This window comes from Pinus tabuliformis, chromosome 5_2 (genome assembly GCF_031772625.1).
Source record: "Pinus tabuliformis cultivar Carrire ecotype Pingquan chromosome 5_2, CPIR1, whole genome shotgun sequence".
Classification (NCBI taxonomy): domain Eukaryota; kingdom Viridiplantae; phylum Streptophyta; class Pinopsida; order Pinales; family Pinaceae; genus Pinus; species Pinus tabuliformis.
The window spans coordinates 91,877,591-92,165,948 of NC_142306.1; positions in this window are offsets into that span (position 1 = coordinate 91,877,591).

Here is a 288,358-nt window from a genome sequence, read left to right on the forward strand (position 1 = left end):
TTCCTGTTTGAGTGAAAGCGGATCCGTTGTGTGAAGTAGTTAAATTCCCTTTTCCTGTACCTGATTTCGGATTGGTTTTTCTGCTTGGTCCAAGAAGGATAAATAAACATGCACCAGTGCACGTTGGTGTGCTATTCATTTTCTGCAGTTGATTTTGGATTGGTTTTCCCGCCTGGTCCAAGCAGGAGAAATAAACCTGCACCAGTGCACATTGGTGTGATATTCATTTTCTGTAGTTGATTTCAGATTGGTTTTCCCTCTTGGTCCAAGCATGAGAAATAAATCTACACCAGTGCACGTTGGTGCGCTATTCATTTTTTGCAGTTGATTTCGGATTGGTTTTCCCGCCTGGTCCAAGCAGGAGAAATGAACCTGCACTAGTGCACGTTGGTGTGATGTAGCAAGCCTTTCTAGTTTACTTCCCACAATTTTCTTGCTTTCATTAAACACTTTATGACAGGATAAATTACATGGATTGTTTCTTTATTTATAGACTCTGTCAAAATCAGAAACATTAATTTTTATGTGTGCAATTTGATTTCACAGTATAATAGCACTTGCAGTAACTAAACACTTATTTTAAGAACTAAATGCTAAATGCGAGAAGCTCTGATCTAGTGCAAGAACTAGTTTCTTGCCATGGGATCTGAGTGCTTTGAACCTAAAAAAGTTCAAGCCCTTGCAGGAAGCAAAACACTTTTAGTAAAGACACCATTTATACCCTCTGCATAAATCTTTGTTCCTGCACTAGTGCAAGCAAACTGCGATAGTGCAGGACATATTAGTGCAAGAAGGAAATCTCTACATAAGCAGGTTTGAAGGGCCCATCTGATGAGACTGCTAAGTGTCTCTGCTAAAGAAAATCACACACTTAGTAGTTAATCAATAGTTAGCTAGAGTGATTGCCCCTTTATTTCTAAATCCCTTTTGCAAATGCATTCTTCCTTGTTCTAGTCTTATATTATTTTGATGGTTCAAGTTGCCTTTTTCTCTTTTTTGTTTAATCATGCAATCTTTCCTTTAAAGAAAGTAGGGATTGACATTAGAAATATTCATAGCATCTCTGGCGTTGCCTATGCTTCATCTCTAAGTTTACGAATCCCTCGGGTTGACAATTTAAGTGGTTAGGAGTTTGCTTAAGTGTAATTCCTACACCCAACATCTTGACATCGTTGTCGACGAGGTGATTTGATTTGGTAAGAATTTTCTGATTATACAATATAGGTAATTTTTCCTCCATTTTTTGTAGGAAAAAATTCTTTGAAGGAATTTTACTAGTGTTGATTGATTTCTGACAACGCTTTTTTTAATTAGAAACTATTTTGTTATTTTTCTTTCTTTTTTTTTGAAATGAATGCCTAGAAAAGGTAAGGGTTCAAAGCCCACTAAGGGCCAAAAGAATTATGAAAACAATTCTCATATTGGGTCTCCTTCTGTGAGCAGGAAGCCCAATCCAATTCAAACCCATCACGCAGGAACAATCCACTTGGATTCTGGTGACAACAGCTCAGGTGTGGTTCAATCTGTTGAGAGCAAAAAGGAAACAATGGCAGACCATGAAGATCATGTGGAAGGGATTGGTGAAAACTAGGTAAGTGGGGAAAATCCACTTTTTTATTTCCAATTGTGGACCCAATACTGTGGCACAAATGAAGAATATTCCACCATCAACTCTCCCTCATTTCCATGGTAAAGTTCATGAAGATCCTGACTCTTTTTTATTTGAGTTTGATATTCTGTGTAGAAGTTATGATTATTCAACTGATGCTCAGAAGATAATATTATTTCATGTTACTCTCAAGGACTCAGCTTTACATTGGTTTATGGGGTTAGGAGGAAACACTATAGCCTCTTGGGATCAGATGAAGAGAGTGTTTTTATCTAAATATCAAGAATATTGTAAAACTTGGGACATGCAGGATGAGATTTTTAGAATCATACAGGATGATGATGAAACTCTTGAATATTACCTAGAAACATTTCTGTATATTTCACGAAGGTCGAAACTTAAGCTTGATTCCAGTACTATTAGAACCTTGTTCTTAAGAGGACTTAATGATAATGCTAGAAATAATTTAAATCTATTAGGATAAGGTGATATTTCTCAGCAAACTTTTGAACAAATTTGTGAATTATGCAGGAAATTTTCAAGAAATCAGTATAGATCCAGTAGAGGAACTCAAAATAGAAATAGAAAAACTGAATCTACTGATGCTATGATTATTGGACTAGAAAATAAAATGGAAAACATGAAAATTGATATAATGAACACTGTTTCCAAATAGTTTCACTCTTTAAAATTTCAGCAAAAACTCATGAAGGAACAAGAGTCATTAAGTATTTTCTATCCTAAATGTAGAGAAAATCATCCTCCTAAATAATGTCCTTTTAATTTGAAAGAAACTAATAGTGTGCTATTTGTGCAGAAGACCATATCACAGAAAAATGTCCCTTTATACTAGGACTTAAAGTTGTATTTACAGGGGGACAACCTAAAGCTAAATACTTGTGTGCTATGGGAGCAAAAAGAAATTGGCCTTAGATAGATGTAGTTATGGCTCCTAAATTTTCTCCACACTATTTTGGTTATAATTCACATGCATATTCTTATCCTAAAACTAATCAACAGTGGCAGTATGGGAACCAATATCAGCATCAACAACCTTCTCAACCATGGCAACAAGGTTGGAGAGGGCCAACTCATTCTCCATATTCCTACCAGCCACCCATGTAGTCATATCCATCTACACATATACCTTATTCAATGCCTCAACCTCTGAGTCAGTCTACTCCACCATTACCTTTACCTCCACCTTTTCGACCTCCTCAGTTGCCTGCTCAACCTATGCCCAATCCTAACAATAGTAAAGCAATGCAAATGATCTATGTAACAAACCCAACTTTATTAAAGTACCAATCTATTCTAGTTGGTGTTCATGATATTCAATTAAGATTGGGAAGGACTGTAACATCAGAAAATCAGAAGCAACCTAGAGTGATTGTTGAAGAGAAAGAAGAAGAGGAAACTCTTAATCATTCTTCAAAAGCTATCACTAAGCAGCCCTTACCCTCTAAATCCTTGCCATCTTCTTCCAACTAGCCTCCCTTCCCAGAGAGGCTAGTAATGGAAAGAAGTGAGCCTATTTCTGAGACTAGCTAGGTATCAGAGCTTTGGAATATTTTCATTAAGATACCGCCGCTCCAAGCCATCAAAGAGATCCCTATTTGTACCAATATTATTAAGGAACTCTGTCTCAAGAAACCCGAGAGGAAGAGATTGGAACCCCAAACCATTCAATTTGTTGGTAGAGCAGCAGAGTTGATGACGATATGTGTGTCTATGGAAAAATATACTGATCCCGGAAACCCTGGTGTCTCAGTTCAGATTGGTAATGTCCTTGTCTCTAATGTTCTTATGGACTTGGGGGCAGCCACTAATGTCATGACTAAGCAAAGCATGGATCAACCTCGGTTATCTCATCTTCGCCCTACTCCCACTGTGCTTGAATTAGCAGATAGATCTAAAATTAAGCCAAAAGGAGTATTGGACAATGTGATCATCTCATTATATTCTTGGGAATATCCTACTAATTTCATTGTGCTTCAGCCAAAGAATCTAGTAGGAGGACATCCCTTGATCTTGGGTGGACCATGTCTTGCTACAGCCGATGCATATATTGGATGTCGCTCTGGTGATATGTATATTTCACATGGAGATTCTAGGAAGAAAGTTACCTTATACCCCCTGCCAGATCCATTTAGTACCTTAGAGATACTTTATGGCTGGATCAGAGCAGTGATGAGAAGACTCAACTCATTTCCTTTATCCATCAGCATACTGGGTCTTCACAAGAAGCTGAGATTCAATATTTCCTAAATAATCTAGACACTATGCCTAACTTTGAGATATTGAGCCAGATTTTTAGCCTAGATTTTCAAGATAACCATGATTCTCATTCTTCTGTACCACTACATTTGACCACCCACTTGAGTAATCCTGAGCCTGATACTACTCTTGTTGAGATTAGCCCTGGTAAATCCTTGTATATTAGTTCAGATTTGGACTCATCTCAGCAAGAGCAGCTCGTGAATTTTTTGCAAAACCATCTTAGTGCCTTTGCATGGGGCTATGAAGATATGAAGGGTATTCCCCCTGAAACTTGTACACATCATTCTATATTTAGGAAGGAGCCTTACCTGTCTGACAACCCCAAAGGCGAATGAATCCAGCTCTAAGAGATATTGTGAAGGAAGAAGTACAGAAACTCTTGGATGCTAGGTTTATCTATCCTATTTCCGATAGTCAATGGGTCTCTCCATTAGTGCTAGTACCTAAGAAAGATGGAAGATGGCGTATTTGTATTGATTATCGAGAATTAAACAAAGCCACTCTCAAAGATTACTTCCCTCTCCCTTTCATTGACCAGGTGCTTGATACCCTTGCAGGAAAGAAATATTTTTCCTTTTTGGATGGCTTCAGTGGTTATAACCAGATACAAATTGCACCCGAAGATCAGGATAAAACTACTTTTACATGTCCATGGGGTACATTTGCTTATAGAGTGCTCCCCTTTGGTTTATGTAATGCCCCGACTACCTTTCAAAGGGAAGTCCTGGCAATTTTTGCTAATCTAGAATTTGTAGAAATTTATATGGATGAATATTCTCTGTTTGGTGATTCTTTTTAGGAAGCTCTCAAAAATATGGAAAAAGTACTTCTTCATTGTCAGGAAGCCCATCTGGCCTTCAGTGACAAGAAATGTAGATTAATGTGCAAAGCGGGAGTGGTACTTGGCCATTTCACTTCTAGTAAAGGTATCCAGGTTGATCCAGCAAAGATCGAAATCATTCTGCATCTTCTTGCACCCAAAACTCAAAGGGAAGTAAGAGGTTTTTTAGGACATGCTGGTTACTATAGGATATTCATTGAAATTTTTTCTAAGATAGCTGCCCATCTTTTCTGACTTCTAGCTAAGGATAGTGAATTTTTTTGGACCACAGCTTGCCAATAGTCTTTTGAAACATTGAATGAAAAGTTACTACATGCACCAGTTTTAAGAGGTCCTAACTGGTCTCTGCCTTTTCATATTTCCACTTATGCTTCAGATCTGGCTATTGGCAAAGCTTTAGGATAAGAGGAAAATAAACAATCCTATGCTGTTTATTATATTAGTAAGAATTTGTCTTCCACTAAATTAAATTATATAGTTACAGAGAAAGAGTTTTTAGCTGTAATTTTTGCAATTAATAAGTTCAGGCACTATATTACAGGATATGAAGTATTTGTACATACTGATCATTCTGCGTGTTAGAGTCGGTATAGTCATACCTCCATCAGAAATCAAAAACTCTTTATCGCATTTCATTTTTAGGTGTCTCATTCATCCGGTCAGTTGCATTCCATTAGAAGCATTGATTTTCTGACGGATGGTTCTTGTGTTTCAATTTCCCTCATGTCATGTATCTGCTGGTTCGTGTCTGATCATCAAAGTTCATCAAAATCAATTTTACAGTCATTCATAGTCATGGATGGTTTCTTGGTCAGCAAAGAGTCATTTCAGTCATTAGGTCTAGGGTTTTGTTTTTTTAAAGTGTCCAATAATGCCAACAGACGCATGAGGGAGGTTTCATAATAAGTTTTCATCGCAAATTTCATCATCGCAATCTTTGATCATGACTTTTCTTCAAAACTCTATTTTGAAGAAAATCGTCATTTTGTTCTTTGTAATAAATTTCCATGTATATTTTCAAGGTTTTTCAGTTGTCAAAAATCTTCAGGCGCAGCTCTGGTCCTTTGCAAAGTTCCAGGCCATTCATCCCTGCAAGACAAGCGAAAATCAAACCATTCAGTCCAAGAGCAACAAAGAAGCAAAACAGAGTTTCAAAGTGAAGTGTCAAAGTTTGCAACATGAAAAATTGGTTAAATCCTTGGCATATATATCATTTTTGTGTTCCAAGAGGTCATTTGCATACTAAATACATCAAAGAGCCAAAGTGGAAAAGTGGAGGAGCAACGCAATCGAATTGAAAGCAAATTGTGTGTAAATTTTGGTGCGCAGCACGTTGGCTAAGTGGCACGACGCATAGGGCCATTTTTCGCAGTGTAAAATTACACAGGCGCGATGCACATGGAATGTGCGACGCGTTGGGTTTGGTGCGCAGCGCACAAGCCTGAAATGCTAATTTTCAGTCATTGCTTCCTAAAACTCAAATTGACTCAGTTTTTTCTGCTCAAATGAGTTCATGTGACCCTCCAATTGTCATTTAAAAATGTTTGAGATTGGTTATGAGGATTTGCATGCCAAAACCAAACCCTATCACCGTGTTGAGATTTTCTCCATGGTTTTGAAAGTAGAGTTTTAAAGTTAGTTTTGGTGCCAATCTTTTCTATTCCTCATTGTTTTTTCCTCCCCCTCACTATTAATATTACCATTACACACCTCCCCTATCATTCCCTATCACTATCACTCTCCCATATCACTTGCAGAGAGTCCCTAATATCTCAAGTCATTTCCCATTCATAGAACCATTTCATTTCCCATTATTTTCCCTTTCCCCATATCATTTGTAAAATTCCCAAAACCTCAAGTTACCCAAACAGTACCCAAACATTTAAATAATTGTCCATTTTTCCTACATTTGTCAAAATTCTAAAGGGCAAATTATCACTTGACAAGACCCCACTGTCCACACTACCCTATTTCCCATAGTCCCTCCAACATTTGGAAATTGCACCAAATTCTCATTCTTCATCTCATTGAAGCCAAACATACTTTGAAACACCATGAAGGCGGACACTGACACATTATATGACCAAGACAGTGACTTTACAACTGAAACTACATGCACCAGGAGGACACTGGAACGGCATAAATGGCAAGATCGGCTCCGAATCTTAGCTGAAGCCTCTTTGGCTGAGCATGATACTTGATGAGGCACCTTCAGTCCAAATTTCAAGGAATTTGGATAAAATTTTGTCATTTTTGAATTTTTTGGTCACAAAACAGAGTTTTCTGCCCAACGCGTAGCGCCACCTTGCGCGCGCTTATGATTGGGAGATCTTCTGGAGGAAAACTTGGTGTTTTTGAATTTTTTATGGAAAGTTATGCATGCTCAGGAATGGCCTAAGAATTTCATCAAGTTCTGAGTGGCCTAAAGGGTCAAAAACACCTTGAAAATGGCCTTTCTGCCACTTTTTCCACACACAGGAACCAGTCTTGGGAGATTGAGCTTTTGGAGGGGCAAATGGACAAATTCCACTTGGGTTGGAAAGTAGACAGGCAGGGCTTTCCAACGAGATATCATGAGCTCAATTTGGACATCGGGAAGAGCCTCAAAATCAGTTCCAAAGTTGCGCTACGCATAGAGATTTTGGGCGCGGCACATAGAGAATTTTGGCCTATTTTTTACTCTTTAGCTCAGAAATTCGCCCACTTTTGACTAGTTTCACTTTTTCATGTAACTCTTGATCTACCATGATGTAATTTCATGACCATGATGTAATTTTGGCACATTTTTACTTGTTTTAGTATATTCATTCACCAAAAGGTGAAATGTGAGTGAATGAATCAGTTTCCTAGCATATAGAGGCAAGTTGTTTCTTTACCTATTTTTCAGTTCCTTGTTTAGATATGGTTGAAACAGCTCCTAGAATGATGAGCTTGACCCCTAGAGGCATGGGAAGGAGTTAGGCTTGTCTATATCATGTAAATTCTCAGTCATTTTCAGAGGTTGGACACTAGTGATTGCTTGGCACTCCATTGTACATTTGATTTTTTCATTTTTGGCGAAGGAAAGACCAGGATTTTGCAGCACTTGTTGGGATCCTTGTGGCTCTGTGTTTTGATGGTGTTTTTCTTCATGTAATTGTAAGTTCGTTGATGTTTCATGTATGCCATTTCCCTTCTTTTTGCTTCTAAAATTAAACAAATTGAGTGACAAAGGTAGAATCCATGAGTTTGTTGTGCTCTTCCTTAAACTTTGTTTAGTTTTACATGTTTTCATCTATTTGGAGAGGATCCTTGCAGCCTCTTCAGCTTCTCACCAGTCTAAACCCTTCATCTTTACAAATCAAAGCATCAAAATGATTGCCTTTCTTGCCCCAATCAGAACTCTGCAAAACTGGCCTTCATCTCCGGACCCAAATTTGCCTTTCCCTTGATTTCAACAAAACCCCCCAAAAATCAAATCAAATCCTTGTACCTTATACCTAGCCTAAGATTAGTTGTTAAATCAGTCATCTCAAGCCCCATCTGATTATCTTTTGCTGAGATTGACCTGGAGAGAGCCCTCTCCTGTCCTCGTAGGGCTAGATACGAGGCTGAGCATGGTTTGATGTGGACCTAGAATCTTACCTTTTCAGCCTGAGGTAAATCTAGGCTCTAACACCGCGATTAAATATTTGATGAATAAACCATTAACTAGTGGTAGAGTGACTAGGTGGTTACTATTGTTGCAGGAATTTAATATCACTATTGTTGATAGTCCAAGAAAATCTAATGTTGTAGTAGATTTTCTTTCTAGATTAGATAATCCTGGTGAAGAAACTCCTGTTAATGATGATTTTCCGGATGAACATCTTTTTCCTATGTCAACAGATTCCCCTTGGTTTGCTGACATTGTTAATTACTTGGTTACTGGGAAAACACCACCCCACTTGTCTGCCTGTGAAAAGCGGAGTATTGTTCAGAAAAGTGCTACATATTCCTGGATTCAAGGAGATCTATTTTACACTGGTCCAAATCTGATTATACGTAGCTGTGTAAGAGAGGAGGAAGTGTTTGACATATTGAAATCTGCTCATGATGAACCTTGTAGAGGCCACTTTGTAGATAAGCGGACTACATATAAAGTATTGTGTGCTGGTTACTTTTTGCCTTCCTTGTTTAGGGATGCCAAACAGTATGTCAAGCATTGTGATAGCTGTCAGCGAATGGGCCAGCCTAATCAAACCAATGAAATGCCTTTACGCCCCTAAGTTATGATTCAGCCATTTGAAAAATGGGCTTTTGATTTTATAGGACCAATAAATCCAACATCATTGATCCAGGTGGATGTTGGTGGCCACCCACCTATCCCATTTGGACCCCCACAACTGTCTCTTTCAGCTTTTTCAGTTTCCTAAATTGTAGCAAAGTTTACTATTTTTAGCAATTTCCCGGGGTCGTAACTTTGGCATACAATCTCTGTTTGACGCGTACGATAGCTCGTTAGAAAGATCTATCCGAGTACTACCACTTTGGGAGGCAACATGGGTCCATAGACCCATGTTGCCCTAGATTTCCAAAAAAATGTCGTTTAGGGCCTCAAAACGGCTCCGGAAGTTCAGGACCCGAAAAATTGCTAAAAATAGTAAACTGTGCTACAATTTAGGAAACTGAAAAAGCTGAAAGAGACAGTTGTGGGGGTCCAAATGGGATAGGTGGGTGGCCACCAACATCCACCTGGATCAATGATGTTGGATTTATTGGTCCTATAAAATCAATAGCCCATTTTTCAAATGGCTCAATCATAACTTGGGGGCATAAAGGCATTTCATTGGTTTGATTCGGCTGGCCCATTCGCTGACAGCTATCACAATGCTTGACATACTATTTGGCATCCCTAAACAAGGAAGGCAAAAAGTAACCAGCACACAATACTTTTCGTAAGGGGGGAGGAATGATCCAGGTGGATGTTGGTGGCCACCCACCTATCCCATTTGGACCCCCACAACTGTCTCTTTCAGCTTTTTCAGTTTCCTAAATTGTAGCACAGTTTACTATTTTTAGCAATTTTTCGGGTCCTGAACTTCCGGAGCCGTTTTGAGGCCCTAAACGACGTTTTTTTGGAAATCTGGGGCAACATGGGTCCATGGACCGATGTTGCCTCCCAAAGTGGTAGTACTCGAATAGATCTTTCTAACGAGCTATCGTACGCGTCAAATGGAGATCGTATGCCAAAGTTACGACCCTGGGAAATTGATGTACCAATTTACCCAAACGAGGCCCACAATTTGGCGTTTCATCTTCTAGGGTTAGGTTTTGGAATGTTAAGGGTTTTCCATTGTTTCTCAACAATAAATAGGCCTTCGAGCCTCATTGTAACACAATTTTAGAACAGTTCAGAGGCATGTAGCCACCACATCTCTTCTCAGAGATAAGCTACCATCGCCCTAGCTGGTTTATTTCCATTTCTGGTTGTAAGCATATTTCAGTATTTTCCATTAACGAAATGAAGTATTATTTCCACTGCATCTTTGTGTATATGGTTATCTTTGTATTTTATTGCGTTCCTGTTTAAATCCAGATCAATCATTAAGTAAAAATCATATCTTGGTTTGTACAGATTTTGTTACGAAATGGGTAGAAGCTAAAGCTGTTTCTTTTGCTACAGAAAATGTTCTTGTTGATTTTATTTTAACTGCAATCTTTACTAGATTTGGTGTGCCTAGAGAAATTGTTTCTGACAATGGTCCGCAGTTTATTTCTAATCCGGTACAGGGTGTGATGGAGAAATACAAGATCTGGCATAGGAAATCCACGCTGTATCACCCACAAGCAAATGGCCAGGTGGAATCCATGAACAAAGTGATCGAGTCCATTCTGACAAAGACAATAAATATGCATTGGAAGGACTGGGTTGAAATATTACCAGTGGCTTTGTGGGCATACAGAACCACTTGGAGAAATAGCACGGGACATACACCATATGAGCTGGTATATGGCAAACAGGTTCTATTACCAATTGAATTCCAGATCAAAACTTTCAGAACTGCAGTTTAGTTAGGAATAGATCTCTCTGAGGCACAACAACATCGTCTTCTCCAATTAAATGAGTTAGATGAATTTCGTAGGGATGTTTTTCAGCAAAACATACTCATTCAACAGCAATGCAAAAGGTGGCATGACAAGTCTATTAAAAAAAAGCAATTCCAACTAGGTGATTGGGTGCTCCTTTATGATTCTAGATTTAAAATCTTTAAAGGGAAATTCCATACACGTTGGATGGGACCTTATGAAGTGATCCAAGTATTTGATAATGGAGCAGTAGAAGTTAAAACTATTGATGGACAAAATTCAATATTCTTGGTAAACGGACACAGGTTAAAGAAGTATTTTTAGCCACCTACTAGGAAAGATTTTACACAACAAGTCCAACAACAATTTAGGACGGTAGTGGTGAATGGTAGTACCAACCTTTTGAAAACATGAATTCTCTTTCTTCTTAAAAAAAAAAAAGTAAAGAAAAAATATTTTCGTATAATTATGAAAATCAGTTCGCTAACATGATTGCAGAAGGATCAACCTGAAAACCAGCTTGCTGGTGGGAAGATAAAAAATTTCTAATAAAAAGAAAATGTTTCTTGATCTTTAGATATGTTTCTTGATCATTTTTTAATGAATGCTAAGCTATTTTTTTGAATTATGAAGGAATGCGGTAATGTTTTAACTATTGCTTGGACATAATTACCCCTCTCTGCCATAATCCCAGATGTCCATCACTCATAATGATTACCTCACCTAGCTGTTAAAATGCCGCCGCAAGTACCAATCCAACCCGACCTCAAAGTTGCTGTGCATCTATGACGAATGAACGGATGATAAGATGGAAAGAATGGTGGACAGTCGGATCTCTATTTATAAGAGCCGATTTCCATGGTATTGCATGTAAAGTTCTTAACTATTCATATCCGTTAAGCAGCGATGCTGCCTGTTTGGAATGAACCCTCGTCTCTCAGTAGGGTAGAGCAGACTGCCTAGTATTGCAATAGTCTTGTACTATTGCGAGACTCTAGCTTTCTTCATTTCTTGCAAAAGTTTGATGGGCACGATAAAGAAGTGGCTTTATAGTTTGCCAGGAGTTTCAGAAATAGCGGAGTGAAAATTGGGCCTCTCAAATTTAAAGTCACAAAAGAATTTATAGCAGCAGCGACAGGCATGGAGAACACTGGTGAACAGTGGTTTAAAAATTAGAAGCTAGAAAGGAAGCGATGGCAGTGCTTCGTCGTTGATAAGAAGATAGAGGTAGACTAGAAGGTAGGAGTTCGGCGCAGTGCCCTGCTGGGACAGTGGAAAGACCTCCTTTTCATCCTATAGAAGTTTGTAACCTGTGAGGGAAGATACATCCAAATTTTGGTATATCATTTTAGAATGCTGCAACATTTTGAAGCCGACTGACACGTCTGATGGAGGATGAATTTCCCCTATTTTCTACTTAAGAGCTTGGAAAAAATGGCTAAAAGTGTGCAGGACAGATGGGCAAACCAGGCTGACACGAGGATATATCACCACGACCTGATAAAAATTTTGGTCCTGAAACAGCTAGAAGTTAAAGGTATGACATGGGAGGCACTGTTAAAATAGCTGCACAAAGAGACAACCGTTGGAAAGGAGACAGAGGACCCCGCCAGCACAAGCAAGGGCCTGAGTAAAAATGAAAAAGGGAGTCCTTCTTGCACCAGTGCAAAAAGGAAACAATCTGAAAAAGCAGAAAAGGCCCCATCTTCAAATAAGAAGACAGCTAGCGCACCTGCTAAAGAGACTCCTTGTACGCCACTAGTATAGACACAGATCCCCGAAAATGACAACCTGTCAGTACTTGCGGATGTAGCAAAATTTGCAGAGGTTGAAGACAATGCTTTGTTGGTTGATTTCATTAAAAAGCCTCAGAAAAAGAATAAAGTATCTGATGCAGGCAAAGAACCACAGTTCCCATAGGGCGTTGAATCCCCTCCTCCACAAGTACAAGAAGAAGCACCAGTGTGATAATAAGAACCGGGAAAAGAAGAAGAAAACGAAGAAGAAGAAGAAGAAGAGACAGGAGGAGAATAACTAGATGATGAAGAAGCAGAATCCGAAGAAGAAGAGGTAGAATCCAAAGAAGAAGAGGCAGAATCTGAAGAAGAAGAGGTATGTTGGAAATAATACTGAGAGGGGGGGGGGGTGAATCAGTATTATCAAGTTATTTTAATAAATCTTCCTTATTTATACTTTGAATTATTTTTGCATGTCAGTACCATAAAATAATGAGCATGAACAAGAAAGATAGTCACACCAAAGAACACCAGATATAAGGTGGAAACCCAATGTGGGTGAAAACCACCTGCTGCAATATGTCTCTATCTTCTTTCAAATTAGAAACTCCTTTTACAATGGTTTTGTACTGGTGCAGTCCTTTACCAGTACGCAGGCTGCAACCTGCAGAGAGCTACAACTCTCTCTCGTTTTCCAGTCTCTCCTGGAAGGGAGCTACAACCCCCTACTTCTTTTCTTTCAAGGACCACTTTTCATAAATTTTCAAACTGGATCCATAAACATCAAGAGATCATCAAGTACAAGTAAATCACCCAGTCAACTGCAGTAACCAGATCAATAGTAACAGTAAACTAAACCCAGAACACCTTATCAACAGAGAAAAGTCAGTCAAATGAATGCCTTAATACAGATCTGTAGTTTTCCTTTATCTGGCATGCATTGCTACGTACTTCACCTTCTGCTCCCCTGCGTATACCCGCAGAGAGCCTTCTGCTGCATTGCGTATCTACGCACTTGCACCTTCTGTCGCGCCGCGTACATATACTGTAGCTCCGCACCTGCGGCTTCTATTGCGCCGCGTACCTCTACTGTAGCTCCGCGCCTGCGGCTTCTATCGCGCTGCGTATCTATGCACCTGCGGCTTCTGTAGCGCTGCATACTTTCACTATGCCTCCGCACCTGAACCTCTATCACGCTGCGTACTCACACACTGCGCCTTCTTCTGCTGTGCGTACCCACGCACTGCACCTTCTTCTGCTCTGCGTACCCTCGCACTTGCACCGTTAATTACCTGCGTACCTCTGATTAGGGCCAAATTGGCAGTCCACCAGTGTGCCACAGATAGTCAGATGCCCAGATCTGATCATGCGCCTGAGAGATCACACTTCATAGATTCACTTTCAACTTCACTTTTATATAGATCAAGCTTTTAAATCAATAACCCAATATTTCAGATCTTAAGATATTCAATTTGCAAAAGATGCCTTAGCCAAGTGATCTCCTTCCCTATTTATAGTCAAGCCCTTATTCACACCATGGGACAAAACCATCAATAACCAATACAAGGGATCCAAATCGGGGCTAAATTAGATCCTATACCACAGGCCAAAACAATAGAATCAAGAACGGTGGGCTAAATACCATGGGCCAAACATAAGAAACCCCACGTGAGCGCGCTTCTCTGCCTTGAAGTGAGTGAACTGGGGTCCGCACCTCATGAACGGGTAACCTGCGGGTATGTACGCACTTTATCTATGATATTCCTGCGGGTCCGCAGCTTTTGGACGGAGTACCTGCGTACCTCTTATTTTCCAACATATTTTGAGAGCCTGAACAAAGCATTGCCACTTAAGAGAGTTGCCATCAAGTACAACACCTGTAACATAGAGTCATACCAGAATCATAATGCCAACAATCTCCCCCTTTGGACTTGATGGCAACCTCAAGATCTTCAACGTCATTCTCCCCCTTTGACATCAAAGGCAAAGGGTTATGCTCCCCCTAAGAACATGCTCCCCCTGACTATAAACCAGATCTGCAAAGAAGAACCATAATCCACCAAACACCATAAATGACCATGAAAGAGATAGAGACATATTGCATCAATATTCAGACCATCATCCATGATCTCCTTCTGTACTTCCTCCATAATGCCAACAATGCATTATATGCTCCCCCTGAACCTGTGCCATTCGATCTTCGATCAATCCGCAACCCAGCACCTATATGCATATACCCCAGATGAGCCTTGCGTACAACCAACCATCAGAAGAGATTCAACAACAAGATGATGCATCAACAACCCCCAGCTTTTGCCTGAGGTATTCAAAGGTCTCCCTGGGCAATGGTTTGGTGAGTATATCAGCAACTTGTTCCTTAGAAGGAACATACTCCAACTTGACCTTTTGTTCAAGTACTTGTTCCCAGAGAAAATGATACTTGATCGGTATGTGCTTGGTCTTTGAATGCATGACTGGGTTCTTTGAAATGCTGATTGCACTTGTATTATCACATAAGATGGAGATGGGTGGTATACAAGTGATTTGAAAATCCTGCAAGGTCTGCATCATCCAAAGGAGTTGAGTGCAGCAAGATGCAGCAGCAACATATTCCACTTCAGCTGTAGAGAAGGCAATCGAACTCTGTTTCTTGGTTCATTCTTGCTGAACCAAGATACTAATCTGGAACCCATAAAGAATGCACCACCACTTGTGCTCTTCCTGTCATCCACGCTTTCGGTCCAATCTGCATCTGTATAAGCATGAAGTGTGAGATCTGTATCTCTAGGATACCATAAGCCATAGTTTTGAGTTCCTTGAAGATATTTGAAGATTCTCTTTACCGCCTGAAGATGAGTTTCCTTTGGATTTGCCTGAAATATTCCAACTATTCCTACTGCATGCATTATGTCTGGTCGGGTACCTGTCAAATAAAGTAGACTTCCAATCATAGATCTGTAGGTTGGTTGATGCACTGCTGCTGATTCATCATTTTCACTGAGGCTACATCCTGTGACCATGGGTGTACATACTGGTTTTGCATCTTCCATGCCATATTTCTTCAAAATCTGCTTGAGATACTTGGTTTGAGACAAAAAGATCCCTCCTTCTTTTTGTTGGATTTGCAAACCAAGAAAATATGTCAGTTCTCCCAGCAAGGACATTTCGAATTCTTTCTGCATTACCAAGGCAAAGCTTTGAATCATAGCTTCTTCATTGTTGCCAAAGATAATGTCATCTACATACACAACAAGTATTAGCAATTTGTCGTTTTCAACTTTTATATAAAGATTGCTATCTGCTGATCCTTTTGAAAAACCTTGTTGATGAAGATATTTGTCCAAACGATAGTACCAAGCCCTTGGAGCTTGTTTGAGACCATAGAGAGCCTTTTTCAATCTGCATACAAGATTTGGATCATTTCCAAGAATGAAACCATCTGGCTGCTCAATGTATACTTCTTCTTCCAAGTATCCATTCAGAAAGGTTGATTTCACGTCCATTTGAAATATTTTGAAGTTTTGAAAGCTTGAGAGAGCAAGGAACATTCGGATGGCCTCAAGTCTTGCAACAGGAGCAAAAGTTTCTTCAAAATCTATTCCTTCTTTCCGCGCATACCCTTTACAAACAAGTCTGGCCTTGTTTCTAATTACTTCTCCATTTTCATTCAATTTATTTTTGAAGACCCATTTTGTTCCTATAACATTCTTATCCTTTGGTCTAGGAACCAGCTCCCAAGTGTTGTTCTTTTCGATCTGCTAAAGTTCTTCATCCATTGCTTTGACCCAACATTCATCTTTGCATGCCTCTTTCAAATTTTGTGGTTCAGTGGAAGAGAGTAATGCCAAATAGCTTGAAGCTTCTGCAATTGTTCTTCTTGTTTGTACACCTGCTTCTTTCTGCCCCAAAATCTGAGATTCTGGATGATTCTTCTGAACATATCTGGATGGAGTCTTCTCTTCTATCCTTATCTGCTCCTCTGGTTCTTCTTCTTCATCATTCTGTCTTTGAGGGTAGTCTTCATCTTCTTCGATATCTTCATGATTTACTTGCCTAGGAATGTATCCCTTCTCATCAACCACTACATCAATGCTGTCAACAATTCTTCCAAGTCTTTTATTGTAGCACTTGTATGCTTTGTTGTGTGGAGAATAACCAAGAAGAATGCCTTCATCTGCTCTAGGTTCAAGTTTGCCAAGTTGCTCATCAGTATTCTTAATATAGCATTTTCTCCCAAAGATTTTGAAGTGCTTTACCGAAGGAGTCTCACCATACCAGAGCTCATGAGGGGTTTGAGTGCTGTTCACCCGGACATTTGTTTTGTTGAGAATAACAACTGCAACATATGCAGCTTCACCCCAGAAAGTTGCGGGAGTTCCAGACTCATCAAGCATAGCACGAGCCATTTGTTGGACTGTTCTGTTCATTCTTTCCACCACTCCATTTTGCTGAGGAGTTCTAGCTGTAGAGAATTCTCTTCTTATCCCATGTTCTTCACAGAAATCGAAAAATTCATTTGAGGTAAACTCCCCACCTTTGTCGGATCTGAGGCACTTAATTTTGTATCCTGACTCATTTTCAACCAAGGCTTTAAAGGATTTGAATTTTTTGAATGCTTCATCTTTGTGCTTCATAAGTCCTAACCAGACAAACCTGGAGAAATCGTCAATGAATAATATCAAGTATTCTTCTCCTCGAGGTGTCCTTTTCCTGAATGGACCACATACATCTGTATGTACTAGCTCAAGAGGCATGCTAGCTGATCCTTCCTTCTCCGGAAAGTTAGTTCTGGTTTGCTTTCCAAACTGACATGATTTTCATATGGTGTTGTCTGGGATTTTGATATCTGGAAGACCGCGAACTGCCTGATATTTGCATGCTTTCCTTATTTGTGAAAAGCTTAGATGCCCCAACCTCCAATGCCATAACCAGTGTTCATCATCCTTGCTTAGATAGCATTATTGTTGTCCTTCTTCAAATATGTATAGATTATTTGGAGTTCTTTCACCTTTGATCACTGTTTTACCTGTATCAAGATCACGAACAAGACATCCATTTGATCTAAATATCACCTCGGTTCCTTGATCACACATCTGGCTGACACTCAGAAGATTATGCTTCAATCCATCAACATACAAAACATTTCCAGCTTTGACTTTTTCTTTTAACTGAGCAGTGCCTTTTCCTTTTATAGCTGCAGGAGTATCATTTCCAAAAGAAACTTTCTTTCCCTTTTCTAAAGCAGAATATGATTCAAGTTTTTCTTTATCACCTGTCATATGCTTCGAACATCCACTGTCAATGTACCATAGATTTTCCTGTCCCTCTGCATAAAATGCTATCCCACATCTTTCTGTTTGTGGTTCCTTTATTCTCCATGTTTTGGTGCTTGAGGCTTGTTCCTTTGTCTGCTGAAACCTGCTCCTGCATTCAGAATCTTCATGACCAAAGTTATTGCAAATAGAACATTCAACTTCATTTTCAAGAGCCGAAAAGTTGTTATAGGTCCTTTTTGTAATCCCGGTCATACTTCTTTGTTTTTGAGCTTCTCTAGTCATGATTGTTTTATATGCAACACATTGAGCTGCTTTGTGACCAAAGTTATGGCAAGAGAAACATTGTCCATTGAAGAAACTTCTGCGGTTATCAAATCTACCGGCCAAATGATTGTAATTTCTATTTTCATCCATTCTTGAGCCAAATTGAGAAGATTTTACCTGTGGCTGGTTGTAGCTTTTGTTCACCCTTAAGATGGATTGCCCCTAATAGTCTTTGTTTGCAACTTGTCCCTGCTTTACCTGGTGATCTCCATTGTGCTTTTGCTCATTCCTTCTTGCTGCATCAAGATAACTTCTTGAGGTGGATGCTTGAGAAGTTTCTCCATTATAGCCCAGACCTGTCTTGTTTAGAGGAGAACACTGTACATTGATGATCTCATCCAGAGTTTCAGATCCTTTGACAAACTTAAGATTAATAGCCTTTGTTTTCTCAATCTCTTTTCTAAGACTAACAATTTCACCTTCTAACTTTTCAAGATATTTTTCTTTTTCATCAATTTGAAGTTGTAGGGTATCAATGATCCTATTCTTTTCTTCTATACATGTCTTGAGTCTAGAAATTTCTTCATAAAAGCTATCCACATCTATAGCATCCATGTAATCATCATCTTCAAATGCCATTAAAAGTTTGTAGTCATTACCTCGTTCATCTTCATCACTATTTGATAGACCATCACTATCTTCATGAGTGTAGTAGCTTTTCTTATTTGCATTCTGTTTCTTGTTCCATCTAGAAGGTTCCTTTCCTTTGTCAATATTATCCTCATGAGGACATTTCGCAGCATAATGACCTACTCTTCCACAAGCAAAGCATTTAAAAGGTAACTTACCTCTGAACCTTCCAGTACCTCGTTGAAGATTTCTGACAAAATTTGATTCTTCTTCTTCTTCTTCTGGCATGTGACTTGCTTCATAGTAGTCTCCTTTGCCTGAAGCCTTGAAAGCAGCTTCTCTTCTGTCTGATGGACCTCCCTTTCTCATTTCATAAGCAGTTAGGATTCCGTGTAGCTGAGACATAGTAAGAGTTCGTAGATTTTCCTTTTCTTCTATTGCAGACACTTTAGATTCAAACTTGGGGGACAATGATCTTAGAACTTTTTCAACCACAATAGCCTCTTTTATTTCTTCACCCAAGTTTTTCATGCAATTAAAAATCTCGTCTACCCAAAGGAAATAGTTAGCCACACTTTCATCATTATACATTCTGAGATTCTCATACTGAATCCTGAGGGTTTGAAGTTTAGCATGCTTTACCTGTTCATCTCCTTCGTAGCTCAAGACAATCTTGTCCCATATTTCTTTTGCGGATTTATATTGCATAACCTTCACGAATTATGTTTGAGATAAGCATCCTAGAAGAGTATTGACTGCTTTAGCATTTGTTTCATATTTCGTCTTTTCGGCCGAATCTGTAGGAGTAGCTGAAGGAAAAGTGTAGCCTGTATCTATGATATCCCAAACTTCTGTACCAAGAGATTGAAGATAGGCAGTAACTCTTACCTTCCAATAATTGAAGTTTGTCCCATCAAAAATTGGTGGCCTGATTGATGCTTCCCTCTCGTAGTTGCTCATGATGAGTGATCTTCCTTCAAGCGATCAAGCTTCTCTGAAGGACCTGCTCTGATACCAATTGTTGGAAATAATACTGAGGGAGGGGGGGTGAATCAGTATTATCAAGTTCTTTTAATAAATCTTCCTTATTTATACTTTGAATTATTTTTGGATGTCAGTACCATAAAATAATGAGCATGAACAAGAAAGATAGTCACACCAAAGAACATCAGATATAAGGTGGAAACCCAATGTGGGTGAAAACCACCTGCTGCAATATGTCTCTATGTTCTTTCAAATTAGAAACTCCTTTTACAATGGTTTTGTACTGGTGCAATCCTTTACCAGTACGTAGGCTGCAACCTGCAGAGAGCTACAACTCTCTCGTTTTCCAGTCTCTCCTGGAAGGGAGCTACAACCCCCTACTTCTTTTCTTTCAAGGACCACTTTTCATAAATTTTCAAACTGGATCCATAAACATCAAGAGATCATTAAGTACAAGTAAATCACCTAGTCAACTGCAGTAACCAGATCAATAGTAACAGTAAACTAAACCCAGAACACCTTATCAATAGAGAAAAGTCAGTCAAATGAATTCCTTAATACAGATCCGTAGTTTTCCTTTATCTGGCATGCGTTGCTATGCACTTCACCTTCTGCTCCCCTGCGTATACCCGCAGAGAGCCTTCTGCTGCACTGCGTATCTATGCACCTGCACCTTCTGTCGCGCCGTGTACATATACTGTAGCTCCGCACCTACGGCTTCTGTCGCGCCGCGTATCTACGCACCTGCGGCTTTTGTAGCGCCGCGTACTTTCACTGTGCCTCCGCACCTGAGCCTCTATCGCGCTGCGTACCCATGCACTGCGCCTTCTTCTGTTGTGCATACCCACGCACTGCGCCTTCTTCTGCTCTGCGTACCCTCGCACTTGCACCGTTAATTACCTGCGTACCTCTGATTAGGGCCAAATTGGCAGTCCACCAGTGTGCCACAGATAGTCAGATGCCCAGATCTGATCATGCGCCCGAGAGATCACACTTCATAGATTCACTTTCAACTTCACTTTTATATAGATCAAGCTTTTAAATCGATAACCCAATATTTCAGATCTTAAGATATTCAATTTGCAAAAGATGCCTTAGCCAAGTGATCTCCTTCCCTATTTATAGTCAAGCCCTTATTCACACCATGGGACAAAACCATCAATAACCAATACAAGGGATCCAAACCGGGGCTAAATTAGATCCTATACCACGGGCCAAAACCATAGAATCAAGAACGGCGGGCTAAATACCACGGGCCAAACATAAGAAACCCCACGTGAACGCGCTTCTTTGCCTTGAAGTGAGTGAACTGGGGTCCGCACCTCATGAACGGGTAACCTGCGGGTATGTACGCACTTTATCTATGATATTCCTGCGAGTCCGCAACTTTTGTATGGAGTACCTACGTACCTCTTATTTTCCAACATATTTTGAGAGCTTGAACAGAGCATTGCCACTTAAGAGAGTTGCCATCAAGTACAACACCTGTAACATAGAGTCATACCAGAATCATAATGCCAACAAGGTAGAACCCACAGAAGAAGAAGCAGATGAAGAAGAAGAAGCGGGAGGAGAAGAACACAAAGAAGAAGAAGAAGAAGAAGGAGAGGCAGGAGAAGAAGGACTAGAGGAGGAAGAACCAAAAGAAGAAGAACCAGAGGAGGAAGAACTAGAAGAAGAGGGACCAGAGGAAGAAGAGTTTCCTAATGTAACCATGCCAGATATTGAGGTCCCTGAGGAAGACATAGCCCCTGCCGAAACAGAAAAAGAAAAAGATTTGGTAACTCCAGCTGCTCAGGTAGTTGAACTAGAGGTTCAAGTGCAGAACTTAGAACAACTTGTAGCCAAGGTGCAGGAGGATAAAGAATAGAGTAGAGGAGAATTGACGACGGAGATCCAGAAAAAGAAAAGAGAAGTTAAAATCTAGAAGTACTGAACTATGCAATGTTTCAAGCGACTTAGAAAAGTGACAAAGAAACTAAAGAACATCGGAAAGAATAAGTCTGAAATAGTGCAGGCTGATGACAATATGCCAGAGCAGGATTGAGCTGGAATGCTCAAAGTTTTGAATTTTTTTGCAGAGATAAAGAGTTATGTGGGGACACACAACAGTTTAAGGATGGGAGGATGTTAGCCCCCTAATTTTCTCTCTTTTTTCCATTTTCCCCTTCCTAAATCATAACCATTTACCACTGTTTTACCTCTCTTATACACCCTCATCTTGCACTAGTCCAAGAACGATGACATATTTTGTATGAACTTTATATTTCATATTTTTAACTCAACTTAGCATTAATTAATTATTTATTACATTATTTCTTGCTTATAATCACTCTTGTAACTTATCGATATCTCCAATGTTTATTTGGTATTCAAGTGCTTACAGTAACCACTGATTGATTATGTAATTGGTTAAACAATCTTTTTGGCCTTCGGAGAAAGATCTATATAATGAAGAATGTAAATAGGACTAGATATTTTTTTTGATAGAAGTTTGTATATAATATAGGTACAACCAGAGAGGCGGTAATAGGTTCTTGTGTTTTGTTATCGCCTGAATCTGGGCTGGACTATGTATTCATGCATGTATTTGCCTCAGTGAATTAATAAAAAGGGAGCTCCACCTCATGTTTTATAAATCGTATTTCTCTATTTGAAAGTTGATGAATTGATAAAGTACTGAGCAACATTTCTATTTGAAAGGGAAACATGCTGGTTGGCTAGGGCCCAACCAACCCAGCATGTTTAACCTATTTCCTGTTTCTTCTAATTTATGTTTATATTGTCAAGTGTGATTTAATTTCACGCACATGTATTCCTGTTTGAGTGAAAATGGATCCACTGTTTGAAGTAGTTAAATTCCATTTTCCTGCACCTGATTTTGGTTTGGTTTTTTTGCCTGCTCCAAGTAGGGGAAATAAACTTGCACCAGTGCATGTTGGTGTGCTATTCATTTTCTGCAATTGATTTTAGATTGGTTTTCCTGCCTAGTCCAAGTAGGAGAAATAAACCTACACTAGTGCACATTGGTGTTCTATTCATTTTCTGCAGTTGATTTGGGATTAGTTTTCTCGCCTGGTCCAAGCAGGAGAAATAAACCTACACCAATGCACATTGGTGTGCTATTCATTTTCTGTAGTTGATTTCAAATTGGTTTCCCCGCCTAGTCCAAGCAGGAGAAATTAACCTACACCAGGCACGTTGGTGTGATGCAGCGAGCCTTTCTAGTTTACTTCCCACAATTTTATTTCTTTCATTAAACACTTTATGATATGATAAATTATATGGGTTGTTTCTTTATTTCTGCACTCTGTCAAAATTAGAAACATTCATTTTTATGTGTTCAATTTGATTTCACAGTATAATAGCACTTGCAGTAACTAAACACTTATTTTAAGAACTAAATGCTAAATGCAAGAAGCTCTGATTTGGTGCAAGAACTAGTTTCTTGCCACGGGATCTGAGTGCTTTGAACTTGAAAAAGTTCAAGCCCTTGCAGGAAGAAAAATTCTTTTAGTAAAGACACCATTTATACCTTTTGCATAAATCTCTGTTCCTACACTAGTGCAAGCAGACTGCGATAGTGCAGGACAAATTAGTGCAAGAAGGAAATCTCTACATAAGTAGGTTTGAAGGGCCCATCTGATGAGACTGCTAAGTGTCTCTGCTAAAGAAAAACACACACTCAGTAGTTAATAAATAGTTAGCTAGAGTGATTTCCCCTTTATTTCTAAATCCCTTTTGCAAATGCATTCTTCCTTGTTCTAGTCTTAGATTATTTTGATGGTTCAAGTTCCTTTTTTCTCTTTTCTGTTTGATTCTGCAATCTTTCCTTTAAGGAAAGTAGGGATTGACATTAGAAATATTCAAAACATCTCTGGAATTGACTGTGCTTCATCTCTAAGTTTACGAATCCCTCGAGTTGACAATTTAAGTGTTGAGGAGTTTGCTTAAGTGTAATTCCTACACCCAACACCCATTTGGCGAATGTGCCAACAAAAACGATAGGATGCAATGGTGTAGGTGGTAATCTAGTTTTTCGTTCATATATCTGGCATGCGTGACAGCTTTTGACAACAATAATATAATCTTTGAATATAGTTGGCTAGAAGTAATCAACACAGAGAATTCTTTGTGCGGTTGTATATCCAGATAAGTGTCCACCACAGGTGCCTGAATGGAAATCATTCAGTGCTTTCTCGGCTTCACCTCCATAAAACCATGACAATACCACAATGATAAAGAGTATCACCAATGATCAGATAATATTTGGCTTGGTAAGAAATACGTCACTGTTGAGAGCAAGAGGTATCAGGCCGGAAAGTTTGGGTTTGGTGATAGATCAGTATATATCCATACCACACATCAGATGATGATATTAGAAATAGAGACTCATCCAAAATCGATGGTTCAGATGTTGAGGGAAGGTTGCAAAGTAACTCTGTGAAAACTAGAGATTTCTTTGATTTGGACTTGATGAATTCCAAATCAAATTCCTATAAAATAGCTATCCATTTTGAGTGTTTGCCCCCCAGCAATTGATGTGAAAAAATGTATGTTATAAGGTAGCAGTCTGAAATGATAGTTTTATTTCGTAGCAGGATGTAATGGTGAAATATTTTAATAGCTTGCACAACTGCCAAAGCTAGTTTTTCAACATAAGAGTACTTACTTTCTGTATCGTTGAGATTACGGCTCAAGTAATAAATCGGATGTTCAATCCCATTTTATTCCTGGACTAAAACCATGCCAATGGTTGTATCTGCAGCAACGAGATACAAGTAATAGTCGTTTTGGTAATTTGGAGAATACATTAATGAATCTCTAATCAATGTATCTTTAAGAGCATCAAAGGAAGCTTGTGCAACCTGATCCCAGTGGAAGGATATCTCATTTTTAAAAAGAAGTGTAAAACCTTTAGCCATCTCAGCGTAATTAGGAATGAACCTCCTCAGAAAGTTTGCTTTCCCTTGGAGTCTTTGTAACTGTAAAAGATTTGAAGGTGGAGGCAAATCCATAATTGCCTGAACCTTTAACGGATCGAGTCGAATCCCCTCTCTAGACACTACAAATCCGAGCAATCGACTAAAACCAACACAAAAAACATATTTGTGAGGATTGAGTCATATCTTGTAGTGTCGGCACCATCAAAATATTGCTCTCAAATGTTGCGGGTGATCAGTCCGCTTTCTTGAATGAGCAGGTAAATCGTCAAGGTAAGGTTGAACATTGTGCTTGATGTCATGGAAGGCATAATTCATTGACCTATGAAATGTGGCCCCTACATTATTCAAACCAAATGGGAGTTTCCTATAGGAGAATGTGCCCCATGGACAAATAAAATTTGTTTTCAATTGGTCCTGTGGGCAGCTATTGATTTTATTGTAGCTAGAAAATCCATCCATAAATGAGAATATTTCGCATCTGGCACATTCGTGAATAATCTGGTCAATAAAAGGAGTAGGATAATTGTCCTTTGGACATGCCTGATTTACATCCCTATAATCGATGCACACTCAAATTGTCCCTTGTTTCTTGATGATAGGAACAAGTTTGGAAACCCAGTTAATAAGAGGTACAGGGTAAATGGAACCAGCCCGAAAAAGTTTTTAAATTTCTACTCTAATTATAGCGGCTTTCTTTGGAGGAACAAGTCGAAGCCACTGTCAAACTGACTTGACATCAGGGTACATTTTGATTTCATGTTCAACAATACTAGAATCAATGCTCGACATCTCCTCGTAAGACCATGCAAAGATATCTCTAAATTCACGAAAGATAGTACGGTAACTATCGAGTTCTAATGGAGAACAAGATTTGTCGACATGAATGTTCTCTACAATATTAGGCTTGTTTGAAATATTAATAGAAATCGTTTCTTCAATATTTGATAGGTTTCGCTCAGATTCTACTGTGTTTATGAAAATTGAATTCGAAAGGAAATCAACAACTGAAGGGTGGTTTAGTTCATTTTAATAATCTTCGATGTCATCTGGAAGATGGGAACAATGATGATAATCTTCCCAAGGTTCTTCTCCTATCATCATTGATTGGATGATTCCTTCATCCGTAGAATGTATACGAGAGAAAGGATCCGAAGAAGTACCATATTCTAACAAATAGTCTACCCATACAATTGGTGAATGCGGATTTGGGTTTTTCGCACAAGCCCAAAAAATTGATTGCTATGCTAGTTCAATGGGGCTTAGCGGCATTACCTCAATATTACTATCGACTTCAAACTTGTTGGTAATTCTCCTTAAATAAGATGAGGTGGAGGAAATCATGTTGCAAGTCTCTATTCTTGCCACTTTCACCAAATCAGATGGTGATGGTAGCATAAAAGTACCCATTAGGGAAGGATCTTTAAAGAGACCTACTCCAACACTTTGAAGTGAGAGTGGGGGTCCGTGTACCAACGAAATTCTTTCCGTAGCCTATGAACTATTGGCAAAGAAGGCTAGCTGATCGATGATCATGATTCCATCCTTATGAGGGAATGCAATAATACAAAAATATGTGGAAACCACAATAGCCATAGCATATAACCATGGCCTTCCCAGTAAAATGTTGTAATCGAGGGGTCCGTCAACTACCTCAACTTCAACAGTAACTATTTTTCCCCCTAGTTCGATTTGTAGGTTACTCAAAATCCCACAAGGAGTATATGTTCTTCCGTCAAAAGCTTTTAACGTGGTTGGTTATCATGACAACGATGGTGAACCAAGTGTTTTCCAGCAGCTCATTCACATAATACAAGTAGATGTCCCCTCATCAATAATAGTTTAGTGAACATTCTTATTGAGAGCTTTTACTTGAATTAGAAAAGCTAACTGCACCGGAAACTGTGATGTATATTGTGCGTGGTTAAAAACCACAAGATTGGAATCTGTAGGATCTACTCCGCCTATTTCCGACAGTAGAGCCTGCTTCTAGGAGGGATAATTTTGTAACACCTTGAGTGTCGACACAGCAGAAGGTGATTGAGCAATATCTTCGACTATGTTATATTTATGAGCTGCTCGAGCCTGAGGGTTAAATGTCAATTTATGCACAACTCCCTTTGGTTGTTTTATTGTCAATTTTGGTACAATAGGTGGAATATTTTTAGATGAAGTCGAAGTCGAAGTATTAGGTTGATTAGTGGCCTGATTATTCGATGATGATAGTGGAGTTTCATAATATTTGTTTCTCATTGACACCAAAACTTCATTTTGTGTCTTTGTGATGGGTAACATGAGTACTTGGGATATGGAAGCATGGTCTGTTGCAACCAAATGTGTCTCCGGGTTTGGAAACAGATCAATCAACACTGCAAATGTGCTTTAAGTATTTAAAAGTTTAGAGACCTTTGAGCGGTGTGGACAATCTCTTGTAAAATGCTCGTCATTATAGATTAGACATGGATAGCGAGATTTCCTTGCCGAAGTAGAGGAATCAGATGATTTCTCTTGAGGGGAATTATCTTGTTTTTTTTTGTTTTTCCCCTTCTTCTTGCCCCCTAGTTTCTTTTGATTTTTTCCTTTGTCAAATGACACGACATTAATTTCGGAAGAAAGAGTATTTTCTGCTGCATTGGTAGTTTGATTGGAAACAACAAGAGTTTCAACAGATGGACTTCCTACCGTTTGCATGCTCGAAGAACCAATCACACCATCGCCGGCATGAGAGTCCTTAGTCGATTTTGGTGGAGGAGGAATAGTGAAAATTGGTTAGGGTGAATTGGGAATTTTGTCATAGAGTGTGTCAGATTGTGTGTAAATCAAATCCAAGTACTGGGCATGAGCATTCACTTGCTCTTCTATGACAAATCCACCTTTTGCCACATCCTCGGTGATTGTTGGAAACAAGGATTTTATGAACCACTCAGTTAAAAGCTGATCGGGAAAATATGTCTTAACCATTCGACAATGACGCCACCACTCATGAATATGATCTGATATATGGGTAGTAGTAGTCTGTTTAAAGTTGGTTAGGAGTTCCATTCCAGTCTCATTTTTGATAGATAACTAGAAGTGGGTCAAAAATGTAGTGGCTAAAGTCGTAAAGTTGTCGAAAGAAGCTCTTTTAAACTCGATGTACCAATTAGCAGCCAGACCAGTAAGTGTTATTTGGAAAAGATGGAGTCTAACTGAATCATCATTTAAGGAGTTTAATGAACACCACAAATGAAAGGTCATGACATGATTTTATGGGTCTTCTATGGGATTTCCATTGAATTTTGGAATGTTAGAAGGTAGCTTATGCGCAATTATCGACCATCAAGGTGCATATAAGATTGGATCATTAGTGAGCCAATTTAAATATGGTATTTCTAAAGTTGCAACAAATGGCAACTGTCAATTCAGGTTAGGTTGAGCATACCCAGGATATGATGGAATTGCCTGAGCAATAGGTCTTTGCATACCAACATAAGGCATCTGCATTTGGTAACCTTGGTAGGGTTATTGTTGAACAAATCCGGCATAAGGTGGTTTTTGATAACCACTTTGAATTTGTGGTTGTCCATAACCTCTAAAGCCTTGTTGACTAGGACCTTGGTAAGCTTGATATTGTCCAAACCCAGGTTGAGCATGTTGGGCAAGTCCAAATTGGGGTTGGAATTGCTGGAATTGAGGTTGCCACAGTTGTTGAATCAATTGTTGTTGTTGTTGGTACAAATGTTGTTGATTTAATGGTTTCTATTGCCCAACAATGAAAGGTTGGCCAGGTTGTGAATAAACTATACCAGTGTAAGCTTGGGTTAGTCTAGATAAGGGTATACTAATGTGAGGTTGTTGTTGAACCCCAGAAAAAAGTGGTTGTTGTAAAAAAACCTGAGAAACTTGAACTTCTTGACCTGAAACTTGTGGTTTCGAGGTAGAAGGACCAGTTTGAACTTGTGACTATGGTACAATAGTAACAACAAGTGCAGTAGTAATAGTTGACATAGTTTGCATTGATTGTGTTGGATACACAAGCCTTAGTGGAACTGCCATCGTTGGTTGCCACTGAAAAAATCGAATTCCAGGTTGACCTGAATACTGCGGGATATTACCATATGACGGTCCTTCGGAATAGGGAGGATAAGGTGAATAAGCATAATGCTCTCCATATGATGGCAATCTAGTATTTAATGGATACATATGTCTTTGTTGAATGGATTGCCCAACTTGATATTGATATGCGGGATCAAACTGTTGAGTTCCCATTAGAGAAGAACTAGGTAGAATTTCGGTTGAGGAAATGGTTGATGACCATGGTGTAGAAGCAACCCCTGAGTGGGTTCCAGATAAAGATTGGTAACCAAACGGGATGGATGATTCATGATGTAAGTGTGACTCAAATGAGGTAAAAAGCATCGAAGAGGTTGCAACAGAAGATTCTGTTGTAGCTGCATCAGATGATACAGTCTGGGATGTTGATGGTTGTTCAACCATAGTTAACTGACCCAAAAGTTGTCCTAAAAAATCAATGGGTACTTGAAAATAAGTAGGATCAAACAGAGCAGTAAAATGAGGAGTATGAGGGTAAAGATAAAGCCCAGCTCCAAAGTGGAATGGGGTTCCAGGTGTAGAATCTTCTTCCAATTCTTCCTCTATAGCAATTAAACTTGGTGGAAGAACTTCATCGTCTGGTCTATAAAAGATTTTTGGTGTTGATAAAGTTGAAGTTTCCGCAGTTGCTGATGTCTAAGGGATAACTAGTTGATCGTCTTCTGGTAAAGTAACAACTTCTAAATGTTCAAGTTCGAAGTCCAGATGTTCGGTAAATGAACAACGGTTTTAGAAAGAGGTTCCTGAACAACTTCAGGTTCAGATGTAACTTCTGTTTGAAATGTGATAGGTTCTGGATTAACTGCAGGTTTAACTAATTCAAGTTTAGAAGTAATTTCTTGTTGAGAAAATTCAAGTTAAGGGTCAACTTGTTGTTGAACAACCTCAGTTACTGTTTCACTAGGATCAATGCTAATTTCCTCAGGTAATTGTGAAATTTCTCCTTCAGAAATGGTTGGAGTAACCGGAGTCTCAGTACTTACCAAAATAGATGATTTAGGTAATTCAGATGAAGAACTAGGAGTTCTTGATGTACTTGACTCAGTTAAGCGAGACCGCTTTGACCAAATAGGTGTAGCTTTGGGCGGCAAAGGTGGTTTGCTCGTTTTTCTTTGCGAATGATGGGGTAAGGTTTGATGTTCCTCCATGATTTCTAATTAATTTTATTATTAAAAAAGAAATAAACAAAAAGGGGTATACTAGGCAAAATGTTTACCAAGCAACTATGAAATACAGAATACCTCCTGGCGAACCAAGAAGTACGGGCAGACAATCTCCCCGAATGTTGTGTGCGGTGTATCACAATGTACAAGGTGGTTGACTTAGTTACTTAAGGATGGATAGCAACCTAGAGTTGACCTCCCATATATACCCGAAGGTACATGGAGGCCCAGTCCGTATAAATGTTGTCTAATGCAAAACTGCACAGTGAGATAATTCCCATATACTTTATGTACTGTAACACCGCCCTATATACCCGAAGGTATGTCGATGAGCTATGATATACTCATGTACGTGGAATGAGGGATCACACTCGGGATGTATTACAGACAAGTTAGCAACAACTGCTTTGTTTTATGACGTAGGAACATGTCTCTAGCCTAGAACCACTAAATGTTTTCGTTAATGACCATGCTCCATTAGGTAAATTGATGTTAATTTTAAGTTGATCTTGCTTAGGAATTTGCGTTTCAAGTTCACCACATGACGTATTCTGAAATTCATAGGAATGAAACTATCATGATAAGCATTCTTTCCATTCAATTATATGATGAAAATCCTAAATACTTAGGGATAGAGAAATCAATTTTCTTTCAATCAAAGAGCAAAGAGCACTTTATAATGCAATTTCCCTACACTATTCCTATGAGAACACACAAACTTTTTCAATGCAACATGCATGTATTTCTTTTCAAATTCCTTAATCTGAATATGAAAAAAAGGAAATATGCACATACAATCAATCAATATTTCATAAGAACGAAGACTTTTATGACAGTTCTAATTCGAAGGAAGAGAAGACTTTACGACACTTTCTTTTGAATGAAGATTAATCAACTATATTCTAACTTTGACTAATGATTGATAATGAAAAAGAAAACATCAAGAAACATTAATCAATCCAATCAAAGGTTGGCTAGACCAGGAGATAGAAACTTATTTTTTGAGACATAACATTCATTGATCAATCAACAAATAAAAAAACAGAGAAAAGTTGGCAAAAACACTTTCCAAAGGTGGGAAACTGACCCTAGGAGGATCAACGTAGCCCAGAGTGGGAAACAATGTGATTTAGAGCACTGTCCCTAAGCCAGGGGTGCTCTGCAATGCACTGTGTCCCTCACGAGCCTACGCCGGTAACATTAATCCATTTCAAGAGGCAATTTGACATAGTTTTGACCAATTTTTCAATGTAAAGAGCTGAATTACAATCTATGAATAGAAATAAGGTCTACAAGGATGTCCTAGGAGGTGGATAAGATACTAGGAAAGAGGATCTTTCCCCAGTGAAGTCTCCAATTTGTTTTGGAGAATTTGGTATCTACGGATAAATACTAATTCCCTAGATAAGCAACTGTATCTAGAACAACAGTTTACAATGTTTTAGAATTTTCCTATAAGCAATAGATAAGATGAGAAGATAAGAAGACATACTTGTAGTTCTACTTTCCTCTTGTCTCCCTTGTATCGATCCTATCGCTCCTTCCTGTACTTAATACGCTTGAGAAGTACCCTTTAAACACAATAGAAAATAAAGAACTGATTAAAGCACATGATCTATTGAATACAAGTGAAAGGAATCAGATACAATTCACACATATAAGCATTATGAAACATTACAAACATATGGGAAAAAGGTTCAAACACTTTCTTAGATAGAAGAAGGAATTACAACCATTGGTGTCTGATTCAAAGCCATTCCTCCAGCTTGGATCCCATCCACATCACATCAAAAGCATGACAAACTTGTAGCATTACAATACTTGCTTCAAAGCCAAATCTCATGGCAGCATTATCTCCTTACAATTCAACATAATCTAGCCCCTGATCACTTAGGTGAGTGGTCAATTTATAGGAAGATGAAGGAGGTTTTGTCATAAATGGTCGCATTGAATGGCCTTCCATACTTAGAATTAGTTCCATGGAGGAAGGGATGAGAGGATAGGATGTGCCTTAACTCATTCCTCATCCATTTTCGAGCTCATAGGAGTTGATAAGTGAGGGAACCTTCTAGATGACTTCAAAAGATAAGAATATTCCCCCAAAACTATATGAATTTCGCTAATTCTCACCCAACGCAGGTGAAAAGAAGCCTAAGTTCTCTATAGAGCACCCTGGCAGTGGACTCAACTGCTCTGCAGCACAATTTTATAAGGTCTTACCTGCGTTGGTCCCTCTGGGGGCTATTTCTAGATGTCTTCAAGTCATGAAACTATCTGGGAAGGAGGCATTCAAAGGGGTGATTTTTTTAGGGCATGAAGCAACTAAAATTAGGGTTTGATGACCCCTAAAACACTGATCTGGATATTGGGATTTGATGTGCCCAAATGGATCTGTAACACCTTGGAGACCGTAATTATTGGAGAAGTGATGGCAGCTAAGGGAGTTTCCCCAGAGGTAGCGAGTGTAGAGGTACCTGCAGAAGTACCCAACCCACCGAGGACATAGAAGACGTTGAACCTGATGAGGACATAGAAGACCTAGAACCTGACGAGGACATAGAAGACATTGATATGGGCATGGAAGATGTTGGTATGGGGGCAAAAGACATTGACGTTGAGGGGGTAGACCCTATCTCCAAGTTGCCAGCATATGTCCCTCTGCACCAAGGGAACATGAAGGTCCAAAAGGACCTCAATGAGAGAAAAATCACACTTTTCACACCATTGCTGCCAGAGAAAATCACATTTGAAGGTCCGCGACTGGCGTGCGTCCACCATTTAAAGTTGGAGGATTGGGATTTGGGAGATATAGAGCACTTTCCCCACTTGGTGACTGATACATTCATGCACCACATCTTCTTTAAAGGCTATGTTGTGACTGCGCTGGTGCCGAGACAATGGATAAAAGGGGTGGACAAGGCAGGAGTGTTGAACCTGCTATGGGTGCCACATTACAACCGCACACCGATAAATTTGATAGTGATCAAAAACTGTTATTCTTGGTGCACGATGGCTACCTATGATTAGGAGAACTAATACTGATCACTGACATGCTAATCCACAGGATCACTTTGCTCCCGCATTTAGGCTTGAATCCAACCATGGAATTCGGTGGAAAGACGGGTGAGTGCGACCACGCTAAATGAATGAAGGACAAGTTCAAGCCTGCCAAGAAGCTGCGTGGCTACTCCATCTCCAACATAATCGACCCCGTAGTTAAAGTAGCCACCTAGATATTGGCTAGGAAAATAATGAGAAAGTGTCGCAGAAATGAAGTGCCAGAATCGGTTGTGTCTTTAGCAACCTACTGTGTGGAGGGCATACATTTTAACTGGGCGTGCTACCTCTACAGCGAGTTCCTCGTGAACTGTAGAGAAGCGCAAGACCAAAGCAAGACCTTCCATTATGTATGGCTGCTACTGTAAATTGTACTAGTTGCGTGCCATTTACCAAAGGATAGTTAGTTTCCTCCAATTGCAGGAGAGCTACGAGAAGTAGCGATGTTCGCTTGACTTTAGGCCATGAAGGACCCCCAAAGGGTCAATGGCAGTAAGATATTTCGGATCCCCATGGAATCAAGCATCCACACTGCAATCAACCACAATACGTGACTCTCACTCACTGTCTTTGAGTAGTTGTCCAAATATGTGGAGTTCAAGGAAAAATTCCATTGCATTTCCATCAGAGCGTGGAAGGACCCTGGACAAAAATGGTATGATCTTCCATACCTAGTGACAGATGATGCAATCATCGCAGTCCTGGAGAGTTGGCCAGTAGATTGGCACACAGCCTCAGACTTATCAGCTGGGTCTAGGAAGAGGCTAGGTTAAACATGGAGTAGTTGGCCGAAAAAAGGATGAAGGAAGCCATGTACAAAGCCAAATAAGAGGGCGCTACCAAAAAGTAGGAAGAAGGGGAGGAAGAAGAGGAATAGCGTGACTCTGATAGGAGTCAGAATTTGCCTTCTCCGTAGACAAAGGAGGAGAAGCAACACTCAGAATAGGGAGGAGCAGACCTGGAGACTACTCCATTTTGGGTTAAGTGCACAAGGGAGTAGAAGAAAGTGAGGCCACGGAAGAAGTCGAAGGCTAGGAAATCATCCCTTGACCCAATCACCTTGACAGAGGACGACAACGATACAATGAGGGTCATGACTTCGAAATTATTGCAGCAGTTCGTGCAGCAACATAAATAGGCCTTGGTTGCCATTCAAACGGTATGTGTGAGCTACAAATCTAGGCCACTCAGGTGCAGACTAATGTAGGGAGGGGCAGCACAACGTCAAGCAGTTTGGTGCCTAGAACCTTAGAAGTACTAGAGATGGTCCGATCCATGGATCCTCGAGCTGTCGTGCTGCTAGATCGAGCATTGAACGTAGAAACAGAGGTTTACAGGGCCACTGTCATCACTCCCAAGAAAGTCTACTTAAACTTGGTCACACTTCCAAGTGAAGCCATTCACACCCTGCAAGACAGTGTGATCATAGAGCTTCAGGCTCGATAACAACACACCTTGAATGTTAAAAATGAGTAGAAGGTGAACAATGCCCAGATGTTCGTAGGAAAGATGTATGTGATTGATCTTCTTAAGAAGATCACATAGACGAATGAGTACACAATAAGTATGGTGGCTGAGGCATGCTAGACTATTCCAGAGTTGAACATCTTAGAAGATGCGCTAGTCGACGCAAGAATCTGGAAGCTCACTGCAGGTGTGTGCGATGTACGAATAGAGATGGCTAAGGTTCACTTTGAACTGAACCTTAAGATCACATAACTTGAGTTGAGGGCCCAACCATCGACTCCACCAGAACTCAGAGAGAAGTGTGAGACTTCTGTCAAAGATGTCATTGCAGCTATCAATACCATAGTGAAGGATTGCATTGTGCTCTTTGAACATGTTCTCGAAGTAGTTACTAGTCTGCAGGAAGATCCCAACCCATAGAGGCTAGAAACTAAGGCATGGGAACTGCAGTAGAGGTATGACAAGGTTAAAGTGACAACGTGCATCGTCGACATCACGGAGAGGTTAGTGAAGTTGTAGGAAGCAAAGGCAGCGATGGAACAGGTGGACATAGCACAACACAAAGAGGCATCATTAAAGGCCAAGCTAGGGCCTTGGCTAGATGAAGCATATGTGCTCACAACCACCATTCAAGGCAAGCTGGCTAGTCTATAGGAAACACAACAGAAAATATAGGCAGACAACGTAGGACTAGTGACAGAGCAGCTGGTAGAGCAGGTGAATCAGGTGGCGATGCAGTGTACTGCTGAGGTTGTCGTAGTCCAAGTAGAGTTGGGAGGTCTTCGTGACAAGATCTCCACACTGACTGAGTGACTCGGGGCGAGTCACTAGATTTCTGATGGGGGCTTGTTGGGAACAAGTCCCCTAGGGTCAATTTTGGGGTTAAAAACCCAAGTTTTGGGGCTAAAGGCCCAATTTTTGTATAAATAATGTAAAGTCTCTGCATTTTGTGGTCACGGAGTGTGAAGATGTAAATAGTCAAAAAGGATTTCCACCCTTAGTTTAGGTAACTTGTGTTGGCTTTATGAGATCCACCCTTGGTCCGTGGACCATGGGAATGCATAAAAAGGGAGAGTCTTAGAAGAGTCTAAGTAGTTCTTAGTAATTTTTTTGGCAACAGATTGATTTAATGGGGCTGTGAGAGCTAAGAGCGAAGTGTCTTAGCATAGGAAAGAGGCTTTGCAGCTGTGTGCACAGAGGCCTAGGGTAGAAGTCCGCAGCTGAGTGCATGGACACCTGCAGCTATGTGTGCAGGGAACTTAGAGTTTGTACTGAAGATCTAAACCATCAATAAAGATAATTATTATGGAGATACATGTGTATGAGCTCTTTTACTTCTGTTATGAATGTATGTGGTTATGTTATGTTGAATACCGGGTTTATGATTTAATGCTATATTGATGCACGAATCTATGTGTTTCACTTTATCATATGAACACAAGTAAGAATATCTATTTAGATAATCATAATGCATGTTGAATTTATCCAACACTTAGGCTAATTTGGGTAGAAACAGAAGTAGGGGTAGTTACAGAGGTGCGTAAGTGTCTGAATTGCCTATTTAGGGTACACGAAGGAGGATCATAGACCTTCACGAAGGTCTCGAAGCCGAATAAGAGAAGTATATCGATAAGCCGTAAAGGGATTATCAGTCTTTGTGAAGGAAGGGTTAGGGTATAAAATGACATCACAACTATCTCAAGGTGTGGAAACTTGGTTCCTGCATCCCCTCATACTACTTTGGGTGAGACTTCAGTCTGCGCTCCATGGATTGAAGCCTTAAGGGCCAATAGTGTAGGGATTTTCTTGGCTAATTAACGCTGAACCTAGGTCAGGGCCCATTAATCCAACAAATGGTTCCATTGCTAGGACCTGAACTCAGGTCTCTCGGGTGAGAGCCAAGTATCCTAACCAACATACAGGGTACTATAGAAAGTTCACCCAAAGTTATACCTAGATTACCGCACTAATGGAGAAACTATTAAAAAAGGATGCTACATTCTACTGGAATGAGGAATGTCAAAGGAGCTTCAATGTGCTAAAAGAGAAAATGGTCACCCCGTCAATCCTACTCTTCCTAGATTGGAAGAAGGAATTTCATGTGCATGTGGACGCATCATGTATTACGTTGGGAGAAATACTGACACAGGTCGGTGAGGGAGAATTGGATCATCCTATAGGGTTCACAAGTAGGAAGCTATCTAAAGTTGAGAAGACTTATTCAACGACGGAGTGCGAAGGTCTGGCTATGGTATACAATCTCCAAAAGTTCAGGCACTACTTGCTAGGTGAACACTTGAAGATGTATACAAACCATTCTACATTGAAGTACTTGGTGAACAAGCCTGTGTTGGGGGGGAATATGCAGGTGGTTGTTTTTGTTTCAGGAATATGATTTGGAGGTTATTATGAAACCAAGATGATTGAATTCCATATCAGATCATCTGTCATGCATTGAAATGGGAGAGGAGCCTACTAATTTGGAGGAAGGACTACCTGAAGTGTAGCTCTTTGCGGTGTGCATTGCGGAAAGTCACTTTGAAGATATTATACACTTCCTAATGACAGGAATGGCCCTAGAAGGATATACTAGCCAATAAAAGAAGGAATTGGTGATGTGCGTGGCAGACTTTTCTGTCATTATAGGACACTTGTATAAAAGGGGATCAGATAAAATAATGTGACGTTATGTGCCAGAGTTTGAGTGAAACATCATCCTTGCTAAGCCTCATGGAGGAGCTGCGAGAGGAAATTATGTGGGAAAAGCAACATCACAAAAGATTCTACGCGCTAGGTTGTGGTGGCCAAAATTGCATAAGGATTCAAAACTGTATTGTAGGGCATGTGATGCATGCCAAAGGACTATTAGACCATCACGGAGGGATGAGCTGCCTCTAAATCTGTAGATATCATTACAACCATTCGAGAAGTGGGTGACTGACTTAGTAGGACCAATTCAACCTCTAGGAAAGAAGACGGGTGCACGGTACATCGTCACTATGACTAAGTATTTAACCAGATGGGCAGAGGCACAACCTGTGAAGGATTATACAAGCACAACAACAAAAAAAATCATCTTTGAGTACGTGATGACGAGGTTTGGTTGTCTGAAAATTTTGATGAGCGATTGAAGTATGCATTTTCTTAATGAAACGATTAGCGCGTTGACGGAGGAATTTCAGGTTTACCATTAGAAGAGTAGGCCATATCACTCGCAGGAAAATGGAATGGTAGCAACATTTAATAAGATACTGGAGAGTGCATTGACGAAGGTTTTCAATGCACAAAGAAATGACTGGGATGTGCATGTACCATGGTGCTATGGGATTACAAAACAACTTGTAAGAAGTTGACTGGACAAACACCTTTCAGGTTGGTTTATGTTGTTGAAGCTCTGGTGCCAATGGAATACATTGTACCTAGTCTATGCATAGTAGAATTCATAGGAATGGTGGATTGCGGAGCCATGGAAGAAAAGCTCGTGCAGATGACATAACTGGAAGAAGACAGATTTTTGGTTGGATTTCATCAGTAAGTTCAAAAGGAGTGCAAAAAGGCATGGCACGATCGGCACATCAAACTGCGCACCTTCAAGGTAAATGATTTAGTGTTATTATATGACAACAATTTTAGTAAATTTCTAGGAAAATTTCGGATGCATTGCCTGGGGCCCTATGTCAACAAGAAGATTACCGAAGGTGGAGTAGTTCATTTGGTGAAGTTGAATGGTGAGCCATTCCTAGGGAAGGTGAATGGTAGCCGATTGAATCCATACATCATGGGTCCGGCCAGATGACTGTATGGTGGAAGCATAGTCTTAGTGCTCTAGGTAGCTGAAAGGAGGCGCGGGACTATAAACTACAATGCCCGGGTTGTAGATCCGAGCGATTAGGGAATTGCGCGGAATGGAGGGTTGTCATAGTGTTAGCCGAAGCGCAAAGGGGGTTGTGCTATTGAAGGATTTTCCACACAGGGCAGTCCGAAAGTGAATGTTATGGTCACTATTCATGATTTGATAGTTGGAAAATGGCTAAATGGAGGGCGGGGGGGGGTGTGACAATTAAGTCAGAATTTAAGAGAAAGATATTTGAAAATCTACCACCACTCTAGAATTTATGAATAAATTTTGGGGGAACGGTTGGATTCAAATTTGAAATTTCCTATAAATTATAGATGGCCACCCAATGAAAAACACTTGGCATTTTGAGAATTGAGGTGTTGAGCTATCAGGTGCGCATGAATCTCGACTATTTCAAGGCTTTAGTAGTGAGTTCAATGTTTGAGAAAATTCTGGAGGAAACTTAGGAGCTCTTAACTGGCATCATGTCGGCACCCTTGGAGACCGCAAGTATTGGAGAAGTGATGGCAGTTGAGGGAGCTACCCTAAAGGTAGCAAGTGTAGAGGTACCTGCAAAAGTACCCAAACCGCTGAGGTCACCCAAGCCGAGGCCTACACCGACCAGAGAAGGTTCAAAACCAAAGAAGGATAAGTAGAAAGTGGCACAGCTGGTGCATGCATTGCCTAGAAAAGACCTGTAGAAAGAAAATCCCACTGCACAGGAGAAGGGCAAGGTAGTAGACCTAGAACCTAACGAGGACATAAAAGACGTCGATATGGGCGTGGATGATGTTGATATGGGGGAAGAAGACACTAACGTTGAGGGGGAAGACCCTATCTCCAAGCTGCCAGCATACATCCTTCCGCGCCGAGGCAACGTGAAGGTCCAAAAGGACCTCAATGAGAGCAAAATCACACTTTTCACACTGTTGCTGCCAGAAAAAATCACATTTGAAGGTCTGCGACTGGCGCATGTCCCCATTTAAAGTTGGAGAATTTGGATTTGGCAGATACAGAGCGCTTTCCCCACTTGGGGACTAACACATTCATGCACCGCGTCTTCTATAAAGACTCTGGTGTGACCGCGCTGGCGCTGAGACAATGGATAGAAGGGGTGGACAAGGTAGGATTGTTGAACCTTCTATGGGTGTTGCATTACAACTTCATGCCCATAACTTTGATAGTGATCAAATAATTGTTATTCTTGGTGTACGATGGCTACCTGTGGTTAGGAGAACCGATACCGATCACTGACATGCTGATCCACTGTATCACTTTGCTCCCGCATTCAGGCTTGAATCCGGCCATGGAATTTGGTGGAAAGATGGGTGAGCACGAGCACACCGAATGAATGAAGGACAAGTTCAAGCTTGCCAAGAAGCCGCATGACTACTCCATCTCCAGCATAACCAACCCCACGGTTAAAGTATCCACCTAGACCTTGGTAGGGAAAATAATTTGGAAGTGTCATGCAAATGAAGTGCCGAAACTAGTTGTGTCTTTAGCAGCCTAGAGCACAGATGGCATACAATTTAACTAGGTGTGCTACCTTTGCAGTGAGTTCCTCACGAACTGCAGAGAAGTACAAGACAAAAGCAAGACTTTCCATTATGCATGGCTACTGCTGTAAATTGTACTGGTTACGTGGGCTTTACCACACGCCCATAAGTTTGCCACGAAGGACCCCCAAAGGGTCAATGACAGTAGGATATTTTGGCTCCTCATGGAATCAAGCATCTGCACCGCAATCAACCACAAGATGCGACTCTCACTCACTGTCTTTGATCAATTGTCTGAATATTGGAGTTCAAGGTGAACTTCCATTGCATTTCCATCAGAGCATGGAAGGACCCTGGACAAAAATGGTATTATCTTCCATACCTAACGACGGATGATGCAATCGCCATGGTCCTAGAGAGTTGGCTAGCAGAGTGGCACATAGCCTCAAACTTATCAGCTGGGTCTAGTAAGTCTACCATGAAGCAAAAGAAGGAAGAGGCTAGGTTAAAGATGGAGTAGTTAGCTGAAAGGAGGAAGGAAGCTGAGTACAAAGCCAAAGCAGAGCATGCTACCAAAAAGTATGAAGAAGGGGAGGAATAGGAGGAATAGTGTGACTTTGAAAGGATTCAGAAGTCACCTTCTCTGCAAACAAAGGCGGAGAAGTAGCACTCAGAACAGGGAGGAGTAGACTCGGAGACTACTCCATTCTGGGATAAGCACACAAGGGAGCAAGAGAATGTAGGGTTGCGGAAGAAGTCCAATGCTAGAAAATCATCCCTTGACCAAATCACCTTGATAGAGGGTGATTTGAATGACATCTGCAATATAGTGAGGGACACGACCGCGGAACTGTTGCAGCAGTTTGAGCAGTAGCATAAACAAGCCTTGGTCACCATTCAAACGGGTCTGCGTGAGCTACAGATCTAGGCCACTCAAGTGTAGACCAATGTAGGGAGGGGCAACGTGAAGTCAAGCAGTTTGGTGCATGGAACCGCAGATGCAGCAGAGATGGCCCGCTCCATGGATCCCCAGGCCGTCACGCTGCCAGATGGATCATTGACCGTAGAAACAAAGGTTGACAAGGCCACTGTCATCACTCCAAAGAAAGTCTGGTTAAACTTGGCCGCACTTCTAAGTGAAGCCCTTCACACCCTGCAAGACGGTGTGGTCGCAAAGCTTTAGGCTTGAGAACAACATGCCTTGAATGTTATCAGTGAGCAAAAGGTGAACAATGCCCAAATGTTTGTAGAAAAGATGTCCACTATTGGTCTTCCTAAGAAGATCACAGAGAAGAATGAGCGCACAATAGCTATGGCGGCTGAGTCATGCCAGACTGTTCCAGAGCTGAACATCCCAGAAGATGCATGAGTTGACACAAGAATTCGGAAGCTCACTGTAGGTGTGTGCGATGCACAAATAGATCTGGCTAAGGTTCATTTTGAATTGAACCTTAAGATCACAAAACTTGAGTTGAGGGCCCAGCCTTTGACTCCACCAAAAGTTAGAGAGAAGTGTGAGACTGTTGTCAAAGATGTTGTTGCATCTGTTGATACCGCAGTGAAGGATTGCACTGTGCTCTTCGAACAGGCGCTCAAAGTAGTTACCAGTCTGTAGGAAGATCCCAATCTACAGAGACTAGAAACTGAGGCACAAGAACTATAGTAGAGGTACGACGAGGTTAAAGTTAGGATGTGCATCGTCACCATCATGCTGAGGTTGGCGAAGCTATAGGAAGCAAAGGAACTCAAGGAATAGGTGTACGTAGCACAACACAAAGAGGTAGTATTGAAGGCCAAGTTGGGGCCTTGGCTAGACAAAGCATATGTGCTCATGACCACCATTCAAGGCAAGCTGGCTAGTCTCTAGGAAACACAACAGAAAATATAGGCAGACAAAGTAGGACCAGTGATGGAGTAGCCGGTAGAGCAGGTGAAGCAGGCGGTGACGTAGTGTACCGCTGAGGTTGTTGTAGTCCATGTAGAGCTGGGAGGTCTTCTTGCCAAGATCTCCGCACTAATCGAGTGACTTGGGATGAGTCACCAGATTTTTGCTGGGGGCCTGTTGGGAACAGGTCCCCTAGGGTCAATTTTAGGGTTAAAAACCCAATTTTTGGGGCTAAAGGCCCAATTTTTGTATAAATAATGTAAAGTCTCAACATTTTGTGGTCTTAGAGCATGAAGATGTAAAGAGTCAAAAAGGATTTCCACCCTTGGTTTAGGTAACTTGTGTTGGCTTTATGAGATCCACCATAGGTCCGTGGACCATGGGTATGTATAAAAGGGAGAGTCTTAGAAGATTCTAACCAGTTCTTAGTAAGCTTTTGGGCAATAGATTTATGTAATGGGTCTATGATAGCTAAGAGCAAAGAGTCTTAGCATAGGAAAGAGGCTCTAGAGCTGTGTGCGCAGAGGCCTAGGGTAGAAGTTCGCAGCTGATTGCGCGGACCCCTGCAGCTGTGTGCACAGGGAAGTTAGAGTATGTACTGAAGATCTGAACCATAATAAAGAGAATTATTCTAAAGATACCTATGTATGAGCTCTTTTACTTTTGTTATGAATGTATGAGGTTATGTTATGTTGAATACTGGGTTTATGATTTAATGCTATATTGATGCGTGAATCTTTGTGTTTTACTTTGTCATATGAACGCAAGTAAGAATATATGTTTACGTGAAGATAATCATAATGCATGTTGAAGTTATCCAATACTTAAGCTAATCTGGGTAGACATAGAAGTAGGGGTAGTTACAGAGGCGTGTAAGTGTCTGAATTGCCTATTTCAGGTATGCGAAGGATGATCGTAGAACTTCGCGAAGGTCTCGAAGCCGAATAAGAGAGATATATTGATAAGCCCTAAAGGGCTTATCAGTCTGTGCAAAGGAAGGGTTAGGGTATAAAATGACATCACAACTATCTCAGGGTGTGGAAACTTGGTTCCTGCATCCCCCCATACTGCTTCGGGTGAGACTTTAGTCTGCACTCCGAGGATTGATGCCGAAAGGGCGAGTAGTGTAGGGATTTTCTTGGCTAATTAACACTGAACCTAGGTTAGGTCACATGAAGACAACACTAGAATACCTATAACATACTATACATATTGTCAAACACTTAGAAATCATGTAAGCTACATGTCATGAATGTATATATGATCATAAGAGTTTGAGATTCATCTAAAAATCACCAAGAAGGATTTATTCACTCTCCACATAGATGAAAGAACACTTATTAGTCCATACATTCATCAACTGATCAATAACTAAAAATTTTATGAGAAGATCCATAGATGAAACACATCATATAACCAGAAAATAACCAACCTATAAACCATGGAATCTCAACCATAATACCACCAACATAATCACTACAAATTATCATAGATCATGTTGTCCTTTGAGATAACACTAGGTCAATTAGTTATGCCAAAGCATCTATAATTTTTTAATGTTTTGAGTTGTTGGATGACCAGTGAACAATTTATAAACATGTTATTTAAACTAAGATAGATTTCCAAGTAAAATAAATGGTTATTCTTTAAATGCACATAGTTAATTTGATTTTAATGGGGTGGTTTAATATTCAAACTGAATACTTAACAAACTATAATAAGAAATTAAGAAAACAATGTTTACTTAATCAACAAAATATAATTAAATTGTTACAGAAATATGATGTAATTTATATTTAAAGAGGAACTTATAATAGCAAACAATTATATAAATTATTATCTTATTTATAATCACAACTTCACATAGGATTCAAAATGAGACTGAAACTCAATTAAATTTTGAATCAGATAAGTGTAAAAGACTTGATTTATAGGAATAAAACATAATGAATGAATGACATGAAATAAAACTCACTGAGAAAAAAACCATATGAGATAAATATAGAATCCTTTATTATTCCAAAAAATGCTTGAGCTTAGTACAAATATGCTTGATAGCTTGTTCAAGGGTTCAACTCAAGTTAACTCAAAGAAGGAGTTATTTATATAAAAATTTGAAAAATATCTACGATCTATTGGAACAGAGTAACAAAATAGGACAATATTGTAGGAACCGATAAACTGCTGAAGAGGTGGCACTATCTTTTGGGAATCTATTGATGATCTCGGCTGAAAAAGCTGATGAGTTGTAATACTGCTAGGATCATAAACTACTCAATTTTTTTTGACACAATTGATCCAATCTTTGTTCACTTGGAATTTCCAAATTGACCTTTTTTCTAAATGTTTCATCCACTTCTATATACCTCTTGAAATTTGGCTTGCTGAGGAACAAATGTCTAATTTCATGCTTGATGGTTGAATCAAACTCAAAGGCTTCCAAAAAGGCCTTCCTTGTTATCTATCCTTTGATTCCTGCAAACTTGGCTCTATCCACTGCAATAGTATACAATTTCTTGCAACAATCTTCTAATTTGAACATCTTATCATTTATATCTACTAATCCTAGTAGTCTTTTTTTATTTAAAATATTGAACTTTGAATGAAACCTTTGGAAAGAAATATCCAGGGTTTGGCATTTTGTTTCTAACTGGTTAATAAAAAATTTCTTTTGTAAGACCTTCTTAATCTCTAAGATGGCAACAATTCTGTCAGAAATATTTATTCCTTCCATCTCTTCTCTGCTTTTTGAATTTAACACGTTAATCATATATGTGGCTTCTACTGGCTTAGTCTTCAAAGTTGCTTTCTGTTCCTCTATTACTGCCCTACATCTGGTGATGAGTTCTTTTTGTTCAAAAATAATTTGTATGGATGGCCATACATCTGTCATAGATTGGCCGATGTGTGTCAAAATATTTTCCTTAGCATGAGCCAAAGTATCTTCCATTAGGGACTCACTTTCCAACTTCTCGATCCTAAGTTCCATTCTGTGGGACTTATGCATCTCCTGCACATACAAAGTATCATTCTTGAGTTTCTGCAATTCTAAACTTTGGAACTTTTGCAGTAAATTCTCATTTTCCTATTTCTGTATGGCCAATTCTTGTGATAATCTTGTTGGATTAGTTGTTGATGATGTAGTCTCAATCGTTGTTGATGATGAACTAGGTTCTGTACCTACAACTGCTATTGGGACTATTGTGACTGGAACCATAGCATGTTGTGCTGCTTCTTTCTCTTTTAGTAACTCTTAAAGTTTCTCTTCCATTTTCTTTAGTTGTATATTTTCCTCAATGATAAGCTTGAGCATGTCCTCCTTTTGTTGTTCATTTTATGCTATGTCCTTTGTTAGAGGATCTTCTAAGAAGGAAGCTTCAACTATTTCTTTAAGGAAACAATGTCTGCATATTGATTTTTTAGGAGGAACTCTACAGCTTTGACATCTTTGGGATCATATCCTACTTAAATTAGAAAGTCCTCCAGTGCCTTTATTCTGTTATATTTTGCTAATGAAGAAATATTTTCTATCCTGAGCTGATATTAAACATTGGATAGGGTAGTCCTAAGTTTTGCAAGGGGCTTAGCTGTAGTTGTCATGGTGGAAAACAACATCTCACCAGTCTGTTTGTGCATATCCATCTGGTCAATTGGATGGATTTGACTAGTATCAAATGAAAACACAATCTTTTCACAATCTAATGGAGACTTAGGAAATGGAATTTGGGCTTGCAAGAAAGCCATTTACATTTTTCCTTTTACACCGCCAAAAGCAGAAAGAAGCCTATGCTGGGAAGTTGATGTTTGTTTCCAGAATTGGTTTTCTACATTAGACTTCAAAGCCTAATTCTTTTGTTTAATCTCAGGAACCTTGAGAATATGTTCTGATCATCTGAGGAACTGGTTCCTATGGATTGAATCATTTCTAGAGGCTCCCTAGAAGGTGAAGTTGTAGGAGGAGTTGTTGAAACACCAATTCCTCCTGATCTAGAAACTTATGAATCTCTGAGATCAATTATTACTCGTTGAGCTTCTTATGTTGATGTTTCCAAGCCAACCTTTGGCTTCTTCTATTGTAGAATGAATCTGCTCATAGTCTCCTCAGTAAATCAAGTCTCCTCTCCCACCCTTTTCTACTTCTTTCTCTAAGAAATTGGAGTTTGTTCGTTTGGGGTTGATACCACCTGTTTAGTTGCGTCTTGAAGTGTCCCATCAAACCATTGCTCTTGATTCATGAACTATTCTATTTCTAGAATTGGACTATGATTATAAGGAGTCATTTTTAATTCAACTCTCAAGGCATAAATAATACCAAAAGGGTCATAAGACTAGGTAAATCTAGGTTGGAAATTCATTTTTTTTAACAGTGCATTTGCCTCAAAACCAATTGATCTAGTGTTGCAAATGAATGATCCAATCTTTGCCTTGATTTTGAATTGTGATTTTCTTTCACCTGACACAAAGTGCAGGTCATCCATGTTGACCATCTTCCTCATATATTCCAGAGAAAAGATTCTCATAGGAACATACTTGGGCAGCTTATATGGTATAAGCTCACAACCATATACCCTTACCTCTGTATAGTTTTGGTATAAATACCAATCACCAGATTTAGTTTTCTCACTTAAGTGTAAAATCTGCTTTATTTCATCTCCAATCCTTGGCTTTGTATGATTGTTGAGAAGCTGTGCCACTAGATGTATGAATGTATCTATAAAATCTGAAAATGAAGAGCTTGTAGAAGTTGTCCTGACTATTGCGGTCCAATGAATCACTAATTGATTCACTCCCTCTTCATTCTACTTGATGAGCTTGATAGGCAAAATATATCCCAGCTGAAAAAGAAACATGTGAGCAATTATAGAGCTGTAGTTGAATACTCGTTGTATAATAATATTAATGAATTGTTCATGTATATTATCAGCCAAGAATTGGCTTTAATTATACATGAATGCTGGTTGTTGATCTTTATTGAAGATGGAAAGGAATCCAAGGATGGTTTCATCAATAGACTGGTCATTTGGATATCCTAACAAGTATGAAAGAAGAGAAATACAATGCCTGGAGGCTTCAGGAAACATGGAAAATGGGTAGGGTGGATTCCTTTTTGGTAGTTCCGCATACTCAAGTAAAAACATTTCAAATATTTGGGCTTTCTATGGAAAGGTTAGCTTATGGTACATATCCATAAGTGTTGTTGGTGAAAAATAGCTAAGAGAGTGTAATTGAGGAATTAGGAGCATCTGGTTTATGTTTTCAGCAGATATGGTGATCAGAATGTCTCTATTCTGAGCCACCATTACTCTTTTTACAGAGTCATATTTGGCTTGGCACCACATAATCAAGTTAGGGAAATCATGAGTTTTTGGAAAGCTAAAGAATGGTAACAATCATTCCTAGAATCAGATTGGGTCTTGCTGGTCAAGGTATTTTTGTTTGAGCCGTAAGTGCAGTTCATGAAAGTCAAACTCACACTTGGCATCTGCAATATTGAAAAGAGAGTCAATGAGAGGGACATGGTCAAGATGGAGTGGGGTGGTGGTAGTAGTGCTTTCTTTTGTACTGTGCTTTTTAGCTTTCTCTTTTGGGGCCATGTTGATAAACAGAAGAATGAGGAAATTAGCTGAAGGGATTGATCAAATGGAGAGAGGTTCTGCAGAAAACTATTTCACCTGCAAATAACAGTAAATATTCAAAGGAAAGTGACAAAGAGACGAGTTTAGGTTTATTTATAGTATGCAGGGATGGGCTAACAATTTATTTTATGACCGTAGAGGCTTAATGTATAGGAGCAGAGTTGCAAAGGATGAATAGAAATGGGTATGAAAACGAGGCAATGGCAATGTGAGGTGGAAACAAATAGGATGACTTCGGAATAGGCATGTGAGGTGGTGGAGTTGGATTGGTGAAGGGATAACGGTCAAGAACTGGGATGGAGAGCCATTGGCGAGAGCAACCATGGGTGGATTTTGAAGGGGGTAGCGAATGGTTTATGGTTTTGAGTGGGGGAGGGGTGTGGAGCTATAATATGGTGACATGTAGGGTTGGGGTGTCCGCCATTATAACAAATTTGCGGACCCCCCCATCCCCCCACTGCGTTAACGAAAAATGGTTGAGGGGGGTGCGAAGTCTCTCCTCGTCGTTGATCTGGGAGGGGAGTAGATCGACTGTTTAATTATGCGCACTGTTTACTGAAATTCGATAAGACATTTTTGTCATGTAGTGACTTTGGCTTAAACAAACATATGCGATATATAAAATAAAGTCTAATGTCAAAATATTATAACAAGGATTAATACCTTTTTAGGGGAAATTAATGATTTATTAATAAAATTTAACATTTCTAATGTGGCGCATTTAAACCAGCAGCCTTTGAATTTTTTTTATTTTTTATTTTTGAAACTGAAGCCTTTATTTTCTTTTGCTTCCCTAACATTTTTTGTTTTCTTTTTCCTCCATACTTTAGGGCAACTAAATCCTAACATTTTATTTGATATGGATATCTATAAGATGTACAATTGTCCTAACATTTTTTATTTTCTTTCTTTTTCATTCCTTTTTTATCCATATCCTAACTTAACATTTTGAATTTATATTTGACAAATATACTAACTTATCAAAACCAAATAATGTTACAATATTGGCTCCAGTTGGGGACTGCTTCCCCCTGAGGGATGCAGAGAACAATCAAATCCAAGTGCCTTCTCCTTGGCCTATGGAGTATTTTTTGAAACAATTACACACTTGCAATTTTTTAAAATAATATGAAATCTTCAGATATTCACAAATGATGAATGAATGGATGAAAATCTAATACTAGATATAATGTTTAAATAATTTCCCATTGTCTGGCAATGTGGAATACTATCCTTCCAAATTTTGTAGGATGATTGTATTATTTCCTTGGACTTCTGTGATGCTAAATGGACCAAACCAGAGGTTATCAAATCTTTCATGCTTTCCTTTATCCTCCCTTGTATCCCATCTAAGCACCAAGTCTGCTTTCTTGAAATTTCCTTCTCTGGCCTTTATATCAAACAACTCCTTCATCTTGTTTTGATATTTCCTTAGCTTGTACTGAATTTCATCCCTGTTCTCATTTAACTCAATGATTTGATTAATCCCTCTTAAGAAATCATCTTCTTATTCATAAGATTCCTGAAGGAATCCGATAACTGGTAAAGCTAAATGAGTGGGAAAAACTGATTCCTTACCATAGAGTAATTGAAAAGGATACTTACCTGCAGACCTCTTGGGAGAAACTCTGTTTACCAAAATTACAAGGATTAGGTGACTGTCCCAACTCTTTTTATGGTCTTCAATAGTATTCTTAATGACCTTAACTAAGTTCTTGTTGGAGGACTCTGCTATTCCATTACCTTTGGATAGTATGGTGTAGAATGATGTACCACAATTGAATACTTTTGACAGAACTTAATAATTTTAACACTACTAAAAATGCTTCATTGTCTCTAACAATCTGTTGGGGACATCGAAATCTTGATAAAGTATTTTCCTCAAGAAATTTAATTACAACAGTATCAGTTTCATTTTTAACAGGTATGGTCTCTACCCATTTGGTAAAATAGTCTGTAGCAGTTAGAATCCATCTATGTTGATTACTTGAATGTGGATGAATCAACCCTATGGAGTCCAACCCCCATTGTAGAAAAGGTGCCTAAACCAATACTAGGACAAGAGAGAGTGTTGACAACTTTTGTTTCGCTACAAATATCTGACATTAGATGCAACGTCTAACTCTTGCTCCAACTTATTTAAATAGTGTGGGCTTGTAGAAACTTGATTTTAAAATTTTGTAAGATGTTGCTCTCTAAGCATAGTGTCCACCACAAAACCATGCATGGAACTGATCGATAATTCCCTCTGTTTCATTTTCAGTCAAACAGAGAAGAAGGATATTGAGAGGATCCTTCCAGTATAGATTAGCATTGATAATACAATATTTAATTTCTTTGAGTTTCAAGTTTTTACATTGCTTTAAGTCAAGTTCGGCTGAACACTGAAAATCTCTAAGAAATTGTACAATATCAGAATACCAATGAAAGAGTAAATATTTTTGATCTATATGAATGAGAATGGCTTGATCTAAAGAAGAAGGTTCTTTTGGATTCTCTTTTAAACTTTGAGAAGGTTCTTGTGGATTCTCCCCTCCTGCATTTAAGGAAGGTTCTTGTTGATTATTCTCTAAATTTTGAGAAGGTTCTTTTGGATTCTTCTAAGATGAAAGTTTAGAAACAAGATTTATTCCCAATACTTTGCAATTGGATTCAACCAACAATTTGGCCAAATATTGACCTTTCACTAGCTTTGTGGTCTTGATCTCAGGATCAAATTCAAGAATTTTTGCAATCCATCTCCCTCTTCTTGCATCAGCATTAGGTTGGGTCAAAACAGTTTTGAAAACATGATTAGGGACATAGGTTGTAATGTGTGAATGAGAAATATAGGTTCTAAAGGCTTCGAGGGCTTGAATTAAAGCTTTTCAACAATGTCATATTTAAGCTCGGAATCCCTCATGACTTTACTAAAGAAGGCTATGGGTTGGTCATCACCATTTTTATTATTCTGTACAAGTAGAGCTGCTCAGGTTGTCTCTGATGCAAAGGAAAATATTCTAAAAGGGGAAGAGTAATCAGGACTGGCTAATGTAGGGGCTTTAGATATAGCCTATTTGATCTGATCAAAAGCATATCTGGTAGAAACTATCCATTTCACTTCATTGTTATTCTTTAACATATCAGTTATATCTTTTACTATCTCTGCATAATTAGGGATAAACTTTATGAGAAAATTAATTTTCCCAAGGAAGGCTTGTATCTCTTTCTTATTTCTAGGAAAATAGAGAGTTAGAATAGTTGAGACTCTCTTTTGATCAATAACAATTCCTTCCTTGGAGATAATATGCCCCATTAATTTCCCTTCTTTTACAACAAATACAGACTTCTTTGGATTTATGAATATGTCATATTTTCTACACCTGTCAAAAATCGCGCTCAAGTGTTTTAAATGATTTTCATCAGAAACATGGAAAATAGTTAAATCATCTAAATAAATGATAGTAAATTTAGATGGCTTACCAACAAATGCTAGATCAATGGCTCTCTAGAAAGTGGCTCCAGTGTTTGTAAGTCCAAATGGAATTCTGGCATACATGAATGTACTCGAGGGAGTAGTAAGAGCAGTTTTGTCTTGGTCAACTTGACTTACCATAATTTGGTCATAACAAGAAAAGACATCTAGAATATTGTTGAAGCCTTGAAAATCATTGTTTACAACAATGGGGGAAAACCACCCAGTCTAGACCTTGGTTGGAAGCTCCTTTTTTGTTTGGTGTAGTGGCTCTGACTGGGGGTAATGGGACTAGTTTCCCAAAGTAAATTATGAGAGTGCTGATGGGGTGATATATGATAGTTCGGGGGAATGTTTAAGCTAAAAGTAATCTAATCTAAACTAATAATCACATGCATATATCCTAATTTAAACACTATCTAGCTATGACTATACACAAGAATAAGATTGAAACATGTGATCTATAATAATGTCCTAAAGAAATTGGTAATAAAGATCATTCAACTCCAATAGGAAGTGAAATAGTTTTAATAATAATTGTTTTGGATAAATAGTTAGCCGAAACGATTGTGAAAGATATATCACATAAGAAATTAGTCATATTTTCAGCATAAAATTTAGGCCATCACCATACAAAAGTGCAATAATGCTAACAAGCTTTAAATTTTCATATCTAAACAATTTGAAGGAAAATTATTGCTTAATACATAAACAAAACAAAATCACAAGATAAAAGTACCATTTGTAATAAGTTCTGCTCATGTGTTTCAGCATTATCGACCTAGTTGCAATCAATCCAACACCATCTAAGAGTACAAAAGTGCAATTTTAGTAGAAGATGCCAGATAAGATAAAAACAAATCCTGTTCCATTCATTTCACTAGAACTTTATCAAAGGAACAAAAGTGCATGTTTTGAAGATTGTTCTGATAAAATTTTTGGACCCCTCTCTAAATTCATGAGAGGGGTTTAAATACTAAAATATAAATCCTAATAATATATTATTACAAAAATAGCTGAGGATGTTTAAATGACCTTCCCCAAATTGTGAAAAACAAAACAAAAATAGAAATTAAAACATGTTGACTAACTCCTTTGCGTTTGATCTTTGAGATCGCAAATGTCCGTCATGAGTTTGAATTGTGTCTATCGGTTGATCATAGATTTGAACAGCCTAGTGAACATGACATCAATTAGTGCTAGAACCATTTTCTGTGTGGAAGAGGTTAGGCATCGTAGGGTCATCCACTGGCTGTAAGGTTTAACTAAATATTGCCAATATGCTTGCCAATTTAGCCTGGTCATTTGGCTAATTGGTTCTTCTTTTTCTCATATTTCCTGCTTCCACTGTTGTTCGAGTTGTTTGACATTCGGAAGAAAACTTGGTACAGACTTTGCCATTAAGTTCACGCTATGTAAATTTTCATTGATGTTTTCAATAACAATGTTTTTTGTTGTTGCTGAGACTGTTGTTGCCCTTTCTTCTCACCTAAGCCGATAATCCTAGTATGCAAATAAAATTTCTTTATGTGACTCCTCTAGTATAGGAAAATCAGCCTTCCTCCCATCCTCTGAATTCTTCCAGGTGATGAAGTCGGAAATTCTTTTCAAGACTTCATCATATTCGAGTTTCATGTGAACGACTTGACTCATTAACTTGTCACCAGTCTCGCAATAAGGAATCAACTGTGACACCTTCTGGCATATAATTTCCTTTTGGTGCATTAGCTAGGAGTTGAGGCTGAGCGCTTCAATTATAAACTGATCAATATTTGGATTGTCCTTATAGTTATCTATTAATCCTTATATCTGCACTTCGTTTTCTACTAAACTGGCTTGATATTTAATTTGCATCTACTTGAATTCTGGCTGGAGCTTGGCTATTTGCAATTCCGCTTGTTGGTTAGATTTTTCTTTCTCTAACTATTGTTCCAACAGTAGAATTTTATTTTCCTTTTCTCTGAGCAACATTTTTACCTTTTTCTCTTTGTCAATAGTCGTTGTAGCATAGACTCCTACAAACTGAGACAATCTAGTAAGGTTGTCAAATGGGTCGACGGGTGAGTCTTTCCAGACAATATCCATCGGTTCATTATCAGGAGTAATAGCAGCTGTAGCATCCAAATTCCTCTTCTTTCTCTACCTTTTGACAACAAATTTGTGGGTTAGGATATAAAACACATCTAAAGGATGAATCTACTCAATTCTCAAAACAATTTTAGAGGTAGGAGTGGTAGGAATGTGCTCTACCTCTTGATTACTTACAATTTTCTCTACTGTAACTTCTTGAGTTGTTTTGTGTTTCAGAGTCTGTGGCTCAGGTGGTTGTTTCTCTGTATGGAGCTTTTTATTAAAATGCTCCCATTATTTCTCTAAATCAATCATCAGGGGTTTTGTTGACTCGGTGGAGGTGGAATGAATTTCAGCCTGTTTTTTAGTTGAGGTTTGCTTAGCTGTCTTTTTTGTAGATTGGGTTGTATCCTTTTCTAACTCCTTACTTTTGCTTCCCCCATTCTGTGACTGTTGCTCTAATTTCTTTGACTCCCTGGTAGACTTCTCTTGGGAATTTTCTTGGGAATCATCTTTAGAATTTTCTCCAGAGCTTCCTTCTAGGCCTATGTTGGGAGTTGGCTCCCTTATTGGTTCAATCAGTAATTAGTCCAATGGGACTTTTAACAATATCCTTTCTCTGTATTCATGAAAGGCTTCAAACTCTTCTGGGTCAAAAAGTAGTGATGACATGTGCTTTACCTCTGTTAATGTCTCTTTATGTCAGAAGATGTCATCAAATGTGTCTTCCTCATGATTGAATACCTTCACTTTCACCATGGTAGTGAAGTCTTTGGTAGTGCCATTTGGGTCATACTGCCTTCTTAGGAATTTAGGTAATTTTAGAGATTGCATGATCTCTGCTTATTTGAATGCATGCCCCAAATCATGCAATGCAAATGCTCCACACTGTAATGGAAATGTAGGCCAGATGGCCTGTTTCACTTCCTTTAATCCTTTGCTCAGCCCACCCTCAGTAGTTGTTTGATAGGCTATATCTCTAGCCATCAATTTGTATGGAACATAGTATGGGAGGACATGAGGTGAGGTGATGCTCCCAATAACCCTGATATATGTGAATGTTTCCTCACCAAACCATCAAGCCATTGGGAGGATATCTACCTCAGCTTCCTTAGAAACCTAGAGGCAACTGGGTTGTAAACCTGTTTGTGGATAGGTAGCATTACTCCATGACAAATTTTGTAAAATTGTAGGTGAAATTGAGACTCCCACGTGTCCTTATGATATATATTAATGGGAAGTGGATCTTTCACAGTCCACTTCCATCCCATGATAGGAAATTTTGAACGAAAACAAATTGCATCCATGACATAGGCACTCATAAAAAATGGAGGGTAAACCCTTGTTGAGATACTCCTTTTCCTCCTATAATTGATTATTGCCTTTTCTAAATTATCAGAAAAAATTTGGGCCCAATTAATTATGGTTGCGTTTACGACTGCATCTATTAATGGCAGCCATTCTGGGGAAAATTTAGTGCTATCGGGCTTGCCAAACATCCTACATAGCATGGCCGCTGCAAAATTATGGGGAGGAGTAATAGATGCAATAGAGTACATACCCGCTTTGTCCTTTTTGATCTTGTCCTCATTATTCAACCAGGTCTAGGTGATATCTGCTAGGTCCTCATTCTCTTTGGAAAACTTCTCAAGGATCTATTTGTTGTAGATGGCTTGTGGCTCTAGTAGGTGATACATAAGTCATAGGTTGTCTGGTGAAAAAGATCCCATAACCCCTTGGCTCCTATTTTACATTCTATGTCTGAGATATAAGCCTAATCAATAATCCACTTGACCATATATGTGTAAGGGATTATCTTTGGGTGTGCAGTTATGCGATGCAGAAATGAGCATGCCATCTCCAAAATGGTGGCATCTGAGGAAACACGACTGTTAGCTGTGACCTTCGTTTCCAGAGTTCTTGGTTCCTCTCCTTCTAATAAATCATACATGGTTTCCCACGTAGAGGTCCCTCCTTCTCTGCTGCATGTAGTATATGTGAATAAAGGAGTCATTTCTAATTTCTCAGACGCAACTACCTTGCCCTTGTCTTCCATTGCTCCCAAAGATTCCTTCTCTCGATTTTTCCTGAAAACGGAGAAAAACAGCAGCTATCAGATATACAAAGATAAGAATAAACATAAGATGGAATAATACAAATAAATTGAAAAGGTGATAAGAAAGGAGTTTTATTTGAACGCAAGTGAGAATATATAATATCATGTTGGATGGATTTTCACACCTGAATGCCATTAACCTTTACTAAATTCCCACTAATGGTTCGTTATCTCTTAGTTTGATGCTCATTAATGTCTGCATCATAAGTCAGGAAGAAAGATTCTAGGGTGGCGAGCCTTTAAATTGTGAAAATGACGATTTTGCGATTTGTGAAGCAATCTCACAGATTGCATTATCATGCTATGTTTGTATGTTTTCCTTATTGTTTCTGAGAGATGCGAGATGCGGGCCGCTTACTATTGTTTCCAAGGCATAGCTCATTTGTCAGGTTTTCTTGTGAAAAGTGCTTTTTATTAAGCAGTGAACCTAAATACTTGTTTGTGATGTATCTCGGGAGTGGGTTCGGGTCTCAATCACATTTTTCAATCTCAACAGATGGTAAGTTTGCGGTACTCTTTTAATTGTCCGAAATGCAATGCGGTAATGGAAATGCTATCATCATAATTTCGCATCTCACACATTTTAAGGTAACTCATTAAGGTGCGATTTCTAAAAATAGCGATATGCGACACGGGCCTTAGTTTTAATAAGAAATGCCTTAAGATTTAGTTTTTATAAGAAACATACTAGTTTCGAAGTATTAAAACGCAGAGTCCTCTTTTGATTGCTTTTCGCTAGATTTGGTGGATTAGCAAGGCTTTCAATCACACTTTATCATGCGATATGCGGGAAATGGAGACATTTAATAGTTTTTGAAAAGGTGTTTGATTGATATCTTGTTTTAGTCCAAAATTTAATAAGGAAAATATCTAAATGCTAAACTTATTTTTGGAAGGATTTTTTAAAGGGTCCCCATTTATTAATGTAATATTGACTACTACTATTAGCAAATGGGGGGTTGTTGAATAGCACAACACATAGAAATCTTATTTGCGCCTGAAACATTTTAAAGTAGATGATCCATTTTGGGCAATGGGTAGTTATCTGTTAAAGATGATTTGTCCAAATTTCAGAAGTCTACACATAACCTAATTTCACCATTTTTGTTCCTAATAGGAACTAGGTTAGCCACCTAGTCAGAATACCTCAAAGGTACTATGATATGAGCATCAAGAAACTTTTTAAGTTCTTTCTCAATGGTTGGAAGAAGTATTGGATTGATTCTTCTTAATTTTTGTTGGAAGGGTTTTTCCTCTGGTTTTAAAGGAATTTTGTGCTCAATCAAAGATGTATCATAAGTTTTTAATTCATTATAAGACCAGGCAAAAAAATCTTTGTAATTTTTAAGAAGATTCAAGTATTTCTTTTTAACATCCAAAGGCAAAGATGATGATATTTTAACATTTCTAACTTCATCTAAAGTCCCAATATTGCACTCTTCAATTTCTTCTTCAGCTGAATTAGATAAGGGGTTTTTGGAGACATCATTATTATCAAATAGTTTTTCCAATGGAACTAATCCTTTGGGAATAAAATTATTAGATAACTGAATGATATCATGATCAAGGATTTTAGGACTAAACAAAGTGTCTGAGCTCTATTGATTTGATTCTTGGACATCTTTTTGATATTCTTCAATTTGCATATTTGAAAATTCATCAATGACTTGAAGAAAAGATTTTAACTGTTCATCATCCTCAAAAATATGGTAGTGTTTAAGGTTATCGGGAATTGATGGCCTATACTTGACTTGAATCTGATATTTCAACAATACTAACTCCGGGGTTTTGAAAGAGCTTGCTGAAACAACAAGTGAATCAACATGCATATTATCATCCCTGGGTATAGTAGTTATGTTAAATCCTTGAAAGAAATTTTCAATTGTATCCAAAACTTCATTTCTATAAGATCTAAGTCTTGGGTGCTTTATTTGACACAAGTTTCTAACCTACTTGACTATTAGTTCAGAATAAGAAAAGACACTCATGTTTTGAACCTTTATACTCTTAGCTAGTTCAAGACTAAGATGAAAAGTCTCATACTCAGCCACATTATTGGTGACTTCAAATTCAATTTTACATGAATGAGTAAAATTTTCCTTATTTGGTGAGATTAAAAAAATCCCTTCTCCTGCTCCTTCATTTGAGAAAGAGTCATCAAAATAAAGTTTCCATATATCTGATTTTACAATCTTAGGTTTGGAAACTGTATTTTTCATGGCAAGTTGATTGTTTGATGAATTTTGCAATGATAACTGAAAGAAACCAAAATCTTGATCTACTGCATAGATGGGGTGATTTTTTGCTTGATGAAACCTGCAAACAGTATCGGGGAATCTAACTTCCCTATATAACCTTAAATGTTCACCTCCATAGACTGGAATAGTAGAAAAATACATGTCCATCTGAAGTGACCATCCAAGTTTAGCACAACATGATATAGATAGAAGCATGCCAAACTTTGCAGGAATATCAGTGACAACTATGTCTAAGACTATACTCTTAACAGGTATTTGGGCTAAGGTCACAACTAGGTCTTTGATCAGTCCTAGGCATGGTACTTTCTTTGAATCAAAGGTGTAGATATCATGATAGGAATGAGTAACTTCTAACTAACACATATTTCATTAAATTTAGAAGTAAATAGAATCAAAGCATCATATCTAGCTTGTACAAGGGGTTGAAAAGACATAGTGGGAGGTGGAGTTTGGGGTGATTGAGTAGATTATGAAGAAGAAGAGGATGAAGATGAGGGTGAAGGAGAATTAGAAGGGTTATTAGTATGTGGAGGAGAGAAAGAAGGAGGATACCTACTTGAGGATTTCAAAGGGGTTTTAATGACCAACTTATGAACTCTTGATGGAAAGTCTTCCTTATTTTCAAACAAAGGATTTGAATAAACAGAGAATGTATCTTCAAGATTAGCTAAAGTTGATGGAACAAAATAAGGAGTTGGAGAGATGAAATCTGTAGGCTTGAATTCAGGTAAATGTAAACCCAATTCTTCCCCAGATGATGGTTATTATATAGGAATGGATGGCACTTGATATGAATCAAGTGATTGAATTAAAAAGGCTGATGGAAGATCTACTCCTTTTGAATGGAGTTCAGAAACCCTAGGAGGTAGTTCAGTCCAATGAGGATTAGGTGGAACAAATGAAAAAGGATCTACATATGATATATCTTCAGGGTGTAATGCTGAAGAGGAAGAAGAGATTTGACGTATGCTCCTTAAAGAGGCTCCCCTAATAAGTCTCTTTGGATCTGGTAAAGGGTTAACAATCTTAGAATCAGAGCATGATCTAGTATGCTTAAAAGGAGTCAGCTTGAAATAGTGGAATCACCAGGTGAAAGTTTTTGACCTATATCTAATACTTTATTCACCTTAGAGCGAAAGAGAAAATCATTGCTCCCAGGGAAAATAAATCTTTCAATCCTTCGTTCGTCGGCAACGACACTAATCTGAAGTTGTCCTTTGAGATAACTCTAGGTCAATTAGTTATGCCAAAGCATCTGTAATGTTTTATTGTTTTGAGTTGTTGGATGCCAATGAATAATTTATAAACAAGTTCTTTAAACTTAGATAGATTTCCAATTAAAATAAAAGGTTGTTCTTTAACTGCACATAGTTAATTTTATTTTAATGGGGTGGAAAAGTAGAGCATAAAGAAGTATAATCCATTTAATATTCAAACTAAATGCTTAACCAACTAGAAGAATAAATTAAGAAAACAATGTTTACTTAATCAACAAAATATAATTAAACTATTACAGAAATCTGATGTAATTTATATTTAAAAAGGAACTTACAATAACAAACAGTTCTGTAAATTATTCTCTGATTTATAGTCATAACTTCACAAAAGATTCAAAATGAGACTGAAAATGAGTTAAATTTTGAATCGGATAACTCTAAAAGACTTAATTTATATGAAGAAAACATAATGAATGAATAACATGAAATAGAACTCACTGAGAAATAGATCATATGAGATAAATCCAGAATCCTTTATTATTCCAAAAAATGCTCCAGCTTAGTACAAATCTGCTAGATAGCTTGTTCAAGGGTTCAACCCATAATAACTCAAAGAATGAGTTATTTATACAAATAATTGAAAAATATCTATGATCTGTTGGAACAGAGTACCAAAATAGGACAAAATTACAAAAATAGGACACTATTGTAGGAACCGAGAAACTATTGAAGAGGTGGCTCTATATTTTGGGAATCTACTGATGATTTGGGCTGAAAAAGCTGATGAGCTGTCATACTGCTAGGATCATAAACTACTCAATTGTTTCACATAATTGATCCCATATTTGTTCACTTGGGATTTCCAAATTGACCTTTTTTCTAAATGTTTCATCCACTTCTGTATACCTCTCGAAATTTGGCTTGCTGAGGAACATATTTCTAATTTCATGCTTGATGGTCAAATCAAACTCCAAAGCTTCCAAAAAGGCCTTCCCTGTTATCTGTCCTTTGATTCCTGCAAACTTGGCTCTATCCACTGCAATAGTATACAATTTCTTGCAATAATCTTCTAATTTGATCAACTTATCATTTAGATCTACCAATCCTGGTAGTCCTTTTTGATTTAAAATATTAAACTTTGAATGAAACCTTTGGACAACGATATCCAGGGTCTGACATTTTTTTTATAACTAGTTAATCAAAATTTCCTTTTGTAAGACCTTCTTAATCTCTAAGATGGTAGATGTTATTTTAGAAATATTTATTTCTTCCATCTCTTCTATGCTTTTTGAATTTAAGAACTTAATCATATATGTGGCTTCTGTTGGCTTAGTCTTTAAAGCTGCTTTTTGTTCTTCTATTACTCTTCTGCATCTGGTGATGAGTTCTTGTTATTCAAAAATAATTTATATGGATGGTCATACATCTATCATAGATTGGCTGATGTGTGTCCAAATATTTTCCTTGGCATGGGCCAAAGTATCCACCATTAGGGACTCACTTTCCAACTTCTGGATCTTAAGTTCCAATCTGTGGGACTTCTGCATCTCCTACACATACAAAGTATCATTCTTGACTTTATGCAATTCTAAACTTTGGAACTTTTGCAGTAAATTCTCATTTTCTTGTTTCTGTATGGCCAATTCTTGTGATAATATTGTTGGATCAGCTGCTATTGATGTAGACTCAATGGTTTTTGATGATGGACTAGGTTATGTACCTACAACTGCTATTGGGATTGCTGTGAATGGAACCATAGCAAGTTATGCTGCTTCTTTCTCCTTTAGTAACTCTTCAAGCTACTCTTCCATTTTCTTTAGCTTTATATTTTGCTCAATGATAAGCTTGATCCTGTCCTCCTTTTGCTGTTCATTTTCTGTTATGTCCTTTGTTAGAGGATCTTCTGTAGCAGGCAACGTCAATTGTTTCTTTAATGCAGCAATGTCTACATCTTTCTTTTCGAGGAGTAACTCTGCATCTTTGACATCTTTGGGATCATATCCTACTTTAATTACAAATTCCTGGAATGCCTTTATTATGTTATCTTTGGCTAATGAAGAAATATTTTTTATCTTGAGCTGAGATTGAACATTGGATAGGGTAGTCCTAGGTTTGGAAAGGGACATAGATGTAGTTTTCATGGTGGAAAACATCTCATTAGTTTGCCTATGCATATCTATCTAGTCAATTGGATGGATTTGACTGGTATCAAATCAAAACACAATATTTTTATAATATGATGGAGACATAGGAAATGGAATTTGGGCTTGCAAGGAATCCATTTGCATTCTTCCTTTCTCACTATCAAAATCGGGAAGAAGCCATTGTTGGGAAGTTGATGTTTGCTTCCAGAATTGGTTTTATACATTAGACTTCAAATCCTCATTCTTCTGTTTAATCTCAAGGAACATTGAGAAGATTTTATGATCATCTGAGGAACTGGTTCCTGTGGACTAAATGATTTCTAGAGGCTCCCTAGTAGGTCAAGTTGTAGGAGGAGTTTTATAAACACTAGCTCTTGTTGATGTAGGAACTTCTGAATATCTAAGATCAATTATTACTAGTTGATCTTCTTTCGCTGATGTTGCCAAGCCAACCTTTGGGTTCTTCTTTTGTAGAATGAATACTTTGATAATCTCCTCAGTAGATGAAGTCTCCTCTCTCATCCTTTTCTGTTTCTTTCTTTGAGCAACTAGAGTCTGTTCATTGGGGGTGGACACCACCTGTTCATCTGCCACTTGAAGTGTCCCATCAACCCACTACTCCAGATTCATGAACTTTTCTATTTCTGGTCTTGGAGTATGATTATAAGGAGTCATTTTTAACTCAACTCTCAAGGTATAAATAATACCAAGGGTGGATACCACCTGTTCATCTGCCTCTTGAAGTGTCCCATCAACCCATTACTCCAGATTCATGAAATTTTCTATTTCTGGTCTTGGAGTATGATTATAAGGAGTCACTTTTAATTCAACTCTCAAGGCAGAAATAATACCAAAAGGGTCCTAAGACTAGGTAAATATAGGCTGGTAATTCATTTTATTTAATAATGCATCTCCTTCAACACTAGCTGATCTGGTGTTGCAAATAAATGATCCAATACTTTCCTTGATTTTGAACTGAGATTTCCTTTTCCTGACACAAGGTGCAGGTCATCCATGTTGATCTTGTTCCTAATATATTCCAAAGAAAAGATTCTCATAGGAACATACTTGGGCATATTATATGGTGCAAGCTCACAATCATATACCCTTACCTCTATATAGTTTTGGAATAAATACTAGTCAATTTTAGTCTGCTCACTTAAGTGTAAAATCCTCTTTATTTCATCTCCAATCCTTGGCTCTGTCTGACTATTGAGAAGTTGTGCCACTAGATGTATGAATGTATCTATAAAATATGAAAATGAAGAGCTTGTAGAAGTTGTCTTGAATATTTTAGTCCAATGGATCACTGATTGATTCACTCCCTATTCATCCTGCTTACTGAGCTTGATAGGAAAAATATCTCCCTGCTGAAAAATAAACATGTGAAAAATTAGAGTTGTAGCTAAACACTCCTTGTACATTAAGATTCATGAAATGTTCATGTATATTATCAGCCAGTAATTCGCTATAATTATACATGAATCCTGGTTATTGATCTTTGTTGAAGAGGGAAAGGAATCCAAGGATGGTTTCATCAATAGACTGGTCATCTAGATATCCTAACAAGTATGAAAGCAGAGAAATACAATGCCTGGAGGCTTCAGGAAACATGGAAGATGGGTAGGGTGGATTCCTTTTTGGTAATTCTACATCCTCAAGTAAAAATATTTCAAATATTTGGGTTCTCTGTCGAAAGGTTAGCTTATGGTAAAGATCCATAAGTGCTGCTGGTGAAAAATGGTTGAGAGCGTGTAATTGAGGAATTAGGAGCATCTGGTTTATGTTTTCAACAGAGATGGTGATCAGAATGTCTCCGGTCTGAGCCACCACTGCTCTTTTTACAGGGTCATATTTGGCTTAGCACCAGGTAATCATGTCAGGTAAATCATGAGTTTTTGGAAAGTTGAAGAGAGGTAACAATGATTCCTAGAATCTGATTGGGTCCTGTTGGTCAAGGTATTTTTGTTTGAGCCATAGGTGCAGTTCATGAAAGTCGAACTCACACTTGGCATCTCCAATATTGAAAAGAGAGTCAACGAGAGGAACATGGTCATGATCAAGCGGGGTGGTGGTAGCAGTGCTTTCTTTTATACTGTGCTTTTTAGCTTTCCCTTTTAGGGCCATGCTCACAGACAGAAGAATGAGGAAATCGACTGAATGGATTGATCAAATGGGGAGAGGTTCTGTAAAAGATTGTTTCACCTAAAAATAAAAGTAAAAATTCAAATGAAAGTGACAAAGAGATGGGTTTAGATTTATTTATAGTATGCAGGGATGGGCTAATGGTTTGTTTTATGACCCTAGTGGCTTTAATGTATAGGAGCGGAGTTGCAACAAATGAATAGAAACATGTATGCAAGCAGGGAAATCGGCATGTGAGGTGGCAGTGGATAAGATGACTTGACAACGAGCATGTGAGGTGGTGGAGTTGGATTGGTCAAGTGATAACGGTCAAGGCATGGGATGGAGAGTCGTTGGCGGGAGAAGCCATGGGCGGATTTTGGAGGGGGTAGCGAATGGTTTATGATTTTAAGCGGGGGGGCGGGGTGGGGGCGCATGTGGAGCTATAAGATGGTGACATGTAGGGTTCAAGCATCCTCCATTAAAACCACTTTGCAGACGACCCCCCCACCCCCCCCCCCCCCCCCCCAACTGTGTTAACGAGAAATGGTCGAGGGGTGTGTGAATTCTCTCCCCGTCGTTCATTTGGGCGGGGAGTAGATCGACCATTGAATGATGCATGCTCCTTATTTAAAGTCGATAAGACATTTTGTTGTCTAGCAACTTTGGCTTAAACAATCATATTGGATATATAAAATAAAGTCTAATGTCAAAATATTATAACAAGGATTAATACCTTTTTAGTGGAAATTAATCATTTATTAATAAAATTTAACATTTCTAATGTGGCACATTTAAACAAGCATCCCTTGAATTTATTCTTTTTTTTTTAAACTGAAGCTTTTATTTTATTTTGCTTGCCCAATATTGTTTGTTTTCTTTTGCCTCCATTCTTTAGGGAAACTAACTCTGAACATTTTTTTTAATCTGGATATCTATAAGATGTACAATTGTCCTAACATTTTTTATTTTATTTATTTTTCATTTCTTTTTTATCCATATCCTAACTCAACAATTTGAATTTATTTTTGAAAAATATACTAACTTATCTAAACCAAATAATGTTACAATAGATCACAACAAGGAAATGTCTCATATTAGCATATGAAAATACCAACCAAGTCAAGGACTTCCGCATACCACCCAACCATAGATTGGGTTGAACCAAGTATATCTTTCAACTAATCATGCTCGCACCATATTCCAAGCACGAATGTGTGATCTCATGGAATAAACAAAAACAAACCAAACCAGGGCTTCCAAATTCAAAACCACCTCAACCCTCAACCATAGTGATTCCACCTCCACGATCAGACATCATTAACACCAACCAGATTAGTCTCTAGTAAAGTTATCTAGGGATGTAGGAAATAGTGACTCAACCCACAACCTTCCAGGGCTGCAAAGAATTTTTCCAACCTAAATCGAGGGAATAGTAACTCATCCCACCAAGGGCTCTAGATCATTTGTCCCAACCTAGGGTTGAGGACTATTAAATCAACCCAATTTTTTCTAGGGCTTCCAGAGCATTTGTTCCAACCCACAACCATAAGGAATTATGAGCACCAATTAGAAAACATTCAAGTGGAAAGAACCCGCAACACCATAGCTATCCAGGAAATGGCAAGGCAAGGCTAAAACCACTATCAATCTAGGAAAGTATCCATGCCAATGAAAACACATAAAAACTAAATCGCATGCATATACGATGCATCCATAAATCAACAAGGAAATCAAATATGAAACCTGTTACCCGCAAAGAAATCTAGCTATAGATGTTAATCCACCTATTCCATTACACTTTCCTACTTTCCTTTTCCTTCTTTCTCCAAATCCAGTGTATGCCAAAGTGCTCCAATAATTCTCCATGAATACTCTAAGTGTGCAAGAGTATGAGAGGCTGAGAGAATAGAAGAGATCTCCAAAAATAAACTAATAAAATATTAACCAACAAAAGTTGTGAATTGATCCGCAGAAGCCTTTTTTATCATCGAGGCCTCTATTTTCTTCATTTTCCTTCATTTTTCTTTCAATTTCCCTCCAATGAAAATAATTTTCCCTTCATCTTCCTATTCTCGTATTTTCCTTTATTCCATAAATAAAATTCCAATTAATGCCAGTTTTCCTGTACCAATGCCTTTGCCAATTTTCGTATTCATTAATTAATCAGTAGTGATACCACATCACTATGTTTTTCACAACATTCATCTTGGAATATGTGTCTCATGAGCTTGGTTTTAATTTATTTACATGGAAAATCAACCTGGGGTTGTTACAACTGTTATGATTAAATGCATTAGTGTGATTTGTCCTTATAAGAGCACCAATAGGGTTTAAAATCTATCTGAAATTTTATTTTCTGCACATAAATGGCATATTCATTTCAAATTAACCTTTAGGACACATCCACATAAATTAAAATAGTTCATAGTCTACATTTCCTGTTTAAAATCGCCTTATTCTTGAAAAATGGTACGAAAACTATATTCAAATTCATATTTTGGTTATATGGTTTTTGAAATTAATTTTTGATATGTAAAGATAAGTTTATTTCATATTTTTTTCAAGTGCAGGGAAAAAATCTCAATAATATCAAATGACCAATTCCTAAAATTCGAGCTCGTTCCATATGGATGATCAAAGTCCTTTGCGGAGTTCTCCCTTTCCATCTCTAGTAAGTTTAGATTTATTTATATTTATATTATCTACTTTTTTAATTCACATTAATATGAATAAAAATGTATCCAAAATTACAGGATCCTTATTCAAAATCGTGTTCAAATGCAAAAAATAATCATCCATCTCAAAAATGCCAGAAGCTCTTATCAGGAGCAACATATCGCATGTAGTTGGTAGATGAAAATGGACAACCACTTCTCCCTACCAATTGGAACATGGCACCTTCTAGTCATAACCCTAGATCAGTGATTGTAATAATTGTTTGGTATAATTTAATTTAAAAAAACTAATTGAATTTACGTGCTTACTAATATCATTGATATTGTACTAACGATGTTCAATATTTTTTTAAATTAGGATTCTAGTGATGATGAGTGACCCACCTACCATATTCCAATGCAGCCCACTGGAATGTCAAATCTAGAGGATGTTACATTAAGAGAAAGGCTCGGAGAGGAAGCATACAAAGAATGGTTGAATCAACCACCTTCCCACTACGTAAAGATTCACCAATTAAGAATGGCTACAACAATAGTAGTTCTTCATCACAAGTTGACAATGGAGGCAATAAAATAGAGGATCATATGAATGATCACTTATAGGATACGATTACCATGGAGGCAATGTTGTTAGATGCATTCCATAATGATGATCTAGGGGAGGATGCAACTCATATCATTGATACCTTATTCGAAAGTCTGAAATTTGCTTCCACCACCCCTCTCTTTGGATTTGGAGGCAAGTCAAAGTCTACTCAACTAGGGACAATGATGTTTTTGTACATATGAAAGAAAATTTTAGCATGTTGAATGCACATTTCTATAAAAATTGAGGTTATTCACCTGCATGATCAATTAAGTTCCTTATATTTTGATAAATCTTGTCATAAAATCAACATTAAAAATTGTTGATTTTATGAATGTTAAATATTGGCATTGTACAATTATATTCCCCACCAAATGCAGGTTATTCAAAGATAATCTTGTTCTCAGTGATAATGTCCTGATGGGTAGCTATGAAGAGGCAAAGCAGTTGTTGAAAATGTTGGTTGTTGAGTACATATCATATCATGCATGTCTGAATGATTGTATTCTATATAGAGGAGAATATGTAGACAAAGAGATATGTCTAAAATGTAAATAAAAAAAGAGGGTAAATCACATGGTCCTCCTCATAAGATATTGAGGCACATGCTTATAATTCCAAGGATTCAAAGGACATTTCATTACAAAGAATTAACTATGTTACAGGGATGGCATGCCTCACACAAAAGTTAGTCGGGAGTTATGGGAATCACATTAGATTCAATAGCCATGAAACATATAGATGATACATGGCCTAAAAAAATCAAGAATGAAGTATGAAGTCTACAACTCAACATATTCATGGATTTCATCAAACCATATTCCCTCCAAAAAGCCAACTATTATAGTTGGAGTGTAGTAGTGATCAGTAACAATACCTCCCCATGGTTTCTCGTGAAGAATGAACATCTTATGTTGGCTCTCGTAGTCCCCGGTGCAATACAAGTGAAGAGTATGGATGTCTACTTATAACTGTTGGTAGATGCATTGAAGGAAATATGGGAAGGGATACATGTGTACGATGTATCAAGACCCACTGCAACAAAGAGGAGTTTTATGTTGTATGGAATATGTGCTTATACCATACACGATTATCTAGTCTTATCAGTTTTCTTTAGCAAATTACATTTTGATTGAGTTGTTTATATACATAACAACACTGTTTCGCATATTAATTTAATTCGATGCAAATTTTTTGATCTTCATGGTCACTAATGTGTCAGCTTGTATACAGTAATTTTGTAGGTCTTCTAACAAAAGGGTATCATGGATGCAAATGTTGTGGACCTTCTCTGAAGGCTAGGTGGTTCGACCACCTATTAAAGACAATGTATGACTGCTCCAAGGTATTCCTCCTAGAAGAACACCTTTATAAAAGAGAAAGATCCACTTTCAATGGTAAACCAAAGAGAACCCAAGGGTCTACAATAATGACACTGGTTGAATGGCTTAGAGTATATGAGAGAGAGAAGGAGGAATTTACATAAATGTTTGATTAAAATAGGGATCCTATGTTCGATGATCTATAATTATGCAAGACCTATGTTGAGAAATTCCCCATTGGGATGAAAAGGAAATATGTTTTTTATGAGTTCCCATATTGGAAGCATCTTAAGATTTCCCACTTACTAGATCCCATGAACATATTTAAAAATGTTTCACCTTCATTATGGAGGCACATATCATCGAAAGACAATGACACATTGGCTATTCGGAGAGATATTATTTCTTCAAAAATTAAAAAGAAACATTGGCAAAGACAAGAAACTAGAGGAGATCTTGGTCCCTCTTGGTCTTTCAAAGAAGGTGATGTCCCATGGATTTTAAAGAAAGATGATATTTCTTTGGCAAATGAAGCAATAATGAGTGTGAGGGTACCTTATTTATATGGGTCTCCAGTACGACGCTACTTCATTGTGGAAGACCATTTTTCAAGGTTGAAATCACATGATCAAGTGAACCTTCTAAGGGTATGTATGTCAAAAGCATGATTGTATTAATTTTTTAAAATTTTATGCAATAGGATATTTTATAAATAATTTTTGTATAATGTACTATTTACTATGAAATATCATTATCCTCTGCTCGTGCATGGGTGTGTCAACCATGACTTCTCCCAAGACCTATGACATGCCATATTTAAATTAGCTGCATTTGTATGTTGGATCACATTAAATGATATTCATATGGCTAGTATTCCACGGTGGCGTCAAGAGATAATTGGTATTGTTTGTATGTTTGAGAAGGAACTATCGACGAGTTTCATGAACTTCTAGGTTCATCTTCTAATTCACCTAGTAGATTAGGCTGAATTAGTTGCGGTGGTTTCTTATCATTGGATGTTATTCTTAGAGAGGTAAATGAAGAAATTGAAAGGTTTTGTTAGACAATGGGTAAAACATGAGGGGTCTATGACAGAGGGGTATATATCGTATGATTCTTTCTATTATGCTATTGATTACATCAAGTAGATTGAAAACACACAAGGTGTGGTGATTTGGGACAAAGAAAGGGATGAAGATAAAAGAGAAGGGGAGCTTCTCCAAATGAATGGAAAGAGGTGCATGATAAAGAGTAAGTGGCTTATCATTTCTCAAATTTATACATAGTATGTATTCACATTGAACTTCATATTAATGCATATTTTGATCGTGTATGTATTATATATGTTAATTTGATTTCATCGAATAATTCATAAATTGAAGCCATCAACAAATTCATTCTTTACAATATGGAAATGACACAACGCTAGGCCACATTATACAAGAATAAGAGGAAATGAGATAGTGACAGGAAATAATTCAAATAGTTAAATCATAAAAGTGTGCCCTATCCTTATCATTTAAAAGAAAATATGCCAATGGCATTCCCTAATAGTTGGTTTGGTGATAAATTCATAGAGAAATACAGTGCATCTGGTTGTTACCTGCATGTTGAAGAGGATGCACTAAACATAGGGATATGGTGCAACAACTTCGTAATAATCTCTTTGTGTACATTTTTAACTTCATACTTCATCTTTGAATTGTAACATCTATATTTTATATTTCTAATTATGTTCGGGTTATTAGACACATGAAACTATGATTTTTTCACTTTTTTATAGGTTTTTCCCATCTATGTGGGCATATAGACATCATTTCCGCATGGAGGATGTCGATGATGGATGCATGACTTGAGACTAGGGTGTGGAAGTCAAGTTCAACCAATATTGTTGTGCTAGCCACCATGATCAAAATCTAATACAAGGGGCATTAGGTTACGTTGGAAATATATAAGAGATCATTCACGTTGTCTTCTCTTCTTTCTAATTTGCTATTTTTAGGTTCAAGTGGTGGTACACCTTTGATCGGAATAATGTAAAGGAAGATCACGATAGTGGGTTGATATCTATGAACTCTAGAAATATGTGGCATGAAGGTAGCGAGCCTTATGTTTTCCCAAAACATTGCAAGTGTTTTTTACCCAGATGTGTTGGGTAGGGATTGGTGGTTCATACTACGACACTAGACCAAAACATATTTTTTAGAACAATAGTGTTATCATGCCATGCGAGGAAGATACTCAGGGTGATGACAACAAAGAATGATATGTACTCTTATTATTTCATCATTTATACTATTGTTGTATTTTTTTAGTTTCTTTATTTCATTAATTATATTATTTTTTTATTCATCTTGTTTCTATTTTATATAATTGGTAACATTCACAAACATTTCTCCCCATTTTTTTGCAGTGGAAACATTTTTACGCTTAAAAATAGTTATTACCAATTGTGTACAATATCTATGATACTAAGGATTCAAGGTCACAATCCTTCTCAAATAGGAAAATGAGAAGAATATAACGAAAATGAGAAAATAGTGAATTTGGAAACAACATTGAATATTTATTCTTGATTTAGATAGTTATTAGTTTATTAATCAGTTCACATGTTTTTTCTTCTTGTTTAGTTCAAAATCAATATAAATCATGTAGTGATAACTCTATGAAGACTTTAACAATGAAAAATTGTGTTTTAATATGTAAGATTAAATTCTTGGCATGAGAGGTAAAGTCATGTTTACTATATTAAAATTCTAGTTCTTGCAACATTATCTACACTAAAAGGAAGTCGTATGCATGTATAACATGTTGATTACATCTTTTTATGGACCATGACAAAAACAAATGGGCTTACATGGATGCATGAGAGGTTTTACTATTTTCTTCATGGATAATGGAATAATTTTGACTTTTCTTTTCAATTGTAATTATAAATAAAAGTTGAATTAATAAATATTTTATGGCTAAGAATTAAATGATAAATAATGTGATGGTGATTAAAATGAATTTGGTTGACTTTTTAATAGACATGGTGAATGCATTTTTCTTTCCTATTTAGATTAAGTAAAATAAATATATATTTTTATGTATTTGTAAATAAATTATTTAATGTAGAAAATGATGTAATACTAGTTAGGAGAAATGTGAAAACATGAGTTTTAGTGATTATCTCATGATAAGTATGTGGATCAAAAAAAGTAATTTTAAGCATGAGCTATCAGTTTATAACTATATTTTATTAAGATATCAATCTAAATATAGTCATATTATCTCCTTTTTCAAATGACATTTTGAATATCAATCTAAAATAACTCACAAAGTGATAGAAAATGGAGAAGGAAAATAATATATGGGTTATATATGTGTACTAAAAGGCCTACTACAATGTCCATCATCAAAGTTTAACATCCCTTATTTTCACTATGCAACAATATATCTCCATAAATATAAATGCAGCTTAGAACATGGTGTAGAATATATATGATAATAAGGTTTTGAGGTCACAATCCTTCTCAAATAGGAAAATGAGAAGAATATAACCAAAATGAGAAAATAATTAATTTAGAAACAATTATTAAACATAGACAATATAGGAAAGGTAAATCATTAAATTGCATTTGCTATTAGCATAGATGTACATTTATAGTACATTTGTGTGACTGTTGGATTCATTTCCAACATCTCTTGGACTCCCTTTGATTGTCCAACTTCCACACCTTAACCCTTAGCAAATTAGGTGTCCAATATTCCCTGCTTAATCTGAAGGGGTATATGTGAGTCCAAGAAAGTTGTAATACAAAATGTTCAAAAATGCATGGTAGCACTAGGCTGAATGTGCTCTCTGAAATGTTGGTTTAAGGGGGTGGTTTAAGGATAACCACCAACACTAGAATGCTTAGTGCAATTCCCAGAACTCTCCCAAAACTGGTAACAAACTAAAGTCTTCTACTAGAGAAACTGTCCCCAATTATTTGAAGAGGGATAATCTCAACCTGAAGAGGGAGGTCTCAACCCCACATAGATGGTTTAAGGTTGACCACCAACCAAAGGCATGCTCAAGAGCATCTTTGTCTCTGGATACAACTCTGAATTTGGTATGGCAGGTTGTGGCTCAGGCTCGCTTGATGTGGCTTTGAAGATTTTATATAACCATCACTTCTCCCCTTGTCAAATATAAGTTGAGAAGATATCAATTATAAGACTTTCAATATTCAAGAGAAAATCCTATTGTATGAGTGAAATATCTTCTTGGTTGTTGAAGCCCATTTCTAAGAAGCGATCCATCCAAGATGATTCTTTGTTGTTGTAGGAGGCTTGTTTTTCAAGCATCTGTGTGAAGAATGAGTACGTTGTCCATAATGCTTTCACGGATGAAGATAAAAATAGTGATCTTTCATATGGCCAACTCGGTCACAGTGTTAGCGTTTAACAATTTTTGTCTACGTTTGGAACAGGTGAATGTGAATTGTCACGAAGAAACCCAACACTTTGAAATTGAATGGGCTTGGAGTAATATAGAATATGAAAGGACACATTCTTATCATATCCAAGACCAGTTCTTTGCTTGTTATGGACAAGCTCTTCCCAAGGTGTGATGATGGGCTTGGGAAGCGTATGCTGAATTTCTGCTTCTACACTCAACTCTGCTCTTGAGATGGGTATTGCATCTGAATCAATCTTAATCCCATTGATATGATTACTTTCTGGAAGCTGATGGGAGTCTGTTTCAATTTTTTGAATAAAAATAGATTCATAATGACAACTCTTATTTTTTAATTCTTCTTGTTGAAGCTAAGATTCTAGTTGCAAAAATCAATCTTTTCTTGTGTAGTTTACAGACAATTTTGATATTGGAAAGATTGTCCTTGTTGATGTTTAGCATGCCATCAATAATGGACAATATCAAAGTATTTAATAAGTCTAATACATCATAAATTAGAGCCATTTTCGGGACTTTAACATATAGGCTCAATGTTTCAATCAACCAGCAACAATCACTGTAATGCGCTATACCTAAACCAACATTCACTATATAAATCTTAAGCACTCAAAAAGTTGCATTCATTATAGTTTAAGTACTCAAAAAGTTGCATTCATTATAGTTTAACGCAAATATATATAGAGTTATTTCAATTCGTTATACACCTTCCTTTAACTAAGGTAGCGAAGAGCACGAACATGTGAGGCTCCAACCCTAAGCAACAAACTAGCATAACAAACTAGTGTCCAAGCTAAATCGTGTACCAAACCAGTTCACCAACGTACCATTCCACCACACTGAAATGAACTACTGGAAGGAAACAACATACCGAGAGCAATTTAATATGGTGCTTGCATGCCGCACTCAACGTGGCTCACTTCTCTGACTTGGTAAAGCTACCTACGCTCAACACCACAAATTTTAAGTTGCATAACACTTAGCTCCTTACGAATTGTCTCCAGCTACATGTATGTGTTGGAATCTTAATGAAAACTCAATTCCTAGACATAGGGCACATTTTACTTTGTCTTTATTGATAATTTATGGTATTATAGTACATCATACACCATCGCTCACAGTTGTATCAAACCATGATGCGACCCAGCAACTTGCGTCTTCACAGTAATCTGAATGTCGGGAGGCTCTCTCAAGGCTCGGCAGTCTCGGTAGAGGGGATTTTTCCACAAACACACTAGATATTTCTCGAAAATAAATTACACAATTCTCCTCTGCCGGACTGTTCTCAAGGCTTACAAGAAACAAATCTGAGTCTCTTCCTCCCTGGATTTTCCCCTGCGAGGTGTGAATCTTCTGCCTACACTTCTAGATTATGTGGAACCAACAAATACCATTGTCATGACCCTTCCAAATGGTACTCAAATTTTCATGTAAAATTTCTTCGAGCCCCACTACATCAATTGGATTGTACATTGATTGTGGTTTCTATGAGACCGTGTTGTCCAGTGACACAATTCACCTCTTGGAATGAATGGCGTTCAAAACCACAAAGAACCGAACCCATCTTCAGATGGTGCATGAGGTTGAATCCATTAAAGGGCATGTTACGACATCGGTATCCTGAGAACATATGGGTTACACTTTTGGTGCTCTCAAAACCTATCTCTCTGAGATGGTAGAATTTCTGATTTATAGTGTGAGGAACACAATTTTTCTTGACTGGGAGGTTAAGGAACAACTATCGAAAGTGAAATCACAAATTACAGAAATTTCGAAAAATCTCCAAATATTGATTTTGGAGACACTACATTCAGTTGGCTATGCTGGTGCATTACGGAACCCTCTCATGGCTCCTTAATCTACTATAAACAGATTGAATGACACAATTTTGGAGGCGTTTGTTATATAAAACTATATTGCTCCACGCATGGTATGCACAAAGGTAGGAGAGGCAAACAACACCTTCAAAAAATGTGCACGCCAAAAAAATGCACAACGACTACTGTCATATCTCCTTCAAACAAAACAAAATCGACACGAAACCATTATTGAAGTACTTGACAATATAATTTCTTGGAATAGTACTTTTGAAATAGTCACTAAGAGAGACCACGTTCGGGAAGAATATGGTTCCAAATGGTGTGGAAAAGTGTTAGGGTATAGAGAACATTAAGAGAAAAGAAACACCGAGCCGAAGTAGACTAGGTATGCAAATCGTGCGTTCTCAATCACCTATAGGATAAACTGCTGCACACTGCAATGGATCTAACAAATGGCATAAATGGACATAATTTTATATTAATGTTCTTCCTGACACTTAGAAACTCGATAGAGGAAAAATTAGCATTTTTCTAAGTAGGACTAGGGCATTTTGGCTAAAAATGGGACCTGTCAATTTTGGTTGGCGACAAAAATGGGATACAGTCCAAGTGGAAATGGCTGACCTAAAAAGCTAAGAAAATGTCAGAAAGCCTAACGTTCAGGTCAGAGAAATATTTACATGTAGAGTGCCACATTTGAAGAAGGGAACACCATGTTTGAAGAATACCACACAGCAATTCAATTTCAAAGGAGGCCACAAAACCAATGGCTCATATTTGAGCACGAAAGGAATATGCCAACAACTCCGATACCATGTTAACATAGGCAAGATAGGAAAGGTAAATCGTTAAATTGCATTTACTATTAGTATAGATGTACATTTATAATACATTCTTGTGATTGTTGGATTCATCTTCCAATGTCTCCTGGACTCCTTTTGACTGTCCAACTTCCACACCTTAACCTTTAGCAGATTAGGTGTTGAACAACAACATTGAATATTTTTTCTAGAGTTATATACTTATTGGTTTATTAATTAGTTGACATATTTTTTCTTCTTGTTTATATCAAAATCAATATGAATCATGTAATGGTAAATCTATGAGGACTTTAACAATGAAAAAATTGTGTATTAATATATAAGATTAGATTCTTGACATGAGAGGTAAATTCATGTTTACAATATTTAAATTCCAAATCATTCAACATTATGTAAACTAAAAGCGAGGTCTTATGCATGTATAAAATGTCCATTACATCTTTTTGTGGAACATAAGAGAAACAAATAGGCTTACATGGATGCACGAGGGGTTTTATTTTTTTCCTCATGGAAAATGGAACAATTTTGACTTTTATTTTCAATGGTAATTATAGATAAACGTTGAATTAATAAATATTTTATGGCTAAGAATTAAATGATAAATAATGTGATAGGGATTAATAGGCATTTGTTTGACTTTCTAATAGACTTGGTGATGTATTTTTCTTCCCTATATAGATTATGTAAAATAAATATCTACTTTTATGTATTTATAAGTAAATTATTTAAATTAGACATGTCTTTGCCATTGTGAACATGATGTAATATTAACTAGGAGGAATGTGAAAACATTAATTTTAGTGACTATCTTGTGATAAGTATGTAGAAAAAATAATATTCCTTGAGTTGTTCATGAAGAAATAATCAAATATATTATTTTTCAAAAAGTTAAATCTAATATAGTATGATTTTTGTATTATCTAACTCATATTTATTATTAAAAAAAGATATAAAGTTAAACCACAACATCAAAAGATTTAATCTCTTTTAGTGATTGATAAATTAATGATTAAGATGGATCTATAGTGGTTTTCTATCTCTATATCTAGATCAACCATAGTATAATTTTTCATTGTTTAAATTTTATTTCTAAATAGTTTAGTATTATTAATATTTTATATTAAAAACTAAATGAGTTACACATTATTATCTTATTAAGAACTAACTAAAATATTTTACCTTTAATTTTTTTTTCCTTGTGAGAATTGAAATATTTTAATAATTAGGTTAGAATCAATGTGAATGCACTATCTAAGAAATAGAAAAATATTTATGGTAATTTTACAATTATAGTTTCAACCATACTAAACTTTGTAATTTATAAAAAATATTTGTGTTTTTTTTTTAAGTCATTTTGCATGTAATTTCAAAGGAAATTTTGATATAAGTTCAAGAAACAGTCTATAATAAATATTATTTCATAAAAATAAACATCATGATGATAACCATCTAACAAACATAAATACCATCTAAGTAAGAAACACAATCAAATTCACTACCATCATCTAATTATATACACCTCTAGCACATATAAATGTCATTAGCTAGCACATAAATCTAATAATCTAATAGGGCATCATCATCATGATGACATCTAAAAAAACACAAGAATTGTAATCTAACATCATCACCACACACATCCTCAAATTAATATACATCTCATGTTAAATAATTGTTATCACATACACATATATCTGCAAGCACATTAAATGAATGTATCTAACAAGACCTAACAATATACACACCAATACCAACATATTATTTGAGTACATAAAAATGAAAAAACAAATCACCATATATATATATAAACAAGTTGTCAAACAACTACATCAAGTCAAATAAATGCTATTGAATATCTGATACAATAGACATAGTAGTGGTAGCCTGGTTTGTAGCCTAGTTTTTGGTAGCCTGGTCTATAGCATGGTCAAGTACTGCCTCAGCAATAAAACTATCAGGCGGAGGAGAAGGCACTAGTTGGTATTCTCTTTTAGGAGAAACATGAGGGACCACCGCCAGTACTCGGCTATCATCATGAGGTGAATGCTGACAAGGTGGAGTACTACTAGAATGATCACTGACACCCTGACCATGATCCAATGGGGTAGTACTACCAGAAGCATGATCACCACCCTCATCATCATGATCTAATGGACTAGCGACGCGTGAAGACTCAGGTGACGACTATGCTACATGCGCTGCATCCCTCTTCGCTGCTAGTACATTGGTAGCTCCAAGGATATGATGCATAAGAGTCATCATATCATGTAAATAGTCCCTAAAGAGCTCCAGGAGCCTAGGATCTACCCCGATGTCTCGAGCCCTCATAGGGCAGACTCCCTCTTCAACCAATATTTTAGAATACTAGTCGCGGTAGTCCATCCTAAATCTCAAACCATCCCTACAGGCTCGGATGCCCATGTCACCCCTCTACATCTGAGGATCATGTGCCTCATCCTCTTAGGCCTCTCCCATCTCTACATCTGATCCCTTCGGTGGGGGAGGAGGCATGTCCCCAATGAATGTGTCGATGTGTACAAAATACATAGTAGACAACAATAATTATACAATTTCATTAAACAATTTCATTAAGTAGTTTAATAAAACAAGTTAAAGAAGGTGCTAGAATAAATTTTATTCTAATTAATTAGGCCAATAAAATGAAACTAGATTAGTTTAAAGAAAACGCTAATATTACCTCTATCATCCGCATGCTCATCCAGTGAGGATGTTGGTACACTGTCCAATCCATCCTTGTGTATGGACACGACATCGAGATAAACGAGTGGTCATCCTCACTAGCCGATAGCAGTAGTTCCTAGGAAGAAATCTCGACTAGATACTCTGGCAGGCCCATCTTGGTCATCATTTTAGCCCACATTGCTCTGCACCTCAGTCATTATCCTAGGAGGGTGATGGTCAAATGGAGGCCTCATCTCTCAAAACCACTCAAAAAAATAAACAAAAAGGTTTCAAAGGAAAAGGAAAGTTTGTCCTCCCATGTATCATCACACATCATCTATTTAAAGCCCTACAAACTACCTCAAAAAATGGTAGAACAATTGATACATTATGGTGCCTGCATCAAAGAATAGAAATAATACAAAATATGGAAGCTAAAGTGCTACTCATCACTATTATATTGTGAAATTGTGGTCACTAATAATGAGAAGAACCTAACCTCCTGTGTAACAAAACAAGAAATTTGTAGTTGTCCACCATGCACCTGAAAATGTACTAGATGGACTACATGAGCCCCAAAATATCTTTGAGAGTAGATAAGTTGGCTCTGCTACAACCCCATGGTGGACACCAAGGAACTCAGGAAAATCCTCCCCTCTCCTGGATAGGCTAGTGATAAAATATATGTCCTCCTTAGAGGGAGTATACCATGTCTGAGGACCAACATGGAAATCCTACTATTGGACACTCCAACAAAGTAAATGTGCCAACTAGACAAAGTTTGCCTTCAGGTATATAGCCTCCTCATAGTATTTAAGGAGACCTACATTTCTCAAGAGTGCTCGGGTAACTGTGCTAAGAGGGAAAGGGTATAAATCTCTCTCCCTCTCCCAGGCCTCCCATGGTTGGAACACATTGTATTGGTCTACCATTTTCTCCTGCTCCTACTGCCGCTCCCTTTGTTGACGTCTTTGCTCTATGATTGACATATAAAATACATTAACCACATACAAAGAACAATTTTTTTTTTTAAATGAAAAATGTATTTATAAATTTGGAAACATAATTTTCAATTAAAAAGAAAAAAATTCCCCAGTGTGTCCAGAAACAATAATGCACCAGCTCTGGTGCATTATCAAACATAAAAGCACTAGAAACAATGTGTACATACGTATGATTCATTTCTTTTGGCTCACATACATACATTTTCAGTGTGGTGTGTCTAGTCAAACTTACACACAGGTGCGCACCTATAAGCGTTTTGCATCAGTATGAGAAATTTAGGTTATTGGATGCATTGAGCTATATTTTTTAATATAATGTGTGTAGTGTGTTTGATAAATATAAATGCACCAAGCATAACGTAAAAATGTATGCACAACTGTACAATTTATATCTTTTCCCGGTGCATTGTAATTTACTAAACACACCACTAAAATAGCATGCATTAGGTTTGTGCACCAATCTATGGTGCACCCTGTAAATTTACATGGTGCACTGCTATTAGTACGAGTTGAATTTGCCAAATACACAACACAGAAATATATATATATCTGTGTGTGTGTGTGAATTTTTTGACCTATTTTGCAATTCTAATATTCTAAAGAATTAAAATAGAGAGAAACATAGGCAATACTTGGACATTTGGTTGTCAGGTAGGTATTGTTGACACGTAATTGAGAAAACAAAATCACCATTGTTTGAGAAAATTGGAAAGCCACACACTGGCCATGATACAAAAGGATGGTGAGAAAGAGAAGCACTGACAACATGGCACTTACGTGAGAGAAGAGTGTCACTAATGCTTTATATCTCTACAACACTGTAGATGGTAAAAATGAAATTTATGACCAATAGGTTTTTTTTAACCCTATTTCATCACGTTAATATAATCTCACCAATGCAAAAAATATCCAAGAGCACCAATTTTTTAAAATTAAAAACCATATAGTGGTTCTCATGTTAAGACGCACTAGGGCATTTGAATACATGCACCACACCATTGCTTTATGGGACTATAACACCACATTTTTAAAATATTAAAAGCACTTAACGGTGCTCTTTCGTAGATGCACTAGGGCGTTCCAATACATGAACAACATCGGTGCTTCATAAGAAGATAACACCACATTTTTTTAAAACATAAAACCCTATAGAAGTTATCTTGTTAAGACAAACTGGGGTGTCTTAAATAATTAACCTCACTGGTGCTCCATGGGAATATAGCACGACATTTTAAAATCCCCCTAGCATTGCTCCTTCTAAGACAGATGAAGGTGTTTTAATACATGAACAATACGAATGCTTCATTGGAAACAATGTTTTTTTAAAATTGTAAACCTATAGCGGTGTGATTTCTATGTACACATTGAGTCATTTTAATACAAGAAGGGCATCAATGCTGCGAGTGGATATAACACTGACAATTTTTTAAATTTTACCTTTATTTGATGTTATTGATTAGTGTAAGCATATGTGTATGGTATACTATGTTAGGTCCCTATAATACTAGTTATTTCCCCATTACTATTGTCGTTGTATCCCTTATTGTTATTATTGTGCCCCTATTGTCCCCATATTGTTATTATTGTGCCCCATAGAATCCATCTATTGTTATTTTTGTGCCTTTATGTTATTATTGTTAGGTCGGCTTGGTTATATTGTGACCCCTTAAACTCCTATATATAGAAAGGGGGTTTTGTCATTTGAATCATCCAATAATTGTTCATTCGTGTAATGTAATGGAGGTTCCCCCTCAAAGAGGCTCATTTCTAAGGCGTTCATATATCTTTTCTATCTTTTTGTGAGCTGGTTTCATAACATTTGGTATTAAAGATTTGGATTCTAGGGTTTCGCTGCACCAAACAGGTCATCATGGATTGTTCGCTATTATTTTTTTTTCTGCGATGTTTTAGAAGCTAAAAAAAAAAACATTTGAGACAAAATCTCATTGAACCTCCAGTCCAAATTTCAGATCCTTTCTCGCTATATTTTCGGAGATATAATTTGAGGAAGTTAGGGTTTTTGCAGACCCCCGAATTACATTCCAAACAGGTCACCTTGGGAAAATCATCATAACATTCTCTCTGAGCATCAGATTGAATTTTCGTAAGAAGTTGAAGAAAGAGGATGGACTGTAGTTTTCTTGGGTATCATTTTCAAAACCTAAGGTTGAAACAGTGACCTGCGGCATGTCATACAAGTTCGCTCTACTGAACCAGTCTATACTCAGGTCATCGTGGGAGATTTGGCATAAGTATTTATTGGAGAATCCAATCTTGATCAGACTTATGGGGTTAGAAATATTGCTCAGAGGGTTACCTCAAGAAGCAATTTCAGACCTGGGAGATCCAAAATTACCGAGATACATCATATTCAATATCGAGCTCCTACAAAGTGAAAAAGGCGTGTAGTTTTTTTTTAAATTTTTGCATAAGCTTGGTTTGAAAAAATAGTTTGAAGGAATTCAAAGGGCATAGTGAAGCATTATTATCGGTAATTGATGCCCCGAAGAAAAAAAATGGAAACACCTAGTAAGCAACCTGAAATATCTAGCATGAAACATGAAGAAGAGGAAGAAATGCAACATGATATATCAAAATTACGAGACCAAGTGCAACAAATTTCACTCGCACAAAAGGTAACATAAAACAAGATGGATGGTTTAAAGAAATATGTAGAAGCTAAGATGGATGGTTTAAAGAAAGGCGTAGAAGCTAAGATGGATGGTTTAAAGAAAGGTGTAGAAGCTAAGATGAATGATGTGGAAGCTAAGATGGATGACGTGGAAGCTAAGATGGATGATGTGGAAGCTAAGATGGATGGCGTGGAAGCTAAGATGGATGATTTAAAGAAAGGCATGGCATATTTGCAGACAAATTTGAAGACATATTTGACAAAGTTTATACAAGAAATGCTTACTAATGGTGAAAGGGTAGGAAAGGGAACTCATGATGAGAACAAAATAAATGTTCATCATGATTTCATAGACTCTAACATTAGATCGAAGAACCACCATTCCAAAGATCGATATGAGGAATTTTGATGGCAAGGATCCCGAAACATGGATACTACAGATGGAGCAATTTTTCGATCTCCATAATGTGCAAAACACACAAAAGGTACACATTGCAACTTTATATTTGGAACCAAATAAGTTTGTATGGTATCGATGACTTTGCTCTCGTAAAAAAATTGTCACTTGGACTATTTTTACTGATGAAATCATAGCATATTATGAGGATACAAAAAGCAACACTTTTTTTAGCCAATTGATAAATCTCAAACAAAAGGGTTTAATGATGGAGCACATTGAGGACTTCCAAAAATTGAATATAAGGGTAAAAGATATTCCAGAGGTGCATAGGATTGATGTGTTCATAGGGACTTTAAAAGATAACATCCAACATGAGGTTTTCCTTTGGGAACCAGATTCATTAGAGAAGGCATTCAGGTTGGCAAGAAAAATGGAAAGAAAATTATGGCAACAAGGAAGCCTACTACTCAAAATCATAAAGATGGAAGTGTTACTGCCCCTAGCCATCCACAACCTACAAGGTTGACACCACAACAATTGGAAGAAAAAAGAGCAAAAGGGCTTTGTTATAGTTCTGATAGCAAATACACTAAAGGTCATAAGTGTGCAAAGAAGAAATTATTTTACATAGATTGTGAAGAGGAGGAAGAAAAGGAACAAGAAATGTCAAAAGAAGAAGATTTACACAAGGAAAAAACCCTAGAAAAAGAAGAAATGAATCTGAAAATATATTGTAATGTATTGGCTGGAATTACCACTCCTCAAACTATCAAGATAGAAGGGCATATCAAGAAGAAAAAGGTAATAGTGTTGATTGATTCAGGAAGTACCCATAATTTTATTCATTGTAAGATAGCGGAGGAATTGAGCTGCTTCCTATATCGAGCACTAGAGTTTCAAGTGATGGTTGCAAGTGGATGAACCATAAATTTCTCAGGAAAGTGCCATAATATCAAGCTATCCGTGGGAGAATATGTATTGAGTAGCCCAATGCTTTCCATTCGAATGGGTGGTGCTGATGTTGTACTAGGAGTCCAATGGCTACAGTCCTTGGGTACAATAGCTTTTAATTTTCAAGAACTTTTCATGAAATTCTCTTCAGAAGGAAAGGAAGTTGAATTAAGGGGCATTGCAGGAAAACCAGGAAAGATAATCAGCTCTAACAGAATGACAAAGCTTCTAAAGAAAGAACAATGAGGCATAATTGCACAATTATGTTCATTAGAGGTTCCCACATTGAAATCATCCATTTCTCCAGATCTCCAAAAAGTCTTGGACCATTAGTCCAAGGCATTTGAGACTCCCAAAGGCCTCCCTCTTATTCATGATCATGATCATGCTATAATTTGATTCCAGGTAGTGTTCCTCCAAATATCAGGCCTTACAGATATCCCTATGTCCAAAAGAGTGAAATTGAACGTATGGTTGCAGAAATGCTAGAGGTTGGTATAATTCAACCTAGTCAAAGTTCTTTCTCTGCTCCAGTAGTATCGGTTCACAAGAAGGATGGATCATGGCACATTTGTCCAGATTATAGGGAACTCAACAAGCTCACTATTAAAGATAAATTTCCCATTCCTGTCATTGATGAATTATTGGATGAATTGCACGGATCAATTTACTTCACCAAGTTGGATCTTTGTTCAGGATATCATCAAATCAGAATGAAGACTGAAAACATTCCAAAAATAACATTTAGAACTCATGAGGGTCATTATGAATTTTTGGTTACGCCTTTTGGCCTTACTAATGCACCTTCTACATTTCAAGGTTTGATGAATTCCATTTTCAAACCCTTCCTTAGAAAATTTGTGTTGGTATTTTTTGATGATATACTAATCTACAACAAGTCTTGGAAGGATCATGTCCAACATGTTGACATGGTGCTCAAACTATTGGAGGAGAAGCAATTATATGCTGAAATCTCCAAATGTTTCTTTGGAGTACAAGAGGTGGAATATCTGGGTCATATTGTATCTCATGAAAGTGTTAAGGTAGACCCTAGTAAAATTAAAACCATTAAGGAATGGAAAATCCCCACATCCATAAAGCATCTACGAGGATTTATTGAGTTGACAAGGTATTATTGCAAGTTTGTTACGAATTATTGGAGGATACAACACCTCTAACAACACTATTGAAGAAAGATGCATTTTCATGGACTCCAGAAGCAACAAAGGCCTTTGAACATCTTAAAGGGCAATGTGCCAAGCACCAGAATTAGCTACAACGGACTTCACAAAAACCTTTATTGTGGAATGTGATGCCTCAGGGAATGGAATTGGTGTTGTTTTAATGCAGGAAGAAAGACCCACTGCTTTCGAAAGTTGTCCAATCAAAGGAAAGTATTTACACAAAGCTATTTATGAGAAGGAAATGTTGGAAATACTACATGCACTTAAGAAATGGCGACCCTACCTAATGGGAAGACACTTCAAGGTAAAAAAATATCATGATAGTCTTAAATACTTTTTATAACAAAGATTATCTTTAGAAGAGCAGCAAAAATGGTTCACAAAGATGTTGGGTTATGAATTTGAAATCATCTACAAAAAAGGGAAGCAAAATGTTGTGGAAGATGCACTCTCAAGAAAGGATGAGGATGTGGAAGAATTTCTTTGTGCCATTTCTATTATCCAACCAGATTGGATAAATGAAGCAAGGGATGAATGGAAGAATGACGAGGAAGTGTGGGCACTCATTCAAAATATACAACAAGATCTCAGTACATCTAATGCATTTAGCTGGAAAAATGATTCTTTATGGTACAAGGATCGGTTATACCTATGTAAGAATTCCCAACTCAAACAAAAGATTCTTAAGGAATTGCACACCTCTCCCTTAGAAGGGCACTCATGATTTCTAAAAACCAACTACATCGTTAACAAGATTTTTTTTGGGATGGCCTTAAATCGGATATTCAAAAGTTTGTGTCAGAATGTTTGGTTTGCCAAAAAATAATGTTGAAACAATTAAGACCCTAGGACTATTACAACCTTTATCCATTCCAAGCCAACGTTGGGAAGAGGTTTCAATGGATTTTATCACAGATTTACCCAAGTTCAAAGGAAAGAGTGTTATCATGGTGGTAGTTGATAGACTTATTAAGTATGCACACTTTTGTGAATTATCTCATCTGTTTAAAGCGAGTATAGTTTCTACTGCATTTATGGAAACAATTCAAAAGCTACATGGAAACCCAAAGATTATTGTAAGTGACAGAGATCCCATTTTCACTGGAAGTTTTTGGACATAATTATTTTCTTGTCTTGGTGCTTAGTTGGCTCATAGCTCATCTTATCATCCTCAATCTGATGGGCAAACTGAGATAGTAAACAAATGTTTGGAAGGATATCTTCGTTGCCTTGTATCTGATAAATAGGCACAATGGGTCAAATGGTTGCCTCTAGCTGAATGGTGGTATAACACTTCCTTCCATACTACAACAAAAATGACCCCATTTATGGCACTTTATGGATATCCACCATCCATCACATCATATTTAAGAGAAATTCTAAGGTTCAAGCAATGGAAGATCACATCGAGCATCAGCAACAAGTTCTCCAACTCTTAAAGGATAACCTCACCTTGGCTCAGAATAGAATGAAACAACAGCTAGATCAACATCGTAGTGAAAGAATTTTTGATGTAGGTGATTGGGTATTCCTATGGCTACAACCATATAAACAAATGTCCCTCAAGCAAGCTAAGAAGGATAATAAATTATCACCAAAGTATTATGGTCCGTACAAGGTGTTGCAAAAGATAGGTACTATGGCATACAAATTGGAACTTCCTGCAGCTTCCTGAGTGCACCCAGTTTTCCATGTTTCATGCTTAAAGAAGGTTATAAGTGACAAGCTTCCAGTTCAAAGAATATTGCCAGAACTTGATGAGGAAGGAAAAATCATGTTGAAACCTGAAGCAATCAAAGAAACATGAACTCTACAGCTATGAAATCGATCAATTTCAAAGTATCTCATCAAGTGGAAGAACTTACCTATTGAAGATTCCACATGGGACGATGAAAATTTTGTATAGAAGCATTTAGAACTACTCAAGTGTTGACGACAACACTTTTTTGAAGGAGAGGAGCATGTTAGGTCCCTATAATTCTAGTGATTCCACCATTACTATTGTCGTTGTATCCATTATTGTTATTATTGTGCCCCTATTGTCCCCATATTGTTATTATTGTGCCCCATAGAATCTCTCTATTATTATTTTTGTGCCTTTATATTATTATTGTTAGCTCAGCTTGGTTATATTGTGAGCCCTTAGACTCCTATATATAGAAAGGAGGTTTTGTCATTTGAATCATCCAAGAATTGTTCATTTGTGTAGTGCAAAGGAGGTTGCCCCCTCGAAGAGGCTCATTTCTAAGGCGTTCATCTATCTTTTCTATCTTTTTGTGAGCTGCTTTCATAACATACTATGTATGCACCAGGGTGTAATAGTACGGGTTTAGTACCATGTCATCGTCATAGCATAGCACGAGACTGGGAAAAATGATTTTTGTGACCGACATTTTTGTAAATTTAACCCTTTTTTGATGCTATCGAGTAGTATATGCATTAGTGCTCTTTGTTATTTAGCACACCCTCTTTTTAAAAATAAATATGCCATGGTGCACCATGTTCTATTAGGCACTAACGTGTATATGTATAGTAAAGCACCAGTGCATTTGTATATTATAGATGCACCGTTAAAAAAACATCTGCTATAACATCCACCCACCCACCTCCACTACAAACATATTTTTGGGCTATTTTTATAGGGGCTTCCACAAAAACCTCTGCTAAAGGGTCTTTTCCTTGTAGTGATGAGAACATCTATATATATATATATATCTATATATATATATATATATATATATATATATATATATATATATATATATATATATATATATATATATATATATATATATATATATATATATATATATTCTTCTATGTAAACCCTATTATGAAAAGTCTAGCCTTCTACCTCCTTTTTCCTTTGTCTTCTTCCTTCAACCTATAAATCGATTTATTTTGCAATTCTCTTTTACTTGCAGGAAATAGGAAAAAGTGTAAAGTTTATTTATGTACCAAAAGGTCCATCTCTTATTTAATTCCTACTCCCATGCTCTCTAGTTTCTACTTTCATTTCTTGTCCATGTATTTCTTGTTCACTAGAATCAATCAATGATACATAATGCAGTGAAAGAGTTTATTGTTTAGGGGGTTTTCTAAACCTTTTTGATCTTCTAATAACACTTATGCGAGTTTTAGGAACATGTTTTTGATGTTTTCATTTTGGTTTACCATTTTGATTTTCTTGCACCTTTGTAATATGTTTTTCTATGATTTCAACAAATGCCATGTATTTTGTGTTTTCTAATTCCTATTTCTTTCTACACAAGTGAGATTTGTACATGACCTTCTCGTTAAATACCCAATCTCCACTCCTAATTACTTTTTGGTTTTCATAATCCCATAAAAGATAGCTAAAATTATTAACTTTGTGTCCAATAAAAGTGCACTTCTTGTATTTTTCTTCAAGATTTATTCTATTTTCTCTATAACTATGGAAAAATACTTCACCATCAAAAGTTTTGATAAATGAGATTTTACTATTTTACCTATTAATTCCTCCTCTAGAATGCCACCATCCAAGGAAATCAAATGCCTTTTGTTTATTAAGTAAATGGTATATCAACAACATCTTCCCAAAATTGTAAGGAAAATCTGACATGCAATCTCATACTCCTTTCAAGCTCGTGGAAAGATCTATAATTTTCCTATTCATCCTTTTTGACACACCACTTTCTATGTGTGCTCTTGGAATCCTTTTCTCTTTATGGTTCCCATGGTATGAATAGTAACTATCAAGTTCGTTGTTGCAATATTTGACTCCATTATCTAATATCAGACACTTTAACTTATTCCTCCTCACACTCACAGCCAAATATTTCCATTTTTTAAAAACATCAAAGGCATCATATCTGTTTCTAATGCAATAAACCAAGTTTTATTAATTACACCATAAATAAGAATAACATAGTAATAAGAACCACCAAGAGATGATACCTAAGCTATCCCCCGTACATTTGTATGCACAAGATCTAATTTTTCATTATATTTTCCTTCACGACATTGAAAAATATAAATCTTTTTTATTTTCCATAAACACAATTCTCATAAAAGTCCAAACAAACCTTCTTCAAATCTAGCAATAAGCTCCTCAAGTGGGAAATATGCATCCCATTCTCACTCAAGTTCCTAAGATCTTGATGCAACAATGATGTATCTACTGTTATAGAAGCTAAACTAATAGAAAGTTCAACATTACTAGTACATAAATAAAATGTACCTACCTTCTATCCTTTTTTCTTCTGAGATATCCTCTAGTGGCCTTCCATGAATTTCCTATAAATGTGACTATACAACCTCCACTTTCCAACTACCTTGTTGAAATTAATTTTGTTCTTAAATCAAGAATGTGCCTTTGTGATACCTCTTTGATTACCCAAATTAGGTATTGTAATTATGAGCACATAATGTTGGAGTTCCATCATTGATGTCATGATGTCAAAATCTATCATATGGTGTAACCTTTAATGTTATTAATAATAATTCTAGAGCTAAAGGAAAGGGATAGGCAACAAATTATGATGCCTTTGGGAGGGTGGAAACTTGAATTGGGAGGAAAATGCATACATTGAATTAATAATTCCCTTAATGTGATTGTTGGGAAAATGAATGGTCAAGGTATGTTTATAAAAATGAAAAAGAAAATCAATTGAGAATATTTTTCTCTTTGCATCTTTGTTCTCAGCATTACTCCATTATTATTCTCACACACTCCATTTTTTCCCCCTCTCACTCAAAAATTTGAATTAGCATGAGAATCTGTGATAACTTGTGTAATATGAGTTAAATGTGTTGTAGTTCTTTTTCCTTGGACTGGATCACTTTGAGGATTGGGATTTGTCCTGTTTGTGTGTGGCATAAAGAGCACTGAAGAAGGGATCGCATATGGACACCAAAGATCAGAGAAGCACTTTGTCATGTTGTGTGAACATGTATTGTCATTTGTGAATGTCTATGGACCTGGTAAAATAATCGAAAGGTTGAACACTGAAATTATTTCCTTTGTGTGGAGGAGAGTGGTCTTCACTTTTGTTGTTAAATCTAGTCTGAAAAACGTGTGGCAAATCCCAGAGTTAATTTCTCCTCAAGGAATAAAGATGTGACACAGTGTTGGCTAGTTATGAGAAAAGTTTTATAAAAACTAAGCCTATGGTGGGGTAGAATGTCTCTCACCCTATATTAGTTTCAAGTATTTTCCTAGTTGTATAGATAAATTTTTATTTTTGTGTTAATGGTCTTTTTGCCATATATGGTTTGGTGACATGAAAGATTACTTAGTTACTCTTTTCAACAATTTTATATGTACATGCATTTACCCTTTAGAAATTATGTCATGGTTGTAGCTTTTTATATGTATTAAATTTTGTGAAAACATTGGTTGAGGAAGATAGGCTACGCAAATTGTTTTGTAAACACGTAGTGTTGGAATTTCTTCCATAAAAATTCTTTTGGGACATTTCGAAAACTAAAACTGGGGCATAGTGAGGGGAAATATTGTTGATCCTCTAGTGCAATTTCTAGATATCATGTCATGGAATTTTAGGAAATATGATCGAAGGAATTTTTTCTTCCTAAATACATATTTAAAGAGAAAATTTTGTATTTTTTTAATCACATTTCTTCTATGATGTTCCAAAAGCTTAAACTTAGATATTAGTGAGGGGGAATCTCGTTGATCATTTGGTCTGACTTTCATATCTTCGGCTGTGATATTTTTAGGGATATGATTAGAGGAATTTGAGCTTCTAGGATTCTCCTAAAATCATGCATCTAAAATGTCATGTTGGCATTTTTACTGTAAATTTTCTTCTAGGAGGTTCCAGAAGCTATAACATTGACCATAGTGAGGGGAAATCCATGTAATCATTTGGTCGAACGTATAGATCTTTGGTAGTGATATTTTTAGAGATATGATAAAAGGAATTCAAGCTTCCCAAATGCACCTAAAATCATGCATTGAAGATTTCATGTTGGAATTTCTGCTATAACATTCCATATGGGAGATTCTATAGTTTGAAACTTGGATCATAGTGAGGGGAATTCCCACTGATCATTTGGTTCAAGTTTGAAACCTTGGATAGCTATAATTGAGGATATATTCTCTAAAGAAATTGCTATATTAGTTTTCACACAATGTGTTTGAATGAAAAGTGTTTTCTTTAGATGGGGATAGTATTTTTGTATGTTACCATTGTTGTACGATAATATTGTTGTAGCTGAACTATGCCTATTTTCATGCAAATCATTTGAAGAAATGTTCTAGAGGTGTTTTATTACAATTTGCATACGTACTATTTGATAGAATACCTCAAAGAAAAAAGTTAAAAGTTTCACGATTGAATGGTATATTTTAGTTAGTATGTCACAAGTAGAATTAGAGCATTGTTTCTTATTTGATTTCATACAAAATGTTTGACAAAATATCTATAAGAAAAAGACTACTTAATTGGTTGTAAATAAAGTATTTGAGGAAAGGTTTACATGAAAAGTGTTTGAACAAATATATGAGAGATGAAATTCAAGTTTTTTCAAGTATGGTTAAGATAACTTTAGTAGGGGTAAGTGACAAAGTGGTATCAAATCTTATTGTAAATCTAGTAAAGTATAAAAGAAATTTTATTGTATCCTATAACATTTGTAATTAATTGATGGAAATAGGTTTGTGATATCCTTACCTCTTTCAACAACCACTTCCATTCTATGCTTTCATCCATACCTTACACTTTCCCACAATTTTACATGGCTCATCATTACCCAGATAAACATGTCCAAAGTAACCTTGAAGATAGTGTTGAAGATATGCTCTATGGGGTGTGGCATGAAATGAAGCCCTTAATTATTTCACCCAAGAATCATAAATGTTATCTATAGAAAGGATTGAATCATCTTATAACACATCACCTGCTACATTTTCTTCCTTATTATTCACCTATTGTCCATCTCCTTCAATTTATTTTAGAGACAAGCAATATTTCTTATTATTTCTTTTATTCCCATGATTCTAGTATTCCGACCTCCATGTAAATTTGTATATACCCTTAATATAATTTACACAATTACCAATGCTCTTTCCTCTCTCCCTTTGTCTTTCCTTACTCTCCATAGTTAAAGAATTACCTAATGTCCCACCTACGTTTTTCCATTCTAGTTACTAAGGAAAATACCAAAAATATCATCAAACATTAAAGTGTTTGAACCAGAGACACAATTACTTGTAACCATGACCAAGATATTCTATGTTTCTAGACATAAGAAAAAAATCAAAATATCCCTTACCTCATGATTAAATTTTACTACTACAAAACTTAACTCACTAGTGACCAAGTTAAATTCATTTAAATGAGCAACAACAAACCTACTTTTTGACCTATTCATATTGAATAAACACTTCATATGGAATAACTTATTCAAAACTTGGGAGTTTTTGTAGAGTTTAAATAAGAAATTCATCAAACCCTCCATTATCTTTTCTTTTAAAATGTTTAATTCCAATGATGTTGTTAGGCATAGCCATATTTTCCCTAATTCCTTTTTATCAAGAATATTCCATTCTTCATCTTTAATAATAGTTTGATTCTTTTCTCTTCCACCTAATGGTAAAAAAATATTTTTATGACATAGATAACCTTCCATGGTTGGCAGTTTCTGTTGTTAAACATCTTAAGGCTAAAAAAATCTTTTTCCACTATTCCCACTCAAAGCAGGAACCCTCCTTTACTATGAGTTTTATCAACTAAATAAACCTTTGGCTCTGATACCAATTCTTAGGAATAAAATTAAATAGAAATACAAGAAAAATCAAAGTAGAGTATAATGAAAGAATACAAAAGAGACATCAATTTATTAGGTTCATCCAATTATTGCTTCCATGGAAAAATAACTAGTCCTACCCTTTATTCCATCTAGTAAAATGAAGGGATTACAACTTGCTACACATTCATTGAAACATTGTCTTCTCTCTCTCACAATATCCTCTCTCCTAATTACAATGATATCTCAATATTACATAATTTCTATGAAAATTTTCTCAAAAAATGAGAGTTTCCTTCTAGGGGGTAAAAAACACTGACATAAAATCTAATATAAGATCTGTGACATAATGATTTATGGTCTATATTAACTATGAGATTATGTTTTCCAAGGATTTTTTTCCAAAATAAATTGTTCAAGGGTGTTTCCCCTAAACCCCCACTAGGGGGACTCCAAAGAATCATGACCATCCCCGTCAACCGTGTAATGAAAATAGTAGGGGGTACTCCCCATACACCCCCTAGTAAGGAACTAAGGTCCAAATTCATATTGAGAAAATTCCTCTAATTGAATAATATAATTGAGCTCTACAACCAACATAACAACTCGAAATCTCTCCCTATTTTCAGATAATTTTATGTTCACAAGGTATGTCAAATCATCACTTCAATTTCATAAAGGGGTCAAGATATTCCAAAGGCAAGCTAGCTTTTCAAGCACTCCTAATTTACACATGTTAATCATGTATCTTTCATAATGTTTCTCGAAACAAGGTAAAACTATGCAAAATTAATCAAAAGCATTATTAGAGATGGTCGTATACGATGTGCATTATGTAAGCTTATATCATTCTAAGGAGAGAATAATTGTCTATATCCAATCAACTAGGACTTGTGCAAAATTCAAGGGATAGGTTGAGAAATGATCTCAACCATACCCATGAATATTTCAACACCCCTTAAAATAGGAAACTACAATACTACATTGCTTTCACACTAATGTTAGTTTCATATTACAATGAAAACAAAAAATACCAAAGAACCTAAACTCATAACATGTATTAATGTTTCTATTGTTTTGGTTATTTCCCCTATAATCCAATGAGCCATATCTTTCACATACAAAGTCCAATTGACTTGATTGAACTAGCGTTAGAAATCACTATGCAAGCTCTTCATTGTGGAGACAATTCTTAGTAGAAATTGGGACCTCCTTAATTTGCCAAAATTGAAGATCCTCCTACATCACACCTCACCACAAAAGGAGACTTTTGGTCCACCAAATATCTTAATCCATCATCATAGCGAGTGACTTTTCTTTTTCTGTACAAGGAAAACATTTAATTTATCTCAATAGACCTTCTAAATGGATTCCTTTACGATAACTATTGGATTCTTCTCATATCCCTTCTTGAAAATGGGAATTTATGGTATGTAAGCGTTTGTCCAAATTTTTTCAGTAGCCCTGGGCCCAAAATTTATCACATGAAACCATCATAATATTAAGAACATGTTATAGAAATAAATATGAAACCTTAGCAAGGATTTTCAATTTTTGCACCAATAAACAAAATAACATACAATTTCCTTTACTGCTTAGTAGCACATGCATTCCCCAAGATATTAATAAAATTCTTGGATATTATAATTTGAAGATCTTCTTTGAGTTGGGATTTATCTTGAGAAACAACTTTTGGAAGCCTAAAAACTAAATGATGTAGCTCTTGTACCTTTTCCAATCCCAAGAACACAAAGGAATCCACTGATGGCAACACATCGACTACAAAATTAACAATTTCCGCATCATTTCCATTAAATTAATTCATTTTATACTACAAATTTTATAGTCCATAAAACTATTCCTTGCTAAAACATTCAACAAATACATACTCTTAAGACACTTAATCATCCTTCAATTTTATTATGAGAAGTGAAAATATTGTAAAAGAAAACAAAGAGCTACCTGAATTGGAAAATAGAACAGTTTTTTTTTTGTAAAGTTTTAATGAGTCACATTGGTAAGTAAGATATGACATTTCTTACACCTTTTTTCCTCATGGAAATTGTTGTCATCCACAACACTGAAATAATGACAACCATCAAAATGTTTTCCATGGCCATTCTTAATCTTGTTGGGATTATTGATTACATTTTAAAATATGGAATTAACAATTTGGAGATTAATTTAACATTTAGGCCTCATTCATTTTACATGTTACTGTGCACCATTTGTGTAGGCTATAAATTCTAGTCAACACTATTAATTTATGAAACTAGTTTCAAATTCCAACTTGGATATCTCATATGATGGGCATGATGATTACATTGAATTCCCCTTTTGAAGAGGATCAAAATTGACCTAAATATCACCTCATTTGGACAATAAGAATTTGAGTTTTGAATTTATGTATGGACTTATGTACATTAGGACAGGTCAGTTTCACACACATGTACAATTGGACAGTTCAGCCTCAACATCAAATGGACCTCCATAGAATCCTATAAATACAAGAGACTTTAATCTGAATTGGTCATCATCATAATGTCACACGCTGAAACCACAGTCACTCGCATAAGGGTGCAACCAAGGTTATGAGACAATGCTGAGATAATAAGACCATAGTTGCTTGCATACAGTGATTAAGAGGGTGACCAGGAAGTCATATTTTCTTGTTCATAGTTTTTGATGGAATGACCAGGAATACACAGTCACTCACAAGTCATAGTATCTCGCTCAAAGTGTCTCAGGAAAAAAATGGGAGGAAACAGTCACTCATAGAATAACTTGATGAGTGTGACTAGGGTTCAGATGTAGGGTTTGACAGTTAACCGTAGATGTCTAAAGGTTGGAAGATTTCTCTCTATTGTACAGTAATTCAGGAAGTCTTCTTCTGATCTTTTTTGGGTAAATATTTAATGGATCATTATGTATTAGGCCTATTGTACTCTCTGCCAAAACAATTTATGACAATCTAATAAGAAGAAGATTCGAAAGGGTTTTCCCCCTGGTGGGGGTTTTCCATGGTCTTTGACTAATGTGGTGTCTCTTGTGGTTATGTTATTGTCTCCTTTGTCATTCCATATATTGTTCTATATTCAATTATTGTTTATCATTGGAATCATTGTTAATAATTGGATGCATTGCTAGATGATGAATTTAATTGCGCTGAAGTAATTGTAACATCGTATAATAAATTGAAAAATTAACATGGCATCAGAGCTAAGGTGAAGTAAAATACAAAAAGGAGACAAGAATTGAAGCCATCATTCTTGGAAAGTTGAAGGACATTATCTAGTCAAAATCTGTTGGCATTATGACACAGGCTTGGCACTATGGCACAGGTATTGTCCTTGATGGCAACACACTCGGCAAATCACTCAGTTGATAGTTCAGGATCATAGGCTCTCAAAATAAAGGAAAAGGAGGTATACGCAGTTTCTTGTTGACCAAGCCATGTATACATGCGGATTCACAGACCAAAAGGCGCGTATGCGTATACAGACACTTTCATGCATAGAAAAGCGTGTACAGTTTGGACAACATGGTTTTTGGTCCTTGGTATTCAGACCTATGGTTTTGGACCATGGTATCTCGTCTGAAGTATTGAACCCAGGTATTTGGACCCACGTATTGGTTCTAAATGGTTTTTGGACCATGGTATTGAGTAATACCTAAGACTATAAAAGGGGAAGGAGATCATTAGGCATAGGCATTTAAGGATTGAATATCATATGAAGAGCAATATCTAATATACTGGTCATTGGGTTATGGTGTATAGCTGGATCTAAATCAAGGAGGAACCTGAGCGCTAGGAGAAGGATAAGTTCTATTGATGGGTCAAGATCTTAAGGCTTGAAGAGAAGTATCTTTGTGTGATTTTGATCTGTTGTATTTGGCGCATGACTTGATCTATAAATCTAATGATATGGGTATAACTAATGTCTGAATAATTGAAAAGGGTAAATTATCTTTTATAGATTTGTACGTAGGTTCAGCGCAGCAAAGGTGTGTATACATGCAGGTTCAACAATTCAAAACAGCGTATACGCAGGTTTGCTTTGAAATAGCAGTGTATGCATGGAGGTTCTACATATTGAAGTAGCATACATCTCATAAAATCTGTTTTAGCTACTTCTGTTTATTACTGTAGTGTTCTGGGTTCAGAATTGGTTTCTGGTTACTGTTACTGTATTCTGGTTACAGCATTCAGAGAAGTGATTGATTGATTCAGTTTTTGGTTGGTGCAAAGGAGATTGGATGATGCAGATATATTTGATGTTTGATTGATGTTATTAATGGATCCAGTCTAAAAATTTATGAAACGTGGTCCCTAGAAGAAAAGAGAATGTTGTAGCCTTCTGTAGGATAGCACCTATGTACAAGTACATCAGCTAGTACAAGAGCTAAGGGGGTTGTAGCTCCCTTCCAGGAGAATCTAGAGAATGAGAGAAGGTTGTAGCCTTCTACAGGTAGAAGCCTGCGTACTGGTATAAGACTGCACTAGTACAGAAACATTGTAAAAAGAAGTTTCTTATTAAAAGAAGATAGAGACGAATTGCAACAGGTGGTTTTCACCCACATTGGGTTTCCACGTTATATCTTGTGTTCTTGTGTGTGACTATCTGCTCTGTTTTATTGTACCTGGTTACTGTTTATATGGTTCTGATGCACAGATTAATGATCAACATCTGAAGAATAAATTAAATTATAAGTCTGTAGGTTATACGCTAGTTTCCTTAACTACAGTTGCGTATATACGTAGTTTTCACTAATTGAAGTAGCATATACAAATCTGATTGTGAAATGAAAAATAATTGACTTGCTAATACTGATTCACCCCCCCTCTCAGTATTATTTCCAACAATTGGTATCAGAGAAGGTCCTTCAGAAGAAGCTTGATCACTTGAAGGAAGATCTATCATCATGAGAAACTACGAAAAAGAGGCATCCATTTGGCCACCAATTTTTGATGGGAGAAATTTTGTCTATTCGAAGGTAAGAATCACAGCCTATCTTCAATCCCTTGGAACAGAAGTTTGGGATATCCTGGAAGGAGGATACACATTTCCTGCAGCAACTCCTATAGATACAGCAGGTAAAAAACAGCATGAAACAAATGCAAAGGTTGTCAATACTCTATTGGGGACTATATCACAATCGGAATTTGTCAAGGTTATGCATCTCAAAACTGCCAAAGAAATATGGGACAAGATCGTTCTAATCTATGAAGGAGATGATCAGGTGGAACATGCAAAACTACAATCTCTCAGAATTCAATATGAAACTCTCAAAATGCACAATGATGAAAGTGTAGCTAATTATTTCCTACGTATAGATGAGATTGTTAATCACATGAAAAATCTAGGTGAAGAAATAAAAGAAGTTACTTTAGTTGAAAAGGTTTTAAGATCCTTGTCTTCTAAGTTTGAATCAAAAGTTTTTGCCATAGAGAAAAGGGGGTCCATCGGACATGACAGAAGCCACATATAAAGCTTTAGATAAAGGAGAATATAATGAGTCAGAACATATGTTAGAAGGAGAGGAAGAATCAAATTTTGTCAGGAACCTTCAATGGGGCTCTGGAAGATTCAGAGGTAAGTTACCTTTCAAATTCTTTTCTTGTGGAAGAGTTGGCCACTATGAAGCCAAATGTCCTCATAAAGATAAGCTTGATAAACGTAAGGAACCGGTTAATGGAATAGAAAATAAAACGTAAGTAAGAAGTGCTATTATACACATGAAGACAACCGTGGACTTTCAAATAGTGATGAAGATGAACATGGTAATGATTATAGACTTTTGATGGCTTTTGAAGATGATGATTTCTTGGATGCTATAAATGAAGATGATCTCTATGAAGAAATTTCTAAACTTAAAATCTGTTTAGAAGAAAAGAGTATGATTATAGATACTCTGACATTCCAACTTGATGAAAGGGAAAATACAATGAAAAATTAGAATGTGAAATTGTGGGACTTAGAAAAGATATTGAGAAAACAAAAGCTCTTAATATCAAATTTGCTAAAGGATCTGAAACTTTAGATGAGATTATCAAAGTGCACCATTATCCTCTAATAAAAACAGGTCTTGGATATACTGAAGAAGCATCTCAAGCATAGAAGCCATCCACCTCCAAAAGTTATCTTGAAGCAGCAAGGAGAAGTGAACAGGTTGACAATCGTCAGCAAAGGCATAAAGCGGATCATCAGGTAAATCGAGGTCAATCTAATTCAAGGATGAATAGAAGCTACAACCAACCACAGGTAAATCATTCCCAATTTGCTTCAAGAATGAATGTCAATGGAAACTACAATCACATGGTCAGTAGATTTGATAATCACAGGAATTTCTTTAATGGCCAATGTTTCTCATGTCATAACTTTGGACACAAAGCTGCTCAATGTGTTGCCTACAAGACCATCATGACTAGGGAAACACAAAATCAAAGGAGTATGACTGGGATCATGAAGAGGACCTTCAATAATTTTTCTGCTCTTGAAAATGAAATAGAATGCTCTATTTGTAACAACTTCGGTCATGAAGATTCTGAATGCAGGAGTAAGTTTCAACAACCATCTCAGAAGGAGCAAAATTCGTTAGGTCCCAAAACATGGAGAAAGAAAGAACCACAAACAGAAAGATGTGGTATAGCCTTATATGCAGAAGGACAGGAAAATCAATGGTACATCGACAGTGGATGCTTGAAACATATGACAAGTGATAAAGAAAATGTTGGCATTATATGTTGTACTTGATGGCAACCCACTCATCTCAAATGATAAATTATAGTGCAGCAAAGTTCACGCACTTTCATGAAGTTAAAAGTTTCTTTCATGAAGAAAATTTTTTCCTTCATGTAGAGAAAAGTTCACGCACTTATATGCAGAGAAAAGTTCACGCACTTTTATGCAGAGAAAAGTTTATGTAGAGAAAAGTTCACGCACTTTTATGCAGAGAAACGTTTATTTCATGTAGAGAAAAGTTCATGCACTTTTATGCAGAGAAAAGTTTATTTCATGTAGAGAAAACTTCACGCACTTTTATGCAGAGAAAAGTTTATTTCATGTAGAGAAAAAGTTCACGCACTTTCATGCAGAGAAAAGTTCCTTTCATGAAGAGAAAATTTCACGCACTTTCATGGTTGGCTCATGGTATTAGTCTGACAGTTTTTGATCCTATGGTTTTGGTCCGTGGTATTGCATCCAAAAGTGTTGATCTCACGCACTTTCATGGTATTAGTCCGACAATTTTTGATCTTATGGTTTTGGCTCGTGGTATTGCATCCAAAAGTGTTGATCTCACGCACTTTCATGGTTGGTTCATGGTATTAGTCCAACAGCTTTTTTGATCCTATGGTTTTGGACCGTGGTATTGTGGAAGGCCTAAGACTATAAAAGAGGAAGGAGATCATTTGGAAAAGCATCATCGAATGAATTGAATATCTAATAAGTGCTAGATCTGAAATATTTGTGATTGGGTTATGGTGCAGATCTGGATCTGAATGAAGGAGGAACCTTAGCGCATAAAGAAGGATAAGTTCTTTTGATGGGTCACAATCTTTATGCTTGAATAATAGTATCTTTGCATGATTTTGATCTGTTATATGAGGCGCATGCTTGATCTATAAATCTGACATTCTGGGTTAATTAGTGTCTGAATATTTGAAAGAAGGAATTATCCTTTATAGATCTGCACGCAGGTTTCAGGTTGTTGAAGTAGTGTATATCTTTAAATTATGATCTAGTTGCCTCTGTCTATTGCTGCAGTATTCTGGGTTCAGAATTTGGTGTGTGGTTATTGTTACTGTGTTCTGGGTACAGCTGTCAGAGAAGTGTTCATTTGATTTGGTGCTAATTGGGAAAGGAGATTGTTTGATGTAGATATACTTGATGATTGATTGATGTTCATGGATCCAGTCTGAAAATTTATGAAACGTGGTCCCTGGAAGAAAGAGAAGGTTGTAGCCTTCAGTAGGCCAGCACCTACGTACTAGTATCTTGGCTAGTACAAGAGCTAAGGGGGTTGTAGCTCCCTTCCAGGAGAAGCTGGAGAACGAGAGAGGGTTGTAGCTCTCTGCAGGTTGTAGCCTGCGTACTGGTAAAGGACTGCACCAGTACAAAATCATTGTAAAAGGAATTTCTAATTGAAAGAAGATAGAGACATATTGCAGCAGGTGGTTTTCACCCACATTGGGTTTCCACCTTATATCTGGTGTTCTTTTGTGTGACTATTTGCTTTTCTTGTTCCTGCTCATTATTTTATGATACTGACATACAAAGTAATGATCAATATTTGAAGAATTATTCAAAGTATAAATAAGGAAGATAGATTGATAAGAATTTGATAATACTGATTCACCCCCCCCCCTCTCAGTATTATTTCCAACAGAAAAACTTCAGTCATATAGTGCCTTAGAAAAGGAAAGGAATGTCTCATTTGGAAATGACACCCCTGCACTCATAAAAGGTAAAGGCTCTGTGCTTTTAAAAGAAAAGGTCAAAGCTGGAAATGTTATGTATGTTGATGGCTTAAAGCATAATCTATTGAGTGTTAGTCAAATGTGTGATCAAGGAAATGAGGTAGTATTTCGATCAAATGGATGTATTTTCGTGAGCTTGATACAAGAGAAACAGTGACCAAAGGCATAAGAACTCCAAATAATTTATACATATTGAATGGAGGACAACAACAATGCTATCTAAGCAAAAATGATGAACACTGGCTATGGCACAGAAGATTGGGGCATCTGAGCTTCCCTCAGATAAGGAAAGCATGCAAGTATCAGGTTGTTCGCGATCTTCCTGACATCAGAATTCTAGACAATACAATATGCAAATCATGTCAGTTTGGTAAGTAAACCAAAACACATTTCGCTGAGAAGGAAGGATCAGCTAGTAGGCCACTTGAACTTGTCCATACTAATTTATGTGGACCATCAAGGAAAAAGTCACCTCGAGGAGAAGAATATTTTATATTGTTCATTGACGATTTTTCCAGGATGTGTTGGATAGGACTTCTAAAGCATAAAGACAAAGCTTTCGAAAAGTTCAAAGCTTTCAAAGCCTTGGTTGAAAATGAATCAGATCACAAAATCAAATGTCTCAGGTTTGATCGAGGAGGGGAATTTACCTCGGATGAATTTTTCAACTTTTGTGAAGAACATGGAATAAGAATGGAATTTTCTACTGTAAGGACTCCTCAGCAAAATGGAGTGGTAGAAAGAATGAACAAAATGGTTCAACAAATGGCTCGTGCTATGTTTGATGGGTCTGGAACTCCTGCAACCTTCTGGGGTGAAGCTGCATTTGCTACCGTTACTATTCTCAATAAAACAAACGTCCAGGTAAACAACACGCAAACTCCTCATGAACTTTGGTATGGTAAGCCCCTACTATAAAATAGTTCAAAGTTTTTGGAAGCAAATGTTACATCAAAAGGATTGATGAAAAGCTTGGCAAATTTGAACCTAGAGCAGATGAAGGCATTCTCCTTGGTTACTCTTCCCGAAGTAAAGGATATAAGTGTTACAATAAAAGACTTGGTAAAATTGTTGAAAGTATTGATGTGTTGATTGATGAAGTAGGCAACAATCCAAAACAGATAAAAACTAAAGACTTGGAAGATGATGAGGATTATCCTTCAACATCAAATCAGACTAATGTTGAAGAAGAAACTTATGAGGCACCAGAAGAATAGATAAGGGTAGAAGGAAAGACTCCATCCAGGTACATCCAGAAGAACCATCCAAAGACTCAAATTTTGGGGCAAAAAGAGGCAGGTGTACAAACAAGAAGAACTATTACAGAAGCTTCAAGCTATCTAGCATTGCTCTCCTCCGTTAAACCACGAAATGTAAGTGAAGCATGCAAAGATGAATGTTGGGTCAAGACCATGAATGAATAACTTGAGTAGATTGAAAAGAATAACACTTGGGAGTTGGTTCCTAGACCAAATGATAAGACTGTCTTAGGGACAAAATGGATATTCAAAAACAAGCTGAATGAAAATGGAGATGTTATTAGAAACAAGGCCGTACTTGTTTGTAAAGGGTATGCCCAATAATAAGGTATAGACTTTGAAGAAACTTTTGCACCGGTTGCCAGACTTGAAGCCATAAGAATGTTCCTTGCTCTTTCTAGCTTTCAGAAGTTCAAAGCATATCAAATGGATGTGAAATCTACCTTTCTAAATGGAGACTTAGAAGGAGAAGTGTATACAGAGCAACCAGCTGGATTTATCCTTGGAAATGATCCAAAACTTGTATGCAGACTCAAAAAGGCTCTCTATGGTCTTAAACAGGCTCCAAGGGCTTGGTATTATCATCTGGACAAATACCTCCATCAAAAAGGTTTTTCATAAGGATCAGCAGATAGCAATCTATATATAAAAATTGATAATGATAAATTGCTAATACTTGTTGTGTATGTTGATGATATCATCTTTGGTAGCAATGAAGAGGACATGAGTCAAAAATTTTCCTTGGTGATGCAAAAAGAATTTGAAATGTCCCTGCTTGGTGAGCTCACATATTTTCTTGGTTTACAAGTCCAACAAAGCAAAGACGATATCTTTCTATGACAAACCAAGTACCTCAAGCAGATCTTGAAGAAATATGGCATGGAAGATTCGAAACCAGTATGTACCCCTATGGTAATAGGATGTAGCCTCAGCACAAATGATGAATTAGCAGCAGTACATCAACCAACCTATAGATCCATGATTGGTATTCTGATCTATCTAACAGTTCCCCGACCAGACATCATGCATGCTATGGGTATAGTTGGAAGATTCCAGGCAAATCCAAAAGAAGCACACCTTCAAGCAGTTAAAAGGATTTTCAAATATCTTTAGGGAACACAAAACTATGGCTTATGGTATCCTAGAGATACAGATCTCACACTTCATGCATATACAGATGCAGATTGGGCAAGAAGCGTGGATGATAGAAAAAGTGCTAGTGGTGGTGCATTCTTTATGGGTTCTAGATTAGTGTCTTGGTTCAGCAAGAAACAAAGTTCAATTACATTATCTACAGCTGAAGCAAAATATGTGGCTGCTGCATCTTGCTGCACACAACTCCTTTGGATGATGCAAACATTGCAAGATATTCAAATCGCTGATACTCCACCTATCTCCATTTTATGTGATAATACAAGTGCAATCAGTATTTCAAAGAATCTTGTCATGCATTCCAAGACCAAGCACATACCTATCAAATAGAATTTTCTTCGGGAACAAGTGCTTGAACAAAAAGTCAAATTGGAGTATGTTACCTCCAAGGAACAGGTTGCTGATATATTCACCAAACCTCTACCTAGAGAGACATTTGAATATCTCAGACAGAAGCTGGGAGTAGTTGATGCATCATCTTACTGTTGACACTTACCTATTTCAGAGAACAGCGGTTGTACGCGAGTTTCTTGAAGCGTATCTGCATACATACACAGGTTTTTATGGATACAGTCGTGTATGTGTTGGTTTGAAGAATATCAATGGGTCAGACTCAGGATGAAAAGAGTTTGATGTGGGTCTGATCATTTGGCACAAGTTCAGGGGAGCATATACTTCTAATAGTGCATTGTTGGCATTACCTTAGAAGATCTGGGTACAATTTCACAGTTGTTTTTTGATTCAGGTGGAACAGGTGCAGAGGGAGATCATGGTTGTTGGTCTGGATGGTGATTGAAAAACACTGCTGATGATAGTTGCTGATGACTATCATAGTCCTATCTTAGATACTTAGTCTCTAAGTCATGTATTTATTTTATTATTAAGGTCATGTAATGACTTATCTTGTTTCCCCACTATGCCTGGTATGGATGATGTAATGTTCTTGTTTTATCATGTATAAGCTTTTGGTGTATCCCCACTTGGTTGGGTGGATGAGTCAATGTTGGTATGTCCCCACTTGGTTGGGAGATGGATGTATGTATGAGTCTTTGGTGACAGGAAGGTCATCTATTATGAATAGATTCATGTTCTTTCTTGTAGAACATCTTTTCGCATATGTTAGCTACAGTTAGGGGGAGCATGGATAGCATAGCAGAGTAGAGATTTCAGCATGTACTCAGGGGCAGCATAACTCTTTGCCCTTGATGACAAAGGGGGAGAGTTATTTGGGGTTGCCATCAAGTCCAAAGGGGGAGATTGTTGTCATTATGACATAGGATTGGCACTATGGCACAGGTATTGTCCTTCATGACAACACACTATGAAAATCACTCAGTTGACAGTTCAGGATCACAGGCTCTCACAATAAAGGAAAATGATGTATACACAGTTTCCCATTTTCCAAGCTGCGTATACATGCAGATTCACAGACGAAAAGGCGCATATGCATATACACGCACTTTCATGCACAGAAAAGTGCGTATAGTTTGAAAAACTTGGTTTTTGGTCCTTAGTATTTGGACCTATGGTTTTGGACCATGGTATCTCGTCCGAAGTATTGAACCCAGGTATTTGGACCTAGGTATTGGTTCTAAATGGTTTTTGGACCATGGTATTAAGTATGGCCTAAGACTATAAAAGGGGAAGGAGATCATTAGGAAAAGGCACTCAAGGATTGAATATCTTATGAAGAGCAAGATCTAATACACTGGTCATTGGGTTATGGTGTATAGCTGGATCTGAATCAAGGAGGAACCTGAGTGCTAGGAGAAGGATAAGTTATGTTGATGGGTCAATATCTTAAGGCTTGAAGAGAAGTATCTTTGTGTGATTTTGATCTGTTGTATTTGGCGCATGACTTGATCTATAAATTTGATGATCTGGGTATAACTGATGTCTGAATAATTGAAAAGGGTAAATTATCTTTTACAGATCTGTATGCAGGTTCAGCACAGAAAATGCACGTATACACACAGGTTCGAAAATTCAAAATAGCGTATACGCAGGTTTGCTTTAAAATAGCAGCTTATGCATGCAGGTTCTACATATTGAAGCAGTGTACATCTCATAAAATCTATTTTAGCTACTTTTGTTTATTACTGTAGTGTTCTGGGTTCAGAATTGGTTTCTGGTTACTGTTACTATATTCTGGTTACAAATTTTAGAGAAGTGATTGATTGATTTAGTTTTTGGTTGGTGCAAAGGAGATTGGATGATGAAGATATATGTTATGAAACCAGCTCAAGAAAAGATAGAAAAGATAGATCAACGCCTTAGAATTCAGCCTCTTCGAGGGGGCAACCTCCTTTACATTAAATAAATGAACAATTCTTGGATGATACAAATGAAAAGACCTCCTTTCTATATATAGGAGTCTAAGGGGTCATAACATAATCAGAGCCGACATAACAATAATAATGTAAGGGCACAATAATAACAATAGTGGGCTTCTATGGGGCACAATAGTAACAATATGGGCACTACATGGGTACATCAATATATTAAGTGGGTTATACTAATAACAATAAGGGGTTACACTAGTAGTATAGGGGCCTAACATGCCCCTCTCCTTCAAAAAGCGTTGTCCTCAACGCTTGAGTAATTCTTGATGCTTCTGTATAAAATTCTTATCCTCCCATGTGGAATATTCAGCGGGTAAGTTCTTCCACTTGATGAGATACTTTGTAATTGATCGATTTCGTAGCTGTCGGGTTCTTGTTTCTGTGACTGCTCCAGGTTCCAATATGATTTTTCCTTCCTCTTTAATTTTTGGCAATATTTTTTGAATTGGGATCTTTTGCAACTTTTGAATAAGTGGCCATACTTCTTCGTCCTTCTTCCATTCATCCCTTGCTTTGTTTATCCAATCTGGTTGGATAATATAAATAGCACAAAACAATGCTTCCACATCCTCATCCTTGAAGAGTATTCCCATTTGGTAAGGTCGCCATTTTTTAAGTGCCTGTTGTTTCGTTTGATTTTGCACCGAAGTGGCGTTATCCTTTAAAAGTTGGATAATTTGTTGTTGATGCTCGATGTGATCTTTCACTGCTTGAACCTTTTTCTTCTTGATATGTCCTTATATCTCTAGAGTTTGAGGAGTGGTAATTTCTTTCAATCCTCTACAAGATATGGTCAGATTTATTTCTTGATGCTCGATGTGATCTTTCACTTCTTGAACATTTTTCTTCTTTATATGTCCTTCTATCTTGATAGTTTGAGGAGTGGTAATTTCGAACAATGAATTACAAGATATGGTTGGATTCATTTCTTCTTTCTCGATGTGATCTTTCACTTCTTGCACCTTTTTCTTCTTGATATGTCCTTCTATCTTGAGAGTTTGAGGAGTGGTAATTCTTGCCAATGTTTTACAAGAAATGGTCTGATTCATTTCTTCTTTCTCTGGGGTGGGGTCCTGGCATATATCTTCTTCTTTTGTTGTTTCTTGATCCTTTTCTTCCTCCTCTTCATATTCTATGTAAAATAATTTCTTCTCAGCACACTTATGACCTTTAGTGCATTTGCTATCACAATTGTAACAAAGCCCTTTTTCTCTTTTTTCTTCCAATTGTTGTGGTGTAACCCTTGTAGGTTGTGGAAGGCTAGGAGAAACAACACTTCCATCTTTATAGTTGTGAGGGGTAGACTTCCTGGTTTCCATAATTTTGCTTTCCACTATGTCACAAAGCCCTTTTACTCTTTCCAATCGTTGTGGTGTTGCTCTAAAGAAGGTGTTGCTCTTTGTATCCTCATAATGTGCTATCATTTCCTCCGTGAAAATTGACCACGTAACAAGTTTTTTACGAGAACAAAGCCCTTTGTACCATAAAAATTGATCTGGTTCTAAATATGAAGATGCAATACATACCTTTTGTAACAGTTGTACACCATGTATATCAAAATATTGCTCCATCTGAAGTATCCAATTTACCGGACCCTTGCCATCAAACTTCCTCATCTTGCTTTTTCTTGATTTTAGGAGCTCTACTGTGAAACGACTGTAACTCTGTACTTTCCAATCATCTAGTTCTGAGTTTGTGAGATGTAGTAGCCCTCTGTGTCCTCTTTCCAATGCCATAGTTCTGACCCAAATTGGATTCTCCAAGGAAGAATTATGTGAAATCTCCCACCGTGACTTGCTTTTAGACTAGTTCAGTAGAGCGAACTTGTACGACGTGCCACGAGTCACTGTTTCAACCTTTGGATCTGAAACATGCATACAAGAAACTAGAGTCTGTCTTCGTTTTGTAGCTTCTTATGAAATTTGAATCTGATCCCCACAGAGAAAGTTATGATGATTTTCCCCAGGTCACCTGTTTTGAATGTAATTCAGGAGCTTGCAAAAATACCAACTTCCTCAGATCATATCTCCGCAAATATCATGCAAAAAGCTCTGAAATTCGGACCCACGGTTCAGCGCGATTTCTTCTCAAATGGGTTTTTTTTACGACTTCTGAAACGTCACAGAAAAAAGGTTATAGCGAAAATGCCACGATGACCTGTTTGGAGCCTCGAAACCCTAGAATCCAAAGCTCTGATACCAAATGTTATGAAACCAGCTCAAGAAAAGATAGAAAAGATAGATCAACGCCTTAGAATTCAGCCTCTTCGAGGGGGCAACCTCCTTTACATTAAATAAATGAACAATTCTTGGATGATACAAATGAAAAGACCTCCTTTCTATATATAGGAGTTTAAGGGGTCATAACATAATCAGAGCCGACATAACAATAATAATGTAAGGGCACAATAATAACAATAGTGGGCTTTTATGGGGCATAATAGTAACAATATTGGCACTACATGGGTACATCAATATAATAAGTGGGTTATACTAATAACAATAAGGGGTTACACTAGTAGTATAGGGGCCTAACAATATATTTGATGTTTGATTGATGTTATTAATGGATCTAGTCTGAAAATTTATGAAACGTGGTCCCTGGAAGAAAAGAGAAGGTTGTAGCCTTCTGTAGGACAACACCTACGTACTAGTACATTAGCTAGTACAAGAGCTAAGGGGTTTTTAGCTCCCTTCCAGGAGAATCTGGAGAACGAGAGAAGGTTGTAGCCTTCTATAGGTAGAAGCCTGCGTACTGGTAGAAGACTGCACCAGTACAGAAACATTGTAAAAAGAAGTTTCTTATTAAAAGAAGATAGAGACAAATTGCAGCAGGTGGTTTCCACCCACATTGGGTTTCCACCTTATATCTTATGTTATTGTGTGCGACTGTCTACTCTATTTTGTTGTACCTAGTTATTGTTTATATGGTTCTGATGCACAAATTAATGATCAACATCTGAAGAATAAATTAAATTATAAGTCTGCAGGTTATACGCTAGTTTCCTTAACTACAGTTGCGTATATACATAGTTTTCACTAACTGAAGTAGCGTATACAAATCTGATTGTGAAATGAAAAATAATTGACTTGCTAATACTGATTCACCCCCCCTCGCCTCTCAGTAATATTTCCAACAAAATCAAGATGTATTCCTCTGCCTTAAAGGAGCATGAGAAGTTGGGTGACTCATCAAACTTTTCTGCATGGAAATTCAGGTTGGAGATCATAGCTGACAACAATGATGTGTTGGAGTACATTAAAGGAAGAATGTCTGAGCCTCCAGAAAATTCTTTTGCTTCTCTAAAAAAAAGGTACAAGAAAGCTGAGTCCAAAGCAAAGAAAATTATAGCTGATGGTTTACAAGATCATTTACTTGCTATGTTGGGAATTTAAGGAATTACAAAGATATGTATGATAGATAGTTTACATGTATGAAATAAACAATTTTAATGAGATGATCACTTTTAAAGATTAACTCAAAGACACCAAGATGAAAAAGGAGAAGTTGTACAATCCTATATCATGAGGATATCTCACCTTAGAGATCAATTGCATAGATTTGGAGAATTTTCGCCTGAAATGGAATTATTGATTGTGACTCGTAGAGGTCTCTATCCTATTTGGGAAACCTTCATTACTATTATAAGAAACAACGATGTCCTCCCATCATTTGATGAAATTTTTGGAAAGCTTACACAAGAAGAATCAAGCATGATATCAAGAGGAATACTTCAAAAATATTAAGAAGGAGAGCTCATTCCATATATCACTCATGAAAAAAAGAAGAAAAAGAAAGGAAAAGGAGGTCCATCAAGAAATCCTCCTCCTCAAAATGAAAAAAGAAAGAATGATAGAAAATCATCTCATATTGAATGCTATAATTGTCACAAGAATGGTCATTATGCTTGAGATTGTCCCGAGAAGAATGAAGGACCTCGTCACAACACTAGAAGAAACAACAACAAATCACAGGGGCTTCACTTAGTGAACCTCTAACCTATCACGTGCATTCGTGGCATAATAAACAATACCCCTAACTTGACTCCATATTGGAAAATTCCATAACAATCACATTATTTAACTCCCTACCAATATGAACCCAATACACCTTCCCAATTTAGAAAACCCCTAATTCCACTAAATATTGTAGGTATCGGTTTTTTCATTAACATTTTTTATACCCCTTTATATTTTTTCATTAACTTTGAGCTCCATTTTTTATACCTGTTGATATAAAAACCCTTTGCCCCCTCTATATCCCCGAATATATTATGCCATTTTTTCCTCAATATATATCCCCAAATATGAACCCACGTGGTATGATATCTTTCCCCCAGTGAAGCCCCGTGCAATGAATACAATATCAAAGAAGAAAATATGATCAAAGAAATGATGGTGATAAAAGATATGAAAGAAGAAGAAGAGATACCTCAAGAAACCATGAAGAAGATTGTTATCCTCAAAAGAAGTGAAGGTTTCCCATGTATGAAAGTAATGTTGTAAATCAATTTGAGTACATTCTTATTTCTGCCCTTACTAGTTATTCTCCTCCAGATTCATGGGATAGTTGGTTGGTTGATTGTGGGGCCACTCATCATTTCTCTAGATATAAGGAAGTTCTGTCTAATCTAGTAGAGATGGAGACTAATCTGAAGATTATTATTGGAGACAAGTCCACTAATCCTGTGAAGGGTTTTGGGCTTGTCAAATTTCAATTGAATTTTTGGGAATTAGTTTTGCTACATGATGTTATGTATCTTCCATGATTAATGTAGGATTTGGTATCTATAACCTCTTTGGAAGATAAAGGGATGAGGGTTTCCTTCATTGACTGAAATGTTTTGGAATGGTCTGTTGGTTCACCTATGAGAGATGCATTCACATTAGGATCAATATTTGAAAGACCTTATAGAGTCACTGGAAGACCACTTCTAGCATTGAATCATAATGCTAATCATCTAAGAGAGCTATGGAATTTAAGATTGGCTCATCTACATTATCATGCTATTCTGAAATTGAATAAATTGGTCTTTGTTATTCCCAATGTTCAAGCCCAACATGATGGAGTATGTCCAGGTTGTGTAAGTGAAAAGAAGATAACGGGATCATTCCCCTCTATTGAGAGAAAGACAAATGACATCCTCCATCTCATTCATTTTGATATATGTGGTTTGATGCTTGTGCAGTCTATTGGTTGCCATCTCTGCTATATCATATTCATTGATGATTTTTTTAGAAAGAATTTGAATCACAAGGATGAAGCCTTTGAAATGTTCAAGGAGTTCAAAGCTTTAATTGAAAATCAAACAGGGAAGAGAATCAAATTGTTAAGGTCCGACAATGGTGGAGAATACATGTCAAATGAGTTCATATAATTTTGCAAGAAAGAAGGAATAAAAAAGGAAGCAATTGTTTCTTATACACCTTAACAAAATGGATTAGCGGAAAGAAAGAAATTTTTTATATTAGAAGCCACTTGTGCCATGATCCATGATCAAAACTTGCCAAAGTTCCTTTGGGGAGAAGCATCACATGCTGTTGTATATGTTCAAAACAAGGTCCCTCATAAAGCATTGAAAAACAAGACCCCCGAAGAAGTGTCCATAGGTGTCAAGCCCGACATTAGCCATATCCATATATTTTTGGTGTACCATATATTTTCATGTGCTGAAGGACAAAAGGAACAAGTTGGAGGCTACTATAAGAAATTGAACGTTTGTTGGTTATTGTGAAAAATCCAAAGCATATAGAATATATATTCCTAGTCAAATGAAGGTTGAAATTAGTAGGGATGTAACATTAAATGAAGATGATTCTCTTGGAAAAGAAAAAGACCTTCCTCCACCTCCTCCTCCCAAGAAGAGGAATGATGGAAAGGATATTCTAGATGGTCCTTCCATGGCTGAGTTCGAGACTAATATTGTTGATGATCCCATGGACCGTATGGATCCCTTAGATCCTCCTCCAAGTGATCCTCCTATTAGGAAGAGACCACTTTGGCTCTGTGAAACTCTAAGAGATGCTAAGAGACATGTTCCCATTCGAACATCATTCAAAGAAAGGAAGAACCCATGCAGATACAAAGGATATGTTGCAGCCATGAGCACTATGATTCAATCCGAACACTCCACATTTGAAGAAGTTGTAAAAGAACATGTTTGGAAATATGCTATTGCCGAGGAAAATCAATCAATTATGAAGAATGATGTATGGGATGTTGTGCCTAGATCAAAGGAAAATCTTTCGTGACTTCAAAATGGTTATTAGAGATCAAGCATGAAATTGATGGTAGCATTGAGAAATACAAGGCCAGGTTTGTGGCTCAAGGATTCTCATAGAAAGAGGGAGAGGATTATGATGATATGTTTGCACTTGTGGCTAGATACACAACCATTCATTTGATAATAGCCCTTATCGCATATCAAAGGTGGACTCTTCATTAGATGGATGTAAATACTGCATTCCCCCATGGCATGTGATAGAAGAAGTGTATGTTGAGCAGCCACAGGGATTTGAAGTAGAGGACCAAAAGAAACATGTTTGTATATTGAAGAAGGAATTGTATGGTTTAAAGCAAGCCCACAGAGCATGGTATGCCTACATAGACAATTATTTGGTGAAGATGGGACTCACAGGAAGCAATGTCGATCCTAACCTCTACCTCAAGGTAGTCCAAGGTATGTCATTTATTTTGGTTTTATATGTTGAAGATCTATTCTTAACAGGTGGTGAGCCTATGATGATTGATTGTAAGAGGGAGCTAGCCTCTAATTTTGAGATGAATGACCTTGGACTCATGGAATACTTTCTAGGCCTTGATGTGCGGAAAAGGCCCGGTGAGATTTTCTTTTCACAAGGACAATATGTTGTAAAGTTGTTAGAGATATTTGGAATGACATAATTCAAGTCCATGGACACACCGATGGAAATGAACTTCATGAAGTTATGTGGACAAGTTGAAGTACCTGATTTGGTGAATCCATCGGAGTATCGTTAGTTGATTGGGGCTCTGATGTTCTTAGTAAACACACATCTAGACATAAGCTACGCAATGAACATGTTGATTCAATTCATGACCAAACTTCTCCATGCACATTGGTTTGCTACCAAACACATTTTGAGATATTTTCATGGGATGATCGCACTTGGTCTAAGATATTCTGCTAGATATGTTTGACTTCATGGATACACCGATGTTGACTTGGCAAGAAATTTTATCGAAAATAAGAATACATCTGGATGTTTTTTAAGTCTTGGATCTTGCATAATATATTGCATGAGAAGGAGGCATAAGTATGTAGAAAAATATATTGTTGTTAGCATTGCTAGTTGCAAAGAATTTTGGTTAAGGAAGCTCTTTGGAGAGTTATTTGAGAAGGTCCTTGATAATATAGTGATATAATGCGACAAAAAGAGTGTGATTGAGCTAAATTTAAACAAGAACACAAAAAATTATAGATATAACCATAAATATAGAGATGTAGCAGAAATAAAACTTCATTTCATTAATATCAAAGAGCTTAAATATGGTTACATACATAATGGAAGTAAACTATCTCGGGCAATGGTAGCTTATCTCTGAGAAGAGATGTGGTGGATACATGCCTCTAAACTATGTTATAATGAGGCTTGAAGGCCTATTTATTATTTAGAAACAATGGAAAACCAAAAAAGAATCCAAAAAACTAACCCTACGAGATGAAATTCCAAACTATCATCCCTGTTGGGGTAAATTGGTACATCAACTGCCTAGGGTCGTTACTTTGGAATACGATCTCCGTTTGACACACACAATACCTTGTTAGAAAGATATATCTAAGGACTACAACTGATGAAAATGAATTCCAAGTTGATGGCCCATACTCTTTGGCGGTGATTTTCCAAAAAAATATCATTTAGGGCCTTAAAGCCGCTCTGAAAGTTCAGGACCCGAAAAACTACCAAAAATAGTAAATTGTGCCACAGTTAACAAAACTGAAAAACTAAAAGAAACAATGGTGGGGGTCCAAGTGGAATAGGCTAGTGGCCACCAATACCCACCTGGATTATTCTTTCCCCCTTAGGAAGTAATGGTCCCCATTACGTTGAGTTCCTCCATGAGATGAGGAAACTTCTGCTGAACTTGCCCTGGTGAAGGAGTTGGCATTTTTTGAAAACTCGATATAGTTGGATCCTTTGTTGTCAAGTGTTCCTAATCTATGTGTCCATGATCTGATCATTTGTGGCTTGTTCCATGCATTTTGGGTTTAACTCTATTGGTGTGAGTTGTTTTACAATGTCAGATATGTCCAACAATGGAGGAAAGTAGGGCCGAAAGAGGCCCACATTGAATATTGGGTGCAAACCAAGGAATGGTGGAATAATGATCTCAAAAGCATTGTTGCCTACTGCCTTGGTGATGGTGTATGGCCCATATTAGAGCAAGAAAAGCTTGCGTTGGGGCCCAGCGAGGCACTCCTTCTGCAAATGTAGCCAAACTTTGTCACCCAACTGGAACTTGTATGGCACCCGATGTTGATTATGTCGCTGCTTGTACATAGCATTGGCTTTGTCCCATATGTCATGGACCTATTGGAAGATGCATTAAATGTGCTCAATGAAGATTTTTTCCTTGTCATCTTTGGACTGGACATGAGCCGAATCTTCCGAAGTAGCTACAAATGGTATGGCCATCAATGGGACATAGTGGCTAGAATCCCCACCCCAACTGAAAAGGGCTATGGCTAGTCAAGTTGTGGAGATCCTGGCTATCATTATGTTGGACATAGGGGAGGCTCTCATCCCATGTGTGTGGATTATTTGATTTGTACATGCAAAAGATGTGTGCGATCATCCTGTTGATGACCTTTGTCTCACCATCAGTTTGGGGATGGAAAGTTGTGGACTTAGTGAGCTTGGGGTGCAACATCGACTAGAGACTGGACCAAATTGTATTGAGGAATCTGTTGTCCCAATTTGAGATGATAGATTGTGGGATCCAAAAGTGTACCCACACTCATTCAAAGAAAAGTTTAGCAGTGGCTTCTGCTGTGATATTCTTTTTGGAGGCCGCCATAATGGCCATCTTCGAGAATCTGTCGACGACCACAAAAACAAAGTCATTGACATGATTAGTGGAAGGAAGGCCCAACATGAAATCGATGGAGATGGATTCCCAAGGTCTACTAGGGGTAGGTGGCAGAGTATAGAGGCCTTGTTTCTTGATGGTTAGTTTGGCAATGATGCAGGTAGTATAGGATCTGATGTACTTCCCGACATCCCATCAAAGATTCGGCCAATAGAAATACTTCTGCAGTACTGTCATTGTTTTCTCGACCTCGAAATTACTAGCGACCCAACTATAGTGTGCTTCCCAAATCATCTTGGCATGCTCACTTGAAGGAACACAAAGGTGTCCCAGGTGGAATAATAGTGAGTCCTAGAGGTTAAAATTTAGAACTTGATGACCCTCCAAGGGAATTTGGTATGTGTGGCTGAATTTTGGGTCACTTTTGTAGAGTAGTGGCCAATAAGGAGTCTCTTTCCCACAAGAGTTGAGAATGGTGGTTAACACCATGATCAATGGTCGGCTGAGGAAGTCTCCAACATTATTGGTGATGCCTTTCTTGTACTTGATATTCAAATGGAACTATTGCAGGTATGTGGACCACTTCTTATGGTGATCATTCTACAACTTTCCTTGAGTTTGTATGAACTGTAAGGGTTGGTGGTGTGTGTGGATGACTATTTCCTTCCCCAAAATGTAATGCTTCCATTGTCAAAAGTCCAACACAAAGGAATACATCTCTTTGTCATAATTGGGATACTTCTAGACTGTGTCTGTAAGTGTCTCACTATGATATGCCACTGGATGCGTCCGTTCAGTAAGGATTGCCCCAATAGCATAGTCAGAGGCATCTCTCTTGATCTTAAATGGTTGTTGCAAGTCTGGTAATGTGAGAACTGGTGCAAAGCAAAGGCAATGTTTCAACTATGTGAAAGCCTTCTGTTGAGATTCAAACCAAAAGAATATTTCTTTCACTCCTCCCTTGGTGACTTGACTTAAGGGCCAAGTGATATGAGAGAAACCCAACACGAACCTGTGGTAGAAATTGGCAAGATGCAAAAAGTAATGGAGCTCTGTCAAAGTGGTTGGGGCTAGCCAATACCGAATGACTTGGATCTTGGCTAGATCCACATACACCTCCCATTCATCAATAAAGTTTCCTAGATACTGAACCTAGGTTATTCCAAAAATGCATTTCTCAAAATTGACACAAAATTTGTGTTGTCGCAGTGTTTGGAGAACCTCTTGGGTGTGGTGGAGGTGTTCTTCCCAAATCTGGCTGAAGATCAAGATTTCATCCAGTATACCACTACAAATGGGTTGGTGAATGGCCACAAGATGTCATCCATCAACCTCATTAAGGATGTAGGAGAATTCGTCAACTAGGAAGGCATAACCAGGCATTTGAAAAGGCCCTCCTTGGCTTTGAAGGAAGTCTGGAACACATCAAAGGGTTTGAGTGGTACCTCGTGATATTTGGACATCAAGTCAATCTTGATGAAATATTTGGGCCCCTTGAGTTGGTCCAAACGGTCATCAATCTGTGGGATTGGGTAACAGTTCGGACAGTGATATTTTTCAATGCCCGATAGTCAATACAGAGTCTCCAAGTCCCATCCTTCTTTTGTACCAACATGATTGAGCTCCCACAGGGCGATGAACTCGGTGGGATGTGACCTTTCTACAAAAAATCCTGAATCTGCCTCTTGATTTCTTCATTCTCCATAACAGAGCATCGATAGATTGGTCCATTGCGCAACAACGCACCTCGAGACAGGTCGATGGAGTGCTTGACCTGACTGTGCATAAGCAACCCTACGGGGGAGGTGAAGATGTACTCGTACTCATCCACAATCTTGTCCATATGTTTTTGTCATGCGGAGCAACCCTGTCTCGAGCTCGTGGCTACCATCTTCTTATTTCCCTGAGGGCATATTATTAGGAAAGCAAATTTTTCAGTTTTGGAAATGAGATTACTACAATGTTTTGCAGTAACCAAAGAGATGGCAGTAGGTGGTACTACCTTCGGTATCCTGTATAAGGTATTTCCCAAGGTAACAATAACAATGCGAGGTGCTGACTCATACACAACATGTTGATTCCATAAGTACGGTTGGCCTAATAATACATCAAAAACATCAAGAGGGGAAACGTCACATAATACCTCATCTGTGAAGGGCTTGATGCTACATTGAAATTGGCACTGCTCGCTGACGTGAAGATCCCGTATTTGGTAAAGCCACCTGACGTTGTATGGTTGTGGGTGTGTTCTGGTCGGTAACGCTTCATGACCTCTACTAAAATGAGATTTTTTGGCTCCCGTTGTTGACAATGAACTGTAGCAGGGAACCCTTTACCCACATCTGGGAATGGAAGAGGCTCTCCTCCTCCTTTGGATCTCCAAGTTCCTCCTTCTAGATTTTCATGGTGGAAACGATGGCATTGGGTTCCGCATCGATAATTTGTTTCCCTCTTACATTCCCCTTATCAGGTACTGACTCAGAGTTAGAATAGGAATCTAATTCAGAAGCCTTCAGCTCGACCACTAGTGACTTCTTGGCCCAAAACTCACTTTGTGTTGTGAGTGGAGATCTTTTGGAACTCACACCACTTTCCCATGTCCTTCTTTAGCTTCACGGTGTTTTTCCGTACTTGCGGCGTTGGCAGGTTTTCCTAGGTTTCCATGCCTTGGCTTTGTCCTTTTTACTGTGGTTTGGGTGCACCTTTCCCTTTATTTAGATTCACATATCCAAAGTCTTACTTTTTTTGTTTAATCTTCTGCTCGATCTTGACATCGTATCGGTATGCCATGCCGAGAGAGGAGATGTCCAGGAAATCCATCTCATCATGGATCTACCTGTGTAGGAAGCCTCAATACTTGAGTACCAAATGTTTCCCAGAATCCTTGATACCCAACTTCATGCGAAGGGTATCAAAAACATTGGTAACTCTAGCACGTCTTGGTCCCTTCCCTGCCGCAACATGGTCCACTTTATGTATTTATCCTCATAGCTCCTAAAATGGTAGTACTAGTCCTTGATGGCATATCGAAATGAATTCCAAGTGGGTATGGCTGAAAATAGTGAGGGTGTACTTTCATCCTTCTACTCACATTAGGTTTCCCACCAGTTCTTGACATGGGGTGCGGCTTTGATAAGAGAAAAAGTAATCTTTTCCTTGATGGAAAAATCATGAACAAAAAAATATTCTTCTAGTAGATTTAACCATTTATCTACGATGTCTGCATCTATGTCTCCCTCAAATATGGAAATGTCGAAGATTACTTATACCTTAAAAGGAGTGGCGCCTCCAGAGTGGCTATTGGATATGGATGCGCTGCCGGTGAGAAATCATTGAAGGATCTAGGCAACGTTATCCATCATCGCATTCCTTTGTTTCTTGAGGGCCACCTCAAGCAATATTTTGATAGGATCTCCTTCTCCCTCATGTTTCTTTTCTTCCCCCATGGGTAGCCGTCGGGTTTGCAGGGAAGATCTTGCAAAGATTCAACCAGATTGAGCCCTAATTCCTTATACACCAACCTTGTTGGGGACATGCAAAGAAGGATAAAGAAAGAGCAAACCACTTTGATACCACTGATCTCAATTTAAACGGGAATGTGAAAAATTACAGATATAACCATAAACACAAAGATGAAGCAGAAATAAAACTTCATTTCATTAATATCAAAGAGCTAAAATATGCTTACATATAGAATGGAAATAAACTATCTCAGGCGATGGCAGCTTATCTTTAAGAAGAGATGTTGCAGCTACATGCCTCTGAATTGCATTACAATGAGGCTTGAATGCTTATTTATTATTAAGAAACAATGGAAAACCCCAAACATCCAGAAACCTAACCCTAGAGGATGAAATGCCAAACTGTGGGCCCCGTTGGGGTAAATTGGTACATCAATTTCTTGGGGTCATAACTTGGGCATACGATATCCATTTGACACACATGATACCTTGTTAGAAATATCTATCCAAGGAATACAACTGATGTTAGCATACCGAGAGAAAATTAGGTATTCATTATTGGTGATTTTCCAAAAAAATGTTGTCTAGGACCTCAAAACGGCTCTGGAAGTTCAGGACACAGAAAACTTCCAAAACTAGTAAACTGTGCTACAATTAAGGAAACTGAAAAAAATGAAAGAAGCAATGGTGGGGGTCCAAGTGGAATAGGCGGGTGGACTCCAATATCCACTTGGATCATTCTTCCCCCCTTAGGAAGCAGTGTTCCCCATTATGTTGAGTTCCTCCATGAGATGAGGAAACTTCTTCTGAACTTGGTCCTTGGTGAGTCACTTGCCTTGGTGAAAGAGTTTGCATGCCTTGACAACACGATATAATTGGATCCTTTGTTATCGGGTGTTCTTGATCTGTGTGCCTATGATCCGATCAATTGTGGCTTATTCCATGGAGTCTAGGTTTAACTCTTTTGGTGTGAGTTGTTCTACAATGTCGGATCTGTCCAATAATGGTGGAAGGTAGGGCCAAAAGTGGTCCACATTGAACACTAGGTGTAGACCAAGGAATGGTGGAATACTGAGTTTGAAGGAATTGTCCACTACTGCCTTGGTGATGGTGTATGGCCCATACCGGAGTGGGCGAAGCTTGCGGTGGGGACCAGCGAGGTGCCCCTTATGCAAATGTCTCCAAACATTGTCGCCCACTTGGAAATGATGTGGCACCCAATGCTAATCATGCCATTGTTTGTACTTAGAATTGGGTTTGTCCAATATTTCATGGACATGTTGGTGGATGTGCTGAATGTTCTCAATGAATTTGTTTTCCTTGTCAGCTTCAGACTGGACATGAGCTGAATCTGCCTAAGTAACTGAAAATGGTATGGCCACATCAATGGGACATAGTGGCTAGAATCCCAAGCCCACCTGAAAATGATTGTGGCTAGTTGAGTCGTGGAGAGCCCGGTTATAACTGCGCTAGCCATAGGGGAGGCTCTCATCCCATGTGTGTGGATGATTTAATTTGTACATGCGCAGAATTTGTACGATCATCCTATTGATGACCTCTATCTAGCCATCGGTTTGGGGATGGAAAGTTATGGACTTAGTGATCTTGGTGTCCAAAATCAACCAGAGACTAGACCAAAACATACTGAGGAACTTGCTATCTCGATCTGAGATGATAAGTTGTGGGATCCCAAAGTGTACCCACACTCATTCAACGAAGACTTTAGAGTGGCTTCTACTGTGATATTCTTCTTGCAAGCTACCATAATGGCCATCTTCACGAATCTGTTTACGACTACAAAAACACAGTCATTGCCATGCTTAGTAGAAGGAAGGCTCGACATGTAATCCATGGAAATGGATTCCCAAGCTCGACTAGGGGAAGTTAGCAGAGTATAGAGACCTTTCTTTTTGATGGCCGATTTTGAAATGGCATAGGTATTGTAGGGTCTCATGTACTTCCCGACATACTATCAAAGATTTGGCCAATAGAAATACTTCTGCAGTACTACCATTATTTTTTCGACCCCAAAATTCCCAGTGGCCTGAATATAGTGCGCTTCCCAAATCATCTTGGCACGCTTGCTTCAAGGAACAAAAAGGTGTCTTAGGTGGCATAACAATGCATATTGGAGGTGAAAATCTGGAACTTGTTGACCCTCCAAGAGCATCTAGTATGTGTGGTCGATTTTGTAGAGAAGTGGCCAATAAGAAGTCTCTTTCCTAGAATAGTTGAGCACGATGGTTAATGCCATGATCGGTGGTCGGCTAAGGAAGTCTACAATATTATTGGTGCTTTCCTTCTTGTACTTGATATTCAAATGGAACTGTTGGAGGTATGTTGACCACTTCTTATGGTGATAATTCTTCAACTTCCCTTGTGTCTCTATGAACTACAGGGGTTCATGGTATGTGTTGGGTCCCTATAATACTAGTGATTACCCCATTACTATTGTAGTTATACCCCTTATTTATATTGTTGTGCCCCTATTACCCCCATGTTGTTATTTCTGTGCCCCATAGAATCCCTCTATTGTTATTTTTGTGGCTTTATATTATTATTGTTAGGTCGGCTGGATTATATTGTGACTCCTTAAACTCCTATATATAGAAAGGAGGTTTTGTCATTTGTATCATCCAAGAATTGTTCATTTATGTAATGTAAAGGAGGTTGCCCGCTCGAAGAGGCTGAATTCTATGGCGTTGATCTATCTTTTCTATCTTTTCTTGAGCTGGTTTGATAACATTTGGTATCAGAGCTTTGGATTCTAGGGTTTCGCTGCTCCAAACAGGTCATCGTGGCATTTGCGATATAACTTTTTTTCTGTGACATTTCAAAAGTCACAAAAAAGCCCATTTGAGAAGAAATCGCGCTGAACCTTGGGTCCAAATTTCAGATATTTTCGCGCGATATTTGTGGAGATATGATCTGAGGAAGTTGGTCTTTTTGCAGACTCCTGAATTACATTCAGAACAGGCGACCTACGGAAAATCGTCATAACTTTCTCTCTGGGGATCGGATTGAAATTTCGTAAGAAGCTACAGAAAGAGAACAGACTGTAGTTTCTTCTGTGCATGTTTCAGATCCAAAGGTTGAAACGTTGACTCGTGGCACGTCGTACAAGTTCGATCAAATGAACTAGTCTAAAAGAAAGTCACTGTGGGAGATTTCACATAACTCTTCCTTGGAGAATCCAATTTGGGTCAGACTTGTGGCATTGGAAAGAGGACACAGAAGGCTACTATAGCTCACAAATTCAGAACCAGATGATTGGAAAGTACAGAGATACATCAGAGGCAATATCGAGCTCCTACAAAGTGAAAAAAGGTGTGTAGATTTTCTTAAATTTTTGCTTAAGCTTGGTTTGAAAATTTATTTTGAAGGAATTCAAAGGGCATAATAGAGCATTATTATTCGTAACTGATGCCCCGAGGAAAGAAAATGCAAACACCTAGTAAGGAACCTGAAAGCTCTAGCATGACTCATGAAGAAGAGGAAGAAATGCAACATGATATATCAAAATTACAAGACCAAGTGCAACAATTGTCCCTTGCACAAAAAGGAACAGAATCTAAGATGGATGGTTTAAAGAAAGATGTAGAAGCTAAGATGGATGGTTTAAAGAAGGGTGTAGAAGCTAAGATGGACTGTTTAAAGAAAGGCGTAGAAGCTAAGATGATTGACGTGGAAGCTAAGATGGATGATTTGAAGATAGATTTGAAGACAGACATGGACGAATTGAAGATAAATATGAATAAGTTGCTACAAGAAATGGTCCCTAAGGGTGAAAGGGTATTAAAGGAAACTCATGATGAGAACAAAAGAAATGTTAATCATGATTCCATAGACGCTAATGTTGGATTGAAGAATCACCATATTCCAAAAATCGATATGAGAAGTTTGATGGCAAGGATCCTGCCACATGGATATTACAGATGGAGCAATTCTTCGATCTCAATAATGTGCAAAATGCACAAAAGGTACGTATGGAAACTGTATATTTGGAACCAAATCAGTTTGTATGGTATCAATGGCTTTTTTCTCATAAACAATTTATCACTTGGGCAATTTTTACGGAAGAATTGATAGCACATTATGAGGATACAAAAAGCAACACTTTTTTTAGCCAATTGATAAGTCTCAAACAAAAGGGTTCAATAATGGAGCACATTGAGGAGTTCCAAAAATTGAACATAAGGGTAAAAGATATTCCAGAGGAGCATAGGATTGATGTGTTCATAGGGTCTTTAAAGGATAATATCCAACATGATGTCCGCCTTTGGGAACCTGATTCATTAGAGAAGGCATTCAGGTTAGCAAGAAAAATGGAAAGCAAAATTATGGCAACTAGGAAGCATACCACTCACAACTATAAAGACGGAAGTGTTGTTGCCCCTAGTCTTCCACAACCTACAAGGTTGACACCACAACAATTGGAAGAAAAAAGAGCAAAAGGGCTTTGTTACAATTGTGATAGCAAATACACAAAAGGTCATAAGTGTGCTGAGAAGAAATTATTCTACATAGATTGTGAAGAGGAAGAAGAAAAGGAGCAAGAAAGGTCAAAAGAAGAGGATATACTCCAGGAACAAAGCCTAGATGAAGAACAAATAAATCCGACCATATCTTGTAATGCATTGGCGGGAATTACCACTCCTCAAACCATCAAGATAGAAGGACAAATCAAGAAGAAAAAGGTAATAGTGTTGATTGATTCAGGAAGCACCCACAATTTTATTCATTGTAGGGTAGCAAAAGAATTGAATTGCTTCCTATATCCAGCACCAGAGTGTCAAGTGATGATTGCAAATGGAGGAACAATAAATTGCTCTGGAAAGTGCCATAATATCAAGCTATCCATGGGAGAATATGTATTGACTAGCCCAATGCTTTCCATTCCAATGGGAGGTGTTGATGTTGTACTAGGAGTCCAATGGCTACAATCCTTGGGTACAATAGCTTTTAATTTTCAAGAACTTTTCATCAAATTTTCTATGGAAGGAAAGGAAGTTGAATTAAGGGGTATTGCAGGGAAACCAGGAAAGATAATCAGCTCTAATGTCATGACAAAGCTTCTAAAAAAGGAGAAAAGAGGTGTAATTGCACAATTATGTTCGCTAGATGTTTCCACATTGGAATCATCTATTTCTCCAGATCTCCAAAAAGTCCTGGACAATCATTCCAAGGTATTTGAGACTCCCAAAGGTCTCCCACCTATGCGTGATCATGATCATGCTATTCATCTGATTCCAGGAAGTGTTCCTCCAAACATCAGGCCGTACAGATATCCCTATGCCAAAAAAGTGAAATTGAACGTATGGTTGCAGAAATGCTAGAGGCTGGTATAATTCAACCAAGTCAAAGTTCTTTCTCAGCTCCAGTAGTATTGGTGCACAAGAAGGATGGATCATGGCGCATGTGTCCAGATTATAGGGAGCTCAACAAGCTCACTATTAAAGATAAGTTCCCCATTCCTGTCATTGATGAATTACTGGATGAATTGCATGGATCAATTTACTTCACCAAGTTGGATCTTCGTTCGGGATATCATCAAATCAGAATGAAGATTGAAGACATTCCGAAAACGGCATTTAGAACTCATGAGGGTCATTATGAATTTTTGGTCATGCCTTTTGGCCTTACCAATGCACCTTCAACATTTCAAGGTTTGATGAATTCAATTTTCAAACCATTCCTTAGAAAATTTGTGTTAGTATTTTTTGATGATATACTAATCTACAGCAAGTCTTGGAAGGATCATGTTGAACATGTTGACAGGGTGCTACAACTATTGGAGGAGAAACAATTATATGCAAAAAGATCCAAATGTTTCTTTGGAGTCCAGGAGGTGGAATATTTGGGTCATATTGTATCTCATGAAGGAGTTAAGGTAGACCCTAGCAAAATTAAAGCCATTAAGGAATGGAAAATCCCCACATCCATAAAGCATCTGCGAGGATTTCTTGGTTGACAGGGTATTATCGCAAGTTTGTTAAGAATTATGGGAGAATAGCAGCACCTCTAACAACATTATTGAAGAAAGATTCATTTTCATGGACTCCGGAAGCAACAAAGGCCTTTGAACATCTTAAAGAGGCAATGTGCCAAGCACCGGTCTTAGCTACACCGGACTTCACAAAAACCTTTATTGTGGAATGTGATGCTTCAGGAAATGGAATTGGTGTTGTTCTAATGCAAGATGAAAGACCCATTGCTTTTGAAAGTCGTCCAATCAAGGGAAAGTTTTTAAGCAAAGCTATTTATGAGAAGGAAATGTTGGCAATACTCCATGCACTTAAGAAATGGCGACCCTACCTAATGGGAAGACACTTCAAGGTAAAAACGGATCATGATAGCCTTAAATACTTTTTAGAACAAAGATTATCCTCTGAAGAGCAACAAAAGTGGGTCACAAAGATGTTGGGTTATGACTTTGAAATCATCTACAAAAAAGGGAAGCAAAATGTGGTGGCAGATGCACTCTCAAGAAAGGATGAGGATGTGGAAGCATTGTTGTGTGCCATTTCTATTATCCAACCAGATTGGATAAACGAAGCAAGGGAGGAATGGAAGAATGACGAAGAAGTGTGGGCACTTATTCGAAAACTACAACAAGATTCCAGTACTTCTGATACATTTAGCTGGCAAAATGATTCGTTATGGTACAAAGATCGCTTATACCTCTGTAAGAATTCCCAGCTAAAACAAAAGATTCTTATGGAATTGCACACTTCTCCCTTAGGAGGGCACTCAGGATTTTTAAAAACTTACCACAGGGTTAAGAAGGAATTTTTTTGGGATGGCCTTAAATCAGATATTCAAAAGTTTGTGGCGGAATGTTTGGTTTGCCAACAAAATAAAGTTGAAACAATTAAGACACCGGGTCTATTACAACCTTTATCCATTCCAAGCCAACGTTGGGAGGAGGTTTCAATGGATTTTATCACAGGTTTACCCAAGTCTGAGGGAAAGAGTGTCATCATGGTGGTAGTTGACAGACTTACCAAGTATGCACACTTTTGTGCATTATCACATCCATTTAAAGCCAGTACAGTTTCTACTGCATTTATGGAAACAGTTCAAAAGCTACATGGAAACCCAAAGATTATTGTAAGTGACAGAGATCCCATTTTCACTGGAAATTTTTGGACAGAATTATTTTCTTGTCTTGGTACTCAGTTAGCTCATAGCTCATCTTATCATCCTCAATCTGATGGGCAAACTGAGATAGTAAACAAATGTTTGGAAGGATATCTTCGTTGCTTTGTATCTGATAAACAGACACAATGGGTCAAATGGTTGCCTCTGGCTGAATGGTGGTATAACACTTCCTTCCATACAGCAACAAAAATGACCCCATTTATGGCACTTTATGGGTATCAACCACCATCCATCACATCATATTTAAGAGAAAATTCTAAGGTTCAGGCAGTGGAACATCACATCGAACATCAACAACAAGTCCTCCAACTCTTAAAGGATAACCTCGTGTTGGCACAAAATAGAATGAAACAACAGGCAGATCAACATCGCAGTGAAAGAAGTTTTGATGTAGGTGATTGGGTATTCCTACGGCTACAACCATATAAGCAAATGTCCCTAAAGCAAGCTAAGAAGGATAATAAATTATCACCAAAGTATTATGGTCCGTACAAGGTGTTGCAAAAGATTGGTACTATGGCATACAAATTGGAGCTTCCTGCAGCTTCTCGATTGCACCCAGTTTTCCATGTTTCATGTTTAAAGAAGGTTATAGGCGACAAGCTCCCAGTTCAAACAATATTACCAGAACTTGACGAGGAAGGAAAAATTATTTTGGAACCGGAAGCAGTCACAGAAACAAGAACTCGATAGCTACGAAATCGATCAATTTCAGAGTATCTTATCAAGTGGAAGAACTTATCCGCTGAAGATTCCACATGGGAGGATGAGAATTTTATGCAGAAGTATCCAGAACTACTCAAGCGTTGAGGACAACACTTTTTTGAAGGAGAGGGGCATGTTGGGTCCCTATAATACTAGTGATTACCCCATTACTATTGTAGTTATACCCCTTATTTATATTTTTGTGCCCCTATTACCCCCATGTTGTTATTTCTGTGCCCCATAGAATCCCTCTATTGTTATTTTTGTGGCTTTATATTATTATTGTTAGGTCGGCTGGATTATATTGTGACTCCTTAGACTCCTATATATAGAAAGGAGGTTTTGTCATTTGTATCATCCAAGAATTGTTCGTTTATGTAATGTAAAGGAGGTTGCCCCCTCGAAGAGGCTGAATTCTAAGGCGTTGATCTATCTTTTCTATCTTTTCTTGAGCTGGTTTCATAACAGTATGTGTGGATGACTGTTTCCTTCCCCAAAATGTAATTCTTCCATTGTTGGCAGGCCTAAACAATGGAATATATCTCTTTGTCATAAGTGGGATAATTTTGGACTGTGTTTGAAAGTGTCTCACTCTGATATGCCACTGGATGTCGTTGTTGAGTAAGGACTAACCCAATAGCATAGTCAGAGGCATTTGTCTTGATCTCAAATGGTTGTTACAATTCTGGTAATGTGAGAATTGGTGTAGAGTAGAGGGGGTGTTTCAACTCTGCGAATGCCTTTTGTTGAGATTCAACCCAAATTAATTTTTCTTTCACTCCTCCCTTGGTGACTTGACTCAAGGGCCAAGTGATATGAGAGAACCCCAACACGAAGCTGCGGTAAAAATTAGAAAGACCCAGAAAGTTGCGGAGCTCTATCAGAGTGGTTGGAGATGGCCAATCCGAAATGACTTGGATCTTGGATGGATATAAATGCACCGCCCATTCATCAATAATGTATCCCAGATACTGAACCTGGGTCATGCCAAAAGTGTATTTCTCCAAATTGGCACACAGCTTGTGTTACCACAGTGTTTGGAGAACTCGTCGGATGTGGTCGAGGTGCTCTTCCCAACTTTGGCTGAAGATCAATATGTCATCCAAGTATACCACTACAAATGAGTTGGTGAATGGCTAGAAGATGTTATCCATCAACCTCATGAAGGTTGTAGGAGAATTCGTCAACCTGAAAGTCATAACCAGTCATTCGAAAATGCCCTCCTTGACTTTGAAGGAAGTCTACCACACATCAGAGGATTTGATTGGTACCTGGTGATATTCAGACTTCAAGTCAATCTTGCTAAAGTATTTGGCCCCCTTGATTTGGTCCAGAAGGTCATCAATCTATGGGATCGGGTAGCTATTCTGGACAGTGATCTTGTTCAATGCACGATAGTCAATACAGAGTCTACAAGTCATGTCCTTCTTCTGTACCAACATAATCGCGCTCCCATAGGGTGATGAACTTGGCCAGATGTGACCTTTCTATAGCAGCTCCTAAATTTGCCTCTTGATTTCATCGTTCTCCATAATAGAGCATCAATATATTGGTCCAATGGGCAATGACGCACCTAGGGTCAGATCGATGCAATGCTCAACCTGATAGTGCAAAGGTACCCCTGCAGGGGAGGTGAACATGTCCTCGTACTCATCCATGACATTGTCCATCTGTTGTTGTCGTGTAGAGTGGCACTGTCTAGAGTTTGTGGCTACCATATTCTTCTTTCCTTGAGGGCGTATCATTAGGAAAACAAATTTCCCAGTTTTGGAAATGAGCTTAATGTAGTGTTTTGTAGTAACCAAAGAGATGGTGGTAGGCAGTGTTACCTTGAGTATCCTGTAGAACTTATTTCCCAATGTGACAATAACAACACGAGGCCTTGAATCATGCACAACATGTCGCTTCCATAAGTATGGTTGGCCTAATAATACATCACAAACATTAAGAGGGGCAATGCTACATAATACCTCATCCATGAAGGGTTTGATGTTGTATGGAAGGCGACACTTCTGGCTGACGCAAAGATCCCGTCCTTGGTGAAGTCACCCAATGGTGTATGGTTGTGGGTGTGCTGTGGTCGGTAAGCCCAGCCACTTCATGACCTCTATTGAAATGAGGTTCTTTTGGCTCCCGCTGTCGACAATGAACCGTAGTGGGGAACCCTTTACCCACATGTAGGAGTGGAAGAGGCATTCCTCCTCCTCTGGATCTTCGGGTTCCTCCTTCTAGATATTCATGGTGGCAACAATGGCATTGGGCTCTGCATCAATAATCTTCTTCCCTTTGTAATTCCCCTTGTCAGGTTCTGACTTAGAGTCAGCACATGCATCTGATTCAGAAGCCTTCAGCTTGGACACTAGTGACTGCTTGGCCCAACATAAGCTTGTGTTGTGAGTGGTGCTCTTATGGAACTCACACAACTTTCCCATGTCATTCTTTGGCTTTGCAGTGTTTTTTCTTGCTTGCGGCTTTAGCAAGTTGTCCTAGGCCCCCCTGTCTTAGGTTTTTCCTTTGTTTTTCATTTGGGGGCACCTTTCCTTTGTTTTGGATTTGCAGATCCAAAGTCTCACTTTTTTTGTTTAAGCTTCTGCTCGATCTTGACAATGTATCGATACATCGTGACAAGCGAGGAGATGTCAAAGAACTCCATGTCATCCTGCATGTAATTGTGTAGGAAGTTGTAGTACTTGAGTACCAAATGTTTTTCAGAATCCTTGATACCCAACTTTGTGCAAAGGGTATGCAAAACATTGGTAAACACTGGCACGTCTTGGTCCCTTCCCTATCGTAGTGTGGTCCACTTTATGTATTTATCCCCCTAGCTCTCAATAGGGTAATACCGCTCCTTGATGGCGTCCCAGAATTAATTCCAAGGGGTGTGGTTGAAAATAGTGAGGGCATACTTTCATCCTTCTTCACACATTAGGTTTCACACTAGTCCTTGAAGTGGGGGGCGACTTTGAGAAGAGAAAAAGTAATATTTTCTTGGCTGGAAAAATCATGAACATAAAAATATCCTTCTAGCAGATTTAGCCGTTTACCTATGACGTCTGCATCTATTTGGCCCTTAAATGTGCGAATGTCAAATTTTACTTGTACTTTAACAGGATTGGCACCTCTAGAGTGACTGCTAGATGTGGATGCACCGCTAGTGGGCAACCATTGAAGGATCTGGGAAATGTTATCCATCATCGCATTCCTTCGTTTCTTGAGGGCCTCCTCGAGCAATATTTTGATAGGATCTCTTGCTTCCTCATCTTTATTTTCCTCCGCCATGGGTGGCCATTAGGGTTTGCGAGGTTGATCTTGCAAAGGTTCAACCAGATCGAGCCCTAACTACTTATACCCCGACCTCACTGGGGACATGCAAAGAAGGATCAAGAAAGAGCAGACCACTCTGATACCACTGATCTAAATTTAAACAGGAATGAAACAAATTAAAGATATAACCAGAAACACAGAGATGCAGTAGAAATAAAACTTCATTTCATTGATATCAAAGAGCTGAAACATGCTTACATACATAATGGAAATAAACTAGCTCGAACGATGGTAGATTATCTCTAAGAAGAGATGTGGTGGGTACATGCCTCTCAACTATCTTACAATGAGGCTTGAAGGCCTATTTATTATTGAGAAATAATGGAAAACCCCAAAACATCCAAAAACCTAACCTTAGAAAATGAAACGCCAAACTATGGGCCCAGTTGGGGTAAATTGCTACATCATCTTCCTGGGTTTGTAGCTTTGGCATACGATCTTCGTTTGATGCAAATGATACATTGTTAGAAATATCTATATGAGGAATACAACTAATTATAATGAATATTAATTTGTGAAGTAATATTCATTGCCTGTGATTTTCCAAAAAAATGTGATTTAGGGCCTCAAAATGGCTCCGGAAGTTCAAGGCCCGAAAAAATGCCAAAAATAGTAAATTATGCTACAATTAAGGACACTGAAAAAATGAAAGAAACAATAGTGGGGGTCCAAGTGGATTAGGATGGTGGCCACCAATACCCACCTGGATCATTCCTCCCCCCTTAGGAAGCAATGGTCCCCATTGTGTTGAGTTCCTCCATGAGATGAGGAAACTTCTGTTGAAGTTGGTCTCGAGTGAGCCACTTGCCTTGGTGAAGGAGTTGGCCTACTTTGAAAACTTGATATAGTTGGAGCCTTTGTTTTCAGGTGTTCTTGACCTACGTGTCCATGATCCAATTATTTGTGGCTTGTTCCATTTAATTTGGGTTAAGCTCTGTTGGTGTGAGTTTTTTTGCAATGTCGGATGTTTCCAACAATGGTGGAAAGTAGGGCCGAAGGTGGTCCGCATTGAACACTGGGTGCAGACCAACAAATGGTGGAATGTTGAGTTCGAAGGCATTGTTCCCTACTACCTTAGTGGTGGTGTATGGCCAATATCAAAGTGGGCAAAGATTGCAGTGGGGCCTAGCCAGGCTGTCCTTCTAAAATTTAGCCAAACTTTGTCAGCCACCTAGAACTTGTGTGGCACCCGATGTTGAACATTCTGCTACTTGTACTTAGCATTTCTTTGTCCAATATGACATGGACCTATTGGTGGATGTGCTGAGTGTGATCAATGAAGATGTTTACCTTGTCGGCTTCGGATTGGACATCAGTCGAATCTTCTTGAGTAGCTGAAAATGGTATGACCACATCAATGAGACATAGTGGTTGGAATCCTAAGCCCACTTGAAAAGGGTTGTGGCCAGTCGAGTTGTGGAGAGCTCGGTTATAGTTGTGCTGGAAATAGGGGAAGCTCTCATCCCATTTGCGTGGATGGTTTGAGTTGTACATGCACATAATGTGTACGATCATTCTGTTGACGACCTCTCCCTGGCCATAAGTTTCGTGATGGACAGTTGTGGACATAGTGAGGTTGGTTTCTAGCATCGACCAGAGACTGGACGGAAATGTACTGAGGAACCTGCTATCCCAATATGAGATGATAGTCTGTGGGATCCCGAAGTTTACCCACTCTCGTTCAAAGAAGAGTTTAGTAGTGGATTTTGTTTTGATATTATTCTTGCAAGCCACCATAATGGCCATCTTCGAGAATCTGTCGACGGGAACAAAAACACAATTGTTGCCATGCTTAGTAGAAGGAGGTCCTGAAATGTAATCCATGGATATCGATTCCCAAGGTTGACGGGGGGTAGGAAGCAGAGTATAAATGCCTTGCTTCTTGATAGTAGGTTTAGCAATAGTGCAGGTAGTGCAAGATCGGATGTACTTATGGACATCATGTCGAAGATTTGGCCAATAGAAATACTTCTAAAATAATCCCATTATTTTCTGGACCTTGAAATGCCCAACAACCCGACTATAGTAAGATTCCAAAATCATCTTGGCATGCTCGCTTGAAGGAACAAAAAGGTGTCCCAGGTGGCATAACAGTGCATCCTGGAGGTGAAAATCTGGAACTTGTTGACCCTCAAAGATCATATGGTATGTGTGGCCGAATTTTGGGTTGCTTTTGTAGAGAAGAGTCCAATCAGAAGTCTTGTGCCCACAAGAGTTAAGAACGGTGGTTAACTCCATGATCAGTGGTTGGTTGAGGCAGTCTGCAATATTATTGGTATTTCCCTTATTGTACTTGGTATTCAAATAGAACTGTTGTAGGTATGTGGACCAGTTCTGATGGCAATCATTCTGCAACTTCCCTTGCGTCTATATGAACTACAGGGGTCGGTGGTCTGTGTGGATGACCATTTCATTCCCCAAAATGTAATGCTTCCAATGTCGGCAGGCCTGCATAATGGAATACATCTCTTTGTCATAAGTGGGATACTTCCAGATTTTATATGAAAGTTTCTCACTCTAATATGCCACTGGATGCCCCTATTGAGTAAGGACTACCCCAATAGCATAGTTAGAATCATTTGTCTTGATCTCAAATGGTTGTTGCAAGTATGGTAATGTGAGCACTAGTGCAGTGCATAGGTGATGTTTCAACTCTGCGAACGCCTTATGTTGAGATTCCGACCAAAATAATTTTTCTTTTGCTCCTCCCTTGATGCCTTGACTAAAGCGCTAAGTGTTATGAGAGAACCACAACACAAACATGTCGTAGAAATTGGCAAGACCCAGAAAGTTGCAGCGCTGTGTCAGAGTGATTGGGGCTGGCTAGTCCTGAATGACTTGGATCTTGGTTGGATCCACATGCACCCTCTGTTCATAAATAATGTATCCCAGATATTGAACCTAGGTCATGCCAAAATTGTATTTCTCCAAATTGGCACACAACTTGTGTTGCCGTAGTGTTTGGAGAACCAGTTGGATGTGGTGGAAGTGCTCTTCCCAACTGTGGCTGAATATCAGCATCTCATCCAAGTATACCACTACAAATGATGTTTTGAATGTCCACAAGATGTCATCCATTAACCTCATGAAGATTGCAAGAGAATTTTTCAACTTCAAAGGCATCACCATGCACTTAAAAAGGCCCTACTTGGCTTTGAAGGAAGCATGCCACACATCGTAGGGTTTGATTGGTACCTGGTGATATCTAGAACTCAAGTCAATCTTGATGAAATATTTGGCCCCCTCGAGTTGGTCCAAAAATTCATCAATCCATGGGATCGGGTACCTATTCCAAACAGTGATCTTGTTCAACGCCCGATATTTAATACAGAGTATCCAAGTCCCATCCTTCTTCTGTACCAACATGATCGGGCTCCCACAAGGCGATGAACTTATCCAAATGTGACCTTTCTACAGCAGCTCCTGAACATGGAAAATTTTAGGGGCTAATGTTCGCCCAGTGGGCTAATTTTCCAAGATTTTTCCAAAAAACGATTCGCCAATTTCCAATTTTTATAAAAGATGATTCGCCCAAATTTTAGAATATAAAATTATTTTACCTTAAAAATCACCAACATTATATAGAGACTATATATAAAATCATTATAAATTTGAATAATTTTGCAAATATATCATTAAAAAATTTATAGTTTGCATATTAGGGATTAGTGAGATTCACCAATGTTTTTAAACTTCAAGAAAATTTTCCATCCTTAAAATTTTCCTTGCTCCTGAATCTGCCTTTTGATTTCGTCGTTCTCCAGAACAGAGCACAGATAGATTGGTCCATTGGGAAATGATGCACCTGGGGTCAGATCGATGGAGTGCTTCACATGACAGTGTAGAGGCACCCTTGCGAGGGAGGTGAAGATGTCCTTATACTCCTCCACGATCTTTGTCCATATGTTGTTGTCGTGCGGAGGGGCTCTATTTGTAGGTCGTGGCTATCATATTTTCTTTCCCTAAGGGTGTATCATCAGGAAAAAAAATTCTTGGTTTTGGAAATGAGCTTACTACAATGTTTTGCAATAACCAAAGAGATGGTGGTAGGCGGTTCTACCTCCAGTATCCTCTACAACATATTTCCCAAGGTAGCAATAACAACACGAGGCCTTGACTCATACATAGCTTGTCGCTTCCATAAGTTTCTTTGGCCTAATAATACATCACAAAAATTAAGAGGGGCAATGTCACATAATACCTCATCCATGAAGGGCTTAATGCTATATGGAAGGTGACATAGTTGGTTGACGTGAAGACCCCTTCCTTGGTGAAGCCACCCGATGGGGTACAGTTGTGGGTGTGTTGTGGTCGCTAAGCCTAGCTGCTTCATGACCTTTACTGAAATGAGGTTCTTTTGGCTCTCGTTGTCGACAATGAACTGTAGCAGGGAACCCTTTACCCACATGTGGGAGTGGAAGAGGCACTCCTCCTCTTCTGGATCTTCAGGTTCCTCCTTCTGGATCTTCGTGGTGGCAACGGTGGCATTAGTCTCTGCATCGATAATTTTCTACCCTTTTCCATTCCCCTTATCATGTTCTTACTTAGAGTCGGAACATGCATCTGATTCAAAAGCCTTCAGCTTGGCCACCAGTGACTGCTTGGCCCAACACTCACTTGTGTTGTGAGTGGAGCTCTTATGGAACTCACACCACTTTCGTATGTCCTTGATTGGCTTTAAGGTGTTGTTATTTTCTTAAGGCTTTGGCAGGTTTTCTCGAGTCGCCCCGCCTTGGATTTGTCATTTTTTTTTTGCATTTTGGTGGCACCTTTCCCTTACTTTGGATTCGCAGATCCAAAGTCTCAATTTTTCTGTTTAATATTCAGCTCAATCTTGACACTGTCTCGGTATGCTGTGCTGAGCGAGGAGATGTCTAGGAACTCCATATTATCTTGGATGTACCTGTATAGGAAGTTGTCGTACTTAAGTATCAAATTTATCTTAGAATCCTTGATACCCAGCTTTGTGCGAAGGGTATGAAAGACATTGGTAAAATCTTGCATGTCTTGGTCCCTTCCCTACCACAGTGTGGTCCACTTTATGTATTTATCGTCATAGCTCCTGACTGGGTAGCACTGCTACTTGATGTCATCGCAGAATGAATTCCAAGTAGGTGTGCCTAAAAATAATGAGGTTGTACTTTCATCCTTCTGCTCACAGTAGGTTTCCCACCAATCCTTCAAATGGAGGGTGGCTTTGAGAAGAGAAAAAGGAATCTTTTTCCTGGCTGGAAAAATCATGAATAGAAAAATATCCTTTTAGCAAAATTAACCATTAATCTATGACATCTGCATCTATTTGGCCCTCAAATGTGGGAATGTAAAATTTTAATTGTACCTTAAAAGGAGTGGCACCTCTAGGCTGGATTCTAGATGTGGATGCATCGTCGGTTGGCAATCATTGAAGGATCTGGGCAAAGTTATCCATCATTGCATTCCTTTGTTTCTCGAGGGCCTCCTCGAGAAATATTTTGATAGGATCTCATACTCCCTTGTCTTTCTCTCCTTCCCCCATGGGCGACCATTGGGATTTGTGAGGCTGATCTTGCAAAGGTTCAACGAGATTGAGCCCTAACTCCTTATACCCCAAACTCATTGGGGACATGGAAAGAGGGATCACGAAAGAGAAAACTGCTCTAATACCACTGATCTGAATTTAAATAGGAACAGAACAAATTTCAAATATAACTATAAACACAGAGATCTAGCAGAAATAAAACTTCATTTCATTAATATCAAAGAGTTGAAATATGTTCACATACAAATTTGAAATAAACTAACTTGGGCAATGGTAGCTTATCTCTAAGAAGAGATGTGGCGGCTACATGCCTCTGAACTATTTTACAATTAGGCTTGAAGACCTATTTATTATTGAGAAATAATGGATAACCCCAAAGCATCCAAAAACCTAACCCTAGGAGATGAAACACTAAACTATGGGCCCCGTTGGGGTAAATTGGTACATCAACTTCCTGGGGTCATCATTTTGCCATACGATCTCTGTTTGACGCACTAAATACCTCGTTAGAAATATCTATCTAATGAGTAAAAATGCTGACAGTGAATATCGAGTTGAAAAACTCATATTCATTGCTAGTGATTTTCCAAAATAACGTCATTTAGGGCCTCAAAACTACTCCAAAAGTTCAAGACCCGAAAAAATGCGAAAAATAGTAAGTTGTGCTACAATTAAGGAAACTGAAAAACTGAAAGAAACAATGGTGGGCACCCAAGTGGAATAGGTGGGTGGCCACCAATATCCACCTAGATTAGGGACCTGTTTGGAAGATAATCTCATATTTTGTGACAAGTCCAAGCACACAAATATTTGATATCACTTCATTCGAGACATGGTGTAGAGAGGCACTGTTAGACTCCATCGCATATCAATAAATGAGCATATTGCAAATATTCTCACAACTCTGCCAAAAAGGAAGTTCTTGGTCTTCAGAGAGTAGCTTAGACTGATGGATGTGAGCCCTCCTGATAAGGGGAAGCACTGATCGCGGATACTGAGCCAACTCTTCCCCCCTTATTGAGCTCCCAAGGCAAGGAATTGAAAGAGAGGGCTCCTGGGGTTGAAGGATCTATCAAAAATAATGTTTTACCCCTATCTATTACCCATAGAGTTGGAGATGTTGCTTCCCTATCTAACCATAGGGTTGTAGATGTTTCTCCCATATTTGGTCTATGCAGAGTATACTCCAGTTAGCATCATACTCACAAGCCAAGACACTTGGGAATATCGCTCCCCGTTTGGCCAAATGGGTTGAGAGTCTACAACCCAATTTGATTATGGTGGAGGTGTTTTACCTCATGACTCTTGAGGGTGATTCATGGGAAGATCGACAGGAAATAGGATTGGGTTGAGATTTGCTCCCCTTTGTGGTTCTGAGTTGAAAACGAGCTCCCAAAAGTGATTCCAAGATTAGATGTGCTCCCCTATGTGTTTGGATATGCTAATGCTCAATATGGGTCTGAGATATGTGACTCCCCCATGAGATAGAGGATGGAAGATAATGCTCCCTTATTCTTCTTCTTTTAGATTCAAGAATTTTTTAGCAGATACAGTTGAGTAAAGATTGACATGGCATGACGATAGTATGACAGATGATATGATGATCAAAAGACATATATTGGTAGGTGGAATTATTCCTAGTTGAGATGGATTGTTAGTTTATGAAACTAGGGTCAAATTCCACCTTGGACAACCCATATGATGGGGATGATGATTCAATTTAATTCCTCTTTTTGAGAGGACCAAAATCGACCTAAAGATCACCTCATTTGGACAAGCATAAGTTGATTTTTGAATTTATGTACCCACTCATGTACATTGGGACAAGTCGGCCTCACACACATGTACAATTAGACAGGTCGGCCTCAACATCAAATGGACCCCCATAAAAGCTTATAAATACAAGAGACCTGAAGCTCATTTGATAATCATCATCAAGCATCTTCTTCTCTTCTTCTATTGTTTGGTTTGCATAGTTCTAACCGAGGATGTTCGTGCAAGGTCTGAAATTACAGGTATGAGGCTCGCACGTGTTTAGGGTTTCTATTTTCTGGTCACATACTTACCGCGGGTCAGATCTGACTGCAGTCCCACGCTCAAAGTGCTTCAGATACTGATTGAGAAGCCACAGTCGCTCACATAACATCTTGAAGGGTATGACCGAGGATCTGAGACAGTGTTGAGGTAATCTGACCACATAAACTTATGTGCTGTGCTTCAGAGGACAACCAGGAAGTCATAGTCACTTGCTCACAGTGTCTCAAGGAGCGATTGGGAAGACACTGTCGCTCGCAAGTTATAGTTGCTCGCTCACAGTGTCTCAGGGAGCGACTGGGAAGGCACAATCCCCTGCACAATAACTTGATGAATGCAATTGGGGTTCTCAGCTAGGGTTTGATAGTTGACTATAGTTGACCACAAATGTCTCAAGGCTAGAAGGTTTCTCTCTATTGTACAATAATTTTGGAAATCTACTTCTGATTTGTTTTAGGTAAATATTTGCTGGATGATTATGTATTGGGTTCATTGTACTCTTTGCTAAAGCATTTTATGATAATCTAATAAGAAAAAGATATAAAAGAGTTTTTCCCTAGTATTTGACCAATCTGATGTCTCTTATGGTTGTGCTATTGTCTCCTTTATCATTACATATATTCTTTTATCTTTTATTACTATTTATGATTATGCTAAAATAATTATAACAACCTAAAACAATTTGAAAACTTAACAAACACATGTTTTGATTAAGTATGAACATATTTTGATTAAATATAAATGATAGTTAGCGTGGTTAATTCAATACAATCACAAACATCAATAAAAATGGATGGAAAGTGATCTTCAATTATCATTCAAGATTGTGCAACTTATAAATTCAAAATCAATCCGAGCAATAAAAACTAATTACAATTACACAATAATCATGTTTCCTTGCACCATAAAATCATAAAATTATTTCTGGAATACAAACCAAAAATAATAATTATGAGGGTGACGCCAAAATTATCTATGGAAATAAAACTATCATTATTTGATGCAATATTTAAAAACTCCCGATAATTTACATTTTTTTATATTTAAAAACTCCCTATGAATAAAGTATCGAATAGAAAAGTACATCAGTTGATTAATCATATGCACACGGCATACATGAAATGCTTGGAATATCTTCGAGCTAGTTTTGATATTAATCCCCTTCCTATGGCATTGGATCCCTCATTTATAAAAGAATCCCCCCCTTCATTCGAAAACGATCCATAGAAAATGCATTGGATCCACTGGAATCTACAACCAATCTTAATGGTAACCATGAGACAAAAATATCCAAAACCACAGGAAACATAATTGGTAGTACCTAGCGTTAACATCTAACGTATCTCATAAAAAAATCCTATAGTTGAAAAATGGAAAGGAGAAAAATATTTCAATACTCTACAATTCTTTTGTGAAAATAACGCAATAAAACATGAATCTCTTTATATATATATATATATGTGTGAGAGAAGTAAATGAATAAACCCTATTTATCAATAATATAATAAGGATATTCATCAATAATATTATAGGTGGTGAATCTTCACTCAATTATAAAATATTGTAAATTTTTGGAAAATCATTCATTAAATTATAAAATTTTGTGATTCTTTTACTGTTTTTATCTTTTTAATAAAACATCATGTATAATAGTAAGAAAATATATTCATTAAATTGGAATATATGTATTTTATATTTTTGAAAAAGTAAACATAATTTTTCTATCTTATAGACAATACACAATAATAAGGATTTATTTGGAGTAGTATGATCCGGATTCATTATGTCCACATTTTGAATCCCAAAGGGGGTCCCTTACGAGGACATAAAATGAATGATAGATTATGATAAATAAAACCTAAAAATAATAAATTCAAGTAGAAGCCCACTAATTTAAAGACTAACCTATATATATTATTCAATTTTAATTATTTTAGTTTCAATTATTCTAATTTAATTTTAATTTATTTAATTTAATTGATTTTAATTAACCTAATATGAATTAGTGAATTAATAAAACTAATTAAATCTAATGAGATAATGAATAAATAAATTAATTGTAATAAGTTTATTTTTTATAATGTAATAAGTTTATTTTGTATGATTAGTTTCTAATTTTTATTTTTATTTTTATTTATTTTTATTTTTATAATTAGTTTTAATTTTAATTAGTATATAATTTTAATTTTAATTTTAATTTAATTTAAATCAATTTTTATTTTTATTTTTATATATAAATATAAGTCTGACCAATTTCTTTATTACTAAAACAAATTAATTAATTAATTAATTAATCCATTAAATACTAATGTGATAAATGAAAGATTAAATTATTTTATTCCTATAATTTATAGATTGATTTCATTTATAGATAACTAAACCCTAAGTACCTAATTAATAAAGAAGTAAACTATTTAATTAATTTATAATTCTTTATTTTAATAATTTTTCAAAATGTTAATTTTAAATCTATTGCCACTATAATAAATTTATATGTTTTGATAAATTAGTTATCATAAAATAATCCTAATAACTACTTATTATTAAGTTTTAATAATAAATATTTTTTATTTAACCCTAAATACCTAACTAGCAAAGAAATAAATTATTTATTTATAGATAAATTAATTTATAAATTTTACTAATGCTAATGCTAAAATCTATAGTCACTAGAATATTTTTTTTATTTTTTTCAACACACCCTCATTTTCTAAAATTATGAATAAGTTTTTCTCTAAATGGGTTGCCATTATAACCCTCCAAAACATTATGTTTTATATCAAGTTGGTTAGAGATTTTAGCATTCACATTGTGATTAATGTTGAATCTAGTGAAATAGGTTAGTAACAAATTCCTACACAATTAGGAAAGTTTTGTTAGAATGGCATTTGGATAGTTTTACAATTGATTTAGAAATATTTTATGTTATATATTATAATTCACTCATCAAATTTAAAAAATATATATATTAAAAATTGAAATTCAATAATAAAAAAATTTTAATCACTCGTTATATCGTTTAATTTTATTATTCTTTTAATACAATCTTAACCACCACACCCCCCTCCACATGATGGGTGCCCATTAATTCCTTATATTTTTCTATGGCATGTCATGGATACTAAGCACGAGAGGGGTTTGATGATGTCTCCACTTGTCGTATGAGCTATCACACTCAACATTCAAAAGATGATATGGTTTTATACTTCTGTGGATTACCTTCGTATTATAAAGCATTTAGTATCGAGTGATATCATGCATGAAAATACATTCATTACAATGGATGGTAACTAAACGGTTTTTCAAATTCACATATGGAGTTGTCATGCACATGATTCTATTTATCATTTGCTTCCAGGAATGCCTTACTAGCACTATAGGGAATTATTACATATCATTGTTAGATTTTCTCCAGCTTATGCAAAAGGAAATATTTATAAATAGAGAGGCCACTGATGAGCACCAGTATTGTAACAAGAATGTTGCAACTCCTAGGGCTACCAACTTTACTTTATCAATCTGGGGTTCGTACAAACTTGGAGGTGATAGTGTTGTATACACAAGAAGATGAAATGGGTCCACTTTTGGTCACTGCTGGGTTGGCGATAGACCACTATGGTCTCTCAAACTAGCCTTATATTGATTTAGAAGAAGTTTGATTACCAATGAAGAAAGGGTAATTTTACCCTAATTGAGAGAATTTAAATATTGTCTATTGCAGTAATGAAAGATTGAAATAAGCTCTTTAAACACACCACTCATCTAACTATTTGTGAAGAGATCTTGCTTCAGAAGAATTCTAATCTAACATGTGTATAATCCTAACTATCCTAGGCATGCAATCTAAGATAATCAAACACTTTACTACTGTGCATATGAATGAACACAACAAATCGTTTTTCATTTTTGTCCTTTTTCATGAAAATGTGAATGCTAAATCTTTTTGGTGGTATGGTAGGTGGGTTAGAGATGGTTGTGAAGGGTCAGATAGCTTAGGAGGAAAACATGGGTCTTCTCCTAACTTTCTAGATGCATTTTCCTCAAATCAGCCTCAAAATAGGTCACTACAGGTCATCCTACAGGATGTCCTAATGCTCCTACAAGATGTCCTAATGCTCCTACAGGATCCCTTGTATTCCTACAAGATCCAGCCGAAAGCACAAGGAGGGGTTTGGAAGGTGGTATAAGGCTTAGGGAAAGTGAATGATGGAAGGAATAAGGCAAGGGAGTGCTTAGGAATTCCTCAGAGCTTAGACTAAGGTTTATGAGATGGTTGGATTTGCTCAACAAATCTAGAAAGTTATTCTTAGGAAATGATGAATTGGTTGATGGACTTAGTGGTTGTTGGTGATCATGGATGAATGAGGTTAGGCTAGGGCTGTTGCCATGAGATCTTCTTGCACTATTGAAACTCCTACAATACATACATCATTGACATTTAGCCATGGATCATGTCAAACAAGAAAGATTTCCAATCAACATAAGAAAATAGAATTCCATTATTTAGTTGCCTAGTTCATGCATGGAAATACTTGTAGAATTTTGTGAAACACCATGATATCTAATACAAAGCTGGAGATATCAAAACGAACAACTGAAACCTATTCTGGAAAACTAAAAAAGGTGTTGGTCTAATTAGCAGAAAACCCTAAATTCCATAAGAAATCATAATTCTATCTTTTTGGGGCTGAATAGGAGTTTTTACTCAAACCATGGTCCCGGAAGGGAGGACTGAGGCCAAACCCACCTGATATCAGCCTTTTTGGTATTCCTTTCTCTCTCTAAAGCTACTGCTAAAGCTATGCATGAATGGAAGCAAACTAATCAAATTCACTACTACTTGCAATGGAATAATGCCAAAATCAATTCAACAATTAATATATGAAATAAACTAAGCATACAAGTACAATAAGAGGAACCTCTACTGCTAGGGTTGGGCCCTAAACCAAGAGATTTATCCCTCTGAGTTAACTCAGTTCTATATCAAGGAAATGCTCATTCTCATTATCATAACAAAAATTGTATAACAATGTTTTGCCAGAATCCTTTAACTTGAAAATACTTAGTGCTCTTAAATAAAAAATGCAAATCCTAATGAGGCTCTAGGCCTTCTTATTTATACAATTGAAGTCTCCAACAACTTCCTTAAATCTAGGGAGGCTTGGCTCCCAAACTCAAGATGAACTAGTTCTTAACCGTCATTGGCTCGGCTGCCCATGGTCTCCATGGATCGGTTTCTTGCAACTCTGAGCTAGTGTGATTTGATTGAGGGATATTTGAATGAGTGATGATATAATGAGGAAGATCCATCTCCTATAATATCTCCTCCTTGTCTCATTTGAGTTCCTACACCTTAATTATCCAAAATTGCCATGATTTGCTCCCAAAAACCTTTAATCAATGTACATTAGCCCACTAGACATAACATCTCACGTTTACTCATCTCATTAAGAAAAATATAATTAAAACATGTAAGGTATTATGGAAGAGTTGATTTTAGTAAGATTAGAGGTGTATTAGGGTCCATGTAGTTACCCAATGATGAGGCTCATCATCACCCCCCTACTGAAACTATTGCTCATCCTCTGAGAAACTTAATCTATATCCATGTCCTTCATTGCTCTGGTGGCCTCCCTAACATCCCATGCTTCTGCTATAGTTTCCTCTTCCTGTGAATAAAATCCTGCCTTCCTCTCTATCTCTTCCCACTGCTTTCTTTCTTCTTCTTCTCTCCTCCCTTCCAACATTCCTAAAAGCAGTGGTGGACTAAGTCTCAAGCCAATCCAATTGACTTTGAGTCTTTGTAGAGCCTGCTTATACATGGGTGTTCTATTTAGTGCCTCTCTCATTCTCTGAGGAGAATGGTATTCTATGATTTTTAGGTTGTGAGGCAAGGTGTTCCACCTCCTTTGGAAAGCTTGCATGTTGTCATCTCCTAGCAATCTGAACATGTCTTCAAAGTGTGTGACTTCTTGTTCTTGTGCAACAAGGTACCTAGGTGCAAGTTTAGGATCATTTGTAATGAAGTTATGGGTGCTGATGGTAGCCATTGGATTATATTATTCAGCTCTGATCACGAGGGGTTTTGTCTCTTCTCTTGTCATTACCTTTTTGATCTCTGTAGCTCTTTCCTCCTCATGATTCATCCATTATGCTAAGGCCATCAATTGAAAGTCTCCTAGTTTTGAATTTGGGTCCCACACATTCAAATCTGTCAAGGCCAAGTTGTGTCCTTGCCCTCTCTCTTTCAAGATCAAAGAATAAGGGAATGGAAAAATTTTGTGGGATTACCCTACCTCCTTCAATGAACCTGTAGTAGGAGCTGAGGTTGGGTTGTGGACTAGGTTCCCTCAGTTCTTGGTATTCTTCCATTGGTTATTGTGGAGTGATACCTTCTTGGTCTCTTTTCTGTACATGTTGTAGGTTTGACAGGGTTTCTTATAGGATGGCTCTGCTTCCTGAAGGTCTGCCTATGTCTCATGTATGATACCTTTTCCCTTTTATGAGGCTGACCTTGTAGCATGCCTCCTAACATAAGTGATGGGAGATTTGGGAGAGGTGTGTCATGATGATCCTTCTACTTGATTTTTCTTTAGAGGAGCTGCCTTCTCTTGTCACTTTGGTCAGTCTTCAATGACAATAGGAGTTTTTGTGGGGGTTTGAGGTCTTCCTTGACTAATTCTTGTGCTATTCCTTGTGCTGAAGCACAGTGGAGTTTGTCTTTTCTTTTTCCCTTTTGACTTGATAGGTGTACTTAGGGAAGTAAGAGCAGCGACTGTCTCTTTCTCAGTTGGTTTTGGAGAGACCCTTGGTGATTTTTCCCCTTCTTTTCCTTTAACTGTAGGCCTCTATTCTTCCTTTTGTTCTGTTTCTTCTTTTACATTCTCCTTCTCATTCTTATATTTCTCTTTCTCTTCTCCGTCTAGTTCCTCACTCTGCTCATCTGTCTCTTCTTCATTTTATTATTCTGCTTCTTCTCCCATCTCACTAGTAGTGGGTCTTTTATCATATTCAAGAGCTTGAATTACCCCTCCTTCCTGCATGTCTCTGAAGGTTGTCCATGTAATAGGGAGTCTTAGGTTTTGTAGAACAAATTCTAGGATGAGTTTGATCAACCCATGATGGACTAGTTGTTGATGTTTTCCCTCTTGCACTTTGATTCTCATGTATATCATTAATTGAAGAAGAAAGTAGGGTATACTTAATATGTTCTGAGGAGGTGTATCATCTCCAAATATCAGTTCTTGGAGGCGTCTGAAGTGGTATCCATACACCACACTATATCTCCTTTCACATGATATGTATTTAATGAGGTGGTAACTAACTTCATTCCAAGGGTATGGAATGCTTCCTCTTCTAACCCCATTTTTGTCTTCCATTGGCTCGTCGCCTTCCATAAAAAATGTCTTCTTTGCAGGGGTGTTGTTACCCTTATCTTATTTTCTCCAAGGTAACCCTAAAGGGAGTTTAGTGATTCTACTTATAACTTCATGGGTGATTTCTATTGATAGGCCTTTCACCACAGTAATGACATGGGTCCTAGTGAGGGGTATGAGTGAGAGAGAAAAGTCTCTGGCCACCTCATCATCATATCCTCTCATCCTCTCAAAGAACCCCATCCATTGGTGCCTTGTGAAAATTTCTACTAGAGGAGGATGTTGGTGGATCCTTACTGTGTTTGTGGGTTCTCTCTTATTAAAACCTCTTGTCATTTTTCCCTCGTAATTGTGGAGGCTTGAATGAAGATAAATAAAGAATTGTGGTGGGTGAGAGAGGATGGAGTGTTTACTCTGCAATACAATTCTCCTACACTGTAATTTCCTTAATCAAATGATGATTTTTCTTATTTTTAACAGGAAAACATGCAAGGTATAGCTCCTACCTTAATTGTTTCATTCTATTAAGGAAAACCTTTGATTTCTCCTCCCTTTAGTGCCCATTGATAATCCTATAGATTGACTGCTCTGTATCCTGTACGTTTTCCTGTAGGTCTCCTACACTACAAAATGTTAACTGTCTCCTGTAGGTGTTGTTTGAAGAAGGCAGAGATCAACCCTTTTTCGATGAATTATCGAGATTTCTAATTCTATCTTTGCATGGGAATCAATGTTTTATTTCCTTATATGGATGATCGTGTCAGATTGTGTGCTCGCTGTCTAAGTACGAGCACCTACTTTTGGACCATTTTTCCCACTATCAATCCATCATTCCACCTTACCTTGTAATCATCTCCCACTTCATTCCTCCGTAACCTAACCATTTTTTTCCTAATCTCTATTTTTTTTCTTATTTGACTGCTGCTACATGTGGAGTGGTCTAACTTTTTCTCCTTGTCGACTGGACGAAGGTGGCCAAGTTAACTGGCCACTTTTGGTTATAAAACCAACTCTTACATAATCCTAAAGTTTTGAACATATCGTACTAAAGAGAGAACATGAGTAAGATGACATACCTATGGGTAAGATTATTTGATGATGATGCATGCTAGAGAATGATTTCCTGTGCAATGTATTTGTTGCATATCCTTCTTTGTATTGGCCTCTTTTGATGCTTGTTTCTTTTGATGTGCAGGTGCTAGAGAGTGATGTGGTGATCTTGCTGTTGCTGCTGAGATCTGGAGGAGCTTCCTCAAACTTGGAATATTTGTGTTGAAGATGGATGCAACATTGAGAAGTTTCCTTTGTGGGATAGGCTACTACAGGATTTCCTACAGGAAACCTACATGATGTCCTATAGTTGCCTCTCCCTTAAACTTTCATATTTTTTCTTACTTCTAGACCATGAGGGTTGTTGACATGAGTAGAGAAGGGTTGTAGTGAATGGTAGGTTAGAGTTGTGGTCTTCAGGTATTGTCCCTCTATCCTCCTTTTCTTTCTCTTCTATTGGTTTTTCTTTTTGAAAACGGTATATATATTTTTATTTTTATGAATTGACTTATTAGATGGATGTAGGGGTAATATGGTGATTGAAGGCATGGAGATGATGTGGTGGAGTGAATGTTTATTTTTTTAGACACAGGCTTGTCATCTGCTTGCTCTAAGATCACTTTCCTTGGGATTTCAAATCCAGTGTAATTCCTATAGGAAACTCCTGTAGGTTTACAGGGAATCCTGTAGGATTACAGGCAATCCTATAGAAAATACAGAGCCTGTGTAAACTGAGCAGGAGGAGTTCATGAATGGAATAATGGATGAAATAATGAAGAATATGATATGGAGGGATTGAAATATTGACTTTGTAGGCCCTTCTGTTCCTCTCAAACTGACCTTATTCTCCTTTTTCTGACCTTCAAACAACATTTCCAATTTTTTTTTTACCTTTTTTTTCTTTTTTCATTTTTCTCTTTTTAGAAAACAACTAGTCTGCCTCCGAGGAGGTTTTCATCCTAGTTGCCTACCTCGGGTGCCTCAAAAGAGTTTTTCACCCAGAGATCTTTATATATATAGATATTTTTTTTTCAACAGCATTGAGCCGCCTCAAGAGGTTTTCAACCCAACAGTGGGACTCAGGTGCCTCATGCAGGTTTTCACCTGAGTCGTTTTTTTTTTTTTTTTCCAGGGACTTGATGGGGTTGAAGATGAGACTTGCTCCACCACCATCACTATCTTGCTGTTGCCATTGATGAATTCTTACTGTGACAAGTGCTTCTTGTAGACGTTTAATCTGTACCCATTGAAAAGTAAAGTGATAGCCTCTGCATCAATGCTTCTTATCTGTACTGAACCATTATCATGAAATTTTTCTATGACATAAGGCCCTAACCGTGTAGTCCTTAACTTTCCTTTAAAATCCTTGTACCTGGAATCAACAAAGCCGAATCACCTTCTTGAAACTGCTTGTCATGCCAAATTTTCCTTTAAGTCACCTCTGTGTGCAGGAGGGCCTGCATCCTAAATTCATCTAACCCATTCAACTAGAAAAATATCTCTTGTTGTGACTTGGTGAGATCTAGATCCAGTTGTGCTACCATTATTAAGGTGTTGTATTCAAATTCAACAGACAACAGGGCTTTCTTCCCATAGACTAGCTCATAAGGAGTGAATCCAGTGGTGGTCTTCTAGGTGGTATTGTAGGCCCAAGTGGCCTCAACTAATCTATCTACCCAATCCTTTTTACTGATGTTAATCACCTTCGTCATAATGCCTTTCAATGCCCTATTGGTTACCTCCACTTTCCCATTAGCTTGTGGGTGGTAAGGAGTGGATATTTTGTGCTTGATCTTATGTTGGCTTAACAAATTTTCAATCATGTGAGATGTAAATTGACTACCTTGATTAATGACCAATTCTCTAGGGTACCCAAACTTATAAAATACATTTTCCCTTAAGAATTTAGCTACTTTTTCTTTTGTTTTTGTTTTGATGGCCTTGGCTTCAGCCCAATTGGTTAAATAGTTAGTGCACACAATGACGTACTACTTTTGTGTGAATGGAGGGTCAATGGGTCCAATGAAATCCATGCCCCACTTGTCAAATGGCTCAAATTTCACTTGAGGTTGCAGAGGCATTTCATCTCATGGGGTAGGTTTTCCCACCCTTTGGCACCAATCACACTGACTAGTATACCTCCTCATATCTTCGAGAAGAGAGGGCCAGTAACAACCAGCTTGTAGTACCTTGAATGTTGTTATTTTTACTGCAAAGTGACCTCCATAAGGCCCATCATGACAAGTCAGAAGGATGTTAGACTTCCTCCTCCCTGACACATCTTCTCAGGATTTGATCTGGGCCTAGTTTGAAGAGGTTGCCCCCAATCCAAGTGAATGGGGTGCTCTTCCCTACAATCTTTGCTCTTTTCCTTGGAGGACAAATTTGGTGGAAATTGTATAGACACCAAGTAATTTTCTATGTCAGCAAACGATGGAGAGAGAACTCAAATGGAGAATAAGTGTTCATCTAGGAACTGATCATCAACCATTCCTTCCTCCCCTATAGGAAAAGTCAATCTGGATAAAAAATTTGCAACAACATTATCCTTTCCAATCTTATTAGTAATAGTTAAATCAAAATGTTGCAATAAAAATGACCATCTAATATTCCAGGCATTTATGTCACGTTTATTCATCAAGTATTTAATTGCAGCATGGTCAGTGTGTACAAATGTCTAGTAACCCGTCATGTAATGCCTAAATTTATTCAATGAATGCACAATAGCTAGGAGCTCTTTTTTAGTCACTGTTTAGTTCAAGTAAATGGCATAAGGTAGCTTGTTATCTCGCTGGCCTAGAGTTGCTCCTATGGCTTTGTGAGAGGCATGGACATGTATATGGAAAGGAAGAGCCCAATTTGGGCCTCTGAGAATAGGTGTAGTAGTCAACTTGTCCTTTAGGGTTTCCAAGGCTTCTTGACAACTTTCTGACCATACAAATTCAGAGTCCTTCACCAATAACCCAAATAGCGGAGAACCTAACTTGCTGAAGTATTTTATAAATATCCTATAGTATCTGACTAAACCTAGAAAACTTCTGACATCTCTCTGTTTTTACAGAATTGGGACCCTTTGGATGATGGCTATCTTATTTGGGTCTACCTGCAGTCCTTTCTGGGATATTGAGTGACCTAGAACAATCCCTTTAGTCATCAAGAAATCACATTTTTCGGGACTAAGGGATAGGTTAATTTCAATGCATTTTTTAAGCACCTTACCGAAGTTGGAGAGGGCCTCCAAAATCACACCTATAGGGTGTAAAGTCATCCATATAAATTTCCACTGCGTCATGGAGTAGCTCAGAAAATGTACTTAGGACTGCCCTCTCGAAAGTGGCAAGGGCATTGCATAGGCCAAAATGAAGGACCGTATAAGCGAAAGTACCCTAAGGGCAGGTGAAGGTAATTTTATCCTGGTCCTCTGGGCTAACCTAGATTTTATTATATTCGTTGAACCCTTCTAAGAAAGAGAAGAGATTTTTCCCTGCCAGGCCATCTAACACTTGGTCAATGAAAGGTATAGGGAAATGGTCCTTCTTTGTTGCTTTGTTTAATTATCTGTAACCAACACAAATCCTCCACTTCCCATTTTTCTTTGGAACCAACACCAAAGGAGAAACCCACTCACTTTCCTAGATAGGCTAAATGAATCCTGCATCTAACAACTTTTGAAATTCTTCTTTCACTATATCCTTGAGAGTTGGATTCATTCTCCTTTGGGGTTTTCAGACTAGTTTTCAACCTTCTTTGATATAAATGTGGTGAGTACACACCAAGGGGTGCACTCCCTTCATTTCTTTGTAACTCCAAGCAAAGGCATCCAAATGTTCCCTTAGCATGTTGCATAACTCTTCTTCTTGGTGTACAGAAAGAGAGGGGTTGATTTTCAAAGTTCTTTCAGGGTCGAATTCTATTTTCTTGACATGAGTAGGGTTTGAATCAGCTAAGCATAGATCAATTTGATGGTTTCTCTTGGTTTCCTTTACAACTTCCTCTAAGGACAAGGTGTTGGGAGTTGGATTTTGGAGGATGTGTTCAATCAAATCATTTTCATCGAGTTGTCCTCCTCCCATGGCAGTTTCTAGGGTATAGAGATGGGTTGAGTAAACTTCATATTCTTCCTCCTCTTCCAGCTATAAAGGTAAATCATGTTCTAAATATGGCTGAGCAGCAGAGTACAATATCAACTACTTGGATAGATGCCCATTTTTGATAGTCATGTTTCCAACCTTGTAACTGATGTAAGCAATGACAATGGATAACCAAGGCCTCCCAAGTATGACAGGATAACCATTAAGCTTGGTCTTAGGCTGAAGAACTAGGAAGTCGGTAGGGTACTCCTAGGAGTTAATGGAGACCATCACATCCTCAACAATCCCCTCAGGGGCCACTGTGGAATGGTCTGCAAGCTATAAAACTATTGTGGTCTTTCTTAATGAACCCTAGAGATTTAGCTTGAGCATGGTGTCCTTAGTCATTACATTAATGATAGCTCCAAGATCAATCAAGGTGTGTGCAACAATGGTTCCATTGATGCGCATATCTACTACAGGGCTTCCAGGGTCTAAATACTTGGGGAAAATTAACTACCCCAACATGAAGTCAGATAGTTGTCCAATGACATTAATGGTAGTGGTGTCTCTTTTTCACCTCCATGGACATTTGAAACACTTCTCTTTAATCATTTATTTTTAAATAGGTACATCCTAATGGCTTGGAGAAGTGGAATTTTGACACAAAGATTTTCCAGTTCACCCAGAGGTTCATTCTCTTCTGGGGTAGGTTGGACTGGATGAGTTAATCTTTCAGGAAAGGGTGGTGGATTCACTCTAGGTATACTTTCCTATCTTTCCTCCTCACTCTCCCTTGGTGGAGATGGAGATTGGATGTCCGAGAGTACTCTCCTAGACCATAGGTTGATTTCCTGAATTTCCATAGCATAAGCAGGGTCAGATGTCTCTCCACTATATACTTGTTGTGCTTGTCTATTGTTCAGGTTCGGATTTGGTTGGGAAAGCATCTAAGGTTGTTTAGGTGGAGCAGGGTGTAAATTTTTTGGTTGAGTAGGAGGTGAAGGCAATAAATCTGGAGCATTGTGTTATGGGGGCCTCCACCCCTGGGGTGGTGCATTCCACTGAGGCTATGGAGGAGTATATGGCTGAAATGGTTGGTTGGTTGGCTAGGAATGGTATTGGGGTGCAAAATACGAAGGGGAAGGTGTTGAATGGGAGGGATGAGCAGGGGGGGCCTAAGAGGGAATGTATGTGTTTTTGTTAGGGTTGTAATGTGCATAGGATGACCCTTGCATGCGCCACTAGTACGGTCTAGGCCCATGAGGCCTCCTTTGACTTATCTAGAAAAACTATTTACTCACCCCTTTAGTTCCATAATACCAAACATTTAGTCCAGGTAGAGAAGATCACTTGTCTGTGGAGTGGTTTTCTTCACAAACCAAGCATATTTCTATAAGTTTTAATGGACATTCATTCCTAGGGTGCCTCCCTGTGCGTCTGGGGCAGAAGATGGCTAATGCTCTCTCTCCTTCCTCATAGTTTCTCTTGATGTGCATAGTGTCCATATGTAGAGAAAGGGTTTGCAAAATTTCACTCTTGAAATCTTCCAACAGATTTCCAATTTCACCTTTTATGGATGTGTTGGAAGAGGATGAGCTGGTAATTGGTTGACTACCCCTACCCTTTTTACTAGTTGCCCTAGAATGGTCCTTAAATATAGTATTGATATCTTCATAAGGTAGCTGGTAGATGTCCACTCCTGCTAGAAGGTTTAGGGTATCCAGAAGATCTTCCTTGACCCCCTTGAGTAGGAATAGCTTTAGTGACTCAAGATCAAGTGTGCACGTAACCCTTTTGTAGCTAAGTTGGAATCTTTCCTTGTAATATTCTAAGGACTCATCATGCCCTAAGGTGATTCTAAAAATTCCTCTTTAGTGTCTTTGTACCTACAATAGTCTCGATACTTTTTTTTTGAAGGCTTGTTGCATTTGAGCCCAGGTGGTGATGTTATCCCTAAGTAAACCCATGAACTAGCATAGAGTTGCATCCTTGAGAGTGGATGGGAATAACATCAACTTATGATCATCAATGGGCATAAGTTCTGCATATGACAATGAACTCAAACAAGAAAGTATTTGCATCTTCCGAGGTTAGGCCATGGAAGTGAGAAAGAGCAGAGGGGCTTATGTTTTTCATTGGCATCCCCATTGGTTTCTCTGATGTAAAAATCACTCTCAATTCTTTCTCTATCTCCTTTGTCATTTCTATTTTCAACCATTAGGTCAGTTGGAATGGGTTCTCCTTCTTCTTCTCCCCTTGTAGGTTCTTCAAATTTTTATGGTTGCTCACTTAAGGGGTCCTCCAATTCATAGCCATTGAAGAAGAGGGAAGGTTGGCTATTTGAAGTGGTGGGGGTATTTGGCAAAAATTTTCCTAAGTTATCCCTATTACTACAAGGAATGAAAGAAGTGTTTTTTTTTCAATATTTAAGACTAATTGTAGAATTGAAATAACAAACTGAATGGAACTAACTATTGAATTAAATCTTACTTGCAGAATGGAAAGGAAAGAAAACCAATCTTACAATTAGTTTTGTAGACATGAAGCTAATATCAGAGTGAAAGAGATAAGAAATGGAAGAAAGAAAGCATAAATCACATCTACTCAGAAACCTCCCCAGCAACGGCACCCAGAAATGATGAGCACCACTATTGCAGCAAGAATGTTGTAACTCCTGGGGCTACCAACTTTACTTTATCAACCTGGGGTTCTTACAAACTTGGAGGTGACAATGTTGTATACACAACCAGATGCAATAGGTCCATTCTTTGTCACTTTTGAACTGGTGATAGACCACTATGGTCTCTCAAACCATAATTGAGAGAATGGAAATATTGTCTACTGCAGTAATGAAGGACTGAAATAAATGCTTTAAACACACCACTCATCTAGCTAATTTTGAAGAGATATTTCTTCAAAATAATTCTAAGCTAACATGTGTGTAATCCTAAATATCATAGGCATGCAATTTGAGATAATCATACACTTTACGGCTGTGCATATGAATGAGCACAACAACTCTTTTTTCCTTTTTGTCCTTTTTGTGAAAATTTGAATGCTAAATCTTCTTGGTGGTATGGTAGGTGGGTTAGAGATGGTTGTGAAGGGCCAGATAGCTTATGAGGCAAACAAGGGTCTTCTCCTAACTTTCTATATGCATTTTCCTCAAATCGGCCTCAAAATAGGTCACTATAGGTCGTTCTACTGGATGTCCTAATGCTCCTATAGGATCCCTTGTATTTCTACAGGATCCGATTGAAAGTAAAAGGAGGGGTTTGGAAGGTGGTATAAGGATTAGGGAAGGTGAATGATGGGAAGAATAACAAAAGGGAGTGGCTAGGAATTCCTTAGAGCTCAAACCAACGTTTATGAGATGGTTGGATTTGCTCAACAAATATGGAAAGTTGTTCTTAGGAAATGATGAATTGGTTGATGAACCTAGTGGTTGTTTGTGACCATGGATGAATGAGGTTAGGCTAGGGTTGCTGACATGAGATCTTCCTGCACTATTGAAACTCCTACAATACATACATCACTAGAATTTACCCATGGATCATGTCAAACAAGAAAGATTTCTAATCAACATGAGAAAACATAATTCCACTATTTTGTTGCCTAGTTCATGCATGGAAATACTTGTAGAATTTTGTGAAACACCATGAGATATAATAAAAAGCTGGAGATATTAGAAAGAACAACTAAAACCTATTCTGGAAAATTGAAAAAGGTGTTGGTCTAATTAGAAAAAAACCATAAATTCCATAAGACATCAGAAACCTGTCTTTTTGGGGTTGAATATGAATTTTTCCTCAAACCATGGTCCCTGAAGGGAGGAGTGATGCCAAGCCCACCTACTATTAGTGTTTTTGGTGTTCCTTTACCTCTCTAAAGCTACTACTAAAGCTATGTATGAATGGAGGCAAACTAATCAAATTCACTATTACTTGCAATGGAATAATGCCAAAATCAATTCAACAATTAATCTATGAAATAACCTAAGCATACAAGTACAATAAGAGGAACCTCTACTGCTAGGGTTGGGCCCTAACCCAAGAGCTTCATCCCTCTGAGTCAACTCAGTGCTGGTTCAAGGAAATGCTCATTCTCATTATCATAACAAAAATTACATAACAATGTTTTGCCACAATCCTTTAAGTCGAAAAGACTTAGTGCTCTTACATAAAAAATCTGAATCTTAATGAGGCTCTAGGCCTTCTTATTTACACTACTGAAGTCTCCAACAAATTCCTTAAATATAGGGAGGCTTGGATCCCAAACGCAAGATGAAATGGTTCTTAACTCTCACTGGCTCGACTGCTTGAAACCCCGAGCTAGTGTGATTTGATTGAGGGATATTTGAATGAGTGAGGATTTAATGAATAAGATCCATGTCCTATAATCTCTTGTCCTTGTCTCGATTTCCTTCACCTTAATTAGCCAAAATTGCGATGATTTTCTCCCAAAAACCTGTAACCAATCCACTTTAACCCAGTAGACATAACATCTCACTTTTACTCATCTCATGAAGCAAAATATAGTTAAAACATGTAAGAAATTATGAGAAGAGTTGAATTTAATAAGCTTAGAGGTGTATTATGGTCCATATAGTTACCCAATGATGAGGCTCATTAGCCACCTTTAAACCATCCCTTGCTTCAGTGTTTGTCAATAATTAGTGTAAGTTTTTCATAGATTTTTCTTTGTATATCTATGTTTATCAGTTATGTTGGTAGTGCTTTCTTCCTCCAATGAATTTAGGTTTTTTTTTGGGAGGTTATGGGTTTTTCATTGATTTGTGGGATTTGGTCTATTCCCATTTGAGTGGATTAGTTACTTTTTATGCTCATTAGAATCTAGGGGGAGCATTCTATTTTGCTAGTAAATGCTATTTGAAGGGTTTTTTTACTACACAAATTTATGTTTCGTCGTCATTCACTGTTTGTGTTGGGATTCATATTCTAAATTCTTTGTTATCTGTTATCTATTATCTTACTAGGTATTTATTTCTACTTTTCTATTTTTTTTCTCAGTCAAGGGAGAGTTTTGGGACCCTTATGCTCTCTCATGGTTGGAGGTATGAGTTTATCACTTGTAGTCCTAGCATTGGTAGTGCTCTTGTTGGTTAGGTGTAAAGAGGCCTACAAGGGTTATTTTTTTCATGTTATTCAACATTTTTGTCTCATTGGGAGTTGGTGGTTCCTCTTATCTCAGTTGAAAATGATAATTTCTTACTAGAAAAAAGTCCTTCATATTTCCATTCGAAGATTTTAGGTCGGTTGTGCAATTTCTTCCTTGATCCTTATAATTCTTCATGGATATGATGTTATAATTCTTGGTCAATAATTCCTAAAGGTTCATGCATAAGTGGCCATAGAGGTAGGAAAATCTTTGTATTAACATATATCTCTTGAGCTCAACAAGATGTGGAGCACCCAACAATAGTTTATCACAGGAATTACGCACCTTGTATTCATAGAGAAATTGAAGAAGAAAAAGGGGAGCTAATTTATAATACCATTTTATATCTACTGTAGATGTGGTTTAACAAGTAGATTATTTGGTTTCAGATACAAGTTATGCGAGGGTTGGGAAAGCTTATTGTTTATAACTAGTTGACATGTACTAGTAAATCAAAACAATAATGGGTAAGGTTATTATTGAGAGGTATAAGAAACAATAAGAAAATATTATTAACAATAGATAAATTGCAAAGGAAATTTGGAAATTGATCCACAAAACCACAATGACAGTGAAAAAGTTGGTCAATCTCAAGTTTTCATATTTTGAGGAGGATATTGGTCCACTAAAAACCATCTAAGTGGAATACTTCACTGCATATATCTTGGTGATGTAGGAGCATTAGACTGAGCTAGTGATGAAGAAATTGAGAATCGCTTGACAATGTGGTGGACTAGCCACATATTGAGTTGGAAAATCTATTTTGTTTTCTTTGTTATCATTCTAAATATTTAATGTATGTGTGGTATTAGGAGTAAGTCGAAGAGTCTAATAATTAAGATTTATTTCCATTGTAATAGTTAGCTCACCATGGTTTTCTTTTCAACTTCCCTCATTTGGAGAGAAGAGAAAACAAACCATTTGCTGAGGTTTGTGTAAAAGAGGTATCAAATGGGGAGGAGGGTAGCTCTTCTCCTACCTCTCAGTATGTATGTTGAGGTGAATGAAATAATTTTTTTGCGCTATATATTATTCGTAAATCTATGTGTTTCTCTCATTTTGGTTCCACTTGAATTGTGTGTGCATTTATTTACATTTCACAATTTGTTCTGATCATCTCTATAATATTACATGCTTGTTAACATTCAATTCTAAGTAGTGGTTGTTCATCTGTGCCCTTTACCATGACCTTCGAATTATTTTCGCAACTCCTTTATTTTTGTAGGCAGAAATTGTTCCTTTAATCAAAATTCAGGTCATTAATTTAAGTGAGGTGAATCGTCAATGAGGAGAGGTGGGAGGAGAATGTCCTTTAAGTTAGGAGTCAAGCTAGAATGTGGAGGAATTGATTTTGTAGACGACCGAGCCTTTTCACCTTCAAAAAATTTGAAAATAGAGTTTTCTAGAGCACTACAAAATTATTTCGTAGTGCTTATAGGTTTTTAAAAGAGTGCTACAAAATTATTTCATAGTGCCTACAACTAGATTTTTTTGCACTACATTTTGCGACCAGATTACCTTTTGTTATGCCCATTTCCATCAATTTGTGGTAACAATGCTACATTTTGTCTTTTTTTGTTGTTGTCTACAACATAAGGAGATGGTTATGTGAGCATGAAAAGTACGAGGTTGAGGAGGGAGACTTGTAGCTAACGCAGAACTCCAAGAAGGGATACAAAGGTTGCAAGGTCATTTAGAGGCCATGGAGACCAATAGGCAGTGAGACCCTAAGGCTTGGGATGAGAGAATATCAGAGGAAGAAGATACAACAGAAAGAGAAACACCTATAGATGAAGCTTTGGAAGTTAAACTATTGAGGTCGGTGTTAAGTTCAAGTTCAAGATGAAAGCCTAAATTGTCTAACTATGATGGCAGCCTAGTGGGCGATAATTTGATGGATTGGATTAGTGAATTAGACAAGCCTTTTGAGTATGAGGAGATTGAAGAAGACAAGTGAGTAAAATTTGTTGTAACTACGTTGAAAGGTCATACTTCATTATGGTGGGATAATGTGCAAATTGAAAAGACAAAATAGGGGAAACCATTCATAAAGAGTTGGTACCAAATGGTAGCGAAAATGAAGGGAAAGTTTTTCCGAAATATTATCATTTATCCCTCTACAAAAGAGTGCATAACCTCTAGAAAATCTTTCTAATAGTTAGAGAGTATACCAAGAAGTTTTATAACATGAATTTGAGGGCAAGTTATGTAGAAGAAACCCTAGAGAAAACAAGAAGGTACATAAATGGTTTGAATTTGGAGATTCAAGGTGAAATTGACATGCTTTCTCCTAGGACGATGGAAGAAGCATATCAGTTTGCCTCTAAGGAAGAAGAGAAGATCACAAGGAAGAAAAATTTAGGTGGCGGTCATGGTTTTTCTAGAGGTAAAGGATAGGGATATGGAAGAGGGAAGAATTCAACATAAAATAATGATGCAAGTAACCTAAGGTAGCAAGGACAACAAGAGAAAGAAGGTGACTCTAGATGAGGAAGACCTTACCAGAGAGGTAGATATAGAGGAAGAGGCAGGGATATTTTCTATCGATGTTACAAATGTGGGAAGATGGGTCACATATATTTTGAGTGTTCTGAGAATAAGAAAGGAGGAAAAATAGATGCATATGTAGATCAGTCTGAATCAATAGAAGCATGGGAACCTATGGTAGAATTGGCACTAGATATGGGAAAAGTTTTAATGATGAAAAAACTCTTATTGAAACCAGCTAAGGATACTATTGAACTAGCACAAATAAAAGCCTTGTTTAGGATTGTTTGCAAGGCCGAATGAAAATGTGATAAAGTAGTGATTGAAAGAGGAAACATTGAAAATCTAGTTTCCACATAAAGGGTGGTGTTGGCTTGTTGGGGCCTGACCCAGGTTCGGAGGTTATTTAGCTAAACAATTCCCATTACTACTGGCCCTTTCGGCAACAGTCCACGGAGCGCGGACTGAGGTCTCACCTGAAGTAGTATGGGAGGGTGCTAGAACTAGGTTTCTACACCCTAGAGATGTTTGATGGTTTCAAGTGGTCTGTAGTTGTGCACATTGCTACACGCTCTTTCCTATACCTCGTAGCCTAAGATACTACCTTCGCGCAACCCTACTCAGAGACCGAACAGTGTTATTACCCAAGTCCTTACTAATCATCCAGTATTAGTTGATTAACTTAGCTTATTTATATGCTTTCAGTTATAATTAACAATATTCACAATTCATACAAGTGCGTGTAGTAAATAAATAGTATATTAGTAATTGATATCAAACAAGTAGTAACTCAAGAACATATACACGGAATTTAGATGAAACTTCTCTTTATTATTATCTTCCTTGGGTCACAGACTCTATTCTGCCTTGCGCACTTAGTTGCAGGGGTCCGCGCACTCAGCTACGAACTCTACTAGGCCTCTATGCACTCAGCTGCAGAGCCTCTTCCTACTACTACGACCCAAGACACACTTAGACTCTTCTTCTATGCTTCACTATCTCATTCTATCCATTAGATTCTATCCTCTTGATGATGTCTTTACAACTTAGAGCCTCACTCTATTTATACAATCCCATGGTCTGCGGAACATGGGTAGGCTGACATTACATTCAAACTTAGGGCGGACAACCCTATGACTCTAACATACATTTCACACCCTTAATTCACAGAGCTTTATAATAGTATCACTCAAAACTTGGGCTTTGAGCCCCAAAACATGCTGTGGGAAGATTCCATGCCCAACAGCCCCCCAACACAAACATCATGACTCGCCCTTGAGTCATTCTGTTGGCACGATGGTCTTGGCGCAGAGTCCCTCCAACTGGTCATGAACGATCCTAATGTCCGCAACACATACCTAACGAATGGATCATGGTACCCCCAGGGGAAGTTGAATCCCCGTTGCCTCCTTGAAAGAGAGATGTCCTGATCCACTAGACGATAGGGGCCACCAATCTATTCTTTATAATATGAAAGTGATCGGGAAGTTGTCAATAATATTACTCCCTTGCCTCCTTTCCTTCTTGAGTGAGCAATCCTCACTATATGAATAGTGAGTCCCTCACCCATATGAATGAGTGAGTCGATGGCGGCCTTATAGTCGAGTGTTCATTCATTTTACTTATTGGGTGGCCCCTATCAAATAAGTAACTAAAAAAGTCACTAACGTACCTCACCCTACCCACTTTGAAGCTTACTTATTCAGATCCACCCCATTTTCATCATTTCTTCACATGTACCTGCAGTAGCATTCAAATAATGTCCCTTAATTTCACCCGTCTTCTGAGACCTCTATGTCTGGCGTGCTGCCCTGCATCTGCGCATGCATCCCCTGAATGTGCACAAGATTTCCTTCAATATTCGCCATGATTGTGAAGGCCTCGTCAATCCATGACTGAACGCGTGCTTTAAGAATTGCTTCCTTACGGCGCACCGTGTCCACCTGCTCCTTTGATGTCTTGGCTTGCTGCATCCTCGCAAGTCGTTGAGTGAGGACTATTGTTTATGCAGTTCCTTTGATACTATTGTACTGTTGCTGGAGTTTGCATGCCTTTGTCTCCAGTTGATGGATGTTGGGGTCCTCCTACAAAGTTGTGAGGACCTCAAGTTCCTATTCCAACATGTTGGTACAGTTGCACACTGCACCTCCAATTTCTTCCAACCCTGTTGTGATAGTGCTAGCACACTATTCTCAGACTTCCGGGGGAGTCGAAGGCTGCGCCTCTAACTGCAGCTCGACGATCTGAAGATTCAGCTCTAGCTGAGCCTTTTCGTCTCTTCTCTAGCCTCGCAGACTCCAGTTGCCAAACTATGGATCCGCACTTCTACCCGTAGATTTGTTGTGATGACAAGCTCTGGGACGCGTCGGCAAGCATCATCTACAGTGTGCACCAAATGTTGATTTTAAGACACCAACTCATCGCACTTCAAGATGAGTTGTTCTATGTTTATTTTATGCTCGCTAAGAACCTCAATCGCGTAGCTCTCCCTATCTCGCAACTCTGCCATTATCCCATCCTGTAACTGATACAGAATTTCCCAGGGAAGGATAGCTAGATTAAGGACAAGGAATTTCATCATGCTAATCGACAATCGATCCATCACATTAGATGACACTAGAGCTCCCTCTAGAAACACTATTGTGTTTCCCATCCTTGCGCTCAACATCTGCTCCGCTGTTGAAGTTCCTGTTATGATGTGTGTTGACAGGGTGCCTTCTTGAGGGGGTCGCACTTGTAACTCCTACAGTTGCAACCTAAGGGCCCCCAACATAGTCTAATGGTCCTACATGAACTCCTGAAGTGCTTCACTTGTGGCATCGCGGACCGTCTCGCTGATGTCATGGAGATCACCTTCGGTTAAGGTGATCGGGTCAATGGCCAACTTCGAGACCTTGACGTTCTTCCTTGGGCCCGATCTCTATGCGATGCATGGGCACTTTAACTGTGTGGAAGCGGCCCCTGGGTCCACACTCCCTTCTGCTGTGTCTATTTCATCTACCTCCTACCCTAAGGATGTTGCTTGGCCGTCGCCTGCCTGTGCCATTGCTCCCTCTACTACCTGCGCTATTGCTGTTGCTTCTGCAACCTTCTTTTGCTCCACGGCTTTTTGTGTTGCTTCTTGCGCTGCCCCTACCTCAGCTGCTACATTTTCCTCTTGTCTTTCCTCTGCCAACTGGGTAATGGGCATCTTGGCATCGTCCTTTTTCTTCTATGCTGCCACCTTTTCTAGTTCTTCCAGATCCAGGGAGTGCCATTCGAGAGGCCATGTCTCCAAGATAGTAAAAATCATGTCGTCAGTGGCTACAAATGGTAGCTTCGTACACTGCTTCGCTGGATCCTTTCGTGCCCTGATATAAATGTTGTGCATATCGTCTTTGAAGTTTTCAAACCTCTGTAGACTATTATGCACCGTAGGAGATAGGAGCGACCTCCAATTGATCCACATTCGAATGCTCGCCTCCATGAGCACCCAGAAATTTTTGGTGTCACGAATCTGTTTCGCGTCCTTGGTGGCCTAGAGCGCAACATACTTCGCGGCCTCTGGTAACTCTCTGTAAATGTTGGGGAACTCACTGTCCTCCGAAAGTTCTCCTACTACTAGCAATATGGATAATAGCAACCATGCGTAGTGGAAAGTTTTACCCTGCTCCTGGGCTTCGCGACAGTTTGTCAAAAATTCCTCGCAGAGGAATTCAGACCAATTGAACTGGACCCCCTCTACACACTCCTCGGCCAGTGCAACTACTGGCACTGGTACCTCATCGGCACAGCACTTTCTTATAATTTTTCCATTGAGGAGTTGGGTTGATATGCACACCCCTTTGTCCTTGATGCTGGAGATGGTGTAGCCCCTCTTCTTCTTCTCCAACTTATATTTTTCCTTCATAGCTTCTACGAGATCCAAATCGCTAGCTTTTTCGGCTATAGTCACGAGGTCCTTTCCTTTACGGGGGAGCTGGGAAATACGGTGGATGAGGTTTGCCGTGATGGGAATAGCCTCCTCCAGCATATATACCCATCATGCATGAGGAAAAGCCACTGCCTGATGATGAAAATGGTGATGGGCATGCAATGTAAATGTGGTATCCATAAAAAGTGCAACAACCCGACCTTTTCCACACCGCGCAGCCATTTCTGTGGCTCTAACGTTATCACCACCCCGTCAGTATTCTGCTTCATCAAATTCACGGTCTCTAGGTGCGGTAACTTCTTGTACTCGGCGAGGTCCCAGTCTTCAAATTTCATGGTTAGCACACGGCCTAGGTGCTTGCCCTCAAATACAATGCCATCGGGGAGGAGTGGGGTCTATAGTGAACTCTTCGTTTTGTCCAAATCCTTCGGTACTTTGGTTTTCCCTTTCCATGGAGGGACATACGTGAGCAGTTTTGTTGTAGAGAGCAACGATTGGATATCCTCCTCCACGTCTTCTTCTTCTTCTGCTACGGTGATCAGTGCCTATAAGTCTTCTTCTTCCTCATTTGTTTCTATTGTGAGTGCTTTCCCCTTCTCTGGCATGGATAGTTTTTTGTGTTGCGGATTCCTTGGGGACATGTGTATTGGACCCATTACTTTTTTGTCCTTCTTGGGCCTCGGTGTTCGCGGTGATTTGGGGATATATGTCACCACCCTCGTTCCTTCTGGAACATCCTCCATCATTTGGGTTTGCGTGGCCTTGTCAACGGTTACCTCTTCAATTCCCAACCCATTGTTATAGACATTTTTGGGCACTACAACCCCAAGCATGAAATTTCCATAAACCAAGGGTTCCTAAGTCCCTAAAAGTGTTGTTCTAACCCCTAAAGGAACAAGGTTAACTGATTACAGCTTCTCCCAGAAGTTCTCCATGAAAAATTGCTCAGAGCTAGTCAAAACAGGATCATTTCAGCTGATCCATAGGCAAAGTGCATTGCATCTCACCTAAATACACTTTGTGGGTGCGTTTCATTTCAAAAAGCCCTTCTATGGGGTGTGATGGGTGAGAAGTGACAAATGGCATTGTCATTCCGCGAGGTGGAGAGGCATGGAATCTTCCAGAAACTTCTCCTGTGACACTTGCCTCTCTGAATTCGACCAAGGATGAGTAAGAGATCATCAATCTCCAAGTGGAAGCAAGAACTGTCAGAGGGAAGACACTAATCAAATCACAAGCTGACTCATCTCCCTTATAGATATCTATATATGGATCCCTCATCCCAGAGATCAAGAGGCTGGAATTTTGCATATTGTAAGGAATTGCTGTTGGTTTCTTGAGACAACATTAGATTGTTGGGTGATCTAAGCTTTGTATGAGGTGAAGAGGGGCTTCCTTGCTGAGAGGATGATGCTGGGTTAGAACAACTAGTTGTAACTCCCCTTGGCTCTTTCTTGTTTATCAATAAAAGTTATTCAAGTTTTCCTCCATACTCTTGTGTCATTTATGTTTTATGCATTTGTATGGTCAATTTACATCTGATCCTAGATTGTTTATGATTATAGATCCATGTTCTTGTATAGTGCTATGCTACTGTGATCTTACAGGTACTCTGGGAAGCTGGGCGTGCAAGGGAGCAAGTAGCGAAAGACTATCAAGAAAGAGAGGAATCGAACTAGGAGATTAGTGCAAGACAGAGGTTGGTCTTCTTTGTTCTTCTCTCATCTATATTTTATAAAGGAAAAACGAAAGTAGCTTTACTTTGTTCGTTTCTAAGGCAGCTATCACACCTTAGTGGGATAAGTAGTTCTGTGTAGACACTTTTCCCTGTAACAAAATGGTGACTCCGCTATATATGCATCCCTACTTTCGTTTTTCCTTTATGAAGTATAGATGAGAGAAGAACAAAGAAGACCAACCTCTGTCTTGTGCTAATCTCCTAGTTCGATTCCTCTCTCTCTTGATAGTCTTTTGCTACTTGTTCCCTTGCACGCCCTGCTTCATAGAGTACCTGTAAGATCACAGTAGCATAACACTATACAAGAACATGGATCTATAATCATAAACAATCTAGGATCAAATGTAAATTGACCATACAAATGCATAAAACATAAATTACACAAGAGTATGGAGGAAAACTTGAATAGCTTTTATTGATAAACAAGAAAGAGCCAAGGGAGTTACAACCAGTTGTTCTGACCCAGCATCGTCCTCTCAGCAAGGAAGCCCCACTTCACCTCATACAAAGCTTAGATCACCCAACAATCTGATGTTGTCTCAAGAAACCAACAACAATTCCTTACAATATGCAAAATTCCACCCTCTGGATCTCTGGGATGAGGGATCCATATATAGATATCTGTAAGGGAGATGAGTCAGCTTGTGATTTGATTAGTGTCTTCCCTCTGATAGTTTTTGCTTCCACTTGGAGATTGATGATATCTTACTCATCCTTGGTCGAATTCAGAGAGGCAAGTGTCACAGGAGAAGTTTCTGGAAGATTCCATGCCTCTCCACCTCGTGGAATGACACTGCCATCTGTCACTTCTCACCCATCGCGCCCCATAGAAGGGCTTTTTGAAATGCAATGCACCCACACAATGTATTTAGGTGAGATGCAATGCACTTTGCCTATGGAGCAGCTGAAATGATCCTATTTTGACCAGTTTTGAGCAGTTTTTCATGGAGAACTTCTGGGAGAAGCTGTAATCAGTTGACCTTGTTCCTTTAGGGGTTAGAGCAACACTTTTAGGGACTTAGGAGCCCTTGGTTTATGGACATTTCATGCTTGGGGTTGTAGTGCCCAAAAATGTCTATAACAGTTGCCCCCTAAAGCATGAGGTCGTTAATCTTTTGATGTTGGGTGAAATGCTTTATTATGAGGATCCGAAGTTCTTTCAAGCTGGGAGGAGACCTGTAATAAGATACAATACAATACATTATCTTCATAATATTTTCATGATCTAGCTGAGGCGGGCATTCCCATGCTCAGCTTTATAAATTCATTTTCATGTACATAGGACAGACAATTGTCTGAGTGTAGACTGATGATTTTGTTAGAGCCATCATCCCTTTGATTGGATGATTATCTGTACAGTAATGATGTACATTTGATGTCTTTATTTCCCTGAATATATATCGCAGCCCGGATGGATGAAAATAGATCCGGGGTCTTCAATCTCGTTCGATCTTCACTCAAAGTACAAGTCTATCCATGTGAGAGATGTTCTGGAGTCGAACATGGAAAGACATCGCCTGATTACTAGCCAATGATGTAAGTTGTTAACAGGCGCGAGAGGAATCACCGATAATGATAATGACCCTCAAGGTATTGCAGTACAATTCACGTGGTGTGAATAAAGGACTTGGCGTCGAACACCACGCAAAATCTTTCAGTCGAAGGCCATTGATGTAAACCTGTCGCTGGAAGTGAGAAACTTGCCATTGAGGCATGCAAGCTTCAAAGTACTGAACGGGGTGTTCCTAGATCGACTTCTTGGATAATGAGCTGATGTCGACAAGAAGCGATCCGTCACAGGAGGGCCTTAATGAATCCCACATCAATGACATGGAATGGAGCAAATGATTTTAATGGAGGTGAAAACCATCTGATGACATACGGTTTAGGGTGGATCATGAAAGAATGGAGTGTAAATGTATTGTAGCGGGTGAGACACAGGTGAATTCTCTGAATGACTTCTCTTGAACATATCGGCGACACTGACATGATGGATTGGTAGCATTACCCCAAATGTGGATGGTGTGATGGGACCATGGTGATGTGACCGGTGAATGAAACAACCCAACTCGACTTGGATGCGGAGTGAAATGTCATGTTCAAGAGCGACTTGCTACCAACAAAGTTTCTTCAAGTTTTCTTCCCAATTTTTCCCCAGTCATTGCTGACCAGTACCTCTTTATTTTTGTCAAGCTTGAGGAGGATAACATATGCTCGTTCTATAATTTTCCCTTCGGGCAAACCCATCGCTATGTTTTAACGAGCCTAGCGATAGTGAAACTCATTCTTGTCTACTATGGACAAGTTTGTTTCTATTAGGTTTTAACGAGTTTAACGACAAAGATAACTCGGTCCTTTTCAATTTTAGAGAGTCTGAAAAGGAACGTAAAGGAAACTCCAAAATTCCTTTTTCGTCATCTAATCTCTTAAGTCCGAAAAAGTATAAAACAATACAGAAGGGATGAATTTTCGATACTTTTAACGAGCTGAACAAAACAAGCGCTCGATCTTTTTGTGTAATAATCCCTCAGGTCCAAGAAGATAAAAATTTAGAGGAGGGATAGCACTTCCGGTCCCTTTAACGAGCTGGAGAGGCCAATGGCTCGACAATCTTTTCATATTTCACGAGTCAGTTGAAAAGAGCTTAAAGGAGACTCGTCTTTTGAGGAACGAGTGATAAAATTGGGTAGCAGCTGATTCCAGGTAAGGTTTGGAATGTTCCAATCACGGCAGTGCTACAAGGATGGCTAGTGAGATCACTCTTCGCAGCTATTCCTCAAAAGGGGTAAACAATCAAATGGAGGTGAATGATCGGCCAATACAGAGTGGAGGTGATGATGAGAACACGACCAAGGCTTTTAAAGGCTGAAGTACTACATTCACGATGGTTATTTACCAGGAAATAGTTCTTTTTTTAATGAGCTTAAACGCGGGGAGAAACATTTGCTCATGGCTTATGTTTATTTTTTAACAAGCTTGAACTATGCGCCAAAACTACTCGATGCGGGTTTATTTTTTAACGAGCTTGAACCTTGCAGTAACACTGCTTGTTATAAGTTTGCATGCTCTCAACATAATGTCCCTAAAAGTGTTGTTCTAACCCCTAAAGGAACAAGGTCAACTGATTATAGCTTCTCCCAGAAGTTCTCCATTCACATACTAAGAAAGCCGAAAAAAAATACATGCATGTGCATTTGCATTTAGACTGTTTGATTGGTTTGATTTAGGAAAGTGCATCTAGAGTGTGCTCTTTGCTCTTTGTGAAAGAATATTGTCTCTCTTTCCTTAGTAGCTAGGATTTTCATTGCACAAAGAAGATAAAAGACTATTTATCATCTTAGATTGCATTTTAGGAATTACACATCTACATCTCGCAGTGAACCTGAAAGGAAAACTTCATAAACAAGATCAACTATAAAATAAATTCAATGAATCTAACAACGCTTTGGAACCTAACGCACAACATTTAGAAGTCTAGGCTAGAGACGTATTCCGGCGTCATAAAGCCTGGTAACTGTTGTTCTCGCTGATGGTTGGGTGATTCCTCCACTTTGAGACGATAAGTGCCAGTACGGACTTGTGCTCCCACGTACCGTCGAGTATATTTTGGGAGACCACAATAGGCTTAATCCTTTATCCATAGGAAGCCGTGTCTGCCGCCCTATCGATCACAATGCACTGAACACAACATTCGGGAAGATTGAGTGCCGTATCGTAAAAAGTATTCTGCAGTTTTGCGATTGGTTTGGTAATCCCTCTACCTAGATTTCCAGAGCAGTCCCTTTCTTTCCTTTTCAGACTCCTTAACGGAAAAGGTCCATTTGAGCACTTGTCACTTCAGGCTCATTAAAAATCGAAGGAGACTAGAGTCATTTTTTGTTTTTTCTCGACTCTTAAAAACTGAAAAAACAAGTTGTGTCAAAGCGTCTAAAATTCATCTAATTCGGAAACATACTTCCCCTTTATTTTTAGTTCATCGAGTAATCCGCAATCGTGGAAGAAAGTCAATTGAAACCCCGTCGTTCACGGAGGCTTACAAGTCAACCGTCTTTGTCTCTAGAATCGAAGCTAGTACGGACAAAGCGAACTCGTTTAACCGGTTCCAAATCTCCTGTTAAAGTTAGAACAAGTGTTCCAACAACATCAGAGATTCCGGTTACTCCAAACATTTCTGGTATCCCTGCCTTTACAGAAGAAGTTCAGCAGCCACAGAAGGACAGTGGTATTGATCCTAGTCTGAGGGTAAACACTTGTATCACTGAACCAGTTCCATCTACAACCGGTTCGGAGAGTGTTGCTCCCCAAACATCTGTCGCTGCAGATTCCATACCTTCTTCGGCACCAGAAATATTCTACGGACCTGACGGTCTACCCCTTCCACCTGGTCTGATTGCTATAGAAGAGATTGTGGAAGATCCTCCATCTAGTACTCCATTGCAATTTGGAGTCGAGATCACTCTGTATCCTTCTTCATCAGAAGTTAGTCTACTATCAGCGGAAGCTCCTGTAGAAATGCTAGGTAATCTTTTGGATAGACTAGAAATGTCTGAACAACCGTCAACATCTAGGACTATGTCGTCTGACACAGCGATGACAGAACTCCCTGCTATCACTCCAACAATGTTCGCCGGTATACCATCTGTCCCAACTAGCTCTCAATCACTACAAGGAGCCCACTCAGGGGCTATTTCGACGGTATGGTCTGTTCCAGTTTGTTCATCCAGAATAATATCCAGAAACTCTTATGTTGAGTCTCAACAAATTGATCCATTTGGAGGTCAATTTGGATCGTCCGGCCCTCAAGGGCGAACCATTCCCTTAAGTACCAGATTACCACCGTATGGGGGGCAGTATACCCTTTCATTATCCCCTCCGGGAGGACAGCCATACGGGAGTTCACAACAAAATTCGAGTTATGCTGGAATTACTTCAAGCGGTTGGGTACCGATACTACCTCAACAACCAAAAGTTGTATATTCGATGCAACAATGCTTACCTATGTCAAGTATACCAACTACGCCAGCTATTGTGACGGTGTCGCAAGTTCAAGCGCTGCCTGTTGTATGCCAACCTCAGGTTTCTCAGGTTGTAATGCAACAGCCCCTTGACCTTGCAACTCAACCACAATCGCCGACTGGTGGAATGACACAGGTTCAAATGGGTACAATTACCCCTCATCTTGGTCAAACAGTTAGTATCGGGCAACAACACATGGCTTCACAACCATGGCTAGTGCAATACCAACAACCGCAGTTCCAACAAGTATACCAAGGTTCTGAGCAACAAATCTTTGCAAATAGTGGGCAGCCGTATATTCAAAACGGTCAAAATCAACCATTTTACAATGGTCATGCCCACCAACCTTACCAAAGTTACCAGCATCAAATGCATTATGCTGGTATGCAAAGACCAACTGCTCAGGCGATCCCATCTTATCCTGGGTATGCTTCACCTAACCTGAATCAACAGTTACCCTTCGTGGCAACTTTAGAGTTACCTGATTTAAATCGGTTAACAAACGATCCAATCGCTTACGCCCCTTGGTGGCCAGCGATTCTGCATAAACTTCCTTTAGATATTCCTAAATTTAATGGAAATCCAGGTGAAGATCCATCGAATCATGTGATGACCTTTCATTTGTGGTGTTCATCAAACACCCTAAACGATCATTCGATTAGGATTCGCCTTTTTCAGAGGACGTTAACTGGTCCGGCAGCAAAATGGTATATCGAATTGCCTAGACCTTCATTCGACAACTTCAATACCCTAGCCACAACCTTTTTAACCAATTTTCAGTTACCGATAAGGTACGAAACGGGAACAGAACTTCTTACCAATTTCAAACAAACAACGGCCACTCACATATTAGATCATATACATGAGTGGCGACGTCGTCGTAGAATGGTGAAAACGTATGTTCCTGATTAGCTCTTAGCTGAATGGTTTATTAAGTCATTACTGCCTTCCATCATGGAAGATGTGGCAAAAGGGGGAGTCGTCACCGAAGAGTAGGTTATCGCTCGTGCGCAATATTTGGACTTGATTTACACTCAGTCCGGCACGCTCTACGATAAAATACCTGACGCTCCTAGACCGGAATTCTCAGTTCCTCCTCCTCCTAAATCAAACAATGACTCTCATGCTGGCGATGGCGTGATTGGCACAACAGACACGAAATCGACAAAGGCTACATCTAAAAAGGCCCGTAAGATTTGCGGTCAAAATGCAAAAGAGGAACTTCTTGCCTCGAAAGTAAATGCCGTGTCGACCGACAAGGGCAAACAACTGAAGCAACCAGGGGGCAAGAAGAAAAAGGAAGGGAGAAAAAAGAAGCAGGATGAGTCATCTCCTGAAAATCTTATGTAAACCCTTCTGGAAATAGGAAACCAAATCATCCATGCTTTATATGCGATGAGGATCATCGGACGAGAGATTGTCCACATAAAGCTGAAGTTAAGAAACTCTTTAAGAGTTCAAAAACCTCAGCAGTATTGACTGATCCGTTTCCAAAACCGGGAACCAAACTGGTTGCTAATAAAAATGCTTCCCGATCCCAAGTGCTTATGTTGTCTATCTCAAAGCAGCAAAATGATGCTTTTACAAGGAATAAAGATTACGGGAATCCACAGCTGTTGAATAACAAGGCTAATGAACGACCTAGTAGTTCAACAACAACTTTGACCGAAGTTGTGCCGCCCATCATTTCTGAACCAATGATAAACCCGCCAAAGGGAGTAGTACACAAATCGACATTTAATCCTCATGCTAAAGTAGCACAGAATTATAATATAGTAGAGGACCTGGCCCAATCGCCGTCCGCTATGTCGACACTTGAGGTACCACAAAATTGCCTCTCCCAAAAGCAGGATCTATTATCAGTAATAGGTGGGATTGACCCAACGGATTCCAATCTTGTATCCTTTAATCACAAAGGATATGACCCTCAATTACCAGCTCAACTAGCTTTCCTTATTCAAGTGAAAGCCCTCAACAAAACTGTTCATCGAACAATTATTGATGAGGGGGCATCTACATGTATTATGTCGATGAGTTGCTGGAAAAATTTAGGCTCACCACCCTTGTCGCGATCGTCAACAATGTTAAAAGCATTTGATGGACGATCATACACTCCATACGGGATTTTAAGTAACTTGCAAGTTGAACTAGGGGGCAAAACAGTAGAAATTGATGTTGAAGTAATCGACGGAAACCTCGATTACAACATCCTACTGGGAAGGCCCTGGATATATGCCATGGCCGCAGTTGTGTCGACCTACTTCAGGAAGATTGCATTTCCCTTCCAAGGAAGAATTACAATCGTCGACCAACAAACGTTCTCCCCAACAGTTCACAAGTTACGGGAAGCATTCCAATGATCCATGGAAGCAATCATTCACTTCAAAATATTGGAGTATGCCTCCTAAAAGACCTTGCCTTAATGGGTACTTTTGCCCTACCGCCTCAAAGTATTTTGGCGGAAGTGGCCACAGTGGAAACCTACAATATGAAATCCTCTATATCTAATGGATTCGAAAGATTCCTAAACATTTTGTCAGCATGGATCATCACCATTTTAGAAATATTGTAGTAATCAATTTTCTTGGCTTGGGGGGCAAACCCAAATCAACGCTCATCGAGTGTTTGGATAGATAGGTCTAAGGAATATGGCACCTCTTCAGATCCTTGGTCGCATGTAAATTCTACAGACGAAGGAATCATTCAATCAATGATGATAGGAGAGGCACCATGGGAAGATTACCACCATCACTCCCATCTTCTGGATTACTAGGAAGATTATTCCAGCAACCTTAATGATCCATCAGATTTTGATTTTCTATCAAATACTGTAAATGCGGTGGATTTCGAGGATGGTTCTTATCTCATGTCGACCTCGTCAAAAAATGAAACAAGGAGTCATGAGGATAGTTCTTTTACTATGTCAACCTCATTAAAAAATGAAACAAATCCCCTTTCCAAATCACAAAGGTAAACCTTCATTCCAACCACTGAGTTGAATGCAATGAAGCTTGGGGGGCATGCACCTCGATTTATGCTATTATGCTGGGGGCATGCAAACTTACCACGAGTAGTGTTACTGCAGGGTTCAAGCTCGTTAAAAAATAAACATAAGTCGTGAGCAAATGTTTCCCCCCGCGTTTAAGCTCATTAAAAAATGAACTATTTCCCGGTAAATAACCATCGTGAATGTAGTACTTCAGCCTTTAAAAGCCTTGGTCGTGTTCTCATCATCACCTCCACTCTGTATTGGTCGATCATTCACCTCCATTTGATTGTTTACCCTTTTTGAGGAACAGCTACGAAGAGTGATCTCACTAGCCATCCTTGTAACACTGCCATGATTGGAACATTCCAAACCTTACCTGGAATCAGCTGCTACCCAATTTTATCACTCGTTCCTCAAAAGACGAGTCTCCTTTAAGCTCTTTTCAACTGACTCGTAAAATATGAAAAGATTGCCGAGCCATTGGCCTCTCCAGCTCGTTAAAGGGACCGAAAGTACTATCCCTCCTCTAAATTTTAATCTTTTTGGACCTGAGGGATTATTACACAAAAAGATCGAGCGCTTGTTTTGTTCGGCTCGTTAAATAGATCGAAAATTCATCCCTTCTGTATTGTTTTATACTTTTTCGGACTTAAGGGATTAGATGCAAAAAAGGAATTTTGGAGTTTCCTTTACGTTCCTTTTCAGACTTTCTAAAATTGAAAAGGACCGAGTTATCTTTGTCGTTAAACTCGTTAAAACTTAATAGTGACAAACTTGTCCATAGCAAACAAGAACAAGTTTCACTATCGCTAGGCTCGTTAAAACATAGCGATGGGTTTGCCCGAAGGGAAAATTATAGAACAACCATATTTTATCCTCCTCAAGCTTGACAAAAATAAAGAGGTACTGGTCAGCAATGACTGGGGAAAATTGGGAAGAAAACTTGAAGAAACTTTGTTGGTAGCAAGTCGCTCTTGAACATGGCACTTTCACTTCGCATCCAAGTCGGGTTGGGTTGTTTCATTCACCGGTCACATCACCATGGTACCATCACACCATCCACATTTGGGGTAATGCTACCAATCCATCATGTCAGTGTCGCCGATATGTTCAAGAGAAGTCATTCAGAGAATTCACCTGTGTCTCACCCGCTACAATACATTTACACTCCATTCTTTCATGACCGCCACCTTGAACCTTATGTCATCAGACTGTTTTCACCTCCATCAAAATCATTTGCTCCGTTCCGTGTCATTGATGTGGGATTCATTAAGGCCCTCCTGTGACGGATCGCTTCTTGTCGACATCAGCTCATTATCCAAGAAGTCGATCTAGGAACACCCCATTCAGTACTTTGAAGCTTGCATGCCTCAATGGCAAGTTTCTCACTTCTGGCAACAGGTTTACATCAATGGCCTTCAACCGAAAGATTTTGCGTGGTGTTCGACACCAAGTCCTTTATTCACACCACGTGAATTGTACTGCAGTACCTTGAGGGTCATTATCATTATCGGTGATTCCTCTCGCGCCTATTAACAACTTACATCATTGGCTGGTAATCAGGCAATGTCTTTCCATGTTCGACTCCAGAACATCTCTCACATGGATAGACTTGTACTTCGAGTGAAGATCGAACGAGATTGAAGACCCCGGATCTAGTTTCATCCATCTGGGCTGCGATATATATTCAGGGAAATAAAGACATCAAATGTACATCATTGCTGCACAGATAATCATCCAATCAAAGGGATGATTGCTCTACCAGAATCATCAGTCTACACTCAGACGATTGTCTGTCCTATGTACATGAAAATGAATTTATAAAGCTGAGCATGGGAATGCCCTCCTCAGCTAGATCATGAAAATATTATGAAGATAATGTATTGTATTGTATCTTATTACATGTCTCCTCCCAGCTCGAAAGAACTTCGGATCCTCATAATAAAGCATTTCACCCGACATCAAAAGATTAACGACCTCATGCTTTAGGCGGAAACTGTTATAGACATTTTTGGGCACTACAACCCCAAGCATGAAATGTCCATAAACCAAGGGCTCCTAAGTCCCTAAAAATGTTGTTCTAACCCCTAAAGGAACAAGGTCAACTGATTACAGCTTCTCCCAGAAGTTCTCCATGAAAAACTGCTCAGAACTGGTCAAAACAGGATCATTTCAGCTGCTCCATAGGCAAAGTGCATTGCATCTCACCTAAATACACTGTGTGGGTGTGTTTCATTTCAAAAATCCCTTCTATGTAGTGCAATGGGTGAGAAGTGACAAATGGCAGTGTCATTCCACGAGGTGGAGAGGCATGGAATCTTCCAGAAACTTCTCCTGTGACACTTGCCTCTCTGAATTCGACCAAGGATGAGTAAGAGATCATCAAGCTCCAAGTGGAAGCAAGAACTATTAGAGGGAAGACACTAATCAAATCACAAGCTGACTCATCTCCCTTATAGATATCTATATATGGATCCCTCATCCTAGAGATCTAGAGGCTGGAATTTTGCATATTGTAAGGAATTGTTGTTGGTTTCTTGAGACAACATCAGATTGTTGGGTGATCTAAGCTTTGTATGAGGTGAAGAGGGGCTTCCTTGCTGAGAGGATGATGCTGGGTTAGAAAAACTGGTTGTAACTCCCCTTGGCTCTTTCTTGTTTATCAATAAAAGCTATTCAAGTTTTCCTCCATACTATTGTGTCATTTATGTTTTATGCATTTGTATGGTCAATTTACATCTGATCCTAGATTTTTTATGATTATAGATCCATGTTCTTGTATAGTGCTATGCTACTGTGATCTTACAGGTACTCTGTGAAGCTGAGCGTGCAAGGGAGCAAGTATCGAAAGACTATCAAGAAAGAGAGGAATCGAACTAGGAGATTAGCACAAGACAGAGGTTGGTCTTCTTTGTTCTTCTCTAATCTATATTTCATAAAGGAAAAATGAAAGTAGCTTTACTTTGTTTGTTTCTAAGGCAGCTATCACACCTTAGTGGGATAAGCAGTTCTGTGTAGACACTTTTCCCTGTAACATCCATCCTTAGTGGTCATCATCATCTCTGGGTTGTATTTTGTCTCTCGGTAACTTAGGGGCTCAATTATCACTCGGCTCTCAATGCTTTGTGCTCTGCTCAAGCGCTCAATTGTCAAATGATCAAGTGTTGTTCGCTGGCCAGCCCTTTGAGTTTTATAGTGCCTTTCGAATTCAAATTCGACCGTTGCCCCCAATTTCAGGCCATTAGTGCTTTCTTGGCAGCAGATTTTCCCAAATATTTCCCATAACTCACATCTTAAATGCCCACTGCCCACTCCATTTGGCCTCAAATCAAACATCCCATCGTGAATAGTGACACCAACAGTAACTTCCCAGCCAACCCACGCGATAGCACAACCCTCGGTGCGCGGTCACGAACCTTGTGACGTTCTGATTCTGCATGCATCTCCCATATCACGGAGCCCTAGGTAGAATATTTTATAGTCCTGCGCTTCCTTTCAACTATTTAGAGCACTAAGATGGTCCTTCCTATGGCTAGTCAAGTGGGCGCAACATCCGTGCGGGGCTCCATTCTGTCCTCCACCATGGTTCGCGGAGAATCCCCATCTTCCATTATGGTGATCGATATCATAAACTCTACCATTTGTAGTGTGCTACCTTGGTCACTACTTTTGGCGATATGTGGTCCAAGCCAAGGCAACAAACTAACTAGTTCACGGTGATAGCCCTCCAACTTTTCAGTATGATCGTATGCACCTTACCTTTCCATCCTCAATTTTTTAATGAGAAATGTTTCCTTTGTTTCATTTTCGGCTTCTTGACCTTTGCGTCCATTAAAGTGCTTTTCTCTCTTAGCTGTACCCAGTCTTTTTCAATTTCCCGAAGTCTAAAGTTTCCCCGTCGGATTTCTTCCTCAAGTCTTATATGTTCTGATTCTCGTAGCTGTGTGATTTCTTCATTCCGGTCTATGCAGACCATCGTATCTACGAGTGCTGTTATGCATGGACTCGACTTCGCATGCCCCATAGGGATTACATCCCCTGCTTCATACTTCAGCTTCGAAAGCATTTGTGTGGTCAGAGTTTTGCACATAGTCCTATAAGCCCATACAACCGCTAGTACGTGCAGGTCCTAGTCGGTGTGTCTCACATGATGGACCCTGTTCAGCACTTCGCACACCCTGTCAAAGGCTTCCCCATGTATGGATTTTTGCATGCTAGTTTTTATCATACTTCACCATTCGTGCACTTGTCTTGCCTGCTTCTACTTATTGTTCTTGTCTCCTATTGTGAGAGCGGTGTGCATTCGTGTGGGTTGCGTACCATACGCCTATACCGATCTGAAAAGGTGGGCATGTAGGGTGTTTCGTCCATCATGCCTGGCTTCCATCCACATCTGAGGCTTCTCAAATCGTAAGCGCATCCTCTTTCTACATTCACGCCAATCCCCGAAACTCTGCTGGTGCGTACCCCACCACTTTGTGGGCATAGTGCGTAGTTCCCATTTCAAAGTGTCAAAATGCTGCTGTTCTGGCACCTCTCTTTCAAATTTGTTCAAGAATTCATCCACCACTGTCAACCCATCATACATAGGTAGATCTCTCACCTATGTTGTCACGTAGTGCAGTGATGTTGTAATTGAGTGTGGTTACCACTTGTAACCGATTTTGCCATCTTTCTGTTTCTTCGTCTGAATCCGAAGTGCAGGAGCTTTCATGCTCCCACGAAATTCTACCATTTGCTATTGGATTCACCCAATCCTGCTCTTAAGCAGTTATCTTGTAGGTACAGTCTAGCTCGTCATCAATCTCATCTTCGTGCACTAGCCTTGTGTAGTACGATCCTTCCGTAGGGTCTAAAGGTACCACTACGCGTAGTGACTTTTTCTCGAAAATGATTTTACACTTCTTCAGATTTATCACTTTGTTCATATCAGTGGCCCAATCTATTCCCAGTAGCACGGGATACGGATTACTTTCATCGACAATCTCTATCACCCCGAAATCTGCAAGCGCGCTAGCACCTTCGATGTCTATCATGATCCCCTGCAATCTTCCCATTGGTAGGATCTTCTACTGGTTCGCCATTCACAATTGAATAGGAGACCACTACAACGTGGGCTTGCCCATGCGTTCCCATGTCTGCATTGGCAGTACATTCGCATCTAATCCTAGATCCAGAATCACTTGATCCATTTCATATTCTCTAATTTGCATAGTCAATCTCATTTCCCTTCCCATTCGTGATGTATGTTTCCCAAGCTTCCGGACTACACGTGGTTCTCCTGACCCAATGCACCTAGTGATCAGTTCTTGCAGTCCTTTCATAGCTTTTTTTTCATGTAGCAGCTTCATACATGTCTCCAAAAAGGTAGTGAGCATTGAAGGATCCATCTCTGGTTCTAGTTGATCCTTACTACCTGAAGTGGAGGCCTCAGTGAAGTTCTTCTTAGCTTCCATGAATGTCTCCTTCACGTGCTCTAGATCAAATTCAGGTTCCTTTGTAGGAGCCTTGCAAACCCACACACTTTCTTGAGGCTACTTATCTTTGTCATCTCTTGTCATGATATCACTTCAGAGCATGATGTTTACATTCGGGTCCTCTTTGTGTGGCTCAAACCTCATCATTTTAGGTTCTGAGTTCGGGGAGGCTGGAGTACTCTTTTATCGCGCAACGTTGCTATTAGTGTAGGGAAATCCTCTGTGTCATGAGCAAACTGAGTACAATATAAACATGATTCTCTCGTTTGATTTGTACAATTGTGGGCATAATGCCCTGGCCCTCTGCAATTGTAACAAATCAGCTATTTGCGACCCCTTCCTGGTCCCATTCCACGTCAACCTCGTCCACGCCCCTGAAATCCAGTGCATGCCATCCCTGCATTTGTATTGAGGGCTCGCGTTTCGATCTGCACTCTATAGGCAGGGGTCTGATCCATCATTAGCTCATAACTTCTGCAGGTTTGCTCATCATGGCCTACTAACCTGCAGAAATTCTAGAACAATTGCTGGGACGTCTGTGTATACTTTTGTAATAGGTGACAGTTATCTATAGCATGTTTTCATCCTATCTGAAAAATCGTGCACCATAATGCAGGCGCCACGCTCGGTCTTGCTTGTGCCTCTGGTCTTAATGGTATCGGCCCTCCTCTCGCCAAGTAGTTCGCGAAGACTGGACAGTGGTCCTTGTCATGCCCCTGGCCTTTGATTTTATGCACCATACCTCCTCGCGCACTTCTAGGCAAGTTGACATATCCTATTTCAAGTTCTGCATTTCTAGACACAAACTTTGCAGTTGCGCATCGATTTTTTGGAATTCTAGGCCAGGATCTTATATTGGGGTCTTGTGCAGTCTCATTGAAATCTCTAACACTTCGGCCTCAGTGGATAACTTTTGCTACGATAGCGCCATCCTTAAATGTAGCATTAGTGATGCTACAAACCATGCGCGGTGTTGTCCATCCGTCAAGGTCATGTTGGCTTCGTGAATCATACTCTTCAGTCTCTGATCCAGATCCCATGGGGTCTCACCTAGAAGCATCGCGATTTCCTTAAACCCGATAATTGATTGTGTCTCCGATTTTGGCCTGCTAAATTCCATGTTCAGTGTAGCCTGGATATCTGTGATCCTCGTGTTTGGATGGTCATTAGAATGCTTAATGTACCATGTTAGTGCGCGATCCTGCAATGCACTTACCAGTGTTGCCTTCTTTATATTGTCATCCACAACTCCTTGTGCTTCCCATACAGCTTTTACCATGAACCAAAATTGGTTTGGATCTTCGTTCCCTACTCCTTTGAACACTGGAAATTTTATTGCGCTCGCTGTAATGAACTGTGGTGGTGGTGGAGGTGATGTGGGCAGAGATGGGGGTGACAATGGTGAAACTGGTGGCAGTATAGGTGGGGGTGGTACACGTGGAATTCACTGCCTTATCAGACTAATCGCGCTTCTCGGAGAAACTTTCGCGATATCTTCCTCAGTTTCCCACCGCGGTGAAATCAAGGGGCTATTTTCAGTCTCTGCGCTACCTTCATTTCTATATATCCTCCCAATTCGTGTAGCCCAAAACATCAATTTATTCGAATAACCTATTTTTCACACAGTAGAATTTTAATCCAAGTGTTCAATGATTTAATGTACTTACCTCGTGGTCCCTTGAGGAAGCATCGTTCCGCCTCACTGGAGCTGACGGTCGTATCTACCGTGAACTCGGTGATAAACCCTCCTATAATTCGATCAAGAAAATTGTCCACAATGCACCCGATCTTATCTCTCGATGCTTCTAGCCTTCACACTAATTCTGGAGTCCACACAATCGGCTTGTCGAGCCTACACCTTCCCTGACTATCTTCTAGCTTCACGATCCACTCATACAACTCAGAGGGGAAGGATGCAAAGAAAATTTCATGGATTTCCGTATATAAGTAGCACTCTAAAAAAATTTCATTTGATACTCACGGATTCCTTTTTTCCTGCGTTGTGAACTCATGAATCTTTCTATCCAACCACCCTTCAATCTCTTTCTTTGTTGGATTCCAGTGACACAACATCAGACATCCCTTAGGCAGATCCCGATCCTAGCAACGGAACCATTTGTTGGCTTGTTGGGGCCTGACCTAGGTTCGGAGGTGATTTAGCGAAACAAATCCCGGTACTACTGGCCCTTTCGGCAATAGTCTGCAGAGCACGGACTGAGGTCTCACTCGAAGTAGTATGGGAGGGTGCTAGAACCAGGTTTCCACACCCTGGAGATGTCCGATGGTTTCAAGTGGTCCGTGGTTGCGCACGTTGCTACGCGCTCTTTCCTGTACCTCGCAGCCTGAGATACTACCTTCGTGCAACCCTACTTGGGAGCCGAACAATGTTATTACCCAAGTCCTTACTAATCATCCAATATTAGTTGATTAAATTAGCTTATTTTTATGCTTTTAGTTATACTTAACAATATTCACAATTCATACAAGTGTGTGCATTAAATAAATAGTATATTAGTAATTGATATCAAACATGTAGTAATTCAAGAATAGATACACAGTATTCATATGAAACTTCTCTTTATTATTCTCTTACTTGGGTTACAGACTCTATTCCGCCTTGCGCACTCAACTGAAGAGCCTCTTCCTACTACTACGACCCAAGACACACTTAGAATCTTCGTATATGCTTTACTATCTCATTATATACATTAGATTGTATCTACCTAATGATGTCTTTACAACTCAGAGCCTCGCTCTATTTATACAATCCCATGGTCTGTAGACCATGGGTAGGCCGACATGACATTCAAACTTAGGTCAGACAGCCCTATGAATCTAACATACATTTCACGCCCGCAATTTGCGAAGCTTTACAATAATATCACTCAAAACTTGGGCTTTGAGCCCCACAACCTGTTGTGGGGGAATTCCATGCCCAACAGGTGAAGAAACGAAGATTGAAAAATTTGAAGCACCCAACAACATATAAAGTGTCATGGCTGCAGAAAGGTCACCAATTATCAGTGGGTGAAAAGAGAAAAGTGGAGTTCCACATGGGCAGATATAAGGATAAGGTAGTTTGTGACATCATGCCAATGGATACCTACCACCTTCGTTTGGGTCGACCTTGGCAATTTGATAGGAAATTGGTGCATGATGGAGAGAACAACACCTATAAGTCTAAAAAGGATGGTATAAAGCATACTCTTATACCATTAAAGGAAGAAATTATAGTTGGGACAAGTAGCTCAAAAGCATTGTTGTTAGGAGGAAAGGAATTTCTACAACAAATGGAGAAAGAAGAGGTGAGCTATGTGGTGGTATGCAAACCAAAGGTAATACTTCCACACAATAAAATTGCAGATTTAGCTATTGAGATTCAAGAAATGTTGCAAGAGTTTATTGATATTGTGGTAAATGATTTTCCAAGTAAGCTTAAACCTATGAGAAGTATCAAACATGACATATATCTAATACTAGGATAAAACATTTCAAATAATATGTTTACTGAATGACACCTAAGGAGAATGAGGAGATAAGGAAATAAGTTAAGGGACTGTTGGACAAAGGGTGGATAAGGGAGAGCTTGCCTCCATGCATTGTCCCTACAGTACTTAGTCCAAAGAAATATGGAGAATGGAGGATGTGCATAGACAGATACATATTTCCATGCCACAAATTGATGACATGATGGACTATTTGAGTGGAGAAAACTAATTTTCAAAGGGTATTTTCGAGAGTGGTTACCATCATATCCAAATCAAAGAAGGGGATGAATGGAAGACAACTTTCAAGACCAATATTGGACTATATGAATGGTTGGTCATTCCAATTTGGATTGACAAAAAACCCAAGTACCTTCATGTGTTAATGAATGAGATCTTGAATCACTTTGTCATTAAGTTTGTTATTGTTTATTTGGATGATATTTTGATTTTCAGTCGTTCAAAGGAAGAACACCTTAGGCATTGATGGTATTTTCTAGAAAATTTATAGTAAGAGAAATTGTTGATTAACTTGAAAAAATATACTTTCACGAGATTTGACTTTGTATATTTAGGGTTTTTAATTTCAAAGGATGGACTCAAAATGGATCCAGAGAAAATAGAGGAAATTGTAAGTTTTCACCCAAGAACATTTTCGAAGTTAGAAGCATTCATGGCTTAGCTAGCTTCTATAGAAAGTTTGTCAATAACTTCAACAATATTTGTGTACCCATCGTTGAAACAATCAAGAAAAATAGATAGCCAATTTGTTGGATAATAGCAGTAGAGAAAAGTTTCCATCTCTTGAAGAGGAAGATAACTGAGAAACTGGTGTTGAAGCTGTCTGACTTCAATTAGCTTTTCCAAGTCAGATATGATGCTAGTAGAACTAGCATTGGAGTAGTATTGAATCAAGAAGGTAGATCTATTGCATATTTCAGTGAGAAGTTGAATGATTCAAAGAAAAAATACTCCTCTTATGACAAGGAATTATATGGAGTGGTTGAAGAATTGAAGAAATGGAGACACTATTTGATGGCCAGGAAGTTTGGTTTATTCTTTGATAATTCTGAATTACAACATATAATGGATCAACACAAGTTGAACCATAAGCATGCCAAGTGGGAGGAAATCCTAAAAAGTTTAACCTTTGCTCTAAAACATGTGAGTGAACAAGAGAACAAGGGAGTTGTTTCATCATGCAAGAGTGCTATGCACAAATTTTGGAATTTGATTATGATACAGATTTAAATAGGAACGCAACAAAGTTCAGAGATAACCATAAACACATATATGCAGTGGAAAAAATACTTCATTTCATTAATGTAAAATACTGACATATGCTTACAAACAGTAATGGAAATAAACTAGCTAGGGTGATGGTAGCTTATCTCTCAGAAGAGATGTGGTGGCTACATGCCTCTAAACTGTGTTACAATGAGGCTCAAAGGCCTATTTATTGTTGAGAAACAATGGAAAACCCTTCACATTCCAAAACCTAACCCTAGAAGATGAAACGCCAAACTGTGGGCCCCGTTTGGGTAAATTGGTACATCAACTTCTGGGGGTCGTAACTTTGGCATACGATCTCCGTTTGATGCATAAAATAGCTCATTAGAAAGATCTATCTGAGCACTACCACTTTGGAAAGGGAAAAATTAGACCATGGACCCATGTTGCCCCCAGAGTTCCCAAAAAATTTCGTTTAGAGCCTCAAAACGGCTCCGGAAGTTCAAGACCCAAAAAACTGCTAAAAGTAGTAAGTTGTGCTACAATTAAGGAAACTGAAAATGCTAAGAGAAACAATGGTGGGGGTCCAGATGGGATAGGTGGGTGGCCAAAGACATCCACCTGGTTCATTCCTCCCCCCTTAGGAAGCAATGGTCCCCATTGCGTTGAGTTCCTCCCTAAGATGAGGAAGCTTTTGCTGAGCTGGGTCTTTGGTGAGCTGTTCTGCAATCTCTGATGTGTCTAGAAATGGTGGGAAGCATCGTCGATGATGGTACCCATTGAACAGTTGGTGAAAACGAAGGAATGGAGGAATGTTATGTGCCAAGGCATTATTCCCCGCAGCCTTGGTACTGGTGTAAGGACCATGTCTGCGTGGTCGGAGCTTCTGATGGGCCCTTGTAAGGCGTTCTTTCTGCAGATGTGTTAATGGGAAAAGTGTCTATTCAGAACGACCCTATCCCACTAAGGTGTGACAGTGACCTTAGAAACAAACAGAGAAGACTACTTTCGTATTCTTCTTTATGAACTATAAACAAAGAGGAATAGGATGAACCAACCTATGTCTTGCGCTAGTCCTTTGATCCAATCTCTCTCCTCTTTGACAGCTTCCAGCTACCTGCTCCCTTACTTGCCCAGCTTCACCAAGTTCCTGTAAGATCACAGAAGAAGAAAACTACACAAAGACATGGATTTATATTCATAAATAGCTTAGGATCAGATTTAAGCTAAACATACAAATGTAACAAACATCAATGATACACAAGCATGTAGTAGAAACTAAAATAGTTTTATTGATATAACAAGAAGATCCAGGAGGAGTTACAACCGATGATTCCTGATCCAGCATCAACTTCCCAGCATAGAATCCCCTCTTCACCTCCAACAAAGCATAAATCACCCAATACTCTGATATCTATCTCAAAACCAACATCAATTCTCTGCAATGTACAAAATTCCATCCTCTGAATCTCTGGGATGAGGGATCCATATATAGATGTATGCAAAGAGGATGAGTCAGCTTATGATTTGACTAGTGTCTTCTCTCTGTCAGTTCTTGCTTCCACTTGGAGACTGAGAGCCTCTCACTCATCCTTGGTCGAACTCAGTGAGGCAAGTGTCATTGGGGAAGATTCTGGAAGCTTCCATTGTCTGTCCACCTCGCGAAATGATACTGCCATTTGTCATTTCCCGCTCAACGCACCCTGGTAGTGCATTTAGGTGCATTGCAATGCACCTAGCTAGTGTACTTGGGTGCTATGCAACGCAGCTAGCTAGTGGAGCAGCTGAAATGATCCTGATTTGATTGATTCTGAGCAGTTTCTGGTGGAGAACTTCTGGGAGAAGCTGTAATTTGTTGACCTTGTTCCTTTAGAGGCTAGAACAACACTTTTAGGGACTTAGGATCCCTTGGTTTATGGACATTTCATGCTTAGAGCTGTAAGGCACAAAGATGTCTATAACAGTTTCCCCCTAAAGTATGAGGCCGTTTATCGGGTGAAATGCTTTATTAGGAGGATCCGAAGTTCTTTCAATGCTCAGAGGAGACCTATAATAAGATACAATACAATACATTATCTTCATACTGTTTTCATGATCTAGCTGAGGCGGGCATTCCCATGCTCAGCTTTATAAATTCATTTTCATGTACATAGGACAGAAAATCATCTGATGGTAGACTGATGATTCTGATAGAGCCATCATCCTTTTGGTAGGATGATTATCTGTGCTGCAGTGCTGTACATTTCAATGTCTTTATTTTCCTGAATATATATCGCAGCCCAGATGGATGAAACTAGATCCGGGGTCTTCAATCTCGTCCGATCTTCACTCGAAGTACAAGTCGATCCATGTGAGAAATGTTTTGAAGTCGAACATGGAAAGACATCGCTTGATTACCAGTCAATGATGTAAACTGTTAACAAGCGCGAGAGGAATCACCGATAATGATGATGACCCTCAAGGTACTGCAGTACAATTCACGTGGTGTGAATAAAGGATTTGGCGTCAAACACCACACAAAATCTTTCGGTCGAAGGTCATTGATGTATACCTGTCGCCGGAAGTGAGAAACTTGCCATTGAGGCATGCAAGCTTCAAAGTACTGAATGGGGTGTTCCTAGATCAACTTCTTGGATAATGAGCTGATGTCGACAAGAAGCGATCCGTCAAAGGAGGGCCTTAATGAATCCCACATCAATGACACGGAACGGAGAAAATGATTTTGATGGAGGTGAAAACAATCTGATGATATACGGTTCAGGATGGCGGTCATGAAAGAATGAAGTATAATGTATGGTAGTGGATGGGACACAGGTGACTTCTCTTGAACATGTCGGCGACACTTATGTGATGGATTGGTAGCATTTACCCCAAATGTGGATGGTATGGCGTGACCATGGTGATGTGACCGATGAATGAAACAACCCAACCCGACTCAGGCACGGAGTGGAAGTGTCATGTTCAAGAGCGACTTGCTACCAATAAAGATTCTTTGAGTTTTCTTCCCAATTTTTCCCCAGTCATTGCTGACCAGTACCTCTTTATTTTTGTCAAGCTTGAGGAGGATAACATATGCTTGTTCTATAATTTTCCCTTCGGGCAAACCCATCGCTATGTTTTAACGAGCCTAGCGATAGTGAAACTCGTTCTCGTCTAAAGACAAGTTTGTCGCTATTAATCTTTTTAACGAGTTTAATGACAAAGATAACTCGGTCCTTTTCATTTTTAGAGAGTCTGAAAAGGTACGTAAAGGTAACTCCAAAATTCATTTTTCATCATCTAATCCCTTAAGTCCGAAAATGTATAAAACAATACAGAAGGGATGAATTTTCGATAGTTTTAACGAGCCAAACAAAACAAGCGCTCGATCTTTTTGTGTAATAATCCCTCAGGTCCAAAAAGATTAAAATCTAGAGGAGGGATAGCACTTCCCGTCGCTTTAACGAGCTGGAAGGCCAAAACTCGGCAATCTTTTCATATTTTACGAGTCAGTTGAAAAGAGCTTAAAGAAGACTCGTCTTTTGAGGAACGAGTGATAAAATGTGTAGCAGCTGATTCCAGGTAAGGTTTGGAATTTTCCAATCACGGCAATGTCACAAGGATGGCTAGTGAAATCACTCTTCGCAGCTGTTCCTCAAAATGGGTAAACAATCAAATGGAGGTGAACGATCGGCCAAAGGAAAAGTGGAGGTGACGGTGCAAACACGACCAAGGCTTTAATGGCTGATATGCTACATTCACGGTGGTTATTTACCAGGGAATAGTTCATTTTTTAACGAGCTTAAACACGGGTGGAAACATTTGCTCATGTCTTATGTTTATTTTTTAACGAGCTTGAACTATGTGCTAAAACTGCTCGATTAATCCAGTCATATGATAAGAATGTCTCATATAAAATTGGCAATTTTTAGAGTTTTTCCCCACATCCTTTCTTTATGCAAGTTAGGTGACGACTAATCCTACGAGTTTAAAGGGTTAGAGGTCCTAAAAATTTAAAAAATAAATAGCCGCCCCTCGCTTGCACTCCAAAAGTTTTGCATGCCCCCAGGTATAAAATATGGTTTCAAAGTTACCCCTCAATTTGCAGACAAAACATTTGTTCTATAAGGAAAGGCCTACCTCTTACAGGTTACCGAAAGATTGTTCTATTCGCGGTGCAAAAAAAACACTTCTTCAGCGATGTCTACCAAGATAAACAAAGGTGAGCGACGACGTCCACCAACTCACATAACTTTGACAAGAGAATCTTATTCTAGAATAACCCCTCTTCCACCGACGGACGGGGTACAGACTAGTCATATTCTCCCGCGGAAACCTACCCTATACCCGAGGTTTTCCTGCCGAAGCAGACCAGGACGCATACCCCCTGGGTTTCAGTCATATCCCTCTGAATTACTCGCGCTCATCGAGAGGACGGACTGGGGATTGAGACATTTCTTGCGTGAAGAGACCATTTAGGGATGGTATATGACTATTTGCTATGCGTGATCCGGGAAATGAAAGCTGGTCCACGAGCTTGACCACTCTTCCTTCGTGCGTAAAACACATTACTCTAAAGAGTGAGGAGACAATGGCTCCCATGCAATAAATATAGTCTCGTCCAAGGAGTAGATTATAATCCAAGGGTCCTTGAACTACCATTACATTCATGCGAACTGTTTTCCCTCTCAATGTTATGGGCACATCGGGAAGGATCCCTAAAGGTCGACTGGTTCCTTTATCAAAGCCTGTCAGATTTCTCATCTCAGGCAACAGCGATGGCAAACCAAGCGCTTTCCAAGCAATAGAGGAAAGGATACTCACAGAAGCCCCCTCATCTATGATGGTACCAGTCATGACCATTCTATATATTTGAATGATAATTCGGAATGGTATGCTTGCTGGTAAACGGGGTCTGCCTAGTTGATTCCAGTCGAAGGAGACAACTAGGTTGCTTGGAGGTGGGACCGAGTAGACGGCCGGGTATGGCTCTGACGAACTTCCCTCCTGCGGTAAGGGAATGGGTAGATTGCCCCCATGTTCGTCGGAGTCTGTGTTTATGAAGAGAATTTGGACGGTGTCATCCTTGTTCTCTTCAGTGACTGTATCATCCGAAGATAAAACCTCTGAAGGCAAGTCTGGGTCAACTGCCGCCTCGACCCTTTGACTTTCGTCTGGTATGGATTCAGTTGGTTTATCTTCAATGATAGGCGCTTCAGCCGACCACTTGAGCGGGCCAGCTGGATTCTCAACTAGCGACGGACTCGGCAAGAGTTTTTTATATCCAGGAGGAAGTCGTAACAGTGAAACCGGACGATCATCCAAAACTCTTTTCGCTTCGTCTAAGAAGGGACAACGATGGACGACATGATTGCCTTTGCACAGTTTACAAGGAACTCTAGCTTTCCCTTTTTGTCCTGGGGCTTCACTTTCGCTAGTTGACGGTGTGCTTTCAACATGATCATCAGAGGTTGATGACACCGAATTGTGCAAACGAGGAGACCAGTCCCTTAGTATCCGAGGGATGCAAGGACAATCTCTGTGAAAGTGGTCTCCTTTGCAAATGACACATGGCGATTTAGGCCTGGTCGGTGCAGTGTGTGGATTTTCGTTAGACGACACTCGTTTTCCCCCATTCGCCTTTGGCTCCTTCTTCTTCTTCTGTTTCTTCTTCTTCTCCTTCTTCTCCTTAGGAACTTGACTTTTGGCTTTGCCAGCCCCATCAAGCGAAGAGGAAGGAGGAGAGGAAGAATTAGAGGAAGTAGAAGGTTGGTGGGAAACTCTGGACTCGTCTAATTGCTGATTCGATTGTTCAAGAATGGTGGTGTTCTGAATGACATTGGTTGAGAAGAGCCATACTGGCAAGCCAATTTTCAGTCCTAGAAATGACAATGTGGCCATATGGGGTGCACCAACATCTCCCCAAGAGGATAAGGGACTAGGATTTCCACCAAGGGGAATTCCTTGGTTGGTAGACTCCATTTTCTCAACCTAAGATCAACATAGGAAAAGGGTATGAATATTCCGTTTAAAATAAATTTTTAGACGCTTTGACACAACTTGTTTTTTCAATTTTTAAGAGTCGAGAAAAAACAAAAGATGACTCTAGTCTCCTTCGATTTTTAATGAGCCTGAAGTGACAAGTGCTCAGATGGACCTTTTCCATTAAGGAGTCTGAAAAGGAATGAAAGGGACTGCTCTGGAGATCTAGGTAGAGGGAGTACCAAACCAATCACAAAACTGCAGAATACTTTTTACGGTACGACAGTCAATCTTCCCGAATGCTGTGTTCGGTGCATTGCGATCAGTAGGGCGGCCGACACGACTTCCTATGGATAAAAGGTTTTAAGCCTATAGGGGTCTCCCAATATATACTCGACGGTACGTGGGAGCACAAGTCCGTACTGGCACTTATCGTCTCAAAGTGGAGGAATCACCCAACCATCAGTGAGGACAACAGTTACCAGGCTTTACGACGCCGGAATACGTCTCTAGCCTAGACCTCTAAATGTTGTGCGTTAAGTTCCAAAGCGTTGTTAGATTCATTCAATTTATTTTAAGTTGATATTTCTTATGAAGTTTGCCTTTTGGGTTCACCACGAGATGTAGATGTAATTCCTAAAATGAAATCTAAAGATGATAAGCAAACTTTTATCTCTTTTCAGCAATGAAAATCCTAGCTACAAGGGGAAAAGAAAGACACAATCTTTTCACAAAGAGCAAAGAGCACACTGTAAATGCACTTTCCTAAATCAAGCCAAATAGACTGTCAATATGCAAATGCACATGTGCATGTATTTGTTTTCACTTTCTTAATATTGATGCCTAAAAAGAAAGTTGATGTACAAATTTGAATTTGCTTTCAAGTGACAAACACAAACAAGCTTCTTTTCGAAATCAAAAGGTAGAGATGATTACGACACTTTATGATTTTGAAATAAATACTCGTTTCGACACTAGAAAGTGACAAATTCAAACCAAAGGCAAAAGTAAAAGCATAATCGACTGCCAACAGCAAATAAACTTTCTCCTAAGATCAAAATCGACAGTTACAACAAATCTAAATCAAAGGACGACAGTATGACTATTCTACTTTTTCAATGGAAAACTGTAAATGATGCCACAAACACACAAAAACATCTACAGTATTTTTGTACAAAGGAGGCGGAATTAAGGCAAAGAAAAGGGGTTTTTAAACAGACACATACACTGATCATAGGCTGCAAAAATCAGAGACAAAACTGAAAAAATGAAGAAAATAACCTCAGCTGCACAAGGCTAGGCTGATCAGCGCACCTGTTACACAGAGAAACTGGATTGCAACGCAGGTAGCCCTCTCGGGAACTGTGTTGAAATGCAGAATCTCTTCACAGAGCCTGCGCTGGGGCAGAAACGAGAATTCTATCCGGGTTCTGGGTCATGGTTTGCAGTTTAATCTATGGTTTTTGGCCGAGTAAAAGCAATCAGTAATGCACAATCAGAGGGTAGATTTAAAGGAGGTCTAAGAGCTATCACAAAGGGAAATCAGATCATTTGTGAATTAGCTGTTCAGATCATAAACAGATCCAGTGAATGGATTGAAGTAGCAGATGTCTACTTTGCATTTGTTAATGGCAAATGCAGTTCGATTACTACTTCTAAGTTTATGAAACAAACAACAAGAAAAACACAAACAAACTAACTAGACACGATCCCCAGCGGAGTCGCCATTTTGTTAACGGGAAAAGTGTCTATTCAGAACGACCCTATCCACTAAGGTATGACAGTGACCTTAGAAACAAACAGAGAAAACTACTTTCGTATTCTTCTTTATGAACTATAAACGAAGAGGAATAGGATGAACCAACCTATGTCTTGCGCTAGTCCTTTGATCCAATCTCTCTCCTCTTTGACAGCTTCCAGCTACCTGCTCCCTTACTTACGCAGCTTCACCAAGTTCCTGTAAGATCACAGAAGGAGAAAACTACACAAAGACATGGATTTATATTCATAAATAGCTTAGGATCAGATTTAAGCTAAACATACAAATGTAACAAACATCAATGATACACAAGCATGTAGGAGAAACTCAAATAGCTTTATTGATATAACAAGAAGATCCAGGAGGAGTTACAACCGATGATTCCTAATCCAGCATCAACCTCCCAGCATAGAATCCCCTCTTCACCTCCAACAAAGCATAAATCACCCAATACTCTGATATCTATCTCAAAACCAACAACAATTCTCTGCAATGTACAAAATTCCAGCCTCTGGATCTCTGGGATGAGGGATCCATATATAGATGTATGCAAAGAGGATGAGTCAGCTTATGATTTGACTAGTGTCTTCTCTCTGTCAGTTCTTGCTTCCACTTGGAGACTGAGAGCCTCTTACTCATCCTTGGTCGAACTCAGTGAGGCAAGTGTCATTGGGGAAGATTCTGGAAGCTTCCATTGTCTGTCCACCTCGCGGAATGATACTGCCATTTGTCATTTCCCGCTCAACGCACCCTGGTAGTGCATTTAGGTGCGTTGCAACTCACCTAGCTAGTGTACTTGGGTGCTATGCAACGCAGCTAGCTAGTGGAGCAGCTGAAATGATCCTGATTTGACTGATTCTGAGCAGTTTCTGGTGGAGAACTTCTGGGAGAAGCTGTAATTTGTTGACCTTGTTCCTTTAGGGGCCGAAACAACACTTTTAGGGACTTAGGATCCCTTGGTTTATGGACATTTCATGCTTAGATCTGTAAGGCACAAAAATGTCTATAACAAGATGCAACCAAACTTTGTTGCCCACCTGAAGCTTGTGTGGTACCCTTGTGGGTGAGGAGAAGTTGTTCCTGTGTTTTGTCATGACTGTGTCCCTTTGCTGCTACTGCTGCTTGGAGGATCCCTTTGCGGGGGTCATGGATGTAGCAACGATCTTCCCCTTACTTTCGGAGCGAACCAGATAGAAAATAAATTTCCTAGTCTGTGAGATGAGCTTGCTACCTTTCTTAGCATTGATCAAAGAAGTGGCAGCAGGTGGGGCTACCTCTCGTATCCTGTATAATGAATTACTCAAAGAAATAATGACAACACGAGGACTTGACTCATACACAGCATGTCGCCTCCACAAGTATGGCTGGCCTAGTAATACATCACACAATACCTCATCTGTGAATGGTTTGATGCTATAGGGAAGGCGGCACTGCTGGCGAACTTTGAGATCTCGTCCTTCATGAAGCCATTCGATACTGTACGGCTACGGGTGTGGTGTAGTAGGTAGGCCCAACCGCTTCACGACCTCTACTGAAATGAGGTTCTTTTGGCTACCACTGTCGACAACGAATTGCAGCGGCAAACCCTTCACCCACATCTGTGAGTGGAAAAGACGCTCCCCTTCCTCTGGATTTTCGGGCTCATTTTTCTGGATCTTGGCGGTGGCAACAGTGGTGCTGGGATCCGCATCAATGATTTTCTTCCCTTTTCCATTCCCCTTGTCGGGTTCTGGCTTAGGGTCGGAACATGCATCTAATTCAGAAGCCTTCAACTCGGCAACCAGTGACTGCTCGGTCCGACACTCACTTGTGTTATGAGTGGGACTCTTGTGGAACTCACACCACTTTCCTGTGTCCTTCTTTGGCTTCGTGGTGTTGTTCTTTTCTTGCGACTTCGACGGGTTGTCTTGGGTCACCCTGCCTTGGCTTTGTCCTTTGGGCTTCGGATTTGCAGATCCAAAGTCTCGCTTCTTCTGTTTGAACTTTTGCTCGATTTTGACAGTGAATCGGTATGCTGTGATGAGTGAGGATATGTTCAAGAACTCCATCTCTTCCTGGATGTATCTATGTAGGCAGTCACAGTATTTGAGTACCAGATGTAGCTTAGAACCTTTGATACCCAACTGTGTGCGAAGGGTATGAAAAATGTTTGTGAACTCTGGCACATCTTGGTCTCGTCCCTGCCGCAGTGTGGTCCATTTGATGTATTTGTCCTCATAGCTTTTGACAGGGTAGTACTGCTCCTTGATGGCATTCTGGAAGTCATTCCAAGTGGGTGCGGCCGAAAATAGTGAGCCTGTACTTTCATCCTTCTGCTCGCAGTAGGTTTCCCACTAGTCCTTGACGTGGGGGGCTGCTTTGAGAAGAGCGAAAACAATCTTTTCCCGACTCGAAAATTCACGAACGGAAAAATAACCCTCTTGCAGATTTAACCATTTATCTATTGCATCTGTGTCTATCTGACCCTTGAATATGGGGATTTCAAAATTAACTTGTACCTTAAAGGTCGTGGCATTTCCAGAGTAGCTGCTGGAAGCTGATGCGTCACTTCTGGGTAGCCGCTGAAGGATCTGGGAAAAGTTGTCCATCATCGCGTTCTGTTGTCGCTCGAGGGCTTCTTCAAGCAATATTTTGATAGGATCTCCTGCCCCCTTGTATTTCTTCTCATTTGCCATGGGAGGCCGTCGGGATTTGCGAGGTTGGTCTTGCAAAGATTCGACCAATTCAAGCCCTAACTCCTTATATCCCAACCTCGTTGGGGACATGCAAAGAAAAACAGAGAAAAAGCAGACCGCTCTGATACCACTGATCCGGATTTAAACAGGAATGAAACAAATTACAAAGATAACCATAAACACATATATGCAGCGGAAATAATACTTCATTTCATTAATGTAAAGTACTGACATATGCTTACAAACAGTAATGGAAATAAACCAGCTAGGGCGATGGTAGCTTATCTCTGAGAAGAGATGTGGTGGCAACATGCCTCTGAAATGTGTTACAATGAGGCTCGAAGGCCTATTTATTGTTGAGAAATAATGGAAAACCCTTCACATTCCAAAACCTAACCCTAGAAGATGAAACGCCAAACTGTGGGCCCCATTTGGGTAAATTGGTACATCAACTTCCCGGGGTCGTAACTTTGGCATATGATCTCCATTTGATGCGTACAATAGCTCGTTAGAAAGATCTATCTAAGCACTACCACTTTGGAAGGGAAACATTGGTCCATGGATCATGTTGCCCCCACATTTCCCAAAAAACATCGTTTAAGGCCTCAAAATAGCTCTAGAAGTTCAGGACCCAAAAAACTGCTAAAAGTAGTAAGTTGTGCTACAATTAAGGAAACTGAAAATGTTGAGAGAAATAGTGGTGGGGGTCCAGATGGGATAGGTGGCTGGCCACCAACATCCACTTGGATCATTCCTCCCCCCTTAGGAAGCAATGGTCCCCATTGAGTTGAGTTCCTCCCTAAGATGAGGAAGCTTTTGCTGAGTTGGGTCTCTGGTGAGCTGTTCTGCAATCTCTGATGTGTCCAGAAATGGTGGGAAGCATGGTCGATGATGGTACCCATTGAATAGTTGGTGCAAACGAAGGAATGGAGGAATGTTATGTGCCAAGGCATTATTCCCCGTAGCCTTGGTACTGGTGTAAGGACCATGTCGGTGTGGTCAGAGCTTCTGATGGGCTCTTCTAAGGCATTCTTTCTGCAGATGCAACCAGACTTTGTTGCCCACCTGAAGCTTGTGTGGTACCCCTGTGGGTGAGAGGAAGTTATTCCTGTGTTATGTCATGACCGTATCCCTTTGCTGCTGCTGCTATGTGGAGGATCCCTTTGCAGGGGTCATGGATGTAGCAACGATCTTCCCCTTACTGTCGGAGCTAACCAGATAGAAAATAAATTTCCTAGTGTGTGAGATGAGCTTGCTGCCTTTCTTAGCAGTGATCAAAGAAGTGGCAGCAGGTGGGGCTACCTCTCGTATCCTATATAATGAATTACTCAAAGAAATAATGACAGCACGAGGCCTTGACTCATACACAACATGTCGCCTCCACAAGTATGGTTGGCCTAATAATACATCACAAACATCCAGAGGTGTAACATCACACAATACCTCATCTGTGAATGGTTCGATGTTGTAGGGAAGGCGGCACTGCTGGCGAACTTTGAGATCTCATCCTTCATGAAGCCATCCGATACTGTACGGCTGCGGGTGTGGTGTAGTCGGTAGGCCCAACCGCTTCACGACCTCTACTAAAATGAGGTTGTTTTGGCTACCACTGTCGACAATGAATTGTAGTGGCAAACCCTTCACCCACATCTGTGAGTGGAAAAGACGCTCCCCTTCCTCTGGATTTTTGGGCTCATTTTTCTGGATCTTGGCGGTGGCAATAGTGGCGCTGGGATCCGCATCAATGATTTGCTTCCCTTTTCCATTCCCCTTGTCGGGTTTTGGCTCAGGGTCGGAACATGCATCTGATTCAGAAGCCTTCAACTCGGCCACCAACGATTGCTTGGTCCGACACTCACTTGTGTTATGAGTGGGACTCTTGTGGAACTCACACCACTTTCCTATGTCCTTCTTCGGCTTCGTGGTGTTGTTCTTTTCTTGCGGCTTCGACGGGTTGTCTTGGGTCACCCCGCCTTGGCTTTGTCCTTTGGGCTTCGAATTTGCAGATCCAAAGTCTCGCTTCTTCTATTTGAACTTTTGCTCGATTTTGACAGTGTATCGGTATGCTGTGCCGAGCGAGGAGATGTTCAAGAACTCCATCTCTTCCTGGATGTATCTGTGTAGGCAGTCGTGGTATTTGAGTACCAGATGTAGCTCAGAACCTTTGATACGCAACTGTGTGTGAAGGGTGTGAAAAAATTTTGTGAACTCTAGCACATCTTGGTCTCGTCCCTGTTGCAGTGTGGTCCATTTGATGTATTTGTCCTCATATCTTTTGATAGGGTAGTACTGCTCCTTGATGGCATTCCAGAAGTCATTCCAAGTGGGTGTGGCCGAAAATAGTGAGCCTGTACTTTCATCCTTTTGCTCGTAGTAGGTTTCCCACCAGTCCTTGACATGGGGGGTTGCTTTGAGAAGAGCGAAAACAATCTTTTCCTGACTCGAAAATTCATGAACAGAAAAATAAACCTCTTGCAGATTTAACCATTTATCTACGGCATCTGCGTCTATCTGACCCTCGAATATGGGGATTTCAAAATTAACTTGTACCTTAAAGGGTGTGGCATTTCCAGAGTAGCTGCTGGAAGCCGATGCGTCACTTCTGGGTAGCTGCTGAAGGATCTGGGCAAAGCTGTCCATCACTGCGTTCTGTTGTCGCTCAAGGGTTTCTTTGAGCAATATTTTGATAGGATCTCCTACCCCCTCATCTTTCTTCTCATCTGCCATGGGAGGCCGTTGGGATTTGCGAGGCTGGTCTTGCAAAGGTTCGACTAGTTCAAGCCTAACTCCTTATATCCCGACCTCGTTGGGGGCATGCAAAGAAAAACAGAGAAAAAGCAGACCGCTCTGATACCACTGATCCGGATTTAAACAGGAACGCAACAAATTACAAATATAACCATAAACACATATATGCAACAAAAATAATACTTCATTTCATTAATGTAAAATACTGACATATGCTTACAAACAGTAATGGAAATAAACCAGCTAGGGCGATGGTAGCTTATCTCTGAGAAGAGATGTGGTGGCTACATGCCTCTGAATTGTGTTACAATGAGGCTCGAAGGCCTATTTATTGTTGAGAAACAATGGAAAACCCTTCACATTCCAAAACCTAACCCTAGAAGATGAAACGCCAAACTGTGGGCCCCGTTTGGGTAAATTTGTACATCAACTTCCCGGGGTTGTAACTTTGCCATATGATCTCCGTTTGACGCGTACGATAGCTCATTAGAAAGGTCTATCTGAGCACTACCACTTTGGGATGGGCAAAATTGGTCTATGGACGCATGTTGCCCCCAGATTTCCCAAAAAACGTCATTTAGGGCCTCAAAATGGCTCCGGAAGTTCAGGACCCAAAAAATTGCTAAAAATAGTAAGTTGTGCTACAATTAAGGAAACTGAAAATGCCGAGAGAAACAATGGTGGGGGTCCAGATGGGTTAGGTGGGTGGCCACCAACATCCACCTGGATCAGATTATTTGAAGGATTTGTATGCGGATGATGTTGATTTTCGAGAGGACTTTGAAGTACACAAGAAACGCGTGAGCAGAGATAGCAGTCCATGGAGGGATTTTATGTTTCAAGATGGTTTGTTTTTCAAGACCAATCAATTATGTATTCCTCACTGCTCAGTGAGAGAGAATCTGATGAAAGAAAAGAACAGTCGAGGATTGGAATGGAATTTTCGTGTGGACAAGACACTTGGGCAGTTACAACATTTTTATTTATGTCTAAAGATGAGAGTCGATGTGTAGAAATATATGAGAAAATAGAGAGTATGTCGGCATGCAAAAGGTAGGATTCAAAATGTTGGATTGAATACTCATTTTTCCATTCCTAGAATACCATGGGACTCAGTGAGTATGGACTTTGTTTTTCATTTACCAAGGACGCATCAAGGTAAGGACTCCATACTTGTAGTTCTGGATAGATTTACAAAGATGGCTTATTTTATCGCATGTTGCAAGACTAGTGATGCTACACGTGCGGCTCATTTGTTTTTCAATGATATTTTCTAATTGCATGGCTTTCCAAAGAGTATAATCTCTTACAAGGACAATAGGATCACAAGGCATTTTTGGAGGACTCTGTGGAAGAAGCTTGGAACAAAATTAAAGTTCAGTTCAGCCTATCATCCACAGTCTAATGTAAAAACTAAAGTTGTGAATAGGAGTCTCATAAACATATCGAGGAGCCTTGTGGGTGAGCATCATAAGTAGAGGGATTGTGTGTTAGCTCAAGTTGAGTTTGCATACAATGATTCACCAAATATGAGCACCAAGAAGAGTATGTTTAAGATATTGTATGGAATGCATACTAGAGGAGTTTTTGAACTAAGATATTTGGCCAAACTTGAGATGAGGAGTGTTGATAGGGAATATTTTGCAACAACAATGTGTTATTTATATGAGGACATAAAAAAAAATTATAGGACAACAACTACAAGTACAAGAAAAGAGTAGATTTAAGAAGAAGAGAAGTAAACTTTGAGGTAGGGGACATGGTCTTAGACCATTGGAGGAAGGAGTGATTCCTAAGAGGAGAATATAACAAAATGAAGATGAATAATATAGTACCTTGCAGGATACTTAGGAAATTTTCTACAAATGCATATGAATTGGAGTTACCTATGGGCATAGTATCTCACCTATCTTCAATGTGGCTGATTTATACCCTTGTCAAGTCGGTGATGAAGCTACCACTCCAGCAACTAGCAGTAGTGAAAAGGTTAGTGAATGGATTTGGATTAAGTAGATGTGTATGGAAGAGGGTTCAAATGCTAAGAGAATCTTTGTCACTAGAGTTTCAAATCACACCAGGGGAAAGAGTATCTAGAAATTTGGTGAAGTGGAAGGACCATCCAATGGAGGATTCTACATGGATGAGTGTTGCATCTCTACAAAAGGAAGGTTTCTTTGTAGAGGACCTTATTGGAAAGATCTAATGATTTTTCCTTCTTGGGAATTCTGATGCAGGAGAATTAGACTGAGGTTGTGATGAAGAAATGGAGCATCGCTTGACAATGTGGTGGACTGGCCACTTGTTGAGGTAGCAAATTTTTTTTGTTGTTTTTGATAGCAATCTAAATATTGAACATAAGTGTGTGATTGGGAGTAAGTCAAAGAGTCTAGGAATTAAGAGTTATTTCCATTGTAATAATTATCTCACCATGGTTTCCTTTTCTACTTCCCTCATTTGGAGAGAAGAGGAAATGAACCATTCGTTGAGGTTTGTGTATACAAGAGGCATCGAATGTTGATTTTTCTTACGTTTATATTGTTGTTTGCTTTAATAATTACATTTCTTCATTAACACATTATGTTCACCCAATAACATCATAAAATTATTCATATTTATATCATTATTCAACAACACATGCAACTATATATAAAGAACAATATAATCATCATCAATGCAGTAGAACATACAGGAGCAATAGAAGAAAAGCATTCACACATAGAGACACCAGGATTGGTCAGAGACCAGGGAAAACCCACTGTGGGGAAAGCCCTTTCAAATTATCTAGCTATGTTGTTGGGTATAAATATATATACATATACATATAAATATATATATATACATATACATATACATATACATATATACATATACATATATATATATATATATATATATATATATATATATATATATACATATACATATATATCTATATATATAGAGAGAGAAAGATATATATATATAGATATATATATATATATATATATATATATATATATACACACACACATCAGCATTTGTCGTTTAGTTCTTACATTTTGCTTTGCTACTTGCAGTAGAACATAAAGGAAGAAGAGAAGAGAAACATTCACACATAGAGACACCAGGATTGGTCGGAGACAACGGCAAAGGAAATTTTCTACAAATGCATATGAATTGGAGTTACCTATGGGCAGAGTATCTCACCTATCTTCAATGTGGCTGATTTATACCCTTGTCAAGTTGGTGATGAAGCTACCACTCCAGCAGCTAGCAGTAGTGAAAAAGTTAGTGAATGGATTTGGATTAAGTAGATGTGTATGGAAGAGGGTTCAAATGCTAAGAGAATCTTGGTCACTAGAGTTTCAAATCACACCAGGGGAAAGAGTATCTAGAAATTTGTTGAAGTGGAAGGACCATTCAATGGAGGATTCTACATGGATGAGTGTTGCATCTCTACAAAAGGAAGGTTTCTTTGTAGAGGACCTTATTGGAAAGATCTAATGATTTTTCCTTCTTGGGAATTCTGATGTAGGAGCATTAGACTGAGGCTGTGATGAAGAAATGGAGCATCGCTTGACAATGTGGTGGACTGGCCACTTGTTGAGGTAGCAAATTTTTTTTGTTGTTTTTGATAGCAATCTAAATATTGAATGTAAGTGTGTGATTGGGAGTAAGTCAAAGAGTCTAGGAATTAAGAGTTATTTCCATTGTAATAATTATCTCACCATGGTTTCCTTTTCTACCTCCCTCATTTGGAGAGAAGAGGAAATGAACCATTCGTTGAGGTTTGTGTATACAAGAGGCATCGAATGTTGATTTTTCTTAAGTTTATATTGTTGTTTGCTTTAATAATTACATTTCTTCATTAACACATTATGTTCACCCCATAACATCATAAAATTATTCATATTTATATCATTATTCAATAGCATATGCAACTATATATAAAGAACAATATAATCATCATCAAGGCAGTAGAACATAAAGGAGCAATAGAAGAAAAGCATTCACACATAGAGACACCAGGATTGGTCGGAGACCAGGGAAAACCCACTGTGGGGAAAGCCCTTTCAAATTATCTAGCTATGTTGTTGGGTATAAATATATATACATATTGTTATAGACATTTTTGTGCCTTACAGCATGAAGCATGAAATGTCGATAATCTAAGGGATCCAAAGTCCCTAAACATGTTGTTCCTACCCCTAGAGGAACAAGGTCAGCAAACCACAACACTGAATATCAGTTCTCCACCTGAAAACACTCAAAAACAAGCTAATTCTGGATCATGTCAACTGCTTCACTGAGCATCTGCGCTGAATGTCAACTGCTCCACTCTGTACCTGTGTTGAATGTCAACTGTAAAGAAGGCTACCTGCGCTGGGAGAGTTTGGCCAAGTGGCACAGTCATTCCTCAAGGTGTCAATGCCCAGGAAGCTTCCAAAATGACACTTGGATCAGGGAATTCGCCTAGTGATGAGTAAGAGGGTCTAGATCTCCAAGTGGAAGCAAGAACCTCCAAGTGGACTCAAGAACTAAAGAATAACTGAAGTGGGAGAGGACACTAGTCAGCTCCATGCCAAGCTCAAGCTGACTCATCCTTTCTCCAAAACTCCTATATATAGAGCTCTCTCATGAGGTCTAGGGAGGCTGGAATCTTGTGAATGTAAGGAAGTGCTGTTGGTTTGAGTATAGAACTATTGGGTGATTTGCTTGAAGGAGGTGAAGAGGAGATTTCTTTCTGCTGGGAGGTGATGCTGGATTGGGCCTTTTATGGTTGTATCACTTCCTGAACTTTACTTCTTCCATTAATAAAGCATTTGAGGTTCTTCTATATGCATGTGTCTCAATGGCGTATTGATACTTGTATATTTGATTTATTCTAATCCTTGAATCAATTATGAATGTATGCTTCTTGTAGTTTCCCTCTCTTGTCATTTTGCAGGATCTTGGTGTAGCTGGGCCAGTGAAAGAGCAAGGAGCTGGGAGCAAGCAGCAAAGAGAGAAGATTGGATCAATCATTAGCGGAAGACAACGGTTAGTGGATCTCTTTCTCCCCTCTCTTACATCTCATAAAGAAGTAATCTCGAATAGCTTTGCTTTGATTGTTGCTGAGGTACTATCACCCTTAGAGTGGGATAGGGTCATTCCGTATTGGATACTTTTCCCAACAACAAATTGGCGACTCCACTGGGGATCGTATCTTGTTGGTTGTTTGTGTTTTTGCTATTCATTTCATAAACACAGGGAGTACCGAATCGAACTGCATTTGGATCTTTCAAATGCAAAGTAGAGGGCAGCTACTCTAGCTCAGTTTCTGGGCAAGTTTATGATTTGAAGAGCTGATTCACAAGGACTCTAAATAGCTCTTAGTGATAGCTTTTCATCCTCCTTTTCATCCCTTAGTGTGTACTTGACTGATAGCTTCTGATTTGGCCAAAAACTGTGAATTTTTGAGCAATCTGTGACCCGGAAACTGAGAAAAACGAAAGTTTGAATCTTCAGTGCAGGCACTGTGAAGGCAGTCTGCATTTCAGCGCAGTTCCCGAAGGGGCTACCTGCGCTGAAGGTCAAACTGCCAGTGTACTACCTGCACTGAACCAGTTTTTCCTAGTGCTACTGGGATTCCCTCCTGTTTATTGCCCTGTTTTCACCCTTGTTTTTGCAGCCTGTTACCAGTCAATGTACCTATCTGAAACCAACTTTCCTTGCCACTATTCCGCCTCGGTTGTATAAAGAAACTGTATTTGTTCTTTGTGTATTTCTTATATCATTTGTAGTTTCCCATAACGAAAGTGAACTAGTCTTGCTGTGGCCTCTTAGATCTAGACCTGTGTAAAGTGTCGTTTTGATCTTAAGAGTTAGTTTGTTTGCTGTTCATAGCTGATTGAGCTTTTGCTTTCGTCATATGGTTTGAATTTATATATTTCTAGTGTCAAAACAAGTAAATCTTAAGGTGTCTTTTGATTTTGGACAAGCTTGTTTGCTTTCACTTGAAATTGAATTCAAATTTATACAACAGCTTTCTTTTTGTATTGCACCAACATTAAGAAAGAGAAAAGAAATACCTGCATTGTGCATGTGCATTATGACAGTTTGCATGTTGATTTAGGAAAAAAGTGCATTAGTGTGTGCTCTATGATCTGTGTGAAAAGATGTTGTCTTTCTTTTCCCTCAGTAGTTAAGATTTTCAAAGTTGAAAGATTGAAAAGCTTGCTTATCATCTTAGACTGCATTTAGGAGTGTTACTATACATCTCGTGGTGATCCATAAAGGCAAACTGCTAAACAAGATCAACCTAAAATAAATTGAATTTACATAACAACGCTTTGAAACATAACGCAAACACATAGAGGTCTAAGCTAGAGACGTGTTCCGGCGTCGTTAAACGTGATATCTTAGCGTTGAGTGGTTGGGTGATTCCTCCACGGTGAAGCGATAAGTATCAATACGGACTTGTGCTCCCACGTACCGTCGCGTATATATTGGGAGACCCCTATAGGAACAAAGCCTTTATCCATAGGAAGCCGTGTCGGCCGCCCTACTGATCGCAATGCAGTGAACACAACATTCACGAAGATTGACCACCTGTACCGTAAAACGTATTCTGTGGTTTTGCGAAAAGTTTGGCACACCCTCTGCCTAGAACTCCAGAGTAGTTTCTTTTGGCCTTTTTCAAACTCTATAACTGAAAAAGTCCATCCGAGCATTTGTCACTTCGGGCTCGTTAAAACATCGAAGGAGACTAGAGTCATCTTTAGCTTTTTCTCGACTCTTTAAAAGTGAAAAAGCAAGTTGTGTCTAAGCGTCGTTAAAATTTATTTTAAACGGGATAATCATCACCATTCCCTCGTTGATCTTCGAAGTTAGTCTTTTGGCATCGTAAGTTCTTGTAGAATTGCTAAGAAATCTTTTGGATAGACTAGATATGTCTGAGAAACCATCGACATTTAGGACTGTGTCGTCCGACACAGCAGTAGCAGAGCCTCCTGCTGCTACTCCAACGATGTTCACTGGCATACCATCTGTCCCGGCGAATTGTCAACAACAAGCTGGAGTCCAATCAGAGACTGTTTCGATGACATGGTTAGTTCCTATTTCTTCATCCGAATTATCATCTGGTATTTCTTGTGTTGAAACTTAACAACTTGATCCAATGTGTCTTCAAAGGCCAATCTACCCTTTAAGCACTGGATTGCCACCATATGGAGGGCAGTATGCCTTTTCATTGTTCCCCCCCGGAGAACAACCATATGGGAGTTTACAACAAAGTTCAGGTCAAACTGGAATTACATCCAGTGGATGGGTACCAATACTGCCTCAGCAACCAAGGGTTGCATATTCAATGCAACCAGTCCACCCTGTGTCGAATGTTGCCACTATACCTGGTATGTTAATTGCGTCGCAAGTACAAGCGCTACCTGTTGTATGTCAACCCCAAGTTTCTCAGGTTGCCATACAACAGCCTCTTGTCTCGACAACTCAATCGCAACCTCCGGTTAGTGCCTCCTTATCTGGAGCGACTCAGGCTCAAACAAGTACTATGACTCCTCATCTTGGTCAATCATCCAGTATTGGACAACAGCAAATAATCCAACAACCGGAGCTGGTTCGAACCCAACAACCGCAATTCCAGCAATCATATCAAGGACCCGAGCAACAAGTCTTTGTAAGTAATGGGCAACCGTATAATAACGGTTATGCCCATCAAACTTGTCAAAGTTGCCAGCATCAAATACATTATGCTGGTATGCAAAGACCCAATGCTCAGGCGATTCCATCTTATCCTGGGTATGCTCCGCCTAACCTGAATCAACAGTTGCCCTTTGTAGAAACTCTAAAATTGCCAGATCTAAACCGGCTGACGAATGATCCAATTGCTTATGCCCCTTGGTGGCCAGCGATTCCGCATAAACTTCCATCGGACATTCCTAAATTCAATGGAAATCCAGGTGAAGACCCGTCGAATCATGTGATGACATTCCATCTATGGTGTTCATCAAACACCCTAAATGATGATTCGATAAGACTTCGCCTCTTTCAGAGGACGTTAATGGGTCCAGCGGCAAAATGGTACATTGAATTGCCTAGAGCTTCGTTCGACAACTTCAATACCTTAGCCACAACCTTTTTAACCCATTTTCAATTACCGATAAGGTATGAAATGGGAACAGAACTTCTTACCAACTTCAAACAGACGACCGCCACCCACATATCTGATCATATACATGAGTGGCGACGTCGTCGGAGGATGGTAAAAACGTACGTTCTTGATCAGCTATTAGCTGAATGGTTTATCAAGTCGTTACTTCCCGCTATAACGGAAGATGTGGCAAAGGGAGGAGTCGTAACGGAAGAGCAAGTTATCGCTCGTGCGCAATATCTAGACTTGGTCTATACTCAGTCTGGCACGCTCTACGACAAAATACCTGACGCCCCTAGACCGGAATTCTCAATTCCTCCTCCTCCTAAATCAAACAATGACACTCACGCCGGCGATGGCGTGATTGGAAAGCACAAAATTTCTAGTCAAAATGCAAATGAAGAACTTCTTGCCTCGGAAGTAAATACCATGTCGACCGACAAGGGAAAACAGCTGAAGCAACCAGGGGACAAGAAGAAAAAGACAGGGAGAAAAAGGAAACCCCCGGCAGGGTGTCATATATGCGATGAGGATCATTGGACGAAAGATTGTCCACATATAGCTGAAGTTAAGAAACTCTTCAAGAGTTCAAAAACCCCAGCAGTATTGACTGATCCGTTTCCTAATCCAGGTCAAAATCTGGTTGCTAATCAAAAAGCTTCCCGATCCCAAGTGCTTATGTTGTCTGTCTCGAAGCAGCAAAATGATGCTTTGACAAGGAATAAAGGTTACGGGAATACATGGCTGTCGATTAACAAGGCTAATGAACAACCTAGTAGTTCGACGACAACTTTGACCAAAGTTGTGCCACCCATCGTTCCTAAGCCAATGATAAAGTCGCAAAAGGGAGCAGTACACAAATCAACATTTAATCCTTGTGCGAAAATAGCACAGATAGAGGACCTGGCCCAATCACCGTCCGCTATGTCGACACTTGAGGTACTGCAAAATTGCCTCTCCCAATAGCAAGCTTTATTATCAGCAATAGGTGGGATTGGCCCAATGGATTCCAATCTTGTGGCCTTTGATCATAAAGGATATGACCCTCAATTACCAGCTCAACTAGCTTTCCTTATTTAAGTGAAAGCCCTCAACAAAACTGTTCATCAAACAATTATTGATGAGGGGGCATCCACATGTATTATGTCGATGAGTTGCTGGAAGAATTTAGGCTCACCACCCTTGTCGAAATCATCAACTACATTAAAAGCATTTGATGGACGATCATACACTCCATACGGGATTTTAAGTAACTTGCAAGTTGAACTGGGGGACAAAACAGTAGGAATTGATGTTGAAGTAATTGATGGAAACCTCGATTACAACATTCTACTGGGAAGGCCCTGGATATATGCCATGGCCGCAGTTGTGTCGACCTACATCAGGAAGATTGCATTTCCCTTTCAAGGAGGAATTACAGTCGTCGACCAACAAACTTTCCTCCCCGACAGTTCACAAGTTACAGGAAACATTCCAATGATCCATGGAAGCGATCATTCGCTTCAAAATATTGGGGTAGGCCTCCTAAAATACCCTGCCTTAATGGGTACTTTCGCCCTACCGCCTCCAAGTAATCTGACGGGAGTGGCCACGGTGGAAACCTACAAAATGAAATCTTCTGTATCTAATGGATTCAGAAGATTCCTAAATATTTTGTCGGCATGGATCATCACCCTAATAGAAATACTGTAAATACAGTGGGCAGCGAGGACGGTTCTTATCTCGTGTCAACCTCGTTAAAAAATGAAACAAGGAGTCATGAGGATAGTTCTTTTACTGTGTCAACCTCATTAAAAAATGAAACAGATCCCCTCTTCAAATCTCAAAGGTAAACCTTCATTCCAACCACCGAGTGGAATGCAATGAAGCTTGGGGGGCATGCACCTCGATTTGCGTTATTGTGCTGGGGGCATGCAAACTTATCACGAACAGTTTTAGCAAAGTTCATGCTCGTTAAAAAATAAACGCACAATTGAGCAGTTTTAGCAAGAGTTCATGCTCGTTGAAAAATAAATGCACCTGTGAGCAAGCTTCCCTCCAGAGTTCAAGCTCATCCAGAAAAAATGAACCGGTAAATAACCATTTGAGACCGTAAATTCATCAGCCATAAAAGCCTTGGTCGTGTTTGCACCGTCACCTCCACTTTTCATTTGGCCGATCATTCACCTCCACTTGATTGTTTACCTATTTTGAGGAACAGCTGCGAAGAGTGATTTCACCTAGCCATCCTTGTGACACTGCCATGATTGGAAAATTCCAACCTGTACCTGGAATCTGCTGCTATCCCTGTTTATCACTCGTTCCTCAAAATACGAGTCTTCTTTGAGCTCTTTTCTTCTAACTCGTAAAATATGAAAATTTTGCCGAGTTTTGGCCTTCCAGCTCGTTAAAATGACCGGAAGAGCTATCCCTCCTCTAGATTTTAATCTTTTTGGACCTGAGGGATTATTACACAAAAAGGTCGAGCACTTGTTTTATTCGGCTCGTTAAAGTTATCGAAAACTCATCCCTTCTATATTGTTTTATACTTTTTCGGACTTAAGGGATTAGATGACGAAAAAAGAATTTTGGAGTTAACTTTCTGTACCTTTTCAGACTCTCTAAAAATGAAAAGGACCGAGTTTTCCTTGTCGTTAGACTCGTTAAAATGATTAAATAGCGACAAACTTGTCTTTAGACGAGAACGAGTTTCCCTATCGCTAGGCTCGTTAAAACATAGCGATGGGCTTGCCCGAAGGGCAGGTTATAGAACAAGCATATGTTATCCTCCTCAAGCTTGACAAAAATAAAGTGGTATTGGTCAGAAATGACTGGGGAAAAATTGGGAGAACCTCAAAGCTTTAATGGTAGCAAGTCGCTCTTGAACATGACACTTTTCCTCCGTACCACATCGGGTTGGGTTGTTTCATTCACCGGTCTCATCACCATGGTCTCGCCAAACCATCCACATTTGGGGTAATGCTACCGATCCATCGCATCAGTGTCGTTATATGTTCAAGAGATGTTGTTCAGAAAGAGTCAACCGTGTCCCATCCACTGCCATACATTATCCTTCATCCACCCATGATCGCCACCCTGAATCATATTTCACAGATTGTTTTCACCTCCACTAAAATCATTAGCTCCGTTCCGTGTCACTGATGTGGGATTCATTAAGGCCCTCCTTTGACGGATCGCTTCTTGTCGACTTCAGCTCATTATCCAAGAAGTTGATCTAGGAACACCCCCCTCAGTACTTTGAAGCTTGCATGCCTCAATGGCAAGTTTCTCACTTCCGGCGACAGGTATACATCAATGACCTTCGACCAGAAGATTTTGCGTGGTGTTCGACGCCAAGTCCTTTATTCACACCACGTGAATTGTACTGCAGTACCTTGAGGGTCATTATCATTATCGGTGATTCCTCTCGCGCTTGTTAACAGTTTACATTATTGACCGGTAATCAAGCGATGTCTTTCCATGTTCGACTTCAGTGCAATTCTCACATGGATCGACTTGTACTTAGAGTGAAGATCGAACGAGTTTGAAGACCCCGGATCTAGTTTCATCCATCCAGGATGCGATATATATTTAGGATATAAAGACATTTGACATGTACATCATTGCAGCAGATGATCATCCTACTCAAAGGATGATAATTTCAGCAGAGAATTATCAGTCTACCATCAGACGATCGTCTGTTCTATGTACCAAAATGAATTTATAAAGCTGAGCATGGGAATGCCCGCCTCAGCTAGATCATGAAAGCAGAATGAAAAATAATGTATTGTATTGTATTTTATTACAGGTCACCTCTCAGCGATTGAATGAACTTCGGATCCTCCTGATAAAGAATTTCACCCGATAAACGACCTCATACTTTAGGGGGCAACTGTTATAGACATTTTTGTGCCTTACAGCATGAAGCATGAAATGTCGATAATCTAAGGGATCCAAAGTCCCTAAACATGTTGTTCCTACCCCTAGAGGAACAAGGTCAGCAAACCAGAGCACTGAATATCAGTTCTCCACCTGAAAACACTCAAAAACAAGCTAATTCTGGATCATGTCAACTGCTCCACTGAGCATCTGCGTTGAATGTCAACTGCTCCACTCTGTACCTGCACTGAATGTCAACTGTAAAGAAGGCTACCTGCGCTGGGCGAGTTTGGCCAAGTGGCACAGTCATTCCTCAAGGTGTCAATGCCCAGGAAGCTTCCAAAATGACACTTGGATCAGGGAATTCGCCTAGTGATGAGTAAGAGGGTCTAGATCTCCAAGTGGAAGCAAGAACCTCCAAGTGGACTCAAGAACTGAAGAATAACTGAAGTGGGAGAGGACACTAGTCAGCTCCATGCCAAGCTCAAGCTGACTCATCCTTTCTCCAAAACTCCTATATATAGAGCTCTCTCATGAGGTCTAGGGAGGTTGGAATCTTGTGAATGTAAGGAAGTGCTGTTGGTTTGAGTATAGAACTATTGGATGATTTGCTTGAAGGAGGTGAAGAGGAGATTTCTTTCTGCTGGGAGGTGATGCTGGATTGGGCCTTTTATGGTTGTATCACTTCCTGAACTTTACTTCTTCCATTAATAAAGCATTTGAGGTTCTTCTATATGCATGTGTCTCAATGGCGTATTGATACTTGTATATTTGATTTATTCTAATCCTTGAATCAATTATGAATGTATGCTTCTTGTAGTTTCCCTCTCTTGTCATTTTGCAGGATCTTGGTGTAGCTGGGCCAGTGAAAGAGCAAGGAGCTGGGAGCAAGCAGCAAAGAGAGAAGATTGGATCAATCATTAGCGGAAGACAACGGTTAGTGGATCTCTTTCTCCCCTTTCTTACATCTCATAAAGAAGTAATCTCAAATAGCTTTGCTTTGATTGTTGCTGAGGTACTATCACCCTTAGAGTGGGATAGGGTCATTCCGTATTAGATACTTTTCCCAACAACACATATACATATACATATATATATACATATACATATACATATACATATACATATACATATACATATACATATACATATACATATACATACACACACACACACACACACACACACACATATATATATATAGATATATATATACATCAGCATTTGTCATTTAGTTCTTACATTTGGCTTTGCTACTTGCAGTAGAACATAAAGGAAGAAGAGAGGAGAAACATTCACACATAGATACACCAGGATTGGTCAAAGACAATGGCAAAACCCACTATCGAGATAACCCTTTCAAATTCATTTTCTTATTAGATTTTCATCGAATGATTTAGAAAAACAAAGTATAATGATCCATATCTTCATCCATACAACCATCCAGCAAGAAAAACTACACAATACGCATTAAATGAGCCCAACAATTCTTATACTCAAAATTATTATTATAAAGCCTCTAATGAAATGTCCTTATCTATGTTCAAGTACTGACCATTGCGGTAACTGAGTGAAATATTCGAACAACTAAAATTTCATCATTTAGGTCTCAATTGCATGGAGGAGGATTCATGTATGTGAATGGGAACATTCCAATTGCTCCCTAGAGCCTATAAGCCAATGACTGCAGTCTGCAACTGAGACTTAGAAATCCTAAATGTCGATCATGTTCACACTCCATAATTTCCCTAGGTTGAGGAGAAAAATTTCAGAGGTAACCACAAAAACACTTTTAGGGTAGACTCTAGCCTTAGAGAGGGATCTCTGACTTAGGTTGTTCAAATAATCTGATATTAGATAGGTATAGTGCTTAATAAGTCTTGATTTTCAAAGAATTGCTGGTAAGAAAGGAGATAGATCCATTAGGCATGGAGTCATGTCAAATTTATTATTTGTCCAGTGATATGATGAACAGAGAAAGGGTTTTTCCATAGGGGAAAGGTAGGAAGTCTTTGACATGGAATTGATTCGTTGTGCGAGGGTAAGTGTGAGAAAATATGGAAACAACACAAAGAGTATCAAACTGTGGATAAATTTTGAATGTTTCTTTAAGAAGAAAACATAGATCACTTGGTAAAACTAAATCAGAGTACCATTTAAATGAATTCTGAGTTAAACATTTGGTTTTTCCAAGCATGAAAGCATACATTCAAGAGATGTAAAAACAGAAGACAAACTTACAACTAGAAGGAAGAACAACACCATCAAGATCTAACATATGAATTCTTGCAAATCACCTTCTGTCTTTCATTCACTGGCAAAATATTTAGAAGATACAATGCACACAAAGTCTGTTTCTCTCCAATTTGACTAACATACCCCCCTTCTTAGCTTTCTAGATATATATATATATATATATATATATATATATATATATATATATATATATATATATATATATATATATATATATATATATATATATATATATATAGATATATATATAATATTTCATTCCCATCTAAGCAGGTTGAATTTTTCAAAAGGAAACTAACCAATTAGCTAGATACATCAAACTGTTCACCTACTTTGCGTAAAAGTAAGAACTAATTACCTAATGCAGTTTTTAGCGCAATACATCATTAAAATAAGAAATACACATAAAAATCCACTAACCATACCATAATAAGGAGTTATTACACCTAAAAGCATGATTAAACAACCTTTGGAACCCAAAAAAATTAAATTTACAAAGTAAAATCAAGACTGTGACAAAAACATAGCATCTGCTGCAAAACTTCCCAGTGGCATAGCAACTTTTGTAGCAACTCAAGTTTTGTATAGTTGTTGCCTTCCTTTGAGAAGAAGGATCAACTAGGTAGTCTCAAAATATCCTCGTGAGGGTAATGAAATCCTGAAATATTCTTTGAAATGGTTGTAGACCTCCTGATCACCTGATCCCCTTGGCTGGCAATGTAGCAGACTTTTGCAACAAACTATCAACTTTCACAACAACTTCAAAATTTTGAGCATATGACGACTTCATTTGACATAAAGTATCGTAGGAAACATATAAGTGTTGTGACGTCCTTATAAAATTCTAGAGGACAATCAAAACCTAAAAATTGCACCATCTCATCAACATAAAGGACTATATAAAATATGCAACATGTCCTTGCTACGTTTTGCAAATTCCACCAAAACCAACATATTTTTTGCTTCTTGAGGAAAAAAAATATTTTAGAGCTTAGTGGAATCCACCTGATGAAGATTTACCTTTTTGTTGGCTTTTTCTAGTATATCCAAGTTGCCCCTCTTCCTCTTTCTTCTAGATTTCTTAGCCTCAATAAGATTTATTTTCACTAATCTGAGTCTAATTTTTAAGACCAAAGTCTATGTATACAAATTTCTCAGTTGCCTATGAAGAGCCAAGTTCCACTTTAACTTATGTTTAGCCTTGTCAAGGAAAGGTTATAAAACTTGTAATTGATTAAATAAACTTAGCTTATCCCTTTGATCTGTTTCTAAAATCCAATCTCCTTACTATTGAACTCCTTCAAGTTGTTCCAATAGTCTTTTAAACTCTTTCTGCTCATCATAAACCACCTTATTTTCTTGCTGAATAGTATCCTTGATTTGTGTTTTCATCTTGTCAGTGAACCTAGTTCTAGGTCTTCTTGACTACTCAACTGTCACCTACACATATTTAACATCTATGATTTGTTTGCTTTTGTATTTAATAGTATGTGCCAATGCTCTCCTTAATGGTTCTCCTTCATTGAGTAGGAAAATCCTTATGAAACTTTCTCCCTGAGTTCTCTATTTTCTTGCTACAAATATGCTACCATTAGATGATCTTTTTCCAATTGATATTGGAAGTCTTTAATTATCTGGTCCCTTGCATAAGCTTCCACTTCTTCATGTGAACTTTCTGATTGAACCGCTTAAACAAGTGTAGGGTCTATAGGAAAATTTTGTCTTAAGCTCTTGCTCTTGGTCCCCTAGCCACGTGTTCTACCATAGGTGAGAAGTGAAGTTTCTTGGCACTTCTTTTGTCAAATTATTTGTTCTTAATAAATGGTTTTTTGACCGAGTGAGCTCCTGCAAATGAGGCCTCATTCTCTCTTAGTCCTTTAGTTTTCAGAATATTGTGTCATCCACCGTGAAGAGATCAAAAAGTCTTGCCATGACTACTCCTTCTTGTCAAGTTCCTCTATCACTAGTAGTTTAATCAATGTAAAATGAAATAAACTAGGTTAATTTGACTCCCCTTTGTTTGAACTCTGTCAGCCATTTTGCTAAGACTCCTAAGTAAATAGTAAGGAAGATTTAAAGGTTTCCTTCTTGTGAAATGCATTAGAAGCCTAATATGATATTGATAAACTTTGTTGAACCTCCATTCGCACATAAAATACCTTTGAATCACCTCCAGCATTTTACTATGGTGATCTTGTAGATAGATCCTTGGAACAACAAACACATACCCCTCCTGGTATTGTGGTTTTAAAAAGTCTTTGAAATGAACCAAATATAACTCCATACCCGTAAACCATTCCTCAGCATGTAAAGGGATGTGAGTGGCATCAGTTATTCATTGCAGTGTGACTAGAAAAGTAAGTTTTCCAACCTTCGCCTGCAATCCATCAAAACCCTTGGCAAACTCCTTAGTCAATTGTAGATTTTACCCTTGAATATTTTTACAAAACATGGAACACGCCACCTTCTCAAAATCCATTATGATGGTTGGGTCTACATTAGTAAATGTGACATCTTAGGGCTCAAATAGAATAGTGGCACCTCCCTTGTGCTTCTTTTCCTCTGGAGTTGACATGATTTTTTTTCACAACAATAAATGGTCTAGGGTTTTTAAAGAAACTTTTTTTGTTCAATATTGTAAGTGTAATGAAAAGGAAAACCTTTGATGACTATTAAGAAGCAACAAAATTTACATAAGAGACTAATCAATAAAAACTTTCTTAAGAAAAACCTTAAATATCTTGCAAATTTTTAACTGCTGACAGAGAACTTAAAGGGATAGAAACAATGCCTTGTGAGAAGCACAATTCTTAAGGAAATTGGGTTTCAAACACATCTCAAACAAAACAGTTAGCGTGAGGGACTTCAATGCAATTTCAACACATAAGACACTTTTCACGTGGAAGTTATTCTGAGGATAATGTAGTCTTAGGAAAAAATCATTACAAAATAGAAGGACTGTGTGGTAGCACAACAATTATGAGAAAGCGTAGCGAATTACAAAAACACAACAAAGATTAATTTTCTCTTTTTGTAGGTTTTGAATGGTTCTAGTTGGTTCATGCATGCAATTTAAAAATTATTCACATCCAATGAACAAATATTAGTTTGATTTTGCAACTGTGAAAGGAGTTTGGTCTTCAGATTGATAAGAAAAGTAGTGTTGTGTGGAAACACAACACTCTTACCTCCTTTGCGCAGCACCTTAGCACGACCACACCACAGGTTTCCAATGTGAATAAACAGGAAATGAGAAATCTTGGATGAAGCTAAAAGTTCAAATAATCTCCCAAAATGACTTGTAGTGGAATTGAAAGAAATGATTGTGATTTGAAATGGAAGTGATGAATGCGCAACACCTCCTAGAAAGCATAGTGCTTGAGGAAACACAAAGAACTGTCCTTTTGACCATTGTACTCTTGTTGATGTCATGACCTCTCGAAAACGTCCAAATTTGTGCCCATGATGACTAAGCATGGTAGAAAACATATTTTTTGATGATTGCTTTGATGTAATTTGACCTCTACACTTAGGTGACTAACTCATGACGACCAAGGAATTTTATGACATAATCCTTTTCTACTCTTCCATGGTGACAAATGACTTCCTATGATTACCTCTTTAATAATGAAGCCTCATGACTTTATACATTTGGAATTTTAGAAAAAATAGACAAAATTTACATGACACTTAATCCAAATCTATGCCTCTTTAAACCATAATAGCCAGGTTATCATGACATATATTTACAAGTTGACCATAGATAAATAGGAAGACTAACATGACCAAGATTCCTATAACATAGGACTGTAATAGGTTGCATGGAGGAGGCACTAAGTGTGTGACTGAAAAGTTTCAGTCACACATATGAACTGGTTAGAGTGCGACTATGGTTGATTTCTTCCTGTTTCATGCTTATGACTGAGGCCCAAAACCCTAAAACATATATGCGAGCTTCAGACCTTGCAATTCCTCCATGGACGTGACTCATACCTATGTGAGCCAAAAACCAAGAAAGAGAATATAATAATTTCTCATGATGATGTCGAAATGAGGTTTAGTCACTTGTATTTATAGCCTTCCAAGGTTGTCCATTTTTCTTTAAGCCTGACGTTCTCAAATATGCATAGGTGGGATTTTCTTCATAACTACACTTTCCCTTATCCTATTTGAGTGATCTTTAGATAGATTTTTATCCTCTCGAAAAGGATAACTCAATGAAATCATTATCTTCATTAAATGAGCTCTCCAAAGTGGAATTTGACTGAAGTTGTGTATTTTAACACTCCCTCTCAACTAGGGAAAATTCCACTTGCATCATGTCATGTGCATATTTTCATCAAATCATATCCAATATCAAGTATCTCATCATCTTGTATCATGACTATTTATTTCTATTAATCTCTTTCTTATTTATGCTTATCTCTTGATTGTCCTTGCTCATATGTTGAATATTATTGAATCTAAAAGAATAAGGATTTGATATCGAAGGGGAGCATAATCTACCACCCTCTATTCATCGGGGAGCCATTGCTACCACCCATAATCTTTTCCAATGGGGAGCCCAATGCTACCACCTAGAGACATTGGCAGGGAGTCAGATCTACAACCCATATCAACATCAAAGAGCTTAGCTCAATTTAGAACAACATCGAAGAGCATATCATGAGGGGCACATATCAACCCATAATGTCATGGTGCAGCTAAACATCTCCGACCCCATATCGATCAATAGGTGATATAGGGGTGCTACTACTCAATCCATCCTATTGCCTACCGATTTGCCCAAAAATGGCCCTCAAGTGTCATGTGGTAGAACATTTGCATCATAATCTAAGCTTGGTAGAGATACCTGAATTACCAAAGGTAAGGATCAAATGCCCCTTATCCTCCTCAACTTGTTGGCTAGACGGGGAGGGACAATCCTAACAATCCCAACTTGTGGGTATGATGCCAACTGGGTATACTCTACAAATACCAAGATAGGGGAGCTACTACTCAAAACCTATGGGTAATTGATATGGGTGATATCCCTCCATCTCAGTTCCACATCTTGGGAGTTCGAACAGGGGCGAAGAGTTGGCTTAGTGTCCTCAATCAACGATGATCTTTGTACATCAAAAACATATCATCGTGCTCATATATGGTAATCATCATGTCTCAATAACAATTGTCTCCTCTTCATATAGGACATCAAAATAAATATAATATTATAACAAAAATATATGTATCACAAAAAGGATATGATAGTCATCCTCCCTCTCAAGGAGGTGCCAACCACAAGCTTGATCTTATCTCATACAACAACACTGTCTCAATATATGAAGGTAGCTGAGTCCCAGTTATATATTAGGTTCTCTGCTAATTGGATCCACTCATTATTATTGCAACATGTCCTTGTCATAATCAGAACTTTCTGAAACAACTTTCTAAGGAGCCTTTTTATCTTGCCTCAAAATTGGTCATGTTAGCCACATCATACTCAACCTTGGTCGTACATAAAGATACCAACTTCTAATCCAAAAAATCATGGAATATCTCATACAAAAGTAGTACCTGAATGTGCTCAACAATAAAGATCCCAATAATCATCATTACCCCCATGGAGTCACATGTCATAGGAAGACTATCTCATACCATAAATTGTTCATCCCATGAAAATATCTCGAAGGGTGCTCGAAGAAAACTTAATGCGTATGAAGCATCTCAATCATGAATTTACTCAAGTTCTATTCTCAACGTATGTAGATGGGTGTTCAAATGGAACATCAATTCTTCAATCAATTGTCGGTTTCCAAGTCAGGTTCAACAATAACTTTTCATAACTTCTTGAAATGCAATTGGAGTGTCCAATGATTTGTATTTCCACTTTCCAACAATTCTTTTTTTTTTTTTTTTTCTAGTTAAGACTAACCTAAGTACCCACGGGGGATTTGAACCAGTGACCTATCGCAAGGAGTGCCTTAATAGTGCACCTATTCACCGTCAATCCAAAACCCCGTGGGCACTTTCCAACAATTCTTAAGTAGCTTCGCAATATAGATTTTATTTTCCCAATTCTAGAAATCAATTCATAATGTCATGATTCATTATTTCAAGCTTCAGAAGCTAATTACCTCTTACTTTTATCACCAAAGGCTCATTACTTGTCAAGAGTAGACCATCAGTATATAAAATCAAAATCAAAGTCATACCTTGGACCACTTTTGAAGTAGAGGTTTGGATTGACACATAATATTGGATTCACCAGATAACTGTTAATGGAGATATATCAAGATCAGAGAGCTTGCTTCATACAATGATTTTTGTAAGCATAACACTTGACTAAAGTAATATGTTTATCCTTACACAAATCAATATTGTGCAATCAAATCACTATATTATCTTATCAACGCTTAGATGCCAAATCATATTTAATATCAAAATCATCGTTATCACAATATCAGTTCTTTAGACCAGGCGATAGGTAGAGATTTCAGTTTTTATCATGTCAAAAAGATGTCATCGAGTCATCCTCATGATCATAATATAAGTCACTAGATGCATATGCATACACCAAGAATAAGTCATGCAAGTTCCATCCATTTATTGTGAGATTGCTTCATACTGAATCACGATTGTTTATACTTCAACCAGTGTTTCACAACTAACAATGTCAACACATAATACCTATATAAATCACTGAAAGTCACTATGCCCATATAACATTGTCATTAAGGCAAATCATCAATCGTCATATTAGTCATTAGGTCATATCCTATATTTTCTATCACAGTGAGATATATATCCCAAAACATATCAAGTCAAAGTTCTAAACCATTATCAAGTATCATGTCAAAATATCCAAATACTGCTAATTTATATCAATGAGTCAAATCATGTCAAACTCTTGCAATTGTTATCAAATACTGTCATACACTAGCCTCAATGGATAAATCACAATATGAATATTCTGGTCACCTAAAAACACAAATTTAGTCAACATATTCACATTATGGTAAAAAATTCAAACTTCCTTGCTCATAGAACTTTCTGTTGTCTACTCCATGTCTGTTGGACTAACATCCTTCAGGTGAACATCTGATTTCATCCACAAAACTTAATTTTTGTGTCCTACAGGCATAACTGCACCCATAGGCCTTCGTTTTTGTAGTTGAGAGGCTACAATGACATCCTTGACCTTACTTAAGTGCAGTTGAGAGGCTACAGTTGCACTTGTAAGCTTGCTTTCATTCTACTGAGGCTTATATTAAGGGGAAACTCCCTCTTCTCAGATCTTAACTATGCAGCAAACCAACAATATCATATATGTGTTTATTCATGCCCATAAATCATACTTCAATAGTAAAGAATATACATATAATCCAAATTATAATGGGAGTAAGAATATTATGGAGAGATTCTCCTTTTGAATAGGAATCCACTTTGGTTGTATTTATTCATGCCATCAACATGTCTATAATGTTATCATGCATAAGAAAATCTATTAGATCATAAATTCATACCATATCATATATTTATTATGATCATATCATGTTAGCATCAACTAAATCACCATGACATCAATATTTCATCAAGGGTTAGTGTCAAATAGCTAATAGGAGTATACTTCAAGAGTCACGATCACAACATTACTTCTTTCTCACATAACTCAATTCATCAAGTGAGGGCGTTGAATATTACCATGTGCCATAGTTACTAAACACATCAAAACATAACCATGGTCAACATAATATCTTGAATTCAATCTCATTGCTATACTTCTATCATCATGGATACCATGCTTTTTGAAAACAATATCAATAGTGTCAAGTTACCATCTACTAGAATCAAGGTGCTAGCCTTCTTTATGGGATCAATATATTCAAAATGATAGATGTTAGCCAAACATCAAGTATACCACTATATCAAATATCAATATTAAGTAGCTTCATATAATCAAGAAGTTCATCATGTCTAAAAGGTAAGATACTTGTTTACTACCAAGTGCACCATTTCATTATAAGAACCATGAATCCAAATCACTTTCATATGCATGAACCATTTGTGAAGGAGACATTCTCATCATACCTTAGGGCTTACCTTGTCATCAATATTGCAGCTGAAACATAACATCATACATACCTTGTAGTGTTTAGATACCTGTGCACCTTCTTAGCTAGTAACACTTTGTCACCTTTTCATTAGGTGCCTCTTTACCTTTTCCAACACTAGTTCTTCTCTTCCTGCACTAGCCATGATCCTCAAGAGGGATCCACTTATCACAACTCATCAGGAGGTTAGAAGCATCCAAATACTCAAATATACATGTAGGAAGCATAAATAATAATCAAAACAATAATTAGATCCATAAGTCAAAAGTAAATATATAAAGGATCATCATAAGTCAGAAAGTACCTATCTTCAATGAGAGGTGATAATCTCCCTCTTGAACTAGTCTTCAAGAGCCATCACTGTTTATTGTCCATATGACAATATTTCATTCACTATTTAAATCAATTTTATCAACAAACAGGAATAATAGAGACTATCCCATCTAGGGCTTCATTAATTATAACACAAGTTCTTGAACATCTTCATATTAAACTTGCTAGGGTTTCTAGATTTCATATATTAAATATTTTCCATACACCAGGGTTTCTCTCAAACCCTTCTAATATCTGCCAAACCATAATACACAAATTTCCTAGGGTTTCCTTCAAACACTATAATTATTATAGGTCTCTTCTATCCCCTCTTTCTTTCATCAATGGTGTCATCATAGGGGTGATCTCCACGACTTTTCTTCAGCCCAACTCTTATTCCATGTTGATTTTTCTTATTGCGATATTTTTCTTTGCTTTGATAATTGCATTTCTTCATTAACACATTAAGTTCACCCCATAAAATCATAAAATTATTAATATTTACACAATTATTCAACAACATATGAAACTATATAGAAAGAACAATATCATCATCATCAATGCAGTGGAAAATAAAGGAACAATAGAACAAAATCATTCACACATAGAGATATCAGGATTGGTTAGAGAATAGGGAAAAACCCACTATGTGGAAAACCCTTTAAAATTATTCTTCTTACTATATTTTCATCGAATGATTCAACAGAAAGAGTAAAATGATCCACATGTTCATCCATACAACTATCCAACAAAAATAACTACATAATATTCATGAAATGAACCCAATAATTCTTATACTTAAATTTAGATTTTGAAGCGTGTAATGAATTGTCCCTATCTGCGGTCAACTATTGAACATTGCGGCCAACTCCCTAACACTGTGGTCACTAAGAAAAATATTCAAACAATTGAGATTTCATAATTTAAGTCTTGGTCACATGGAGAAGGAGTCATGTGTGCGAGTGGGAAGGTTCGAGTCGCTCCCTGGAGCCTATAAGGCAGTTACTGCAGTTTGCAACTGAGACTCAGAAACCCTAGATGTTAGTTGCATGGAAGAGGCTCTGAGCCTGTGACTTAAAAGCTTCAGTCCCACAAATGAGCTGATTAGCATGTGATTGTGGTTGATTTATTCCTATGTCATGCCTGTGATTGAGTCCAAAACCCTAAAACAAAGATGCGAGCTCCGGACCCTGCAATTTTGTCTTTAAGCAAACCCATTCCTTATCGGATGTGCCTCAAACTTGTATGAGCCAAAAAACAAGAAAGATAATAGAAGAATATTCCATGATGATGTCAAAATGAGGTTGAGGTCACTTGTATTCATAGCCTTCTAAGGGTGTTTAATTTTCTTTAGGCTCGACATGATCTAATATGCACATGTGGGCTTTTCTTCATAAGTACCGATTTCAGTGATATTTAGGTCGATTTTGGTCCTCTCAAAAAGAGGAATTCAATGAAATCATTTTCTTCATCAAACGAGTTGTCCAAAGTGGAATTTGACTATAGTTTCATATTTTAACATCGAATGGGGAGGAGGGTATCTCTTCTCCTGCCTCTAAGTATGTACGTTGAGTTGAATGAAAGAAAGTTTCTTCATTGTATATTATTAATAATATGTGTTTCTCTCATTCTGTTACACTCGAACTATGTGTGCATTTTTTTACATTTCAGAATTCATTATGATCATCTATGTAATGTTGCATGTTAACATTTGATTATGAGCATTTTTTGTTCATGCATTCCCTTTACCGTGACTTTCAAATTATTTTTCCAGTGCCTTTGTTTTGCTAGTAGAAATTGTTGCTTCAATTGAAATTCAGCTCATTGATTTGAGTGACATGAATACTTGACGAGGAGAGGTGGCAAGAGAATGTTATTTGAGTTAGGAGTCTAGCTATATCATGGAGGAGACAATTTTGTAGAGGATCGTGCCTTTTTAACTTCAAAAAGCTTGAATTTGTCTTTTTCTATAGCGCTATGAAATTATTTCATAGTGCCTACATAATTTTAGAAGAGAACTATGAAACTATTTTGTACTCCCTATAGCCAGAATTTTTCACACTGAATTTTGGTGACTAGATTTTCGTTTGACCTGCTCAATTGGTAATTACTATTTACTAATTTTTTTTAGTCATATATATAGTCTTTTAATCTAACTAGATATCATAGGTTATAATGGGCCTCTTAATTAGGTACAACTTAAGGTCCATCTAACCTTTCATTTTGGACTTAATAACATATTTCTTAGCTTTAATATGTTTTTTGGAAGGTTAGAGATGATGATAATACTTTGTGTTCCTAATTTTTTTATTTTTTAGGATATTTATGATATTTGGTACATATCACAAGGAATACATCCAAAAGAAAAATATGGGACCTTATCCCCTACTACAGAAATACCAAACTCAGCTAGCTTAGGGAAATTACTAGTCTTCCCTATAGCTATGGGGTCACAAGGAATAAGATCCTATTTTCCAGACAGTTTGGAGGGAAGGAAGACCTCTCTTCAAGGAGGTTGATCCATAGAAATTTTTCTATAAATAAGGATTGGAGTAGGCCCATTGGGATCAAATTTTTTGATTTAGAAATAAAAAATATTCTAGTGAATTCTTTTTCCTAGAATTTTAGTCTTGTAATATCATACGTATGAGCACATATTTTTATCAATGCGTTAACACCAGGAAATCATACACATATTTGTATAATCCAAAAGATGCCCAAAATCGTCCAGCAAAATGCACAAGTGAATATTTTCCAGTTGAATTCATTATGAAGATAAAAAAAAAAAAAAATTTCTCCTAAGGTCCTAAGTATATGGAATTTAAAAATTAATGTCAGCATGACCTTTTCTTCGATAGTCGCTCTATGCACAATATTTTCTTCGAAAGCCACGTGGTTGAAGGAATGACTGACTCAAGAATTCTGGACCACTTCCCACACTTGGAAGACAATTCCATGACAAGATGTCAAGGGTAGTCGAATTTGAGTCACCCTGAAGATATGCAACCCTCAATGGAATCATATTTCCCTACTCATATGTCATTATCATTCATGAACTAAGAAAGGGAAAATGGATTCAAAAAAATCTATATAAATAGGCCATGTGAGAAATAAAACATGAGACAATGTTATGCTAGCCAAATTTCTATCAGACTAAACCTTCATTTCATTGTTGGAGCAGAAGAAGTAGCGCACCATTTTCTTGGAAGAATTACTTCTTAGCCATCCATCACTCTAGTGTGGACACGATTTCACCATTGAGAGAGCCTTGATACTTCTTGGATAGATAGGAGAATCTAGCAAAGAAAGTGAAGAAAAGAACCTCCTTGCTGAGGATTTTTTAGCATAATTGTTGAAAGGATTCTCTTCAAGTGTTTAGTATTCTACCATTTGTATTCATTTCCTACCACCAACAGTCAATAAAGGGAGCCATTTTCCCTAATTATGTTGACTTGTTTTCTTCATTAAGTATTATTTATGTGTTCATATCTTTGTTTTAGTTTATGTTTTTGTATGTATTGTCTCCACCATTTGCAATACTTTGTTTCTTCATACTTGTCCACTAAAAACAACCAAACTACTTGTTTTTCCTTGCAGGGAACAACCTACTACCAAGAAGGTTTCTTTTAGTACACCAATGCTACAAAAACACTGCAACAATATTGGAAAATCCACTCGTTTATTTTATTTCATATAATCAGTTGTGTTTGCAGGACCTTCTCTCTGCATAATCAACTTACAATGCATTCAAAATCTCTCTGGAATTTTTGCATGACCTTTTGCACCTGTTGTTGGCCGAGAAGATTACTAGTTCACAGTTTCTTATCGACTGCACACATTTTTCTCAGATAGATGCACAAGCACATCGATGGATAACTAATCCTGCATGATTTCCAGGAATTCAAAAATTCCTTGTACTTTCACTTTTATGGGTGATTGGCAGCCTTTAATGAATAGGTTTCACCTCTACAATATTTTTCCAATCAATTTAGATTACTTAATTTCTCTACTAATCACAATTATTTGGGTAATTATATTATATTTATTTTTATTTGCAATTCTCATATAGCTTAATTAGGGGGAAAGTAAGTGGCCAAATTCCACACATAATTTTCAATCTATTTTTCTAGTCTTTGCAAATCACATAGCTTAACTATTAAAGGAGTAAGTGGCCTATCATCCACAATTATTGTTACTAACCAAAACATTTTTTCATTTCATTAGTTTTGGGACCATGGGCAAGTGTCGTTATATAAATCAAGTAATATTTGCTTCCCTTGTGTCTTTTAGGTGAACCTGGGCTAGCATATGAAAGCCTTCTTAATGCACTTGTGTTTTCCACCCCCTTTAGTCATACATAGTGTAATAAGAGAAAGAGTAAGAAACCAATTATTTGCATATCATTTATTTTTCATGCAAGGATCAATTAAAATCTAGTGTAATTAGGAGGATATTGTAATGGATCATCGAATATCCACATCTTCTGACACTTTGCATGCTCACTTGATCACGTGCACACAACTACACTTCACACACTAAGCTTATATAAGCTTTGTATTAGAAGGTATCCAGTTTCTAGAGATTTTGATACTTAGTTTATTTTAGCTTACATCTCACACCCTAAAGAAAACTAAGACCCTTAAAAGAAACCATAGCCTAAACCAACTAAATTCCCCACAGGGGTCACCAAAGAGTTTACAGTTAAGGTTAGGACCATTGGGGGTAGGCATCCATAAGTTGTCATGGTCATGTTACATCTTTGAGACATAACAGTTTAACTTTTAGGGAGCTTAAAATACCTCAATCATCCCATGGGAAATAATACCTACCCATGGCAGAGACCCAATTTAGAGGGGCTTCGGCTTGGGTCTAGTGTGTGAGGTACTATTTGGGGCTACCTAACCTGTCTAATTCTTGGTACCGATAACTGACTACTAAGAAGCTAAAGAATCAAATTATCATCTAGGGCGAAGGTACTTTAGTGGCCAAAATATATGGCATCCATTCCTATACGTGGAGGTGCAGGGAAAACCGAAGCCACATCTGTTATCTTGGTCGATTCTTCGGTTGCTAGAAGACGTTGCCAGTTCTTTCGGGACATTACCACAATACCCATCACAGGATATATTGGCAAGGACCATTTAATTTGAGATTGTAAATGACGAATAGGTATTCATAGGATCTTTTATCATATGCAAAAAAAAATGAAAAACATTTTTTGGTTGATTGATCTCATGGTTTAAAGTTAAAGGGAAAATAATCATTTATTTTCACTTTGTTTTAAGTATGTTATATATTTTCTTTGAGAATCATATCCTTACCTCACTCAAAAAACACCAATCAACTACCACTATAGGATCTTGCTTTATCAGTTCAATTTTGCTTAGAAATCCTCCTCGCCAAAGTACCCAATACACTACCCCTCAATGGAGCTCCCACAACTCCCCTCTAGGGAGTCCACACAACGCTCAATAGGGTAACCACCCTCATCAAGGAACCCCCATTCATATAGCTGTCCAAAATCCTTTCACAATGGCAGAAAACTCACAAGTCTCGTTCTCAGATTCTTTAAACCTTCCATATTTCAGTAAGCTAACCAATGACCCAATTTTTCATGACTAGAATGGGCTAGCCATGCCCACCAAGCTCCCTTCAGAAATTCCAGAATTCGAAGGGAAGCATGGCAAAGACCCAAGAAACCATGTCATGACTTTTCACCTGTGGTGTTCATCTAATAGTATCATATATGATACTATTCGATTACGACTGTTTCAATGTACCCTTACTGGGCTAGCAGGAAAATGTATATCAACCAACCTTCTACATCCCATCGAAGCTTTATCTCCCTAGCTACAACATTCCTCACATTCTTCTAGTTCCTCGTTCATCATGAATCGGGCCTGGAACTCCTCACCCACTTCAAACAAACACTTGCTACACATATATTGGATCATATGCATGAATGGAAGAAACATCGTAGCTTGTGTAAAGCATAGTTTTAAGACAAATTCCTCCTTTACCTATTTTTGAGATCGCTCACATCAGAAATATCAAAAGACATGGTGAATTCATCCCCATAGAATGAGGAAGAAGCCATAGAAAATATCAACAATTAGAGCTTATATACACCCAATCTGGATACCTTTACCATGTTCTTCCAGACGCCCATGAGGTGCATCAAATGTTGTCAATGGATTGATTGGGACCATATCCCAAATTCACCCTCGTAATGCTTTCTAGTACTCGGGATACAATTACAGTGGCCAACCACTTGGTGCCACAACACCACCACACCACACATCATATTACCCTGGACAACCTATGCCTATGGATAATTGTGCTATGTAGGTTAACAAATACCGACTCACGGAGGGTGGAAAATACTCTCCCACGCAAGGCAACCCATACCCCCTAGGAACGTGGAACTAATTCCTCCTTCCTAGAACTCATACTCTAGTCACAGACAAGGGAACCAATATTTCTCTTTCCCTGCACCTCAATAGTATAACCCGCCTGCACAAGCTAATGTAGGGGTTAATCTAGTGTATCCTTATCTCACTCAACAAAAAAATTTAGATGAAAAAATGGACTCAGCTAACCTACCTAACATTTCTAAGAAGAAATGAAAGAGAAATCCAAAAGGAGAGCATGTCCAAGGGGGCAATCAACAAAAGCCTCTGTGGGCACCATCTAGGGGCAAACCCAATTAGAATCAGAACCAAGGACCAACCAATAATAATCCACAAAGCCATAACAAGAATATGAGTCTACATGCTAGCCCCACTTGTGTCGTTTGTGGAGAGTATGGTGATTACACCCATCACTGATCTAAACTTCTTGAGATAAAAGGGATGAAATATAGTGGGGGAAAACCAACAAATTGTAGTGATACAACATCCCTTCCCCCACCAGGGAGTAGTAAAGACCCAAAAGGAACACTCCTAAAACCCCTCTAGAGGAAATGCCCAAAGTACCTCAAACCATGACATTTACATGGTAGGGGAATAAGTTCTCCTATGGACGTGCAATTGAGAGTATGGAGCTCCACTAGAAAGAAATCCTCCCACGTCAACTATTCGAACACCTACAACACCTTTAATAATCCCTTGATACTTGATGGCACCCATCCCAATGATGGTCAAAGGTCTTTTACGGTGAATGGGACACAACTCAAAAGCTTCTTACAGCTATAGCATAGTCGATGACTCAACCCAAACTCCTTCAGTTATGTTAGCATTGGAAGTTTTGAAATCATTCCCAACCTAACAGAAATCCTTTCCACATTAGGCGAAATTGATTTTGCCAATTCTCATCTAATGTTCTTTGACCTAGATAAAGCTACCCCAAGTCTACCATCATCTCTCGCTTTTCAAATCCCAGTCTTAGTCCAGAATATCACCATCCATCTTTGAATAGTCGATGAAGGGGAATCCACATGTATAATTTCTAAATAAGTTTGGAAAAAACTCACATCCCCTAAACTCAAAGCTTCGAACATCACTCTTAGAGTGTACAACAGGTGCCCTTTAGTTCCTGTAGGCTTATACTAAGGTGTTCCAATACAAGTTGTTGGAAAAACCATGTTGATAGAAATTGAAGTATTGGATGCATAGTTGTATTATAATATCCTACTAGGACGAAGTTATATGTATGAAATGTCAGCAATAGCATCATCTGTATTTAAGGCAATGATGTTCCCCCATGATGGGAAAATTATTACAATAGACCAACTCAGATATTATGAGAATAAGACATTAACTACACTTGATGGTGTGCTACCTTTCTTCGCATATTATCCCAAATTGGTCACCACTTACCCTCAAATCGGCCCTGGCCAATTTAATCCATCAACACTTCTCAGGAAATTCTTAGGAGACTCACCTATGATAGCGGATATGCCTCCTGCCATAGGAGCACTAGTGTGCATGATGAGTTCGTAAAATAGCCCCCAAGATCAAGAACAAGTTTCAGATACCAACAAAAATGTTGTTCCTGATCTTGCTTTCTTACCATATGTTATCACCTAAACACCATTCTTATTCTCCCCACCTGGTTTTGTCTTGCACCAAGTCATTATAACACTCTCATTGCCAAACATGACTCTAGCAATATTGTCCTGGTATCGGCCCCCTCAGTCCATGTCATCAAGCTCAAGTATCACCTCGATAGGCATCATTCATATACCTCCTTAGGAAAACACCCCACAACAAGTAACGCTCGCACCAAAACTAGTTAGCGCTAGAAAAAGGAATAAGCAAAAAGGAAAGAAGGTTGAAGCTTCAAATGCTCCCTCCTCTAGGGTACCTCCACCTTGTGCTTTTTGTGAAGTAGTTTGAACCCCACGAATACGTGCCCTAATTTAGATGAGCTCAAATTTCTTTTACATGCTGCAAAAGCATTGGCGAACCCTCCTCCCCTTACTAGAGAAAATAACACATCCGTGTGCCATAAGGAATTACACACCAACCATGCATATTCCATATGCATAGAATATGGGAATTACATCATCATTGCCCAAAAATCCCTCGATATTGAGATGCATTAGGTGAACTCACCCTAACCAATACCTCATCACTACTAGCGAGTGATGGCTATAAAACCATTTTTTATGTCATGAGGGAAGAAGCTTCTTGCTCCTATCCCTCTTCTGGTCCCTGAACCTCCCGACATGCTCAGAGGTAGCCAGAATCAACGAAACATAAACATATATTCACGTGTGCCTTATGTGATGAACCAAACCATTTGATAAACCAATGCCCAGAATTATAGGAATTTAACTAATTTTATCTAGTTACCTACATTGCCCAAAGCAACAACCCCATGAAAAGATGTCATACTTTCCATTTTGGTGCATGAAACCATCATGTGTGACACTGCCCCCATCTTCCCTGATTACACTCTATGCTAGGATTCATGTGGTGATTCATCGCTGTGAATTTTGATCTAGTCTGATTAGATACCGAATTATCATATCACACCACACCAGAAGGGAATGAAACATCTAGGTCCATCTAATGTGTGTTTGAGGAAAAAATACCATTAGGAGTCCATTCAGGCCCGCATCAACAAGTCTCCTCTCACCATCACTATTCTAGGTCAGGCAAAATGACCAAATGATCTTAGACTGCCTAGACAAAAAGATCACCCCTCACATGTGCCCTATGCGATAGACCCAATCACCTAGTAAATCAATGCCGAGAATTGGGAAACATAAGAGATGTCTTTCGCTTGTTAGTGAACATCCCACAAATCCATCTCTCAAACCAAGAGAGACTCACATGTTGTTATTGTCACATCTACTCTCAAGAACATCATACATGGAATTGTCAGTACCTTCCATGTTTCTGAGAAGCTAGAGAAACATTGAGACAAACCCACACTAGGAAGTCACCTCACGTTGATACTAATATCTAGAGGTTGGCGACACCCAGGATTGCTCCTCCTCATGACACCAATCAAGCGTCATCATCTCACACTATGGACGATATTTATGCTCACACCATTATTATTGTTAGTACTAGTCCTGTGTGTAGTATTTTCCCCGGTACCTCTCATAATGCCAAGACATGTCATATGTTACAATAATTTTTTACATATTAGGATTCAACATCAAACTCATCATGAGGTAGAAACCTTTTTCCCTGTGACATCACCAAAGTTCCAAGAACTTCCTCCCACTCTTTATCAACCTACCATTATGGAAATTATACCACCACCTAATGCTGACGACATGCAACATCACATAAAATTCATTACATCATCCATAAGAACCATGATTTGTGTTGTCTTCTCATCTTTTTTTGGTGTCAAGACTGCTAAACCCACCACACCGATTATACCTTTATTGATCGTGCAACCTCATCCTATCTGCACAATGTGAACTTCGCTAGGATCTATGGTTGATACCTTCACCGGTGGTGCAACCCCATCCTATTTTCATAGTGCCAACTTTGCTAGGATCTATGGAATCAACCATCGAATCTTATTCTTGCTTGTCACCCAACAAATCTAGGCCTAAACCCCAACCTCAAGGTCCGACATAACCCAACTCAGCACTGGATAATATTTTTTATTCAAGCGAAGATATTTTAGAAGCCATGATAGAACCAGAATGTCCATGGGTTGCCATGCACCATCACTTGTATTTTCTACCTGAAAAAATCATTTGTACCTATTGACGCACCTAGCCTTGATATTTGGATCGTAGAATCAACATATTCCTTCCTTTAGGACAAGTAGATGGTTTAAGAATCCCATCCCTACACCAAATGCATTTGTGGAAGGGAACATGGAAAATATTTCACCTACCATTAAGGTCAACATTTCAAATAGACCTGGCATGGTTGAAGAGGCATCGCTCGGAGCATCTTGTTCCCAGAACGATGTGGCTTATTACACTGCCTTAATCCAAGAGTATAGGCATATATTTGCATGGACTTAATCTGAAATTCCAAGCATCAGTCCCACCATTGTGGAACATCATATTGACACCTGGCCTCACGCCCATCCTCTTAGGCAAAAACAATGGCATTTACATCCCTCTAAGGAAAAAGCGATCAATTAGGAAATTGAGAATGTCCACAAAGTTGGTTTCATTTATCCTATCACTTACACGTATTGGTTTCTACCCTTGTACCCATCATGGAAAAACAGGGCACGATAAGATATTGTACTAATTTTTGATATCTGAACAAAGCATGTCCTAAGGGAAATTACCCTACACATTTCATCGATCAAGTTATCGACACTTGTGCAGGAAATGAGGCCCCATCCTTCATGGATGGGTTCTTTATGTATAATCAAATTCAGATTCTCCACATTAATAAGTATAAAATGACCTTCACCACCCCATGGGGCACATTTGCATATCAAGTGATGCCCTTTGGCCTTAAAAATGTTGAGGCCACTTTCCAGCAAGCCATGAATTATATCTTCATGATCTAGCTCATCTCATTCTCGCCTATTTGGATGACCTTACTGTACAATCCAAAAAGCGTGATGACCATTTTGAGGACCTACACCTAGTATTTCAATGATGTCGACAATATAACCTATGCTCGAACCCTCTCAAGTGTGTCTTCTATGTAAATGTAGGATGACTACTAGGATTCATTGTTTCCCAGCAAGGTATTAGAGTGGACCCTCTCAAAATCCATGGCATCAAAGAAATTTCACCTCCAAAAACATTAAAGTATCTTCGAAGCTTGCAGGGTAAGGCCAACTTCTTACGCCACTTTGTTCCTGATTATGCCGCCTGTGCATAAGGGTTCTTGCACCTGCTTCATCAGGATATCCCTTTCCACTGGGACTAGGAGGCACACAATTCATTTGGATTTCTAAAGAATGCATTTTCTCATGCACCTTTGATTAGCCCTCCTAACCATAACAAGGACTTTACCCTTTACCTCTCAGCATTTGAAGTAGCCATTGTTTGGGTTCTAGTCCAAGAAGTACTTGATAATAGAGAGTACATAATATACTGCATTAGTAAGAACCTCTCTGGGCTTGCATTGAAGTACGACCCAGCCAAAAAAACAACCTTAACCTTCATCCACTTGGTACAGAAGCTTAGACATTACATAATCTTACGAACCACCACTGTAATAGAAAATATCAACCCTATGTGATTGTTATAGCATTATTCAGCACTCATGTAGTTATGATGCTCTTATATGGCTTTGGGCTGCCCTTTCCCATTCAGACTTGATCATATATTAAAAAAAAAAAAATTAAGTTCCATACACGGCTCTGCCCTTACAAAATCACGCGTACATGTGGGTACCATAATACCAAACCCGCATACATAATTTAAAATATGAAAAAAAAAAATCTATTTCTCGTGTGTGTTTTACAGGTTTCAACAAAACCCACCTACAATAGCCCATGGCCTAACTGAATCAATTGATTTTTGGTGGTATTTATAGACCTCATGGGAAGGCCTAAAACATAGAAGTAGATGGGATATCTACATTATAATACTTTTCCCCCTAGATCAAGTTTGATTTTCCCTATGCCTCCTACACTCCCAGTCATAAGAAACCCTTGTTTTCTTGTAGAGATATTCATCTTCCATTATATGACATCCTTTTGCACATATTAATGTGATCTTTGAGGCTTGGACTAGATGGATCTAGAGGAAGGTTCTTTGGTGTGGTAAGCTCGGATCAGGTTGTATTCTTCCACTCCTATTTTTTCTTGTTAATAAAGAAGCTTTGTCTTGATCCCGGAATGTTGTGATCTCATGTTTTTATAATTCTTGTCTAACATATCATGGTTTATATATCTATACTTGATGATATAACATGTTTAATATGCACATTCTTTGAAATATTTTCTATCTATATGCTTCTCTAGTTTATGTTGCAGGTCTGAATGCATTGGAGGAAGTAGAGGGTTTAGACCCTACGAGATCGACATCAAACATAGGACCTCTGGGTATTCTCCCTAAACCCAAGTTTAGCAATTTTCATAGTTTCCTTGCTTGAATGAGTGATTCTCATTAATAGTTTGCCTTCGATCTATTAAGGTTCTTAACCCTTACCTAAGGGAGCTTTCTCCCGCTAACAGAATTAGCAACTCTACAGGGGAATACAATCTTGTATTTCCCTTAAGGGTTGTTTTATTCTTGATCTGGGCTCTTTTATCTTGTTTTTCTATTTTTCCAGTCTTATTGATTCTATTGTAGTCTGGGCATTTGGTCTGATCTTTTAGATCAAGCCCGTACTTTCTATTTTTTCCTATTTTTCTACCTATACAGGTTTTTATTTGTACACAGTCGCGTACACACATGATTAATTCCAAAGAAACCTGCATACACACGTGTTTCTTCAGTAATAGTGTCATATACACGCCACTTTCCTGATACACAGTCGTGCATACCTAGAAAATTTTGATTGTTTTAAATATTTTATTCCAGTTCTGGGAAGTAGCCTGGCTTTACTTCTTTATAAGAGTCAGTTACTGTCTCAAATGATTTATTTTCTTCTTGGTGTCAGTTTCTTGGTCTCTTTTTGCAAAAATAAGTTTTCAACGTAGGGTTTGCTCTTTAGTGAAGTTTTGTGCTTTTGAGTTTCGATTTCAGACCTTTTTCAAAGTGTCTAACTATACCATACATATGGAATAGAGAGTTGTTTTCCAACTTGCTGTAAGATCCAATTTTTTCATTGCTTCATTCTCATTCTTGAAGTTACCTCTTTGTTCTTCTTTTTGTTGGTTTCAGAAATTTTTGCAACTTTTTTTCAGTGAAAGGTTTTGGGTTTTCTGAGATCGTTTATTTGCTGAATCTTTTATGTTCCTTTGTAATCATAACTTTCAAGTGTTTTTACTATGAGATTTGGTGCCTTTTCACTTGACTTTGATTTTAAAGTCGTTAGGTTTTTTTCTTCTTGGATATTTTATTCAAAAGAATTTGAAAAGAAAAAGAAAAAAAACATTTATTTTTTCTTCCTTTTCTTTGTTTGGGTCTTTTGTTTTCCAACACATGTGTGAATCATGCTTTGAAGTCGATTTTTTCTCTATTTGAGAGTCCTTTTTCTTGGATGTTTGGTTCTCTTTGTTTGGGAAAAAAATTGACTTTAGGATAATACATTTGTTGTTTTTAAAAGCATTCCTTAGAATGTTGAACTTAGGCATTCTAGTATGAATTAGGTAGTTTGCATTTTAATAATCTTAGTCTCTTTTGATAGAAGTTGAGTGTGTGAGAAAAAGGAAGTTTTACTTTATTAAGTTCCTCGTATAACCTTTGAAGAAATAACTTTTCATTGAAGAAAAAGAGTTGCATTTTCATGTAGTTAGGTTTTCTATTGATTTCTTTTGGGTCCAAACACCATCAGTTGAACTTTTGTTTTCCTATGTCCTAAAAACCAACCACTTAAAATAAGTGCTTAACTAAAATGAAGTAGACTTTTATTTTTGTCAGAGATACATCAATTAGTCTAGGATATTTAATACCTTGGAATAGGTGTGTGGATAGTAAACCCTCCAAGGCCACTCTAAACTAAAACATAGAAGTTCATTAAAGAGTGCAATATCCAATCTTGTTAAGTTGTCCAGGAAAGCTCTTCTAACACATGAGTTAAGCACGAGGAGGAGTGAATACATGGAAAGAGAGATACTCCCTCTCCTACTTGTTGGATCCTACACCCATTATTATTTGACCCATCTTCTGATTACGAACTAGTGACCTTAGTTTCCTATCCTAGGGACCACACAGGTGACTGCAGGGGTGAATACCCATGGTACTCGAGACATACGTTGTATCACTTTCATAGTACTTCTAGAGGGTGCCCTTGCGAAGCTTGGGTACTTGCATAGACAAAGGCTATTATATAGAGGTCAGCATAACTATTTCTCATACCTTATCTGGTAGGGTTGGGCTGTAATTATTTCAAACCATCTTCAAAAGGTCCTTATCTTCACTTTCTTGTATTTTGGTGTCCAGTCCTCGTCACATGGAGCATAAATATTTGGATTCTACTTGTTTGGTTGCATCTTTAAGGACTTTATAATGGAGTGATATTTTCTCTTTGTATTTAGTTGGATTTAGTTGGATTTGTCTTGTCACTTTTGGAGCTTTGATTCTAAGAGATTGACCAACCATTCCACTAGTCTTGAAAGGTTTTTGATCTTTCTCTTGAAATTATGGAGTTGCCTCCTTAAGGGAAAAGGTTTGATTTTGCATCTCTATTCCTTGAAACGCCATTTGAGAAATACCTTAAGGGAATGATTTGGATAGAAGTTGGGTATGGCCAATATTCCTATGGAGGCCAACCAAGGGACCCCTCCCAAAGGGGATCCTTGTGATTTTCTTTTCGTTGGAAACGTTGGTACCCACTTGAAGGCCACTTTGAATATTCCTAGATTAAATGTTGGACTACCATTTTGGCTGTGGTCCACTCCAACTATTCCAAATGTTGTAGAATATCCTCATATGAATTCTTTATTTCAAGGGGGCCACAAGAGAGCTTAGTCATTTATCCAGCACTGCAACGCCCATTGTTTCTCTACACCAAGAGAACTTCTAAGAGCTCACATATTTTGTCAATGCATCTGTAGTATTCTTCAAATTGTCCACCTTTACCAGCAACATCATTTTGTCTTCTATCATATCCCTAACAAAGTGATATTGAAAATCACTGTGCTTTGGCTTTGAATGATATCCAGGGTTATTTGCCAAGAAAGTTGCACTTTGGCTGTCACAGTCTATCCTTATAGCTCCCTGTACTAACCCTATAATTGAACATAACCTCTACAACCAAACTGCTTCCTTGCTTGCATGAGTGGCTACCATGTATTCTACCTTTGTCATTGATCGTTTCACTATAGATTATTTCTTACTCATCCAACTGACTGCACCTCCAAATAGGTTAAACACATACCCACTTGTAGATCTTCTCTGATCCAGAACTCCAGCCTGATCTGCATCAACAAAGCCACAAATATCAAACACTCTGTCCAATCTTGGTCTTCCTTGGTAACACAAACCATAATCACTAGTGCCACACAAATACCTAAAAACTAGCTTCATTGTTGTCCAGTGCTCCTTCTCTGGTTTTGACATAAACCTGGTCAATACTCCCAGTGCATGTGAAATTTCTGGTCTAGTACAGACCATTCCATACATCAAGCTATCGACTGCACTTGAATATGGAACACAAGACATGTCCTCTTCCTCTTCTTGTGTCTTGGGACACTGTTCAGCAAATAACTTCACACCTACAGGAATAGGAACCTTCACCGGTTTACTATCCTGCATATTAAACCTCTGTAGTATTGTCTCAACATACTTCCTCTGGTTTAACCAGAGCTTCCTCTTTGTCCAATCTCTTTTAATTTCCATGCCCAAAATATAGTTTGCAGCACCAAGATCTGTCATGTCAAATTTGGAGGACAATTGGGCCTTCAAATCCTGGATAATTTGTTTTTTATTTCCAACCAGCAACATATCATCCACATACAAGACCAGATAAATAACACAGTCACCAATTAATTTAAAATACACATAGTGATCTTCTTTTCTTCTGGTGAAGCCAAGTCCTCGTATAAATGTATCAAATTTCTGATACCACATCCTTGGTGACTGTTTTAACCCATATAGAGACTTCTTTAACTTGCATAGCAGTTCTTTCTTACCCTTCACCGCAAAGCCTTCAGGTTGCTTCATGTAGATTTTCTCTTCCAGATCCCCATGAAGAAATTTTGTCTTCACCTCCATCTATTCTACCTCAAAATCAAAAGTAGCAGCAACAGATAAAAGTAATCTAATAGAAGTTACCTTGGAAACAGGAGAAAAAATATCACCAAAATCAATTCCTGGCACCTGGGAATAACCTTTTGCTACCAACCAAGATTTTCATTTCTCCACCTTTCCTTGTGCATTTGTCTTTTTCTTGAACACCCATTTGCTGCCAATGGGTTTCCTTCCAGCCGACAGCTCGACTAGATCCCAAGCCTCATTTTTGTGCAAAGATGCCATTTCATCAACCATGGCCTCTTTCCAGAGTTTTCCATCCTCTGAATCTACTTCTTCCTTCACAGTTCTAGGATCATCGTCAGTAATAGATAAAGAAAAATTTGAACAAAAAGTAGATGGACTATACCTTTCTTGTTGCCTTCTTTCTTGAACTGATATTCTCATACCCAGATATTTTGGCTCTTCATCTTCTGATTCCTCCTCTGTTGTAGAGTCTGATTCTTCCTCCTTAAGCTCAAACTCTATCTTCTCAGGTTGCTTTTGTTGGACTTCATGTTTAATAACATCTTTTTCCTCTCCAAACACCACATCTCGGCTGTACACAACCTTCCTTGTTATTGGGTTCCAAAGCTTATAACCCTTTAAGCCATCCTTATACCCAATAAAGATGCACTTTTTAGATTTACTATCCAACTTGGTTCATTTCTCCTTTGGAACATGTACATATGCATCACATCCAAATACCCTCAGATGTGAAAGAGAGGGTTTCTTACCAATCCATACCTCTTGTGGAGTCTTATCCTCCAACGCTGATGAAGGTGATCTGTTGACCAGGTAACATGCTGTCTCCACCACCTCTACCCAGAATTCTTGTCCTAACCCAGCACCACTGAGCATGCTTCTTGCCCTTTCCATCAATGTCTTGTTCATTCTTTCTGCAACTCCATTTTGCTCGGGTGTGTATGGAGTTATCTTCTGCCATGCTATACCACACTTCTTACAGAATTCTTCAAATTGCTTGCTGCAAAACTCTCCACCATTATCTGTCCTCAACACCTTTATCTTCTTCTCTATCTGGTTTTCCACTAAAGCCTTAAATTCTTTAAACCTGTCAAAGACTTCAGATTTCTTCTTAAGGAAATATATCCATGTATTCCTTGAGAAGTCATCTATAAATGATACATAGTACATAGACTTACCCAGTGATGGAACCTTCACAGGTCCAAACACATCAGTGTGCACAAGTTCTAATATATGTTTTTCCCTCTTACCACTAGAGGAGAAACTCACATGATTCTGCTTCCCATATACACAATTTTCAGAGAAATCAAAATCCAGAGAGCTATTACTCATACCTTGTACCATACCTTTACCACGAAGTATTCGAAGGCCCTTCTCTCCAATATGTCCAAGCCTTTGATGCCACATCATGGTCTTCTCTCCAGAGACCACTAGATTTTCTTCTCCACTTTTAGGAACCACAAAATTGTTGCACCCATCAATAACAGTTCTACCTTGCAGCTTGTACAGATTTCCAATTTGAACTTCCCGCATCAACACCAGTGCCCCCTGAACCATCTTTTAGGTATCCTTCTCAAACACTATTTTTACACCTGCATCATCCAACTTGCTTGCAAAAATCATATTTCTGGCCAATGCAGGAATATGCAGAACACCCGTAAGTGTTCTAACCCTTCCACCTTGCAACTTCAAATTTACTTTTTCGTGACCAACGATTCTAGCCTTCCTATCATCCCCAAAGAAGACATCACCACCATCGTATTTCTCATACTTGCAGAACCACTCTGTATGGGGAGTGAAGTGAAAGGATGCACCTGAGTCAATCAACCATGCGTCATGATCTACATGTGTACTTGAAGAAGCCAAGTACACATCCCCACCTTCATCTGAGTCAGTTTTTGCCTCTGTAGAAGGAGCATCATCAGATCCCTTTCCTTTATCAGGAGCTTTAGATTTACAGTCCCTTTTGTAGTGCCCTTCCTTTCTGCATTTCCAGCACACCACCTTTACAGGTTGTCCTGGAGATTTACATCTCCCTCTAGATTTATATCTCCCACTCGATGACTTATTTTTGTCTCTCTTCTAGGACCGTCCTCGTACAAACAAGGCATCACCATTCTGGCTCTCCATATTTTTCTATCTCATCTCCTCTGTCAGTAAGGATGAGACTATTTCATCAAACTGCAAGGCAATTGCATTGCTACCTATTGCAATAACCAGATGATCCCATGAATTTGGTAGAGAACACAACAAACTGATGCACTTATCTTCATCTGAATTTTAATATCAACAAATAATAACTGACTTACCATAGTATTAAATGTGTTTAGCTGCTCTGTCACCAAGTATCCTTCTTTCATCCTCAGGTTATACAACTTTCTCCATAGGAACAGTTTATTCACCAGAGACTTAGATTGGTACAAAGTCCCTAACTTGTCCCACAAAGCCTTCACTGTAGCTTCCCCTGATACATTCAAAAATACTAAATTTGAGACACACAATCGTATTGTGCTCTTTTCCTTCTGATCCAAATTCTTCCATTCTTCATCGGACACACCCGTTGGTTTAGTACCTGGTTTTATCGCAATCCTCTGATCTTTATCCACCAACAGATCCTCCATCTTGAGTTTCCCAAACTCAAAACTCTGACCATTAAATTTCTCGATCTCTATCTTTCCACTGCTCACCATCTTCTTTCACCACCAGAGTCGATCTCATAGATCTCCCACTGAACAGGGTCTACCATAGGCCTGAGTGAAACCCCTCAGAAATAAAGGCGTCACGTTGAAACCAAAACAACTCTGATACCAAATGTAGGTTTTAACTTGTACAGAAATTACCTGCATACAAATTCTAAAACAGAGAAAATAAACAATGCGAGAGCATAACACATAAAACACATATACACAGAGATTTTCCCCTGGATCCTAAAACCGGGACTACCAGCTTTATTTTTAATTATTGTTCCTTTCAATGTTACAATACATATTTATACATGCTGAAGCATCCAATACCATGGATCGAAAACCATCGCGTCCAGAACCATGGACCGAAAACCATCGCGTTGAAAACCGTGTGCAAAAATCATGCACAAAACCATAGGTAGGTTCGCCCAACCCTTCAAACCCCCAGTGACCCCCATACTATGCAATCGACACAACGAAGGGGGGGGCTCCACCCCCCCTCTAACCCCCTGGTTAACTACATGGGCTAGTCATGGAAAGAATATAACACAACCCAACATTAAGTGTTCATATTCTTCACAAGAGAAATCTAGGCTTCCTCTTTCTCCTCCATCTTGTAATAAGAAATATGAAAAGAAGAGAAATAGGAAGAATAAGAAAAAGAATATTTCTCTCCATGAATCATCACCAAGATGTGCAAGTGATGTTGGAGATGATCCTTTAGTCACTGCTAATCACGTTGGGGGCATAAGTCTAGTCACTGCAATTCATACTAGCAATGGGTCACCTACCTCTGTGAGTCATATTATTGTTGACTCACCTGCTTCTTTGTGTAGGATTGGGGGCACAAGTTCTATCACTCTTGGGAAAGAATCAATAACCATTGCGAGGCATGTTAAGGACTCTCCACCAACAACTGTTAGTCAGGTTGGTGGAATGGATGTTGATCAGAAACCCAGGCATTTAGATTTAAACCTAAGTTTCCTTGTAAGATATGTAAGGGAGACCATCGTACTCATTTGTGACCTAGTATTTTAGTGGTACAAAGGTTATGGTCCTAGTCTAAATATTCTTCTACTCCTGAATCTATTATGTTTTCTCAAAGTTCTAATCAACCACTATTTGATGAAGTGGTCAAGCCAGTTGATGAGCCTCAGTATTGAAACAAAGATGTTGCAAATCCCAAGGCTATCAACTTTAATTATCAACACAGGGTTCACACAAACTTAAGAGGGATCGACACTATATGTAGTATACAATGTGTCCTTCCTTCATTGTCATGATGTAATGGAGTAAATTTAATCAAATCCTAAACTAACTACAGAAATGGAAATGCTCAAAATGGAAACCTTAACCTATTTCAAGAAAGAAAATACAAGGAAAGAAAACATATTCTAATTGCATAAATAAAATATCATGAACTAAATATCAGTCATTACATTTCAAAGAGTTTAGATCCATTGCTAGAGTTTGTTGGATGTGGAAACCAAGAAAATCATTATTGTATTATATGTTTCATAAATATGCCCATTAATGAAAATTGTTGAGATGTTTTGCAAGGGTAAAAGGGCAAGTCATAAGTGGTGTTTATTGCTCCTAAACCATTTATTTAGAGCATAAGGGCTATGATTCAACCCTAAGGGACAAAGACCAACTTTTTTAGCAAATCTAGGCAAGTATATACATGCTCGAACAGTGCTACAAGAAGTAATAGGCTGCTACAGGAACTTATAGATTTTCTACAGGAAGATATAATTTACCGAATGACCAAGTAAAATAAATCGAAATTGGACAGGAAATTTTTATTTATTTAATATGATGTCCCAGGTCTCCATTTCAAGTGGAATAACTCAAAAATACCTCTATTAACACATGCTAAAAAATAGCAGCAACTTACTAGTCTAAAACCTAGAAGTTCAACAACTAATGAGCTAGTTAACCTATCAAATACATAACCTAATCAAGTGAAAATTCAATGGGGTAAAAGTTTTCATTAACCTAATTTTTTTTATGATCTAATGCAAGTGTAATAAATGCAATTGAAGCTCATTATCATGTTCTAAAAAATAGCAGAAAATTACTACTATTTGCCACAAGGGACTTCGAGAAATTTAGATTTTGGAATAAGCAAACTAATCCAAGTAGCTCAATGATTACTATGACCTTCCAAAGTTGTTCCAAGGATAAAATCATGATTTTTATCTTACAAAATAGCTTAATAAACCATTTAAGCCAATCCTACAGCAAGAAATCATCAATACTAAATACAGAAATAGAAAGAAACAAGAACAAGAGATGCATGTGAATAAGAAGTGAAAAGAAGAAAAGTAAATTATAGAATAGGGCTCTGAGGCTCTTGGGATGGCCAATCCTAAGGAAAATTAGAGCCCTATGAAGGAGGCCAAGATTTGAAAGCTAATAATGGTACCAATCTTCATTATTTCAATCAATACAATTACATCCGTGCAATAAATGAAAGTGGAGCTGCAAAAATACAAGTTCTCTCCACAAGAAGACTAAGAAAAATCAACCCCTAGAGGAAAATTTGGCTTGGTACTTATAAAAAATTATTAGGAATCATTCCCCATGAAAGGAGGAGGCTTTCCCCTACAAAATCCCTCAAATAGTGGATCTCGTTCCCAACACTAGGAATCTGCATAAATGATAGGGAACACATTCCTAGATTTTCTCAATTATTGGAGCTCCTGAATCTATGCAATAATTTCATAATATCTTGTTGATTTATTACCCAATATTGATCTTTATGTAGTATGGAGCAAGTCCCTAAGTTATCTCTTGCTCCAAATCTCAATAATCGGCCCAATATTCTCACAATGTTCTACAAAAATAAATAATATTAGGCACAAATATGCAATTATCCATAAACTTTCCTAATGAACATATTAAAGCTAAAAAAAATTATTAAGTGTAGAAGGAGAGCTTTAATATAACCTTAATGTGTCTAAGAAAGGTTAAACAGGCCTTAGTTTATGTCTAATTTGGAGGCCCATCATACCCCCCCTGCTAAAAATGTTATTCATACCTATTGATCCTACTCGCCTTATTATTCTTCATGTATGTTGACATGTTTCATGCTTTTTTTTTGTCTATTTGATGCTCTTTCTACTGCTCTTCTTGTTGTTACGTTTTCCTATCTTAATTTCCCAAGGAAGCCCTACTATAGGTTGAGGCTGCTTCTTTCCCTTAGGTGGTTCTTCAATTGTAATGAGATGCACATAACCTGAATCCTGTATAAACTAATTTTTGCATGCCAAGAGGTGGTGGGTCCACCTTTTATTTCTTTTCTTCTTTTTCTTTTTTCTTTTTTTCATTTCTTCCATTATTTTTTCTCTTTTTCTCAACTTTTCTCTATTTTTTTATTGCATGCAAAATAAACTCAAAGTGCTTTAAGTTAACTGGGTTGGCCCTCACCTTACCCTTCACGCTCCTTGCCTTCCATCACGACTAAATGATTACATTCCACTTTCTCAATTCCTTTTCACTTTTGTCTTGTCCTCTCCCCCATGTGTGGATGTCTTGGTGGAAAAGTGAAGTTAATTGCTAGACAAGGCTGAGGTTGCTTTGCTACTAATATTGGCTATAAAAACCTTTTCCTTCATACAACTACAATGTTTTTCAAGCTAAAATAAGTTTGGAAGAAAGTTTTAAAAGATTGCATACCTGAGCCTTACCCTTGATGCGTTTTTCAAAGTGATATTGAGGCTTCTGGTATGAATGTTGAAGTTTCCTTTGGTGGTATTGAAGCTGTTCCTAATGATCTTGAAGATGCATGTGATAATCTGCTGGAAGTCCTATTGCTGATAGCCTTGAATCTGGATGTCTCCTAGGGTTTTGTTGTTGTTGTTGTCGTTGTTTCTTCACATTGTTGGCTAAAATGTTGCTGCTGAGCTTCATAAAATGATGATTTCAGAGGTGTTTACTTCCTTTGTTTGCAGAGGCATAGGTCTTCATAGCATGATGCCTTTTCTAACTGATGTAATATTTTTGTGTGCATGCCTATTTCTGTCATTCAACCCATTGTTGTTGGAGCTGATGGATGCCAACCCACATTCTAAACCTCTGTCTTCCAGTTACCATGAGAAAGTTGTCTTTGTCAAATCCGACCTTCTTGGAGTGTTGGTCTTATCCATGGGTGATGTTCACCTTCCCCACACTTTTCACAATTGTTATACATGCTTCGAATAGTTCATCTCACCATTCATTTCCTCTAAAGCCCCTAAGCCAAATTCTTGTAATAGTTTAGGACATCCTATAGCAATACATGGAATCATGTAGCAACATCATGTAGCAAACATGTAGCAAACTTGCTTTTCCCATATCTACCAAACGATATATTGGATTGAATTGAAAATTTTTGAGCATGTCTCCATTATCCTTATGCACCTCCCCATAAACAAATCTTAGCCAATGGATGCACGAATCTCTAGGAAAATTAAAAATGGTAGTAGGTGATGGGGGTCAATTTCTTGAAAATTATGCATTGGAATTTTTTGAAATTTCCTAGCAATGTTACGATTGTCCATGTTCATCTCCCAATAAAACATCTTGGCAAATGATGCACGAATATCGAGAAAATTTAAAAATGAATGTAAGTGATGGAGGTGAATTTCTTGAAAAGTGTGCACTAGAATTTGCTGAAATTTCTTGGGCATGTTACTATCATCCATATGCATCTCCACTTAAAACAACTTGTAAAATGGATGCACAATTTTTAAGATATTCCAAAAAATAATTTTATGCTCTGTGTATTTTTACTTCCTGTAGTATTTTATGGCAGCAAGGAAAATGAGTGGTAAAAGCTTGGGGATGATGCGTAGATGGTGGAAATAGATGAGGGTGATGGATTGGCATGGCCTTGGTCCTCATGTAGCATTTGAGCAAAGGAGGAGAAAGTCCAAGTTTGACTTCCATTGACTAGGCTTTTGATCAACTTTCCTTTTGGTGGCTAACTTGTTTTTGTTGCTTGCAGAGGTTGGAAAGTGCCTGCATTCATGAGAGAGAGATAAATGGAGCAATTTTTTTTTTCTTTTTTTCTTCTAGGCCTACTAGCTGCCTTACTAAGGTTTTCAACTAGTAGGTCTACCTAGGCACCTCAAAGGAGGTTTTCACCTAGGATCTTTTATTTTTCTCTTTTTTCCCAACCCATTAACTGTCTCATGGAGTTTTTCAATCAATGAGCCAATCTCAGGTGCCTCAAAGGAGGTTTTCACCTTAGATTTTATTTTTTTCTCTTATTTTCCATTTTTTATTTTCTTCTATCCTACTCTACTTGAAAGACAAAATCTCTTTCAAGCATAAGAATACTTCCAATGGAGCACCCAAACATCAATATGATAGATAAACTAATGTGTAGGCTTGAAATATATGCTTTGACATGTACCTGAATTTCAGAGACCAAAAACATTGATTGAGATGAGATCAATAATTGTTGAAGAAGAGTTTGTAACTACAAATTATTGATTGTCTGGAACCATATTTCAATATAGTTTTGATGCCCCTGGTCCACTTGCTGATTTGGATAATCTTGGATGTCTTCTTCTTCCATGAAGTTCAGATCTGCTTCTTTTTGCTGATTATTCTCTTGAACACATGGAGGATCTTATGGTAAACATGACAAAACTTTCTCAATCTCTAATTTTTATGTCTTCTCTTCATCAAGTGCAACCCATGATTCTTTGGTCTTCTCATTTGAATCTTATTTTTATGAATATTGTCCTTCAATGACATTAAGAGAATTTGTTTTTTGCAATGCTCTTATTGAGCTAAGATGAATACCATTGAGATTAAGAGGAGATGTTTGGAAGTTTTGTTCTTGAACATTGTAAGTGGGCTGAGCTACTTCCTTGTGTGACTTTGGAAATGGTGGTATCGGTAGTTGAGCAGGAATGGATCTTTGAGGTGGATGTAGTTGGGGTTTTGGTTGTGGTGGAGGTGAATGGTAGGGATAGAATGGATTTGGGTATGGAGGATATTGAAGAAAATATTCAAGATATTGCGGATGATCCCATACGTTCCTTGCCAACTTTGTTTCCAAGATTGGTTTTGGGGTTGAGATGGCCAAGGTTGTCAAGGAAAGGGCATGTTCCAATTACTTTGAGATGGATGTGCATAAGCTTGAAATTGTGAATTAGGCTCTTGCATTATATCAGGGTGAATAGGATGCCATGGTCCTCTTGGAGCTACATAACATAACTGTATTGGCAATTGACTTGCTCCATTGTCCTCTTGGTAAACTTCCTTCAACCTTGGTAATGAGGGGCAATATTTAACATCATGTGATTATTCATGGACACTGAAAATATCAACATCTTCTTTTTGCTCATTTTGTATTCTTAACATTTCTACTTTTTCAATTAGATTTCTAAGAATATCTGTTTTAAAGTTATTAAGAAAATTTCAACGTTTAGCTTGACTTACCGATCTTGATGCTAATCATTAGGTGACTTTTGACGTCTAAAATGGGCCTCCTAAGAAAAATGTACAACCAAAATAAACTTTATAAGAACCAATAGGATTAAAGATGATGATGTCAACCATGGGGGATGGTTCACCAGTTTTGGAGTAAAAAGGTAAAAGTATTAAAAACTAATAAAATAAGAAAACAAATTTTTCAACTCGTATTTTCAACATATCTCCCTAATATTTTACTCAAATTTTGAGTGGGAGTACTAGTTGGATGCACAATTTAATTCCTCATCCAAAGAGTACCCATGTTTCATACTTTTGATGGACCCTGCTACACGAAAAATGAGAAATACATGAAAAAATCTGATTGCAATCACGTTTTTCATGTATTTCTCAGTTTTCATGTCGCAAGGTCCATTGAAAGTATGCAATATGGGTGCTCCTTGGATGAGGAATGAAATTATGCATCCGACTAGTACTCCCACTCAAAAATTGAGTACAATATTAGGGAGATATGTTGAAAATACGAGTTGAAAAAGTAGTTTTTTCTTTTTCCCCTCTAAATTTGATGATGTCATCTAATCTTATTTTATTATTTCCACTATTATTTTATAATTTCCTTAGGAGGCCCATTTTAGACCTAAAAATTTTTTAGGTCCTGATACGACTAGTGTAACCCCTACTGTTATTAGTACAACCCCCTTATTATATTTTTGTGCCCATGTAGTCCCCATATTGTTATTATTGTGCCCCATAGAAGCCCACTATTGTTATTATTGTGCCCTTACATTATTATTGCTATGTCGACACTGATTATATTATAACCCCTTAAACTCCTATATATAGAAAGGAGGTCTTGTCATTTGAATCATCCAAGAATTGCTCATTTGTGTATTGTAAAGGAGGTTTCCCCCTCAAAGAGGCTTATTTCTAAGGCATTCATCTATCATTTCTATCTTTTTGTGAGTTGGTTTCATAACTTTTGGTATCAGAGCTTTGGATTCTAGGGTTTCGCTACTTCAAACAGGTCATCATGGAATTTTCACTATAAAGTTTCATCTGCGATGTTTCAGAAGCAAAACAAAAAACCCATTTGAGAAGAAATCGTGTTGAACCTCCGGTCCAAATTTTAGATTTTTTCTCGCTATGTTTTCGTATTTATGATCTGAGGCAGTTAGAGATTTTGTAGACTCCCGAATTACATTCCAAACAGGCGATCGAAGGAAAATCATCATAAATTTTGTTCGGTGCATCAGATTGAAATTTTGTAAGAAGCTTCAGAAAGAGGATTTCCTATAGTTTTCTGTATATCAGTTTTAGGTACTGAGGTTGAAACAGTGCTATGTGGAACTTCATACAAGTCCGCTCTACTGAACCAGTCTATAATCAGGTCATCATGGAAGATTTCACATAACACTTCCTTGCAGAATCCAATCTTGATCAGACTTATGGCATTAGAAAGAGAATGTAGAGAGCTACTATAGGAAGAAATTTTAGAACCTGGAGATCTGAAATCACAGAGTTACAGTCGTTTGAAGATAGAGCTCCTAAAATCAAGAAAAGGCAATATGAGGAAGTTTGATGGCAAGGATCTGGTAAATTGGATACTACAGATGGAACAATATTTTGATCTACATGGTGTACCACTATTACAAAAGGTATGTATTGCATCTTCATATTTGGAACCTGATCAATTTTTATGGTATAAAGGGATTTTTTATCGTAAACAACTTGTTATGTGGTCAATTTTCACAGAGGAAATGATAGCAAGTTATGAGGATACAAAGAGCAACACCTTCTTTAGAGCAACACCACAACAATAGGAAGAAAAAAGAGAAAAAGGGCTTTGTTACAAAGTGGAAAGAAAAATTATGGCAGCAAGGAGGTCTACCCCTCACAACTATAAAAATGGAAGTGTTGTTTCTCCTAGCCTTCCACAACCTACAAGGGTTACACCACAACAATTGGAAGAAAAAAGAGAAAAAGGGCTTTGTTACAATTGTGATAACAAATACATTAAAGGTCATATGTTTGCTGAGAAGAAATTATTTTACATTGATTGTGGAGAGGAGGAAGAAAAGGATCAAGAAACATCAAAACAAGAGTATATACACCAGGAACCAACCCCAAAGAAAGAAGAAATGAATTCGACCATATCTTGTAAAGCATTGGAAATAATTACTACTCCTCAAACTCTTAAGATAGTAGGACATATCAAGAAGAAAAAGGTTCAAGAAGTGAAAGACCACATCAAGAAAGAAGAAATTAACCCGACCATATCTTGTAATGCAATGGTCAGAATTACCACTCCTCAAACTATCAAGATATAAGGACATATCAAGAAGAAAAATGTTCAAGAAGTGAAAGATCACATAGAGCATCAAGAAATGAATCTAACCATATCTTGTAATGCACTGGAAGAAATTACCACCCCTCAAACTCTCAAGATAGAAGGACATATCAAGAAGAAAAAGATTCAAGCAGTGAAAGATCACATCGAGCATCAACAACAAGTTCTCCAACTTTTAAAGGATAACACCACTTTGGTGCAGAACCGAATGAAACAACAAGCAGATCAACATCACAATCAAAGTGGTTTTGATGTAGGCAATTGGGTATTTTTATGGTTACATACATACAAACAAATGTCCCACAAGAAAGCTATTTATGAGAAGGAAATTTTGGCAATACAACATGCACTTAAGAAATGGTGACCTTACCTAATGGGAATAAACTTCAAGGTAGAAACATATCATGATAGTATTAAATACTTTTTAGAACAAAGATTATCCTCTAAAGAGCAACAAAAATGGGTCATAAAGTTGTTGGATTATGACTCTGAAATCGTCTACAAAAAAGAGAAGCAAAATGTTGTGGCAGATGCACTCTCAAGAAAGGATGAGGATGTGGAAGCATTGTTGTGCGCCATTTATTTTATCCAACCTGATTGGATAAACAAAGCAAGATATCAATGGAAGAAGGATGAAGAAGTGTGGCCACTCATTCAAAAGTTGCAGAAGATCCTAGTTCAAACAATATTGCCAGAACTTGATGTGGAAGGAAAAATCATTTTGGAACCTGGATCAATCATAGAAGCAAGAACCCGACAATTACGAAATCGATCAATTTCAGAGTATCTCATCAAGTGGAAGAACTTACCCGCTGCATATTCCACACAGGAGGACAAGAATTTTATACAAAAGCATCAAGAACTACTCAAGCATTGAGGACAACACTTTTTGAAGGAGAGGGGCATGTTAGGTCCATATACGACTAGTGTAACCCCTTATTGTTATTAGTACAACCCCCTTATTATATTGTTGTGCCCATGTAGTCCCCATATTGTTATTATTGTGCCCCATAGAAGCTCACTATTGTTATTATTGTGCCCTTACATTATTATTGTTATGTCGGCTCTGATTATATTATAAGCCCTTAGACTCCTATATATAGAAAGGAGGTCTTGTCATTTGAATCATCCAAGAATTGTTCATTTGTGTAATGTAAGGGAGGTTGCCCCCTGGAAGAGGCTCATTTCTAAGGTGTTCATCTATCTTTTCTATCTTTTTGTGAGCTGGTTTCATAACAAAAATCTCCTAATGTGACTTACTTTTTCCCTTCCTCTTGATATATTTTTTCATCTTTCACAAATTTCTTCAAATGATAATTGGTATAAATCACCTCTACTCATGAAATCAAAGAGATCAATCCATTCATCCCTAATTGTTCTAATTAAGAGGGTTTTTAGTGTGTCAAATCCTAAATGATGTATTTTTTCCCTCTTAAAATTATACATGAACCTCTCTATTATATCCTCAAGGCTCTCATCTTCTTTTTGATTCATTCTAAAGATTTCTTCTTTAAGATCATGATATTTATATTTTTCTAGAAGTATCTTTTTCATATCATTACATGATCTTTTTGAGTTAGTCCCTAGACTCATGAACCATTTAAGAGCTCTATCCTTCAATGTTGCCAGAAACAATCTCAATTTTTGAGTGTTTAATAAGTAAGCTATTGTAGTGGCTACAACCACCCTATAAAATTTTGCCATGCACCCAATTTCAGAGCCTCCCTTGAGAATGTCAAATCATGGCTACACACCGTCAAGTTCACTCCGTGAGCCCGAGGGAGTCTTTGCATCCGCCTTGCTTGTTCATTTCATTGAAGTTTCTCCATGTTGGTGTCTAAATCATGCTTTCGACCATGTTCTAGTCATGCTCAAAGTCTTCGCTTCGTGTGTACTTGTTGTGTTCGCTATGAAAGCATTTGTCGCACTCACACACATAGTCACATTCACCGTCGCGCAAGTATCATCTCGATCAATGAATGATCAATCGTGATTGTCGAGCTTGTCACTTGCATCGTCATTCATTCATGTTGAACATGAGTGTTTGGATGGTTTGGGTTGTCTCATCGTCAAGTCATGAGAGTGTGTGTTTCCATGATCATCTTTGGCTTGTTCACAAACTTAGTAATTTTTCTAAAAGTTCTGATGACCGGACACCCCTCTGACAGCCGGACCATCACCTTGCCATTGACTCGATCGACTGTTACCCAGAGAAGTGTAGAAACACTAAGCAAGTGTTTCCAAGCTACGTTGATCGCAATCAATTCAATCATCTCTCATGTTGGCCACCTGGATAGTCGGACCTAGCAGTCACCCCGGGACTGACTCCCTTAAAAAATTGCGCAGAGGCCATTGACCTTACTCGCTCAGCTGACTAAGGAAATCGTGCAGATAGTCTAGATAGACACCAAGTTCCCGTCCCTGTCTTCCTCAAAAAATTTCACAGTTTTCCAAGTTAGTCATCCCAACAGTCGACCGACTGCTTATCCAAGAAATTGCGAGTTTTCATGAGCAGGACTTCTGCTACTCAACAATCCTCTCAACTCAAAAATTGCACAGAGATGATCAGCAGGTCGACCTCCTAGCCTCAGTGCAGTTTCCCTCACTAGTAGCTCCTAGTAGCATATTGCTATTTCCCTCCAAGAATCGTGTAGTTTCTACTGATAGTGACCCAGCAGCCAACTGCCAGTTCCCTCTAGGAATTACACAGTTTTGGCTACCAGTGACCTAGCAGGAAACTGCTAGTTCCCTCTAGGAATTGCACAGTTTTGGCTGGCAATGACCCAGCATCCAACTTCCAGTTCCCTCTAGGAATTGTGCAGTTTTTTCTGCTAAGCTCCCAGGTAGTTCCTCCCATAAACTACACAATCTTTGCCTACTGACCGTCCTTGTAGCCCAGCTTGTTCCTCCACAAAATTGCACAGATTTGGCCTTCTAGCCCGTGTTGCCCACTCGTTTCGAAAACTGCAAATTTTACCTACCTTGTCTTCCTACATCCTAGACTGTCCCTCCCAAAATTTGTGCAATTTTGCCTTCCAATCGGGCCAGACCTCATAGACAGCCATTGTTGACTTGGATTACCCATCTTCATCACTCAGTGACTCTTGCATAGTTTTCAAAAGTAGTCCTTGGAGCCATCATCTCGCTTCACAACCTTGCTACCTCTCCTAGTCACCTACATCTGAAATGATCATGTTGCATGGTAGACTAGGAGGCTTTTGGATTTGATGTCGTCTCGTCATGAGTGACTACAGATTCAGGTATACCAACAAACATGGCGCGACAACGAATGGGATGAATGAAGGAAGCACATGCAGAAGCATAGGTTCACCAATGAACGAACAAATGATGCATTCGAAGAGAGGGGCTCGTGAACGGATGATCATGCAAAGATATGCTCACGAATGGATGAACGAATGAATATGCATTTTTTGTTAACAGAGGAGCTTGTCAAGCCTTCCAACATGCAAGCGAGGAACAACATGTCAAAGCTTTATCAAGCGAACCAAACACGATTGATGACTTCGTGCACTTTACCATGTGGAGGTGAAGCTGTGATACACCATGAAGACATCCATCACCTAGCAGTACTGTAGCTCGACATGCACTCCAGCAGCAACATGAATGTACTAGCACTGTCATTTCAGGTCATGTCATAAGTCGTGTCACCCACATCTCTACTATGGGCTATCTTCTCAATCAATGTAATGCAACGTGGAATTCCAAGAGACCCACTTGTTGTACAAAGAGTCATGTAAAGTCAAAAATTCATGGAATTCAAATAGTCATGAGGGTAGTCAAACAACCACAAGGGTCAGTTGAACCCTTAGTTATAAATACCCCCTCATTTGTACATGCAAAGGACTTTTCACCTCAGCTCCTCCCACACAGCGAAGAGAATCTGTAATCTTTTCTTTGAGGAGTAAGTAGTGGCTCCAATGCCCCACACTCGGGGTTAGTGATGTATGGTGTAATGATGTGTCTTGGAACTTTCACTTAATTCAGAAGCCTGCTAATAGACCAACATGTTTTCACACATGTATTGTAAATGTTGTAAGACTAATATTGAACACTTGTAATGCATGTTTCTTTAACCTATGTTGAACACTTGAACTATTTCACTTGTTGTAATACATATTTTGTTAATGGAAATATGTTGTATATGCTGTTAACATTGTCTCTCCCATGGTGGCTATCTTCGCGGACATCAGACGGGCCTTTCCCATAAAGCTTGATGTAACAAATGTTTCACTCATTCAGACTCCTCCGTTGAGTGTTGTACATGTTATTTTACCTTGTGTGTTGTGACTTTCGCATCCGTGTGGACTGCTCCTCTGGAAGTTGTGCAGCTCTTATTGTGTCTGTGTGTTCCTAGCCAAGTTGGGACTTCATCACAAACAACTTGGGACTCACTCTCACCCTCTCCTCTTACAGTGAAAGAACCATTGAGACAAGTACATTAGCATTCACCAGGCATGCGAACCTCACTTCTCAAAGGCAAAGCAGACCACTCTCTTGCACTGACAAGCAAGAGTTGAGGTAAATCCTTAAAGCAATGGCAATCAGGACATCATACCGGATGGGACTCCCACACCAAACGGTGTGAGGTCTAGTTGGGACTTCATACCATGATGATCCCCTGAATGTTGGCAGGCCCAACACCGTCAACATTTCTGGTGCTAGAAAGGGGGCAGCCAATTGTATATGGTTGAATATCCCCTCACACTCATTCATCAACCATCTCGTCAACGTAGTAAGGCGCACTCCCCTCACCTACACGCGACTCTGTAGTTGGTTACTCCTAACCTCTTAGAATTGAACACAAGATTCCATATCAACACCTTCACTCCATCCGTCCCATCTCTCGCTAGTTCATGAAAGTAGTCAGACTGATCCCAGGAATGCAACATCTTCCACACACATCTAGGAAGCGAAAAGCCACTCCTACAGGAGTTGTTGTATCATTGGTGGAAGAGGCAGTCCTTGCCACACTTGAAGGTCTAGAAGAAGCTATTCAAGATGTAGAGGAATCTTCAATCTTCTGGCAAGGAAAACAAGACACTCTTGTGATTTTGGGATCGAACTCCGATATAGGAGGTGGAGGGGAAGGCACGAGAGGAGGTGGAGGTGGAGACGAACCAACAAAGTCAGAGCTCAAACCATTAGACTATGAAAGAGAGAAAGAGGACGAATAAGAAGAAGAGATGGCCGACCCAAATCTTAAATGGATGACTTAGGGACCATTGGCTCTCCCAACTATTTTTCACAATATGTCGATGCGAGTGGAGAGAATGAACATCAAGTTTGACTGTGACAGCACGGTGAAGGCGGAATACGACTTAGACAACTTCTACCTACAGTTGCAGACCCTTGAGGTACATTATGACAATGTAGCATGTAGATTGTTCCCATGTACCTTGGATGATTGTGCAACTACTTGGTATCACAGCCTTCCACCGAACTCTATATAAAACTAGGTTGCATTCAAATGCATGTTCCTTGAGAATTTTGTTGATGATAAGACCCCAGCCATGCTACTCAAAGGGTTGGGAAGCCTCAAGATGGAGGGAAAAGAGAAAGTGAAAGATTTAAATAAGCGTTTTACACATATATTGAACAAGTTCACAGTAGACACTAAACCTCATGGCTCCATCACCATTGATTACTACACGTCCACACTGCCGACCAACATTATGCAGTTTGTCAAGGAAGTTGCGAAACCAACACTTTTGGAAAACCGTGAAGAGGCCATCATTGTGGATAAAGACCTACGTGTAGTTGGAGTCATCAAGGATGACGAATTAGTAAAAGACTCCAAGGATTTGAGAAACAAGTCCCAAGTAGTGGCGAGTAAGGGTAGAGACAAGGAAGCAACCAATATTGAGACCCTCACTCGTCTTGTCAAGAGCTTGACCACTGAAGTGTCCAAACTCAAACAACGTAAAATAGACACATTTGCAAGCAGTCACCAGCCCAGGCAGAGATAGGCAAGCAACTCATCAAGCACCAGCCAGTTCATTTCAAAAATTGTACGGAAGCCTGTGTTCTAGCTCGAACAGTTTGGAGATCCTAAGTTCTACTCCTTCCACGAGGAACATCACCCCAGAACTCTTATTCAAACTGGAAGTGAGTCACAAATTATTTCTATAGTCGTACACTCGATGCGGGAAGCAATATGTAGGAGCAACTGGAAGACGCTAATGATGACGAAGAGGTTGCACTTGATGAGCCGTGAAGCTCTCAGCATGTGGTGAACACATATCAGTGCTTGTAAACGAAGTCAAAGACGAACACTGAGAAGTAGCGCTGAGAGAAAACTGACCATTACAATCTTAGAAGTAAAGGGGCTCCCACTACACTTGGGGAGATGCATGAAAATATCAAACTATTGATAAGGAAGGCCGATCCACCAACCGCCCCAAAGCAAGTCTCGGAAGACAGCGGTGGAAAAAAGTGCATCCATGAGCAGCAAGTTGCAAAACACTCCGCTAGACAACGCGAACACCCATTCTACCCCTAAAACCTCCGTAAGTCTACCACCTATAGACTACAACATTGTTGATGACATGAAGAAAACTCAAGTGAACATTAGTTTTTTTTAGTTGGCGAAGATTCATAGTTAGTGAGATATCTTACTGCACACATTGGGATAGACAGCAATAGAAAACACAACCTCTACTAGCAAGGGAGAAAGCACACCTCCTGGATGACTTTCCACTATGCTCAATACACTCTGAATGGAAAAAGCAAACTCAGGTTGCCCCCCATTCCTACTTTCATTTGAATTTTTCAACTACAATGTTGGCAGCCAATGTCATGCCGCTCTCCATTGCTAAGAAGATCAATGCACAATGGAGTGAGACATTCGCATGAATCATCCAACTTGATTAAATATCGGTACCATCCATCGGTGAACTGTGATATGTAACCATTTGAATATCCCATGACGATCGAGTCCACTAATGCATCGACATAGTTTTTGTGGACATACTAGAAGCATATGGTCTATTACTCAATAGAGACTAGTCTAGCAAGCTAGATGGGTATTTTGCTACAGACTCGTCTCACATGTGGCTTCCGTACAAGGGCAAGTGCAACCAAATCTAGGTAGAATCCGAGAGGTAAATGAAACATAATGTCACTCCCCTGAATGGCGAGAATGAACCGTTGGCCTTCAAGAACTCATGTTCGACAACTGTGTCCTTGAGACAACATTGGGGTGTTATCCTACATGACCAGCTCCAACCCCACCAGAATGCAGTTGGGACTCCTTCCATGCCCAACTAATGGTAATAAAACTTGTACAACACATTGTACCAATAGTAGTAGTAGTAGCAACAACAGTAGTAGCAGCACTACTGGCACATCAAGCAGTCAGTGTACAGATGAGTTGTGGACCATATACTTTGACAGATCAAAGACATAGGACAACTCAGGAGTCGGGTGTGTTCGGATCGACCCTTGCAAAAAGAAGCATCTAGTTTCAAGTTGCTCAGAGTTCGAGTGCACGAACAATGTAGAAGAATATGAAGCACTCATGTTGGGCTTGGAGAAAGCCATCAGTCTCAACGTGACCATACTCAAAGTGGTAGGTGATTCAGAGATAGTGGTACATCAGGTACATAACACCATTCATTGTTTATCACCACATCTCAAAAGCTACCAACAAGAGGTATGGCTACTAATCTCAAACTTCCAAGCATTTAATAACATTGTTGTCCCATGTACGCGCAATGCAGGTGCCAATGCACTGGCAAATGCAGCTTCAAGGATGTCACTAATTAGGGATAGATTTACTATTGAAATTGTGTACAAACAAATTGTCCATCTCAAACAACATAACTAACTTGCGCATATTTAATGATGATTAACAAATATTGCATTTCATGGCCAATGCTGACGTCTTCAAAGATAAGGAAATAGACGATGATGAGCACGAGTGCTCATGCAAGCAGAAGCCAGTAACATGAAAGGCCACATTATCACAAAAGGTGTGGCAACATTGGAAAAGCTATATGACTTGCAAGAACGTTTTTAGAGGCCAAGGAATAGGAAAACCCATAGTTCCACCTGTTATCACTCGGGTTGTTCCCCAAAAGATCTGAAAAAAAGGGAATACGGCTAAGGTAACCACTAACTAGTGTTTTAGCTGCAAATTCTAGCCAATCTGCAACCAGAGAGGGCTCTCTCTTTATGATTTAGACTTGTTTTGTTATATGTTAGGCTAGTTATGAAGCACAAAACACATATTTCATTAAATTTGGATTTTTTTATTACAATGACATCAATAGAATTGAGACTTTTGGTTATTTTGAAATTCTAGATTCATCATTTAATTCCAAATTTAATGAAATATGTGTTACAAGTATTTGTTTGGTGTTTGGAAGGTGACATTCAATAGAACAGGGCTGTAAACTAAGAGAAGTTCAAACCATTGGGTTAATGGAGTCCAATGAAAATAAACCTCTGGGTATGGTTTCTTTGGCAAAAGGAGAAACTACAGAGCAAGATAGTTCGACACAAAACAAATTTCAAGCTGGAATAAGATGAAGTGAAGTTAGGGAATGAAAGGCAATTAAGAATCTTTCATTATGCTAACAAAGGGAAGATGAGTAAATACTATCAAGGAGCAGTTAAGAATTCCCTAATTGTATTCAAGGTGCAAGAACAAGGGAGACAGGAGCAGTCAAGAATTCCTGCCTATGCTAGCTCTGAAGAAAACATAAAAATTGACAGGAATTGAACACAGAGTACAACCAAGTAAATTCTGGGTTATTCTTTTTTCCTGCAATTCAGAATATGATATATAGATGATATATAAAACATAAGAACAGTAAAACAAGAGTAAAGAAGACTTATTGATCCATGAGGTAACACGAGAATTTTGTAACATATTCTTCTGCCATTAATTCCATAACCAACAAGTTCACCAGCAATGCATTCCAACAATCTTTATTTCATAAAAGTTCTCAAAATTTACAGCGCAGGTCCAGAATGATATTCACCAGCCAACAATAATACATATCTTGAGGAAGTGTTTATAAAATAATAGTTCCAAAATATCTCATAGGGAAAATATCCAGCAATAAATTTATCCATCTACTTCTTCAAAGGCAATAAATGATATTGAAAAGAGAGCATAATCAATGCAGAAGTAACTTGCATTGTGCTGGCTACCTTAGGTGGTCTGATATATTTGAATTTTGGACTTAATAAGTCGACTGGCAGCTGTTTTTTTATCTCGCGTTCCTGCGTTGCTATTCTGGCCCTGTCATTTGTTCCCGATTCCCCTTTAATGTGTTTTGGCGTGAGCAACACTACCTTGGTGGTAAAACTTCCAACTTGCCCTACCACCATTGGTCTGTTGGCAACTGGTACCTTTATAGTTTTATTAATGTTTCATCAGCTTCAGTATACCTGTAGTAATTGGGCTGGACTTCAAAAAGATGTGTCATCTCATGCTCGATAAAGAATAGATTTTCCAATTTGTCATATAAGCTCTGTCCAGAGGGAGGTACTGTGTCTTATGAAATGCTTGATGATGCTGTAATTTGATTGGTAACATAGGTATTTACCCTGTGAGCACACTATTCATGTGTCAATAGTCTCTGATTTCTGGTCAATAAGCTGGGTAACCCTTTGCTCTGCAAGATTGCAAACTTTTCTGTAAAGGCATTTATCTCTGTTTGCATTTCTTGTCACTTTCTTTCCAGATTTTGTACAAAATTCCTCATGGTCAGCACCTTTTTCACTGTCAAAATTGTACCTGTTCTGTCCTGAATATCTAGAGCTGCTAGCTGCTCTCTGGTATGAGTATTCAAAAAATGAATGAGTTTATTGGTCTGTTCAGGCTTGTTTGCTAATAATGCTCTGGCTTTGAGTCTCAACTTGAGCTATCTCTATCAATTCAATCTGGTCATGGATAGTCTGTATTGATGTCCATTGATCAGTGATGGACTGGCCAATTTTAGTCCACAAAATTGTTTTGATTTCTGCCAGAGTTTTGTGAAGAGTAAGGTCCTTCTCTAAGGATTTTACCTTATTTTCCAAGGCCTTTACTTCTCTTGTTTTCTCAGCCACATTTATTTTTTATTTATCATAGCTCACCTCTACCTTGGCCAGTTTTTCTTTGGCTTCTTTTAGATCTGCCATTTGGAGTTCTAAAGCCTTTATTTCCTTCATCATTTCTTCCATGCTCAGGCTAGCATCTGGTACTGCTGTTGTTGCTATTGTAGCTGTTGCTGAAGCTGAGGTACCTGCTGTTGATGCTGGGACAGAGGGAGGGATTGCTGCAGTAGTTGTAGGAGGAGCTGTTGTGCTTATTGGAGCTATTTCTAGTGGCTGGGAGGCCAACTCTCCTTGTTTTCCTTGTAGTGCTTCCTCCAATGCCTTCTCTGTTTCTGCCAATCTTTCATTCATCCTCATTAGCAAACTCACCACGTCCTCCTCTTCTTTCTACTGTGCAACTTCTGTGGTTTGAGGGTGCATTGTAATTGGTAGCTTGAGCTGTTTCCTGAGGGCTGCAATATCTTCTTCTTTCTTTTTTATTAAGGCCTGTATGCCCTTGGGATCCTTGGGATCATGTCCCAGCTCCATGATAATTTCCTCCAAGGATTTGATTATGTTATCCTTGGCTAATGAGGAGGCCTTCTCCAACTCTAATTGGGCAGAGGTATTATGCAATGAATTCTGCAGTTTGTGAGCTAGTAATTCCTTGTCTACCAAGGTGGAGTACACCATTTCGCCAGTTTGCTTATGTAATTCACTCTGGTCCATTGGGTGGATGTATTTAGAGAGAACTTCCAGATTGGTGTTGATATAATCAGTAGCTGATTGTGGTTGTTGCATTGTAGGCCTGAAGTGACTAAGGGTCATTTTCCCTTCTTGAATATCATAGGCTGCCATTAGCCTTTGTTGATTTGTAGGAGCCGTTCTCAGCAATTGATTATAAAGTTGGATCCTTATTGGGTCATTTCTAGCCTTTATTTCAGTAAAGGCTTTCTTGATATCCGAGCCTTGCTTGCTCTGTTGTCTGGTGGATGTAACCTCCAAACCATGCTACCTCTCTTTCTCTTGCTGATATGAGCTAGTTGATGTTTCCAAAATTGGAGGAATCTGTTGTTCAGTTGTTCCTTCACCCCTTATGTTGCCTGCTGTTTCTTCCACCAGTTCCTCTTCAGAGTAAGGATTCAACCTTTTCCTCATTTCCCCTTGCTGTTCTGTTGATCCACCTGTAGGTGTGTCTTCCTGCCTGTCTCTTTTCTTGGTTCTTTCCTCATCGAAAGGAGTTTGTAACACAGGGATTTCAGGTACCTTTGTTTGTGTTGAAGGACCTTGCCCTTGACTTTGCTACTTTGCTGTATCTGGCCTATCTGCCATTATATCTTGCTGTTCTATTTGTTGCACTTCCTTTCCTTTGGATGTCCATGCAGGTGGAGTACTCTCTTGGGTAGGTTGTTGTGAAGTTGTGGCAGATGATGTGGCCGCTCCAATGTGTTGAGGAAATGTGAAAGGGACCTGTCCAAAAGAGTCCAGGTCAAGTGTTTTTTCAAGCTCTTTCATTGCTTTTTCTAATTTCTCTTCTTCAGTAAGCTCTTCAACTAGTGTGCCCTCTACCCATTCCTGTTGATTAGCATATTGTTCAATTTCAGGGATTTTGTGGTGAACATATCCTGTAAGCTTGTTTTTGACTCTTCTAAAACTTATGAAATGTTCAGGGTTATATGGTGACCAATGAAAACTTTGTTTCTGCATAAGTTGATCTCCTAATATCTTATCTACTTCATCCCAGGCTTCTTCCATTTTATTGAAGATAAAAGGGTCCAATTGGTCTCTTATCTTGAGCTGTGCTTTTTTCATAGCACCATAGAAATGAGTCAAATATGAACTACTAAATTTCCGGTAGTATTCCAGGGCAAAGAGTCTCATAGGGACATACTTTGGTAGCTTGTAGGGAGTTAATTCACAGCCATAAATCCTGATTACTATGTGGTTTTGGTAAAAATACCAGTCACCAATACTGTATTCCTTGGAGAGATATAGAATTTTCTGCATTTCAGCAGAGAGCCTGGCAGGAGGAGTTGTCATCAGCAAAGAATTGGCTAGATATATGAACAGGTAAATGAACTCACAATATGTATAAGGGGAGTGGTGGACTTCATGGAATACTGAGGTCCAAAAAATTATAGACCTCCTTTCTCCTTTGAGGTCCAATCTTTTAAGAGGAAGTTAGAAACTATCAGGTTGATAGTACAGCAGCAAATGATATATGTAGGATGTGTATTTGAACACTCTTTCCCTGTCTAAGTTCATGAATTGCTCATGGATTTTATTTTCTATGAAGGTTGCATAATCATACTTGACAGTAGGGGGCTGTCCTGGGGTGAATATGGACATCAATACTAAAACAGTTTCATCAACATACTCACTGGTTTTGAATCCTAAAATGTAGGATATCATGTCTACAATGAGTCTCCCTACCTCATTGAACTAGACTTGGAGATAAGGAGGAGGCTGCTCAGGCTGGCAATTTGGTTTCATAAATAACTGAGCAATTCTGGTTATCTCTGAGCTGGGAAGTTTGGCACCTTGGTCAAGCAAGAATTTCATGGTGAGAGGAGCCAGAGGCTGAGTTGGCTTGAAGTTCAACATCTCATTTATGGATTGAGGAGTAATATAGAAGAGCACAGTCCCAGATGGAGCCATAACTGCTCTTTGTGTGGGTTCATAATTTTCATAGCATAAATGGATGAAATCAAGGAGCACATTCACTGAAGGGAGGTAATAGATAGGCATGTTGGACTCCCAAATTCCCAAGACATCAATGCTTCTTCTGTAGCTATTTCTAATTTCACAAAAGGCTTGCAGGTGAGGTTTGTAACCCATCATATCCTTAATTTGGAAGTCCCTATCAGCAAGGGGTATCCATTCCAATTCCTTATGTGGGGCATTCAAGGGGGCAACATTCAAGGCCACTGGAGCTTCCATGCTTCACTGTCTGTGTTTATAATTGGAATTTGGGTCTGTGTAACAACAGAAAACAGAGTACTGGCACTGGGGTTTTTCTCAGGAAATTTGCAAACTGAGTTTTATATAGAAATGGCCTCACTGGGTAAAATTCATAGAAAAGACAAACTTTGTAGAGTTTAATTGGGAAGCTGGATAAAACAGTGGAAATGGTGCTCTTTTTGCAAGTGATTTTGACAAATTTAACTCAATATTTGGGCATTTTTGGAGATTTTGCCGGCGGAAATGTCCTTGAATTTTAGTTTAATGGGCAATTTGCAGAGGAGAACAGAATTTGTAGGTTTTCTTTGGAAAAATGGGTCAAACAGTGACTTAAAATGCAGAGATGTGTAGGCAGGAGTGCATTTTAACTCAAATTTTAGTTCTTCGGGTGATTTTAACAGAGAAACTTAGAGAAACAAGGTTTGCGAGCGAATATTGGGTAAATACCTGTTTTATAGGTGCCTAGTGCGAAATGCAGGTTGAAAACTGAGCTGAGGGGCCGAGTTGCAGAGTGAATTCCCCTGGGTGGCAGACTATGCAGAGAAAATGTCATTTTGGACGTCGTAAACCATGCAAAGCTCACGCAAGAAAAACAAAGAGAAATGGACAAAAACGTCGTTAAAACGACTTTTTAACAAAAATTTTGATTTTGGCGGGTTATTGGCGCGCTTTGGTCGGGTGACGTCATCATGACGTCATCTTTGTCGGGTAGTGGGGTGTATGGAAGGTGACTTTGCGCTGACATGGCGGACACGGCGGACGGAATGGTGACGAGGTGGCAGCTGATGTGGGTGCTGACATGGGTGCTGATGTGGTGGACGACGTCAGCAGCAGTAAGCGAGAGCGGTTTATGGTTTCATCGCACCGCTTTATGTACAACGGCGGTTTTCGGCTGAACGGACGCAATAAACTGTTGGAGCGATACGCGTCCCATAGTACGGCGGGAAAACCGCTTTTTATCGTGTGCTATCGTCTGGACATCAGAGCGACTCCGATATTGATGTGAGCCGTTGGATGGGGAGGGCCCGATCTAACGGTTGACGGAGGGGTAAGTTGGCGGGGGGGTACAACACAGGACCCACGCATTATTTTAATGTTTTTTAATGTTTGCGGGGTATAAACCTTGGTTAACAGGGGTTTATGGGTGCGGCTGTTTATTTAACCAAGTGTTAAATAAACTCCAATGGTTTTGAACATGGAGGGCTATTATAAGGTTTCTGCCAAACCTTTTAATTCCCGAAAACTTTGATATATGGCTATACTTGCCAGGGGTCGGGGTATTGTAGAATTTTGGGGTTTTGTAGGTATTTTTACATAGTATCGGAGGGGAAAACTTTAGATAGGAGCTATATAATAGAGTTAGTGTGTTAGTATGGTTTTGTAGATAGAAAACGGCATGTTTATAAAGTGATAACTTAGGTTTTTAGGGAAATGAAAGGGAAATGGAGTGATTATTTTACGCAAGAAATGTGGCTTGTTTTGGCTAAGTAAATACAAAGTTTCACTTAGTATCTCTTATAAAATGAGATGGACTAGGACCATTGAGTAGATCCCAATGTCCTTGAGGGGATGTTAGTAAGTGTTGTTGGGGCAATGAGAGGGGAAATTAGTCATGCTCCACCTGAACTGCAATCATATTGCCATGGTATTTGTGATATTCATGAGACAAATCATAAAAGAACAGAACTGTTCATGAACTTGCTTCTGCAACATCCAACTGCCTACCCAGCCTAATACACCTAACATTTTTTCTTCCTTTTGATTGGGTGCATTTGGACTAGCAAACCCTTTTTCTCTATTTTTCTTTTGACTGCCCTCCTATCTAAGTCTGCCCTTATTTCTTCCAAGGGCTCAGATTTAGCTGATGAGACCCTTTACTTCTCTACCTAGCTGTTTGTCTGCCAAGCTTGAACTGTTTGATCAGACCTTATTCTCTAATGCTAAAACAAGAAATTTAAACATGGACTGGCCAAGATTGAGCTGTTGGGCCATCCATCAAGTGTGACAAAAGTCAGTGATTGCACATTCTGAACTTCTTTGCAAAAAGTAGGACAGTAGTGGCATTTTGACTAGCCACTTTCCTGGTCTTTTCTTTGGGGTTCATTTTCTTTCTTTCTTGACCAATTCATTCTTCTTGCCATTTGATTTTTCTTTTAGGGCATACCCTCTTTACATTTTTAAAATTTTTGATTTTGTGAAATATGGAACTTTTGCAGCATGGAAAGGATGATCATATTTGGCATTTCCACAGTCAATCATGAAATATGACACCTATTGGTATAGGAACCTAATAGTGGATCCACTTGGGGATGGCTTTTCCAGGTGAAAAGCCAAGAACAGCAGGTCAGATGGCCTTATTTTCAACTCTTGCCGCTTCTGAAACTTCGTTCTGCTGTAAACAAACAAAACTGTATCTCTGTAACATGTATACACTTCTCATGAGTTGAGCTAAACAGAATTACAGCTCTGTCTTTGCTAGTTTGTCTGAGTATTTGTCATGATTTTTGTAGATACCAAGTCTTCTTCTTGATTTCTTCTGATAAACTCAAAATATAACAAAAAAGGAGGCACAATTCCTTCCTTTTCCCTCAAAATTTGCTACATCCTATTCCCTATCCTATTGCTATAATAAACTGATGAAAATAGACACAATTATGTACAAAATACAGTCCTAACATGTTAACAAAGGGGATCAAAATAATTCTTGAGCATCCGACCATTGACTGGCCCTTCCTCAGCTTCTGTACCATCCAAACTTCTCAAAAAGTAGGTGTTATTTCCTTGTACAGCCTGAATGACAAAAAACCCTTTCCATAGGAAATAAAATTTGCCATGTTTTCCTTTGTCTTCCCTCCTAGAATCCCACTTCAGCACTTTGTTTCCTATGAAGAAATCCTCTGTTTTTGTCCTCTTATCAAAAACCTTCTTAAGTTTCTCTTATAGAATCTGAGTTCTCTGATACACTTCTTCTCTAGTCTGCTGTAAGTGAATAGTTTGATTGATTATTCCTGTATTTCTTGTAGCAATTTGATCACAAGGATTCCCAAAGATGAAGGGAATACAGCCTCCATGCCATAAACCAATTTATATGGGCTTGTTCCAATAGATCTTTTTGTAGTCAACCTGTTTGCCCACAGTGAATTAACAAGCTTTTTGTGCCAATTCTTATTGTTTTCCTCCAATACTTTCTTTATGATGTTTATCAGGCTCTTATTGGATGATTCAGCTAGACCATTACCTTGAGGGTAATAGGCTGTGGAGTGGCCTAAGGTAATGTGGTACTTGTGGAAAAAACTGATCATTCTTTTGGATTTAAAGGCAGCAGCATTATCTGTTATAATCTTCTCCGGACAGCCAAATCTAGAAAGAATATTGGTTTCCAAGAATTGCATGATGGTTGAGTCATTGGCTTGCCTACAAGGGATGGCTTCTATCCACTTAGTGAAGTATTCTGTGGCAGTTAAAATCCACTTGTGCTGACCAGAGGAGGAAGGGTGAATTTCTCCAATGAAATCTAAATCCCATTGTTGAAATGGTCTCTCTGTGGAAATGGGTTTTAGAGGTAAAGGTAAAAGCTTTTTCTTGCCTTCAAAGATTTGGCATTTATGGCAAGAAATTATAAATTTCTTTACATCAGCAAACAGGGAGGGCCAATAGAAACCAGCTCTTAGAATTTTATCAGCTGCTGACTTCCAATATAAATGTCCACCACAGTCCCCTGCATGAAATTCCTTGAGTACTTTGTCAGTTTCATCCTGTGTTAGGCAATTCAGCAAAATACCTTCATGGTTTTTCCAAAATAAAACATTGTCTATTATACAAAACTTTGAAGCCTTCATTTATAAGAATCTCTTTTTAGTTCTGGATAACCTTGGAGGAGCTTGCAGGTTTAACAATACATAAATTATATCAGCATACCAAGGTGATTGTGAGAGGGCTTGATTGATCTGTGGAGTCACCATCTCCTGCTCGTTATCCAGCTCATTGATGTCAAGGGCTTGAAAATTGGTTTCAGTCATCCACTTAGCTAATCCTTGTCCTTTTATCAGTTTTGTTGCTTTGATTTCAATATCATATTCCAAAATGTTGGCTATCCATTTTCCCCTCTTACCTTCAATCGCTTCTTGAGTCAGAATGTTTTTGACCACGGCATTTTGGACATAAGCTATCACATGAGAGTACAGGATATAAACTCTGAAATCCTTGATGGCTTTTACAAGGGCATAAGCTTGTTTTTCCATGATTTGATATTTGAGTGGAGCATCTCTAAGAGCTTTGCTAAAAAAAGCAATGGGCTTCTCACATCCTTGGTCATCTTTTTGCAATAGGACAACAGCAATAGTATGCTCAGATGCAAAGGAAAAGATTATAAAATCTCTATCAAACTTGGGGCTTGTGAGGACAGGTGTTTTAGTCAAAGCTATTTTGATTTCCTCAAAGGCTTGTTTAGCTTCTATTGTCCATTTGACTTTATAATCTTTCTTCAACATATTATTCAATAGTCTTATTAGTTCGGCCAAGTTAGGAATGAATCTTCTTAGCAAATTGATCTTTCCTAGAAAAGCTTGCAATTCTTTGATGTTTCTTGGATGAGGCACTCAGAGGATAGCTTGTATTCTGTCTGGGTCTATTCTTATGCCATCTTTTGAGATTATGTGACCTAGGATTTTGCCTTCTTCTAGGCCAAACAATGATTTCTTTAAGTTCAAAGATATGCCATATTTTCTACAAATTAGGAACACTTGTCTGAGATGTTCTAAATGTTCTTGATCTAATTTGGAAAAAGCAGTAAGGTCATCGAGATATGTGACTAAAAAATCATGAATCTCTTTTGCAAAGGCTATGTCCATTGCTCGTTGAAATGTGGCCCCTACATTTTTAAGTCCAAAAGTCATTTTAACATATTTGAAAGTTCCCCAAGGCGTTGTAAAGGCAATTTTATCTTGATCATCCGAGTGAACTAAGATCTGATTAAATCCTAAGAATCCATCTAATAGTGAGATCCTAGAAGCTCCCACTACCCTTTGTAGAATGTGATCCATTTTTGGTAAGGGGTAGTGGTCTTTGAGAGAGACTTTATTCAGATTTCTTAAGTCAACACACAGTCTTATCTCTCCCGTTTTCTTCCTAGTGGGCACTAGATTTGAAATCCATTCTGAGAACCTGATAGGTGCAATTATTCCAGCTTGATACATTCTTTTGACCTCTTTCTCAATGAGAGGAAGGAGGACTGGATTAACCCTTCTAAGTTTTTGTTTGAAAGGCTTTTGATTTTCTTTTAAAGGTATTGTATGTTGAATGACCGAAGTATCATAAGACTTGAGGTCTTCATAGCTCCATGCAAAGACATCTTGAAATTCTTTAAACAGCTCAATGTATTTTAATTTTTGATTTGGAGGCAAGGCTTTGGAAAGTTTTATCATTTTAGGGTCCTCTGCAGTTCCTATATTATAGTCCTCAATCTCTGCATTTAAAGGCTACATTTTTGGATTTCTTGGTATATCATTCGAATCAAATATATCCTCCAAAGGAGTCAGGCCTGTGGGCAGAAAATTGTCCTTCAACTCAATTACTTCAGCTTCTGCCTCAGCAATTTCATCAAGGTCCACTTGCTTCAGCTGTTGTAAATTTTTGTTGGAAAAAGTTGTTGGGTGTAAAATGTGGTTTGTTGTTTCAGCTGATATATTTTCCTCAATTTTGCCTATCTGTTGTTGATCACAAAGGGTGCTTGTGTCTATGTTCGTGCTTGAGAATTCCTCTTTCAAAGTTAAAAAATTATTGATTTGTGTATCATTTTCAAACACTTGCCAATTTTTGACATTATCTGGAACAACAGGTCTGTGTTTGATTTCAGCAGTGAAGTGGTGATTAGGCTCAAAAGGTAGCTTGCAAGTGCTGGCAAAAGTTTCCAAACTATGTGCATGTAAATTATGATTTCTTGGAATTTTAGTGAGTTGTGATTCTAAGAAGGTGTTGAGTATTTCAATTGCTGCCCCTCTATAATCTCTTAGCCTAAGATCATTTGTAACAAAGTTTCCCTTCATCTGTTGTATAATCAAATCATAGTCCCCTAGTATTGAAATCTTAGTTGCCCCTAGACTTTTAATGAGTTTGAGTCCTAGCAAAAGGGCTTCATATTCGGCCATATTGTTTGTACATCTAAAATTTAGCCTATATGTGTGTCCTTGAGCATGGTCATTTTGCATGTCGTGTATCCAAATCCCTGCCCCTACTCCCAATTTATTCACTGACCCATCAAACTCCAAGTACCATAAGATTTCTTGATTACCACTAGGATGAGGAGTTTTGGAAACTGTCTTAATGGGCAAATTTGTATTTTGTAATTGATATGGTATGTCTTGTTTGTTTGTTGCATCAATCACTTCAACAATTTCTTGCTCTTGAGCACTAGATTGTTCATTTATGTTTTTTGGTTATGCTGATTCTAGCAACCTGCCATCAGTTTTTGGACACATTTCAACATTGTATAAGATAAATGAATCCATATCCGAATGCATGGAGTAAATGGGAAATTTTTGGGGCTTTTCCTGACTACTGACCACATATTTCATCAATGTTTCCCGGTACAATCTCTTTGGCTGGCCAAAGACTAAAATGGTGGCATAAGACATGTCTAGCTGCAAAGATCCTTGGAGTTTTGCACCCCAAGATCTGGACAAAATCATTCCATACTTTGGTGGGATATCAGCTACCACCACATCCATTAAAATAGTCTTGGTCGGGTATTGCACTAGAGATACACACAAATCTTTGATAAGGCCTAGACACCTGACTTGGCTAGAGTCAAATGAAAACAAATCCTTGTATGGCCTTGTGATATCTAGGTCCAGTCTTTCCATCACGGACTTAGGCATTAGATTATGGGAAGCTCCCGAATCAAACATTGCATTATGCAGCACTTTTTCATGAATGTTTAAGCTTACATAGAATGGAGGGACTCCATCTACTGTTTTACTATTTACCTCAGGACCAAAAATTAGCTATGGTTGGTCATCTAAAACATTGACTGCATCTCTATTCTCTGATATTTGAAGTGACCTACTGATTTGTTCCTTATAAACTTCATGTTTAGCCAATTCAGACAGTGGAATGGATATTTTTAACTTGCCTATTTCTATTTCTAGGTTGAAAGGTTTTTCCAGCTGAATCTTTGTATTCCGAGCAGCAAGGTTTTCCTTTTCTACTGTGTTTTCAGTGGTTTTTTCTTCATCTTGAGTGTTGTTATGACCTAAATCTAATTTGAAACTGTTTTTAGGAGAGTTGTTTACATTTTCTTTTGGAGGAAAGGATGTGGATGGTTGGTTACCTGATGGTTGTAAGTCTGATATATCCTCAACCGTGGGTTCTTTTGGGTTGAGGTCTGTTTTAACAGGGAGTTCTGTCAGGGCAGCTTTATCCTTAGCTCTCTTAGGCTGCTTGGTATCTTTCAGCTTGCTAGGTTCAGGCACATCTACCGTTCTGCTTCTCAATTTGTATTGTTTATGGACCTCATAGACAGCTGCGTCATACCCTTCTCTGAAATCAAATGATTCTCCGGATTTGGTTTGAAATTGGTTGAAATTATGAGCTTCTTGGTCATCTTGTGTTAAAAATATTTGTTGTTCACTATTCAAACCCATTAGGTTGATTTGAGTATCCTTTGTTGGCTCACTAGAGGTTGAAGCCTTAGCATAGTTTTCTTGAAATGGAGGTCTGATATTCTGGTCAGGGCCAGCTTTTCCGGTGTTAGGATTTTGATTTTTTCTAAAGTTTGGATTTCTAGTGCTGTTACTTGGTTGACCCTCCCAAGAAGATTTTCGTTCAATGGTTTCCACTCTATCACCCAGTCTATCCATGCCTTTGATGATTGCATCTAGTTTTTGTTCAAATGTTGAAGGCTCTTCTTTGAAAGTTGTCCTCCTCTCAGCTCTAGCCCGGGCGCTTTTAGAGATCAGATTTGTCTCTACAATAACAGCTATGCTTTGCATGCCTTCTAAGCTGGCAGGAGCTCTTTCCCTCAGCTGATATGCCATGTCAGGGTCAAATCCATCTGGGAATTTGATCAAGGCTAAGTCAGGTGGAGGTCTAAGGTTTTGAGGGATAGCATTGTAAACATTGTTGAATCTAGCACAATAGTCTTGGACAGTTTCTTGTGGGCCTCTTTTTAAACTGTCATACTCTGATAGGATATGCAATGGGTCCTTCTTCTTTTCCCATCTATTTAGAAAGGTTTGGTAAAGGGCATCTAGATCAGCAATTGTGTTTGCAGCAAGTGCTCTAAACCAAGTCCTCACATCACCGGTTAAGCTTTGAACAAAAATTTTCATTCTCACATCATTGTCATCAATTTCATAGTTCTCAAAGTAGTCCATCATTTTCTTAGTATGTTGTTGGGCTGTATAGGAGCCAGTACCATCAAAGTATGTGATTTTACTTTGATAATCCTGAGGCATAGCCCCTGGATTTGCAGGCAACTGCAAGGGAGCATATCGGTTTGCCATATTTACAGGTATAAATGGGATAGCTGGAAGCACAGGGATAACAGCTAAGATAAACGGAGTGAATGGAGGGGTGGAAGATGTGCTTTGAAGTGATGATGGTGAACTAGAAGCAGGTGCTGAAAGAGTAGAAAGGACTGCTGCTTTTCCAGGAGTAAGCTCATATTTGGTAAGGTTTTGCTGCAGTATATCAAGGTTTATATCAGCAGAATTCTCTAGACTTTCTTGTCTTCTAAGGTTCTTAGAGATCAAGTTAGGGTTTTCAAATATAGCTGGAGGGTTAGGATCAGGTTTGATCTAGTATAACGCACTTTCTTCTTTGGAGCCAGCTTCTAAATCTGTTTTTGGTATTTTCTGGAAATGTTTGAAGAATGATGCTCTTAACACTATCTTGCCGGGAAAATATATATTGTAACAGTCTTGAATTTTCCGAAAGATCTTTTGAAAACAGAAGGAAACTGATCAAATTTTTGAGACAGCTGTATAAGACCTAAAGCTATACTGGAGATTGACTGAAGCAACTTCTATTTGCTCCTGTAGATGCACAACAAAAACAGTTTCAAAGGCTACCTGGCTAACTTCAGGCTCCATCTGTAGCTTTAGAGAATAGACAACAGTAACAAACAGTCATTCAGGTCCCCAGCGGAGTCACCAATGATGTTATCACTCAGGTTGTTCCCCAAAAGATCTGAAAAAAAGGGAATACGACCGAGGTAACCACTAACCAGTCTTTCAGCTGCAGATTCTAGCCAATCTGCAACCAGAGAGGGCTCTCTCTTTATGATTTAGATTTGTTTTGTTATATGTTAGGCTAGTTATGAAGCACAAGTATTTGTTTGGTGTTTGGAAGGTGACATTCAATAGAACAGGGCTGCAAACTAAGAGAAGTTCAGACCATTGGGTTAATGGAGTCCAATGAAAATAAACCTCTGGGTATGGTTTCTTTGGCAAAAGGAGAAACTATAGAGCAAGATAGTTAGAAATAGAACAAATTTCAAGCTGGAATAAGATGAAGTGAAGTCAGGGAATGAAATGCAATTAAGAATATTTCATTATGCTAATAGAGGGAAGATGAGTAAATACTATCAAGGAGCAGTTAAGAATTCCCTAATTGTATTCAAGGTGCAAGAACCAGGGAGACAGGAGCAGTCAAGAATTCCTGCCTATGCTAGTTCTGAAGAAAACATAAAAATTGACAGGAATTGAACACAGAGTATAACCAAGTAAATTCTGGGTTATTCTTTTTTCCTACAATTCAAAATATGATATATAAAACATAAGAACAGTAAAAAAAGAGTAAAGAAGACTTATTGATCCATGAGGTAACACGAGAATTCTGTAACATATTCTTCTGCCATTAATTCCATAACCAGCATGTTCACCGGCAATGCATTCCAGCAATCTTTATTTCAGAAAAGTTCTCAAAATTTACAGCGCAGGTCCAGAATGATATTCACCAGCCAACAATAATACATATCTTGAGGAGGTATTTATAAAAGAATAGTTACAAAATATCTCATAGGGAAAATATCCAGCAATAAATTTATCCATCTACTTCTTCAAAGGCAATAAATGATATTGAAAAGAGAGCATAATCAATGCAGAAGTAACTTGCGTTGTGCTGGCTGCCTTAGGTGGTCTGATATATTTGACTTTTGGACTTAATAAGTCGACTGGCAGCTGTTTCTTTATCCCGCGTTCCTGCGTTGCTGTCCCGGCCCTGTCATCTGTGCCCGATTCCCCTTTAATGCGTTTTGGCGTGAGCTCCTTCCTTGCTGTTGTCATATTTATGATATGTGGCACGTGCATTAAATTTGATTAGATGCAGACAATCAAAAAAGAATTAGCGCCAACACTACCTTGGTGGTAAAACCTCCAACATGCCCTGCCACCATTGATCTGTTGGCAACTGGTGCCTTTGTAGTTTTATTAATGTTTCATCAGCTTCAGTATACCTGTAGTAATTGGGCTGGACTTCAAAAAGATGTGTTATCTCATGCTCGATAAAGAATAGATTTTCCAATTTGTCATATAAGCTCTGTCCAGAGGGAGGTACTGTGTCTTCTGAAATGCTTGATGATGTTGTAATTTGATTGGTAACATAGGTATTTACCCTGTGAGCATACTGTTCATGTGTCAATAGTCTCTGATTGCTGGTCAATAAGCTGGGTAACCCTTTGCTCTGCAAGACTGCAAACTTTTCTGTAAAGGCATTTATCTCTGTCTGCATTTCTTGGCACTTTCTTTCCAGATTTTGTACAAAATTCCTCATGATTAGCACCTTTTTCACTGTCAAAATTGTACCTGTTCTGTCCTGAATATCTAGAGCTGCTAGCTGCTCTCTGGTATGAGTATTCAAAAAATGAATGAGTTTATTGGCATGTTCAGGCTTGTTTGCTAATAATGCTTTGGCTTTTTGAGTCTCAACTTGAGCTCTCTCTATCAATTCAATCTGGTCATGGATAGTCTGTATTGATGTCTATTGATCAGTGATGGACTGGCCAATTTGAGTCCACAAAATTGTTTTGATTTCTGCCAGAGTTTTGTGAAGAGTAAGGTCCTTCTCTAATGATTTTACCTTATTTTCCAAGGCCTTTACTTCTCTTGTTTTCTCAGCCACAGTTATTTTTGATTTATCATAGCTCACCTCTATCTTGGCCAATTTTTCTTTGGCTTCTTTTAGCTCTGCCATTTGCAGTTCTAAAGCCTTTATTTCCTTCATCATTTCTTCCATGCTCAGGCTGGCATCTGGTACTGTTGTTGTTGCTTTTGTAGTTGTTGCTGAAGCTGAGGTACCTGCTATTGATGCTGGGACAGAGGGAGGGATTGCTGCAGTAGTTGTAGGAGGAGATATTTTGCTTGTTGGAGCTTTTTCTCGTGGCTGGGAGGCCAACTCTTCCTGTTTTCCTTGTAGTTCTTCCTCTAATGCCTTCTCTGTTTCTGCCAATATTTCATTCATCCTCATTAGCAAACTCACCACGTCCTCCTCTTCTTTCTACTGTCCAACTTCCGTGGTTTGAGGGTGCATTGTAATTGGTAGCTTGAGCTGTTTCCTGAGGGCTGCAATATCTTCTTCTTTCTTTTTTATTAAGGCCTGTATGCCCTTGGGATCCTTGGGATCATGTCCCAGCTCCATGATAATTTCCTCCAAGGATTTGATTTTGTTATCCTTGGCTAATGAGGAGGCCTTCTCCAACTCTAATTGGGCAGAGGTATCATGCAATGAATTCTATAGTTTGTGAGCTAGTAATGCCTTGTCCGCCAAGGTGGAGTACACCATTTCGCTAGTTTGCTTATGTAATTCAATCTGGTCCATTGGGTGGATATCTTTAGAGAGAACTTCTAGATTGGACCTGATATAATTAGTAGCTGACTGTGGTTGCTGCATTGTAGGCCTGAAGTGACTAAGGGTCATTTTCCCTTCTTGAATATCATAGGCTGCCATTAGCCATTGTTGATTTGTAGGAGCCGTTCTCAGCAATTGATTATAAAGTTGGATCCTTATCGGGTCATTTCTAGCCTTTATTTCAGTAAAAGCTTTCTTGATATCCGAGCCTTGCTTGCTCTGTTGTCTGCTGGATGTAACCTCCACACCATGCTGCCTCTCTTTCTCTTGCTGATATGAGCTAGTTGATGTTTCCAAAATTGGAGGAATCTGCTGTTCAGTTGTTCCTTCACCCCTTATGTTGCCTATTGTTTCTTCCGCCAGTTCCTCTTCAGAGTAAGGATTCAACCTTTGCCTCTTTTCCCCTTGCTGTTCTGTTGATCCACCTGTAGGTGTGTCTTCCTATCTGTCTCTTTTCTTGGATATTTCCTCATTGAGAGGAGTTTGTAGCACAGGGATTTCAGGTACCTTTGTTTGTGTTGAAGGACCTTGCCCTTGACTTTGCTCCTTTGTTGTATCTGGCCGGTCTGCCATTATATCTTGTTGTTCTGAATGCTGTACTTCCTTGCCTTTGGATGTCCCTGCAGGTGGAGTACTCTCTTGGGCAGGTTGTTGTGAAGTTGTGGCAGATGATGTGGTCGCTCCAATGTGTTGAGGGAATGTGAAAGGGACCTGTCCAAAAGAGTCCAGGTCAAGTGTTTTTTCAAGCTCTTTCATTGCTTTTTCTAATTTCTCTTCTTCAGTAAGCTCTTCAACTCGTGTGCCTTCTACCCATTCTTGTTGATTAGCATATTGTTCAATTTCATGGATTTTGTGGTGAACATATCCTGTAAGCTTGTTTTTGACTCTTCTAAAACTTATGAAATGTTCAGGGTCATATGGTGACCAATGAAAACTTTGTTTCAGCATAATTTGATCTCTTAATATCTTATCTGCTTCATCCCAGGCTTCTTCTCTTTTGTTGAAGATAAAAGGGCCCAATTGATGTCTTATCTTGAGTTGTGCTTTTTTCCTAGCACCATAGAAATGAGTCAAATCTAAACTACTAAATTGCCGGTAGTATTCCAGGGCAAAGAATCTCATAGGGACATACTTTGGCAGCTTGTAGGGAGTCAATTCATAGCCATAAATCCTGATTACTGTGTGGTTTTGGTAAAAATACCAGTCACCAATACTGTATTCCTTGGAGAGATGTAGAATTTTCTGCATTTCAGCAGAGAGCCTGGCAGGAGGAGTTGCCATCAGCAAAGAAGTGGCTGGATATATGAACATGTCAATGAACTCACAATATGTATAAGGGGAGTGGTGGACTTCATGGAATACTGAGGTCCAGAAAATTATAGACCTCCTTTCTCCTTTGAGGTCCAATCTTTTAAGAGGAAGTTGGAAACTATCAGGTTGATAGTGCATCAGCAAATGATATATGTAGGATGTGTATTTGAACACTCTTTCCCTGTCCAAGTTCATGAATTTCTCATGGATTTTATTTTCTATGAAGGTTGCATAATCATACTTGACAGCAGGGGGCTGTCCTGGGGTGAATATGGACATCAATACTAAAACAGTTTCATCAACATACTCACTAGTTTTGAATCCTAAAATGTAGGATATCATGTCTACAATGAGTCTCCCTGCCTCATTGAACCAAACTTGGAGATAAGGAGGAGGCTGCTGAGGCTGGCAATTTGGTTTCATAAACAACTGAGCAATTCTGGTTATCTCTGAGCTGGGCAGTTTGGCACCTTGGTCAAGCAAGAATTTCATGGTGAGAGGAGCCAGAGGCTGAGTTGGCTTGAAGTTCAACATCTCATTTATGGATTGAGGAGTAATATAGAAGAGCACAGTCCCAGATGGAGCCATAACTGCTCTTTGTGTGGGTTCATAATTTGCACAGCATAAATGGATGAAATCAGGGAGCACATTCACTGAAGGGAGGTAATAGATAGGCATGTTGGACTCCCAAATTCCCAAGACATCAGTGCTGCTTCTGTAGCTATTTCTAATTTCACAAAAGGCTTGCAGGTGAGATTTGTAACCCATCATATCCTTAATTTGGAAGTCCCTGTCAGCAAGGGGTATCCATTCCAATTCCTTATGTGGGGCATTCAAGGGGGCAACATTCAAGGCCACTGGAGCTTCCATGCTTCACTGTCTATGTTTATAATTGGAATTTGGGTTTGTGTAACAACAGAAAACAGAGTACTGGCACTGGGGTTTTTCTCAGGAAATTTGCAAACTAAGTTTTATATAGAAATGGCCTCACTGGGTAAAATTCATAGAAAAGACAAAGTCTGTAGAGTTTAATTGGGAAGCTGGATAAAACAGTGGAAATGGTGCTCTTTTTGCAAGTGATTTTGACAAATTTAACTCAATATTTGGGCATTTTTGGAGATTTTGCCGGCGGAAATGGGCTTGAATTTTAGTTTAATGGGCAATTTGCAGAGGAGAACAGAATTCGCAGGTTTTCTTTGGAAAAATGGGTCAAACAGTGACTTAAAATGCAGAGATTTGTAGGCAGGAGCGCATTTTAACTCGAATTTTAGTTCTTTGGGTGATTTTAACAGAGAAACTCGGAAAAACAGGGTTTACGAGCGAATATCGGGTAAATACCTGTTTTATAGGTGCCTGGTGCGAAATGCAGGTTGAAGACTGAGCTGAGGGGCCGAGCTGCGGAGTGAATTCCCCTGGGTGGCGGACTGTGCAGAGAAAATGTCGTTTTGGACGTCGTAAACCATGCAAAGCTCGCGCAAGAAAAACAAAGAGAAATGGACAAAAACGTCGTTAAAACGACTTTTTAACAAAAATTTTGATTTTGGCATGTTATTGGCGTGCTTTAGTTGGGCGACGTCAGCATGACGTCATCTTTGTCGGGTAGTGGGGTGTACAGAAGGTGACTTGGCCCTGACGTGGTAGACACGGCGGACGGAATGGTGACGCGGTGGCAGCTGACGTGGGCACTAACGTGGGTGCTGACATGGGTGCTGACGTGGTGGACGACGTCAGCAGTGGTAAGCGGGAACGGTTTATGGTTTCATCACACTGCTTTATGTACGACGGCGGTTTTCGGCCGAACGGACGCGATAAACTGTGGGAGCGACACGCGTCCCATAGTACGGCGGGAAAACCGCTTTTTATCGCGTGCTATCGTCCAGACATCGGAGCGCCTCCAATATTGATGTGAGCCATTGGATGGGGAGGGCCCGATCCGACGGTTGACGGAGGGGCGGGGGGTACAACACAGGACCCATGCATTATTTTAATGTTTTTTAATGTTTGCGGGGCATAAACCTTGGTTAACAGGGGTTTATGGGTGCGGTTGTTTATTTAACCAAGTGTTAAATAAACTCCAATGGTTTTGAACGCAGAGTGTTATTATAAGGTTTCGGCCAAACCTTTTAATTCCCAAAAACTTTGATATATGGCTATACATGCTAGGGGTCGGGGTATTATAGAATTTTGGGGTTTTGTATGTATTTTTACATAGTATGGGAGGGGAAAACTTTAGATAGGAGCTATATAATAGAGTTAGGGTGTTAGTATGGTTTTGTAGATAGAAAATGCCAAGTTTATAAAGTGATAACTTAGGTTTTTAGGGAAATGAAAGGGAAATGGAGTGATTATTTTACACAATAAATGTGGCTTGTTTTGGCTAAGTAAACACAAAGTTTCACTTAGTATCTCTTATAAAATGAGATGGACTAGGACCATTGAGCAAATCCCAATGTCCTTGAGGGGATGTTAGTAAGTGTTGTTGGGGAAATGAGAGGGGAAATTAGTCATGCTCCACCTAAACTACAACCATATTGCCATGGTATTGGTGATATTCATGAGACAAATCATAAAAGAACAGAACTGTTCATGAACTTGCTTCTGCAACATCCAACTGCCTACCCAGCCTAATACACCTAACATTTTTTCTTCCTTTTGATTGGGTGCATTTGGACTAGCAAACCCTTTTTCTCTGTTTTTCTTTTGACTGCCCTCCTATCTAAGTCTACCCTTATTTCTTCCAAGGGCTCAGATTTAGCTGTTGATACCCTTTACTTCTCTACCTAGCTGTTTGTCTGCCAAGCTTGAACTGTTTGATCAGACCTTATTCTCTAATGCTAAAACAAGAAATTTAAACATGGACTGGCCAAGATTGAGCTGTTGGGCCATCCATCAAGTGTGACAAAAGTCAGTGATTGCACATTCTGAACTTCTTTGCAAAAAGTAGGACAGTAGTGGCATTTTGACTAGCCACTTTCCTGGTCTTTTCTTTGGGGTTCATTTTCTTTCTTTCTTGACCAATTCATTCTTCTTGCCCTTTTATTTTTCTTTTAGGGCATACCCTCTTTACTTTTTTAAAATTTTTGATTTTGTGAAAATATGGAACCTTTGCAGCATGGAAAGGATGATCATATTTGGCATTTCCACAGTCAATCATGAAATATGACACCTATTGGTATAGGAACCTAACACCACCATGAGCCACCAACTGATAAACCTTGGAATAGAACAAGATTTGAAATTTGTCAATATTGGTACATTTTGTACACCAGAACAGCGGCAAGCCTTTATCCACTTCTTCAAATAGTACGGAGATGTGTTTGCATGGATGTATGATGATCTAAAAACTTTTGACACGTGGATCATCCAACATATCATCCCAATCAAAGAAGCGGTCAAGCCTTGGCAACAAAATCTGAGGAAATTACATTCTTCACTTGAACCCCTCATACAGAAAAGGCTTACTAAGTTGTTGGATACACGGATCATATACAAAGTTAGACATTCCACATGGGTCTCCAACGTTGTTCCTATACGAAAGAAGTTTGGGGAAATCCGCTTATCTGTCTATCTCTGAAATGTAAACTGCGCCTCAGATAAGCACAGCTACACCATGCTGTCTATGGACCATATTTTAGAAACAGTATCTAGGGCACAGATGTTTTATCTTCTTGACAATTTCTGAGGATACAATGAGGTTCTAGTACCAAAACCTGACAGACTCAAAACTACTTTCCATACCAAGTGGGGTACGTTCGCTTATATACGAATGCCGTTTGGGCTTGTAAACGCAGGCACAACATTTCAATGTGCCATGGACATCACCTTTCACGAAATCATTGGATAGAGCATGGTGTTATACGTTGATGATGTGACTACTTTCTCAAAAAGACAAGAAGAACACATAAGCCATCTTAAGAAAATATTTGAGCGATTCCGGAGATATGAGATTTCCTTGAATCCCAAAAAGAGCATGTTCACAGCGTTGGAGGGGAACCTCCTCGAACACATTATTTCCAAAAGTGGGATCAAGGTGGATCTAGACCAGGTCCAAGCCATTACACAGATTCCTTACCTAGTCAATAAGAAATCCATCCAATACTTCTTGGGAAAAATTAACTTCCGCGGGAAGTTCATCTCGGATTATGCGCAGATAGTTAAGCCCATGCAAGACATGATCAAGAAATATGTAGCCTACAACTAGGGTAAGAAGGAAAAGTATGCATTCGCCTGGATCAAGAAGGCCATTAAAGAAGCACCTATGCTCTATAGCCCAGACTTGAACAAATGTTTCTTGTTATACACCTTTACTTCTGATAACTCACTAGCTGCGGTACTCACTCAGAAGGATGAAGCTAATGATGAACGTCCCATCTCCTTCATGAGTGCAAGCATGTAGGGACTAGAGTTCAACTACCCTACCATTGAAAAGCAAGCTTATGCAGTCTACAAGGCGATGAAACACTTCAGGCCCTACTTGCTAAAGAACTATTGCATAGTCCTCGTCCCCCACCCAGCAGTCCGCACATTTCTTGTACAACAAGAACTGGGTGAACTATGTGCGAACTGGATGATAGGCTTGCATTAATATGTTCTTCAAATCAAGCTAGTGTACATGATCAAAGGACATGGGCTTTGTAGAATGAAGAAGAGCTCTCCGGATGGGAGTAGAAGATTGATATGTATGACATAAGGCGAGCAACACCCGCTGAAGACGGAACCTCTAGGTGTGTAGATGTTTGCCAATACCTTGAGCATGACACCATAGCCTCTCAATTTTCTATCAGATAGAAGAGGGCATTATGCCTGAAAGCCTTATCATATCATTTGGTGCACAGAGTGATTTAGAGAAAGCACAATAATGGAGTTTTTCTTAGGTGCCTAGAGGCACATGAATCAAAGAAGGTACTTCAAGATATGAATGACGGACCCGTTGGGGGTCACTTTGCGAGAAATACCACTACACACAAATTCATGCGAGCTGGGTTTTACTGGTGCACATTATTCAAGGACGCACATGCTTATTCCGGAAATTTCCCAGGCTATCAGTGATGCACCGATAGAACATGAATATTAGCAGCCCCACTGCACCATGTTGCAGTGACCGAACCATTCCAACAGTGAGGCATGGGCGTCATTCAAGAATTTTTCCCTCATTCATAAAAAAACATTGCTATATCCTAACAGCAACTGGCTACTTCATGCGATGGACAGCAGTAGTTTCGCTCAAATAAGTGAATGACCAGGAGGTCATCAACTGCCTCCAGCAGAACATCATCTCATGCTTCGGCATTCCAGTATCACTTGTTTTTTATAATGCAACTTATTTTTTGTCTTTGAAACTCTATGAATTTGCACTACAGAGTGGTATTGTGCTGAAGCATTCATCTAACTACTACCCATAAGGAAACGGTCTAGTAGAGTCCACGAATAGAAACCTCATCCGTATAATCAAGAATACAGTTTTCTCTTAGTAGTGTAACTGGCATACCACCCTGACAAATGCATTATGGGCTGACCGTGTAACACCCAAGCCCTCTCTGAATACCTCACCATACTTCTTGGTTTATGGTAAAGAAGCCATCCTTCTGTTAAATATCGACTCACCTGCACTTCAACTTTCCCAAGAATCCCAAGGCAAGCCTTGCCAGCTAGTTCAGTGTAGGATGGATCCTCTCCTTAAGCTTCAGGAAGAGAGGATGAAAGCAAAAGAAAAATTCACACTCCACCAGAACCATATCAAGATATGGTTCGATAAGAAGTCTACAAGGAAAGATAACTTCAATGTTGATGACTTAGTTTTGAAATGGGATAAGCCCCATGAAGACAAAGGGAAACATACGAAGTTCCAGTCCATGTGGATTGGTCCTTACATAGTCCACAAGAAGCTTGGCCCACACATGTATCATTTTCAATCACTTAACGGGAGAATTGACAACCTTCCTGTCAATGGCCAAGATCTCAAGAATTATTTTCAATAGGTCGGGCCGTGCTCGTGCCATGTACGTAGTCTGTTTTCTACTTGTTGTTTTCATCTTGTTTTCTTTGCTTATTATATTTTATTTTACTTTGTTTAGTTCAGCTTACTATTTTTGTTTCTGGAAATAAGTGCAGCCAACTACTACATTTTGGCTTTTGAATAGAGTATGTAGCTGAAGTTTGAAGAGACTTGTAACACTGCAGCACTTGGCCAGCCTTGTGTCTGTCTTCTCTATGCTTAGTTGTAACCTTTGGCCGATGAAGTCTTGACAGAAAATACAAATTGTCTACAAGGGAAGTTTTGGTCCAACCATGAACATGTGTCCACATTGGGAAGCCCCAAGCCTATACTCAGCCTTCTGCTATGTGTGTTCAAGATGATCCACCTAGTAGAAATGGAGAAGGGGAAAATTGAAACGAGAAAACCTATGTCAGAGGCCTTACATGCATCTCTGAAGGAACAACCTCTTCTCCTCTCAATAAGTCGGGATCCCTCTTCTGTCCCAAAAATAAATAAGTGCCTATGCACAGTCCTCTTGAAAAAAATACAAAGACAAAAGAAGAGAAAGGCTTCCTGCGCAGAGAGGTGAAGCATGCAACTCCATTGGGGTATTGACGAGGCTCACTGGAAGTGGAGAAATGTGTGTGTTCCTACATGACTCCACAGAGGTACTGTCCAAGCCTGGTGGTAGTGGAGCAACACCAAGGATGAAAACTTACACTCTGAAAATATTCAACTCATGAGCTAAAGTACCCTTACCTAGTTGGAAACATTAAAATCAACCTGAATTTTTGATTGTGTTTAACTGAGTTGATAGAGGGTGAACCATGTATGTCCATGGCGTGAGTGGGGAAGCTGAAGTAACCTGCACAACAATTCAATACTCCCTGAAAGACCAAGACCCTGTGCTAGCAACGAACCAAAATAGAGAAGTTGGAGTTCTTCCGGTGTGTCGCCAAGTGTTGTAGCAGCTACAACCACCCTCCAAAATTTTGGTCTGCACCCAATTTTGGAGCCTCCCTTGAGAATTTCTCTTGATGACTACACACCCTCAAGTTCACTCCGTGAGCCCATGGGAGTCGTTGCATCTGCCTTGCTTTTTCATTTCATTCAACTTTTTGCATGTTGGTGTCTAAGTCATGCTTGCAACCATATTCTAGTCATGCTTAAAGTATTCTCTTTGTGTGTACTTGTTTTGTTCGCTATTCACACACACATGGAGTCACATTCACTGTCGCACAAGTGTTGTCTTGATTGATGAATGCCCAATCATGATTGTCATGTTTGTCACTTGCATTGTCAGTCAGTCATGTTGAACATGCATTTTTGGATGGTTTGATTCATCTTGTCGTCAAGTCACGAGAGTGTGTGTTTGCATGATCATCTTTTGCTTGTTCACACACTTAGTCATTTTGCTTAAATTTCTGACGACCAAACTCCCCTCTGATAGCTGGACCATCACCCCACCATCGAATCGATCGACTGTTAAGCAGAGCAATGCAAAAGTACTAAGAAATTCTTTCCAAGCTACGTTTATCCCAAGCAATTCAATCATCTCTCATGCTGGCCACCCGAACAGTCGGACCCAACAATCACCCCAGGACTAACTCCCTTCCAAAATTACGCAGAGGCCACTGAACTTACTCACACAGCTGACTAAGGAAGTTGTATAGATAGGGCAAACAAACACCAAGTTCTCGTCCCTATCTTCCTCAGAAAATTGCACATTTTTTTGATTCAGTCATCACGATAGTTAACCGACTGCTCATCCAAGAAATTGTGCAGTTTTGCATGAGCAGACCTTCTGCTGCCTAGTAGCTCACTCAACTTAGAAATTTTGCAGAGATGATCAGTAGGTTAGCCTCATATCATCAATGTAGTTTCCCTCGCCAACAGTTCCTAGCAGCAGACTGCCAATTCCCTCTAGGAATTGCACGATTTCTGCTGATAGTGACCCAGTAGCCAACTACCAGTTCCCTCTGGGAGTTGTGTAGTTTTGACTACCAGTGACCCAGTAGCCAACTTCTAGTTCCCTCTGAGAATTGGCTGCTAGCGACCCAGCATCCAACTGCCAATTCCCTTTGGGAATTTCACAGTTTTGGCTACCAGGTTCCCGGGCAGTTCCTCCCAAAAACTGCACAATCTCTACCTACTGACCCTCCTTGTAGCTCAGCCCGTTCCTCTAGTTATCCAGGTGGATTTTGGTGGCCACCTACCTATCCCACTTGGACCCCCACAACTGTCTCTTTCAATTTTTCAGTTTCCTTAATTATAGCACAGTTTACTATTTTTAGCAGTTTTTCAGTCATGAACTTCCAAAGTAGTTTTGAGGCCCTAAACGGCGTTTTCTGGGAAATTTGGGAGCAACATGGGTCCATGGTCAAAAGTTTCTCTTCCCAAAGCTGTAATACTTAGATAGATCTCTCTAATGAGCTATTGTGCACATCAAATGAAGATCGCATGCCAAAGTTACGGCCTTGGGAAGTTGAAGTACCAATTTACCCAAACGAGGCCCATAGTTTGGCGTTTCATCTCCTAGGGTTAGGTTTTTGGATGTTTAGGGTTTTCCAATGTTTCTCAACAATAAATAGGCCTTCGAGCCTCATTGTAACACAGGGTTCAGAGGCATGTATCTGCCACATCTCTTCTCGGAGATAAGCTACCATTACCCTAGCTAGTTTATCGCCATTTCTATTTGTAAGCATATTTTAGTATTTTACATTAATGAAATGAAGTATTATTTCTGTTGCATATTTGTATTTATGGTTATCTCTGTAATTTGTTGCGTTCCTGTTTAAATTTGAATCATCTAGAAAATTGTGCAAATTTGGCCTTTCCAGCCTCTGCTACCCACTCATTCTGAAAACTCCGCAAATTCTGCCTAACTTGCCTTCCTGCAGCCCAGACTGTCCCTACCAAAATTTGCGCAATTTTTCCTTCCAGCCGAGCCAGACCTCACAGATAGTCATTGTTGACTTGGATTTCCGATCTTCATCACTTAGTGACTCTTGCGCAGTTTTCATCAACAGTCCCTGGAGCCATCATCCCGCTTCACAACCTTGTTGCCTCTCCCAATCACCTGCATTTGACATGATCATGTGTCATGGTAGACTAGGAGGTTTTTGGATTTGATGTCGTCTCATCATGAGTGACTACATATATAGGTACACCAACAAACATGGTGCAATTATGAATGGGATGAGCGAAGCAAGCACATGTAGAAGCATAGGTTCACCAATAGACAAACGAACGATGCATGTGAAGAGAGAAGCTCGTGAACGGATGAGCATGCAAGGATATGCTCATGAACAGATGAACGAAAAAACATGCACTTTTTGTGAACAGAGGAGCCTGTCAAGTGTTCTAACTTCCAAGAAAGGAACATGTCAAAGCTTCATCAAGTGAACCAAAGACCATTGGAGACTCTGCACACTTTGCCATGTGGAGGTGAAGCTGTGATACAACATGAAGACATCCATCACCCAACAGCACTGTAGCTCGACATGCACTCTAGTAGCAACATGAATGTGCTAGCATTGTCATGTCAAGTCATGTCATGAGTCATCTCTCCCACATCTCTACTATGGGCTATGTTGTCAATCAATGTAATGCAACGTGGAAGTCCAAGAGACCCACTTGTTGTACAAAGAGTCATGTAAAGTCGAAAATTCATGCAAGTCAAATAGTCATGAGGGTAGTCCAAGAGCCACAAGGGTCAGTTTCAACCTTGGCTATAAATACCCCCTCATTTGTACATGCAAAGTACTTTTCACCTCAGCTACTCCCACATAGCCTAGAGAGTTTGTAATCTTTTCTATGAGGGGTAAGTAGTGGCTCCAATGCCCTGCACTCAGGGTTAGTGATGTATGGTGTAACAATGTTTCTTGGAACTTTCTCTTAATTCAGAAGCCTACTAACAGGACAACACATTTTCACACATGTATTGTAAATTTTGTAAGACGAATCTTGAACACTGGTAATGCATGTTGTTTTAACTTGTGTTGAACACTTAACTATTTCACTTGTTGTAATACATAATCTGTTAATGGAAATGTGTTGTATATTTTGTTAATGTTGTCTCACCCATGGTGGCTATCTTTGAGGAAATCAAACAAACCTTTCACATAAAGCTTGTTGTAATAATTGTTTCACTCATTCAGACTCCTCCGTTGAGTGTTGTACGTGTTATCTTACCTTGTTTGATGTGACTGCCACTTCCGTGTGGACTGCTCCTCCAGAAATTGTGCACGTACTATTGTGTTGTGTGTTCATAGCTAATTTGGGACTTCATACCAACCAATGTGGGACTCACTCTTACCCTATCCCCTTACAGTGAAATAACCATCGAGACAAGTACACTAGCATTCACCGAGAACATGAACCTCACTTCTTGAAGGTGAAGTAGACCACTCTCATGTGCTGACAAGCAAGAGTTGAGGCAAATCCTTAAGACAATGGCAACTGGACCATCATACCGGATGGAACTCCCTGTTTCCGGGAAAACTAATGTCTTTTCAATTGACTAGCCCTCTAGCTTTGGCAGCTATCTTAGAAACAATAGTTTAAAGCAATTTTGATTTCTTCTATGCATAATAGATAAGATAAAGATGAAGGAACCAACCTGTATCTTCCGCTTAACACCTTGCTTGATCTTTCTCCCCCTTGACAGAACTTGCAACTCCTCTCCCTACCTATCCCGCTTGGAGAGAACCTGTAGAAACACAGTAACAAAGAACCATCAAATCATCTTGATCTATTATATCATAATCATTACATAATCAGAAATATAATCAACATACAATGGCATTCACAAATAATAACATCCACAATTGCACAGTTATATGGAAGAAAACTTGAAGAACTTTATTAAGTAGAAGGGAGAATTACAACCCAGTTTTCTAATCTAGCATCATCCTCCCAGCATCAATGCCCTCTTCACCTTATGAAATAGCAAGATCGTCCAACAATACAATGCTCTTTCTCAAATACAAACTATCAGCACCTACTTGCAATTCACAGTATTCCAGCCTCTAGATCTCTTAGATGGGGGATCCATTTATAGATGTGTGCAAGGGTGCGAGTCATCTTTGGGGTTTGATTAGTGCCATTCCACTCGTTACATTTGGTTCCACAAGAGGGGAGATAACTGAAGTTTAGATCTCTTACTCATCCATGGGCGAGTTCAGAGAGGCAAGTGTTAGAGGGGAAGTTTCTAGAAGATTCTATGAGCATGAACTTAACAAACTGTCGCGGACATTTGTCCATCCTCGCTTATCACACCCTATAGAAGGCCTCATTAGTATACGTCACACCTGGCTAGTGTATAACTCAGTATGCATCGCACCCTGACAGTGGAGCAGTCAATATGGTCCAGTTTAGGCCAATTCTGGATGGTTTTTTAGGTGGAACTTTTGGGGAATGATGTAATCAGTTGACCATGATCTTTTAGGGTATGAAACAACACTTTTAGGGGTTATAAGAGCCCTAGTTTATGGACATATAAGATTGGGGTTGAAGTGCGCAAATATTTCTATAACAATTGCCCCCTAAAGCATGAAGTCGTAAATCTTTGATGTCGGGTAAATGCTTATCATGAGGATCTGAGGTTTTGAAACTAGAAGGTGACCTGTATATGATACAATAAAATACATCATGATAATATAATTTTCATGATCTAGCTGAGGTGGGCATTCCCATGCTCAACTTTATAAATTCATTTCATGTGCATAGAATAGATAATCGTTTGCAGTTGCAGACTGGTGATTCTTCATATGTAGAGTCATCCTCCCTAGCTTGGATGACCATCTGTGCAGCTCTGTGTACATTTTATGTCTTTATATCCCTAAATATATCGCAACCTAGATGGATGAAAATAGATCCGAGGTCTTCAAACTTGTTCAATCTTCCCCCTATGTACAAGTCGATCCATGTGAAAAGATGTTCTGAAGTCGAACATCGAAAGACATCACCTAATTACTAGCCAATAACATGAGCTATTAACAAGCGTGAGAGGAATCACCGATAATGATGATGACCCTCAAGGTACTACAGTACAATTCACGTGGTGTGAATGTATGATCCGATGTTGAACGCCATGCAAAATCTTTCAGTCGAAGGCCATTGATGTCAACCTGTCACCGGAAGTGAGAAACTTGCCATTGAGGCATGCAAGCTTCAAAGCACTGAAAGGGTTGTTTCTAAGTCAACTTCTTGGATAATGAGCTAATGTCGACAAGAAGTGACTTGTTCTAAGAGGGCCTTGATGTATCCCACATCTACAACATGAAACGAAGAAAATGATTTTTTTGAGGTGAAAATTATCTTACGACAGAAGGTTCAGGAATGGCGGTCATGAAAAATGGAGGTTGAAGGTATTGCAGTGGATGAGGCATTAACTAGATGGTGAATTCTCAACTGAATGACTTCTCTTGAACATATCGGCGACACTGAAATGGATTGGTAGCGTTAACCCCAAAAATGGATGGTGTGAAAGCCTAATGGTGAAGTGACCGGTGAATGGAACAACCCAACCCAACTCAATCATGGTGATGGAGTGAAAGTGTCATGTTCAAGAGTGACTTGCTACCATAAAGTTTTCAAGTTTTCTTCCCTTTTTCCCTAGTCATTGTTGACTAGTACCTCTTTATTTTTGTCAAGCTTGAGGAGGATAACATATTCTTGTTTTATAATTTTCCCTTTAGGCAAACCTGTCACTATGTCTTAATGAGTCTAGTGACAGCGAAACTCGTTCTTGTCTGGGTGGACAAGTTTGTCGCTATTGTTTTAACGAGTTTAACGACCAAGATAACTCAGTCCTTTTCATGTTTAGGGAGTTTGAAAAGGGACGAAAATGAAACTCTGTCTCGCCTGGATGAGTTTGTTGCTATTGTTTTAGCGAGTTTAACGACAAGGATAACTAAGTCCTTTTCATGTTTAGAGAGTTTGAAAAGGAACGAAAAGGAAACTCCAATAGTTCTTTTTCATAGGATAATCCCTTAAGTCAAAAAAAGATTAAAATAATACAAAAGGGATGACTTTTTGATCACTTTAACGAGCCAAAAAAGATAAGAGCTCGACAATATTTTCATATTTAATGAGTTTGAAAAGAGTTTAAAGGAGACTCGTTTTTTAGGAATGAGTGGTGTTTAGGGTAGCAACTGGTTTCGGGTAAGCTTGGAACTTCTCAAAACATGGTGATGTGAAGAGGGTGGCTAATAAGACCACTCATCGCAGTTGTTCCTCAAAAAGGGTAAACAATCAAGTGGAAGCGTATGATCGGCCAAAAGAATGAAGGTGACGGAAGGAACACAACCAAGGCTCAAAAGGTTGTTGTAGTGGCAATCACAAAGGTTATTTACCGAAGGTAGGTTCATTTTTTAATGAGCTTGAACTCTGGGGGAAGATATGCTCTGTGGTAGGTTTATTTTTTGACAAGCTTGAACCATGCGATAACATATGCTCAGTTTTTAGTTTTTCTTTTTAGGTAAACTAGAAAGAACAAAAAACTAGAAAAATCTAGAAAAGACAAAACTAAAAGGCTAGAAAAATTAAAAAGCTAAAGAGTTAAAAAGCTAAAAGGTTTAGAAAATGAAATTGAAAAGGAAAAAAAGGTTTGCATGCTGCCAGCATGATGAAAAGGAGAGTCTCCAGTAACCATATGGAAATCACTGTGGTTAAGCAGGATTGTTTCGTCCACGGAGCAGACAAGACACTTCCTTGTATTTGTTCGCCAAATATACAAAGGTGAATGGTGTGTCAGACCAATCACTTAACTTGCAGGGAAATTCATATGGTAGGATGGTTTCATCTCCCAAATAGACAAAAGACTTCCTTGGCTTCATCTGCCAAATGGACAAAGGTGCATGGTGTCTCGACCAATCACATAACCTATAGGGAAACTTATCCTTTCAGCTGGGTTCGTCCGCCAAATAGACAAGGGTTCATGCCTCCTAAGCTTCGTTACATTCACCAGACTACTTGCGGTAATTAGGTGGATGGAATGAAGGTTGAAGAGACACCGTTGATATACAAGGACCATTCAGGGATGATGATCGACTTGGAGCCATGCTTGAACTGGGAAATGAAAGCTGGTCAACATTGACGATTTTGCCTTCATGTGGGAAACACATCACTCGGAAGAGTGTCGAAACAATAGCCTCCATGTTATAAACATAGTCACGTCCAAGGAGTAGATTGTAATCTAACAGTCCTGGGACTACCATCACGTTTAGGTGAATGGTTTTTCTTCCCAAAGTTATTAGTAATTTAGGAAGGATCCCTAATGGTCTATTAGTTCCTTTGTTAAAGCCTAAAAAATTTTGTGTAATAGGCATAAGCGTTACGAACCAAGCACTTTCCAAGCAGTTGAGGAAACGATACTCACTGATGCCCCTTCATCTATGATAGTGCCAGACATGATCATTTTGTAAACTTGTACTACGATTCGGAAATGCACGGAAGATGGAAGGCGAGATCTTGCTAGTCGATTCCAATCAAAGGAAGTGACTAGACTACTTGGAGGGGGTACCGAATAAATGCTTGAATTAACCCTTTGAGTAGCAAGAACTAGGGGATTTTGCTCCTGTTGCAAAGGAACAGGCGGGTTGCCCCCAAGTTCATCTGACTCTGAAGTAATAAAAACAATTTGAACAATATCGTTCTTACTCTCTTCTAGAAGGGTATGATCTTCTGAAGGTAAAACTGGGTCAACTATCACCTCAACCTGTTGACTTTCGTCGAGTATGGACTCAGAAGATTCACTTTCAGTGATGGTACCGACGATTGAGTTAAGTCAGTCAGTTTTTCAACTAGTAAAGGACTTGGGGAGAGTTTCCTGTATCCAGATGGGAGTCACCACGGTGAAGCAAGACAGTTATCCAAGACTCTTTTGGCTTCATCCGAAAAAGGACAACAGGGAAGGGTACGGTTCCCTTCACATAACCTACATGGAACTTTGACCTTTCCTTTCTATTCATTAACTTCACTATCACTAGTTGATGGTGTGCTGTCAACATGATCACCAGAGGTTGATGACACCTGGTGGTGCGTACGAGAGGACCGTTCTCTCAGGATTCGAGGGAGGCACAAACAATCTCAATGAAAATGGTCTCCTCTACAAATTATGCATGGAAATCTAAGTTTAGGAGCTTTAATGTGTAGATTCTCACCAGTTGATGCATCTAAAGCATTGGTTTCCTGGTTGCCCCCTTGTTGAATGGGCTTATTCTTCTTCTCCTTACCTTTCTTCTTCTTCTTAGCCACCTGGTTATTAGCATCACTACTTTCACCAAGTGAAGAGGAAGAAGGGGAGGGAGAAACAAATGAAGTAGAAGGCGAAGGGTCAACTTTAGTATCAACTATATGTTGATTCAATTGTTGAGGAATCACATTATTTTGAACCATAGAGGTCGAGAACTGCCATACTAGCAGGCCAATGGTAGGTCCCGGAAGGGACAAAGTGGCCATATGAGAAGCACCAATATTTCCCCAAGAAGTAACATGACTAGGATTCCCCTCCAAAGGGATTCCTTGATTGGTGGACTCCATTATCTCAACTTAAGATCGACGAAGGAATAGGGACGTTATGCCGGATTAATAAATTTTAACGTCGTTTTGACATAACTTTGCTTTTTCAATTTTTAAGAGTCGAGAAAAAGCTAAAGATGACTCTAGTCCCCTTCGATTTTTAATGAGCCTGAAGTGACAAGAGCTCAGATGGACATTTTCTTTTAAAGAGTCGAAAAGGAACGAAAGCGACTACTCTGGAAATCTAGACAGAGGGAAACCAGTCAAAAAACTGCAAAATACACCTTGGTGATAAATTAAAGAGAAATTACCAAGGACTTATGTACGGCAGTAAATCTTCTCGAATGTTGTGTTCAATGGATTGTGATCGATAGGGCGGCAGACTCGGCTTCCTGTGGATAAAGGATATAAGCCTATTGTGGTCTCCCAATATATACCCGACGGTACAGGGAGAACAAGTCTGTGCTAGCACTTTTCATATCAAGGAGTAGGAATCACCCAACCTTCAATGAAAATGATAGTTACTAGATTTTACAACACCGAAACACTTCTCTATCCTAGACCTCTAGATGTGTTGCATTAAGTTCCAAAGCGTTGTTAAGTTCATTGAAATTTATTTTCGAGTTGATCTTGTTTAAAGTTTGTCTTTCAATGGTTCACTGCATGATGTTGATTTGAAATTCCTAAAAATGCAATCTACAATAATAAACAATCATTTTTTATTTTGATCAATGAAAATCCTAGCTACTAGGGAAAGAGAATTACAATTCTTTCAAACAAAGAGAAAAGAGTACACACTAGTGCATTTTCCTAAATCATTTTTCGCACACAAGCTAAATGAAAATGCAAATGCATGTATTTTTTTTTCATTCCCCTTAATGTGAAAAAATGCCAAAAAGGAAAACTAAGTATAGCAAAGATCTGAAATATTTCTTTTAAAGCGACACTTTTGACAATTTATTTTTCAAAATAGAAAGGAAGAGTAAACGACACTTTTCAATTTCGAACAGAAAATTCTTTCGACAATTTAAATATCAACAAATCAAATCAAAAACTTGACAAAAAGTTCAATCGACTATCCCGGGAAGGAAGACTCAACGACACTTTTTTTTTTTTTGAAAAAATGACAGTTACGACACTTTTTGTACCAAAACGACAGATCGATTTAAGCAACTTTTTGAAAAAAGATTTTAAATGATGGCCAAACACATAAAAACATTTACTAATCCTAATCAATGGAGGCTGATCAATGTGATGCAAAGAGGCTTCAGTAAGGAGACACTATTCATAAGCAGCAAATCAACTAAACAGAACTGAAAACAAGGATAAAAACCCCAAATTTCAAGAATGAAAATAGGTGCAGTCAGTCATTGCACCTAGGCTTCATAGAAATAGGGATGCATTGCACTTTGCAGGCTCAGGAGGTGCGATTCATACTAGTTCACAGTGACAGACAGTGCGATGGGCCAGGGAGCGCAACTAAAATGGGTTTTGGCTCAAATTTGCAGCTAATTTTAGTGATTTAAGCCAAGCTATGATGGACAGTAAAGAGAAAAATACAAAGGAATGATCTTGAGAGGTTACTCAGCTACCAAAAGGGCATCTAGAATGCTTGTAAGTCAAATTTTTAATTCATAAACTAAACCGGAGATTGACTGAAGCAACATTCATCTACTATGCAATTGCAAAGCAAGAGAAGTTTGAAGGCTACCTGTTTGACTTCAGGCTTTCTCTATAGCTTATAAAACAAACAACAATAACAAACAAACAAACATCTATATCTCCCCAGCGGAGTCACCAATTTGTTTCTAGGAAAACTAGTGTCTTTTCAATCGACTAGCCCTCTAGGTTTGGCAGCTATCCTAGAAACAATAGTTTAAAGCAATTCGTGATTTATTCTATGCATAATAGATAAGAGAAGGATGGAGGAACCAACCTGTATCTTCCGCTTAACTCCTTTCTTGATCTTTCTCCCCCTTAACAGAACTTGCAACTCCTCTCTGTACTTATCCTACTTGGAGAGTACCTGTAGAAACACAGTAACAAAGAACCATCAAAGAATCTTGATCTATTATATCATAATCATTACGAAATTAGAAATATAATGAACATATAATGGCATTCGCAAATAATAACATTCACAATTTCACAGTTATATGGAAGAAAACTCGAAGAACTTTATTAAGTAGAAGGGAGAATTACAACCCAGTTGTCTAATCCAGCATCATCCTCCCAGTGTCAAAGCCCTATTCACCTCATGAAATAGCAATATCATCCAACAATACAATGCTCTTTCTCAAATACAAACTATCAGCACCTACTTGCAATTCACAGTATTCCAGCCTCTGGATCTCTTAGATGGGGGATCCATTTATAGTGTGCAAGGGTGTGAGTCATCTCTGGGGTTTGATTAGTGTCATTCCACTTGTTACATTTGGTTCCAAAAGAGGGGAGATAGCTGAAGTTTAGATCTCTTACTCATCCATGGGCGAATTCAGAGAGGCAAGTGTTAGAGGGGAAGTTTCTAGAAGATTCTATGAGCATCCTCTTAGCAAACTGTCCCGGACGTTTGTCCATCCTCGCTCATCGCACCCTATAGAAGGCCTCATCAGTATGCATCGCACTTGGCTAGTGTAGAAGTCAGTATGCATTGCACCCTGATAGTGGAGCAATCTGTATGGTCTAGTTTAGGCCAATTCTAGATGCTTTTTTAGGTGGAACTTTTGGGGAATTATGTAATCAGTTGATCATGATATTTTAGGGTATGAAACAACACTTTTAGGGGTTAGAGGAGCCCTAGTGTATTGACATATAAGATTTGGGTTGAAGTGCCCAAATATGTCTATAACACTCCCACACCAAATGGTGTGAGGTCTAGTTGGCACTTCATAATGGGGTGATCCCCTGAATGTTGGCGGGTCTAACATCGTCAACATAACCATAAGATCTACAAATAATTTCAAATTCAATGAGAAAGGTTTCCAAATCCTCTGACCTTAGACCATGAAAGTTTGGAAGAAAAGATGGAAGGATGTTCTTCATGTGCACACTAACATCAGTATCTTGAATGGGAAATCCAAGAGAATCTTCTTCATTGTCATCATCTCCATCCATTTCTTCTACATTCTTTGTCACCTCTTATTCCTCTAGCTGCAAAAATGAATGGTGATATGGCTCTTATTGCACCACATTATCAAATGGGGGGGGTTGGTGTTGGAGAATTTTTTTTTGAATAGGAATGCTAATGCAATGCAATTTTATGTTGCTGATATGAAAGATGTCTAATCAAATTTTATTATTTTTGCATAAATCAAAAAGAAATGAATCAACTACGGAAGAAAACAATGCATACTTTGACACCTCCCTGGTAACGGTCCCAAAACGTGATAAGCCTCAGTATTGCAACAAGAATGTTGCAACTCCCAAGGCTACCAACTTTAATTATCAACCCTGGGCTCGTACAAACTTAAGAGGTATCGACACTATATGTGCAACATACAATGTGTCCTTCCTTCACTATGATGATGTAATGGAGTTAATATAATCAAATCCTAAACTAATTGCAGAAATGGAAATGCTCGAAATGGAAACCTTAACTGATTGTAGGAAAGAAAATACAAGGAAAGAAAACCTATTCTAATTGCATAAATAAAATATCATGAACTAAATATCAATCATTAAATTTAAAAGTGTTTATATCCATTGACAAACTTCATTGGATGTGGCAACCAAGAAAATTAGAATTGTATGATCCAATCCATAAATATGTCCATTAAACCAAAATGTTGAGATGTTTTGCATGGGTAAAAGGGC